At 33.5% G+C, this 288,358-nt stretch overlaps 8 protein-coding genes and 1 long non-coding RNA gene across 30 annotated transcripts in view; 3 read left to right on the top strand and 6 right to left on the bottom strand.

Moving 5' to 3' along the window:
* Positions 1 to 4,729, bottom strand: part of LOC147068299 (uncharacterized) — a 9,301-nt gene extending 4,572 nt beyond the window's left edge. The window contains exon 1 of the long non-coding RNA XR_015071395.1: positions 4,503 to 4,729. This is a non-coding gene — a long non-coding RNA (uncharacterized LOC147068299). The remainder of the gene's footprint in view (positions 1 to 4,502) is intronic.
* A 10,907-nt stretch (positions 4,730 to 15,636) lies between these two features.
* LOC147068298 (uncharacterized) lies at positions 15,637 to 19,301 on the bottom strand. Of its 5 annotated transcripts, none has more exons than XR_015071342.1 (4): positions 19,063 to 19,289; positions 18,568 to 18,679; positions 18,210 to 18,473; positions 15,637 to 18,085 (listed from the first exon to the last, which is right to left on the bottom strand). XR_015071342.1 is itself a non-coding variant. In XM_085952466.1 (4 exons), the coding sequence occupies exons 1-4, from the start codon at positions 19,150 to 19,152 to the stop codon at positions 18,038 to 18,040; spliced, it is 324 nt and encodes a 107-aa protein (XP_085808592.1). In that variant the 5' UTR covers positions 19,153 to 19,301; the 3' UTR covers positions 15,637 to 18,037. The 5 variants fall into 5 exon arrangements, 1 of the variants encoding a protein (XP_085808592.1); XM_085952466.1 differs by having other exon boundaries at positions 18,321 to 18,473; positions 19,142 to 19,301; XR_015071339.1 differs by having other exon boundaries at positions 15,637 to 18,473.
* Positions 19,302 to 20,263: 962 nt separating this feature from the next.
* LOC147068297 (uncharacterized) lies at positions 20,264 to 27,559 on the top strand. Its single transcript, XM_085953282.1, has 5 exons — positions 20,264 to 20,594; positions 20,709 to 20,828; positions 23,529 to 23,645; positions 24,753 to 24,810; positions 26,798 to 27,559. The coding sequence occupies exons 1-5, from the start codon at positions 20,553 to 20,555 to the stop codon at positions 26,920 to 26,922; spliced, it is 462 nt and encodes a 153-aa protein (XP_085809408.1). The 5' UTR covers positions 20,264 to 20,552; the 3' UTR covers positions 26,923 to 27,559.
* Positions 27,560 to 30,139: 2,580 nt separating this feature from the next.
* On the bottom strand, positions 30,140 to 94,385 carry LOC147068296 (NAD kinase-like). 17 transcript variants are annotated; one of them, XM_085953269.1, is made up of 10 exons: positions 94,314 to 94,385; positions 88,145 to 88,332; positions 45,573 to 45,656; positions 40,733 to 40,862; positions 40,176 to 40,370; positions 39,212 to 39,314; positions 37,477 to 37,722; positions 36,264 to 36,421; positions 34,822 to 34,904; positions 30,140 to 30,675 (listed from the first exon to the last, which is right to left on the bottom strand). In XM_085953269.1, the coding sequence occupies exons 2-10, from the start codon at positions 88,273 to 88,275 to the stop codon at positions 30,477 to 30,479; spliced, it is 1,329 nt and encodes a 442-aa protein (XP_085809395.1). In that variant the 5' UTR covers positions 88,276 to 88,332; positions 94,314 to 94,385; the 3' UTR covers positions 30,140 to 30,476. The 17 variants fall into 17 exon arrangements, with proteins under 17 accessions (XP_085809395.1, XP_085809398.1, XP_085809396.1 ...); XM_085953272.1 differs by lacking the exon at positions 34,822 to 34,904 and adding an exon at positions 34,264 to 34,346; XM_085953270.1 differs by lacking the exons at positions 34,822 to 34,904; positions 94,314 to 94,385 and adding exons at positions 34,264 to 34,346; positions 93,941 to 93,973 and having other exon boundaries at positions 88,145 to 88,502.
* A 23,426-nt stretch (positions 94,386 to 117,811) lies between these two features.
* LOC147068295 (6-phosphofructo-2-kinase/fructose-2,6-bisphosphatase-like) lies at positions 117,812 to 157,607 on the bottom strand. 2 transcript variants are annotated; one of them, XR_015071393.1, is made up of 9 exons: positions 156,650 to 157,607; positions 128,588 to 128,728; positions 126,973 to 127,133; positions 125,283 to 125,672; positions 123,618 to 123,839; positions 121,641 to 121,875; positions 120,088 to 120,215; positions 118,438 to 119,424; positions 117,812 to 118,127 (listed from the first exon to the last, which is right to left on the bottom strand). XR_015071393.1 is itself a non-coding variant. In XM_085953262.1 (8 exons), the coding sequence occupies exons 1-8, from the start codon at positions 157,014 to 157,016 to the stop codon at positions 119,317 to 119,319; spliced, it is 1,752 nt and encodes a 583-aa protein (XP_085809388.1). In that variant the 5' UTR covers positions 157,017 to 157,607; the 3' UTR covers positions 117,812 to 119,316. The 2 variants fall into 2 exon arrangements, 1 of the variants encoding a protein (XP_085809388.1); XM_085953262.1 differs by having other exon boundaries at positions 117,812 to 119,424.
* Positions 157,608 to 158,064: 457 nt separating this feature from the next.
* Positions 158,065 to 173,698, top strand: LOC147068294 (PI-PLC X domain-containing protein 3). Its single transcript, XM_085952202.1, has 6 exons — positions 158,065 to 158,492; positions 159,854 to 160,016; positions 161,771 to 161,900; positions 163,264 to 163,422; positions 166,008 to 166,204; positions 173,127 to 173,698. The coding sequence occupies exons 1-6, from the start codon at positions 158,402 to 158,404 to the stop codon at positions 173,344 to 173,346; spliced, it is 960 nt and encodes a 319-aa protein (XP_085808328.1). The 5' UTR covers positions 158,065 to 158,401; the 3' UTR covers positions 173,347 to 173,698.
* Positions 173,699 to 181,061: 7,363 nt separating this feature from the next.
* On the bottom strand, positions 181,062 to 205,144 carry kel (kelch protein). The gene is made up of 15 exons (XM_085953261.1): positions 204,892 to 205,144; positions 201,367 to 201,540; positions 200,456 to 200,600; positions 200,027 to 200,107; positions 199,728 to 199,903; positions 196,867 to 196,963; positions 195,274 to 195,375; positions 194,909 to 195,073; positions 194,673 to 194,785; positions 193,805 to 193,982; positions 188,125 to 188,265; positions 187,748 to 187,862; positions 187,076 to 187,290; positions 186,092 to 186,270; positions 181,062 to 182,917 (listed from the first exon to the last, which is right to left on the bottom strand). The coding sequence occupies exons 1-14, from the start codon at positions 204,936 to 204,938 to the stop codon at positions 186,145 to 186,147; spliced, it is 1,875 nt and encodes a 624-aa protein (XP_085809387.1). The 5' UTR covers positions 204,939 to 205,144; the 3' UTR covers positions 181,062 to 182,917; positions 186,092 to 186,144.
* Positions 205,145 to 210,263: 5,119 nt separating this feature from the next.
* Positions 210,264 to 211,132, top strand: LOC147068292 (uncharacterized). Its single transcript, XM_085952385.1, has one exon. The coding sequence runs from the start codon at positions 210,368 to 210,370 to the stop codon at positions 210,974 to 210,976; it is 609 nt and encodes a 202-aa protein (XP_085808511.1). The 5' UTR covers positions 210,264 to 210,367; the 3' UTR covers positions 210,977 to 211,132.
* A 6,452-nt stretch (positions 211,133 to 217,584) lies between these two features.
* On the bottom strand, positions 217,585 to 284,836 carry LOC147068291 (putative G protein-coupled receptor CG31760). Its single transcript, XM_085952653.1, has 17 exons — positions 284,832 to 284,836; positions 282,700 to 282,817; positions 276,563 to 276,809; positions 245,535 to 245,685; positions 241,322 to 241,528; positions 237,187 to 237,355; positions 235,789 to 235,900; positions 231,186 to 231,324; positions 229,327 to 229,480; positions 225,938 to 226,047; positions 224,573 to 224,717; positions 224,298 to 224,367; positions 223,431 to 223,569; positions 222,965 to 223,070; positions 222,120 to 222,272; positions 221,227 to 221,352; positions 217,585 to 219,982 (listed from the first exon to the last, which is right to left on the bottom strand). The coding sequence occupies exons 1-17, from the start codon at positions 284,834 to 284,836 to the stop codon at positions 219,935 to 219,937; spliced, it is 2,199 nt and encodes a 732-aa protein (XP_085808779.1). The 3' UTR covers positions 217,585 to 219,934.
* Between the last annotated feature and the right edge of the window lie 3,522 nt (positions 284,837 to 288,358).

Raw genomic sequence — 288,358 nt, 5'->3', positions numbered from 1 at the left:
TGCTGTCTCACAGGGTAACTCCATCGGGAAGATCGTGTCCCAACGATGAAAGACATCCGACTGAAAGAAGTTTTTCTTCAACGTACCGGAAGGGAATAGAAGGATCGAGAGACCGAGACCGTGATGGTCGGAGACACGGCATCCCTGACAGACAACGGGAGGAGAATCGCAGCCAAAAAATGATATTCCTATAATAACACAATAAATGTACAGAAATGTTTGGAGATTCCGTATTTAGGTATACAAATCAATGTGCAACGCTCAGAGAACCAATGCAGCTCATACATAATTTGAAAATACTTCTGAGAAATATATAACCACTAGAAAAAGTATACGACACGCAGTAGGATTCGAACATGTGCCCCCTGGGATTCACGCCCATGTGCGCTAACCACCAAGCTTTACATGTCCTATCTAATTACGAAGAAATTAACTTTAAAATCTTGATTGTATTTAAATTTTCAAATTATGCAGGTATGTTTAATAAAGAACGTTACATTTCTTTAAATCATGTGTTCCTTGAACAAAAAAAATAGTTGGTAATTGTGCCGCAGATGCAGTCATGGACTGTTATAATTATTTTTTACGAAAACAGTTTATTCCATGTATACAATTATAATAAATACCTTTTTCTGTCGGCGCATAGGATTTTCGATCTAATAATTAATTGTTAATTGAAAATTATAAATTTTCATACATTTTGATGCATCATTATCACAAATTAAGATTAGGTAATATTAGGTTTGGGTAGGTTAGATTAGGTTTGGTCTAAAAAGAAAGTTATAAAATCTCATGACGGCATCTGCGGGACATTTACCAAATAGTTTATTATTAATGTAGCTCAGTCTGGACTAGGCTTTACATTTTCATTTGTTTTCGTGAAGTGTAATCAACCAGGAGTTAAGGAGACCATTTTAGAACACAATATTTCATCTCAACTTCAAGTCTCGTGGAAAAGGTCTTTCAAGGAAAAAAAAAACAAAAAACCACACTCACTTGCTTTCGAGTTACAAAAATGGGGTCATTTTACTGGTTCCCCGCCATCTGTCACGTAAAAATACCACAATTCTTAAAAATGGAATTAATTAAATTCGCCTGCCGTGCGAATATTCCCCATTGCTTTTAAAAGTTGTCTATATTGTCGATGTTTAAAGTTCCGTAAAATGTTTGTACTTCAATCACAGCAAATCGTAATAACGTGAAGCGAGGGATTTAGTAATTATAATCTATATAATATAAGATCTGTGTGCGATATTAGTATATGGCAGTATTGCCAACCGTACTATAATTATAGTATCTGTACTACAATTTTGGTCCGCGTACTACGTACGATATAGAACAGGTATAGTAGCCCAAAATAATATAATTTTGAATATTGGAAAAAATATGTAAAAAGTACTGAAATTTGGATATTTCCGTTTGATAAATTGGTGCAAAGTCGTGCAAAGTACTATAATTTTGCAATATAAGAAGATTTGGAGAATCCCTTAGTCGGAAGAGGTTCCTAAATAAAAATGGGTCTTGGAGTTTTTCAAATTCTCCGTTATTTTTTTTTCTGAGAAACAAAATACCTATACATTTTCAACAGATGACAACGCTTACTATATTTTTCCCGCAAATACTATAATTTTGGAGGCTCTGTACTATAATTCCACTTTGAAAATATGGCAACACTGGTCTATGGACGTAGTCTTGCGTTGTATGCCAGCGTTACCACTTTTCGGTTGTTAAGAGGTGTTTAAAAAGAACATCAGAATTTCTCGAATACTCCGTTATGTTTATGTGACAAACAAAAAAACTTACATTTTCAACACGTCCTATAATTTTTGCCAAAATACTATGTCTCGGACCGCGTACTATAATTCGATGATAAAAAGATAGCTGAATTCCAAAATAGCGACTGATAGATAAAGACGGCGGAGCACCAGTAAAAAGCACCCAACAATGGCACGACTTGTAGAGGCCTGACTCACTGACTAATTTTGAGGTGAAAACGATATCAAAGATACAAATAAAATGGTAGCGCAATTTTTTGTTTTGTTCGCTGTTCGTACTGACATAATTAACCTATTTTTACTTCATATCAGGAGTTATTAGAACCCTGACGTTCATGCAGGGATTTTGTTAATTCTTATGCTTTGGGCAATAGCTATTTTCCACTCAGTTTGTGAGAAATATACCTACCTACAACTTTTTTTTAAAATTTCAATATAATTTAATAAAACCGCGTTGACACGGTCCAAGTACACTTGGATCGAGTGCCAATTAAGTGACAGCTTCATACTATTTATTCCTATCCAAGTGCACTCGTATGAGACATTGTCATACTAATTATTCCTACCCAAGCCAATTGGACCGCGTCCTACTCATCCAAGTTAACTTGGATAGGAATAAATAGTACGAAGCTGTCACTTGGATGAGACATCTTCATACTAATTATTCCTATCCAAGGACACTTGGACCGAGTGCCATCCAAGTGCACTCGTATGAGACATCTTCATACTAATTATTCCTATCCAAGCTACTTGGACCGCGTCCTACTCATCCAGTGGCGGAAAAGGACTTAGTTCTTAATGTATGGAGAACACATTTCCAAGATTTACTGCAAAGCTCCAATCCATCCATCTCACTTGAATCTCCAACTGTTGACACAGTTGAACCACTTATTGCACCACCCAGCAGAGCAGAACTCAAAGGAGCTCTTCGGCAAATGAAAAACAATAAGGCGGTGGGCAACAACAACATCCCCACGGAACTACTCAAGCACGGAGGGGAAGCTCTTCTCAACTCCATGCTGGGGTTGTTTAAACAAATCTGGGAAGAGAGAATACCTGACGAATGGAGAGAGTCAATGGTGTGCCCAATCCTCAAGAAAGGAGACAAGAACAACTGCACAAATTATCGTGGCATATCTCTCCTACCGACAGTGTATAAAGTTCTCTCAAATGTTTGCCTAGCAAAAATGTTGCCTTATGCAGAAGCTGCTCTGGGTGACTATCAGTGTGGGTTCAGGAGAAATCGCAGCACAACGGATCAGATTTTTACACTGTGCCAGATACTAGAAAAGAGGTGGGAATATAACCAAGATGTTCACTGTCTCTTCGTTGACTTCAAAACTGCGTACGACTCTGTGCATAGAGAAACTCTCTGGAGGATATTGAAAGAGTTTCAGTTCCCAGAAAAGCTTATCAATTTGGTTAGGGTATGTACAGAAGGATCGCGAAGCAGGATACTTATCCAAGGAGATGTATCGGAATCCTTCGAGGTGACAGGTGGGCTGAGGCAGGGCGATTCTCTATCACCGTTGCTTTTCAATCTTGCATTAGAGAAAGCAGTGAGAGAAGCTCTCAAAAGTGACGGAGGAGTCGACCTGAATGGATCCCATAAAGTTCGTGGCTATGCAGATGATCTGGTGATCCTAGGCGATGATCAGGCACATATAGTTGATATTTTCACTGCATTGGAGGCCACGGCAAAGAAATTTAATCTTCAGGTTAACGCAGAGAAGACCAAGTACCTAAGAGTGTCGAGAAAAAACCGAAACTCAGGAAATATTGTAATTGGCAATTCCATATTTGAAAAAGTAGCACAATTTAGGTACTTAGGAACTGGGCTCTCTGAAAAAATGATCTTGACACAGAGCTTGCCTGAAGAGTGGAAATAGAGCATTCTTTGCATTTAAGAGCATATTTGGGTCCAAACTGCTGTCCATAAAAACGAAATTTCGGGTATACAGCGTGATCGTAAAACCTATAGTTCTCTACGGATGCGAAACCTGGAGCATTACGGAGAAACAAGAAAAGCCTATCCAAGTATTTGAAAACAAAATTCTCTGAAGAATACTTGGACCAATTAAAGAGGACCAAAGGTGGCGCATTCGTAAGAATGCCGAACTTTACGAGTCTTTCAAGCCGAAGATCAGAAATATTCTTAGGGCAAGAAGGCTGAGATGGGCCGGTCACGTTGTAAGGTGCGAAGAAAGCAGAGCTCTCTACAGGGTCTACAAGGGAGTCCCAGTGGATATCCGGCCTCTAGGCTGACCTCGGAAGAGATGGTCGGACACCGTCAGCAGGGATGCAGCGAAGCTGGGTGTGACCGACTGGAAAAGAGAAGCTCTGGACAGAGACGCCTGGAGGATGGTTGTGCAGTCGGCCATGGACCTAAATGGACCTTAGCGCCAGTTTAATCAATCAAATTTTAATCAACCTACTCATCCAAGTTAACTTGGATAGGAATAATTAGTATGAAGCTGTCACTTGGATCGTACTTGGACCGTGTCAACGCGGCTTTAAGTAACTATTTCAACTCTTCGGAGGTCCCCTTTTAATTTTTTTCAGGAATCGGTTGTCTTGTTGCGTTAGGGAATCGCGCCTCTGATGGTAACTGAAACGTTTACGGGAACTTTTTGGAATGCACAGAAGCATTCGCGAAAAAAACTCATTCATCTGGGTGACATTACATTTAACTAAATTTACGGAAGACAGCGTGCAAAAAAAACTCACTTGTAGTTGTATTGTTTGGTTACGTCTATCAACGGACTAAGCGAGGATGCAGAATCGGCTGATTGAGTTGATTTGTCGACAAGATTATCATTTGCATCATTTCACTTCACTTCACGTTGCATCAAGATATTGTTTGTAATTGAATTTGTCGGCGTACCCATGATGAACAAAACAAAATGCCCCAAACGTGAAACGACGCATCGTTTACCCGCTCAGTCGCCACCATAGATAATGTAGCCACGCGCCCACGCGTCGGAGCTGGGAACCATAGACAAATTATCTATGATAGACAATGCGTAGACAAAGGACCTGAGAACCATAGACTAACAGTGCTGTGATATATTTGTCACCGAATTTTATGTACGGATACAAAAAAAAATATAGTTTTTCTGCAACAAATATAATACTCGTTGAATGACCAAAGTTATACCTAGTACAAATACTATAATAATTATAGTACGGTTGGCAGCACTGGAACGGAACAAATTACAGTCCTACAAACATATCTAAGCGCTTGGCCGTAGTCATTGGGGCGTGTACGTCGCGGAATTGCCGGCCACAGACGGACAGTTCTCGTAACAGGTTGAACATGCCAGTTAATAACTATACAGTTATCTTTGGTAGATAATCTGCGGCGCCCATAGACGGACACTTTTCGACCTTTCAGATATGTGCCATGTTCAAACTGCCAGCGACCCCCCACTCCCGTGTTTTTGTAAAACTGTTGGAATTTCAACTAGCCGAAAGTTCTCGACTGACATTAGATGGCGGTAACGTAAAGTAGAATATACCGCACGATACAACTACGGCTGGTGTTGCTTGTTATAAAATACAAATTCATTTATTATTAAAAATATAATAATATTATGTACGCGGAGATCGCAAATATTATATTTTATTTATTTTTACGAGAGTAAAACAAAGTAATAGTTATTTATGTAAACATATTATTTTATACAATATAATATAAATGTTAAAAATTTAGAGAGCATTATAAATATTAAGTTATTGTGAAAATATAGACTAATTTTATTTATTGTATGTAGTGAATATTACAAATTATTAATTTAAGACGTTCACAACATAAATTAATATACCTAATTGTGAATGACAATGTCGCTAAATCTAAATAAAATCTAAGTATATATTTTAATAATATCATAGTAATTAATTATTATACTGATGATTGATGTAAATATAATTTTGTGGCTTATTGTATATAAAATCAATACCTTTATAAATATTACCGTTTTCTTACTTAATTAATACTGTCCATTAAAGGGAATAATTTATTCAAAAGAAAAGATTATATTTTATATTTACACGAATGTGTATAATATTGTTTCGGTGAATCGATAAAATACACAATCCACTAGCGAAATCATGATTCATTTTACCAACGTCATAGGTGTGTATTTATGTCAAATTATTCGTGTATCATCGTTCAAGTATACCCTACCTAAAACTAATTTAGACAATACCCCTGTGTATTATCTCCGCGAACATAACCTCCATAGTTTTTGACACTTGCTCTGCCACGGACAATAACTGTACGTATATGGGCACGTCTGTTGACAGTTCGACAGATTTAAATGGGGTAGTTAAACTGATCTGTGGTGTGTCCACTAACGTACAGTTATTGAACAGTTATTGTCTGTGCCATGTTCAAACTGCTACGAGAACTGTCCGTCTATGGGGGCCTAATAGGCCCGGGGACGGGCACGGTAGAGTGTCTGTAGTAGCCCGCGCGCGTCCTGTTCAGCGTCAAATCAGGGATAGGAAACCATAAACACAGAAAAGTTTTTACTGGAAAACTCCTATTTGAAATGCCAAAACTTTGCAGCAAAATATGGGGCCAATGAAATCAATATGGAAAGCACTAATTTAACAGAAGAATTTTATAACTTATACAAGAAACTGCGGGAACAACCAGACAAGTTTTTCGAAAAAGAGTAACATGAGAAAATATTTGATTTAGTATATTCTAATTGATCTAAGTTTTTTTCTATTCTTTTTGAGTCATTTTTTGCGATCCGACTATCGCCTTTTGGCATCTACAAACACCACCTATGGTGAATACACACTTTCATCTGATACAGTTAATTCCTGTTTATTTGGTAAATTTATATTTATGAATTTAAATTCAAATTCCATCAAGTACCCTTGGTCGATTTTATAATTTGATTATATATTGGATAATATATAAGTTAAAGTTTAAAAAAGACTTTTCGGTTCATAAATTCAAATTCCATCAAGTACCCTTGGTCGATTTTATAATTTGATTATATATTGGATAATATATAAGTTAAAGTTTAAAAAAGACTTTTCGGTTCATATGGTGTGAATGTAGGTGTGGAATGTACGCTTCATATCTTTGCACCCCGGCTCTAGGATGGAAATGATGTACCTACTTAATTGATTTTATTTTTATTATGTTTATATTTTTTTATTAAGGAAAACAAACAGTTACATAGACTACAATTATGTATAAAATAGACTAGAAAAAGATATTGCAACAAGCAAAGTTTCCATATAAATTATAATAATTATAGTTAATCATATTATAATTTAAATACAGAGAAATTAGATAACGAGATAAATGAGAAAGAATATTGATTAATTATAGACAAAAAAAACATTTTTTATGTAGCTACCTTTATAAATATAAGTAAGATAAGTATAAAATATTATATGTGCGTTAAGAATTATTGAAGTTTAAAGATATTATTTTTACATAATATATATTTATTTAGTACTACATATTATATTAATACAAGTGAATATCATTTGATATAATTTTATACGACGTAATAAGGCAAAGAGGCATATCAGTGTAGTAAAAAGTGCAAAGTTATAAAACGTATACCTACTTTACATCACTTCGCACTATCTATGATTTGTGAAAATAATACCACAAATACACTAGACGCGCGCGGTAAGCTCATGATGGTTTGAGACACCCGCTACTCGCTCGTTTCCCGTGTCGGCGCCCGTCCATTCAGTGCGGACACCTCTATGCGTGCAGTATGGGAAGAGCCCGCCGCATGTACGATCTTGCCTGCGTCGAGCTAGACGCGCCAAAATAACACGCGCGAACACCAGTCCCCGCGCATTGTAAGCACCAAGTGCTTGTCCGTGGCGGTTTGACGGGCGCGGCGTGGCGGCGGTGCGGGCAACTCAAACGTATGAACATGTTTCGACGTGTCCGTAGACAATGCGCGGGGACGGGTGTTCAATTAGAATATACTAAATCAAATATTTTCTCATGTTACTCTTTTTCGAAAAACTTGTCTGGTTGTTCCCGCAGTTTCTTGTATAAGTTATAAAATTCTTCTGTTAAATTAGTGCTTTCCATATTGATTTCATTGGCCCCATATTTTGCTGCAAAGTTTTGGCATTTCAAATAGGAGTTTTCCAGTAAAAACTTTTCTGTGTTTATGGTTTCCTATCCCTGATTTGACGCTGAACACGACTGGACGCGCGCGGGCTACTACGGACACTCTACCCGTGCCCGTCCCCGCGCCTATTCCGCGTCGTACACGCCCCATGACTACGGCCAAGCGCTAAAGAATGGATAGGGGAGCCACTGTCGTAAACTACCCAATCAACAGTCGTAACTGGACAGAATCTGACATTCGAATGACGTTTTCAAAATGGCGTCCATGTCGTAGTTTTTAGTTCCATTTTTTACCGTTCTTTAGATAAGTTTGTAGGATAGTGTTGCCATCTTTTCAACGTGGAATTGTAGGCTCTGCAAAAGTAGGTAGGTATATTATTTGACAAAAAAATATATTCGGGACTAAAAACCACCCTTAAGCCGCGTTGACACGATCCAAGTACGATCCAAGTACACTTGGACCGAGCGCCATCCAAGCGCACTCGTACGGGACATCTTCATACAAATTACTCCTATCCAAGCTACTTGAAACGAGTCCTACTCATCCAAGCTAGCTTGGACCGGAATAATTAGTATGAAGATGTCCCCTTGGACCGTGTTAACGCGGCTTTAAGAAAACTAGATATATTTTTATATTAAGAAACCCTTATTTTTAGATAACTTCACCGAAAAAATATCTCATCCAACAAAAATAAATAATCAAATTTTTATTCATTTTTGCCTTTGTGAAAGAAATAAATTGTAGGTACAATTTTTCTCAACCAACCAAGAGGTCAAGTAAGTTGGTACGATACCTAACGCGTTTCTTTTTTAATTTGTGGTTCCCAATATTCCACAACACTCTTTGCGGATGACTTGCTGCAAAGCCGATCAAACCATCCCAGCCAGCAAAGCAATATGGCAAGCCTGACTAGGCCATGTTGTCTTGCTGTGGATGTTTTTATTTAGTACTAGAACAGAGTGGGCGGCGGGGCAGCAGCGGCGTGCGCGACTCAAACGTCTAACCACGCGTGATATGTTCGTAGACAGTGTCGTTTTTTGGGAATTGCACACGCAATTATACGTTTGAGTTTCACGCTCCGCTGCCACCCCACTGCCCGCGCGTTCACTCTGGCCAAACATAAATCGTATTGTCACAAGTTATCTGTTTTGCTCGTCTAATCTGTTGCGTTTTCATACAATAAATTCCGTTGATACTAAAATGAATAGGTCAGTTTGATGCAGGTACTGTTATACCCCCGAATGGTCCCCATTTAGGGATGTCTCTGTGTATCTGGAGAGGCCAGAGTCGGTATCAAACCAACAAATAGTATGAGTTGATTGCGAAAATAATTAAATAATGTTAAATCTCTGAACGGCAACATTTTCTGAATGCCGTTACAAAAATATACGAACGGCAACGCCGCATTTGTACCGCTCGTGAGCGCGTGACCTTAGAACAATAAGGTATCATCTGGCATTTTGGTCAATTTTGACTTTTTGGTACCAAAATTCTTATAATAATTTTCTCTTTAATACTGTGTTACAAGATTTAAAAAAAAACTTTATGGTTTATGGCCGTCGAACCACGCCTGAATTTCGAAATTTTGTCCTTACTACTCTAAAAGCCGTCTTCAGTGTATCCAGTTTCGGACTCCACCATGGATTACTTTTTCTTTGGAATCCTTCGCCCGAAGAGCGCACCATCGTGCTCTCGCATGCTGACTCATTCGCCAATGACCATTCTTTGACAATGTTTTCGAGCTCATGTGCGTCTGTGACGCTATCCAAACTATCTACAGTGATACCGCGATCCTGAATCTGGGAAATAAGTGGAAGCCCAAAATCTATCCAGTTAGCCTTAGACGTCTTAAACAAACCTGGTCGCTGTTGATTGACATTTGAAGTTTTGTTTGCAGCGTAGCTATCTGCGGCCTGTAATGAAAAAACAATCGCATTGTGGTCGGATCCCAACGCTGCATCACGACATACTCTCCAATTTTTAACTCTGGTGAGCAGAGCGCTGGAACACGCAGTAATATCAATATAGCTTTCCAGCTTACGAGTTCCTCTGATCGTTTCAAAGCCACCAAAGTTCTATATCAGATGCACTGGTAATTTGTTTTGGAACAACATGGTTCCATTTAAAATTTGAAAGCAACTATGGACCATTTACTGTAAAAAAAAAAAAATTTGGAGCAATATGTTTTCATTTCTGTTCAGCTGTCAAACTAGTACGTTTCTCTCAAATATTCGCGCTTCATTTTTCAACAATTTAATTAAAATAACATACAGACATTTAAGAGGATGATAATATTACGAATATACCTCACCAACCTAGAATATCGTTGCTTTAAATACAAGGTAAGTTTGAGGTTATGTATTATTTTTGTTATTCATGTATTGCAATTAATTATTCTATTTTGTTTCAAATTTAATATAAGTTATTCTATTATCTATTTATTTTCAGCAACAATCTCAATTTATTGGATAATATAAACAATCTTCAAGTTATAGGTACTGTCTGATGATATTACAATTGATGAGAATTTTGGGCAGTTATGTTTCTTTTCAAATGAGTACTTAATTTATTTGCTGTTCTCTCATATTTTGTAAATGTGACATCACATCTGAATAAATTGTTTCTAGAATACGTCATAATTTCATATATATTATCCTTTTTATTATTCAGGTGGGTGGAAGTACTTGAAGCAATTGCAGAGTATGTTGTTTACGAAGAAAACATAGATGTTGGCGACAGTGGCGGCCGGTGGTTTCCAAAATTGCTTTCATTGGGGGTGCACTCAAAATTTTCTTACCTTATTTAAAAAGCATATCAATTCAGCGTTGTTTCTGTTTAGCGAACACCTCAATCACTTCTCATTAAAGTCTTGAACTGTTTGTAAAAGTTTTTTCTCAATGCATAACACAGGTAGACATGTTAAGTCAGTCCTGATTCATGGTAAGTATTTCTGAAAGACGATTTAATTCTTTTAATGATTGAAAAACTCTTTTCAATTTCCACAGATGTCATCGGACCATCCTTTTTTATTCTGACTCTTATTATTATTATTGATAAAGTCTACGTTTACCGACATCATTTTAAAACACATACACTTCACTGATTGAACTATAATTATAAGTAATAAGTATTATAAATCTTTTATTCAAAATTTATCATTTTAAAACACATACACTTCCCTGATATATAATATAACATAAATAAAGTATATATACTGTTATGAATTTATTTTTATGAACAAAACTATCGAAATAACTTGACAAAACACCTAAAAAGCCGACTTACCGACGACGACAGAAATCATACTGAATTGTATGTAAGAAATAATATTTGAAGAAAATATTAAAAAAACAAAATGGGTAACTATTGATTGTTTTGAATAGGTAGGTACGTATTTTTCGACTCTCGACAAATCGTCAGTTTCTTCGTCTACAAAAAGCAATAAAACTCCAGCAAAATGCCTGCATTGTTAAAAACATGACATCATGTTAATAATTCACTTACTTTGAGAAAGAACATGGTAACTAAGATTTTATTTTTTTTATAAATTATATTCAAACATTTGCAAGTATAGAACGATTAAAGGATCGATCCAAAATATTTATGTTGATAAACAATTTGTATTCAATATCAGCCTATTTTCAATGAATTTATATGAGATTTAAATAAAAAAAAATCTATTTTTTTATCAATCCTGCTAAATCTCAATTACTACATTTTTCCGCGTAACTTTTGAGCTGCGTCCCAAATGGTCATAAAATTTTGTGTATTCATGAGTTATTTATCGTTTTCACGTGTCGGCTTGAACTGTTATTACCCAATGTAATATGAACGCCAAACTAAGATCCATATTTGTGCGTTCACGACGAGCGCATGAATTCGGTGACTGTTCACTAAGTATATGCTTTTGGTATAAATTTACATGGATTAAATTGCGTTAAACGAGTGATGACTTATGAATAGAATTGTTGCACATTGAGTGATGTTTAGGAAAAAGCAGTGCAGCGCACATGCATGGTGTTAGAGGAGCCGCCGCTTGTTGGCGATGATACTGACTAAATAATAATAGTTGCAATAGCTCTTTTCATAAACTATTTAATTATTACTTCATGAATCACTGCAGTGACAATACAATGATATCTTTATTAAGTTTCATTTAAAAATTGAGTAATTTGAGAGGTTTTGTAATAATAGTTTTGTGAAAGTATTTTTTTTATGCCAGTCTATTATTATCATAAAAACTTTTTTTTCAGAGCTGTGAAGTTATGTGAGTACAATGGAGAGTTCATCATGTATCATATGGATTCTAAGAACAAAAACCTTGAAAGTGAAGATACTTTCCTGTCATTTTATATACTATTAATATTGTTCTAAATCTCAGTATTATGCAACATTTTTTTATACCACGTCCTGTCATTTTTCATAAACAATGTTTAATTTAATGTTGTTCTAATAAAGAATTTATCGAAAAAGGTATTTTTATTCAATTTTAAACACAATAGTTAAGCCCTGTAGCAAAACATTTTCACAACATCAAGGTTCAATAATCAGATAGAACTTTGTTGCTCTGATTTTTTTCGATTTTCAGAGCAATTAAGTTCCATCACAAAATTTTATTGTCTGGATTAGATAATATCAGATATATTTAGTATAAAATGCTTTGAAAATACAAACATAATGCAATGATAATAATATTGTTAATATACACCAATTTTCATTCCATATAGTTAAGATTTTATTCATATTCAAAACTTTTGAGCTCAATATCTCAGTTTGGTATAAATGCCAGATGATACCTTGTTGTTCTAAATCGGTGATGCCAACCGTACTATAATTATAGTACAATACTATAATTTTAATTCTGCGAAAAATGTAAAATACTATAATATAACCCCAAATATACCAAAATACTATATTTTTAAAGGATTCAAGACTGAAAATGTTGCTGTACTATATATTTTTCAGAAATACTATAATTTTTACGCCTTTGTACTATAATCAGCATAGAAAAGGATGGCAACACTGTTCTAAGGTAACGAGCGGCCGTTTGTTTTAACGCGGGAGAAGCATTTTTGACAGCAACGTAGTAAGCAGTGTTAACCTCGCTATCCACCAAAATTAAATTGAAAAGAATTTGTATAAAAATGTAACCATTAGATAATATTAAACGTAAATACATTTCGCCGTTTCCACCACAATTCCGGTGTGTTAATTGTCCACATCCAAGTCCTGAATCCAGACGAAAATCCATACAAAGAATAAAAGTGACAGCGTGTTTTCACTTTCAAAGTGGAGGGAATTGACAAATGGCCCTGTCATCGTGGCTTCTTGATTTTGATCGTCTGGAATCAAGAATCAGGTGGAATTTCTTTCACCCGGAAACACCCTGAGATCCAAACACAGGAAAAGGAAACGGCGAGGAAAAAACGTCCAGAGGCTTGCCCTCTGGTGGCGCTCAACAAACCATAGTAATAATCAGTAGAAAGAGGATACTGCCAAAGCCAAGCCAGCGAAGAAAGGAGCAGAAGCACCCGGATTGCGAAGTCAGGGCTCCCGATGTACACCCGACCAACTGCATCCGCCAGCGAACTTGTATCGGGCAAGACCCTGGCTACAACGAGGGAAAACAGCATCAAATGCCCTGCATCATCAGCCGCTTGAGCCTTCTTCGTCAACAGCAGCGTGTCTGTGAGCCTTGCAATCAGCCCTGGCCCAGATGCACCATGATGAAGAGAGCTACAAAGCGACCTCCTTCAGCTGAGCAAAGCAGCCTCCATCAGCGGAAAGCAGCCAAGCAGCATCCTCAGCCATAAGTCATAGATTAGTTAGTTTTAACTGTTTTGTGTTCGGAAGCGATGTTTTAATTAAATTATTTCAGTGCTCGAAGTGGAAAATTTTATAACCCGGAGCGGTTGTATGAGGTGGAATGGCGTTTCGGTCCATTTCGGGCCCTGGTATTTTTAACAATAATTTTATAAACTATAAAGTCATTTTAAGTGTAAATTGTATTAGTTAAATAACAGTGCAGTGCATGTAATTCGATAGCCACGGCAGGGCAAGCGAGCAAAAAAGTGTCGAGTAGTACGCCGGTATGCATTTTCGTGAAGGATCGTCCGATTTTCGGACAGTCGCTGTTGGGAAGGCTGGGTGCGACGTCCTCTCTCAGCACCCACCCGAACGGTAGACCCAGGGAACCGCGAACCACTACGCACACGAAGCGGCGTAGTACTGACATCCGAGTCTCTCCGGTCGCCGACGGTCCGAGGGTGTTGAGAGGGCTGGGCGCGACGCCCTCTTCTCATCAGCCTTACGGTAGGCCCGGGAACCGCGAACCACTATGCTACTAGTGCTGACATCCGAGTCTCTCCGGCCGCCAACGTACCGGGAGGGCTTTGATCCTTCAACGCATAGAGTTGCAACCACCCCTTATCAAGCCGCCGCACTGTTCAGTTACACGCGCTATCGTAATCTAAATATCTGACCGGCAACATTGTCTGAATGCCGTTACAGAAACATACGATCAGCAACGCCGCATTTGTACCGCTCGTAAGCGGCCGTTTGTTTTAGCGCGGGAGAAGCATTTTTGACAGCAACGCAGTAAGCAGTGTTAACCTCGCTATCCGCCAAAATTAAATTGAAAAGAATTTGTATAAAAATATAACCATTAGATAATATTAAACGTAAATAATTTCGCCGTTTCCACCACAATTCCGGTGTGTTAATTGTCCACCTCCAAGTCCTGAATCCAGACTAAAATCCATACAAAGAATAAAAGTGACAGCGTGTTTTCACTTTTAAAGTGGAGGGAATTGACAGTACCCACCACTTATTTTCGTTTTTCTATAAAATAATGCATATAACGGTTTTTGGAACTGGACACGATTTTGGACAGTAAAAATGGTGGTAAATGGCGGTTTTAGGAATGAAATAAATGTATGGATCGATTCTTCTGAAGCAACACATCCGATTTTGTTCATAATATGATTTTTCAAAAAAATGTAAATACTTCATGGTTTTTGGATCAGAGAGCCTCATACATAGAGGTGACCTATTTTACGGCAAAATTAAGCCGCGTTTCTAGCGTATAAAGCCTCCCCAAACCAAAGCGAATATTCGCAGCGAATTATTCGCCAATCAAGCTCGTATTGGCTTACGGGACAGAGCACGCTTGCGCGACCGCCTTGCGTCTTGAGTACGAATTTGCAGCGAATATTCGCTGCGATTTTCGGGAACTCTGTCGACAGCGAATTTATTCGCGGCGGACAATTTCGCCAAGGGAATTAGCAAAATCAAAATGGCGAAGACATTTAGCAGCTGATCGAGTTGGTCCGGAAATATCCAATCCTTTATAATTTCTCTGACAGTGACTACAAAACATAAGAAAGAAAGATAAGATATGGGATGAAATTTGCAGGGAAATTGTTGAAAATGGTATGAAGGTCGTCATAATAATATCTTTTATCTTTGTCTAACCAAAGTATGTAAAGTTTTTTGACAGGATGAATACGCTATTATAAATAAATAACTTTAATCTAAGGTCCCGATATTTAAAAAATACATATTATTAATTTGCGTCATGCACAGCCTTTAATAACAGAAACTTTATAACTTTGATTGTTAGTGCACTGACAGTTCTAACTTATTGCGATCGTTTGACGTTTTGGTTTCGACTTTCGAGCAGTCATATCAATAATGTTATACTTAATTAGGTATCATTTACAATACCTACTTCAATCATATTCGGTATCGGTCACGTAAATACCCATTTTATATTCGTTGATAATATTTTTTTAGGTTAGATAGGTAGTCTTTAAGATTATTTTTTTGCATCTAACATTATGCAGCATAGCATTTCTATTGTAGCTAAAGATATAATATACATATAGGTAGATAAGTAGGTACTCCATGTCGTCATTGTGGTATTTTGTAAGGTTTTAGACCAAAAACCTTACATACTACTTACTATCGGGTTATTTACAGTAGGACATACCTAGGTTGTGTTTGTTTTTTGATCTCAAGAGACCTCAATCACAAAAACGATATTATGTACCTATATACCTACTAGGTATATATTTCCTTCATCATGTATAGGTATATTGAGCTAATAAACTGGTTTTGCCCAGTGCCGACCGCGAACCAAGATAATATCTACATGTTCCATGTACCTACCTAACATAACCAATGTTTTCTGTTTCACATTAATTTGTATACCTACCTACAAACATTTTAAACTTAATTGAGATGTTCTTAAACTTCTGTTCATGTAATATTATGTAGGTAGGTATATCTTGGTCTGCATTAGGCAATAAGATTAATAATTTTATGTGCATGTAAATATAAAGGTCAGGTACCTCCTCTAAGTACATAATATTATATTATCATCATGGATACCTACCTGAATGATGTTGGAGATATACTAATGCTTTGTGATGAATTTAATTTTAGCAAAGATCTTCAACCTTTCAACGTAGGTACAAAGCACCAGAAGAAATTAAAAATGAAACCCCCGGCATAAACAGGAATAAAATAATATTTCATCATAAACATCAGTCGGGGTCATTCCACTGCTAGATGAAAGCCTCTTCTAGCTCCTTCTACTATTTTCGGTCTCTAGTTCTTCGCTGCTACATACTTTTATTGTACTTCACGTGAACAAAGAGATCAACTAAGTGAAGTGTCAATCAACAAAAGTGGCATTTGTGCACAATGTTAATGAATTTTCCAAAACATTAAGTGTGATAATATAATATACAAGGATGAATAAAGCGTGGGCGAGGGCCAAGGTCCATTTTATGATTCCTCTATTGATCTACCTATTTTTATTAAGAAAAATGTTTGCCGTAGAATGGGGTGAATACTGAATAGACCCTTTTTAAAATTTCTATTTTTCTGCTACACATTATTCGGACAAATATGAATGACTTAAAACCTGTTTCTATGGACATAATCATACTCTAAAATATTTTTCAACTACCATTTATTATCAAACAGCCAATTTTGTGTGATGTCTCTTTCTATCCAGCGTTGGGGTGATTATAGACATGGCGGGTGGATAGAATCGAATAATGGTAATTTCCTAATGTTAAAAATGTAATTAAGTTCCTACTGTACATTACAAATTTATGTAGGTACATTTAAGTATGTAAATCAAAATCAAAAATATAAATTTAAATGTTATACAACACAGTATCATGTAAGTATTTAAAAAAACATATACTTACATAAACATCTATTTATCCAAGAATTATTTGATACTTGAATCTGTATTTTATATACCATATTCGATGGATGTATGTGGTGTATTTTGTAAAATATTTGGTACGTATTTATTATTTAACTAAGCGTATTTAATTTGCTACGTGACCTGTAGCTCTTTTATAATCACAAATTATTGTTGAATATTCCGAAAATGAGTTTATGTGCCGAAACAGCTGTCAAGGTAAATGACTCAGTTAAAGTAGAATTAACAAAAATAACTATATTTCAAAACCATTATAATCCATCTACCATATAAACACCATTTCAAGTAATAAAGAAATAAAAAGTCACCTAATTAAATAATATTATACTAGAAAAAATATACTATCTATATACCCACTTAATTTTCATTTAAAGTTGTAAAACGCCCGGTTACTAAATAGAGGAAGGACAGAGTCTTCTGGCACGACCGAATCACATTGGAACGGTGTTATTGTCATTTGAAAGTAACAATACTGACACCTAAATGAGTCGCCTGCACTGCCAGAATCATCTGAACCCTGTCTACCTATCTATATACAATTTATTGTTATTTTTTTTCATATTTGTCCATTTTATTACAATATCGTGTTACTTTTAAAGCTCATTGTAATTCTAATAATTATATAAATATTTTTCTTGTATTCTGTGCAAAAATGATTATTAAAACTTTCTTAACCTAAACCAAGTATTTTTTATTGAATGATCCTGCAAAAATATTCAAGTACAGTTAAGTGACATATTTTGTTTCGGTGTATAAGCCATAAATAAATATACATAAATTATATTTAATATATACATGTATACTGTATGTATAGCCACGGTTGGTCTTGCACTTGTTGCTGTAGCTATGCGATCTGGTGTGGTCCATTATCCAAAAACACTCAATCACATCCCTGGTCAAACAGCGGGCAGCCGTGTAGTGAGTCTGGCTGGCCTATGGTGGCACTAGAATGATTTCAATATACACAGTCTGTTAATTTGAATATGTTTTCGACTGAAAGTTGTAAAAATATTAGAAATCAGGATTTAAATAATTAAAAAACTGTTTCATTAAATATCATATTCATACCTATGCAAAATTTTGATTCCTTTGAAGTACCTATACAAAATACGGATGAATATAAACCAAACAAAAATATTTGTTACTGGTACTGCCATAGTAAAGTAAAGTTTAACATACTTCCCTAATAAAACAAAATTCCCAATTCTTGTCGTTCTGTAGATGTTTCATTTCAGTTTTTACCAACGATCCACTAAATATGAATTGGTCATAAACACTCAAAGGAAATCTGGCACTCACTGCCAGAATGTCCATGTCAGACATGTCAGATACCTGCATAAAAATAAATGTCATGTTATGATATTATACGTAATGAATATGAATGTATCAGAAGCAACATAGATTTTATTACGAATTTCACATTTACAGAAAATTTTCTGCGCTCATTTTTGAAAGTCTCCAAGTATGATGGGTATATTCGCACATGGGTGCAGTTAATGCGCCCAATGATTTTCGGGAAACCTGCCCTTTCTTGAAGTCTGAAATTAAAAAATATTTTTACCGACACAAAATAATATTCCCGTTAAATTCTTATTGGGTAGGTAATTTACTTGTTGTGTCTATGCGCAGTTACTCTAGTTACATGACATGTACATTGTAATATTGTATACATTGATCAGAGGGTATCAACACAACACTAAAGACTGTCAGCGCTGTATGGCGACTGTATGTAAGTATTACTAAGCACTGCTATTATAGCATCGGACACGTTTCCTATGCATCTGCTTACTGATGCCTGGCTCATTGCGCAGAAGACTAGGCCTACCCGTTTTTGGTACGCTCCCTCTGCGTAGAAACGCAAAATAGTCAAAACCTACAATAATTCAAATAAAGGAGACATGTTATTTCAATAGCATATTACCTTCAAATCCTGTTAACCCTTCATGGTAAATGCTTATTTATAATATGTGCAGTTATGAAACTGAGTAAATCTATCTTACCTATGAGCCATGGCAATCTTGCCCGGTCATAAAGTAAGGTTATATTAAATGTCGATGTAATTTGTCACACGCCATCTCATTATATCTTCAGCGTGTAATAAGCATTCAGAAGACGTGTACATTTTGTCAACAAACAACTGTCACTTTGACATTCGTATATGTATTTAGTCTATGGCTGCTTCCAATGCTGCAACCTTGTTTCAGATAATTAAAATACACTTTACGCAAAGTGGGTAAAAGTTGTAGCAATTCTGAAAGCGCTATGGTGTACGTATATTTTTCATATTTAATTCATAAAAATGATAGAATATTTGGCGTAAAATATTAATATTATTTACAATTTTAAATCTGGCGCGTAAATAAAATTATTTAGTTTATGGCTGCGTCACTGACGCTTTGGTGTGGGGCCAAACGCGAATTCGCATCAAATCCAAGCGGTAGCGACAGCGACAGCGAGGGCGTTGCGAATTCGCTGCGAATATTCGCTTTGGTTTGGGGAGGCTTAATGCACAGTAGAACAACGATTTTATTATTATCAACTTAACTATGAAACGTTATACCATCGTGTTGCTTCTCAGTACGACTATCAAATTTAAACACAACACTGTTAACCATATTATGTTCTATTAAAATAAATAAAAATATTTACCACTAACTGTATATTAAATTTAACATAAAAAAAAATTTTCAACAGCGTGCTCGCAGTTTTTAAATGCACGTAGGTAATCAGACAAATCAATTTTTTCCGGCAACGGTTTTCAAATTTTCAAAATTCAGCCAAGTATAAGCGTGCCGAATGCTTACTCACTCGCACGGTTCGTTTTTGTTCAAGCCTTGCTTAAAATAGTATACGATGACTTGTTATAGTTTTTACGATCTGTTCCTATCAAATTTAAAAAAAGTAAAGAGTAAATTTCTAAAAAAAATCTTTTTCCAATATTTAAAATTATATTTCTTCAGGCGTACTATACATTTTTATATCGTACATAGTACGTGGACCAAAATTATAGTACACAATACTATAAATTTTATTAGTACGGTTGGCATAACTCGTAATAATTATTACCCTATAAGTTAAATAATTTGTCTATGGGAAATGGTAGAAACAAAGCCGTATCTGGCAATTCTAAAACTACAAAAAAGCGCCAAATACACCTGACGTTTGTCGTCATTTTTGTCAAAATAATAAATAGTGTCAATCATATTTCACTTACTACGCATTGCAATTTTTGTAATTTGTATCCCAATTGCTTTATACAATCACTGAAATTGGTATCATTGTATTACATTTCCAGTAGTCACTTGTACCTACATAGGTACCAAGGATTGAAGGATAGAACCAATAAAATTTATTGGTGTGCATTTAATGCACTATTGTGATGACTGATAAAATATTTTTATACTATTTATTATGGACTTGAAACCAATCCATGCCCATGAAAATGACTATAATGTTAGTGATTATTGATTAATCATTACTAGTATATTTTTATTATAATAATGCTGAACTTCTTACTTAATGTATTTTGCAGTTATTTAATGTTGGTTATTTTTATATTATTTGTAGGATAAATGGTACAGGCCAATAGAATTGAACAATTTAGTCTCAAATAGTAGCGAAACTATTATAAAATGCCGCATAGTCGGATATCTTAGCATGATTGATGGAAAATATTATATACAGAATGTAAGTACCTACCTAACATTTAATATTATTAGACGGGTCGGCAAATCGCAGCCTGTTTGTAAAATCTGGCTCATCGCCTCTTTTTGAATGTCTTAGTAGCTAAGAATTGATTTTACATATTTGAATTTTTTGAATGGTGTGATGTCTAAAATGAAAAGGAGTCAAATTTACTTGAGGATATACCCATTTTTTGATATGGTACTACAGTTTCTGCAACGTATTTCCAAATTTCAATTTTTATGATTACAATAATAATTGAAGAGTTTCCACCTAACCTTCAATTGGAAGTGATTAATCTGGAGTATGATGACATGTTAAAGGGCAAATTTAACTATATTCTACAAATGTCTTCCAAGCGATGACTATGGTCAACTAAAATCATATCTGACTGCACCTATTTCTATGAGAAGACATTTTCAAAGAGAAAAACACCCCTACGTTAAATCCCAATGCAGGTCAGTATTAATTGATGAAGATTTGCAATCAATTTTGATAATAGGGATTACTTACTAACTTTGGATCCTAATTAGGTTTAATGTTATCTAAAAAAAAGCGATTTCATCTTTCTCACTACGGCTGTATTTCTAGCAATATTATAGTTTACCTATTATTATAGATAAACTATTTCTTTTATTCAACGAATAATTCACACGATTTGAGAATGTATGAGTAACATTCTATATATTGAACATACATAAAAATTCAAATTATTAATTTGAAAACATCTCATGCATATTTATAGGTACACATTTCAAATTCAAATTTTATTTATTTTTACATACGTAACATTACAAATTATTAATTTAAGATACTCACAACATGACATTTAGAAAGTATTATTAAAACAGTATTATATAAAAAGAAATAGATCAATATTAAGTTATTAAACAGTAGAGAAGTGCAAATAAAAAAAAAATATAAATTAGATACAAGGAAGTACACCGAATGAGCTAAGCATACCCTATTTTAGGAATCATAAAAAAACGCCGGTGCATTAGGAATACACCCGGGATGTAGCCCTCAACTTCTCAAGAAAGCCAGCAATGGCCGTAGCCACAAAATCTCAATTGTAATTTTAAAACTTTTTCTTTCGTCATGAAAAACTGCTTGGCGCGTCAAGACAGTCGAAAAAAAATATTATTTGCGAAATTTTGGCACGTCTACGTAAAGAAGTTCGCCAACTCTGACCTACACCATTATATGATAATTCTGTATACCTATGTACAAACACTACACTACACAGCTACAAACGTAACTGCATGCTTGAGTGGTATATTAGTCCAGAAGTATACCATTCAAGTATGCAGTTACGTGTGTAGTTGGCTTTAGACATTTTAATATATCTACTTGTTTCACAAACAGCAGTACCTACATCTGATTTAAACACAACACTCAAACAATATTCACACTATATATGTACAGGTACATTCAAGGTATTTGATGAAGCTGCATATTTGAAAAATTATAGATATTGTCACCTTACCCTCCCTGGCACTCCTAAAGAAGGCGAGAGTGGGCGGCGTGGTGTGCCTGTACCTCCTTGTTAAGGTGGTTAGCAAACATTTTTTGAACACAGTATTTGGTGACATCGTCTTGATTTATTGAGTCACTCAAAGTACACAGATTATGACAAAATCTTCATCCCCACGTGTGGATCTATATTATGTCTGAACTCTGCTGTGAGGGAGGGGTGTCCGACTGTCTTCTGCAGAACACATTCAGTGTCTCTCACTTTAAACACACACACAAAAGCTAAAGGAACAAAGGTGATGCGATACGGTGGAGGTAGAAAGCATAGACATGTTTTTGCTGACACTTACAATAATGGAAATACAATATTACAAAATTACACTACCTACGTAATATTAAACTGGTGATGACTCAAATTGTCGGTAATACCTTGATCTCTTTATATATGTACCTATACATTTTTTATTGCAAAAATAGTTTATCTTGTGTAGAAAATGATGAGGAATACCATTTTTATCAGGGGAGATAATATTTTACACAAAAAATGAGTTTTCTAAAATTCTTTTTAGCATCCCCCTGACATAAAATTCCTCATCATCATCATATGTAAGGGATACACTTTTGCATTAAAAAATTTATGTTAACATATCAAACCATTATTTTTTTTCGTTCCGAAAAAAAATACAGTTTTCCGGTTATCAGTTTTTAGTTCAACTTCAAGTGATTAATTTAAAAAAAAAAATATTTTAAAAAACATGTCCTACCATAATTTAGAACATTTTATGGTACTTGTATGATAGCCCGGCGCCACGCTCTGAAATCAATGGTTATGCAGCACAGCACAGCCGTAGCCATAAATTTTTAAAATAATATATTATAAATTAAGAGAATTCTGTTGAAATACGTCACATGATCGTGAATGATTTCTTTGCACCTTGAATTTGACATACATATTATGATCTACCTACGACAACTGAAGTGGGGAGTAAGATCACGTTAACGCGCGTGTTTGAACTTGTACCGAACCAAACAAACCATATTTTATTTTTACGGTTCAGTTCCAGTTTTCGTTTCGACAAAAATAACGGATTTCAGCTTCAGGTCCGAAGCCTGATGTTAACGTTGTGGTACTCTGGCATCTTTATTTTTTCTATACTTTTATTTTTATTTTTTGTAATCTTTATAGGTGCCAATAAAAAAATAATAATTGTTTTATTCTGTTCACTTTAGTTTAATTCAGTCTATGACTCCACCAGATGCCGAATTCGAGTTTTAGTTTGTGATTTACTCACTATTCCACCATTTCCGTTCCCTCAGCCTGTTCAAATATTCGGTGAAGTACGTTATGTAAGTATATTATTTGTTACTATAAGTACCTACTGATGTTTTCATTTTATAGAGTGAACACTACTTGCAGTGTCTTACGGCTAGTGAGCCTGCCTCTGTACTATGCTTGGCTATAATTAGTATCTTCAGAATATAAATTACGCACACTATTATACCAAGGTCATGGGAAGTTATTTCTCGATGAAAACTGACGTCATGGCCAAGTGCCTCAGCAGAAATAAATTGATTTCGAATAAGCAATTTTATTGATTAACCACTTGAGCTCACATGCAAACAGTAAATCATAATGATGTTTTTAATCAGTTGTCATGTTATCCCATTGCAAGGATGTGAAGATTAATTACTAAGCGAACATTCAACGCTGACCTTCCAAAATACCAGTAACGAACACTCTATAGCAAATAATTATTTAACATTACGTTTGACTTGTAATCAAATGTGTCCAATTTTAGCTCAAATGTACATTTATTTGTTGGCATATTTAAATTACGTTGTGACATCTGCGGCTAGTCAAAAATCTGCATGTTGCTTTTTTGACCCAGTGCAAGGACCCATTGGTTTGCGCAAATGACTAACTATTCCTTATATAAAGAGTCTCTTAATACAACTTCCAATCTGTGGAGGCCCATACGCTCCGTTTAGGATTGAACATGGTAATTTATTTACAGTGACATATTATCTAGTCGCAACGGAATCTGGATTAATATAAGCATAATTGCCGAATTAAAAATATATTGAAATTCAGCTGTAGGTAATTATTATGAAAAATAAACAGTAAATAATATATTTGTGCAGTTTGTTCTAGACTCGTTATTTAAATTGATATAGATAAAATTATACTAATGACATATCATAAAAAATACATCAAGTCCCGTAAGTATGACTGTCCAAGTGTGCACTTTTTTCAGCTACCGATCGTTTTCTCCCTCCAATTTTGCCATGTCAAAGGTTGAGGAGATTGAATATTTTTCAATGAAAAGGTATAAGTAGGTTTTGAGAAATGTTTTCAGAGCTATAACCCAGTGCTAAATAAAATCGTTTTGATACTAACGAGTCTGGGATGTGTTGTCAATTTTTTAAAAGTAATTATTCTTCTTTCTGTTTTAGATACATATAAAATGCTGTGGTAATTCTGAAGTACATTCTGATAAATTTGAAATGGAAGGTAAAAGGGCTAATGCCACGTAAATTTTAAACGTAATACTTACTAATTTATTATTGTTCGATACCAAGACCTAATATTATAGTCAAGCCAGATCAATTTGAACCATTTTATTACTTTCACAGAATTATTTAATTCCTTTCTGTATAAATAATTGTGGAAATACTGCATTTATTAATAGAAATATAATATTAAGGATTCTTTCTGTTTTTTGTAGATATTGACTTTATCATATTCAATTAAAATTTATAACCAGTGAAAAACCCAGCATTCCAACCAAAACTCAAAAATTGGAGCTGTGGCCTAACTAGAAAACCTTTGGTCAGCATAATCAATTACCAACAGAGCCTCCGCGCACACAGCCACCGAACGCGGCCACCGAACGCGGCCACTAGCGGTCGGGTCAAGCCACTAGTGGCGGCCATAAACGCCTGGGTCGAGCCACTGGTGACAGCCACTATCCGAGTTCACTTGAAAACAATTGACAAAGGCGGACGTGTGTGAAAATGGATTCTCTGTTGCTAGCACTAGCATAGTACTAATTTTACGAAGACGAAGAGAAATTTTCCATTACGTCGAGTACACAATACATACACACTCAAACAACACACGCACTCGCCTCTCGGAAGTAGACTGAGAATCGCTGGCGTTTCTGCCTAGTGTACGCAGGTGCTCGACCACTAACGTCAGCCACTTGCAGCGAGCACCGGCGTCTGCTACAGCAAGTGGACCGAATGCGTTCATAGAAAAAATTAGACCGCAGCTGAACGCGTCCACTAGTGGCCGCGTTCGGTGGCTGTGTGTGCGGAGGGAGGCTCTGTCTCATTTTTTCTTGTGTTTTGTGCAAAGGTTAAGGACAGTGTAATTGATGTTCTACAGTAGTGTTCCCAAGATGGTATTCCGCTGTAAAATTAAGGCTATTCCGTGTATTTTTAAATAAATTAATTTGAATCATTTAGTTGTAGGCACTAAGCTTCATAGAGCACTGATTGCGACAATTTTGCGACCCCTCGCCATATTGGACAAATAGCCAATTTTATTAGACAGGAAACAACACACTAAAAATAATTGTAAAATAAAATATTACACGTGAATTATCATTTAATTATATCAATCATTAAATTGCACACAGCTATGTACATATATTTTTGTGTTAGTAAACTTTAATTGAAATAGCGCCCCATGTGACTTATTTTACTATTAGAGTAAATTTGTGGGCTGTGTTTATCTCACTCAACTGGTTGACCCACCGCGCCGGGGTGGCCCCTCCTAAACCCGCTCCCCCAGGCTAGAGCCCTGTCAGCCCTCCCCTTGTGGGGGCCATGAATTATTGTGTATGGTGATCTTAAATTTACTGTCCCAATTAAACGATGTAAATTAGTGTTAGTTCCTTGAGATTTAGCCCAAATAAGCGGCTGCCACAGTTAACCGGTGGCTTAATTAAGCGGAATTGTCTACACACGTTCCTTCAAGTTTGACATGAAATTTCAAATAATTGTATTATCAACAATGTACAGGAAAAGAAACAGAACTAATTTACAAATGCTATATTCTATAGAAGAATGGCCTGAACAAAAACTTCAAAGACTGATTTAAGTAGTCACAGATAACGAAAGGATATCCAAAATCATTGCGAATATCTGACAACGGATATGGCACAGAATTATATCATTTCTGTTCTGGCAGAACACACTAACTGGAGAATACTAGTTTTGAGTAATTTGACTTTGAAGTTGTTAAAATGTTTGAAATGGCCTATCATGTGAGTTTATTAAGTAATCGTAAAAAGGATGACTTTAAATAAAGACTGTTTATTTATTAAGAATGTTTCCAGACGGTAATGTTTGAAATAAGGAACATTTTGGTATAACTAACTCAATATGTCATTTTTTCAAATTAGTGTCTTCTGCCAGAACAGTGACGATATATTCTATATGTTGTTAATGTAAAGAATTTGTTTTTTTCTAAATTATTTTGTTTTCTTTTACAGTATCAAACATTGAAAACACTTGCAGCAAAACAATACTAGGGATAAAAGCCAAAGTGATTCAGAACGTCCCACCATCTTTAATTGATGTGTTGAATGAAATAATTTTCACAGGTTCCAAAGGATAAATATTTTTGATGACTGGAATAATGATTACATTACGAAATAAGTGTGACTGGTTTTCATTATCTCTGTATAATATCTTACGTATTATTTAATTTATATGTAGTTATGTAAAAATAATACTCGGGCTACCTGATTAGTCCCAGATGATCATATTAAGCAAGTTGAGATGTTGGTGAACAATATATCGTCGGTGTTTTGTAAAAAGGGCGAATTAACCAAAATGCTACTTTACAGGAGGAGGATTTTTAACTTTTGATATTTATTTGTTTTTTACCTGTAGATGATTATAAATATCTAACAAGTTTATAATAAAGCTTAGAAAGAATACTGTCATTATAATAGGTATTATTATATAATATTTTAAAAGGCCTAATATGTCACATTTGCTTTTTATTTCGTAATTTTAATTAATTTAATTTTAGTTGATTATCGTTTTTAAGTACTTTCCTGTGGAGATAAAAATTCGCCGTTTTTACACAACAGAGCTAGTGGGGTACATATTGTATTTTCATTAAAATCTCGATTTCGCCAAAATGGTTGATTCGCCCTTTTTACAAAACACTGACGATATCCTCTGTCAGTAAAATAAATACCTATTGTGTTTAATAAGATGTTTTAAAAATAAAAGTCAGTAGTATAAAAAATAATAAACTTTTTATTCAAAACCATCATTATACATCATTAAATAAAAATATCCTCTCATTTCATAAATAAACCAATTACAAATCTTCAGAGATTTACACAATTTTGATATAGCGATGGCAGACATTTTCATCTCTGAAATATTTTTGTCACAAATTATTACGATGACATCAGTTATATCAGTGATGCGCAACCTTTTTATTAGTAGGGCCAATTTTATTATGATGGACCGCACAGCTTGAGTGTATTTTCAGTGTATATGACTATAATTATGTTGTCTTCAAAGTGGGAAGAAAGCGAAAAATACTGATTATTTTTTTATCTTTATTTCACACACATTCATCGTTGTGCTGTGCAGTCCGATATAGTGATAGTAATATAAACACTACAGCGCAATAAACACCAAAAGTTAAATCAACAGATGAAAGCATTTTTGAAAATCTAATCAACATAATTATTATGAGCTAGGATAACTTTTGCATATTTGATTTAGTTGATTAGGCCGCAATAAATGACCATATGTGGGTTGTGCACCACTGTTAGACCCATAAGGCGACTATAATCCTCGAACCAAACATTCGTTCCCCTAAACAGCAACAGTATTATAATATGATTATTTTTCATTAACCGTGCGGCCCTCCCCCACTCAGCCAGCTTTCTTTGTATAGTATTTTCATGGACTAACCGTGGGTAAGATATATTACACCCATGTAATGAACCGACCCAATTGTGTGTTTATGACTTATTTCTTTCTTTAATATCTTCTGGAATAGAATGTCATGCTCACATTTATTTAAAAAATAATTTCACAAGGAACAAACATTATAATATCTTATCCAATATATGTTTTGGGACATTTCTTTATCTTAGAAAAATGGGATTCTATAATATAATATACCATTTCCACCCGTAGAAGAATCTTCCAATAACTAATCTTTACCGTAAAGTGAGGGATTAACACTATTTATAATTTGTTACCAGATTTTTGCTGAATTCACAAAATCATAATAAAATACAATATGCATAAAATCATCCCTATTTTGGTACAAGGGAAAATTGCCATTTTGCCATGGCATGTTACCGTGTCCTTAAAATATAAGATACTCATAATATTGTTAAACAGCAATAAATCAAAGTATTCATGTTGTTCACGATCACAAACATGGCAACACTTTTTACACCGTTAAATTTAAATGTGGCACGAATATACATTTGAGTACATTCAAATACATACGCCAGAAAATCATAATGCACACACCTCGTCGGAACTTTTATTCATAGAATCTTTCATATATTTTTTTACACATTCAGTTTTTTGCCAGGTATGTATTTTAGTAAAAGGTCACCAAATATAGCCTTATCCTTTTGCCAAAACAGGAACAATAAGTATTGTATTTTAATGACTTGGATTTTCTAAAATATACCATTCTTTTTTATACAAATATTTAAATATCGGATATTATGACATGAACGGAATTTGTATATTAAAATAATACGTTGATTTTCATGATTCGAAGAACGGATAATACCATTAAAAATTAAATTGTCTAGTACAAATAAATAACATTCAACTATTCTTAACAAATATACAAATAAAGTATAACGTCTGCAGCTTTAGAAATTATATTAAAAAGTACAAAATTCAACTATTTTTTAATAATATTTATACTAAAAATTAAAAAAAAATACTATTATGCCTAATATTTTAAAATCCTATTTAAATATTTATTGGTCTCGTATTCATTTATGAAATACTTAAAAGGTTAATCTTATTTTATATATCCGGTAACAAGAGAATTTAAATAACATATAAATAATATTTTTGTACAAAATGTAACACTTTCATAAATTTTAAGTATTTAGAAATAAATGAGAGCAGATTTACTCTAAATTTAATCAATACACTATACTGGGCATCCATCCCCCTGGGAAAAAATATTTACGCTGAACAGGTAAGATTTGTAATAAGACGCAAAATAATCTATTGTTGCCTATTGTTTATATCCAACGAATACCTAGCGCCCATTTTGTACGATTATGTCACAAAACTAAACCATTTACTGTCATATATACGGAATATAAAACATTCAATTAGATTAATTATATTTTATTATTAAACAGCTTAGTCATACTAGAAGTATGTAAAATATTAAGATAGATATAAAGATTGATCTATCGACAGACTCTTTGTATTGTTCGAACGGCATACCTGTATGTTTGATCGATTTTAAAATAAATAGCATTTAGCTAAAACAATAAATAAATAATAATTCCTACAAAACTTTACAAAAAGACATACAAACATACTGACAAAACAAATACATGCTATATTTTCAGGGGAAAGAAATAACAATTCAATGTGTATATGCAGGTATGCCAAAATGGCCTAACATTATTATTAAACCATAACCAATGCATCAATTTTAATATCCTACTGATTGCAAACATAACATACCTACCTACTTTATAATACAAAATATATTAATTAAATTATATTTTTTATTCAAGGCTGAAAATACACAAATGTGAAAAACCTCAGAATTACACGAATTCGAAAAATCTTTGATTTTTTTTTTTGACCCAGTGAGATTCCAACTCTGAACTATTTTAATATATCTTGTAAAATTTCAATCAATTTGTAACATCGATGTGTGATAACTTTAAACAATGTTTGAATTAAGTATGCAATGTCAATCAATAGTAAATAAAAAAATTATGACTTTGCAAGTCGATTTCATGAATATAATAACATACTGATGTTTTAGAATATTATTATCATAATTCTTATAAAATACCAGTCCCACTATAAGAAAAGTAATTGATAAAGTGTTAAGTATATTTTGTAGAAAGCCTTTCTCGTAGAGTGGGTATATAACACTGAGCGCGAAATAAGATTACAGGATTAATTTATTATTCAGGTGTCATTCTGCGGTTCCAATTCGTCAAGCGTGTCGTTGGAGCTGGAATGAGTGAGATCGCTGAGTTCATCTAAATGCTTTTGCTTCTTCCGCACGTTCCAGTGAAGGCATTCAGCCAAAGAGTCGAACCAGTCGGAGATTTGGTCTTGCGCGCAAATAGAGGGCACCGGGTATACTGACGTCGTCACACGCAAGCTGCAAGATATTACAGAAACTCATTAAAAAGAATTTCAATAAATTGTAAATTTAAGAGATTTCATTAACATAATATAGAAAAATCTTAGACAGGATCAGGCTTTAGTTTTATCAGTTGATTTTCGAAAATTATGAAAAAGTTTCCAGTGTAAAGAATTTATCTCACTTAATATGTGACTTAGAAGCATTGACTTATTATTATGACTCAGCTTAAAGCCTATTTAAGGCGGTGGGGTGATTACGCGCGTGTAAAGTTTTCTAGTAGCACGAAAACTCGACCAAAATACAATGTAATCTAATTATTAATCGAGGGGGGCTGGGTGAAATCGTGTCATTCAGTTAACATCACTGGAAGCTTGGGTAGGGTGCAACGCCATCCGGGCCACTTGTCTATCTTTTTTGTTATTGATCCTATAGATTTGAATTTTTCACCAATCGATTCTTCGTGGTTAGTTTCCAGATAAAAATGTAGAAATAAATATGCCGTCGATTGACTTTCAGAGATAACGAAAGGCAACACTTGTCTACTTTGCTACAACACAGGCAGTGAGGTGATCGGTGCGCTTTGGGCAATGCCTTGTAAACCACTATCAAATTTCACACATAACGCTGCCTCCTGTGGGCTTTTTCATTTAGATACTAAATCTCAATATAAAAGTAGAAATGATAGCAGAATAAGTCAAAAACATAATATGCGACTATGTTAATTTTTCAAACACATTCATCTGTTTAAGAAAGAATGAAACTCGTTTGACCAGATCCAGATGTCTATGAGCAGTCATTTATGAGGGCCTATTGTATTCTTCAGATTTTGCAGCCAAATAATAGATAAATGCTTATAAGTGTACAAATTCACAGAAGTTTATTATAGAATCAGATAACAAATATGTTTGCATTATAAAGAATCGTACAATGATACAAACTAAATAAAAACATTCAGTATATAAAAAAATTATGCATAAAATTTCTACATTATGTACCACACATGCAATGTGTATGCTTGGCAGTTAAATGTGTGCGAAAGAAAAAAAGAGGAAAGTCTGAGAATTTCAAAAATTATTTGAATAATATGCCAAATTAAACATACTGCTTATAATAATTATGTGTAAATGATAAAAGGGATGACATTAGTCGTTGAATTAGTAAATTTCATAGAAAAACTTCACTAATTCACATATAAAGCTGTCTGAAAATCAGTCTTCTTTTATGTCTCCTGAAAATTAGTGTTTTTAGACTTGTCTTATTTTCCCTTTGCACACAAAATTTTATATTAGTAGGTACATATTAAAATAATATGTCATAGGTATCAAAGTTTTATAATAAGCAAATGACTTGAGTTATGCTATAAACCATTACAAGAACAATTGAATACACAAAATAAAATAGGCACCGAGTACCAAAAAGCTGAATCTGAGATATAGGTTAATGAATAATTGATTTATTTTTCATAAAAGCACTATTTTATTAGCTTCTCGTTAGATTTAACATACAATCTTAAAGCCTTAGAAGAAAAAAATATAATTTATAACTAAACATTGTAAGAAAAACATGTTTGAATGATATTTTAGAAAAGCACTACATCGCAACACTAATTTCTTAAAAAAAAGGACTAAGTGCCGCTTTATATCGAAAACGAAGAACTAAGTCTCATGACACATGTTAACCTAATGGCACTTAGTGCAAATAAGTCTCATGACACATATTAACTAAAAGACACTTGGTGCCAGTTTTTAAAATAGTCACGCCGCCTCTTACACCCAAAGCCATCTTTGAATATCCATAGAAGCTCTTATATATATTTTTTGGCACTGACATGAATTTGGGATATTGGTGCTGTTACATAGAAAATTTCTATAACACACTTTTTTTAGATTCTCGGGTACATCGTGCCCGTCTATTTTATTTTGTGTATTCAATTAATATGTACATACTTACACCAATAATACCTTTGTTAGTGAAGTCTAAAATGTTTAGTATTCTTATATTCTAAGCATTAAGAAAGCACAGAAAATAATGTCTCTCACATGTTAACAGGTATTGTAAAATGAATTAGTATGTAGTTATACGTATTACAAAATGAACAATGGTTAAATCGCAATATGGAAATATTCTGGTCTAATAATTAGATTTCTAAAAGTAATTTATAATGTAATGACATTTAAAATTTATTCTGCTCTATATGAAAAGTCATCTATTATAATAGTACATCTAATCACAACACAATCCAAGAGTTTATGAAGAAGTTATTGTATTGGTATTGATAAAATAACATGAGAAAAGTCTTATAATGTCAACTGCATTCAAGTCGACAATATGTCCGTAAATTATTTACTCATGAATAAACATTTTTACCACACTATCCTGTGAGCGTTATAATAATTATTATCTGTTATGTTCTCGTATCAATATTATTTCCATTTTTGGATAACTAGATGAATGATTTTCGGGTAACCCAATTGCAAGCCTATCACAGTTTGCATCCAGTGTGATTTTATACAAACAAGTACCAATTATGTTATATAAAATGCCATCAAAATTCAACACACAACTGACTTTATACGAGGCGTCTATTTCCAAAAATTGAAATGTCCACAATTCAATATGTCAGGCAAATGATGTTATATTGTATTGTATGTTCTACAACATAACAAAAAGAAATTAAGGACTCTCTTCATAATATGATCAAGACAAAGCTGGAAATAATTAGGCGTTCTGAAAATGGTGAATTTTTTGCTTCAATCGGCCGTTTGTGTGACTTAAGCCAGTCTACGATGGAAATATATTTTCAAAGATTGTTTCCAAAAGACACGGCATAGTAATGGATGAAATGGAGAGATGTTTACCATCCACGAATTGATGATATACATCAAAAAGGTGTCCCTGTGAATTTTTCAATTATTCAAGCTAAGGAAGGCTCTTAGTTTGCATGAAGACTGGAAGACTCGATTAAAAGAGGAATTTCAAGCAAGTAAAGGCTGGTTGACAAATTTAAACAGGTATTCTGTAAATACTATTAAATTCACTGAAGAAGGGCAGTGCAAATAAAGATGCTGCAAATGAATTTATTTCCTCATCATCAAAAATATTTTAAAATACACTTTTTGATGTTTTTTTTTACATTGCTCTATTTTTGTACATTTAACATGTATACATTTTCAGGAACTAATTATGTACAAAACTCGAAAACCGCCTGTCTCCTCTATAAAGAGTAATGACAGATTCTTTTGGCATTGTGGCCATGACAAAATCAATTTGGAACAGTGTTAGTGTCATTTGAAAGTAACGATACCAGCACCTAAATGAGTCGCCTGCACTGCCACAAAAATCAGACACCAAGAGTTTTTATTCATTTTATTATTGTATGCTTTTGATGGATTTTGATAATTAGATAATTACACATTGTGTTAATTATCGTGTTGTGCATGTCATTTTTTAGATTTTGACCGTATGTGGAGTCAGTTTTTGGAAGTATAATAATTCCTCGATAGTTTAATCAGGTAATTTTGATGTATTCCACAGAACATGCGCAACTTGTTTGTCGTTGCCCCAAAGCTATGGCCATAAATTGCTGTATACGCAAATTTGTACCTATCGCCGGGACAGAGAATTTGTTGGTAGCGGCCGTCAAATGAAACGCATGCCGAATTACGCGCATCAGCTCCTGGCATTATCTGTAAACAGAGTACATGCAAAAATATTCTTTTCTACGGAATATAGCACAAAGAGGAAATTCAATTCAAAACATGAATATTTTAATGAAAGTTGTATTGTACTCCCTAATTTTGTGCGACGCCTAATAAAGACTCATTAGAGCTAACTATTGATACTATATAATATAACTACTGCGATAGTTTTCACAATGAAAAATAACCAATACTAGAAAATAAATAGCTAACACCCCGTACTATTACATTCTGCGAATACTCATAAATAATTTAACTACATTAGATGGGCTAAATATAAAAAGGATATTGAGAAAAATAAATAAGCGGAGGACATTATTATATTATGATAAAAAAAACAATCAAGCTATGTAGAAGATTAGCAAACTGGGAACACAACAATATTTACATTTAGTATAATACGTGCTATACATAAAATGACAAAACACTATGAAAAGTGACATGTGGCGAAAAGCCATTGTACCTATCTCCGTGGAAAAGTTCCTGCCTATTTCTGCCGTCAAAAGAAACCCACGACGTATTGCGTACATCAGGTGAGAGGGATATCTATAAATATAAGGGTTAAAAGTAACACATTCACTGTTTATTATTTCATTTAAATCACTCATTCAGTGTTTGAAAAGGTCATTGAATGTACATATTTCTCTCATATCATGACCATAAATTATGCTTTTTTAAATATTGTCACTTTATCTTAATAACCAAATAATGATTCGCATAAATAAATTGAACCAAAGTATAATTTATCTTATATGTCCCATATTTTAGGTAAGGATATTTTTCGATCCATTGCTCATTCAACCATACATTGACTATAAATGTTATTCAATTCAATTGCATTTATTTTTAATCGATTTAAAACAATATAACAATTATATTTTTATTTATTCTAAATGCACAAGTGAGTCTTGTCTGTGGGCGCATGCAAAAGTCCTCATAGGCGTAGGTGAGCCCCGCGGGCACAGGTTTGGGAATCCCCGAATTTACTAAATAAACAATTTCACTACTATGCTGATGTAACAGTGTTTATGATGAATGATTATTAGCCATTCACATAACCTATTGCAATTCAGAAATGGGCTCTCTTGCACTACTGTAACATAATATATTATGTTTTTTTGGTCATTCAAGTTATTATTACCTTCATGGAGAGTTCTGTTCCCTTATATGAGTTCAATACGTAAAAAGAGTAAAAATGCCATGAACTGGATACAAACATACATTATTACACATTGATTAAAAAATAATGATATTCAAATTTGATTCAGCATGGGATTCGAACCCATGACATGTGGAACAAGAGGTGATAAAAAACCTATTAGGTTCATACTCTGGTCCTAACACACTTTGAAATACAACATTTGCCAGATATGCGCATCTATTCTATACACAAGACTGCTATTGATGGTTATCGAGGATAGTTTATCATATGTTTCTATTGAGGTATTATAATTGTTACAATAAGTTAGCCATCTAAACAGTCAAAACCGTCTATTTTGCTTTAAAGTTAGCACAACCAAGAGAGGTGCTGTAAAAGCATAGCACTTATTGTAACAATTACAACTAACATATTGTAAAAATTATAATACTTCAATACAAAAATATGAAAACCACCCTCGATAGCCGCCGATAGTCGTCTTGTACATAGAAAAGATGCGCTGGGACATTATAAGCCAACACGTTAACCGCTTGGTCATTGTGGGCGACAATATATTATGTAGCTACCTACTGACTGCATTATTACAAGAAAAGTTTCTTGAACCAAGAAGATATATTTCAAGATTCCACAACTTATTGTAATACTAATCTAGAATTGAGATTTTTTATATCTCTAAATTATCCATATCTCATTGGTTCTGTATTCAGGAAATTTCATTAGAAAAGACTGCAAACATTAGAACAAACCTTCAATTCTACTCCAGCCGGTACAACGATAGGCCTAAAGGAAAGGGAATGTGGACAGATAGGGGTGACCATGATGGCTGGCACCGACGGATGTATCATAGACGCACCCGCGGCAACTGCATACGCTGTACTACCGGTGGGTGTTGACACGATCAGGCCTGAAAGGAATTTTTGACACATAAATTAATGCAATACTGGAGACATATTTAACAAGAATCGGACAACAAATAAACAACTGTTAAAGATACAAGCCTAAATAAGTATGTCTAAAAATTGGAGACGATATTAAAATTTCGTTAATAGTTCAAATTCTAGTTAATAATGAATTTGATCAAATTGTACATCTTTTAGCAGTGATGTTTTTCCATGGAGCATGGTGGTCGCTTCATCAGAAAGTATGTATACCTAGCCACATAATTACTTACAAATGGTGGTTTATCGCAGGTTTGGAGGACCTCTTGCGAATATTATGAATAATAAAAAATCACAAGGGAACCTCCAACTGCCAGTGCGCCAGGATTCCACTTACTTGAAACCACTACTGTCTTTTAGAATATTCATTTCATAAAAAATCTTTAAATATAGTCATTTTTTTAGTTGTGATGTTTTAGAAGTGATGTCAAAGCGATTTTAAGGAATAAGTATATATTAGTGTGGTCATCATCTCCGGTTCCCATAGCTCTATTCTAGCAGTTGTATTTACCGATGATTTAAAATTGACACCAGCGCATGTAGAATATTGCCATAGTAATAAATAACATACCCACTAAGATGTATTCAGTAGAGCGGTTCAAAATGCATGTTGTTTTTATGAATATGTTTTTGCTTGATACAATAGGTTGTGCGAATGGTTTGGTAGCCATTTGTTACCATTCCTCATAAAAACGTCTTTTAATATAACCACCACTCTGTGAAGGTCCATATGCCCTGCTGGTGGCTGGAGTGAACATGGTAATATATATTTTAATAAAGAATCGGTAAACAACTTTTTAAGTGCAGATGAAGTTCGTGTGAATCGCCTTAGCTGATATTCCACTTTATCTTGATAAAATTATCAACTAAAATATTGTTCAAGTGTATAGAGGTATACATAATATAGTTATTTCCTACTGTAACTTATTTTTATATAAATTACAACTAAAATCTAATCAACTGTGTATATTATTAATTATTATCCTCTCGGATGAATTCAAAAGTCAAAATTAAAATATACCATCTCCTTGCACACTCGTAATGTGTTTCCCATCGAGGAAGAGATCAATGTTGGAGAGATAAGGAGACGGGCCTCGGTCGATGACAACTTCATTCAGCACCAGAAGAGTGGACGGAGGTGCCGGAGATTTGGAATTGTTCTGATTCTGATTGTGGTTGTGATTTTGGTTTTGATTTTGCTGCTGTCCTCCCTCCTTCCGCATTATCACACACCGCAGGCGCGATCGAAGAGTCAGAGCAGCATCACCTAACCAAAAGACAATCTTGTAACATATCTGTGTCAGAATAAAATACAAAATTACCTATTGCAACCTCTTTATGTAATAAATACTACATATCGGCATTATGAAACTCCTGTAAAATTTTTGTAAAACCATTTATAACTGCACTCGAGTAAATGATCAGAATGAACAAAAAAAAATAGCCGCCATATTGTGTGAATAAGACAATCGGTATGGCAACTGAGCGATGTTATTATTTGTGGTGTTTACCAATTGAACCATGCTTCATGAGTTTGGTAAATAATTTCAAATGTCATAACAGAAATTACATATAAGGCTCTTTCGATTTATGGTCAAAATTCTTTGATTGCGACTATACTTATTTTTGAAAGCCAGGTATTTTAATATTATTATACATACATTAATGAAATTGAAATACATGGATACTAGATACAGGTTTTGGTTGTACACAGTTTTAAAATATAATATTATCATTATGTATTACAAAAAATTCCTAATTTCTGCTTACTACTACATTATATTGAGTGCACAGGCTATAAGTATAATATATAGATACACCAATCAACTATTGATTTCTCAGGATTAATTATTTATTGTATTACATATCAGGTATATTACATCCTCATATTAATAAAAAACATCAATGTGTCTATTCTATACACAAGGTAGCTATTGGTGCCTATAGACGGTAGTATATCATATTTATGTATTGAGGCAGTTAATTATCACAATAAGTTAACCGTCTAAACTGTCAAACAGCCCCTCTCTCGGCTGTGTTAACTTTAAGAGCAAGAACTTATTGTAACAATTATTGTAATACTCAATACATAAATATAACAAACTACCGTCGATAACCGCCATGTGTATAGAATAGAGTGAATAGACCCACAGATAGGTACATTAATACAACTAATTTATTGACGTTAATTGTTTATATAAATCTTGAGTTTCTAGAATGAACCATAATTATAATTAATTGCATTATGTAATTCTAAAAGAGGACAAGTGAGTCGCTTAGTCGCCAAACTGGGCGATTTTTCAATAAAATTATTTTTGAATGTATGTGCTATATCGATAGGTCTACCAGCCTACCAAGGTGCGAGTTTAAAATTCCGCTGTTTCGTAAAAAAATTTAAATCAATATTAACTTGAGTCGCCAAACCCGCTCTAGGATAAATAACAGGTTACTAAATCTGCTCTACATAGCCGACCAATTAGACGTCGCGATTCAAACTATGATTTATAGCATACGTTTAAATCGCTATACAAATGTCACCACTACTAGCGGCAACATTATTGTAAATGCATGTTTTTCGTGGTTTACTCAAAACTCAAAAAAACCTCCAGAGCGGGTCTAGCGACTAAGCGACTCATATATTTATTTATAGATAGGACAATATAAAAGCTTTCCAAAAAATAAATGTAACGTGCTTTTACATAGTAAGTATCACAATGTTCTGCAACATAGAATCTGTATAAATAAATCAAACATACCTTCTAAAACATTTGTGACTTGTTCTTGAAAGTTTTCAAACTCAAATGGTGTGAGAAACCCTAGAGATCCAAGGTGAAAAGCCATTACAGGTGGTACTGATTGCTAAACAGGAAAATTATAAGCATTAAATGATGATAGTATGGAAAAAAAATATACAAAATAAGGCTAAATTACTGCTCCAAATATTAGCAACTCAATAACATCCATGTGTCTAACGGAATACTTTCTCTCCTATGTTTTAAAGTGATTTAGATAACATACAATCAAATGAATCAAATTTAATTAAATGGTGTAAGTACCTAGGTACATTGTGTAAAATGGCACTGATTAATTAGAATTACCCTCCTCTTCCAAAATTCACAATTTAACTTTTCAGTGAGATGACCAATTGAAAAAAAGATAAATAACCTATAAAGCAATAATATTAGAGTAATTAAATGACATAATATTGTGAACTAATATTTATTTTGTGTCAAATTCAAAGAATTTGAGTCAATCAGAAGTTAGCTATAATTATTATCAGGGAATCAATGTGTAATATATGCATAAATGTTTATAGGATATTATGTGAGTTGTAAGCGTTTAAATTTAACAATGTTTAAAATAAAAAAATGCTTTGGCCCATGAGATTCATAATTATGTGCAATTGATGTTGTATCTATTTTTTAAATGCTTTGGCTTCCATTCAAACATGGAATGGTTGCAAAGCACCAACCCCACTACACAATGGATTTACTACTACACTTTTATGACATGACTGTAAAAGTTATAATATATTTCCACTAATGACAATTTACCTCCCGGGTCCACAGTAATTAATATTGTGCATTTAAATACAGTTTTTGATTGCGTAATGATCATCGAATGTGCATTCAAATTGATATTGTAAATTATTGAATCGTGTACGTTGTGATTGGACTAAATGCTGTATTATAAATTATAATAAAAAACTGGGGAATTTACCTGAAAAAGAAGACTAGCATAGAGAAGAGTTCCATCGCCTCCGAGACAAATGATGAAGTCAATTTTGTCAGTGAGGTCATCTTTCCCATCCTTAAACGTCATCAGGCGTTCCTTCACTTGGCCAAAGTCAGAGTACGGAAGCAGCTGACTGTCATCCATCACCGATGACTCCACAAATACCACCATGTGCTTCACCTGGATGCGGTCAGCCAATATTAATAACCCAACATACAGATACAATTGCACCGGTAAATGATTAAATGACATTGTTGAACAAAACGTTCTTCTATAAAGATAAACCTCAAACATAATATTATGAAAATGAAGCTGTAAAAAGGGTTACTGATGCTAATAATTAAATTAGTTGGGAGTCATTTCACATTTATGTTGACATTTACATTTAGGTATAATATTTGAAGAAAAACCTGTTATGTAAATAGAATTTTCTATATGAAAGTGAAGCCGACAAAGGTTAGAATTGCTAATAATTAAGTGATTCTATAAAATAAATCTATAATGATAGATCATAAAATACAGGACATTTCAAATAACTATACCTGTATAAGCCAGTGCACAAGTTGCACGAAGGGAGCCAACACGGACACATCGCGGACTTTCTTTATGACCAACACTGTAAGTGGAGGTTTGTACCACGTCAGCCTTTGGGATGCTGGGTCTTGGATTTGCCTGTAACATAATATTATAAACTATTAAGTCAATATCTAGAGGAAGTCATTTTTTGTGAGGAGACTTGTATGGTAAGGAAAAAAAATATCAATAAGGGAATTGTGCATGATTTTTTTATAAATTTACATGTAAGTATATGTAAACATTATTTATGTAATGAGGAGAATGTTGCATGCCTCCAATTTATTTGCAAGAGTTATTTTTCTATTAAAAATATTTAGTCAAATTAAATTACATGTGATTTGTAAATGTCAACTAAATTATTACAAGTATGTTTAAACTAAAATGTGGGAGGTTGTGATGTCGTTGCCTTGATTTTAAATTTGAAAGAAATGGTTGCCAATATTAATAGAATTTTAAATAACTGCATGGATAATAATTGCATCCGTAGCTTAACCAATAAACCTCACCCCGCCCAGATTGCGAGGGATGCAGGTTCAAATCTCATTTGGTTAATTTTTTTCTAGGAATTTTTGTAATATGTGTGTTTCTGAGGTTGTTATATATTATCTTGATCAGTTGCTGTCACATCAAACTGATATGTGAGGCTGCTTAAGAATAATCTTAATAAATGAATTATGGCTTAAATAAAAATTCCTTCTTCAACCCATCGTTCCCTGGAAATTTCTGATGATAGCTAATCACTATTATTAATAATATCATGTTAATCCATTCAAAGAATTTTTCTCACTTACAAATCTGCCATGTGATTTACTTTAACTCGATTCTACTGAACCAGTCGCACAGAATTTTGCTTGAGACCTGTTTTGTCAACAGCATCTGATAAAATGGTAATAATTAATCATTTGTAGGTATATCGAATTGTGTGATGTTATAAATCATTGAAACATTGTTAATTATTTATTAGTATTTCTTAAGTTGATTCACAGACACCTGTATAATATTTCAATAGTAGTTGCCGGTTTATTGGTAGGATGTGTATGACGATGACATGTGTTCGATCGCCCTGACCCTTGTGACAGTAGGTCAAAGTGACTAAGCTGACTACGCATATTAAAATGTGAGAAAGAATAGATTATGTATTATAGTTTTCATTACGGACACAAACATCTTTTCAGTAAAAATAATAATTTAATTCATTAAACAATAATTTACACTTACAAACGCGAGGTAACAATGAAAACAGTTTTACATAAAAAAGGAAAATACAAATAAATTAACGATTTCATTGCCATTCTAAAATGCGTCAGCTGGTTGGGCGGCTTAAGCGTCGGTCTATAACGTCGTGAGTCCCAGGATCGAATCCTGGGTCTGGCAAATAGACATATTGTTTTTCAATTTGTGTTTAAGTCAGAGTATGGACCTAATAGGTTGAGCAAGTGGCTAACATTCATTCCTCGTAAAAACAGAAATCTCTTAATACAAACTTCCACCCTGTGGAGGTCCATATTATGATCAGACACGGCCAAAAAAAATTGAATATCTATTATAGGTAGACTTTCACTTTTTTTTTGTTTTGAAACATAAATTATATTATTCATGCAAACAGTTGTTTTGGGATATAATAAAATCCTCAGAAAGATCTAACAACAATAAGTATGTAGTTGGATCGTTTTGAGGATAGGTTGATAGCCCGAAACAATTTTCAAATCAATAACACAAAAAATGTAGAAATAAGAAATACTTTGTTTTCAAACATACAAGTGGAGTTCTACTAGGTAAATGCCAATTCAATTAGTTTGTCAACTTTTTCCAACTGGAATTTTTGACACACATGCATTAGCGTGAGGTTGGTAAATAATGTAAGCATCTACTTAATTGAATTAATTGTAATATTATTAATACTATAAATTATTATTTGTGTATATGTATATTTTAAGTACTTATTCTTTTTAAAGTCATATTCAATACCTAATGGTCATCACATCCTACGTCACACTTAGATAGGTGTAGTTTATATCTCATGAAAGTATGCCTCCCCACTAGAGAATGTGATCGAGAAATCTTGTCTCGAGAATTTTCAGAAATTAGAATGGGTAATGTCGAATTTCCAAAAATATTTTTTCTGAAATTTCGAGAATTCTTATTCCTCGAGAATCATTAATAAAGATAATCTCTAAATTAACAAAGTGAAATTGAAACTGAAAAAGAAATTCTCGTATAACCTGATAACTGGTTTTTGGCGACTTTACGTTAAGGGGGGACATGCTCAGCGAACGTCAAAATGGAGCTTTTATGCTATTTTCAAAGCATGATGTTGGACATTCCTTAAACGTTGTAGATAATCTATTTACATAATTTTGAAGCCTTATTATCCTTTATATTTATTTTGAACATTTGATGTCTGCCTAAAGTATTGTTATTACATAAAATAGTATTCTTTTAAACCTCTCGCTCAAATTTTTTAGAATTTAGAATATATTTCAGTACGTCCATATGAAGTGATGTTAAGATTTTTTATATTTATTAATTTTTAAAAGCATTTATAAAAGCATTAGTAAAATTTATGTCGACATTATTATAGTGAAATATTTACAATAAAAATTATATTGATAATCTCTGTGATCCCAAATTTGACAAAAATTAGGCATTTTATTATTCAAAAAATGGGCAAAATTTACACATTTAAAGATACTTTTAAAGATACTGATTATAAGCTATGTCTTTGACCATTTATATGTGATAAACATTCTACGAATAATGTTTGCTTTATAATAATTATTGACTTAAGAATAAGGTAGTATTTTTTTGAAATACACCATTTCTATTGGCATTTCCCAGTGGCTAAGCTACAACATACGGCCGTAGCCATACATTGACAAACGATAAATGAAGCAGGGAGTAAGATCATGATAACGCGCGTGTTGAACATGTACCGTTTAAAAAAAATCGGTTAGGCGCGGAGATTTATTGGGACAATAATTCAACATTAGTTGGGACAGTTTAAAATTGCTCTCCTGTAACTTTGCAGTAAACACGTTACCCCAAACAACACCGAAATATTCTTCACTTTGAGAATTCTCGAATCTCCAAAATCACAAGCTCTAGTCTCCACCCAACAACACAGAAAAAATGTGACACTATTCGATAAAGTTCACTGTTTACTTGGATTTAAAAAAAATATGCGTTCCGGTTGGTATGCTGTGGTTAAAAAGATTTACATTTTACTTTATATGCAAACGATATAGGTACATATATTATTATTATTATTGGTGTGTGCCTGGTATTTACATTATTTTATTTTAAATATTTAAATTCAATGTCTAATCGAGAAATTTAAAATTACAAATTCAGTGAACATGAAACACGATAAGATAATTTTGTAAATATAATATATATATATTTATATATATTATATGAGTTAGTGTATTTTGAAATGTTATTCAATATCATATATATTAACAAAACAGTTCACTGTAGTGATAATATGTGATATGGAAATATATAATACCTTAAATAAACTACTTTACACATGGCATCCCTAAACATAATAATGACTTATTGAATGATAAGAATGGTATGTATCTATTTAGTATCTACTATCGACACCATCGTCAACTGCCTTCTATAGATTTACTAATCTATAGAAAACAGTGCATCATCATTCATCACATTATACCATTATCTAAACATAATATTTGAAGAGCCTGAAAAGTGTAATATACTACTGTATAAGACAGCGGGGATTTCGAAAAACAAACTTACTAATTACAACGTATCGTTTTACTACCTATACTAGCGCTTTGCCGATATTTTTAAGAATTCTCGAATCTCAAGATTAGTTCATTAATTTATCGAGAAATATCCGTTAAGAGATCAAAATTGAAAACTGTTCTTTAGCGAGCACACATTTATATATTGTATTCTAGAGGAAATTATTTATTGAATATCGTATCGTATACCATGATCTCACGTAAGTATGAAAATGCTATGTATAAAAGTGTGACCTACAATATCATTGTCTTGTCATTATTATCTGAACACCAATAATGGTTTTCTTCACATTTATGACACTACCACAAATCATAAAAATAAAACTTCTCCTTTCTTTCTTTCGACCATGTCCGATCCTAATTGGATCATATGGGCCTCCACAGAGTGGAGGTTTGTATTGATAGATTTTGTTTTTACGAGAAATGGATGTCAGCCACTTGCTCAACCGATTAGTTCCATTACTCTGACTCATACATTAATTGAAAAACAATATGTGTACTTGTCAGAACCAGGATTCGAACCTGAGACCCACGACGCAATAGACCAACACTTGCCGCGCGGCCATCGTTGGTAAAATAAAACTAAAATCTGACAAACAAATATTTTTTACCAATTTCTATAAGTTACTTTCTAATGGATTTATGTTTTGTACTATTCCAATTTAGTCAAATGGATTCAAATTCCATCAAGTACCTTCGGTCGATAGTATTAATATTCTATAAGTTACGTTGGAGACTTCTTACTTTCGTTGAGACGAAAGCAATCTAATATCTACAGAAATCAAAAGATATTCTCTGACCCACGATACGTGCAATATCATGTAATTGTAATATGACTGAAAACATCTGTGCTAGGTCAATATATGATCGTGAAAATAAAAGAGTTTGAATTGAATAATTCTCTCTGTAAACCGAGGAAGGGGAAAATAAAACTTTTGCAAAGTGATAGCGCATGGAAGCGAGTCGTAGACACTGCCTGTGATAGCTGCTGCAGTCTCCCTTTTCATTTCTCAAACAGGTATGTAGGTATACTTACATGACCATGGCTGAGTTTTTCATAATCCTCCCGCATGGTCCAAATTGCTGAATGGGCGAAGGCGCGTTCAGCGACCTCGTGCGCCTGAAAACAACAGAAAAATAAACAAAATTATTTACAAGATTTATTCAGTCTTCACAATTGCATAAATTTATCGACATTTAGATGTTTTACATAAGCAGAACCAAAACCGACTTAAGTACTACTTAAGGACAACTCTTTGAGAAATATGCTTGTGGCAGAATCCATATCAGTTTTATCAGTCCCTGGCCAGAAATAAAATGAATAATAATTATGTTAATTACTGATAATTATTAGTTATTACGTACTTAAGATTGCGGTCATAAATAAGCAAATAAGTACCCACGAAGAACTACACATGACTATATAATTTAAGTTGATTTTTTAAATAACCAAGATAACTCAAAATATGGTTGACCAAAATAAGTCAAATTAGTAATTCAATCATATCAACAAAATTGATAGACCATTATAACCCTGACCTACAACATTTTAAATAAATAAGTATAATATCAAGATACCGCCGAAAAGTGGAAATATATGGATCTCCAGCAATTAGAAAAATAGAGACTTTTTAAAATATCTTTTGATAGGTGAGTCTCTAGATCGGTTGCCTCCAACCTATTAGGTATTCCCCTTCGATTTGTTATTTGATTTAAATTAATCCAAAAATATAGATGACTGTCAGTCACATCAATGCGAACAATTATTTTCCTCCAATGTAAATAATTAATTATTGATTGTGAAGTTCAAAAGTTCAAAGCGTACAAAAGTCATAAAACAAGCAACATTTTAAAATTAATGTAAGTATGTTTTTTTAACATGTTGCAATATTTATGTTGTCAAATATTCTTCATATTATGGTACATATTACATTAAAATACGAATAAAACAAATTAAATTAAAGGCATTGCTCGCTTGTATTCATATTGTCTTGTCGAAAACTACGTGCAAACGGTTGAATAATAATAAAAATAAATATTATTATGTATATGCGAAAATTTCGGTATTTCAGTATTCAGTGCATTCGCAAAAAACTCATATTTTTTATTATAACATTAGTTCTAAAACTACTATTAGTTCTAATACATTTTGGAGTAATGCTATTTTGGCAACAAGTGAAATAATATTATTCATACAATTTAAATACACATGTAGATACAATAAATAGGTGGCATAAAATATCGTTAAAAAGGGCATCAATTCGGTTTAATTGTGACTGGAATACACACGTTTTCCACACACAGGGGTGAATCGCCTCTTCAAAATTCACAGATAAAACAGTAATATTTTTCAATACAATGCCCCTAACTACGGTAAACTTTACTACATTCGCAAGTCATGGAGTACATTAATAAATATTACCATTTCTTACCTATACCTACCCTTAAAAGAAAAGGGAATTATCTTAATCAATCACATTATGTCCGGAGACGATTCAATACTATTTAATTAACACACAATGACTAGACAGTTTTACACGATAATTAAAAAATCGTACACCACAATTTAATTGTAATTTGGAAGAACAATGTTACACACATAAACAACACGAACAGGAAACACAATATTATTATAGTCGTAAACAATATAACATAACTTTACTAGTTACTACACAATACGGTTGCACATACAAGACTATGTAACTTTTCAATACCACTTAACATGTCACAATGTACAATGATAATTAAAGTCGGTGTCCAGCGTAATATTCCATAAAGACAATATAGATTAAACATGGAAAATGGCAACACGTCATAGTGATTTTTTTCTTTTCTAATAATTACACAATGTTAACAATGATGGCTGACCACATACCTACTCGCGGATAGATGGATTCGTACTGTTTTACCCGAATTACAAACTTAACAGAAACAACTTGATTGTGCGACGAATAACTCTTTACTTGCAAATGAGTATCCGATTGGTGGAATATATACAATATACATATTCAAGCATGTGTGACTTGATTATTACGAGTATTATGACCAAAACTCTTTTAAATATCAACGGAACACTAAAATTGAATGACATTTTATTTTGAAATTACACGATACGCCTTTGACTTCTGTGGTAATTAATATTAATTAATTGTTTATACCTACTAGCAGAAATGCCTGTCAGTAATATAATAAAGAGTCACGTATAGGTTAAAAAACATCCCCCCCCCCAATAGGTATGAAAAACGAGACGATTATACCCTCACCCAGGGAACTCAGAAATCTCTGTCTGTGAAGAATTATCTGTTCTGTGTAAAAAAGAATTCATAAATAAATAAAATGGGCGGCAGCCGATATTAACAATAAAGTGGGAATAGACTGCACCAATTTTGACTCATAAAATATAAATTATATTATACAATAATGTTGAAAGTTTTTTTTATCTAATATATTACTGTGTTTACCGGTGTCTCTATAATGGTGTTGTCTTGACTGTACTTTTGTTTTTTTTTTTTTTAATTATTATGATATTAATGTTTAATGGTTAAATGTGTGACGAAAAATTCTCTCTTGATATTCAACGCCACTTTTACTTTTGATGCAATTGTGCATTGTGTGCCCTGCTTTATCGTATCTCTTCCGAATTGAGTGTTGGTCGCAGCATTCTACGATACATATTTAAAAGGCTGATAGCACGGCAATACATTGCCGTATTCACAAATGAAGAATGTCAAAGTCGAGAATGATTTGGCAAAAGTATTTCGATAAAAATCACCTCATCGAAAATGTAGAACAGACTAGATAATTACCCGGTAAATTAGTTAAAATATATCCTGGGTATTTCATTTCTTTTTTTAAACGGAAGAGAAATTTATAGTAAATACTTAAGTAAGATTTGACAAATCCATATTATTAAATGAGTGAATGCAATGACCATTTGAAGTAAAAACGAAGATGGACACTTATTATATTAATTAAACCATTTCTATAACAATGATAATATTATTTACCTAGTAGGCAACTACAACGTATTCTCAAGTAAGAATATTATCAGGCCGATAAAAGAAAATGGAGTACCTACGTAATTACTAATTTAAAAAAAAATACACACATACTTAAAAATATACAGATTGTACATACATCAGTTATATTAATACTAAGTATTTGTTATACTATTTTAACTTAACATGATACATAGTATAAATCTGTTACCGCGATACTGAAATTTAGTTGTAAAATAATTACAGAGTGGCGGTTTTAGGTATACGGAGGTCCAAAGCGCTGACAGGGTTGTAGGTCCCCTTACGAGCATATTTCTAGTGTGCTAAACCGCCATTTGGTATGCATACCTACAGTTATGTTGCCAAGCAGGGAACACAAAATGAACTCTTATAAAATCTTCTGTGTAGTCAGAGTTTTTATCCTTCGATCGATTTTTTCACCCAGATTGTGAAAAACACAATATATATTTAAGATTTTTGTTCTTTCTGATGAAGCGACAGTCTCGTCCGATTCACGGATAACCATCACTGCTTGTATAGTCAAAGACGATGGCTTAGTCAATAATGAATGCGTCGACGTAATAATGAAAGAATGGTTCGAATTATCCGACTGTGACATTCACGCGGCTAACAAACAAATCTCGCGGTCTGATATTATTTTTTTTCAAAGAATTTATAACTTCTAAGATAACTATTTATTTGCGTGGGTATTTCGCGGTTGCTGCATTATTCCGAAATTGATAATACCAAACTAAATTGGTATAATTAATTTTATTTCTTGTAAACTCATTTTGTTTTAATTATAAAGGAGACAGACACTCCAATCTGTTTTAATGAAATTAATGTGGTCAAATTTTACATTTTCCAAATTGTGAAGCCAGAAATTCCGCACCATTTTTAAAATATTATTTTGAAGTCGATTACAGACGGACAAAGCAAATGATTAAATTATACACGAATATATTGTGGTGATTACAATAATGGGAAATATTTTGCAAAATTTGAAAGAGATTTATTGGAAGGTTTTAGAAGACATTCTGGCCATTCGGATTACTTCGTTAATGATTAATTATATAAATAATACTTCTACATAGTACATACCTACATACCATACGCATGACATTTTAGGATTAGGTTCTAACTTTATTGGGCCAATCTTTTCTGTTATTTTATACGAGGCACATTCCTAAATTATACATGCCACCGTTCCTAATAATTAACAAGAATTTACGTTGATCATTCAAGATTTTAAATTATCTCAGATATATACATACATAATTCGGTGGTGTTTGGGCATAACCTGATAACTGCTTTTTTAGTCATTTTATGTTAAGAGTAAAAATTGGGTCACTATAGTATTATCTTCCATTTGGTAATAACCCGATATCTATATTTCACTTAAAATGCTCAAAACGCTATTGTAATAATATGATGATTTATGTGAACAAAGTGGTTAGTTTGGTCAAAACATGACCAAAGACCTTATCATAGTTAGATCACTGATAAGTGACCTTATTTTCCTAATTAGTGAAATAATTGACAATCTAAGTATTGTCATATTCTTCTTCAGTTATTTATTTTAAAATGTTTTTTTTTTTCAATTTTAAACAAAAAAATGAACTGAAATTTATGTGGGCAATGCAAAGCTTAAAATGGCTTTCCTGTAAATTCAACATTTTGCAGTCAACAGGTTATGCCCAAACAACACCGATATATACATACTAGAAAAAAATACGACGCCCGATGGGACTTGAGCCTGTGAATAGTTTATTAAATTATTAGCAATTAATACTTTATAACTAAAATGTGAAGTGATCCAGGCGTCGGTTAATAATTAGGGCACTTAATTGGTACTTTGATTTAAAACACAAAAACCGGTGTTTTCAAATAATGTATGTTCAATATGAAGAATGTTACATTCTCAAATATTGTGAATTATTCGTTGAATAAAAGAAATAGTTGATCTTTCCTCATATTTATTATGTAATAATCAGCGCTCGAAATGGAAAAGTTTACGAACCGGAGCGCTCGAAAATTTTCTGAAGATATTAACAAGGTTATCAAATTTTATGTGTATTTTATAAACATAGTGTGCTAGATTTTTTTGTTATATCTTTCTATGGCATATCTAGCTCAGACGCTCAAATTATTTTGTCCGTGAGACGGAGCGATAACTTTACAGATTTCACGAACCGGAACGGCGCTCCGGTGCGTTCCGGTCCATTTCGAGCACTGGAATAATATGATTGTGATTATTTATTCTCTCCAATAGCACAGCACAGTGAATAAGTATACCTAATACTTTTATTTCACAAGTTCGTACATATTATTGGGCGGTCAATTCTCCGAGTACAAGTGATAATCATGGGTAAATTCGGCATGGTGGCTTAGCTGTTATATCCAAATTCCTGCATGGGTGCTTAGGAAACCCTTTATTTATCAGCTGACAAATATTGGATATCTGCTAAGATAATGACATTGAATAGTTATAACTAATATGAACTAACCTACCACAATTAAAAATACATCAGATAGGTATGTGTTTTGATTTGAAATAGTATTATTATGTTTGTTGAGATAAAATAATGTTGCCACAGACTGTATGACTTGATTGATCGATGTGACGTAGAATTTTTGAAATAGACAATGAAGCAAATTTAATATGGATTGATCAATATTTCCTTGAGAAAATAATCTATACATACTAGTATTTAGTTACCTCTACTCTAGGAGCTCTGGAAAATCTATTCAGGCAACAAGACTAGGAAAACCGAGGAATCCGAATGAGGGGCGAATAGGTAGGTACTACCCCAGTTACCTGAGTATTACGAAAGCCGTCGTTGTCTTTGCAAACAACCTAAAAGACCTCCAAGGGCTGGCTGTCACAAAGTAAATTTAAAAATAAATTTCCGGAAGAAAAAGGTAACGATACGTGATTTTCCGACCTATCAGCGATCTGAATTCAAATGGGGCGCTTCAACAAAATGCTTACGTCTATCTCGAATTCGAATAACATAATATTATGTATGACGAGTTAGTTGAAGAAAATGTGTAATATCAAAGGCTAACAAACAATCATCACAAAACTACTGTATATTTACACACATTTACTTTATTACTTTATAAATTTATTTACATGCTCTGTCGTAGAGGGTATATAAATAATGATTTATTTTTTATTTGTAATTGTATTATACCTACCAACATTTGAATGATATAATATATTATATACCTATGTATCAGTGGCGAAGGGTGACTTTTTGAAAGAGGTAGGCTGTGGGAGTAACCATGCTTGTCAGATATATTTGCGGGAAATAAGAAGATAACCCAATATTACTACTACTAATGAATAGGTACACTAAAACGAATAAATTTCAAAAGCTTAATTGGTTTGTTATAATTAGTTCATAAAAATAAGCAATTAGTGTAATTACTTATGTATTTTACTTAACATTTATAAACGTGACATACGCTCAAAATATATTACCTATCATCTATGAAAATATTCGTTGTTGTATATATATTATGTTCCATAACAATTTATAATTTAACCCGTAAAACTAGACATTTTAAAATACTTCTATATTTAAAACACAGACTTAGGTAGGTACAATATCAGATATCTAAATTGTCTAATGAGTGAACTAATAAATAAATAAAAATCACGAGATAAATTATTTTATGTTTTTAACAACAATCAATACATATTTATGTGATTGAATCCCATAGAAATTATTTTTTAAAATATCTTATTAATTATTTTGAATAAATGTGCTCTCGCGACGTAAGCGCTAATGAAACAGCTTGTACATTTGTATGCGGGACGCGAGACATTTTGAAATAATGACAAAAAAACTTAATATTGAAAAACCCGTCGATTCACGCGAAAATAATCCTATACAATATGTGAAGCGGAACGAGGTGTGTTCTATTTTTTTAAACTTTCGAGAGATGCCATAGATGGTGCTTATTGAAATATGGGAAAAGATCGTAAAATTATGACAATTATACGATAGATGTCTTTGGGCATATTGAATATATTATTATTTGTGACTATATAAATACGCCAACATGAAAATAAAAATTATTTTTCTTAAGAAGGTAGGCTTTAAATAATCGCCTAGTATGGAGTCTTCGCCACTGCTATGTATAGAGTTGTTTTAAACGTAAGTTAGTTATTTATTTTCAGGTATACCAATAGGTAATCATTTTTATTGCACGGCAACAGCAATAAGTTTTAAAAACGTAGAAACAAAATATGTACTTAATGATAAGTATGTAACTGAGTACGTGGGTACATACTTAGAATACTCGGTATGGCTATTAGTACTAATATATTTAAAAATGTATATTACAATATAATATTAGATAATAAATACACTAGGTATATTGTTAAAATGGAAAGTTTTACAAACCAGTGTGACCGAATAAGCACCTACCTTACACTTTTCGGAAAATTTGCGTTCATTTTGAATTGGAGTATTTTGTATAAATTTAATATTGTAAACCCCATATTGCACACTGATAGGTGCATGACGACCAAAACCCGAGCCAGTATGAAACGCTTCAAAATAAATAAGTCGACCCATAAAACAATTTATTTAAAGTACATACTTACTACTTTAATAGTAAAATTACTGAACATGATTTTATGAAAAGAAACTACACATACCTGTTTTTGTTTTATAACAAGCACAGAAGACAAGAAAATTTAATTTCCATCATTTTATTATCCATCATGTACAGGTGGAAACGTGCGGATAGCGACATCTGTTATAATTTTACCGTATATTCATTGACCATATATCAGCTATTTGACCACGACCTGTAGGTATATTACGCAGAATTATTTACTGCATAAGTTGTTCAGGCGGCGGGTACTCTATAGTCTATGTCCTAAGTAGTGTCATAGTAATAATTTTAATGCTGTTAATTAAGATTGTAATAGTACGTAGCACATCGTGAAGTTTTCGTTTGATTTACATATGTATTAACAAGAAAACGCGGGAAAAATTAGCACACATTTAATCAAATTCTGTCAAAAATTAGAATAATCGTGACTTTGAATAGGTAACCACTAATATATTATAAAATAAAATAACACATGCTTGTAATCATATGACAGCAGTAATGCCATAAACAGCAATTTAATAATACTTGGGATATCATAGAAAATCAACAGATTCCTTCTTTTGTGCCACCCAATCGATTATCACATTATTATCGGTTGGTTGCCCGGTACATTTTGGTGGTATTGCACTCATATTAGTAATAAATTAGTCTTTGGAATTATCAGACATTTGCAATGAATGAACCAACACACACGTGTTTTTTGAAAGGTTGACGGTCTAAAATTTAAAAAATGCGATAATTAAATAAAATGTTCGTGTCTTCGACAAAGTAAGGCCCGTTTCAGACGGGACACCGGTGTCGCGCTCGTATATAATAAGGAGGCATTTGTATTCGAATAAAAGGGCCTTTGTATTATGTTTATGAACGACTCGAGATAATGAGTCAAAGCGTGTCCGGTACACGTTTCCGTCGGCCGCTACATTCTCAAGCCGCCGATACACATATTTTTACGACCGCAGCCAGTTTTATGTTCTAATTTATATCGCGAAATTATGCAGTGACTCATTAGCTCTGGGCGTTCATAAACATAATACAAAGGCCCCTTTATTCGAATACAATGGCCTCCTTATTATATAAGAGCGCGACACCGGTGTCCCGTCTGAAACGGGGGTAAGGACATAATACCGAACTGAACGAATCGAGCAATTATAAATACAAGAAAAAAACCAACCGACTTTTTATTGGAGAAAACAACGGTAATCAGTGGTCATTTATTAACACAATGATAACGATGTACTTACCTACATATTGTATAAGATTTATAAACGGAAATACGCAACTTCGTCGTAAGTCGGTTTACCACAAAATCGTTACATATATTAATTAGATAGATAAACAAATAAATAGTTACATAATAAGATATCCCACCTTCTAGCAGCTTGTGTGAGCGGAATCATTGTGGTAGTCTTCTTTCAGCAGGAAATATAATCTTCAGAACATTTTCATGACTCGTTATTTTATGATTGATTAACTGAATTATCTCGACTGACCATACAGTAATTTATTTAAATAATATTATATGGTGTTACAAAATCATTATTATATTTACAATTTTGTTTACATCTGAGTAGTGTCACTATGGTAAATATTTTGTATTCTAATAATAAACACCGCCTACTTAATAATATTCACCAGAACTATCTTTTGCAATGATTTTATCTATAAGATAATAGATCGCATACATAATATAAATCATAATTTCTGCAGTACATTCAGGAGTTCAAAATAGAATATAAGTATTTAGTATTTTAAAGGACGTACGATTGAAAAATAAACAATTAATACACACAAATGCCTTTATATTATAAGCTATAATACCTATGTGAAGTAATTTCACAAGAAAATTTGCGTATTTAAATTTTAATGTAAACAGATTCAGGTGATTCGATTAGTATTGGATCATCTGAGAACTACGGGATAATAATAACATAAGTGAACACTGCTCACAATATAAAAAAAGCATATAAGGAAAATGGTAAAAGAAATACATAGAATGAAAGAAGTGTAAACATATAATATGATTTATTAGCGACTAGAAAAAATATTGGCATTGTTGTTTTTTATAAAATTAATTTAGGATAAAATCAATAATGATTGATCATTTTAAACACTAAGTAGCGTATAATTGACGATTTTTTCCTGTTATTGTATGAACGCTGACAAAAAAATTACATGTTATTTTTGTATTGGTAGATTTTATCTGTTGTTAGTCAACGAAAAAATCAAAACATTTTATTTTTTGCACTGAAAGTGAATTTGGGAAAAACAATGTTTTTAGTAAGTATTTAAAATTGTGAGTCAGGGTATGGACCTAATAGGTTGAGCAAGTGGCTGACATCCATTTCTCGTAAAAAACAAAAATCTGTTAATACAAACCTCTACTCTGTGGAGGCCCATATGATCCTATTAGGATCGGACATGGTCAAAAAAAAATAAATTAAAATTGACATTCCAATCAAATTCTATGCACAATAATCATGCGTATGCATTGAAAAACTTATAAAATATCTACATTATGTATTATGAAACGATGTTTAGTATCAAAATAACAATATGACGTATTGTATAGCCAACATGCATAGACAGAGAAACAAAATTATAAATGTGATGTAGGTATATAGCAGTAGCGAGGGGCGGAGGTAGGCTGTTAAAATTCGACATAATTAGTACACACTATACTTTGTCAGTCATACTTATATTATTACAATTTGCAGATGGTGCTGGTTAGTTTTTAAATTTCAATTAAACCCTGGCTAAACTAAACCATAATGGATTAGGTATGCTATGGACAATTCAACAAACATAGTGCACACCTTTTCAGCCATGAAGTTGAATTAAGGATACATAATTCATTAAGCCCTGTGCTACCAAATCATAATCGATAAAAATATTTTTCTATCTATAAAATATCTAAAATTATGAATGGTTTAGTAGTATAATTTTAGATATTTTATAGATAAACAAATATGTTTTTACTATTACGTACTATGGCTTGGAATAGGCAGGGTTTAATTGGATTTTAAAAACTAACAAATACTATCCACACATTGTAGTCTTAGTTCAATGAAAACAAATACGTTTAACTGACAGTACTGTTTAGTATGCACTATATATTATTTCGGATCCAGCCTACCTCGACCCTTCGCCATTTGTATACAGGTACTTATTTATACGACATATTATATTATTAATTTCCCTTTTCCATGCGTAAAATGGTAGCCATTGTTATAATAATACTCATAATCTAACCATAATTATTGTATTATTCAAATGGATAGCGTACATTTTGTTTCATTACCATATAATAATTATGATAGCTAAATGATCTTTAGTTATGTAAACAATATTACATAATCAATTAAATAATCAAAACCACAATATTAATAAATTTTCTAGTTTATCAATAAAATTTACATTGTAGAATCACGCTTTACACAATTACTATAAATTTAATTATCAATGATGGTTCTTGTTTTGAACAGAACACATTCCAAGACGTGTAGATGTAAATCACAATAACACATTTTGTATTATAAAATTATAATATATTATTATAGTGGTATTTCATTGATTAAATTAAAACAAACGGTATTATAGAACTTTACTTTAAAAAAAATTAATGATAAATGGATATTTAATAATTTATAAATAGGTATTAATATAATTTTATAAAAATTTATGAGATTAATCTCACTTTAAATCACATCATACTAAAAACACACGCATGACTATTGCTAATTAACACTGTGGGCATACTGTGAGTAAAACTGTTAAATCTGGTAGGTATGTAGGATTTTGTTTGTTGTGATCGATCATTCGCGCGCGATAACCGAAGAAAACTAAGTGCCGGTCGTAAGTGCGCGATATCGGTCGCCAGGCGCCCCCGGAGGGGTGCGGGGCGCCGAGACCTCGGGTGCCAGATCCAGTGGGGCGCCCTCGAACAGTACCAAACCGAGTAGTTAGTTCTTGAACCTTAGAAAACTAACTAAATTTTAAATATTTAATAAAATAATGCATCTAAAGTAAAAACCTGATCACGTTTAAAAATGGAATAAAACTTGTATAGGTTACACGAAGAGCGTCATTCGCCACCCAGGGTGTTCCCTTTTGGCATATTCCTATATTAATTATATAATATATAAATATACGTAAAAACTGTCAAACATAACAACTACTACATACTGTTTTAAAATACAGCCTGTCTTACAAAAAATAAAATAAACACACTCCTTCCAATTGGTGCTTCTGTGGTTTCCGTAAACAATTCATTGAACCAAGTTACAATTCGGCAATAGTGCCATTTTTGTATGCAAAATAAAGTTAGTATACCCGTATCTTTTCAGAATTTGCATGAAAATTAAGGTTCCAGTGGTCCTTTTTATCATTGTCATATGTTTAGGCTCTAGGCATCATTACAGGAGGAAGTTTCCTTCCACATCGTTGACTAAAACACATTATGTAAACTAAACAAGAAAAGCATAATTAATGAAAAAAATAATGAGTAAATCAAAAAGCTAAATTATGTGGGTACTTATTTGTAATTTTACATTATCGCCAGTTAAATATTAAATAAGCTAATAAGCAGTAGGTATATACAGAACAAATTAATAATATGGAAATGCGAAAATCAGTCACAATATCAGTCACAATAGACAATAGACACGCCGCGTAAATCAAGTCTGTGAAATGAACGAGCCTTAAATATTTTTGAAAGATAATTCTTCCACCGTATCTATTGGCCTATTAAGTATGGAAACAATTTGAAGACAAAATAAAACGCTGTGCTAGACGACAACCGAAGATTTCACTGCAGTTCAGGAGGATCCTAAGAATCGATAATTTTGAACACATTGCACTACACGCTATTTTTATTTTTTCAAATGGGACGAACCGTTCTACGACCATGCCGATGGCATGGTACAATCATTGCATTTTCATTCAATCCCTGATTCGGTCTTGGTTTTATTGAAGAACTCGGAACAATTTTTGGTGGGTTATAAGAAAAAAAATTAAAACCTCAATAAAAAAAAATTGACCACTAATATCGCCTGGCAACATCGACATTATATCTTTGTGACCCCTAGAACCTATTCCAATTGTCAGAATGCATTCCGCATATTATGTATACGAAAAGTCTATGGGATCCTGGACTATTAGAAGGTATCTACTTCCTGAAATTTAAATTCAAAGTTATGTGAAATAATTATTTTAATTTACTAAAACTGTGAAGTGTGCTGTGGCTACTCTCTCTCTCTCTCTCTCTCTCTCTCTCTCTCTCTCTACTCGACTACAAGGATTCGTATATTATGATCATTTATGAAAATAATTTAAGGTACCTAGGTACTGACACCACCTTTAACGATTGCATAACAACTAATTAGCAATGAACCGTGACGCCGGGAGAGTGAAACAAAAAATCTCACTCTATGAGCCCTATGCACAATCGTTTGTCATAATTACAACAAAATTACAACAAAACACTATCCAGAAAGCCTTTCATAGTTATGATCGAATTGTCTATGGTCCACCAAATCTGCAATAGCTTCGTTCTGTTTTTCTATTGAAAATATTACCATATATAAAAATTCTCTTTTTCATAATTTAGGTAAATTATTTTGTAATTGTTAAACGATGACAAAAATATACAAAATAAATTCAATAACTATAAATACACAATTAATATTTAATAAAAATGATTAAATGTCTCCGCAATTAGTGAATAATATAAGTTATTTTTTGACCATGTTTTTCCCGATACGGTAACACTTGCCGTTGAAATGTCAGATTTTGTCATTTACAATTATCACAAATATATGCCATGATGTGAATAATTATATAGAGTGATTAAAACTAATATTACCATGTTGGTGTGTAGGTAACTAAGTACTTATATATTTCAACTACGTATCTATTGGTTTAATATTACATAAATATCTAAATCTGAATAAGAAAAGTTAATTCATAATATCTTTGACACTGACATTTCAATTCGATAATCGGTTTTACTCAATTAAGACATGTACAGAATCAAGAAAGTAAAGGAAAATATGTCGTATTAAATGACATGGATATTTAATAGTGTTTCAATACCCATATTGAGATCAATTGTTAAATGAATTTGAGTGTATTGGCCGTTTTAAAGACACGTCAATTTATTTTGACAGCAGCTGTCAGTGGTAAATGGAAATACAAAAGGGGGGCAAGAGGGCGAGTTTATAACAAAAGTAGTCTATGGTTAAGGATTTCTTATCTCTATAATCTATGGTTAACAGATGGATTTCGGCCACTTACAATTTTTACTGTTATTTTATGGTAAGTACGAATTGAGCATCGGGCTCTAAGTAATTATCCAAGATATATTTTATATTTCAGTAGTTGCCTTCCTGTCAAAAGACGCATTCAAACTACTTCGATAGTTTGTCGCACACCCGTTGTGTAAAGGAGTACATTTATATTAACAGTGCGCGACGTCGTCGTATACCATTATTGTATTGTTAACCATTTCAATAATTTATACTGTACTGTATTTGTATCAACCACACAAAAATATTCCACCCCTTCACTCCCGCGATTCCTCCTATATTCGTACGGAGCTAAAAGGTGGTTTGTTGGTAGATACCAATTAGAACAAATTATAACACCACTGCACGCAAATTTTGATAATTAGGTTTTCCTTATAAATATTACTGATTGCGTATAAACACCTCACTAATGAAAAAATAAAACCCAAAATTAATGATGGAAAATCGTAGTAATATCACGTCGGCGTTGCAAAATGCGGATCTGATCATGAGTAATGTTGGCATATAGGAGAACAGCGCGGTAACCGCAGTGGATGACCTCGGTGATTCACAAATCCGTATCAAAAATGGTGGCGCGAGACTGCTGACTGCTGAGGTCGTTGCGGACGACCGCAGAGAGAGGGCTGACCTATCGCCCCGGGGTATCTTTGACGAGAACGCCAGAGATGTAGATGATGATGCTCATTAACTTGCTAACGACCGAACCTAATAGGCCGCTGCACACAATTATTGAGAATCGAAACCAGAGGCGTAGCCACAGTTTGTAGGGGAGAGCCAAACTTATTTCGTAAGACTATTGCCATCGTGCGTCATTATCAGCCTGGATCAATTATCTTGTGGATGAAGACCTCTCTATGCAAGGAGCATTAGTTGTTTATTCGCCATGGGTGCACAGCTAACCAGCGATAGCTAAAACTGTGGTAAACCAAATCTCTTCGAATATCGACATTATAGGTCTTCCACCAAAAAACAGGTGAGGAGCAATTTTTGTACCCTGTTTTCACTTACGCGGAGGTAAATTTGGCCGTACGTTGTTTTATGAATTCCTAAGATAATATTTAGGCACTTAGGTCACTCCGTATAATTCCTTGTACCTACTGTAGTTAATTTTTTTTTTATTATGCAGGTGTGTTAAAAAAATAATTAAAATAAAATGTGTAAGATTAAAATAATATATACATACATATTATTATATATTATTATGTAGATAGGTGCCTACTCGACTACGAAATAGTTGATCGCGATTTGGAGTTCGTAAGCTTCCATCTCAATATTGGATCCACCCGCAGAGACATGTTCACATCGCTGAAATAAGTAAACTTATTAAGTACTGATTTTAGTGATAGTGAATAATATAAGAATGGGCTAAGTAAAGTAATGCCTCAATAATTAAGAGGTTTCATACAAAACATAAAAGTAATAGAAAACGATGTGAAATATTATACTAAATACCAACACCCAGAGAATTTAAATTGAAAATAATAGATGGATAATATTTTTTTATATCCAGATAAATCAAATTCAATTATTGTAACCACAGAACAGATAATAAATAGAATACCAATAGGCTATATTCAATATGCCACATGGTGAAGCAGGCTTTTGAATGTGTGAGTGTCCTACGAAAATGAAGCACGCATTATGCACGTGCAATAGTGTGTGTAATACACCAACATTATGAGCGTAAATGCATAAACCGAGAGCAGTTTTCAGTATTCGACGTTAAACGTATTCTAGACACATATGTAAGTTTAACCCGGATTCATCCTTACTCGAGTCGGTTACCTGCTATCGCCTTACCCGTTGTGTATTTCAGTTCCCATTATTTCTGAGTTCCCTGATTGTAACATAGGTCCAGTAGTTATATAAGTATATTATTATACGATTTATCAGATTTCAAATCCAAATGTCTACCTATCTCAACAAATCGGTACACATTTGATACATAATATTGTGTTTTATAAATTCAATAATTATAATTCATTAAAACAGGTATTTAATAAAAAGCCTCTTTGAATAATAGAAATTATATCAAAATAAAACTGTTGCCGGGCACTATACATCTTTATAATCATGGCGATAGTAAAAAAATAAGTAAAACACATTCGAACGTCATAGTGGAACCGAGAAGGCACCATTGCCGGGCACTTTAAAATCACCCTTGGACAATTTTATTGCACGCATGGACAGAATCACCAGTTTATCCATCATACCTACTAGAACAAAATTGATACTCACATAGATATTTCACAATACAATATACAACCAAAAAGATTACATCTGATAAAAAGTTAGAGCACCTCCTTTAAAGTTGTGATTAGTTAAAATTACCAGATGATTCAATGACACACAAGTGACATTTGAGTACCTTGGTATCAAAGTGGGACATACGCCACCTCCCACTAAATTCATGTTTTAATTGATTATAGTAGTGCAAGTGATGCTCTTTTCAAAAAATCCACTAAAAGTATCAAAAACGATAGTTTTCATAGAGATTTTTGAGTTTAAAGTTGGTATGTTATATGAAAAACGGTCACTTTTCACACATGTTTGTCAGTCTCCTGTAAAATTTTGTAAATGGTTTATGTCCCACTTTGATACCAAGGTACTCATTTTCAAGTAAACGAAAATATGATAGAACAAAATCTGGATTTTATTTGTTTTATACATCAACAAGATATAGTTTGCGTCCATACTCTGCTTACAGAGGATGAACACGAGTTGGTTCATATTTATTATCGAGAAAAAATAAGAACTGTGCACCTGACGTTTTATTTTCTGTGAATATACAAAAAGTATCTGTTCCTATTATTGAATGCCGCTCAAGGTTAAAATAATATAACAATTATTATATATACTAGTGCAAACGGAATACAGCGATGACAGTCAAACTTTTCCGTTTCACGGCATCTTAAAAAATGTGTGTCCTGAGCATGGCCGTTTTAAGACCTACGTGGGCCCTATTATACGCACTTATCTTTAGAGGTCTCCATCTGAAATGATGGAAAGTTGAAAATGTACGAAATTTATTTATTAATTATAATTATTCAATTATTATTGAAAGCTCCAGATCACGGCCAGATTATGACAATGCGATCGATAGAAGTCGCTTATCTTATAGGTACTGGTTGGTATATGAAGTAGATTAAAAAAAATCGTAAAAAACAGTTATTGCATGGATAATGTGCACTGTGCAGCCCATAATCGTGGTTGTTTAGCGGTAGTGGACGTCGCAAAGATAACACTAATCTGAAAGTACACATGACACTACTGTATCGGTGTTTGATCAGTGATCACTGATCACTGATCAGTGAGGATATAATAAAAATGAATATTATAAATTAAAATTGGTAGGTATTGCTTACTCTGTTTCATTTAATTTTTGTTTATTTATTTTTATTTACAAGTGAAATATTGTTGGCCTTACAATAAATCAGATTCGAGACTTTTTTATTTTTAGCTTTTCCAAACTGTCAATCGAAAAACCTTATCAGGCTCAGAAATACGAGGTTTTTTAATCAATGTCTAACAAGGTATCCATGGAAATAAGCCGAACCGAATGGTTTATGACGGTCTCACCTTACGCCGAAACCGTTTATTGCCGTAATAAAACTCGTCGAGTGTTCACCCACTTATCTGCGGATTTGTATATACGGGTGCCGCCGTGTTCCATTATGCTCCATTTAAAAAACGGTGTTTGTACATGCGCGTCTATTTGAAACAAGTATTCCTTATATTAAAACAGAAAAATATTTTTTCTCTATGGTCAGTTTTTGATGTCTATGGGCACTTAACTGTCAAATAAATGACAATTTTTCACATTTTGCCGCTAGATATCCCTAGTGGTCCATATATTTTGAACTCGCTATTACATTTACTTTCATATTATTTCTTTTATTTTTCGATTAATACTACATTATGGCCGGATAATCCGAATGCCGAATAAACGTTATTGAATAAATAATCATTACAATATAAACAAATGAAAGTAAATGGTTATCGTGATAGTATACCTACCTACCATATAATTATTATGCATAAATCGATTCCAGCATAATCATGTGAATTGAGTTGTTCAAAATATTATATTACTTGTATTTATTTGATTTCATGAATCTGCGTCTGATGTGTATTTACTAACGAGACTCTTAAATTTGAAAGCGTCACCGCTTTTACGAAATTTGCGGCATTGTAGATTAGCTTTATCTACGAAAGCAAAGTTTAGTACCTATAAATAAAGCATTCATGATTGAATAAAATGAAGCACCAATTATAGAATCAATTGTAAAATAGATAGTACCATTAGACAATAATCAAAATAATACACTGAATCATAATGAAATACGGAAGAAAACAAGTACCTATGCTTAGATTATAGAAAAATATACCTATGACAATTATCAACAAACGCGGGCTGTCAGTTGCGATCTGTCAAAAATGGACCCTGCCGAATTTAGCAATCGGTTCGCTAAACTTATGGTAGAGGGGCATTAGGTGTTCGGGTTCGGCGAGATGCTTATGTACTAAATTTGGATGAACGCAATTATACGGGCGTATTATATATCTGGCGTAAAATCGCATTCAAAAATTTTGGATGAACACCCTATTAATGTATATTTTAATTATTACCTTCGTTCCTAAAAACTTCAACGAAAATAAAGCAAGGGTTTCGGAATAGAAGACAAATTAATAATAAATACTTTAGGAAGAAAAATAAGCAACAGCGCAGCACTATATAGGTAATATAAACTTAATATAATATATTATTCTCTAAAATAAAGGACAAAGGTCACGGTAGCGATTAGAGAAGAACATTTTACGCGGCCCAGGGGTGGATTTACCAGTAATCTGAGCGCGCGTAAGAATAGGGCCCCACGGTGACAATAGCCCCCAAATTAAAGAAACAAAAATATAAACCAAAAACCAAGGTCTCAAAACTATAAAATGTTGTTCGTACAAAATATTGTATCCATAATAATGGAACCATTAATGACAAATAATTAATGGATTAGAATTATTATATTCCCTAGAAATAAGAAATGATTCTTCGACTATTAAAAAAGATGTACACCTCTATACAGATGGGTCCAAAGATGAGAATAGAGCAGGAGCAGCTCTCGTTAGACCAAAAGTAGGTATAAACAAGAGCTAGAAGCTAAGCCCAGCAATACCGACAATGACTGCGGAGCTCATCGCGATAAACGAGTCAATAATGTAAACATTAATCCACGGTTTCTCTGTGCAACCTGTTGTCATATTAACAGACTCCAAAAGCGCTTTACAATACCTTGTCGCAGCTACTCGCTCACATAACTAACTGTAAAAGCATAACATACTACATCCTTGACCAGATCGAGGCGAATAAAAATAGGGAGACCTATGCATTCAGTGGATCCCATCGCACATGGGTATTGAGGGCAATGAAAGGGCGGATGATCTAGTAATGGAAGCTGGCCAATCAGGGATGCCATATCAGTAGGTACCAGAATACCTGGACTGGAATGAGGCCATAAAGAAAATGTGCCAAAACATGTGGATAGATTTTCACCACAGGGCATCCCTAGAAAAGGGCAATGGAGTAAGTCCATTCTATCATCCCCGCGTTCGGTGCCCTGGTTTGTAGAGTCTCCTTTGGAGAGAAATAAGCTTAAGCTGATACTGAGGCTAAGAACAGAACACTCAATGGGTACAAGATTTGATGTCCTCATGGGAAGAAGCGATTAGCAGCTCTGCGATGAATGCGATGTTCTGGAGGACACTGTACATATTATAGCAGTACAATACAATGCCCTAAATATGAACGACACAGAATACAGCTGCGAATTGCGGATATCTTTGAGAATGTCGATGAATTAAACGGTGCCCTCGCGGTGGATAGGACGGAAGATCTTGACAGAATTGCAAAGTTCTTAAACAGAATTGGAGTGAGGTCCTGATCGGCGGATCCTCTTCTAGATGAGAAGAGGCGATATATGACAGCGAGTCGCAGCCAAATTCTCGGTAAAATCATAAAAAAGTAACATATTCAGTGATACTGACGAAGACGGTAATTAAAAACAATTAATACTACATTTTGGGCAATTACACAGCCTACAGTTACACGTAAAACCTACATTAGTTTGTTATGGCTTCAAATTATTTGGTAAGTATATATATGCATTATCAGCAAGTATTTTAATAAAAAATCGAGCAAGTATTTTATTAAAAAGGTGGGAACTATTTAATATGAACAGCAAGTAAAAAATGATTATTGGTAAGTATTATAATATAACAATGGAAGTATTTAAATTATGATAGGGAATTATTTAAACAATTTCTGGGAATTATTTAAATAATTAATGGTAAGTATAAATAAGGCATACACTCTTGATCTAAGCGCACTTCAAAGATATATGTAACCTTACCTTATGAGATTCAAACCCTTAATCTCTACTTCATTGCGGAGTTAAATAAATTGTAGTGTCTATTATATACATTTTCAACTTTGCAATAATAACAAGACATACTTCAGACTTGTATAGTGCTTATTACATATTATTTTCAGTATCAGAATTAAATAATAAGACAGACTTCAGTTGTTTACAATAAATGTATTTCTTGTGTTCAAAAATTCACAATAATAATCAATGGTAACAAACATATGACAGAATAAGACGTTTCCTTCAATGACATATCAATTACATACAACCTATTACTAAAGACGACCGATGTCGATCAATGTGAATGATTGAAAATGATAATCTAGAATACACACCCAGTCAAACGATAACATAAAAATCTTTTCCTTCAATTACGTACAACCTATTACTAAAAACGTTTATGGAATTCATAAAAGAAAACATAAAATTTGTGTTGTTTTTACTGTTATATTATTTTATGCAAGTCTACATTTAAATAACACAACATTTTAGGATTATCGGAAAACATTCCGATAATCGCAACTTTTGACAGCTCGATTTTTTTATTCGTTCGTTGATCAGTATCAGAGCATAGACAAATCGGACGACTTATTAATTGTCCTCGGACTTTTGGCTCGCCAATGGCAATACGTTTCACGGTCTTGTTTACATTACATACTGTAATAAATTAACAATATTAAATTATTATCTGATTCGGCATTAACGCTTTCGCTGCTGAATAGATAATGAGATTTTAATTGCCCCCTTTAAAATGCACGTTAATTACATCGATTGGCCGCCTGGTCATTACGCACCGTGTGCGTCTTCCGCGTCCAAAGTATTAACACTAATAGTAAAAATAATAATATACATATTATATAAATAATTAAGATACTTACTTAAATTAGTAATTTTAAAAGACGTTGATAAAAACCTTTTTTGTAGTGATGAGTAAAAAATTAAAAAAAAATAATTGAGATAAATTTAATATCATACTATTACTATTAATTATACAATAATAACAATAATAGGTAATAAAAATGTACTTAGTTTAAAAAAATGATTTCTGTAATATTTGTAGTACCTACCTAGAGAACCTATATTTTTGATCAATTATTAATTTAATCTTTGAGGTTATTCGCATTTATTCTGTGAAATGTCCATCTAGCTCTTTTTTCTGCACCTCTGCGACTTCTTATTTGATCTTCTTTTAATAATAATATAATCATAAAGTTTTTTCTTACCGATATTCATGAATGCATAGACTAATATACTTTATATGCGATAATGGTAACCCTAAAATGCCGTGCGCCTCATTGAATGTTTTTTACTTTTCATACCATCAAAATAATAATGGATATTGATTTTATCTATTGGCACATATCATTTTAATAATGATTATTTATTTTTACTACTGATTTTTGAATATTATTTCTTGCTGTACCATTATTTTACATTCAACATTAAAACTGGCGGGCTTATACCGATACTTTGAAATAAATACTTACCATTCATTTAAAATTCTGACAGTTGTTATTTAAAAACTTTTCAAAATTGTCTATTAATACTTGCTTCAAAAATGCACGCCGTTTGTTATGACATTTTTATGAAATGAGAAAGGAGCCAATTATTATAATGTTGTAATATGTACATTCAAGAAATTAATAATTATGAAATGCGGTTCCCCATTTTGTTCATAAAATATTTTTGTATGGGGGGGGATCTATTCTGCGAATTAGGACCTCGACTGGTGAAATCCGCCACTAAAACAGCAGTGATCGTAGGTATAGCAAAGCACATCGCTTTAGGACAGTCGGGAACTATTTTTTCAAAAAATCTACGGCTACCCTGGGGGTTGCTCGCGACACCGTTTGAATGAATTCATAAAGAACCATTATTAATATAGGACATACAAAAAGTATGAAAAATGCAGCCCGCAGCGTGTGATCAGCACTCAGCACAGTTGGCTGCGCACAGCTTCAAGTAGATATTTTATTGATACGAGTGAATTGGTATTACTATATTATAATACAATATATACTACACGCAAATAACGCATGTACCTAAGTATGTGTGCATCGATATAAAAAATTATCTGTAAAATAATAATCTATAGTAAAAAAATAAAAAAATAAGGCGGCCCATCATGTCACATTATTGAAAATAATACAAAGATATTTAAGTACACTTATTCAGATTATTACAACAAACCTACCTGTTATTAATTATTTATAACGTGTTTATATTAAAATATTATTAGTAAGTAGGTACTTACTTATTTAAGAGTTAGGACAGTTAGGTAAAATTATACAACCACACAGACTAAGAATAATTGGAACATTAAAACTTTTGAAATGCAATTTAATGTTTTTATGGGTAATAAAAAATCGTCACTAAACAAACATCACACGAAAACATATTCTTTCTGAAGCGCCACCGTTTTGGAAGTGGCGTTTTCCTAGACAGTCTACACAAATTACATTAATTTATGTCATTGGTCTACACTTATGGAATGGTCAGACTAACCTCCCAAATTAACATTTTTTTACCTTTAGAAGGCATATGGGTATTACGCGAAGGAAATATTATGTGTTATGAACATAACACCGATAATAATAATTATAATACTTAATAATATATAGAATAAGGTTTTCTGCAACATATTTGGTTATGGGTTGATTAATGGGATGATTCTTTCGTTGATTTTTGTCGTCTAGTCTCGAATTTCCAAAGTTCTCATTTGCAATTTCTCGAGAAATGAGAACCCCTAATATTCGTAAAACAATCTCGAGAAATAAGAATCAAGTTTTCTCAAAATTCTCGAAAAAAACCCGATCACAGCCTGTGGGTACACCTGGATAATTGGAGTAACGAATTGGAGGTGGCCACATTGGGTAGGGAAAGATGGAGAAGGTTTTTGCAGTATTTACGCACAGGATCCACCCCTGGATGTCGCTCTCCTGGTAATGATAATGAGTTCGTTAAAGTATTGATTTTCCAATTTAAATGCTTTGTTTCGTCAAATAAAACACACAATCCATGCCGGAAACACCTTTCAAAGGCTTCCTTGGCTAAAAATATACAGAATATCGCATATTTTCATCAGTGTTATAACAATATTATGTAATGGATATTATATTATTTAAAAAAAAAAACTGTGAAAATAGCACTTCAATAAAAGAGATTTCTCTATTTCCAGCATTAAATCATACATTTCAAGACTCATTTTGAATTTCGCAACTTAATATGTAGAGTGGAAATAGAGATTAAGAGCCGCATGCAGAATCTAAGAAATCGTTCCTAAGGATAAGTCGCCGAAAAGGATGACTTAACTATAGACAATCCTGAGTATAGAGTTAAGGAATCCTTAACCATAGACTACTTTTGTTATGAACACGCCCCTTCCGTATTACGCATGAGTGCAGGACCGTAACAAAAATATCGATATTTTGAAGTATCAATACTTTATGAAAGATACATCGATATTTTGCTATTGATAATTTCTTTCGATAACGATGGATATATAATAAAATTATAAATAATCCTTCGCAAACAACCATAATTTAACAACGATATTTACAAACATGTCCCCCGCAAGGCGGGGGGGGGGGGATAACAGGGCTCTAGCCTGGGGGTCAATCAGATAAGTGAGATAAACAAACACCACAAATTTGCTCTAATACTAAAAAAGTCGCCTGCGCACTATTTATTTCAACGATTTTAACAATAGTAGTACGATGCATTTTTTTATTATCGTATGTCGCGATACTTGACAACTCCGCAATTCAAATAGATATAAATTCTAATGGTTTTAAGTTTTGTACTATTCCATTTGAATCGTTTTTTGCGACACGGGTATCGCCTTTCGGCATCTTCGGGCACTATGCACACTCACCAATAGTAAATACAATTGACACACCGACCCGGGTCGTATCATGACCCATTCACTGCGTCCAACGCAACTGGTGCGTTGCCCATCAGGTGGACATTAGATATAATAAGCATGTTATTTAAATGTGATAATTAAATATTAATTAAATGGTCCGCAGTGAATGGGGACTGCGGACCTTTTAATATAGAGATATATTAAAAAATACACAAAATCACTAAAAATACTGTGAATATCCTTCATTTTACCTCGAACACCGTTTGAATGCTGTATTTCGAAAACGTTGCTTGACAAATTTTAAAAAACAGTGACATAAGTTGCAAAAATCTTCATATTACCTAAATACACAAATGTTAGTGTGTGGCCTCAGTGACGAGCGTTGTGCAGAGCGCAGCGTGCAGCGTGGAGGACAAACACGTGTTACGCAATGCAGGTGGCCTTACTGGCTATGAAAAACAGCAGGGGTGTTTGTGTTTGTTACAGCGCGCTGACGAGCGCGCGCGCTCATGACAAACCAGTTTGAAATTTAGCAGCGTTTAGTTCAGCGCGCAAATTGTTTTCGTTATTCGGTGGAGGGAATTAGCAGTAAAAGTCGGAATTGAAGGAAAATAATGTTTTTATTTTTTAGTATAAAGTTCGTTGTATTATTAAGTATTTCATTACAAATTTATTCAGGCCGGAGTTATTCTGTTTTCCAAAAAATAGTTTGAAAATTGGTTTCTTACATCTCGCGCTGTGACGGAGGAACTGTTGTTTCGTCTATTACCTGAGAATTTATTCGTAGTTGATTCTGTAGCAATATTATTTATAATGTGATGATTTGATTTATTTATTTAATTATTTATTTTATTTATTTAGAAATAAGAGTATTACGGCATTACAGCGATTAGCCAATGCGCCATAATACATATTAAATACAAAATTATAAAAATGTCTTAATTACAAATAACAAATACTATAACAAGAAAATAGAAAAGACAGCATGTGTTTATGTAAACATTAAAGAAACATGATATATACAATTATAAATTTAACATATTTAGCACGTCTACTAACATTATATAGTTGATAAAAAATAAATCAACCTTTATGGTACCATCAAATAAGTTAATCGCACGATACACAGCATCATGAAACATAACATCTGTCCTGCGACGAGGTATCATGAAAACCGTAGAGTTACGAGTGATATTGGTGGGAACATGAAAATTAATATTTGCCAGTATTACGGATTGTAAATGAACCCACGAAGAAGTAAAAAGAAATGCTTTAAAAGAGCAATCACTCTTCTAGTGGACAGGGATTGCATTGATAGCATACCCAGAAGAAAACGAGTCGGGAAATTCACTTTATTATCATTATCACAAGGAAAGAACCCGTATGTTCTTAAGTAGAGAAATCTAAGAAATCTATTGTGGATGATGATCAAAATTGCCTTCGAGATCTCTTATAACATTGCGTAAAATGCATGTAGCTATTATTATTAGACAAGCATGTTCCACGTTCGTTTCTATCGCTTTACTTAATATACACCTCTTTGCATATAAACTCCCAAAAACACATTCAATACACTTCCGTGGCGAGAGAGACAGAGTTATTAAAATTTTCACTTTGGCTAAACGCTCCAAAAGCTCACTGTGCACTAAGGACAGATCAGAGAACGCCGCACGCTGCGCTGCACACAACGCCTACTGAGACCGTACACTTAGTAGTTTTTTTAAAGACAACGGTTAACATTTGCTATAAAATAATATATTTTACATCTACCTACCTATTTATTTTTATACCTATAGGATTGTTTTCACTATTTTGACTAAAACACAATAGTGACTTGTAACGTTTTCAAAATACAGCATTCATTTTGAAAACGCTAATATTGAGCGTCGCATTGCTTTTAACCCTAAGTAAACTTAAAAATCCTGGCCTGGGGAGTAGGGACCCGGTTCAGGTTGTGTGGACCATCCTTTCCTTAAAGGACGATACTTTCTTTCGATATGATACCCATTCCATGTATCGATACTTTTTCAATGGATAGACAGGCCTATTCTCTTTTTTTTGGTCCTTACCTACCCAGTGACCCCCTGTCCCTTGCACTGTCATTTTTAACGCTACGCGACTGGTTGAGTGATGTGAGGTTAGAATACGTAGGTACTTATTGGTAAGTACACTGGGTGGTAATTTTAGAAGAGCGCCTATATTCATAAAGTTTCTTGTTAGAAATAATACACTAAAAATGAATGTTCCTTTATTCATAAAAATCAATTTTTAATATCACTACATGATAGGTTTTTCTGAAATCATGTCCACAATATGGGGACTTTTTTGTCCGTATTGAAAGGGTTAGCGGTTAGCAGTGTTGCTATCCTTTTATATTTAAAGTTAAAGTATAGTGCAAATGTGGGGTCTTTTTACTGGTTCTCCGCCACCGCTCGCTGTCATCTGTCAGCGAGCGCAGTGTTGCCAACTGAACTATAATTATAGTACATTTTGGTTCGCGTACTATTCTAAAAAATAAGTAAAAAAGTATAGTACGTCAAAAATACCACAATTTTGAAAAAAAATATTAATTGAATTCGCCGGTTTGGTTAGAGGTTCATATGTTGCGATGTTTAAAGTTCCGTAAAATGTTCGTACTTCAATCACAGCAAATCGTAATAACGTGAAGCGAGGGACGTAGTAATTATAATCTGTGTATAATATAAATAATATAAGATCTCAGTGGGCGATATTAGTCTATGGACGTGGTTTTGCGTTGTATACCTACTCTAAAAAACTAACGTGACAGTTAATGACGGCGGATGTTAGCATTTTTCGGTCGTAAAAGGTGTTATAATAAAGCAGGGCATCGGAATTTATCGAATTCTCCGTTATGTTTATGTGACAAACAAAAAACTTTCATTTTCTACACGTCCTATAATTTTTGCCGAAATACTACGATGGCTTGGACCGCGTACTATAATTCGATGACAAAAAGATAGCTAAAATCCAAAATGGCGACTGACAGATTACGATGACGGAGAACCAGTAAAAAGCACCCAAATGTGTAAACAATATAAGAAGATAGGTATTTAAAAACTAGTGTATGGAACATTTTTCGTATTGAATTTTTCAAAATTATAGTACAACCAACTATTTTACATTTTTTTAAATAATGTGTACTATAATTTTATAGTATTGGTTACGTAGTAAAAATATTTCTGGCGATTATAATTATTATTCACTGACCTATGTAATTCTTGTGCATCTTCAACTGCATTATGCGTTCCGCAGTCCGTTGACGTCGCACCAATTCCATTCTGCATCTTGATAACAGCTACGGTGCGATTATAACCTAACAAAATGCTGTCACATTAATGACAGATTCACTGAACACTTTGCTGAACAAATTGTCGATTGTTACAGTAACAATGAATAATTAGAGATTCGCTGACATTTCGTCACGCAATGCCAAGGGGAATTTAAAAATAGATGCTAATATCCGTTGGTAAAAGTACCTAACGCAAATAACTGACAACTATTATTGACAGTCCACAAGAAAGTATAAAAATCACAAAATAAAACAGTAGATTATCCTATTAGCGTAGCAGAAATCTGAGAGTGATATCAAAACGTACGAAGAACCAACATTATGAATTAAAATAGTAATATTATAGCATTATTATTGAAGTAAATAGTACACTGACGATTCATGATTCTAACGAAACCATCGGATTGGTGTTGATTGATAAATTTAAGATTACACAACAAATTTATTATGTTATATAAATAAAATGTAGCAATTTACTGTATTACAAATAAACTTTTATAATATTATAACGTGAGTAATGAAGTAGAAATGATAAGTTAGCAAGCAGCACTCAGTCTACTAGAAAATATCCCGAACTGTCAAAATAATGACCTACACTAGGAATGCGCAGACTCGGCGTGACGACCATTGATAAGAGTGACCTGATTGGTTGAACCATGATTCGGGAATCAAACCTATAAATTCAAATCTACCCACAATCAAGTTTCAATAATAATAAGTACCTACTTATGTCATTTTTTCTCGAGCGTTCGCAAAAATGGCGGCAAATTGGGTTTGTGAAAGGTCGATGAAATCATAAATAGGTATGTATAATCAAAATTTCACACATAACTTCTCAAAACGACAACAACCAAGAAGTTGCATACAGGGGTCGAAATGAAAATTTTACGAACCGAATCGGTTTATAATTTTATAAAAATATATATTATATTATACAAAATAAGTAGGTACTTATTCAAAATTGATTATAATATTCCTATCTACCTTAGACCATTCCTTGGTATTAGTGATTAGACGGACAAAATTATGTAATGCAATAACAGTCTTTAAACTTATGATTTAAATACCATGAAAAAAGGTGCTGGAACGCCGTTGCACCGTGTTATATTACAAACAAAGCCCTGCCTACTTCTCTTAAATACCTATACGGAAAGGGATAATTACGTGGTTATGCTGTGTATAAAGATACACAGTCCCTAGGGCTTATAAATCAAATCAAATTTATTTATTTTACATGTAATGAACATGACAAATTATAAATTCAAAGTGTTTACGACTTAACATAAAAGTAGGTGTGAACAATTTTCAAATAAAAATACAGGGAGTGTGAGTAAATAATACAATAAGAAAATAAGAAAAATAAAAGTACATGGAAGCACACAGAGTGAACTAGGTTGATAGAACCTATATTAAAAACTTATAAAACAACGTCCACCTAAATTCATCCACGTAAGTGGAATATATCAATATCCGAAGTGATTTGATCAAACACAGTTATTGCCCTCCCAATTGGCATTACTAATGGCAGGTTAGTTCCGCACATTGGGAGAACAAACAACGGATGCCCCCGATTCCAAAGATAATTATCAGAGACACACAGGCCAATACCACCAAGAATAGCAGAGTTTCCATTTACGCTGCCTATAAGTCGGAAAAAATATGTAGCTAAATAAAGATCCCTTCTAAACTTTAAGCTACATTATGTAAGCATACCTAAGAGAAAGTCAGTCGCGGATAATATCCATGCAGCCGAAAGTAAGAGTCTTCAAAATTTCTACTGAACCCTCTCCACCATAAGGCCGTAGGTACTCCAACTGATGCGGGGTCCAAACAATGAAAACAAATACGTTTGACTTACAAAGTTTAGTGTGCACTATTTACGTCGGATCTTAATAGCTTACCTCCACCCTTCGCCACTGGCTATAATATATTTTTAATTACAATAGATGGCGTTTTAGTACTCAAACTATCGATCTCTTGTATGTGGATCAGAAAATACTTACTATAACACCATAAACCGGGACAATGTCAAATCAGGACGTATGGTAAGTTTAATAACTAGGTATATGTAATATATTTTTAATTGAATAGGACAGGGATCGAACAGATTTGACTAGGACTAGAGTCTGTCTTCTATAAGCTGGCATACGGTCCCCCCCCCCCGCTTCAGCATTCAGCACTGCATTTCCTCTCGTTCCCGGCCATTGAAAACTTGCAACAATCGAACGCGATGGCACAATGCTCACCGTCCGCGAACGACGTGACGTGAACGCCAGCTTATAGAATACAGACTACTTCATGAAGTTTTTCTTAACATTTTTGACGAAGTAGGTGAAGTCGGTGAAGTGAATATCGGAGTAAAATGCAGTCATTAAAATTACATAAAACAAATCAAGAAATTATTTTAATATCTTTTGCCAGATCGAGGAATTCAACTTACGGCCATGTGCCTGATCTCGTTCGTCGACGGTGCCTGAGGGTCGTGCAGGCCGGTGCGCAAGTAAGCAATCCTTGGGCTGCGGGGGCAGCGAAGCGCAATCTTCCTGTCTGTCTTCCGCGAAGAGTGGCCAGATCGACGTCGGAGCCGTTCCATAGTGATTCCATTTCCAATCACTAGTTTATAATATCTCCCGGAGGGATCAACTGGTGGATTCGTACGGTAAATGTAACATCGCGACGTGAAACCGCCAAACACTCCCTACTTCACAGTATATAATAATATGAGTAGGTATCCAGAATTCAGTACCCTATGTATTTAATTTTTCACAGTCGCTACACTAACCCACTAGCCTATTAATTAAAAAAACAGGACTTACACTATAGTAATTAACCTTTGGAGGAAACCGCGACGTTATGTCATAACAATGTTATTTAATAATATGAATACCTATGTGAGTACACTGAATTCCCTTTTTACACGATTTCTAAATAACACGGTGCAAAACCATCAACTCTGAATGCATGTTGAAGACCAATTTTGCCAGAATGTGTTAAAACATAGTGAACAATTTTTGTTACCTTTGATTTTTTAAAGTACTCGTATTTTAGTGTATACTTTTTTTACACGTTTTTTTTAACAAGGTCGTGGAACGTATCTACCGTGTAAATGGGGAGTTCAAAAATAACACACTTAACCCCCTGATTTTAAGATTATAATATTTAACTAAAGCAATTCTATTTCATTTTTACTCAAACATAGGTAACCAACCGTTTGAATTCACGGTGCCAAATTGAGAGGAATCCCCTTAGGCCGCAACATAACACAGGTACTTAAAACATTTAGGATATTTCAGTGGTTTTTTGACTGTTGTACCCTAGGTACTTATCAAAAAAGATTATTCTTCCAGAAAGTTCGTCTGTGTTTTTCTTTACTTCCCTTGAATTATTTTACCCCAATAATATATCATATAATAAATAAAGGTAATAAAATTAATCTAAAGGACACCAACGCAAATAAAAGAATGGCTTCTTAAATAGAGGACGGAGGTCGTATATTTTTCGCTGTTCGCTTACATGGGATGCATTACTAGTTGTCCAGGGCCCCCGGGTTGGGTACACCTGATCTAGAAAGTAGCGACTTATTCATAATAATAATATTGTGTTATATTATGTATATTACACATATTATGTACTTATACAATAATTTGAAAAAATCCTTTTTTCAAAACATCCCCAAAAGAATCAGTTATCCGAGATGGGATGATTTCGTTGGACGTCGGATTTTATTTTAATAAGTTAAGAAATAAATTTTAGAGCACCAATAAACTTAGGTAGGTATTTTGAGACTATAATATAATAACACCGTCGATAAAGAATTATTATCTCATTTATTTTTATGTGCAAACAATTAATTTTCAGGAATTTAGGACGTGAGTTATATTCGTTATTCATCAAAATTATAGTCATTACTAATAATATTGATAAAAAATCGTTTCGGTCTAATAAATTGCAAATCAAAATAAAAATAAATTGTAAGCAGCCAAAAATTACAGGTTTCGAAAAACAGAATTTACTTATTTTATATCAACATGATTTAGATGAAATATTTAGGTAGGTACACCGGATCAAGATATTAATTATGCGTTGTTCCCTGTTATACTAAATTATTCATGGTATTCCTATTTATGATTTAACACGATTCACAATGAATACCTATTTAAGACTCACAACTATTAATGATTTGTGCCAATATTCGAGCATCAGTATGTAATCTAATCACTATCACTATTAAAATGAAATTCTGGATTCCAATTGGTATCACGTATGATTCATACTAGAAATCGGAGGAACAGGCAAGCTACACTAAACAATAAACTTTGCTGTCAGACTCGCTTCACAACCGAATACCACGTATTGTAATTTAACGGGTGTTTGAAGGTACAGTAATATTGATGGAGAGGTTTGATTTAGGTTATGTTATCGAAAGTGACACATATACACGCGGAATGTTGACACAAAATTAACACCAGCCGATAAGAACACTATGACAATGGATGGATCTGAAGATTTAATAACACTCGAATATATTGCAACAATTTTAAACCCACAGCCGAGCATAAAAACTGTTCGAAACAGTTAGAAAGTAATATTTTTGGCACGAAGAACAATGTCAGACATCACCCTCCTATGACAGAATAATAAAACTAACAAGTGTGAACATAGCAGCACAACGTGTCGCAAATTATCTGTCAGTGAACGGAAATCAAATCACGGGCGGAAATACACAACACACAGATTCAAAATAAAAAGGCGTCAAAATTTTATCTATTCAATACCCCTTCATTATGGTACTAGTAACGTTAATACTGGTGTCTATTAATAACACTTATCAATACCACATAATGGTAGTGTGTACACAAAGACATTAATTATTTATGTATATACCAATACGGCTTTGGATGACAATAATTATGTATTTGTGAATAGTATTATGATAAATCCTCATAAGTCCCCATAGATGATGAATGCGCATTTTAGAAATAAATAAATATGTAATTTTACCATAAAATATTTATATGACTTTATAATGACGTGAAACGAAATCAATTGTTTTGAGTTTGAATTTTATTTAGATCTGATAGCTAAAAATGCTAAAATTAGACGATCAAACATAAGCGGTCGTTGTTTATGTACAGTGTGTACATATTTTTTTTAATTGTACAAGGCGATAACCTTTTGACATGATATTGAATACATTAATTCGCCGACATTGAATTTATCACGTCATAATAGTAGGAAAGATTCACAATAAAATAAATTAAAAACACTTAAAAATACCAGCCACCGATAGAAATGCAAATGAGTAGAAAGAAACCAACTTTTTTCATGCACTACTTACATACTATCATTATTGTCTACGTACTAAACAATTCAAATTCAATAAAAACATAAATTATTAACACATATAGGTACGTAGGTGCCTACCTACCTATAAAAGGCAGCGCTACTCCACAAAGCCACACTGCATAATTTTTTGAGACTCCATCCGCGCATTCGGAAATGAGTAAAAATTGACAATAAAAACAAATTTACATTACTTTTAAAGATTAACGTAGCGTACACGAGTGTTTCTTGCTAAATATGTGACAGAATGCTTGAGTTATCTTTGCCGAGCCACGTTTGATAAGGATTTTTTTTACTGAGAACATGTCAGCGACCTGGGATACAGTCTAGGGTTGGTTGACGATCGAATAATATGTATTTTATTATATAGGTATTATTATTCTATATTCAAATAAATTATAGGTTGGTACCATAATACCTTATATTATATAGAGTATTAGATTCATTAAAATCTTTTTTATCTCTGTAAGCAAGCAAAGTTACACGTGTTTAATGCTCAACACAGCCGATTATAATATTATCTCTGACTTATATAAAAAGTGTATTGCGTCTATATAGAAAATCGCTGAAATAGAGATACCTACACACATACCTTTCACTTCAAATATGAATCAGATTGACGATTTAGCGAAGTTTCCGGATTATGTAAGTCTTGGTTTGCTCTATTTTCCTTAAATAGTGGCATCAACAAAGAATTTGGACTACATGTAAATAAAAGGAGCATTATATTTACGTTATTTATGTTACGACATTTGAAATTATTTAGCACACTCAAGATGCATGGTTAAGTTGGCTAAGGCCCCTTACGCACTGTCGACTGGTCTCCGGCAACCATGATTGCCAGCAACCACGTGCGTAAATGCTGATTTCCTTTCTTATGTCTCGTGGTTGCTGTTTACTTGGTTGCCGGAGACCGGTAGATAATGCGTAAGGGAATTCCAGACGTATTAACATCGCTCAATTGCCATGTAAATGTCATGGATGTGGGAGTCATGCTGTATAGGATACTACCTATGTCCTATACCTATGACATATGTTAGCAATTTACCGTTCCACAAGCCATGGCTCGTTCAAATATCAATTTTTATTTTTTATATTCTAGAATAATATATGTAAAATGTAGATGTATGTATACAGTAGTGCAGCAGTATGCACGCGGAACCATTTCCGTGCGCCCCCGGCAGAGTTGAGAAAAAGGAAAATTGATCAACTAAAATCAGGAGCAGGACTATACACAGCAAACGTTTTTTACTAACGGTGTAAATAAAAATTTAAATGCCACCATTACTTCCTTCAAAATTTCTCATTTGTTGGCACAAAATAAAAAAAACATTTTTAGACAGCGAATTAATAAAGAAAGAATTTCTCACTGGTGCCGATACGCTGTTTGAAGGATTTTTCAATAAACGAGAAATTATTTCGGCAATTCAAGATGTGCAGTTATCTACATCACAACTACCATGAGAATCCAGAAGATGTCAACTGATTTACAAAGTCAGTTGAAAAATAATATGGAAAAATGTGAATGGTTCTCACTGCAACTAGACGAGTCGATATATCTGATACAGCGCAATTGGCAGTAGGTACCTATGCATAAGGATGGTATTGTGTGATTTTGTGTAAAAGAAGAACAATTATTAAAGTTACTATCAATGCAAGAGCGAACAAGAGGCGAATATATTTTTAATAAGATATTTAAAATTACGCGACCGAAATTAATATGCCTTTACAAAAGGTATCAGCAATAATTAAAATAAATACTTAAATACTTGACTTAATAAATGTAACACGTCATAATACTTAAATCTTATTTTCTAGAAATCCAATGTGCGCCCGCCACTAATATCCCAAATCTCAAATGCGCCCGCTACCGAAAAAAGGTTAAGATCCCCTGTTATAGAATATTCAATTTACAGTCACACGACTCAACAATAGGGGATTTTTTTATAACACTGGTTTATTTTCTAACAATTTTTAAATTTTGATAATTTTTTTCGTACGGCCCGAAACGAATCTGTATTTATATATAAAAATGTGTATTTAATATTTCGATAAATTGTATTTGCGGCCCTTAATAATGTATATTTAATCGAACGTGTGATAAGAGCTGTAAATAAAATAGTTTTTTAAAATAGCACAACAGTTAAGTGACCCGCAATGTGCAATGTATATAATAATAGACATATCATTGATGATTTATGATTCATAATAATAGTATCTAACTAAGCTGTTGTTTGTGAATACCAACATAGACTGTGACTTTAGATTGATACGTGGCGTAAATGAGAACTCTGCCATTATTGGTAGTATTGACTTGTGTGTCCCTGATAACTGTCTTAGAAATCGGTTGTTTGTTCTCCCAAGGTGTAGAACTAACCTGCCATTGGTGATCTCAATAATTGGGAGAGCAATAACTCTTTTCAACCAAATCGCTTCGGTTGTTGATATATTCCACCTACGCGAGGATGAGATAGTTGGTCGTTGTTTTATAAATTCTTAAAAAGTGGACCCTCACTTAAATCATTCGGTGTGCTTTGATGTTTTATAATTTTTGTACCTATTTACTTTTTATACTGTTTTTGTGATACAGCATATTATAATTATTTTTTCTTTACAGTGTTTTAATACTATTTCTTTGCTTTTAATGTCACGCTGTGAACGTCTTAAATTTATAATTTGTATTTTTCACTGTACCTAGAATTTGAAAATCACCTCTACATATTATTCGAGCTGTTACAGTCGAGACCTGTTTAGATGTGCGACTCGGCTAACATAAGACTGCGATAATGTGTATCGATACTATTGGTCATGTAAAAACGGGCAATAGAACCAATCGTTTACGTTTACGGGAATGTTTGTACTACTGTACGACATAATATTATGTTCTTAATAAATGGTAAATGTATAATGTAAGGTACCCGTACGACATAATATTATGTTCTTAATAAATGGTAAATGTATAATGTAAGGTACCCGACCATCGATTAATTTCACCGGTAAAATAATATTTCATGATAAATAAATTTATTACATTCGCAAGAACCTAAAACTAACGATATAACGTAAAATAATACAATATCGAGATAGCAATAAATGTACAGAAAAAAACGTTACATAATATGTCTACATTTACAAGAAATCACTATTCTCTTGTATATACTCACCCTTGACCCGATTCTATTAAAAAATCAACGCAAGGTCGATTCTTACTCAGATCTATTGACTCAATGAACTGATTAATGATATTTTAATACATTTGAACGTTTTAATGACTCAAAATTCAGTGCAGTACTGTGTACGTATTTTATGAAGAAAGTGCATCGTAAGTTTACGGACACCCTGTAATGTTGTGATTCAAGCATTTAATAATATTATAAAACAAATACATTTCAAGTTTTTCTTTAGTTTACCTAATCTTACAGAATATTATGTAGGTATGTTATATTTATATTGATTTGATATTGATAAGATAACAGTGATATTATAATCTTACAGTACACGATTAAACAATACACGTGCTTCAAATAGGTGTGCAATGTTTATGCTCAGATCACATACGTCTACCATTTTAAATTACTATAGTAACTAGACAAGTCATTTCTGTGAGTAAGTTATGACCAGCGGCGTTTGGTGACTTTTGCTCGTAGGGATACTGTTGACAAAATACATAAGTATTATATATTTACCAACTATGTTTGATATTAGGTATTCGTCCCCCCCCCTTGACGTTGGCCCATGCAAACTAAATGTAGATTTATACATAAATATTTCCACATGCTCAAATCTTGCGTAAGGCAGTTAGTGGAAGTGTTTTGCGGAGCGTGGCGTGCAGCGTGCGTGTCAAACACACAATATGCTAAACAATGACATTAATATGGACGAAGCATCTGGAAAAAAAATGATACTCACTTTTTTGTCGGGTCTGCCGAATGGCATAATCTGTTCTAACGCCATTACAATAAAGGTGATATTGCTATAAATTCCCGATGCTTTTTGTTGGGTCTGCCGAATGGTTCGGTTCGAACGGGTTCGCTCAATCGAACATTGATACTAGAAACACTGTTCTAACGCCATTACAATAAAGGTGATATTGCTATAAATTCCCGATGCGTGATATCGCATAATGGATATTGCGTGACGTCTACCTATGCACGTGCGAATGTCGCTATGAGTGAATTTACTTGCTAGCTACTGTACTGAGTGCATCGTCCATTAATAATGTCATTGATGCTAAACGAATGCAAGTGTCATGAGTGGCGGAGCTTGGAGCGATTGTGGGAGCGTGCATGTTTGCGTGCGGCAGAGCGTACATGCTCGTGTCCATCCAGTTTGAAATTTAACAGCGTTTTGGTTGGGTGTGCAAATTCCAATATTTAATGTGCTTTCTTGAAAATGGCTTACCCTTCTTACCATCCTCAACATCTTTCGAAACACCCGGTATCTACTATATGTACCTATACCTGCTATTGAAATTAATAATGAAATAGCCGAAAAGTGAAGTTGCTTATTATTAATTTATAACAGGCATTAACACCATGAACGTTATATGTACTTAATAAGAAAGATTCAAGGCTCGAAATGAACCGGGGCGCACCTGAGCGCCGTTCCGGTTCATGAAATCGGCAAATTTATCGCTTCGTCTTCTGGAAAAATTAATTTGGCCGTCTGAAATAGATATGTCATAATAACAAAAAATGTTAATATTTTCGAAAAATTATCGAGCGCTCCGGTTCGCATTTTTTTTTATTTCGAGCGCTGGAAAGTTTATTATGTTTTATGTTGTATTCAAAAAACTTGACCATGTCTCAACATCCTGTGCATATAAAATGTATTTTAGACGTTTGGCGAGAGGATGCAGATAATAATTATGTCTGCTGTCCATTTTAATTGCTGGATAATCAACTATAATATTAAAAAAAATCTGTGCTACTATTACCTGACGATATTGTACCGGGCCACGATGTTTGATTTGATGGAAATTAATCCTTTTTTATCTTGATACGAATCTGTAATAAATAATTAATATGTTCAACATTATTGGAATGATTGGATGTGATAAAGTGAAATTAATTATTTCTTAACAAGCAGCATTCAGTCTTCTTTCGACCATGTCCGATCCTAATTGGATCATTATGGACCTCCACAGAGTGGAGCTTTGTATTAACAGATTTTGTTTTTACGAAAAATGGATGTCAGCCACTTGCTCAACCTATTAGGTCCATACTCTGACTCATACATAAATTGAAAAACAATATGTGTACTTGCCAGACCGAGGATTCGAACCTGGGACCCACGACGCTATACCACATAATACGCTCGGCAAGACTGAAATCGCATTTTACATATTTATGTACCTAATATAATATCAGTAGCCCACGACTTCGTCCGCGTGAAATATAGGAATCAAGCCAGCGCCTTCAAAGACGTAGGTCAAGTCAAGTCCGCCCGATCAACAATGGTTGGATTTAGGCCGCGCACCCAGCGGTCGAAATGGAATATTTTATGAACCGAAACGCTAGATAATTCTACTAAGGTATTAACATAGTTCTACTTGTATCTGTGTATTTTCTAAAAATACGTGTGTTCGATTTTTATTATATAGCATATCTAGCTCAGACGCTCAATTTAATATTTCCACGAGACAAAGCGATAATCCTCAGGTTTTATGAACCGGAACGGTGCTGCGGTCATTTTAAGCTCTGCGTGCACTCATGTACCCGCACGACGCCTGACTATTCCACGGCTTCTTTTTCTATGCTGGTTATAGGTTATAGTACAAAAGGGTAAAAATGATAGTATTTCTGAAAAAAAACTATGTATAGTACAGGAACATTTTTCAGCTGAAATCATTCAAAATTATAGTATTTTTGGCATATTTGCATAAAATTATAGTATTTTACATTTTTCGCGGATTCAAAATAATTATAGTATTGTATGTGCTATACTTATAGTACGTTTGGCAAAACTGATCTGGTGGTGACATTACCTACTCGTGATGAATTGTTTCAAATGCATTATTTAGTTTTAAAAGTTCGAAAAGTTTTATTTTATAACGTTGGAACCTTTCGAGCTATGGAAATATAGTCTATAAACTGTGCAAGTTTTATTAAACCAGTAGTTTTTGAGTTATAACGGAATAAACAGACAGACAGAAATAGTTACATTGTTGTTTTGGTGATAAGACAAATGTATCGAAATCTGTAGACACTTTATTCCTATTATTGGTATAAATTTCATCTTTTCCATCAGGTACTTCATTAGCAATATCTGCAATTATTCAAATCCGGACCAAACATATTGAAACTCATTAATTTTCACTTTAAACTCAATGTGAGATGTCGATGCGCGAAATATTTTCACATCGGTACCTATTTACCAGCAGGATTAGCTGTTCGTTTTTAATATACCTACCTACCTATTTAAGTCCACAGATGAAGACATTTATTAGTCACCTATCTATGTATGTACAAATTTTATAATCGTGACCAGTATTTGACATAAAACATAAATCGCATTCGGCACCCATTAGGCCCGACCCATACATATTATGTGCAAAATGTTCATTGCACAAGGGCAGCCACCAAAACAGTATATATAAAAAAAATGTTAGTATGTTATGACATGACTCAGCCGCATCTGTGCAAAATTTCAAATTAATAAAAAATACTTTTATTTGTTTAAAAATTTGCAAACTAAAATAACAACCTGGATTGGTATGTATGGTGGATTGACGAAAATTAGCTTAGACATACCTATAAGTACATATATATATTTTTTAAAATTTTAAATGTGTATCTAGGTACTACTATAATATACTACTTACAACGAATTGACTTAGCTATGAAAAATATTGTACGTTCGGTTAGTAGTTTTACAATCGGTAGTAGTTAATGCTAGTTTTTGTTGATTTTCGGTCGGTTCAAAGGATATTATAGGTAATATTAATAATAGTTGAAAAGGACGGTGATCTTTGAAAATTTATAAATTTGATGGATTTTCTGGCCATCAAATTTGGCTGCCCTTGTGCAATACACATTTTGCACGTATGGAATGGGTAGCCCTGGATACAACCTGATACAAGGTTATTCTCTCAACTACCTTCTTTCCAAAAAATATCAAAAACTGCAATGAAACTTGAATAGAAATTAAAAATAGGTATTTATGTAATTTTGTAATAAATTCTGTGAGTATTCTTTTAACATTGAAAATAAAAGGTTTCGGTATTCTAGCCCAGTGCTTCTCAAACTTTTTCATACCACTGCCCCCGAAATCAGAAAAAAATCCATAGATCCCTCCCCTCCCTCCCCAAAAATTTTAGTCTCTAGTGACCAACAGTACTTTATTTACCATTAATTATTATTATAGGTACATTTTTATTAAAAATAAGAGAACATTAATTCATTTCCTTGCTTGTAAAGCAAAAATTAAAAAAAAAAACAAAAATCAACTTCAAGTTTATTACAGCTATAGCCTAAAAAACAATTTACCTAATGATAGAGGTGTGATTGCATATTTTACATAATAAATCAATATCCGGTACAATGTTTGAAATGCTAATTCGCAGGGTTTGCTCCATAGTCTCCGTTGAAAGACACGACCTCCAGTGATCAGGTTTATATGATTTTATTTCCCTGGCAGGAGCTCCAGGGCCCCCTAGTTTGACTAGTAATGTTCTAGCCGATACATTCCAGGGGTGGATTAAACCATTCGAGGGTCCTACCGATCCGCCTCAGAAGAGAGGGTGGGCCTGACTGGGTTATAGCCTGATAAACACATATCACAAATGTGCTGTAAAAAAAATCGCAGAAAATACCCTTAATTTTACGTTGAGTACCATTTGGAAAACGCTACTGAGGAGTGTCACACTTTCTTTAACCTTAGCGATAGGTAAGCGGGCCGCCAAAGACCCTAGCCCGGGGGCCTGATTCAGGATGTTGGGGCCATGCCCTACTCACAACACGTATTGAAGAAAAATCAAGAAAAAACGTATTTATATTAACAAATTTTAACTATGTAGGTAGGTACCCAAAATGTTGCATTTCATAATTATCTTTCCAAGTAGGTACACACTAATTTGTAATTATTTCATTTTTTTTCTCGTAAAATGAAATTCTACGACTAATGTATCACATATCAACATCCTATGTAGAGGGTCTTGTCGCGGACTCGTGTCAATTGCCTCCACAATAATACATGTGTTTTATTTTAAAAGTAGTTACGAGGTCTTCACTCTTCAGTATGATTTATAAGTAAGTTTTATTGCATATTGTCTTTTCAATCATAATCTAGATTATCAGCTATAAACTTCACCAAAGACAGAGAGTGTGTCCTTCTCAATAAATATTTGAAATTTTTTTCGTTATTCACTAGAGAAAAGTAGTATTTCTGACTGACAAAATTATTGACTGCATTTAATTATTCTAATAAAAAGTTCCGTAAGTACCTAATATTGTAAGAAAAAATTTTCATATTATTTTTCAAATGTAGTTGCCAAAAATTTGTCTAATTTGGCTTAATATTTTTTAATATAATATATATTTTTTTAATTTGGGGCTCTTGCCAACGCGGAATCCTACTCCTGCGCACATAATAATATGTACCGGTAAATCCGTCCCTGATAAAAAAAAACCCCATAATATTATTATGCTTGTTTGCGTTTCTGTACACAAGACTTGTAATTTTATTATTATTATATGTTTAGCATAGTGATATTATACTTATAGATATTGCAAATAACTAGGTAAGTATATAATTTTGTTTATCGATATTAAGGTGTACCTTTTTGTAATTAACAACTATTTTTTCGAATTGGTATAATATCTTGTGTCTTACTTTAAAAATGTCAAATTATTTTTTAACTAAATTAAAAAAATCAAAAAAGTAATCGTTATTTTTATGTGTGGGAGGATCTACTAAGAGTGTATGTACTTATGTTCTTCGTTAGTATATCCAAGTTTTTAAAACAAGACAGTACTTTTGGATGTTTATATGAAATGTCAAAGAAGACACGGAATGTATGAAATTACCATCTCAATAAATATTATCGATCCATTTTTGTAAGTATAAAATACCTAACTGTTTGTATGGAATTAAATAGATTTTTTAATAATAACATACAGATACACTAAAAATATTAAATTGTTATACCTACCATACAGCGTCTACTGAAAATGAGAACATTTCCACGAAACCTTCATTGTCAAAGACTTCATTGAAAACCGCCACTGCTCTCAAAAATTGTAATATTTTTATCCGTTCATTCTGTCGCCTCCCTTTATAATGTGCCGCCCCTATGCAACGAATGCTCTGCCCACGGCCACGGGACGTCACCTATTCACAAGGTTATAAGTGCACCGGTATTCAATTTAGTTACGGCGGTGGCAAAAAATATCACCTGCATCCCATACGTCATTTCTTATTTTATAAATTAGATAAGTCTTTAAGAATTTTGAATTAATTGGAAAACAGTAACATCTGGTTCAGTGTTTTATACTATTTATAAAATATTGTTTTGCACATGTTACGTTTTATTTTTAAATTAAATAGCCGATATTCCCGCTGGGCGCCGACAATGTAAAGTGTAAACATTTACAAAAATAAAACATGACTTTTCATTTTTAAACACTTACTATTTCGTGTACGTCATATTTGGTCATCAAAATAATGTATGGTTTGAATAATAAAATAGAAGATATTGACATTGATTGGCAAGAGTGTAAAATGTAATGAAATGACTCACCTGAAGGTGCGCATCTTGTCTTGTAGCTGAGTAGCAAACGTCCTTCGCAGGGGGGCTGGGGACCCTCCCGGAGAGTCCTCGTTGGATTCCGCCACCATCGCCCTGGCCATCATCAGGTCGTGCTCGTTCATCTTCGGTAGCCGAACCAAAACTGACAACCGAAACTATCTCACAATCGGAGCATTCGACTTCGTGATCCAATTTTGTAAGTTCCGCCGAATGCCATAAATCAAAACAGGTTACTAGATTAACACAATATTATTACAGTACGAATAATGCCCGAACGATTCGATCTAGATTAATTTCGGTGGTGGCTTAACATTGTTTTAATTGGATACACTTATTCATTTCACTTATCCTATGTCCGAAATTACAAATTTAATCACTGCCAGATACATAGACTACTGTAAAATATAATTACCTACTTACATTAAACACAATATGTACTTACCTAATTATTATCAATAAATTAATGGTTAAGTTATAGATTGTTTATAATTATAAGTATATGTTTTATTAACCTTGGGCAATAGAAACGTAATAAGTAGAAATCACTATAATTAACTCAACGACTACGAATATAGGTAGTAGGTACCGACTTTATCCAAATAAGTTCAGTCATAATGCATATTATTATTATGTTAACTTGTAACTTCAAGGGATTATGCACATCCCGAATGTACCCACCGTTTATTGTCACTTTATTACAGTTTTATAATTAATTATAAAACAATGTAATGACAGATAATTAAAAAATTTTTTTATAACAACACTGTCAACTGTACTGGTCAACTTATACATAAATGTTTGTAATTTAATAATTTTATTTTAATATAATTTAACAATTTCGCGGCAAGTCTTAGCGCGACACAACACTGACTAAATGCCAAACCAAAAATGTGTAAATATTTCTTATTTACACATAGAACATTATATGGTTATTGACATTGTATTATACCTATGTTTAGTACATTTCGTTTCACACAATAATATTACTTAATTTGTTTCGATTTGAGAAAATAAACAGTTTTTCGTTGATGATGACATTGGGAAATATAACAATAGTATGAAGCTTATACGGACACGTTCGCGTTTGCTTGAATATTAATTTAGTGTGAAAAAACGGCTAATGTTTGCAGCCAATTGATTGGGCGTTCTTTCTAATGTTTACAATGTAATAATACATACAATTTTTAGCTTTTTCATGGCATTAATAATATAATAATCATTCTACTCTATTCCAATGCACTGTGTTCCCATAATGGGCAACGCATTGAATCATGATTAAAAAATACAATATCTAATGCACCATAATATTTTTTTATTACCGATTACTTTTGAATTTAAACTCTATTTTAAACAGTTTTTGTGTTCATAACACAATAAAACTAATACAATATGTTCATATAATATTAGATAATATTATTAAAAGTAAGAAATATACCTAAGGATAATTTCAAATATTTCTCAAATTTATTTATCAATTTAAAAAAAATCTAAGTAATATTTTTAAACTGTACAATATTTCCTATTCTATAATTGAAGGCGTCCCCCGAAAAGTGGTCTATATGCAAAAACAAAATTGTTCAGGAGAGGAAAAAAACGTTTTATTCGATCATGTGGACTTTTGGAGTATCTGTGATAATAATAAAATTATGTTCATCAAAGATCTCTTTACCATTGACAATTTTTTTATTTTGGATAATAACATAAATCATATAGACCCCTCTTCTACGGTAACCATTTTAGTATTGCTAATATCTCAAAAACTGTGGCAGATAAAATAATAAAACTTTCCAATAACGTGAGCAATGCTATAGGTATAGACCCGTTTTAGTCAATAAAATCACTTTTTGACATGATGTATTATATAGACCCCTTTTCGGGGGACGCCTTCAATTTAGTATATTATTAGAATTTTATTACGAAGAGATAGTCAGAAAGTTATTGTTTTAGTTACTAGATACATTTTTAATCATTATTGGTTATAATAATGAAACATATTGTGACTTGTCTGAATAAATTTAATAACATCATATTATTATGTCCTAGGTATATTTGGACCATTTGGCATTATTGTAATAGACAAGGAACTGTCATAATTGTACCATTCGAAATTTGAAAAATTAAACTAAGAACAATATCAGTTGTTTTATTTTTATTTTAATATTCTAATAATTAATACAACAAATGTGACAGGCGTATGAAGCATGGAGATGAAATTATACCGAATCCTTCAATGGTAGATTGTTTGAAGGAAATATAGAGGATTTTAGCAAGTATCAAATTTTAATCATAAACATATCTCTACTCTTTAGTTTGAAATGAACTATGATACATTTTGTATGCGGTAAAGCCGTGGAGAAAAGGATCATTCCACACTAACTCTGAAGATAATAATTAATAAGCATAATCGCTATGAATAATATTTTTTTTCTTATCAAAATTTTAGCGAATAGCTACCGCGGAAGAATGAAAGGAACGCATTATTCAGAATTACACATCCACACGTAAAGAAAATGGGGGAATGCTGGAACTGGAACAAAAAATATTATATTATGACGTCGTAGATCATTCTTTATCTTATGAATAATGGAATTATAATTTATGTATGTTTCATGTAACATTGTGTGTACATATTAAGCGTGATATTTAGATATTTATTTCATTTGAATAATCTTTTCTACGATATGATGCTTTATTTTAATTAAGAACCAGTATATGAAAGACGTTTAGTTTTATAGCCAGCTTTGCGTGGGATTGAAGAAATTAACCCATTTATCTAAGAAAACGACGTAAAGTCACGTTGCCTTAAACCCGATCCAATAGACGCCCACGTTCGACGATTTATTCACCACTAGACTACATAAATTAATACTTATTTGATATAAGTACGTATATATTCAAAATTAACACTTTCGGGAAAACGCAGTTTATTTTTTTTCACACATTTATTGGTAATACATTTACGGCTTTCTGGTTTTAAAGAATATAATATGATAGCTATTATGAATATAAGAAATCAATAGATAAGGAAGCAGCCAAGAGTATGCGATGTGAGACCACAAGAGCACTGGGATCGGCGAGTGGACAACCGCTGGACAAATGCCCTCATACAGTGGTACCCAAGTGGCACTAAACGTCCACAGGGACGCTCTAAAACAATGATACTCAACCTTTTTTTCTTCGGGCCAAATGCATATATTTGTAAAGTAACGCGGGTCGCATCACTACTGGTGTGACGAAAAAAATCATGAAACCCCCCTTTTTTACAAAACATTTTTGAGATTTAAAAAATTATGCGTGTTTTTTAAATTAATCGTGTGCAATAGCAACACTCTTATACCAGATCTGGTGATTTTTGTTTATATGTTTCTTTATTAAACACCACAACAGGCCGTGAAGCCCAATAATAGTGGTAAAACTCCCAGGCTTGAGGAATTTACATATTAGATTATGTAAATATATTTTGACCTCACTGGGAATCGAACCCAGAACTCCGTGATGGAAGGCCAGCGCCTTGCGCATTGCACCACGAGAGCCGCAATGATGACAATCCTCTTCGGGTGTCACTATCTGTGCGTCAAAGTCGAAACGAATCTCAAGATATACGAAATTCCTGATAATAAATGTGTTTCGGGCCGCACATAAAAGCTTAAAGGGCCGCAGGTTGAGTATCGCTGCTCTAAACCCTGTTGGATAGATTAACTCCTAAAGTTTAGTGGATGTACGTGGCAGCGAAGAGCTAGGAACCGAGAAGAGTGGAGAGAGCTGGGAGAGGTCTTCGTCCAGCTATTTTTTCTCTCTCTTATAATATATTATTAGGTATGGCGTATGTAATTACTGCTTATATTATGTATATATATATATATATATATATAGGTACCGAATAACGGTTTACGGTGATATATCTCAAATAGCTACCACCAAAGACTTTAAAGAAATCATTCTCTACTAGAAGGAGCCTACATATATGAAAAGAAATTAATGCTGGAACAAGGGAACAAGTACTTATATACTGACGTCTAAATAAGACTTGAAGAATGACTTATAACTTAGTTAGGTATATGTCATTTTGAATCGCGAATGCAATATTTTTTTGTATTCTACGAATCTATCAAAACCGTAAGTCCGTAAGCAAGTTTAACACAATTTTGGATTCTCTGAAAAGGGTCGATTCCAAAACTTGTGCAGCATTGCGAAAATAACCCCAGAATATTTTATTTGTTCCAAATTAATGTTATTGTTTTATTAAATAATACTACATATTTGACTTGTACTTGCATCAAAACATGCATGTTATAATGCAAATGTAGCAAGGACGTAGCTAGGGATAAATTAGCTAACACACCTACCTACAGTGATATCCACATTTTGTAAGAATTCAAGAATTAAATAAGTACTTATAGAAAATTACTGTGAAAAATGTGAAAATCAAATTCGGGATTGCAATTTATTATTTTTCAGCCATAACAAATTCAAGAAAGGTAGACAATTTCGAATACTATTTAAAAGACGAGAGTTCCACAAAATCATAAAAATATATTCAATGATACTTCGGACTTCGGAGAATTGGAACTTTTTCGAAAAGAAAAGAAAATATCATTTGGAATAAATTAAAACGGTCTGTGATAAGGCTGTACGAACTCTCTATAGAAGGCCTTCATCTATGAATAAGGGGCAGCTCTACCTTCGGGGTTCGTAAGGATCATCCTCACATCCCCATCTTGTCAAATATACACGTCTGATATATTTTTATTTTTGGACATGCTTTCACTAGATGATTAAATTATCTACTATATATATTTTATACATTTCAACCCGACGCTATTTTTTAGAGTTATTTATTTATTATTATTATAAAATAAAACAATTGTTGTAAATTATGTATTAACATAGTTATATTTACGTGGTAATCACTAACTAATGTATCACAGACTGTGTTATATTATTTTGGAGTTGGAGAGGAGAAAAAAACAATTAAATCAATATGATGATGCGAAGAAAAATGAGAGCATTAAAAATTAACGAGAACGTATTGATCGCATTGATTTAATAAAATATGAAGATTTAAAAAAAACGGGTGCTTACACTATATTCTTATGTAGTTAAATTAAAATAAATTATTTTTTCTATGATGCGTCTAATTGGTGATGCGAATAGGGCCACGGATGGTTAAATCCACACCTGATAAGCCTCAAAAAATGTCAATGGCTTACGAGACAATGGCAGGCTGAGTGTTCTTGCATTTGAATGAAAACGAAAAGATAAAAACGATATCGACTAAAACCAACTCCGAAAATTCCACAAGATGACTAATAATAATTCAAGACTAAATTGAATATTGTTAACGTTTTTTATTTGTTTATTTCTATTTGTCGTAGCTGTTTATATGCATCAAATAAAAAAGTGATATAATGAGGTTCTAAAGGCTATTTTTTAAAACACCTACACAAAACTGGCGCTCTACTTCAAAATTCTGATGCCCTACCTAAATTTTGGTTCTAGCTACGACCCTGATTTACCAAATATAAGACAGATCGCATTAATTATTGCACATACATAGAAAGGCAGCCAAATACATTGAACTATTAGTATTTAGAATATTAAGATGAACATCCACAAAAAATATTTACCTATGTCATACGAATATTATTGAAACGACAAAGATTAAAATGGCTGGTATAATCAGTCCCTAGTCAAAGTTATACGACTACCATCTACTTTTGTAGATAAATATAGGAATAAAAACAATAATATTAGCGTAAACAAATATGTATTCAGGAGCAATCTTACCGTACCAATAACGCGGAACACAAACTTCGTACTAAAATTATTAAACAGGTGATCTTTAATGGCACGTTTGAATTATTGTTAATAATAATAAAACAACATTGACGTAGAGATGAAAAAAATTCTCATTGAGTTATGCAAATAAACGAGTAAACTCCATTTCACGTACAGATTCCAATGATAGTGAGAATGTATATCTACATAAAGTATATTAAACACACGTTTTATTTTAAATTAACAATAAAATACATGTTGATCCTACTAAATAATAAGGAATCCCTATCACATGTTAGTTGATTTTTAAATAGTTTAATAATTTAGTGATGCGGAGACGAATGAGGGAGTATTCAGAGTCATTACGTGGAATGGTCTTTACCCATCCGAATAAACAATGAATGAATGGGTACAAGGATCGCGACCTGCCGCTCCAAAAATACACGACTTCACTGACGTTTCCTCGCGAATCGCGCGGCGAAAACAGTGGCAAGATTTTTTTTATTCTATCCGCGAGAGGCAGTTTAACCCTCCTACCACCATAAAAGCCGGTGAAAGACTGTGACGGTAACTGATTGAGCGAGAGGTGATTTTGAACATCTGTCGCAGGCCTTTGCAACATCGGACCTTATTAAGGGCCCCATGCGAAGAGATTGTGAACATCTTACGCACAGATTCCTCTTTGAGACATAAAACCTAATTGAGTGTTAGCGAATCGAGCCTTAAATGAAAAACCTCGATTGTATACATAATTGATGTACGAGAGAAAATACAGCTACAAATACAAACAAGATAAAAGAATTTCGAGTTTAAATAGAAGAAGCGTTATATGTTTTTTTTCTGTTTGGCATTTGAAATTATTTAGCAAACGCATGCAACATCGCTCAGTTTCCATTCCGATTATCGTACTCATGCAATGACTTTATTCGAGTGTAATCAAAAAAATGTTTTACACAAATTTTACAGGATTTTTAACTAAATACGAATGCCGAAATGTAAGTGGCTGTTTATCTACTTATCATTACAGATTGTTTTTCATACGCCCTGCTAATTGGCAAATACATATTATAGCATAGCAGTAGTGTGAAGTTCTCTGCAAACGAGCCTGCAATGCAAAGTCACTTGTAGCCAACTTAATCAGTGGACCAGATGTCCCTTTTTGCTTATATTTCATACATTTAGGCTCCATCTCTATAAATTAAGGTTTTTTTAAACATCTTTTTACATCTACAAGCATGGCCCCCACATAACGATAACCCAAAATAACGATAACCACTAACCACACTAAGTACACATTTATTAAAAAAAAAAAAAAGAAACAACAAGTCAAGTGTTCAAACTACTTTAAGTATCATGAACACAGTTTTTACAAACACTACTTACCCATTTGCACAATGATATACATGTCACAGCCGATTTCTTATAACTACATGATAATGTACGGCAGTTAGAATTACATTTGCATGGTTTAACTAAATAGTTTGGTAGAGGTTCATTCGTCATCTGTTTTGGATAAAAATTATTTTCTAGTAACTCACAGCCAAGTTGTAGGAAAGCAATAGACTCAAATAGTGGATCATATGAGCTTTTCCATAAATAAACTTGTGCTGAATCCTTTAAAATTATTGCATTTTCAATCAATCCCTGATTCGGTCTTGGTTTTATTGAAGAACTCAGAACAATTTTTGGTGGGTCATAAGAAAAATAATTAAAACCTCAATAAAAAAAATTGACCACTAATATCGCCTGGCAACATCCAGATTATATATCTTTGTGACCCCTAGAACCTATTCCAATTGTCAGAATGCGTTCCGCATATTATGTATACGAAACGTCTATGGGATCCTGCACTAATAAGAGAACGCGTCTGCAGTCTGCACTACATGCTAAGACGTCATACAACCGTAGCGTATTTTGTTTAAAATTGTTGCCCTCAATCACAGAGAAACCGATGAATTTTCAAATCAAAATGACAATAAAAACTCTTTGTAGTGTTAATAATAATATTTTCATATGAAAGTTAAGGACCACGGTTCTTAAGCAGAAAGTAGCTGATCTCTCGCCTACTTGTGGTATTATCTGTTTTATTGAATAACTTATAGAGACATACAGCCTACATGTAATACTATTACTACACTGCAAACGAATTGACCGAAAACACACGAAAAGATTGCACGACTAAATTAAATGTACTGGCTATAAACTTCACAATCGATTATTATTGAGCCCCGTATCAGTAAAGTTGAAGTAGGTATGGGCCTTATGATCAAGGGGGCTCAGAATACATTCTTAGACTGTCTTCTTGACACTGTACCTATAGATAGATACTATCTGGGGCCTTATCTGATAGACTTTTTCTTACACCTACGTCAGCTTATATAGGTATCTACGGTAGTTAAAATAAAAGTTGGAAGAGATTATTATTAGCTACGTATTTTTTCGACTTACACGTGATTTATATAAATGAAAACTCTGGCCTTTTCGTAGTGTTGATTTTTGTGTACCTGATACCTATCTAATCGGAAGCAATGAGCATACATTATTAAATTTATTGTATTTTCTTAAGGTGCAGAACTATAGTAACATATATCAGCATAAATTATAACTAACGATTTCAGGCGATAATTAAATATTCGTCACACGAACATCATATTAATCAGTCGATTTCAAACCTTTTAATCAAGCAGTAAAATTAACCTCCCAATTAAATATTCGTTCCACGCATATTGTGTTTGTCCTAATAAACTTATATTATATATACTATATTATATAAATATAATACTTATATATACATCCTCTAAATTAAAAAAAAATTAAAAAATAAAAAAAGCTAAAAAAACTCTAGCGGATAAAGTCGATTGGTTCTGAAGGAAACTCTCAACTTTGATGTAGGATGGAATATCAATCATTTGGTATTTCATGTGTAGGTATATCAGAATGTTATCGAGAAGTCGTAGATTGCCAAGATGAGTGGGGTCAACCCGTTGAGTAGACTATTTGATAGCCAAATCATCCAGGTCACGATCCTCAGTCATGAAGTCCTGACGGAGAAGAAGAACTAATATTCCATTAACCTAAATAATTGTTGCGGATGCCAAAAAACCACCCTTGTGTGCGCGCCTGATGGAAATAATTACGCACCCATTAGGTACACTTGAACTTGAAACCTTCCCATTTGTCAAACACTAGAACGCAGAAATTTGATCCATAATAATTATTGGAGCCAGTTCAAGAGACATAATATCATCGCTGAACTGTTAAAACCTCCGATGTGACATTTTATTCAAAAGATTTTTTTTATAATTTCTGTTCGTTTATATTACAGATTACAGCACACAGTAAAACCCTCAATGTTCTATATCTATACCACCAAAATTTAAATATAATTACGTATTGAAACCTTAAATGTACGTAGTCATCACATCGGAGCTTTTACAAACACTCTATCTATTAAGACCACAGAGTTCCTGTTCTGAGTTCCCTGATAATGACAAACCCCCTACAACTTGTTAAGAGTTAGATGGATATATTGAGTTATTTAGAGATAAAATTTATTTAATGTCTACCTACCTACATAGGGAAGTTTTTTGTCTCGCCCGTATTTTGTCACATTTGAAGTTTTACAGCTGAATGACCATAATATTATAAATATATATATATATATAAGGCTCTGTCAAAACGAGAAATTATCTACGTCCAGTGGGTCTATTCTATGCTTATCGACCGCTAAAGTGATAAAGTGATAAATATTATCAAACTTAGGGTAGGTTTGTATCAAAATATTAGCACTTATTGTAACAATTACACGAAGCTGGTTTTTATTGTTGCAATAAGTGCGATATTTTAACAGCACATATCTTGCTGCTGTTAAAATATCGCACTTATTGCAACAATAAAAACCAGCTTCGTGTAATTGTTACAATAAGTGCTAATATTTTGATACAAACCTACCCTAAGTTTGATACTATTTATTAATTTAGTGTTCAATAAGTATAGAATAGACCCACTGGAAGACAATAAATAGTTCATCCAACCAGTTTGGATATAGATATAGTCCATTTGCGTGAGGTAAGTTTATGTGGATGTAGTTTTACAAATTCATAAAATAAATAGGGTATACATCATTTGACTATATTATATTATTTTATGTATTATTATACTGTTTCCATTATGTTTCATTGTTTTCTTTTTATTTTTTCGTGTCATGTTATGAATGTCTTAAATTTGTTAAAAAGTAGAATGAATGAATTCTAATTGAACGAATGCCGACTATTACTAAAATTTTAAAATGAAATAAGGAAGCTTTATAAATAACCAACAATATTAATTCATGCCAGTATCTGAGAATTTAGAATCATTGCCAATGCGCAAAAATCAGTCAGAATAATTGCGAATATCAATACACATAATTAAAAATATAAACCCATACAAAAATGCTAATAATAGTATATTATAGCTAGATAGATTATACATGTTTCTATTACTAAACCTCTTATTGGAATCAATATCATTAATACAATATAAAAAGGTTACATACTAAATGTTAACTGTCTGTCATAAGTAGGTACTATATTACTCGTATAAAAAGAGAGTTCCTAGTACCAAGAAACTTTTTGTATTCCTACAATAAATTCATGATATCAATTCCAGTTTTTTAGTTGGTACAGTGTAACTAATATCTTTTGGAAAATTAATACTTCACGTCATTTAATATCCCCACTCATTCAATTTCTTTCCCTTGTTGTTTTAGTAACCTCACTCGCTAATACAGTCCATTGATTCTCTAATAATTATTATTCCAACTATGCTATTTTATGCTGACACTGCTTACCTGTTCAGCTGATAAGTATTTACCTTTCCATATAAAAATAACGAATTAACAGCATCGTTCCTGATCGGAGCATATAGGCCTTCGAAGAATGTAGATTATACTAAACGTTATTTTACAAATTGGTAATGGTTGATTACAGCCATTCACACAGCCCATTTGAGTTGTTGTTTTGAATCGATATTGTAAATTTTAAAAAAATGGAGTTCAGTTGTTATCGTCATGTTTTGGTTACATACATACGTAGGTACTTATATTAGCGATTTTACGTGATTGTTCATTTGATGAAAATTGTGTTTCTATTTCAGTGCAGCCAGGAAAACAAATGGCAAAGCACAAGAGAGTGATATTTGCTACACGCACTGCGAGATGATTTTTACTTTAAATTAAATGCTTAGTCTATCCTTTGTTTAAGCTTTCCATAGAATACAGTTATTGTATAATAACGATTCTTATGATGACCATCTGTCTCGTATTTAAAAGGTCAGTCCAGTTGATAAGTAAGGTGTCCTTTAGATATTATATATTGTTCTGAAAATGCAGTTTTCCGTTATATTTAAAATCGTACTTACTATATTTTTGTCGATCAACCTTTATACCTACCAACCCTTTTCACGGCGTGTATGATAATTAGTAGAATAGGAGTCCGTTATTTGCATTATTTTAATATGTTTAGGCTCCACCGTTTTCTTCGATATTTTTGATACTCCTCCATAATTTTATTGATGTTGTTTTTTAAGATACCAATGATAAAAGCAGGCACCTTCCTATCAACAGACCTACTCAGTGAAGTAATATCCTATTATTAATACCATTACATCATATTTACAAGACTGGTAATAATATTATTCATAGTTTTTTTTCATTTTTATTTTGAATTTAACCTGCACAACCGGATATATTATAATATGAAATGATATTCTTATTAATGTTATGTTTATCTACTATCAGAAATCAGTTATCCGTAATTGATCCTGACAGGTAATTATTTAAGTCTGATGGAATGAAATTGCGGACAGATAATTTTAATGTAATGGCTACAGAGCTGTCTCTCCAGTTCAAGATACCTAGATCATTTACTTAATATTTTTCCACGACATTTAGTCTTGAGATTCATTTCATAGCGTGTGATATTTTTTTATGTTCTTAAAATGTCGCAGCGGGTTGTCAGTAGTAAAGCATAACTTAAATTAAGTTTCTTCATATCCTTTGAGGATAGTGATTACTGAAATTACAAACGTTGCCAACAATTTTCTTCCATCTAGATTCTAATCTAGAGTGATACTGCGACGATCTTGTAGCTTCAGTGTTATTGTTAATCCAATCGCTTTCTTGTATCGTTAAATGTGGAAGGAGCACGCCTTCGCAACCTACTCCCTTCGATACCTCAGAGATCATTCTTCTCTCCAGGTTGCTCGGATATTTTCTTACTGATTGTAGAACGCGTCTATTGCAGTTGGCCGAGAGACGTTCTTTTGTGTAAGTGGGTGCAATTACCATTTGGACAAACCTACAATTTGACGCCGTCTAGGAATTAATGTTTTTTTTTAGAATTATTAATAACCATGTCCGTACTTTTTCGTACAAGGTGGTTGTTAGTAATTTTGAACAATCACAAACACCCAGGCTTCGAGAAAATCACATAAATATTGTGTCTTCACCGGGTCGAACCCAGCACTCTCGGGTGGAAGGCCAACGCATTACGCACTGCACCACGAGAGCCGCCAGGAATTAATGTTACTACGTATTATCAATGGATACATTGATTAAAAATTACAATAGATGGTCTATCTGGTAGGAAAAAATCTTTTTCTATAGCATAAGTGTCTAACCTTTTCTTTTCGCTGTGCCACATTTTCGGACACACGGAATTTTCTTATTTCCCGTATAAAAATATCACGCGAATGTTATCAAGCCCGTGACAGACAGCTTTAGAGTCATTTAAAGTGGGATTGTTTGAGGAAACATAGCATTATTCCCAGTGGCGCACCCAGGATTTAATATTGGGGGGGGGGCAAGGAGGAGAATGTAAATTAGTCCCATAGGCTCTTTTTCTTCTTCACAGCCTAATTTCCCGTTGTCTATTGCACTCGATGTACCTACACCATGGTCCCCACATCCTGAAACGGGCCCTCAGGCTAGGATATTTGGCGGGCCCCCTACCTACCGCTAATATTAAAGGCAGTGTGAAACACTACATTAAAGTTTTTCAAATTGTGTTTTAATTCAAATTAAGGGTACTTATACAGTGAATTATTGGCGATTTTCAATACACCCACTTTAATAATGGAGCTGTCGAGTATCGACACATAATAATCAAAAAATATATTGCACAATTATATAAGTAATTGAAAATGTTCATGTCCATGAAGTATAATAGCGCCGCAGGCGATTTTTTACTATTAAAGCTAATTTATGATGTGTGTTTATCTCACTTATCTGGTCAACCCGACACGCCGGGCCCCCCACAACCCGGGCCCTCAGGCTAGAGCCCTGTAAGCCCTCCCCAGCCATGACCTACACCACTCCGGAATTCGGGTGGACACCGAGAATTTTGCGACAGTTCCATTAGGAATTGGGTTTCTAAAAAAACCTGACATTAGTGTTTGGAAATTTTTGTGTTTTAAATCTAATTTATTAAAATCTAAGAAATTGTTCTAAAAAGGGTGCTGGAGAATTACAAATCATTTTTTGCCAGTGTTTTTATTTGTCTAAGCCCAAAGGTTTATTGGCTTTCAATTTCAAAGTTTTTGGGGGGGCCAAGGCCCCTTGCCCCCCCTGGGTGCGCCAATGATTGTTCCATTGTTTTAACTTGAACTTGAAGCGATGATACGAATATAATATGAAATAACTCAACATTTTACAAGGTGTTTCTCAGTGTCTTTTCCTCCACATACGAATCATGTCAGTATAGGTCTCTCAAACGTAACCCTCCTTTTCTCTTCCGGTCCATTGAATAGCCGATTTTTCGGTAATTGGTTGTCTTCCATACTTGATATAATATAGCCTGCCAAGAGAAGTCACCGCACTTGCATATTATATAATGTGGCAGATATGTACTTACTTATGGTTTTTTTTTACTTGAATCGTGATTTCATATGAGGTACGAGTATATTACAATTTTCGATCATGTTGACGTTTTTACACTAACAAATTACGTGTAGTTAGTGTATGTAACATGCGCGTGGTTGGTTCAAGATGAAGTGGGAAAAGAATAATGTTGAATTTTCATTTGAAACATTTGAAACTAATTCAGGTGTCGTGTAAAAATGCAATACGTACTTACTACAAACATTTCAAATTAATTATCTAATCCGTAAGCAGTAAACATTGTTTTTATTATACGAATAATTCACATGTCACATGGGCGCGAATCGCACTGGGTGTCGTATTTTTTTTCAAAAATATGTTTTCTAGTCACTTGAAAAATGTATGAAAAAACCTAGCACCGCACTGTATAAAAATAAAGAAGATTCAAAATATTATAAATACATAAATAGCATTTAAAATAAATATACTGTTTTTTCTGAAATTTTAGAGTTAATGCGAATAATTTTTCACATACCTGTTATCTTACTTCAATGCAATGCCCTATAGGATTTCAGCCACCATCATGGATGTTTTCGTTTTCACTTAAACACTTAACACTTCGATGTAAAAAAAGAACACGAAGAAAGACGAAAAAAAAACCTTGCAATAATAAAATATTGAATTTGCAGCCCTGCAACAAGACAACAGAATCACTTTACAATTTAACTAGTGTGATATTTTCGCAAACTGGTTTTCATATTTCTCGGTTGACCTTCTCGAGATTATTATGAGTGATGTGACTCGTCCATTGACATTATTTTAACATTTGCATCACCATCACACCTTGGCAGGCCATATCCCATTATACTTGATTATACACACCCAAACATTATCGTTCCGCCACACACCGCTTTCCATTTCATTTGAGATTATTTCACTTATTATGTGCGACGCGCTAGCAAAATAGTTCTGCCATTTACAAATTTGGTATGATTTACTTACTAAATACTAAACTAATAGGCGAATGCCTCCTTTCGATTATTCCAAACAAACTTACCTGCTTAGAAATACACCTATCTTTTACAACCGTATTTGAATATTAATGCTTTAAAGTTTAGGTATGCATTAGTTTATTATAATTTGTATAATAACTGCATGTTTCATAATATGTTCACCTTTTTAAGTAGGTACTTAACCATCTTCTAGGTAGATACCTAAATATCGAGGACTTTGAATAAATTGGAAAATTATATTGCAAACATTTATTATTAATTTTATGACTAATAAAATGCATCTCAAGATATATTGCTGAAGTGGCTTTATTTAACTAGGAAACTACAAGATTAAATTAATCATGCTAATTAAAAAGTGAATGAATCATTAATATTTAATATATATTTTTACAATGGACATAAAATTTTTGCATAAATTCTTATCACAATAGACAGTCAAATTTTACACAATGGCACATATAAATAAATGGCAGATAAAACTACCTCAAATTATATACGTAAGTATAATTTAACTCTTTTATTGAGGGTATACCCCAGGGCCCAGTGTATTGTAGTTACATATATTTTTTAAATGCTGAATTTAGATAGGTATCTACATGAACGTCAGTTGTTTGACATGTCCTTTCACAAGTCACTTAATGAGGAATCCCATGACATATTTTATATACCTCGTTACGTGCACAAGTGAATAATGTACTGTCAACTGATTCCACAACAGGTATATTTGGGAAATATTCATGATCAAATCACGAAATAATTCGCCGTTCTTTACCAATAAATTTACCAACGACCTGCAGGAAAGTATTTGATAGATACATTCTTCGTGGGTTTCCGCTTTTATAAAACTACCGATTCCAATCCAGGAATAGCTTCCTTAGAGCAGTGGTATATCCTTATTTTTTTATTAGATACATACCTCTATACCAGGGGAGGGCAAACTGCGGCCCGCAGGCCGCATGTGGCTCGCCGGGTATTTTTTTGCGGCCCGCCTTCATTAATTGTACTTCTGATTACATTTTTATATTTTTTTAAAAAATATTGACAATAGATTAAATTTTTTAGAATTTGTTGTTTCGTAAATGTATTATCTCAGTACGTCTTCCTTGCGTCTCGTCTCACACTATGTAACCACTATTTTCTACGTTGAACATCGATTTCAATAGATATTGATAGTGTACCGACAGAGCTACAGCTTGAGATTATTGATCTGCAGTGTGACACTGATTTAAGAGAATTGCATCGTCGTGAAGAAATCTCCAAATTTTACAATGCCCTTAATTCAGATAAATTCGACCAACTTAAAGATTATGCAAGAAAAATGCTCGTTATTTTTGGATCAATTTATATAATATATGTGAACAAACATTTTCGATCATGAACCTCAATAAAAATTCTTTACGATCAAATATCTCCGATGCCCATTTACAAGCAGTTTTGAGAATATCAACTACAAAATTAACACCTGAATTTAAAAAAAATGTACAACAGTTTCATTCTTCTCATTATTTTTTTAAATATTTATTTTTCGTGATAATAAGTAGTGTATATCTAAAAATGGTATTTTACTTGCGGCCGCTCATTTTGAATTCTTGAATTTGGCCCTCCATCCAAAAAGTTTCCCCCCCCCCCTGCTCTATACCGTTATTCTCCAGTAACGTAAGCAGAAATATTTAAGTATACAAAAATCATGCTGTGTTTAAAAAAAAATCCATATTCCGAGAGTTTTAATTATGTAGGTAGCCAATACTTCATTAAAAAAATGAGATTCCCGTGAGATTTCGATTTTTGTCAACGGTATTGAGATAACAAATTCATTAACAACTATCGGACTGAGATTTAGGGCTTGTGTGGTTGGAGGTAGGTACGCCACTGATATTCCGATGATTCCGTAAACTGCGAATGACTGTAATGAATGAATGAACTGCCGCCGAGGAAACCAAGGAACACGTCATGATGGTCTGTTCAGTTGCAGCATCCAGCTGTACCTGCAATCAACGACATGACGAAAGCCAATGAAGATGCCATGCTGTGGACCGGAAAAGTTTAGATATGTACGGTATACCCCTCGTCGACTGGACAAGAAAGAAGAATAATCATAATAATATTAGTCGTCGACAAAATTTATTATGTCATCGTATGTATTGTACGTCTTTCTCAGTTTTTTCTCGACGTTTCGGGCTTATTGCATAGTGCATAGGCCATCCATTCTTTACGCCGCACACCGTATTCATATATTATGTAGGTACCTAAGAAATTAGGTACCTACATAAACATATAGGTACATATTATTATCGTCACTAATTGTTATTAATTGTAATTAATAAACACTAATTCGAAAAAAAAAATATTGAGTAAGTACCAAAATGTTCCTTATTTCAAACTTTACCGTCTGGAAACCTTCTTAATAAATAAACAGTCTTTATTTTAAAGTCATCCTTTTTACGATTACTTAATAAACTCACATGATAGACCATTATTTCAAATTTTTTAACAACTTCAAAGTCAAATTACCCAAAACTAGTATTCTCCAGTTAGTGTGTTCTGCCAGAACAGAGACGTTATTATAGAATCAGTTGTCCATGAAAAAGTGCCATCTCTCCTGTCTGTTGCAGTACTAAATCCAATAAATAAATTTAAATATTTTCCAAGGATTTTAGCCATAAGCCAAAAACGATTCTTACTACATATCTCTACCAAGTTAACAATATTATGTATTGTTTCGCAAACTGGTGCATAGTCTATTAACTTAATCACGTAACAATATTGGATAAATGGATAAAATTTAAAATATATAAACAGCTGTCAATAAATAAATTTACGATACGTCTGTGGCAGTTATATTTTTTATTGTGTAATCATGATTCATAAAGTTTGAAGGTTCGATTACATTCAAAAATATTTCGGTAGACACCAGCTGCAGAAACCATAAGGCCCGTTTCAGACGGGACACCGGTGTCGCGCTCTATATAATATAGGAGGCCTTTGTATTAGAATAAAGGGGCCTTTGTATTATGTTTATGAACGCCCCAGAGCTAATGAATCAACGCATAATTTCGCGTTATAAATTAAAACATAAAACTGGCTGTGGTAATAAAAACAAGCGTATCAGCGGCTTGAGAATGTAGCGGCCGACGGAAAAGTGTACCGGGCACGCGTTGACTCATTAGCTCTGGGGCGTTCATAAACATAATACAAAGGCCCATTTATTCGAATACAAAGGCCTCCTACATTATATCGAGCGCGACACCGGTGTCCCGTCTGAAACGGGCCTAATACAAGCCGATTTGTCAGACCATTGCCGAAGGCAAATTGTTATTTTGAGAACAAGCTAAAAATTAATTCAATCAATATTAATTTAATATAACTGTATATTGTATATTATACTGTGGCACTATATAAATAATAAAATTGATACATAATATTATGTATGTATCATAATATTATGTAACATATTATGTTCCAAAAGTTATATAAACAATAAATCAACGAAAGCATACAGATTATGTTGAATAATTTTAATAATAAATTTGATATGAATGAAAAACTTAATGAAAGAAGAGAAATACGATTTTTATTAAACCCTTTTAACGTCCCAAACCAAGTTCGTGTGGGAAATTTGAGTACAGCATATTGAAACAATACATTTTTATTCAAAAAATTATTTTATTAATCGTTAAATTTAATGAGAGATTGATTAGTTTCGCGAAGATGAATATAGACGCATTTGGATGCATATACATGTCCGAGCAAGCATTTTCTCCCATGAGTTTTACTTCTAATCCAAAACCAGATGAATCGGTTCGGAGAACATTGAGTATTGTATACAAATTGTATCTTACATACATTAACGAACATTAAAATGTGCTCTGATACAAATAAATTGAATTTTGGTTGAATGGATAACATTGAACATAAATTGTCTACATGTTATGTTCTTGTTCTTGGCTATATTGTAAAGAGGTTGGACAGTCTATAATCTCTTTGGGACTAGGCATTATTTTCTTTTCGACTGATTGATGAATGAAGTGGATATAGATAATTAGGCAAAAGGAAAACAGCCACAAAATTCAAATTACATAGGGAGATAGATAGTGGTGTATTTCGTTTTTTGTTAATCTATTTTTCGTACTCAACACCTCCATTATTTTTCATTCGGCTTCGTTTTAATAAATCAAGTTTGTATAAATATTAAAAATTGATACTCAATTATTTTTTATACCACTATCTTCTCTTAAAAAATTGCGGCCATATTATTAGAACCCAATGTTAAATATTGTGTCTCGTAAGTCTGAAAAGGTTGCCGGCATTAAGACGAGGTCTATTAACTGGCAGTAAGGTTTTCGTGTTAATTAAAATTGTAATTCATTTTATAATTCTACATTTTTGAGTTATTATTTTATAGGTCATATTGATAGCTTTTTCGGGCTACAAATCTGATGTATCGTTAGAATTTAATATTGTACTCTATGGGTTATAATACATAATAAAAACATACAATATTATAATATAATTAACAATTCATATAACAAAATTAAACCAGAATGGTTACGTTTACTAGGGCAATTTTGCAAATGGTTTACAATTATGGGTTTTTAATATTCAAACGCATATTTAATTAAATTATAAAAGCTCGAACTTTGCCGTCACTGAAAAAATAAGCCATTTTTATGTATCGTCACGGTCACCCTCAATAATATATATTTTTTTTAATTTAAAATATATAATAGTTTTTATATATATTTTATTGTTGGGGCAAACAAATAGTCATTGAGTCGTCCCTAACCCTGAGGCCATTGATTCTATAGTATGTATAGGTGCCCTATTATTGCTTAAAATAAGATTTCAGTATAAAGATAGTGTTAATTATTGTTTATCGTGAATTGAAGATTATTTTTGTACAGTACAACAAAGTTAACAGTTCAAATGGTGTTAAGTACTTTGAGAGAGCTTTAAGCTCCATTATTCTCATTAAATTTAATCATCTCAGATGATCTTGATTTATATTATTATTCTACATAACGCCGTCTAATAATAGACTGTGTAGCGGTGGTTAATCGTAGTCATAGGACACGTGGTGGTGAGGGGTAGTACATTATCAATGGCGGGAAATTAAAAAGAAAATATGAATATTACCGCGTTTGTGAGTAGATTTCATGGAGGGTGGTGGAGTTACAGGTATACCAGCTAAAAATAATATTAGTGAATTGTCAGAATTTTAAATAATTGCATTAAGTACATTTATCGTTTAACTTTAAGACAACTTATAGGTGATAATTTCCTGTTTTTTTTGTTTTTACGAGAAATTGATATTAGCCACTTGGTCAACCTATTAGGTCCATACTTTGAGTCCAAATACAGATTGAAAAACAATATGTGTATTTGTCAGACCCAGGTTACGAACCTGGGACCCACAACATTATAAGTCGACGCGTAAGCCACTCGGGTATTGTGGGCCATATTGGTCTGTATAATATAATTTAAAAAATAATAACCCGAAGATGTCGAAATTGAGTTGAATCCAAACCTATGAAAATTAAGCTGGCAAAGAATCCTTGGTTTACTAATTGTCATGCAAGCCCTGAAGAGAGAAGATTTTATTCATTATTTGCGTGTTGCGTAGAAAATATCACTTATAAAAACTGAAATTCGTTTCAGCGATGTTGATGGGGAGACCACAGAAGATTCTATTTTATATAATAATTATGGAACATACAATTTAAAAAACGTGGTAAGTAGCTATTATTTTTATCTCAGACATTTTAGTGTTTACTGTCTTCATGTGAGTAAAAGTTTATTAACACATAAAATATTTGAATGCCACCTTACCTATGCACTAATGGTGGTAGGTATGTCACTAAATCTTGATAGGTCAGTATAATTTAGTTTGAAGTCGTAAAAATGGAAATAGTTTTCTATTAAGTCACTAGTTCTATACTGATAAAAGAACACGACATGTTGTCCCTGACCTGTAGACGAATAGAATATACACGCAAGTGTGTGTGTGAAGTAGCCGTAGACGTGACTGAAGCCTGCAGTTTTTATCTCGTTATCGACTTTGCAATCAATGTCTTTACTTCTCAATATTCCGATGGTCATACATAGTAAAGCTGTTGAATAAGATCGTAAACGAAAACCTAACAATGGACGAATGGATCCATCACTTGTATTAAAATCAACATGAAAATTATGGAATTTCTCAATTAGATATTTCAGCAATTTATTCTACATAATGTGTTTTTTTTAAAAAAAAAGTTATATCATAACTGGAAGAAGATTCCTGAGAAATAATAGGAACTGAAATACCTAACGGGTGTGGAGAAACAGGCAAACGATCTCGAGTGTGGAAAAATGTGGGATAAACTTAAACACGTGTCAAGAATACGCTTATATTTCATTCTGACAACTGGTCTCGTATTATACACTGACTCAAATTCAATATTGGTGTATTTGAAGGTTGTAACACACACGTCTATAATGTGCGGTCAATTTTCGTAGGACACTCACACATTCAAAACCCTGCGTCAAAATGTATCGTATTGGGATATAGCCTATTGGAATTTTATTTATTAATCTGTTCTGTGGGACCAGCGCTCGAAATGACCGGAGCGCACCGGATTGCAGCTCCGGCACTTTTCCACTCTGGCACAGCGACACTTTTCAGTTACTAAATCATTTAGTGGTAACTAAATCATTTGTCATTAGACTAAACTACTCGACTAATCCGAACCGGCCTTATACAGGCATATACCGGCCATGTTTACCTTCTAGTAGGCCGTGGTCTACTATCCGTATTAAAACTGACAGTGATCTACCAGTCTCACATTATTATTATTTAATTTGATCAAATGAATTATTTTTGGCCGAAGACACTGAAGTTTTACAAATTAAATAATAATTATATCTTTCACCATCACAAAAATATACTCAATTTCCCGTTTGTCGTGAAAATTATGTTTTGGTATTCTTTTGGGCACTCATTCGACTCATCATCAAACTGACATACTGACCAAGCAGCGACGTCCCTAGACAAAATGCCACCCCTAGGCAGCGCCAAAATGCCACCCCATTTTTATACAGCATTTTTTTATCATCCTTTCATGACTCCAATATTGAAGAAATATGTTGTATTGATACATTACTAACAAAATATATAAGATCACAAAATCTAATTTAAATGCCATCTCTACTCCAATAGACAATATTGAGAGTCCACGGTTTCAGATACATTAAAAAATACACCTGACAACTTTCAAAACTCGCGAATCACTGGTAAAAATATTTGGATAAATTAATTAGGTAAGTATGTACCTACCTATAATTCAATTGGACATAGTTATGCAGAAAGTAGCCAGTCGACAAAAAAAATAAAAAATGAGATTTGATATAAATCAGATGCGAGAAGGTTTTCTCTACATTCTGTTGAAAATAGCCAAGCCGCAAAAAAAATATTTTTGAAATAAAATACTATTTACAATTTGACATTTTACATTTTTACATACATTTTTAATAATCATGTTGTTACTAAAGTGCCATTATCTCAGCTCGACATTATTGTGGACTGGCTACATTCTGCATAACTACGTTCAATTATAATTCGCAAATCTGCACGTGCCATTGCTGGTCATCAAGGATGTGACGTCCAAGGACAACAGAAGTAAACGAGACATCGCGAACCCAACAAAAGAAAATACAGTCCTGCTAAACATTTATGTTAAGACTGAGCTGAACAGGGACAAGGTCATTCATAGTTAAGTCAGAAATTAACCTCAGCGTTGAAAGGACGTCATTTTAATTCAGTCTAACCTCAAAAATCTCTAACCATCGGGGATTTATTTTAAGAAACGCAATAATTATTAATTACAATTCTCGGTCGAATGAATAATCATTTTTATTATTAGTATTATTATCTTCAAACATAACATGTATGCAACGTAACCTTATGCCGGCCCAAGGAATACAGGGCTGTCAAAATAATATCAATCTAATGGAACGTTTTAAAGAGTTACAAATTTAAAGTAAAAAATTGCTAGTAAGCTATTTTCTTATTATTCCATCTGTACAGTAGTACAGATGGAATAATTGCATATTTCCAAGCGTCAAACGGCATACAACATTCATTTAAAATAAGTATGAAAAGACTAGCTGATTATGTTATGTTATTTTTGTATTGTTCTTATTTTTTGCTTATCAAAATATTTCACATATTATCTGATGATGTGTATTTTGGGTATATCGTAATATGTATCTTGTATCATTAAAATTGCTATTAAGTTGATATAACATGGGAAAATCTGTAAATCATTAAAATGTTAATTTCGTTATAGTTTTTAACTAAACCTGTGCAATTATTTAAACACTGTTGTACTGTGTGACTTCTATAGTATCAGATAGCCTTACGCGAGATGGGCAAGATAAAAAATAAAACTGTAGGATGTCGGCAGAAGAGTAAAGAAAACCCAGCTCATTGGATAACCGAATGGTAAGCAACTGTATATATTATATTTTTCCGCCAAATTGCACACAATTAAAAACAATTTATCATAAAAACAAGTGAGACGTCTTCGACAGCCCTGGATGATTCAATACTGTCGGTAACTGTTCTCAGCGATCCGCTAGCTTTGAATAAAAAAAATCTGTGGGTGACTCCACGTTAATAATCATTTTTTATAAGTATAAATTATTTCTTGCATTGGCTTTACTTACCAACAAAATACAATAATTATTGTACCTACCAACTAAAAGTAAAATTGCGTTACTTGTTTGTAAAAGTGTCAGACTAAATTAATTCAACTAATCGGTTAAGTAATAAAAAGGAATTAATTGAGTTAGCATTTACTTGGTAGAATTCCATTTTAAAAGAAATGAAAATATAATTAATTATATTTTCATTTCTTTTAATAAAAAGTCACTTTCTTTTTATAATAAACAGACATCACTATATTCCACTTTTTTTTAAATATGCATTAGAATTAAACAATATGTACCTATTTTTTTTTAATAATTATGTAATAGGTCTTACACATTCAAAATAAATACTATTCATTAATAATGTTTTTTTGGATAGCACATGAAATAAAAATGTAGGTAGATATGTATTTCAACATCCTTCGTATGTTTAGCTCTCGGACAATTTCAGGTTAAAACGTTATTAATATATTATTATTAAGTTTATATCGTGGCTATCCATCATATTGGTTCAATATTTCCCACCAAACAGCTGATTAACAAATTGAATTTAGTAACATTTACGTATATTAGAAGATATCATTTTTTGGTCACCCCATATTTTATACACTTTGACAGTGTTATGATTTAAATTTAATTAAGAGATCATTATTTACTTTACACCAAAGCATTGTCGGCAACCTTTGAATATTACCAGTAGAGCAACAATTCCGGACCACATGTAAAAAAATCATATTTTCAATTCTCAAGGGCAATTCTGTAGAGCGTCCTCTTAATTAGTACATTTTGTTTCCAACCAGTGAGGTGATTTTTTTAATGGAAAGATATTTCCGTTATTACTAAATTTAGGTATCTATTCCTATATTATATCTAATGTTTCCCCTCGGTTTGCCGCCCTTCAAGTAACTGCCGCCCCCAAGCGACGCTCAATCTGTCTACCCCCACGGGACGTCACTGTGACCAAGGATCCTTCTGCATGACGTACTGAACCCGAGATATTTGAAAAGCGATGGCGCTGGATCGTTCAGAATGAAGAAAGTTTATGGAGCAGGCCATGATCAGTCAATTGTTGTAGAACTGTTATGTGTTCGGCAACGGAAGTCCTTCCTAACGAGCCCATAAAAGCAGGTAAGCAGATAAAACCGCAATAGGCTGTACATGTTGTCCGTGTCCGTGGCTTGTTGAGAGAACAACCGTTGAAAAAATGGCGTAGACAAGCAAGGGACACTAACACTAAACGACCACAGGGATAGATGAATTCATAAAGTTCGGTGGATGTAAGTGGAAGTGAAGAACTAGGGACCGAGAATAGTGGATGGATTTAGAGGAGGCCTTCAGTGAATCGACCCCGGTTGATGATGATATAGCCCAGTAATCTTGTTTTACGAATAAATAGTTATTGGTCATGTGAAAACCGCTCCTAACTATTTAAAAAAAAAATATAATGTCACTTGTTACTGTACTCATTTAACGATTAAACCATGAACAATTATATTATGAATGTAATGCTGTGCAAAATGTTGTACAATATTATTTTCTTCAGACAGATTTATTATTGAATTCGGTATGAATTGTGGGATTTTCAAATTGCAATTTTCCTCATGTATAACATTATATTTTTTTTTTTGCTCTGAGCTGTATTACTAAAACTATTGTTGTTATTTGGTCCTCGCACTAAATTGCTGAACATATCAGGGAATATATTTATTTTTAGAAAAGGAACTTTCCTCTGAAAGAAGGTGCAGTTGGTAGCTCCATGCAAAAAAAGTGTAATTAATTCTAAAAGAGATATTTTTCAAGTCAACGAAATATCTAGATATTGGGAGATTTAGTCAGGTAGTATTGCAACCAGTGGCGGCCGGTGGTTTTCAGAATAGCATTTTCCGGTAGTGCGCAATGGTTTACCTTCTATAAAGAGAAGATCTTCTTCTTTCACCCTGTCACGACCCAGCATTGGGGTATAGAGCAAGCACATTCGCGCCACTTCCCTCGGTCCATCGCCAACTCTTGCGCCTCCCGCCATGTCAGACCTGTAGCACGTAGGTCGCTTCTGTGGCACCGCTGCAGGGTGAGGGAGGGCCGGCCATGGTGACGGAACCCTTGAGTTGAACCTGTGCCATAAGGATACGAAGTGTCACACTCTTTGGCGGCATCCGGTACACGTATCCTAGCCACGTAAGGTCGTAAAGAGTCTTTTCATGATTACCTCAATCACCGAAGGCTGCCGTGTTCTCTTACCGACTTCTCAGAACGTAAATTAAATATGTCTTTGTTTATTTAAATTATTTCTCAAAAAAGTTTTTGAACAGCTAGAATGATTTAATATCAATAAAGAAATATAAATGTCACAGTTTATGGCTTTACGCTCCCAGCGAACAATGCTTCAGCCAAATAAATAAGCGCTGATGTGTTTTTTTATTATTTTGAATGTATTTGAGTGGTTTAGAAATATACGCAGCAGTTTGTATTTTCGTAAAATGTTGGCGATTCATTAAATATGTTAACTGTAAAATTGTTAAAAATTAATTTGCCAACATTGTTATAAAACAGAAACTGGCGATTTTGTTTCTAGAGTCCTTCGTTTCGTGCGCCGATCTAAAAGTGTGTAAAAAATTCTACACAAAACGCCATTACAGGACATTCAACCACCGTTTAAGTAGTATACAATGACCTCATTGTAATCCTGTGCAAACTGAAAATCTATTTGGATCGCAATCGCTTTGCGGTCATGAATGGAGTATTGTTCATAATACTGCTACATGTTCTACTTTGCAAAGTGAGTGATACACATATGAATAACAATGAAAAGTTGAGCGATGTCTTCAAAAATGCAGGCAGTGCGTAGCACTTGCATGGTATTAGAGGAGCCGCCGCTGATTGCAACTGCTGCTGATTTAATATATTATTATAACGTCTGATTTGCTCAATATTTTCTGAATCGTTTAAGAAATATGAAGGATTTGTTTTTTGGAAATATTTTCACATTGTCTAATGGTTAAATTCGGAAATTCTTTGCAAAATGTATGTACAATTCTTGGGTGCGTGATAGTAACACTGGGTAAACTTGAGCCCATCATGAAACTCATTACATTAGTTCAGGGGGGGGCAAACTTTTTGGATGGAGGGCCAAATTCAAGAATTCAAAATGAGCGGCGGGCCGCAAGTAAAATACCGTTTTTAGATATACCTACACTACTTATTATCACGAAAAATAAACATTACAAAAAAAATAATGAGAAGAATGAAACTGTTGTACATTTTTTAAAATTCAGGTGTTAATTTTGTAGTTGATATTCTCAAAATTGCTTCTAAATGGGCATCGGATATATATGATCGTAAACAATTTTTATTGAGGTTCATGATCGAAAATGTTTGTTCACATATATAGGTTGATCCAAAAATAACGAATCTTTAAGTTGATCGAATTTGTCTGAATTAAGGGCATTGTAAAATTTGGAGATTTCTTCACGATGCAATTCTCTTAAATCAGTGTCACACTGCAGATCAATAATCTCAAGTTGTAGCTCTGTCGGTACACAATCAATATCTATTGATCTACATCCAGAGCGAGATTGTTATCCAAAATTTCTTTCCATTCATTCCCAATCGATGTTCAACGTAGAAAATAGTGGTTACATAGTGTGAGATAAGACGCAAGGAAGACGTACTGAGATAATACATTTATGAAACAAAAATTCTTCAAATTTTAATCTATTGTCAATATTTTTTATAAAAATTATAAAAAAGTTATTCGTAATCAGAAGTACATTAATAATGGCGGGCCGCAAAAAAATACCCGGCGGGCCACATGCGGCCCAGTTTGCCCACCCCTGCATCAGATAATATAATATTTTTGGGTCAAAGGGGATACTTTCCCCACCCTATGGAAAACTTTGGCCCAAAATTTAAAAAAATAATCAAATGGAAATACGTATATTTTTCTAATAAATAAAAACATGTTTAACAATACTTTATTCAGCCCATTATTTTGTTCGAGTTTGATTTTATATCAGTTTTATTGGAGTAGAAGAATAATTTGGGCCAGTCACCCCATACTACGGTATAGGTAAAAAAATTCTTTGGTCTGTAGGTATATTCGAATTTAATTGATTTCATCATTTGGGATGCAGTTTTCATTTGTAGCTCCTGTATGTTTGTCTTGTCACTATATTTACCAGGGAACACAAAATTAATGGGAACTGGCATGCCCTTATCGGGTGTGGTATAACTGATTACAGATCTCGAGTGTGGAAAAATTTGGCATAAACTTAAACATGTGTTAAAAAAGAATATGTTATTTTCAATAGTTACGTCTGTCCTATAATATGCATTAAAGTTTGGCACGTAAATATAACGCCCATTCAATGTTTGCAGACAGCCAGCTCGCTTTGCGTCTCTTGGTTTTATGACCTAAAATAATAAAGCGGACTCTGCTTCAAAACTACTACCACACCCCGTAGGGTTAGCCAATTCCTTTTAATTTTGTGTTCGCTGATATTTACTAATCTCCTTTCGAATGAGCTTCAATCTTTTAATACTGTACCTCCACCACTCCTCTCTGCCACTAGAATTTCTCACAAGTTCCTCCTCATCCCATCAAACATGTATTTATATTTTCCGACAGGGTTGGAAAATATCATTTATATTATACAGGTTCTTGGTCTGGACTACGCTCAATTGATTATTAGGGATTGGATTCCGCAAATAAAAATAATAATGACATATTTTATTGATAACTACATGTTGCCAATCATTTCTCAACGAATAATGAATTTAAAGTACAAACAAGTTTTCCTAAACAGATATATGTTTAAATTACGCCAATAGTGGTATTAAGTAGGTGCCTATGTCGAGTGTAATACTTCATGAATTCAATTTTGTTCGGTTTAGTACTGAGCTGATGTTACTCTAATTATATAACAATTTTGATACATAGATTTAGTTTATATTTAAGTAAGGTTTTCATATTTTGTTGTTGTAAAATAAGTAGAGGATATTATAGATCTTTTCCCCGTTCAGATCGTAACTAGTTTTTCCTCATATTTGTTCTGTTAATTATCCCCTACAGAATCAGTAGAATTAGGGCATCAAGCCACCAAAATCGTGGTCTTTTCACACTCCGTTTTAATTGCTTTTTCATCCATGTGTCATGTGTGGCGGTGAAGCAGCAGTTCACCTTTTTAATACAGTCACAATAATGGGAAATTTGACAGATGTTTTTGATGACAATGCGGACTGCAAATTTAAAATATATAGAAAGCATAAGCAGGTTTGTATGACTGCAGTGTACAGTATATTAGCATAACATAATTCAAAAGGGTAGAATGGGTAAAAAAATAATTTACAAATTTTTTAAATTCAAAACACCTTTATTTTTTCAACACTATTTATATTTTGTGCATGTACAAAATTACTTTGACACTGTAGTCTTCTAAACATACATTTTTTTAAAACAGAGGAATCTAAAAACTTATAATAGAAAAAGAAAATTGATTGAATGAACTTAGTCACTTGTAAATAAATTTTCTTAAAATTACGAATGAGGCAAAAAGTATTTCAACAAATTTGATGGGGATTAATTCGCAATTAAGATCAAAGCTTTTGAAAACTTCAATCTTACTAGTAGCATCTAATGTTCACAATAACACACGAAACCATTCCTAATAACTAGAAATGCTGGATGACTCCTGGGTTTTGACAATGTAATTGATTTCTTTGGAAAGTGTGTATAAGTGATTAATTATTTGACAGTTCTTTTCCATTCAACATAAAAGATCCTTTAAGAATATATAAATAGCAACTGTTTTAAATTTCCAACTGAATATATTATCTGGACTGATTTTTGATATTGTAATGCTTAAGGAAGAGTTTAATTTTGTCCAAGGAAGAGATACGGACAATATTAATGCTAAAAGATAAACAATGGTGTATTGTACTAATAAAATAATTCAGTGGTCATTAAAGTTTATAGTGAAAATATACTTAAAACAGTGAAAATTAATATTCATTCATTTGTAATAAGAAAATATTATATATAATCATAATAAACCTAATTTGAAATATATAAAACTAATCCTATGCTAAATTTACTCAGTTTCATTTTGATCTAAATACATACATGAAGATTTTTCATTCTTCAGTAAAACAGTAAAAAAAATGTAACCCTAAACCATCAGATTAGTAGAATGTATCTTCAATTTGCATGTAAATTTGCCATATATTTCAAGATTAATGGAAGCAGATCTGCGTATCACATGAAATTTATAGCAAAATAAAAACATGCCAATATTGTGTATAAACTACAATGTAATAAAATACTTCAACTACAAATATAAAATTCATTTATTCAATAAAGTCATTTATTTATACATTCATGTTGGTAAAATTCAGTCATTCGATGAGTTTTAATTGACATAAAACTTTCATAAAATTATAAACCTCCATTAAAGTTAAATAAAAATAGGAAAGACAATACTTTAATGCAGGATTTACTTAAATTAAAATCAAGAATAAAAACACTTGTCGCGATTGTAGCCTAGAAATATTAAGAATAATTCTTACCGCTACGATAATTATTATATTTTGTCCTTCTAGAATGAACTTTTGTACAGAATTATTGTTTTGTTTTAATTCACCTGTTCTGTGGGTTTATTCTATGCTTATCGACCGCTAAAGTGATAAAGTGATAAATATTATCAAACTTAGGGTAGGTTTGTATCAAAATATTAGCACTTATTGTAACAATTACACGAAGTTGGTTTTTATTGTTGCAATAAGTGCTATGTTTTAACAGCACCTATCTTGCTGCTGTTAAAATATCGTACTTATTGCAACAATAAAAACCAACTTCGTGTAATTGTTACAATAAGTGCTAATATTTTGATACAAACCTACCCTAAGTTTGATACTATTTATCAATTTAGTGTTCGATAAGTATAGAATAGACCCACAGATGTGTAAACAGGTAGCTATTTTATGAACATTATTTTAGAAGTCTAGATCGTGAATTTAATATTGGTATGGGTACCGTGTCACTATGTTTCATCAAATTGAATGCACCTATGAACAAACATTGGCTGGACTACGTACCATATTAAACATCCCATTATCCTGCACAATATAATTAATGCGTACATATATTATATCAAAAACTGCTGAAAAAATTACATTAATATAAGATGTAACAATTCATAAAACAGTCATTTGATCCATTTACATCTTGTACCACTTATATCTCCGGAAGTCTAAATATTTCTCATTGCATCATCACAGCTAAAATATAATTTTAAGTTAGAAATAGGCAGAGAAGGAATTAAAAACTTTATATACTTAATTATAATGTTAGGTATTAAATTTGCAACAACACAATTTACACACAATACAAAAATTAAGAAAAAACTTCTAGCCAAAAATTCTTCTATATACCATACATTCCATGAAATTGATCTATTGAATATTTTTTTGTCAAACAGTATAATTTATATCCCTTCTCTGCAAAGTAAGAATACATTTAAAGAAGATGCACAGTTCAGGTATAATTATAGGCACTACAATATTTCAAACCTATCACTTAACTTTTCTTTTCACTTCTCTCCTTCACTAGTCGTCCATCGTTTGTTTATAGTTCACCATTATTGAAAAGATAAACAATGTTAACGATTTCACAAAAAAAAAACTTATTATTTCGTCCGGGCTTTGGATTCTTCTCAAATTCCCTGGTTTCATAACCACATGTCTGACATCTGACGTTCTTCCGCAGCTAACAGATTTGGCAGTTATGTTTGTCTTATTAATGTTCCACATTCATTGAAAGTGGATTGAGTAATAAACTAACTCGAAGTATTATTGGTATTTTGCCACAGGGTCGATGGCAAAGTGTCATAGTGGGAGGGTACTGTCACTAAGGCATCTTCAGGAGTGCGGCTTGTTGAACAGTTCTGTAAAAGATGAGAACATTATATTAGTTTTTATATCCTTATATTATATAAAAATATGAAACATAAAAAAATAATATTGGATAACTTTCAAAGATTCTGGATCACTGCGATGAGGACTCATTACTAAGCAATTATTTAAAATTTATCTTGAAAAATGCTTTAGAATTACGAGCATTTAACATATTATCCATATTATACTACATTTAGCGCGCCATCTTAATTGGATTTTATGTGTCCGTTCTAAATTAGAAGAATTAAAATTCACGAGATGTACCAACTAGCAGAATTTAATTATTTTCAAAAAGACAACCGATGTATGAGTATGTCCCTAGCAAAGCAGGACGCCCAAAGCATACTGTGGGAAACTGAATAAATCCGAATTAACTAATAACTGAAATTTCAGTGTTTCTAATGATTTTCTACAAAAAAAAAATACTTTTTTGCAGAAGTCACATAAAAGTGGTTTTATTAAATTATGATCTACTTCAAATCTAATCAAATTTTCAGCTTATTTTTAGCAATATTTCAAATAGTTAAATTTGAAAAACAAAATAATATTAACTACAAACATTCTTCTTTATACCTGATGAAATAAATAAATGTACACATTTTGTGTACTACATAATATATTATATAAAATGATGTTAATTAAAATTTAATTACCTCTGGCTGGTGACGGTGCGTGTCGACACACTCGATAGGTAGCCGAATGAGCTCTGCACTGTACTTGTGTCCGTGAGCTGTCAACTTTATTATTGTGTGAAGAGGAACATTCATGTATGGTAATTCATCTGAAAAAAAAAGAAATCCTCCATTAATAATCAACCACAATAATGTTAAATCAATTCAACTGTTCATGCATTCATAGGATATGCAATGTTTTTTGAAATCGGCATATCTTTTATTCGGATTATTTGGAGATGAAGATAGTCATGATCGTCATGATAGTCATGAACAAGGCTACATATTTATCTTATCGGAATATTTTAAATAGGTAACAACAATTTTTGGATATTTCTTTTTTTAATACAAAATAGAGATACATATAAGGGCTTAGTTTAGATATATGAAGTTCTTATTCTCAATAATTATATTGTAATTGAAGTAAAAATTTTAAAATTTCCACAATGGTACTGAATTCCAAAGATGGGAACACTATTTTAGCCTGTTTAAATTTTTTTAATTTATAGAGAATTTTAAAATTTCCTTAGCAGTTGAGATAATATCTTTTGTGCGATCCAACTGTCTCTATAATAATAAAGGACAAACTTTTAATTATTATCTCAAATGGTTAATAGTACATGACAGTGGTGAAGGCTGCCTATTGGACGGAGGTAAAACAATTATAAAAAAAGAAAAGAATAATAATAACTTACACAGTGATCAATGTTTTTTAATATATTTGCAGTAGATAATAATAGTGCCTATACATGTGCATGGATTTACTTGCAGCAATAGTGTGTATTTTAAACTATCACAATAATAACTGTTTACACGTAAAAGTGCAGACTGTCTCGCCAATCTCATTCTTCAAGAGTAAGTTAGTTGTGATGTTGTCATTTTATAATACTGTTTGACAGGTTGTGAAAATCGGTTAAGCTCAAAATGAGTCTGCGCGTTGTAGTTAGTTTTTTACTGGCAGGTTCGCCACTATCGTTTTACTGCGCAGGCGCAGATATGAACAATCCCAACTATCGCGTGAAAATTCATAAGTTTCCGAACTTTTTTGATCCATGTATGCAATCTTGCAATTTGCATGATAATACATGTTTACACGTACATTTTCTTGTTATGGCTGCGATAATACGTACTTTCAGCAATAAATCCATGCACGTGTACAGGCGCTATTAAGCCAAGTAACATGTGGCAATTAATTCTGGCATATTCGGCTTAACGAAATAACAGATTAATTTGTTTTAATCCTGGCAATTCTATTACATTATGTTTAGTAAATTCTTGCATTTAGATTATTCATTACAAGTCAAGGTAAATATTAAATATTCGTGTTGTATCAAATCTTATAGACGAGGCATGTATGTATAGATGTTATTAATAGATATTTCAGATTATTATATAGATAATTCACAGAAACATCTAAAGAGGGAGTGTCACCTGCATACCATTTATAGCAGTACCACATTACGTTAAAAACTGTCAACATTTTGTATCAATATCAATGTATTATATAATAATGTGCATCTGCACTTGGTACTTACCGAGTTTAGCATCGACAAAATATCCTAGGACACATCTCAAGACAGCTTGGTGGCCCACCAATAGAACATTGGTTGTGTTGTCGAGGGCGGCGAGAGCTGGTCTCAGCCTTGACATCATGTCGATGTAGCTCTCTCCCCAGGGATAGCGGTAGCGAAGCTTATCTTGGTCCCGCCATGCAAACTCCTGAGGGAAACGTTGCTGCATCTCTTCATAGGTGAGGCCTTCACAAATACCCTGAAAAAACAACCGTTAGATTACATGAGACTCATGAGATATCGTATTTTCCCAAATATAATACTTTTATATACTTAATAACATAATATTTTATTAACCTAACATATTTTTTCGGTAAAAGAATTCGTGTTATATTTGAGCTATAAGAAAAACAATATATACTGTGAAAATTAGTTCAGCGTCTATCGAAAAAGGTTTTAATAAAAGACAACATTTTTAGGAAGAGGAAAATAACATAGATGATACACCGAGAGCCGACATGGATGGTTTTTTAAGCATGACTAGTGTGCAAGATTTTCTTTCTTAATTTTTAAAAATATTTTTTTTTTGTATTTAATTTTTCCATTCAATTGTCATCTAAAATATATGAGGCGCCGAGCGCCAAAGGAGCTCAAGCACCATTTAACAAAAGTGCTACAAAATGGCCGACAAGTTTTCAGTGAATTTATTTTTTTAATTTTAAACTTGAATGTTGAAATGGACAATTATTTTCTAAGCAAAGCAAATTTTAAAAAATCAAAGTATTATTTGCAATAATATTTAATGAAAAATATCTATTGGATTCCAACAAAAATGGTGTTTGAGCCTCTTTGGCATATAGAAAAATGAAAAAAGGTGGCACTTGATACTATTTTTTGTTGCATAAGCTTCTGTGGCATTAACATTTTCAAACTCAAATAATGGCATTAATTTAAAAAATAATTCATTTAAAAAAAATGTTTTAATGTAAGGGTTTGGATAGCAATAAAAAAACATTTTGATATAAACAAATTTTATTATGCCAAATAAAAACTGAAAAAATGGTCAAATTTGTTATGATTGTAACATGAGTTTGTTTGGCATAAAATTTCCCTTATAATATTAAATACGTTTTTGCCATTACAGCAATGATTTCAAAGCCTTTGGATTGTTTTTTTTTGTAATAACCGTCTATATACCCAATATTATTAATAATACTAAATCAAATCGTTACTCCAAACTGGCCAAAATAACAAAATTATTATTCAAATTTCACACCATCATTTTTTCTCAAGGATTCTGGTGATTTTTTAAATACTTTTTTTGTTATATATCAATCGTAATTGGATATAAAACAAGATGCAATTAGAAATAAGAGTTATTTTCTTTCATGGAAGTAAAAGTTTAGTGGACATAATTACTAAAATGACGTTAATAACCATATTTCAAAAGTAATCTAAAATATTTTAAACAACAGCGTATGTGAAAGAAAAACGGATAAAACATGTTAAACTTACCGCGATTTTCCTCATTTAAAGGTTTAACACACATCGAAACTATTTTTCTAATCCTTCTTGAGCTCATTTTTAGTTTTTTTCACTGTTGAGAACGTATATTCAATAAGACAAATCTGACAGCTGTTTTGGTCTCGCGCTCTCCATAGTATAATGGCGGATAAGCTTCTGTGGCGTGCCAACATAACGACCAAAACAATTATGCCACAGAAAATAAATCTCTATTGTAAAATATCTATAATTATTTGAGCGATAAGACTTTGTGGCATGATACATATCGATTTATAGAAAAAACCTACATTCAAATGTCAAAAATCGTAAAGTTGGCGCTTGAGCTCCTTTGGCACTCGGCGCCTCATATACATTAGGTATGTATTGCGTTATATAATTATTATCTACTATCCAACAAATAATTAAAGTTTTATAAATTTTTAAGATCATTTCACAATTCTATTATAAGTTCCTGACTGACAAAATAGAATGACTTACAGCATCAAGTTCATTGAGTGGTCTGACGCAGAATTTGGTGGCGTGGATATCTGCAGCCGTCTGTTTAGTCCTCGTCATCTCGCTGGTCCACACCTCGAGCTCATCAGATCCCTCGAGGGCATTCATATGGTTCGCAAGAGCTCGTGCATACTGGTAGCCTCGCGGGGAAAGATTTGCATCACCGCCTATTCTTCCCAGCACATTGTATTCACTCTCTCCATGCTGTTAAGGAAAAATAACAAAAAACATTAATCCTCCCGCCGTCTATTTATAAATTATTGTTTTCATCCAAAATTAGTGATTCGATATACATTATCTGTTCAGTGACCTGATCACTGTGGGCTATTGTTGGGCAAATAATTTATTCAAGAATTTTTTTAAGAATAAACACATGATACTTATTTTCAGATATTTTTTAACAGGAAAAATAAATCAAAACTATTTATATTTAAAAACATTTTAATGTGGTAATTCCCACGTTCCTAAAGCGAACTTTCCATGCTTCTCAGACATGTGGTGTCAAATAGGTCAATATCTCAGTGAATAGAACAGCGTCATTTGATGACATTTTATCATAGAAATCTTATAGCTGATCGAAAACATTCAACTAGGATAAACAAAACCATTCAAAGTTCAATAACATAATATAAACATAAGAATTGAAGGAAAATAATTTTGCGGATAAATAAATCGAAGAAGAAAATTAATATGTAGTTTTCCATATATAAACAAGACTTGAAAGTAAAAAAAATACTTCAGGATGTAGATTATTATTTTGTTTCTCTTTCACATGAAAAAAGACATGTACAGTAAAAACAAAACAATGATTCGGTTGGTCGATAGTGTGCGTGCAGATGCTTACCTCTACTAGTGCTACTAATTACCTGGCAGCAAATGTACTCGTAGCGCTGACAATGGTATACGTATTCGTACGCATACAATCCACGAAAAAAAGCAATCATTATTCATAAGATGTTTATCACACTTGAATGGTCAAAGACATAGCTCATAATAAGTATCTTTAGAATCATCTTCAAATGTGTTAATCTTGCCGATTTTTTGAATAATAAAATGCCTAATTCTTGTCAAATTTGGGATCACAGAGATTATCAATATAATTTTTTATCGTGAATATTTTACAAAAATTATCTCGTAATAAATTATACTAATGGTTTCATAAATGCGTTTAAAAATTAATAAATGTAAAAAATCTTAACACCACTGCACAGTTATGTACCGAAATATGACTATATTCTAAAACATTAGAGCGAGAGGTTTAAAAGAATACTATTTTATGTAACAAAAATACTTTATGCAGTCATCAAATGTTTAAAATAACTATAAAGGATAATAAGGCTTCAAAATTATATAAATAAATTATCTACAACGTTTAAGGAGTGTCCAGGATCATGGTTTGAAAATACAATAAAAACTCAATTTTGACCTTCGACGAGCATGTCCCCCCTTAAGAGTGTAATAATAATCAATTTTCACTATGAATTTGTGGCATTTGCATTATATTATTACGTTTCGAAAAATTCATATTTTTTAATTATTGTCAAGGTAATCATTGAATAATTATTTAGTATTGAGTCTTCGCCAGTGACTGACTGTAGGTATATCCAGTATGTTTCAAAACTTAAATATTATAATATAAATATTTACCCGAGTAAAGTAGAGGGTCTGAGGCATAGGTTTGACATTGGACAAGAATCCCAAGATAGCGCTTTCTCTCTGTCCTCCCAGTTTGTGAGCGCTCACCGATTCTCCTCCATTTTGAACCCTTATGTAGCTAATATCTTCCGCGACTGGATCAATGGGCTCATACTGTTTCATGTAATGGTTCAGTTTGTTTCTTAAGTCGTCCATGGCCTCCTTCTCTTTCATGTTTTTGTAGTCAGCAGAGTAGTGCAGAATTTCGAGGATATTCTTCTCCATCAACTCTTCATCATCACAAATGCATTCCACAAAGAGAGCCCTGAAACGCAGGTCTTTCGCGCAGTAGTCTCTCAGGTCCATTCTCTGTTGAGATGTTATGTTGGTGCCGTCAAATATCTAAAGGAAAATAATGAACTATTATTTATTATATGTATTGGAAATATTTGCAGATATCATCAATATTAAAGGGCAAAAATATGATCAATTTTCAGTGATGAATACTTCTGTATTTCAACAAAGCATTACTACATCCCAAATTACCCTACAACAGAATAGACCCACTATATTTAGGTAGCGGTCCAAAACTGTGAATTTCGATTGTAGTGGTATTGATTATTTTTCGAATGCAATATCGTGAACTATTTGTAGAAAATGATTATTTCATATTGAATAAAATGGTGACATTTTAATCAAAATGAAAAAAATATTCAATCAAAAATCTTCATTTACTGCATACATTTATGGCATTGCAGCACTACCGTCGGACCTCGCCATTCGATGCCACGGCCTGACTATAGACAATCATGTACATATGGGCAACCCAGTCGCCAATCGCCGCAAAAGCCTCAATCACATTGAGCTTCTTTACGAGCTGTTTATTGGCGAATTTACAATCTGCCTGTAAAGTCGCCCAGTGTAATCATTGAATAAGCTAATAAGCAGGTTGTTAACACTCTACCGAGAAAAGTTGAAAGCCGGTCAACTTTACACGCTACACGCCGGCGTGTGGGCCTACTGCGTCTGCGCAGTAGAGCGCAGTATCAACCTCCCGGTAAAAAAACGAACTATGTTCCGTCAAAATAGTCGCTGGCTTGTGGCTAGCGAATGGAAAGTTTTGTGTGTAATCATCAAATCGCAGTAGCTGAATCGCCCGCTTTTAAATTCGCCAATAAACAGCTCGCAAAGAAGCTCAATGTAATTGAGGCTAAATGGTAAATAAAAGTGTAGTGAAGAGTCTTCCAATTTACGCAGTAAAATATTTTTTCCCTAATGATGCATGAAAGTTATATTTTGATATTTACTGCATTTCATTGGGAGCATTCCACTTTATGAATTAGTAACAGCTCCCTACCTACCTTCCGAAATACTTCAATACAATATCTCTTGCATCCGAGACCTTTGATTGGCTAGTGTCTAATAACATAATTGAAAAGAAAATTTTACTTCACACCTGTAGCACCTTTAAAAGTAAATTGAAATGGTATAAATAAATAGGTAGAATTAAAAGACTTCTTTGCATATAAACTGTGAAGAATTTTATTGTAAGTGAACGAAATATGACAACATATTTCCATTATTAAAAGACTTATTACTTCAATAACTAGGTGCTACTAATCAATTGAATTCAAAGGGGGTTACAAAAAGATATAAGTTGAACCCTTTCATTGACATATTTATTGTAAAATTTAAAAATTACCGCAATGCTATTCCCCTCTTTTAGCCATTTAATGGCATCTTTCACTGCATCGTAGGCGCTCTGCCTTCGCACAGCTGCCCCTGTCGGGTGATCAGCCCTGAACATGTCATGGCGCGCGTACGCTTCCATCTTCCTGCGCCTGTATTCACTGCAGTCAAACACTGGACACAGAAACAATAACAATTTAAATTACATTCTGTTTTCATAAGTTGAACATCATTGACATAACTAATATATTTCAGAAAAAAAAACCTGGCTAACAAAGTGTGTCGAAAATAATACCTTGGCATGCTTATTCAATGTTTCAATGTTTTTTTTTTTTTTAATTTTATGTGTCTTTCACTTTTAGGTAGTTGGGTTTTCCAAATCGATGGTGGCCTATTTAAATATTAGAGAGTAATGAAAGGTGAACTGACAATTAAATAATAATTGATCTATTATACAGAGTTACTCTACTCATAAAAAATTTAATGCACTTTTAAATACTTGAATCTGTTTATAGCTACAAGTAGGTACACATGATTGAAAACAATCCTAACTTTTATTACAGGTTATTGATTAGTTTAATATTTTCATTTGAAATCAGGATCGAGTTACCAATTTTAGATACATTTCTTACTTTAGTTGAGCTCTACAGAGAATTTCATAAACCACAAATGAGGTGTGCATATTTCCAAATATCGATATGTCTACAATTTAATACTTGTGGTAAAATGACATCTTCGTGTTTCGTGTAAATGGTTTGTATTACTTAACGTAAGTTTCTTTTTTCCATCGTATTATATTTTCAAAATAGAATAAACACGGCCATTTTTGCTTGTAGACCAACCCTTAATAATTGCAACAAAATAAAATTGGACATATATGTAGGTAGTCATTAATATTTAATATTATTTTCATGTGGTTTTAGGGGGTTTTGAAAGTTATAGATCAGTAAGCGTAAACCTTTTCCTACAAGTGTGCTTCCAATGTTCTTAAAAAATAGTTGTGTGTCAGATAAATAAAATAAAAAAGTAAAAATACCCACTTGTTTTTACATTATGGTTTATTGCACCAAAAAAGATTTAAATACCTACTGCATATTTTTAAATATTTAGTGAGACATTAATTGTTGGTTGTCAGATGTAAATTTATTTATTTATTTGTAGTTTATAATGGAAAGCTTCTCGAGATTGAACAAATTATACGAGAATCCAATATGATATGGTTCAGTAAATATGGTTAAAAATGGTGGTTTGCTAATTGTTTCATTGAATTGAACATATTGGATAATGAGTCCCATTCACATTCTCATAGGTCTTCCCACAGAGGGGTTCCCTGTTATCATTACATATTATGTGCAAATTACACATGGAAAATGTACATATTTTTGTTAAATTTTGAGCTTGTATTGTATTGTAAGCGATAGGTATCGTAATTACATTTATTATAATTTAGTATATATCGCAGGACTATGGAGAATTTCATAGACCGCAAATATAGAAAAGTGTTTTCTTTGACACGCTGTCAGCAAATACTCACAATTTACCAAAAAGCAAACCGATTTAAGATGCAAAAATATTTTTTCACATTATATTCTTATTATAGTGATTTAAAAAGTGCTACATCTTCTTACCTTTGGTACTCTCTCCCTGCCAGTTGAGGTGTCTGGCAAGTCGGTGGGCGACATGGGTCTTGCCTCGTGCCGGAAGCCCAACGAGGGCCACCAGAAGCGGGGAAAACTGGCCAGTAGACCCACCAACCCTGCACGACAACGCTGTAATAAAGGGAAATATACTGTTAGGAACGATAGTGAACCAGCTAAACTGTCGTTGCCCACAAAAGCAAGATGCAAAACCCATCCTCAATTTAAATAAAATGTAAGCTAAAATTCAAACAGCGGATATTTATATGGAGGTCTACCGTGACATAAACCCCAGTTTAATTAATATTGGTTTAAAAAAAAAAGCAAATATCTCTGTATTGATTGTTAAAATTTGACATTAAATCAAACATAGATTGGGTTATATGGAATCAGGCAGATAACCAAATTTGACTCCCGGGCCATGAGTTGCTAATGACTGCTGAAAATGTTATCAAGGATTGGTTTTATTTTATTACCCTATTTAGAAAATATGTCCTAGTCGAATTTTGTATTTCACCAATACAATTAAAAATTAAATAAGTACTTAGTTCATCAAAATAATATGTTTTTCGACCTTCCGGAAATGTGATATGACAAAAATAATATTTTGCGATAGCCAGCAGTGTTCGAAAGTAAGTACATAGCCTAGATATTTTTTACGTTTTTGTCGTCGGCGTATAATTAAATTGATAATTATTGTTTGATAAAAATGATGACAAAGATTACTTAATCCGAGAGATCTTCATAAATTGATCTCGATCAATATATTTAAGTAGATATTATCTAATAATTCAAATGCAAGGAATACATTCGAAAAACGTAGGTAGGTATAATTTGCAACCATTTTTTATTTTAACAAAAAAGGTTTTCATGTGACATTCTGCATAATATTATTGATGATATAAAATAAAACAATTAGAATACAGACCCATTACGAAATAGAAATATGTATATAAATATTTTTCTGTGTTTTTATTTATGTATAATAATATTTAAAAGTCAGCAGGTTGAATTTCCTCCAACCGAAGAAGGTTGGGAATCACCAAATTGTAGATTAAATTAAGTAGGTAGGTAAGTCATTGTCCAGTCACTATAAAACATTCAAATTTTATGGAATATTTATAAAAAAAATGTTTAGCACGGAATAATATATTATTATTAAGATTATAATCTATTGTGTGAACGATAATTCCTATTATAATCGCGAATTGAAAACACAAAAGATAAACAATCAACACAACTTGAATCTATAAACAACGATGTAGCCAAAAAATATTGACTTATCTAAGCTGTAGCAATATGAACCTATCTACGTGTGGGTTAAATTACTTTTATGGGGAAAGTATTATACCCTGTTTACACGGGCATGGATTTATTGCTGACAGTACGGATTATAGCCATAAAAAGAAAATGCACGTGTAAACACGTTTTATCCACATACAATTTTATTCCTATCTCATTTGTCGATATTTTCCCGCAAGAATAATAAAATTCACAATGTATTATTAGATGACATTTATCAATCAAGTATTGGATGTTTTGGGTAGATACGGGGTAATAAGGCTAAGAAAGCCGTCGAAAGGCGGTCACTAACACCGACTTTTATAGAAAAACGTAGGTACAAATCTGCAATAAATTGGAATTTTTCTCACAACAATGTTGTTATGTTCTCTAATTGATTCAGATGGGCGAAAAAAACATCTAAGACTATTAATAATTATTAGTGATATCATTCGTATAAAAGAAAATTAATTTATGACACACCTACAAATCTTGTTTACGGCTTAAATGGCTGACACCTGATAAAGTATTTGAACAGTATCTCAGTACGAGCTCTGGGTACAATTATCAAGGAAAAAATATTATTTAGATACCTACAAAACGACATACTTATCGTACCATATGTATTTTTATGATAAATTGGAGTAGTAGGTACGTAGCCAATTTCAGAAAACCAAGGTTTAGTTCACAGGGACATCGCTGGAAACGCGTGGTTTTATAATTTATGGCCATTTAGTATTATTATAGTATTACCAGCCAAAGTTGAATAGTGACATGCAACTAGAATTCAATAGATAATGATATGTTCCATATTAGCATTCTTTTGTTCCACAGTGTGCTGTGAGATTAGTCTAGTAGACTAGTAGAGATAGTATATTATTGTCAATGTAAGAAAAAAGGTGGATATAATATTATTATAGGTACAGGCCTACAAACTTATCTGTAGAATGGCCAAAAATGGAACTACGAACTACCTAGACGCAAGTATGAAAATGTCATTCGAATGTCAGATTTTGTCCAGTTACGAGTCTTGATTGGGTAGTTTTTCACAGTGGCTTCCCATCCCATTCTTCAGATAAGTTTGTAGGTCTGTAATAATATTAATAATCATTGTTTTAAATTCTATTGGATTTCAGTGTTGTACTATTTCATTTGAGTAGTTTTTTGCGACCCGGGTTTCGTCAGTGTATGTTTTCCTTTGGGTGAGTGTACACAGCGCCTAAAGATGCCGAAAGGCGAAACCCGGGTCGCAAAAAAAGACTCAAATGGAATAGTACAAGACTTAAATCCATTAGAATTTAAATTCAAATTCCATCAAGTACCTTCGGTCGATAGTATTAAAACCATTGTTTTGTTTATTAACACTTGAGCCAAGGGCGCGTTAAGGATTATACATATAGGTAATATGACGCTTTAGCCAGGTTAGTACATATTATATTATAAAACGGCAAAAACAACAGAATATTTTCGAACGATTGAAAACGGAATATCAATAATATTTTGCTAGTAATTTTATGTCATCAATACAGTATTTATTACTTTTTCGTTTTTTAATAAAATTTAAATAATAAAATAATGGTAGATAACAGCACATATTTATAAAAATATGCAATTTAAATGGTTTGCGGAACTAATGTAAAGAAATAACAATTAAATAACATCGACCTTACATCAAAACTAAAAGCAGGAAAGAAAATTAATAACACTATCGAACAATCAAATGTATGTATACATCGCATATTGTAGCTTTGCGTCGTTACAAAAAATAAAATATTTAACAATAAATTCTTTGTGTTTATATCAGAAACGGAAGTAAATTAATTGATCAAGTCTGGCGCTATAAAACCCTAAATTTAAATATCAGTGAATCGCGACTGATCGCGACACATTCATGGTCAAATTAATTCAGAATAAACAATAAAAAAATAATTTAATGCTGACAGACTGAAATCTTTCAAAGAGCTACTTGACACCACGACCCGTCGAATTTTCAGGAGCCGAGAAGCATCATAGGTATGTAGGCACTTACTAAGTGATTATCTATGAAACAAATTTTTATTTCCATAGAAACAATTGCTAGCCGAGCCAATTGCTTAAAATTCAGTTAAGACGATGAAAAAGAGGGCGAGGGAATTATTTGAATATCCATTGTTAACATCATTGGGAGACTAGTCGTTATTATTTTGTTGATGAACCGGTCGGTCATTGTATAACGATATGCCTACCAAAACATGTGCCTTTAATCTTTAATGATTGGCACGTTTACGAGAATATATTGTAAGCAGGGATTGTAAGCTATCCAGAACTAACAATTCCGTGAGTTTAGAGAAAAGACAGGGAGCCTGAAAATTCATATATGCGCGATGGAGATAAGAGGTTATGCTAGTCGACTAAACGCCACTGAATTTGTAAATTTCAGACAGATATAAATTACAATACAATATAAATTACATATACAAATTCAAAATTATATTTACGAGAAATTTCCTTTTCCTTGTACACATGGAATTATAGACGAAGAACTTTCACGATTGATTTGCTAATACAAACAATGAAACCTAATCTATAATGCTATTAGGTACATAGAAAGTTGGTAGATATTTTAATAATAAATTGAAACATTAACATATTTTCTACAATTATTGTTCATCCTGCTGGGATTTGACAACATGTATAATTGAGATTGCTAATTCAATTTGATAAAAAAAAACACACTTTATGTTCTGCGTCTGTTCCCGCGATCTGCAGTTAATTTAATAAGTGAATATTAAATATTTCATATTATTATATATACTTAAAGGATGTATTGCCAATTATTATTGTACTCTATTATTATTAGTGCATTTTATAAGTGGATTTATTATACTAACTCTTATAGGAAATGCGTACATTTTCCACTGTCAATACAACATAAGTTAGTATTTCCTGACACATTACTATTTCGCCTCTGGCAGTATTAAGATAAATATAATAAACGTTAACGAGTTGTGATGCCTATTTACATTTTCAAATAAATATAAATATGAACTAACTGTGGTACGTCTTGTCAACAAGAACGCAAATAAAACTAGTTATATACAAGTTATTAATAATAAACAATATTACCTAGGTACCTACTTCAAACTGGACTATGGAATTATTTTTTCCCCGATATTATAATAAATAAGTAATAATACACAGCTGGAAATAATTTATAAGTCGTTAAAAATGATGTTACATCTAACCATTTATATTATCTAACCGTATAATACGAATGACATTTAATTTAATTTAAGGGCCGAGATGCGCTGGGAGGAGTGGGTGAAGAGCGATGCAAGGGCCCTTCTCATCGAAAAGACTGGAGAGGTGCTGCAGAGGATCGTTCCAGCTGGAGGAAGGCGGTGGAGGAGGCCAAGGCTCGAATTGAGCTAAAATAATGACTTATACGTCTTATATGAATGACAAACTCTGATATAACTATTGAGTTTTGAAAAATTAGTAATTACGCACAATTACGATTATGCTTACACATTAGAATAAGAGTATCACAACTTTTTATATTAGGCACGTCCTTCGAATGGACACGAATAAGTATCTAGGTAGGTATTTATCAGATACTAACTAATGTAGTAGTACCTATATTGTTTTAATATGAGATATTGAAGAGCTAATTTCTTTAAAAAAAGTCTAGAGACTAACTCCATTGGATGAGTCAAACAAAATTGTAACCAATTGAAATGAATTCGCATAGTTACATCAGTAAGACACTGGGACTGTACTTTGTACCAATTCGGCTGATTTATTAAAATTAATTGAGCGAATGTCGCAATAATTTATTATTTTCGATGCATAAAACGTTTGTACATATTATAGTTTTTTTTAATTCACCGCTCAAAAAAGATCGGAAATCTATTTCATTTTTAATTCGGTAGAAGATTCAATAAAATATCGACCCAGATACACGAAAAACGGGTAAATTGCTGCAAAACCATCTTTACATATTTTTTTACGTCCAACTATAAATGACAATAAAATATTTTTTTTATACATATAATATGTATCGGTAACATCTCAATCGAACATCGAAAAATATAGTGATACTGATACTTTTATAGAAACAAATTTTCAACTTGGTAAACACCGCTTAGAGATACATACATACATCGTTTAATAAACACTGAGTTAACGATTTAATTTTGTTTAAAATTAATTTGATGGTTTACATGTATGCCCTTATATAAACATGCAATCATCGTCGTAGATGTCTAGGAAAAGTGATGTTATTTATATCATTTATTGATCCATTAAAAAAACATATTTTGATTAATACCTAATTTATTAATACCTACTTATGTAAGTACGATAAAAATATAACTCCAAACAAATGCCTTTTAGGTTTAAAATCTTGAAATACCTATGTGTCATTTTCCAAAAATATTGGTTTTAGAATATTTTAATAATGATTAAGTTTTGCATTTAAATTGTATTGGGTAAAAAACATAATATGGACTGATTCTCCCTACTTAACCAAAGAATTGTGATTAATCGGGACAACCATGGTTGCCAGGAACCACGAGACAGAAAAATGTTCACGCATGCGATTGCAGCAACCAGCCTTACTTTCTGGATGCTAGAAACTATAGCTGCCTGAGACCAATCGACAATACATAATGACTTTGAAGTGACACAGCCTTCAGTAAACTGGTCATGTAAGAATTTCGCACCAATGTACGAAATATGAATGTATTTCTTCGCCAAACGAGAATTTATATGAGTTTTCTGATATTATTAAAAAATTTAAAAAAAAAACAGTTACCCTTTCTTAAATTTCTATATGTGAGTTCAGTATATTATGTGTGTTTAACAATAATTAAAATACGCAGCAGTCGGGCCCATCGCCACAGCCAACGGAAAATTGGTATCGCGTTTGCCCAAGACACGCCCAGCAACAAGTAGCTATTAATAATCTTGTACTGCAGTGGTTTTAAAACCAAGTATATTAAGAAAAATAGTAATTATTAGGATAAGTGTGCCTGTCGTTCATCACAATTTCTCAAAACTTGGAATCACATTATATAAAACTATCGCTAAATACCCAACCTCGTAGAGATAAGTAACTTCAAATGCAACTAAGATTCGTTGAATTGGACTTTTTTTAATCTACATTAAAAATAAATATGTATCTACACACAGTCTGTGATACCGGCAAACAGTTTGCTGCGTTGAAATCACTTGAAAAAAAAAGTCGTCTAAGCATACCGATCTATCATTATGACCGTGCATAAGCGTATTGACCAAGTTTGGCTGGAAGAAGCAGAGCGTTGGAGCGGAGCTCGGAGCATGGAGCAGTGGAGCAATGGGGGACCGAAAATTTTTGGTGCTCCACTACTGCGGATGTTTTTTTTCCGTTCTAAAATCCAATGGAAATATCATATTTGACACTTTCCAACACTGGAATTATTTGAAATACGGCAACACTGCCGAGTGGTTAAGTAACCCCACATTTCGCTGACTGATTTCCATGTTGTTCTATGTCACTTTCAGTAAAATGTTCAGGAGAGCAATATGAAAGTTCACATTGAAATAATAAATGGTACCACCAATATATATATCGCTGTCTGATTCCCAGGTTGTTCTATGTCATTTTCTGTAAAATTCTTAGGAGAGCAATTTGATAGTTCACATTGAAATAATTGCACAACCTATATATATTAAAAACTGTGTTCTGCATATAAAAGAATAACTTATTTTCGAGATTATCGACAAATGCGTTTATATTTTTTTATATTCTGACTAATGGGTTTAACAGAGTTCTGGAAATACAACAAAATTGCATTAGAAAGTCATTTTTTCTTAAAAATGTAAAATAGAACAACCTGGAAATCAGGCAGCGATTTTTTGACAGAAGAGGTAGATAATGAAAGAGGATTATTTGCTGTCGGCGTTTTCGTTAAATATAATAATTAATAATGAAAAGCACGAATAGACCATTTTTCAAAACTACTTATTTTATAATTTTTTAACATTTGTATACATATACATAATACCTATTAAAACTTTTTACCCAGAGCGGAGCTGGAGCAATTATGTATTAGGTCCGGAGCGGAGTAACTCAAAAAAGGGTCGGCTCCAACTCTCTAGTAATAAGTACAACGCCTAAGCATACACTTTGAAGACCTCTGTTTTACGGGGCAAAAAAGTCAAATGCGTCACACTGCCGAATATGTGGGTACACTCAGCAAATATAACGATAAAAATAAGATATAAGTTAGTAATAATGGTGATTGTATGTGATTGTACGGTGGTATGCGTGTTTCGTGCGAAAGTATGGGTGGGAAAATTTTAGAAACGACGCAGCGCGGCACATGACACCTACCGTGAAAAATCGAGATTTTCATTTAAAAAAATACTTTCCAATTTTCCACGTTTCTACATTCATAACAAAAGTCTCAATTTAAGAATAATATTGTAGATACCACCTCAAAAGTAGTTTGGACTACAAAACTGTTATTAAGACATTATTATGAGACAATGCATAATCTTGATTTTAACATTGTAAAATTCAAAAACGAGTAATTTAGTATCCATTATGCATGTTCATTAATTACACGGAAATCGATAAGTACATAATAATTATAGTAATAACATAATTATTTTGGCTAGGTACCTACTCTATTAAGTATGTACCTATTCTCCCAAGCTAGTTTATGGGTAACTCATTAACGCATTTGAAATCTCATCAAACATATTCAATATGATTGTGTCGTTCTTACATACCTATAATTTACATATCAGAATGTATTTGTGATATTTGGTCAAATCAACTTTTTGAGAATGCAAGACATTTCGATATTTTGTCCCTTCTTCCTAAAAAAATTGTGTTCAACAAGAGAAACACCGTGTCTCTCAGATCACCTTTATAATCCATGGCATTCAGCAAGATGGCGTTTGCCTTGTGATTAGTTGAAATAGATTTGACGTTGTTTGTAAATAAACCTGCCTGGAGTTGTCCATTATCGAAAATTAGTCCCATAGTAGTAAGTATTTTTAAAACTGTTTGACGGTGAATTTGGCGAATTCTGAAAATGACATACCCAATGTCAAGTGTCAAGAATTGTCGAGGTGGCATTGCCAATACCTAACATTTTTTTTAAAACTTACCTCTTGATATACCTAAACCGTTCATAAATGTCACTTTAATACTGCAATTTTATTATCAGACTCTGATTTAATTATAGTACAATACCTACTATAATTTTGACTTCGCGAAAAATGTAAAATACTATAATTTTACGCTAAGTATGACAAAAATATTATAATTTTGAAGATGAAAAATGTTCCTGTCTGTTAGGTAGGTACCTACTATAGTTTTTTTTTTCAGAAATATATTTTTTACACCTTTGTACTATTGTAATTTTATATTAAAATGATGTCGACATTGTTTCCGAGGCATAAATTACGTAGACAAAAAATATGTTGAAGAAAAATATTCTATGCAGATACAATTTTTGAAATTATGAAAATGAAGAGAAAAAATGTTACTAGAGGCGAAAGGTTCCTAGATGTACCTACATATGTGTCGCAATATTCACATTTGGTAGCCTGAGATTTACTTGCCAGAGCCGCACTGAGATAAAAAAATGACATGAGTGTTACCCACGTCAAGAAGTTTACGCAAATAACCATTCATATTTGGGGTTATACCATGTAAGTACCTATACATGAGAAAAAAACTTGATTATTATAAAGTTCTCGACGGTGTTTTGGGAGGATTTGTGAGGAACAGGAAACTTCTATAGGTAACCTATAGGTAGTTAAAATTTAAATTATCCTTTTCATATAATTCTGTCGCGTTTTGCGACTGATGTCTATCGAACTTCAGATGGAGAGTGCACAATTAGTAAGTAATAAAAGAAAGCCGTAAACAGTAGGTCGCCATTAATTGTTTTTCTATTATTTACAAACAGTGATGCTGAAGAAAATACTGTTTATTCCATGGTTATCAATTTTATTCAATAATTCCAAAGTGATCTGGAATTACTGTCTATTGTTATTGTTGTAACAAAAAAAAATCGTGTCACAGCAGTTCAATATATTCGATAGAAACTAATTTTATTAAAATAATATTCTTGCTACTGACGTCTAGCCGTAGTCCGCACAATGTTATAATAGATTAAATTAAAAAAAAAAAAAATGTTCCTTGAGAACATGATGACGAAATTTATATTTTTATGACAGCAGATAATCATAGTATTAAATTTTATTTTCATCATTTTTTAAATCAATAGTTAGACTGCATCGTTTAAAAAAAGTGGTTTAACCAGGTTTCCAACATAAAATGACTGTAAAGTAATGAAACAAAACTTGATCAAAATATAATATTATAATTTATTTAAAAATGCAAAAACTATAATTATTAATGAATTCTGTCCACAGGATCGAGACGTATTACTATTACGGAATGAATAAAAAATAAAACCATGAAAACCAATAGATATAATAAACGAGTGAATAGATACATTCTAAACCTAAACAAACCTGTTTTACGTAATATACTATTATAGATTTATTGAAAAATGCTTCATAATACCTTAGGTATATCATTAATTTGTAAATCAATTACAAATAGGTAAACAATGCAGTTTTATGTCAATTCAAATGCTACATTAATTAGCCGTTAAACAAATATGTACCTATAACACTAATCATGACATATTTATAGGTATTTAAAATACGTAGGTGTTCAGAGTTAATGTGATGTTGTGTATTTACGAATAATAGGATAATTCACGATGCCCAACGTATGCTCAGTGAACATTGTGCACAAACTGTTCGAAAATAGTATAAAAAACTGTTCCGGAACATTAAATATGTTCTGATACAAATGTTGATGTATTTTTCTTTTCAGACACGGATGGAAAACATTGTTCATATTATACAATGTTCTTGGTCTGAACATCTCTCCATAAAACTGGTGAGCTGCTCAGGCTATGTCCAAGCGTCTAGCCGCTAGCGTGTGATAGGGGAGGGATATGGGTACGTACGGAAACCTGTGGAACGAATAATGAAAGAGGCCAAGGTTATTCCATCTCTACCCGCACATAATATGTTGTCGTAGTTTGTTCATAGCCATCTTCCATGGCGCTATTAACGTGTCAGAACGATAAGGTGTTGGTGAATCATCACTGATAACGGCAATGACCGGGCGAACTATAATTTACTAAAAATAAATATCTACATTTCAAGATAAAATTAATAAGAAAACGTCATAGCGCCTTGTAGGTGAATCAATTGCCTATTTGGGATTCTGTAAAACTGTCGCGTGCGGTAATAACCGAGAGGTTATTAAGTAATTTTTAATGACAGGAGATAGTGAACAGATTGACGTGAATTCCATACTTAATTAGTATGTACGTATATATTATGCCACTTACGTCGGAAAATGCATACTTAACTAAATGAATAATGAAGCCAGTTTTCCTCAAAAAATGATAGTAGGCGAGTAATTACGAAGCATCATAATAATTATTAAGAACGTTGTGATTTGTCACGTATGTAGTGAAATTAAGAACATTCAGTCAGGTACTTTTCGGGTAAAGTGATTCGATCTATATTTGTCATTTTTCATAATAATTACACTTTGATAATCACCATCGTGATAGTGACTCATCTGGCATCAACACCAGGATGAAAATTAAACGAATCCCCAATTTTATTGTTTTGCTATCTGTAACGTTTCAAAATTTCCTATGAAAGTCGTTACATTTTGGCACGCATTTTCTTTAGCACGCTTGAGTCTCGTGCCGCAGTGACAAAGTCCACGTAAATTCATCACAAGTGCAATATAATGCATTCTGCTCAAAGATCGCGACCTGTAATGGGCCGTTTTGTTAACTTTGGACATATTTGAAACAATATAAATTGGATTGACAATACATATCTATAATTAATGTAATTTTATCCCCAGTCGTGTTGATAGATTTTAATATAATATCCTCACCATTCACTATCACATGTAGAAATATCAAGCAATTTATTGGCATGCAATAATTCTAGAAAAAAAATAACATGACAACATTTTTTTTATGTGATGCACTATCTGATCTGAATTAGATTAGAATGATGTGTTACCACAGAAGCTGTTATTGAAATGTCGACAGCAATACATGTAATTTTAACTCCGTGCTGCTAGCTGCTAGGTATATAACGTATGTCTTCAAAACAGATAACTGATTATTTGTTAATACTAACTCTACGATACGTGTGTGTTTATAAAAATATAGTGTAATTGTTATACGTACTCAATAGGGTTGTTATGTAAATTTTGATAATATGTACATTACATTTTTGAAAGTAGCCAAAATAGTATTGTAAATAAAAGCTCTCGCGAAAACCTCAGTGATATACTTAATTGATTTCTATAGAAATGATTTGCTACAAACTAACAAATAATATTATCCAGTAGGTACCTACATATTGTGAATTCATCGTGAAATATTTTTACACGAGGTTGGTAAGTATATTTAACTGTCACTAGAAAGCTTTCGCCATTGGCATAACATAATATATACGATACCATATCAGCGGATTAGATCTAAACGGATAACTGCACATTAGGGAACATCAATAACATTACAAAATGGAAAGTGCTTATATTATTATCACAAAGGCAGTCATTCAAATAATTTGGCCAAATTTGGTGAAAGTTTTGATAGGTACTGTTGATCATAATATGTAAATATGCATAGATTATTATTGTTTTGGGATTATATGTTTAGGTTAATTGATAAAATGACGATTACAATAATGATTTTATATACTTAGATATCTACCGTTTTGATGTAGTGTGTATATAATAGAATACATACTTATTAAAGTAAGCAAGCAGGCTAAGTATAAAAAAAACAATTGCCGCAATAAAAGGGTAGGTATAATATATACGCGATACGGTTTATACTAGGTTAAATATCAGAGTTTTAAAAAATCGTTCGTAAAAATAAATTAATATTATTAAGGCCGTGGCTACACGAATGTATAAATAAATAAATACATACAAGAATGAAGAAATCGCGGAATGCAATAATATGTACCTACCTCACCTCGGCACACGCGTTTGTTGTTATAATGTCTACAGTTATAAAGTATTATTGACATAAATTATCTACATAAACGTTACTAGAGTATCTTCTTTATCTTTTTATTGTTTGTGTCGTGTCTGCAACACATATACTAAATATTTTATTAAACAGCAAACATTCACGATTGTATAGTAGATTCGCGATTTTTATGAAAAAAACAAACTATGTAGAGACACTGTGATTACTGGTTATAAGATATTATAATACACGTAAAGGCCTCGATAGTCATTGTCATTACATTATTGTTAAACGACCCTGATGCATGCATGACGGGAAGTTTAAAATTCTTACATCATGATGGATTGTGCCCGATGTAAGATATTAAAATTTTGCTTATTCTATCTAAATAACTAGAACACTTCATTAAACATAGGTACTAATATTTTCTGCACCTTAATTTCAATGATACTGATTGTTCATAATAAAACAATGTCATTATTTTCTCAGCGATTAATCAATGGGTCATTTTCTATGATCAATCGTAATAATTGAAGTGCGGGACGATTCAGTCAAGCTTGATTAGTGTGTAGATATTTTACCACAGGGACATTGATATTAGCGGAAAAATGAGAAAAACTAGTCATCTATAAATAAATGTCTCCCCGCCCACGAAATAACACTCTCGAAATTTTTCTATTGAATTGGTTCAGTTAAAAAATAGACGCGACGGTATTTCTCAGGATACGATCATCGGATGTAAACACGGAAGGGTGTTTATTATAGATAACACGCACCGTCAGATATAGCTTCAAAATTACGAAAATATTTTCAAGTAAAAATAATGTCTAATACCACTACCTATAACATAAATAGATGCGGAACATATTTAAGTGTATTATGATAAACTGCAGATGGGGAATTGTAATTAGGTTGGATATTGATTGTGGATGTGACAGTATCTTAACTAGATAATGTTATTATTATCTATGATTATTCTAGCCGACAGACGTGATCACGGATTAGGATAAATTAATAAACCTGTGGTAAGTAGTAGAACTGGGGTTGATTTAATTGCTTAACATTATACTAGGGATGGTGAATCGTAGTGAAGAATTCACAGAATATGGTCAGAATTTTGGTTTGCTATTTTTCAATTGACTTACAACGTATCGGGTAGAATTCCATTCACATTTTGCAATATTGTTTTTATTCACATATTCTTTAAGTACTTATATAATATACTTACATATTATATTGATAAAAATATTAATCATGTTATCGCGTAATCAATTCGAACGTCGACATACCTTATTAAGCTTTTCATGAAACAAAAATGGTATGCTTGTTAAAGGTTCGCCATCTAAAAAAATCCGCAGACTTGGGATACAGCTGAATATGGTCAGCGATCAGTGAGAATAGAATGATAAGATTGACATAATTATACAATTAATGCTTCAATCGATCAATTATTATTAGAGTCCAGCTATGATGGAATGAATATCAACCAATCGTCGTAAAACTATGTTTTACATATACTGTTAAAGTATATATGCTTAATTATGAAGCGGAAATAGTGATTTACCTTTTTTACTTTGACTTACTAAAAATGCATAGATATAATCAGTATTCAGTAGGTACCAAATATATACAGGATATTATGTAAATCGCTCAACATAATAACACGAAACTAACATAGTCTTACGAAATAAGTAACAATACTAGATTTATACAACAAAATGAATGTTGTCGACGGCGGAGTAGGTGCTTTTTTGTTGTCAAATTCCGCAGTTGTCCACTGTCCAATTAAAGCTTTTGAATAAACTCAAAATAACAAAATATCCCGAGAATACCAGACGCGCAATACATAAAAGTTTAAAAACTACTACATAATTATCTGGTTATGCAATTATTATTATCATAAATACTAATTTTCCCGTTTCGGATCAACCTTCCGGATCAGATTTCCCATTTTCAAAGGAAAACTATCGCGGAAAAACATGACACCTTGCACTACCAGATGACGCTACAACTGTTTTGAGAAAAGGGGGTTTGGGAAAAAACCGGTTATCCGCAACTCCACATTATCTTGTATTGCAACACATTTGCATAACATTTTTCTGGGATAACGCTCTTATAACGCAATAAGGATGTAAGTAAATGATATTTTACATTATTTATTATTGTTATCTAATCACAAAAAAAACTTAAAGCTATATAATCAAGGTATCTATCACTTTGCTGAAGATAGATAAAATGGATACGTAAGCATTACATTTAAAATGTTAGTACCTACAATAAATTACTGTTTACTTATTTATTAGAGATTACGCATTATTTATCACAGAAATTGTCAATATATTTTAGTAATCGATATCGAAGTTATTTTTATAAATTTACTCTTATCGTCCTATTGTTTTCAGTCGTATCTGCAAACCTTATCTTTATCACGTCATAATTATCATTTACCAATACATAGAACGAAGTATACATAATATTTGACGTTAAATGCATATTTATCAGTGCAAATATTGGTTTGAGTACCCTTATTTTTAATTAATCGTTGGCAGTATTGTCACATTGGTAGAACATAATAATATCTCAGTTCCAAGTCATATTATGGCATGACAATCACTAATAAAATCAACATAGACTTTCAACGTTATACGAGTATCGCAAATGCTTCTAATCACTGTCATATTAATTATAGACTGACGTAAATAAATAAATTAATATGTATAAATGAAACATAATTCTTATCAGCCAGACATAATATTAAACGCGCAGACTTTTATAAATCACTTATAATTTATAATGATATAGCCAATAGGTACTAGGGTTTGCAATTCCTGAATCTCGAATCTCATTTGATTTGATCTAAAAACTAAGGGATACCGGGATCAACTTATATACGATGTTTTATTTGAAATAACGCAATTTTATAAACTAAAGATGGATAATTTCTCAAATAGGTCAGTAAAAACATAGATATAAATGTATACAGTGTAATGTATCTACTTATATTCAAGATTTTGTTATTTACCCATGTGAAAAATACATTAACTTTTCATATTCTATAAGTCAGAAATTTTAATAATTCGAATGATTTTTTTATTATTTAAGATAATATCGTAGATGCAATCGGTTATATGGTTAAATAATAAAAAAAACGATTTAAAAAACGGCTCATGGATTACTGCATGCATACATAATAACTATTGATGGAAGTATGTGTATTATGTTTTTACAGTATTGCGACATCGCAGAACTTAAAAAAAATATAAAAACATGCCACGAACACGTGAAAAATTTGAATGGATTTATAAAGATATTCATATTATAATTTGATTTACCTACTGAAATTTTTCTTTTGGCAAAGTTTCATATTATATTCACCAATCCCTAAGTTAACAGCATCACGAAAAGCCTAAGTATCTATTTCTCTTGCAAAATATCGATTTAATTTTTATTTGAAATTCATTTTACATGTAGGTATGTGTATATTATATTAAAATCTATACCAATAACGTTTATAAACACTTTATTGAAGATCTTTGTACAACTGTACCAATGTTTGCACGGACCATGGTATCAATCTACTGCTACGAACGAATTAATTAATTATTAATGTCGGTTATTTGATTGATGAACTTGATAATTTCGCAAATATACAGTGAATTAAGGAATTGTTGCTCTTGTAGAAAACAAGACGTGTTCGTGAATTTATAGGTACTTGTAGAAAGTATACGCAATCAAAAATAAGATGATTGAGCTCGTTTTGCTGCATTATTTATAATATTATGTGAGTGTAAATATTTTTGTAGACTACGTGCATTTCTTTAAAATTATATTTGTAAATAGACCATTACAAAACCTGTTGGAAATGGCGGGAATTAGGTTTCGGTTTTAAATTACACTGTTCATACCAAAAGCGACGCAAATGAGACAATATGTTATTTCTTCCACACGATTGGTAATGCAATCGCACTTGTCATTTTTATTACAGAAATTTCCAATCATCGGGTCGATAAATCGATCATATAGGTACATTGTCATTTTGAGCAACTGGAAAAGCGATGCAGGTGACACTGGATAAAATAATGGAAAGCCGTTTTTCATAACATGTTTTTGGAGATACACGAGAATTAGTTTGTGAGTACCTTAGCGTTTTAAACATTCCTATAAAACGTGCTAATATTTAAGGAAAAACATAGATTTTTTTTTGCATAATAATTAATATACCTTAGCATTATTTGTGTTATATCGTTATATGTACTGCATTCGTTGAACGGACGGGAAACTTTATTTAATTTAAAAAAAATCTCTTTAGTCCGTTTACCTCGAATCGAATATAACACCTCGCATATCAGATAATAATATACGCTTTAAGATATTTCGTAACTAATTTTAATGGTATCAGGTCTTTCTTTCAGCCGCCCTTACGCTACCGCAACTATAAAGAAATTGAACTTCAAACCCATAGAGAGAAAGACGAGATCGTAGCCATGTAAATTGGATATAATGAACTTAATTTATTTTATACCAAAACATAACAACTTTTAGCAAAATTGCGACGCCTAAAAATAAGTCAATATTTATTATTCTCTCCTCCAGCTGCCAGTAAAACTCATAAAATACAACACCCACCCAACCTTTCACATTTGAATGCAGTCACGAGACAATTACCTATGTATAGATCAGTGAGAAACAAACCGTGGCCCGTGGGCCGTATGCGGTCCACAATATAACAATCAAATTTTTCAGACAGCATTGTAGTGTCAGAAATCTTACTAGGGTTGATATTAAGTTCTATCGTGCAAATACATAGTATGTACCTACATAATGCAGAGTGGAGAGTGATTGAAGTAGCTGATGTGTAACTATTAAATTAAATTAATTTATTAATTATTTATATTATAATTTATATTATAATTTATTAATTTTCATATACCTACCTACTTCATTCAAATGCCATAGCTACTGCATAAATAAATGTGAAGTGATATAGCAAAATGCAGTTTTAAATCAATGAAATATCTAAAAATTAATAAGATAAGTAAGTATGGAATTACTATAACCACAATCGCTAAAATTCAAATTTCAACTCTACTGAAATTTTACATTGCGGGTAATTGATACAAACATAAATTTATGATAAAGCAGTTAGTTGCTGGTGGTCTATTTGGGTTCATTGTACGACAGACGCATATTATTATTAATAAAATTAATTATTTTATAAATCTTTCATGGCCATTTTGCCAAACATTTAACCAAGGTTGCAAATCAAATTATTCTACAATAATAAAAAAAATCCCATAATACTATGTACTTATACATACTTTATTCAGTCTTGGCTTGAAGTGACGCACAATAGTTTTTTTTTAATTTATTTGGGGCACCAACGCAGCGAATAATAGATGTTTATTTGTAACATGTTTGTTGTTTTTTATGAAAAAAATACTGAGTTATATTCGAAAAAAAAACGTTACGCAATAGGTAGATACTTGAATTAAATCATGACAAATTGTGAATTTAATGGGTAAGTAGGTATTACTTAATCATACATATTACTTATATATGTACCTGGTAATATTACCAAATTATAAAGATATTATAATAATATATCCAACTGCTTATAAAATATGCTTATTTTCAGTAAAAACGATTTTCAAGGTGAGTATAAATTTATTCAGCCAGTTTTTTTCTATTGTTTGCATTATATTGGCAATAAACAACATTTGTTTTTTTGTGAGAAGTACCTATACCCAATAACATTAATTAATAATAAGACTTGGTATATAATATATCTTATTATAGAAAAAACCTATTTATAATAACACACTAAGTATTTCATTGGGCCTAAAGTAAGTTGTGTAGCACGAACTATCCGTACCTACCTATGTTTATTTATAGATATGTTTACAAAAAATAAAATGGCAAATTTAGCATAAACATGTACCTAAATAGGTAATAATAAGTCTACGGTGCCTACATATTAGTTGTACCTATACAATCATAATCGTGGCAAAGGTAAGGTACTGATATAATCCAATATTGAAATGCGATAATAAGTAATGATAAGCGATAAGATAATATTGTGAAAAACAACTTAAAATTACAAAATGATGCTACTGATGTTGACAGAATAGGTGCAGGCACAGAAGGTATGTTGTGTATTATAGGTACATACTTTCTACATAATGAAACAATGTAAATCCATATTTAACACAATAATTAGATATTATCTACTTAGTGTGTGCTTGACGTTACCAAATACAATTATACATACTATTTAATTAACTATTTCGTATGTTTTATTATATCAACATAATCAATTCTATTTAGCAAAAAATTGTAATGCATAGATAGATTAGACATCGAGTAATTTTAAAATTTAAATGAATCTAAATCATGTTATTTAGGCTTACGGAGTATGAGAGGTGCAATGTCAACAACTGACCAGCGACGTCTTCGCAACTCGATAAGTAGGTACCTAGGTATTTTGTTTTGAAATGCTACTTCTAGACCAACTTATTTAAAAACAAACACGGTGTGTAAGTAGATCGTTGCACAAAATACACTTTCAAAATGTATGGAAGCCGGTGTGTACTCTGCACTTTGTACCCAACTGTATTCCGACTAAAAAAAGAGATTAAAGTTTTCTGGCAGTTTTCCCGATTTTTCTGGAAACGATTTTTAGTTTGATTGTGCGTCTCATCTGCTAAATATACCGTAGGCACCTACTTGTGATGGTAAATAAATTTAGCGGGTAATTTATACGAATGATAATAAGATGTAGACGTTTATCTAAACACATTTATTCAAATTAAGTATGTACTCACCAAATTAAATAAATAAAAGCCCAAAGTGCGGGAACTATTGATTTGATTTGAGTTTGAATATGTAAATAAAATTTGCTGCAGCAGACATTTATTAAATATGCCGTAGATTCAGTAATTTCAATCAATATATTAAATTCATATAATCGGAATATTATTTCCCATAAACGACAGAGATCTCAATTTCAGATATACCAATAAATGCAACTGTTCTGTTGAATAGGATGCAAATATTTTAGAAATACTATGGAAATTAAACGGTTTCATTGTTGTGTTTATTTAATAAAACGCAATTTTTTGTAGTACTTATTCCACTTTTGTGGAATTCTATTTGGATGTTGGATTCCACTAAAGTGGAATAAGTACTACAAAAAATTGCGTTTTATTAAATAAAAACAACAATACAATGCAGTTCTACCATGAATTGACAGTTAACAAAATAAAAGAAAATAAACGGTTTCATTTCGTGAATAACTAGGTTTTTATTTAAATGTACCTACTTATAATATTATTATAGGTACTATCGTACCGTACCTATCGTATTATTACATTAAGTACGTAGATTCATTATTGTTATTTTATTCTTTTGAAAAATGGACAACTAGGTAAACGAAAAAATACTATTATTCCACGTATCTGCAGTCTTCGGTAGGTCCTTACAAAAATAAGATTTAAGTTTTTAGTGCAAAATAAATTTAAAAAAATGCAGCAGTGAAAAAATTTAACAATAAATAGAATCAATATGTAAATAAACAATTATTATTTTATAGTGTGATAGCTGATAGCAGCAGTGCTGTCTGCAAATACGATTTCATCCAGACATAAATAATTTCAAATTTGACTCCCGCGAACAAAATGATAAAAAACGCAATAAAGATTGTCTTTTGCGTTATTTTTATTCCGAGTGGGCATTCGTAGCAACGAGTATGTTTCCGATTCACTTTAAACAATAAAACTAAGTACCTAAGTACATAGCAGTTTGTTTTGTACGAATGTTATATTCATTTAAATAGGTAGGTACCTACCTATTTGCTTTCATTTGCCGTAAACTATAAACTAGTGGTCGCATACGATGGCCCACAAATATATTATTATAGATAGATAAAAATGACAGAATGGAACCATAGATGCAAGTTTGCAGCTTTCAGACAGGATCGACTGTGACGCATCCATCGATTATATTATTTAGATAAGACGTTTCTGACATGGTACATCGCAAACCTTAGTTTGTTTCCCTTACTCAATTATTTAGATTTTTTTAAGTTTCATAAATATTATCCTGGTAGAAGTTTTCTAAGTTTCTCTCTTTTTTGCTAAGAGCGGTTTCACGCGGAGAAGTATCCGATACACAGGTATGACGTTTATAAAATTTCCGTGTGAAAGGCTCAATTTGGTTAACAGTTGTGTATTCGTCATACATGTATCGGATACGCCAGAGTGGTCTTCAAACTGTGCTCCGCGGCACATCTTAGGGGTTCCGCAAGTCAAAAAAAAATCGACAAATAGACCTAGACTTAGAAAAATTGTGTAAAAAAAATGCAAACACACACCCGGTCACAAGGTACAAGGGTAGGAAACAGCTGGGGAACGAGTTGATGCAGAGTATAATGATTCATAACTTTGCACTCTGGCGCTAGGATGAAAATGATATAATATATTCCAAAAAATATTATTTTACATATTATAATATTATCTTTGTAATTAGGTATTTATTACTAGATATAATAGTACAAGTGAATATCATAAGTGCTATATTTTAACAGCACCTGTCTTGCTGCTGTTAAAATATCGCACTTATTGCAACAATAAAAACCAGCTTCGTGTAATTGTTACAATAAGTGCTAATATTTTGATACAAACCTACCCTAAGTTTGATAATATTTATCACTTTAGCGGTCGATAAGTATAGAATAGACCCACATATTACCGTAACTAAAGACGACCAGTATTATAATTGTTATATTATTTTGACGGTGATTATTGATTAATAATGATTATATTTAAATGTAATTTTCACAACAATAATATGTAATATGCATAAATAATCACAACTGTTCATTGTTTTGATATCACATAAACAAAACAAACCAATGTAGGTATGTAAAGAATGTGTAAATATTAATAACTACATACATATAACCAACATTTTGCAATACCTACACAGAAAAGTGATTTTCCGATTTCTGAATGTTATCTAAAACGAGCATAAAAATAAAATAATTCTTAATCATATTTAAATAGTAACAACATAATATTATTATCATACTGAGCAACTATAACTATGTACTTACTTACTGAATTATATAATATATTTTTAATATAATTTAAAATAGCGAAAATTCTCTTGGCGTATAATTAAATGTATGTACCATAGAGGTATTAAATAAAGTAGGTAGGTACATACTTTTGATCATGACATGACGTATGTATGATTTATCTTATTGTTTAAACAAGTTACATGGGTACTCTGGGTACTCACTCGCTCATTTATGGCGTTACGACAGTCGTAAATGGCAGACATAACAAACAATTAAACTGAATACAAACATAATAAAATCATGACCTAAATTAATTTCTTATTTTACCTACAATGTGCATACAAAATTAATATAGGTGTCCTCTGACGTATACCTACATTTTTAAATGAATGGTTTTGTTCATTAATGATTGCACGGGTAGGCACAATAACTAAGGTAGGGATAGGTTAGGTACTAATCATATATTATAAGTTTTTAGTCTTTTTTGTTATATTCGTAATATTATAATCAGTAATCACCATTATGGGGTTGAGCACAGGCAGAGAAATCAGAATTAATGGGAACTGAAATACACAACGGGTAAGGTGATAGCAGGTAACCGACTCGAGTAAGGATGAATCCGGGTTAAACTTACACACGTGTCTAGAAAACGTTTAACATTTCATAAACGTTTGATGCGTGCTTAATTTTCGTAGGACACTCACACATTCAAAAGCCTGCTTCACCATGCGGCGTATTGAATATAGCCTATTGGTATTCTATTTATTATCTGTTCTGTGAGCACAGGTCTCAGCATTGTATTTTATTGAACAGTATGTATGTACTCGACAATCTTCAGTTTCTTTATACCTATCGCCAATTTACAGAGAACGAATCAGTTGGCAATTTTCTTACAATAATAAAATAAGTAACTACCTAGTATAATGCTTATACCATTATTAAATCACACTGTAGCGCGTAGCAGTTGTCACTATTTATATCTTTACAATTTCTCTCAGGAAGAGTTACGGATATTGGCTTATAATAATCTTAGGGCTAAATGTATAGTCATAATCAGCGACTTAGTCGAAGTGAGCAAAACAAGCGAGGCCATTGGTACGTAGCATGGAGATATAAAAAAACTGAAAAGTTTAGACGCTTTTCTCGCACAGACACGACAGAAGAAGAAAAATACTAGGTTATCACGAGAGAGGTTGTTACATTGTGTTATTATAATTATAGTAAGTCAGCAGGGCTCGAAATGACCGGAGCGCCGTTCCTGTTGTGTAAAATTATCGCTACGTCTCGTGGAAAAAATAATTTGAACGTCTGAGCTAGCTAGGCCATATAACAGAAAATCTAACACACTTATTTTTCTGAAATAATACACATAAAATTTGATATCTATGTCTTCTAACTATGATAACTATGTATTGTTCATCAGAAAACTATCTAGCGCTCCGGTTCGTAAACTTTTCCATTTCGAGCGCTGAGTAAGTGCCAAATATATAGAAATCTATTAATTGTGTCGTATACTCTTTGGAGAAGGTTACGTTGTTTTAAACGTGCGTGTAACAATGACATTAATATGGACGAATCATCTGGAATAGAAAATGACACTCACTTTATTGTCGGGTCTGCCGAATGGCATAATTGTTCTAACGCCATTACAATAAAGGTGATACTTATTGCTATAAATTCCTGATGCGTTTTGTTGGGTCTGCCGAATGGTTCGGTTCGAACGGGTTCGCTCAAATGAACATTGACATTAGAAACACTGCTCTAACGCCATTACAATAAAGGTCATATTGCTATAAATTCCCTATGCGTGATATCGCATAATGGAAATTGCGTGATGTCTACCTATACATGCGAATGCGCGAATTTACTTGCAAGCTACTGTATTGAGTGCGTCGTCCATTAATAATGTCATTTGTCATTGGCGTGTAATGACACCTATATTTGTGTGTACGCACGTGCGTGATTAAGACATTTGATTCAATGAGCTTATGCTATAAGTATTATTCTGACTTTCCTCTTCTGAATTTTAAATTTTAATTTCAGTTCGCGACAACAAAGTGTACATAAGGAAAACAAAAATTGAGCTATATGGGTATGTTTTCTTTCGTGCAACGTCACATCTGAATATGAATATAGTAATAATAAGAACAATCCATCTTATCTAAAATTGGTATAACGTAAAAATGCTATCACGTGCAAGTAATCATAAAAAAATATACCCACATAGATATTATTATAATACTAGGCCCGCATGCGATCTGACACACAATCTGACCGATATGCTAGTAAAAATAATATTCATTAGTATTTCTCATATTACGTTACGTTACAGTAGGTAAGCATAGTTTATATTGGGTCATTTATCGGAAATATAAATGGCCGTATATTATAGACCGTCCAACCTCTTTGGGTCATATAGTACTGACATAAAATTCATGTCTAAATAAAACACGGTTCTTGTCGGTTTACAGGAAGCCAGCAGCAAAAAATTGAAAATAGCCGATATACTGGATTATTTGTTAGGTTAGGTTAGGTTTTCATTCTTTAATTCATGAATTTTGCCAAAATCGACTATGAAAATTGAATCTAATAAAATTGGAGACCGTATATTATACGGTCAGAAATATAGATAGAAAGCTCACGGCGAACTGTGCCACGGTGAAATGTTTTACGAACAATTTACATGTAACCATACGCTGTAACCATTTAATCTCAGTCGCCCTCTTCTTCTTCTTCTTGTTGATTATTGGATTCGCCCACCCACAGCTTTAACATACTGTTAATTAATTATTGCCTGGCTTTAGTATCTAAGCTTCATGTATGACGTACGGGGTGGAATCATGGCGATTGCAATTAAGAACCAAAGAACGTCGGAAATGTAGTGCTGGCGAAAAGTGCCGAGAAAATGAACGAAGCACTGAACAAATTACAACATAAAGAACATCAGATAAAAATCTGTATCCTAACTGCCTGCGACTAATTGTATAGTTATCTGTTCATCGAGAACCACAAAGCCTTGAAAACTTAAAATACTAAAAGTATTAGGCAGTGTGCCAGGAAAAAGAGGCAGGTGACGTATGTACGCCGATGGGGTGAAGCGATCAAATCGAAGACAGAATAAAACGTCTGCGCCGATATAAACTACCGAACGCAGCGTCCGCCCACCGTTCGCCTGTCGATCCTTCCGCCGTAAGAAATGCATAAGCCAATCGGCGCGGTATGCCTGCGCAGGAGATAGAAGGGAAAATGCAACAACCAGGTGGCGTAATAGCCTAAATGGAGATGAGTTCTGCAGTATCCCAGTAGTCGCGACTTCAGTCTTGAGTGAGTCGACGACGAGAATGCTGCATTAATCATATTTAGAGATATCAGACCATCAATAGGTATACATGCATGCCTATCTAAATAGGTTTCATGCATATTAAATGATGATGGTATACAACAGCATTGACCGAGATTATGAGGTAAGCTGTAGGTACGTACACACGTAAATAAGCAGGTGCAATAAACACGCTGTACCCAAGTTTAACTAGATATGATAAAGGAAATGCAATCAAAATCTTTTGTACTAGGTATATCCCACAGTACGTCATGATAAGATGTAGGTACCGGTCTTTCTTTTTGTAGCGGTCATTTGCCACTTTGAGAAACACTGTAGTAGAACATGTTCATATTAATATAAACAAAAAAAAATATTATCTACCTACATGTTGAAGTTTTTTCATGGTCTTCTTTCTTGACATTATCTCATCATATTATGAAATGGCCTCCATAATAACCTTTCACAGGCGTTTATATTGAATGAACACTACAAATACAAAAATATTATACTTAAATAGGTATAATTTATACATTGTTGCGTTCCTAATAAATGCAAAAACATCTGAGTCTTAACATTTTTTTCTCTCAGATAAAGGCTGGTGATCTAACCTAACCTATTGAGCCAACGGGCCATGTTTTTCTATCAATTGCCAAATGGTTAGTATACGTCATATACCTACTAGTGATTTCCAAAGTTTTTTTGTTTCACAGCATCCTAAATATATCAGTGAGTGATTTCTGAGACGGCTAAGCCAGTTTCAGAGATTGTGGAACCCAACTACACACAACTACCCTCGATTTCCATTCCCCCATTGGGTTTTGACCAATAAATTTAGATTCTAGGTATTAGAAGTATGTAAGTTGATACAAATCGCACCATAATTGGCTGATGTTTTTCAAGCTTTACTGGTACCTACCTATTCAAAACTCAACCAGTTGACCATAAGTATTGACAATTTTTTTATTGTAGTTTGAAGAAAACAACCAAAGATGCACGCGAATCTATATCTAAGTCCACATTTAGTCACTTCATCACCCACTTCCTCTTCAACTTTTAAATTCTGGTTTTACACCGAGAAGTTTTGTGCATGCGCAGAGGAGATGAATCCGTTTTACTGTCTACAATCGTTCATCACAGTTTTCACTTCGTGAAGTGATAGATAATATACCAGCGCTTCAGTTTGTTCGTATAAGTCTTTATGAGTTATATCCCATAATGCGCAATGTGCCCTATACTCCTCAATAAAATTCATTGTCATCATTTCAGTCGACATTTTGCAAAAAAATCGTAATATTTCAATACTATCAATAGTAGTAAAATAAATATATTGGTACTGTTCGGTTATACCGGAGGCAGCGGAAAACGCATTTTGAAAATAGCCGATAAACTGGATTATTTGTTAGGTTAACCTAACCAAACCTAACCTAACCTAACCTAACCCAACCTAACCGAACCTAAACTAACCCAAACTAACAAATAATCCAGTTTATCGACTATTTTCAAAATGCGTTTTCCGCTGCCTCCGGTATAACCGAACAGTACCAATATATTTATTGACAAGCAACTGCACGAACCACCCGAATCTTACCGAAAAAATACGAAGCTGCTTGGGGGGGGGGGGGGGGGGGTGTGGACAGAAATCCAAGCCGGTTGGATCGCAGTGCGCTAGTACTTTCATCACAAAATAGCGGCCATTTTCAAACCGATTTGAGGACCGGCCTACGACGCATGCCCCGTGTTCAATTCGTGAGACGTACGGAAGAGTCCCGAGTATAGACTTGGCTAATCATTCTGACCATGCGTCAGACCGTTGAAGTAAGATTAAGTACCCGAATTTGATTTGAAAACCTCTCATCTATAGCCCAACGCAACATACGTTTATGAACCTAATAACGTATCTATGTAACGTTATTAGTTATATTAACGAAAGAAAACGAGGAAACCTTCCTCTACCAGATCAAGTATAGATATATAAAACTCAAGCTAAAAAAATAACTAGTTAAATAGAGAATTTTTACTAGTTTCGCCTGCAAACGTCAAACACCAACATTTAAACACACAATCTTAGATGCACGGAAAGAGTCAATAATTACATAAATTTGTTATGACCGATTCCGTGTAGTCTTGGCTCCAATTTACATTACGATAATATGCGACGATGATGAGTGAAAATGAGAAACAGGCTACGGTGAAATGACTGGGAAATCCTTACCCATAGTAAGAGATTATCGTCAAATGATTCCTCTGTATTATGGAAGTGGATAGGAAATAATCACATATTAGACACGTTTACGGCTTGAGAGATATTTAGATGAACAATCACAATTAATGTCATTCGCATTAAAAAGTGAAAACAAAAACTGTAATAAGGCCGCCATATTTCAATTCTAATCTGCCAACTTACATTATATTATTTTTTCTTTGGCTACACTACACTAAAAACGTTACAGGAACGCCAATAAGTGTTTTAATCTTTGATGTTTTGAACGTTGAAGTGCAAAATAAATAAATTCGCCGTTGTAATTGGTATCGAACCAAAATCTGTTTCCTGGAGAGACAGTTCAAGAACCGGTTGTGCTTACTTTCTAAAAGCCTGGCCCTGAAAATTGTATAATAGCTATAGCCATAGCGAATATCACAACAAAGCAACCAAAAATCTACCTGATTCTTTTGCGAATGACATTTAAAAGAATTACGTTCACAGGTTACTAATAAATTTTACCTGCTTTATTTGGCGAATGGTATTTTAAAAGATACGTGGATAGGTTACGATAACAACGCCTATTGTTTATTTTTTTGTAAGGAATCTAGGAAGACCTAAGTAATGTACCTGAAAATCAAACTTTACATTGTTGCGATTTTCTTTGCAACAGTGCATTTCAATTTCGCGCGATAAAAATATACCAACAGACAGAAAATAATAATAATATTATGCCGAGATATTTTGGGAATATTATATTCAGCGATTTTTATTGGCTATTGAAATTAGCTGCAGGAAACAAAATCAAATTGAAATCATTTAATTTCACGTAGAATATCAGCATAATTTCCCAAAAAGTTATAGGTAGGTAGGTATATAAAAAATCTGGCATTAAACTTGTTTACGTGGTACAAATTATTATAACAGTCGTATGTATTAAATTTATCACCGTTTTCAGGAATGTATCTCTTAATAATGTAGATCGGCTAAAACAATGTGGATATTCACCAAATTGATAAAAAAATGAGCATGAATTTATTATGAAATAGAGGTAATAAATGTAGGTATATATATATATTTGGAAAATGTGGGTACTCACCAGGTCTTTGTTTAGTGTTCATCATCCTTTCTTTCTTGTCTTCGAGCATGGAATCGGTGGTGGACACAGGTGCCATTGTTTTGGTAATGAAATTTTTGATGCCGGTAAAAACGAAATTGTCTTTAGTGCACAGCTGACCATTTGATGTTTCGCTAACGACTGATTGCGGAGTCTCGCTCGCGGCCCCCTGCAGCCACCGCCGGACTGCTGATAACAAACCCCTCTCGCCCGTCCGATTCTTATCGCTCTGACAAATACTGCGAGATATCGTAGCAATGAAACTCAACCTCAAGATGAAATTGAGAACCACCAAATGGACGTGCAACAGCACCGACAAATACAACTGAATTACCTTTTGTATATTCATATCGGCGAATTGCGAAAAAGTAAACAAACAACAACAATACAATGTTCCATCTGTGCACCCCGCTTAAATCTCGGCGCCCTTTTCACAGAAGTGGTCTGAGGACGTGTGCCTGATGAACTGTATGAGATCAGGTCTCATGGTGGCAGCAACCCGGGCGCGCGCCCCAGGCCCCACAGCCGCCGCCGACAACGCAATGCAACGCCGGAAAACGCAAACTACACACATGTGAAAACTGTCCGATCTTACAAGAAAAACGATGACTTTAAGATATTTTCGTGCGGTCCTCGAACCGTGAAAATCTCGTGTTCACTTTCACAATTTCTTTATTCTGGGATTTATAATTTTGGATCCGATGACCTTACCGAATGAGCACAGTCTCTTTTGGCCTATTTTTGTTTTGATGTTTAGTGTTTACGATTTGTGGCCAATTTCATTTTGATTCGGTAAGAATGATGGAAAATTAAAAATACACATTGTGGCGACCAAAATAATTTGTGAAATGAATAAATATTAATCGAAATGCGGCACCTTAGAATATTAAATTAGAACACCTATGTATGTACTGTTTGTTTTATAATAAAATATCAACTCAGCACGCACTGTTCTGTTTGAAGTGGGACGCATAGACGTGGGACGGGTTAAGTAACTTTACTTGTGTGAGTGGAAATCGATTCACGTTCGAGAAAGTTCGGATTCAGTCAGAATATGAATTTTATATTATTTATATTTATATTAATTAAATAAACTAGCACTTTGTTAAATATTATTAAAAAATATTACGATGTCATTTAGATTCTTATCTAGGTATATAATTATTAAAACGAATTGAAAATTGAACGGTTAACAAATGTTTCCTGATGCAATAGTAAATTGAAACCAACGTTTTATAGTATAGGTAGTAAACGCGTAAGCTTCAATAATATTTTGTTGATAAGAGTAAATTTATTACCGTTGATCAGTATTAGTTTTGAATTACGCTCGTCCACCAGCAGTTGAATAATGTGACGATTTATTTCGCGCGCATTTCTGAACATGTTATGATTTTGTTATTCCGAACAGCAGCTGATTCTGACGTCTAGCATTAAATAAAAAAATAAATTACAAACATTATTATTGTTATCATTATTCCATTGTATTATTTTTTCACAGAATGAGTAATGCTTAATTACTATTTTTCTGTTTTATTTACAGAAAAAATGTTTGTTTGACCATGGGAACGCAAGCAGTTTTTTCACAATGGGTTTCACACAATATAATTATTATATTTAACTGCTGCTGGAAGGAGGGAAGCCGTAAAAATGCCAGTTAAATTTACCAGAGTTTCATGAGTGGTCTGCAGACAAAGAATCATTTTTCTAACATTATTTATTGTGATATTTATTGAAATGGCGGATGCAGAAATCGACTTGGAGCATTGGATGACAGAATTACCAGACAGCATTAAAGACCTGCCATTCATTTACTTGGCTATTCCTGGTAAATTCTAATTTATTTTTACTCATCATCTGCTCTCATTATGTTGGTAGGTGTAGCTGTAGGTCAAGACATTTATGCAAGGCACTCTCACACTGATCTTGGAAAAATGAAGATGTCACAAGTGGTTCGAATGATATTCATTTTATATCTTTTCTAAGTGATATCTACTTATTTTATAATTAATTCAAATCACCAATTTCATCCTATGGCACTTCCACAGTGCTGAGCTAAGTCAATAGGCTTTTCATTGGTTGATAACCATTACCTTAACTTTAACCTATTTAGCCAGTGATACTCAACCGATTTATCATTAACGAAAATTTATCTATTTTCTAATTATTTGCTAACTGCACAGGGTATGTGTCACAGATAATGATATATTTTCTTCTGTCAGAAACCTCCATTTTTACTTTCTTTAAATTTATTTTTCTTGATTCTCATTCTGTAGGTAAGTTTATATTCATCACCCGTCATTTTTTATATTTTACAACTATGTAACTTATTTTTATTAATTTTACATTAAGTACCTATGTATATTCTCATACTTGATCCTACTTCAGTTATTTCCTTCTAACGGTATTAACCACATTACATGTTAATAAGATAGAAATGCGAAAGCCGATGCGAGCCATAGACTGAGACTTTGATGGCAGGTGTGGTTTATGACTTAAGGGCAAGCCATTAAACGCAAGAAATTCATAGCCCCCTGGGTGTCTTCAAATATTATTACCATTGCATTTACGTGACAAATGCATATAATGTTACCGACTTGAATATTGAAAATAACATTCTTTGTGTTGAAGTTTATCCCATCTTTTTCCCTACCCGAGAATCGTACCTTCTTACCACCGCACCCGGAAGGTAACGCACTTCCCATTATATTTGTATTTTATGGTACACATTGTGTTCGTTTATCAATTTATTTATCTAAGCTGCTCACATTTTTGGTCTCTTCAAACATACACCATCTTTGAAGCAGAAAGGAAAAGAAAAAAATCACAACTTTACACACATTCATCATTATATGTATGGTACCAAGCTTTACCAAGGACAATATAATTATTACAATGCATAAATTTTAAAAGTTATAATAGACCGATGAATCTAAGACTATCTCTCACTGAAAACTTGGTCTAATTAATTATTGTGATATGCAAAGATTTCTTTTGTGATGTTTCACCTAGTCATGGTATGGCCATGGCTACATACACAACATGTAACTAAAAAATAAGATTTTAATTACATGTTGTGTAAGATTCTTGTGTCCAGAACATGTCTAATCATTTCAAAAATCAATCCACAAAACCTTGTAATTGAAAATGGTGTTATCCCATGTTTATTATTTTTGTGTTTTATTTTAGGAAGTCATGATTCGATGACGTATGGAATATCACGTAATAGTAGTCTGGCTCCAGACGCCCCGCCCGCAGTCCGCCGAATTTGGCCAGTCTTCAAAGGAACTATCGTCAGATGGACAAAAACTCAAAAGTCTACTGTTACAGAACAACTCAATAGCGGAATACGGTAATACATTTTGTATTATAATCCCGCTTGCATCTCTCCTTGCTTCACTTCTCACAAATAACTATTCCAATCTAAAATTCAACTGTAGACTCACAACTCTTTGGTCCAACAATATAATATGGAATTGATTTCAAATGGATATTTCAATCCTTTCAACTACATATTTTTATTGTATCTACATCCAAATAGATGCTTGGCTTAGATTAATTTTTGTTGTAGCCCTATTGTCATAGTTTCACTTCATAGCAGTATGCTATGCTCATCGTGTCCTTCACAAAATGTGTGATTGTAAATTAAAAAAAAAATGTAAGTGAGTTTACAAGACGTAAGTAGTACAAATTAACGAAGAATTACTGTAAAAAAATGCAGTATGTATATTAAAAAGTGATGACACCAGTAAAGAGCCCTGAGGAAGGCCATTTTCGAAGTAGTATGTACGAAGTTTTAACAAAGTACACCTTGAATGTACAATCTGTCTAAGACTCATACTATTTCTATGCTGTAGCCTGCACTCTGTCTCCATATAAGTGAATGAATGAATGTGGAGGACGAAGTTGAACATTCGTGATCCCTTTAATGAAGACGTAGTTTGTATTGCCAATAATCTATACGGAAGGAATCTTATGAGCAGCAGATAATGGCAGGGACAACGAGGAGAGAAGTGGTGCTTGATGTAAGTATTGTTATGACTAGGCTGGGCTGGGTGAATATAATAATCAACAAGGGTGGAGTGTAAAGTTTACAATAATTTGTTTATAAATAATCAATTACAACTTTCGAGATTTAAAATCAAGTGATTCGCCCTGATAAGAGACTAGGTCCGAACGCCCTCATTTGCTATTCCTGGCGCACGGTGTTACCTGAGCCTTGATTTCTCAGAATATGGGACCAAGTAAAAAGTTTATAAAATGTAATAATATTAATATTTGTCTGCGTTATAGCCAACTTTTTATTATAAACCTAAGATCCTTGTCAATTTTAGTAGATGTTAGTATTAATACAATCATTGATACGGGAAAAAGGCAAGCGAGGATGTGAGTGATTCGTAAGATTGAGCACCTCACTTTGAAGTGTTCACTTATAACGTTTGTGCCGTACGTTTAATTCAGTTAGATTCGGGCTAGGCAGATCTGTACACGATTTAGATGAACAGTTTTCTGTGTAGTTTCATTGTAAGACACATTTCGTAATAATGATGTACCTATCACAAAATGTTAAAGATTATTCAGAATTTTTTCTAATATAAGTAAATACCATTTTGTTGTTTTACGCATTGATGGATCACTCAAAATTACTACATGGTTGATCAATGGACCGAGATGGACTGATTGACGAAGCATACCACATCTCGACTTTAAATAATGGCATTCTGTCTACGCATTACCACTTCTGTTTCTAAATCTATTTGATTTTTGGGGCATCAGTATCCATGGAACATTTTCATTGATGATTTCATAAGGGATCATCCTACCATGAAGGATAATAATTAATTGTATATCTTTCCCCTACATATTATAATAATTTCAAAATATGTATTATAGGTACCTACATTTAAATACAAAAATATAATGTAAACTAGAAATGAAGAATAATATTGTTTTCAATTACCTAATGAGATTGAATTTATCGATTTCAGCAGGTCACTTCAAGCGCAAAGTTTATCTAGCAATAAATTCATTACATATTATAAAATATTGATAATAAATACTAAGATGTATATTATGAAAACAACCTTTGTTATGCTACTTTTTCAGATATTTTGACCTGAGATTGGCCACTAAACCTGATACGAGTGGCATATTCTTCACCCACGGTCTCTATGCTGATGAAGTTACCGATCCATTCAATGAAATTAAAGAATTCCTCGATTCGCATCCTCAAGAGGTATCTATTCTACTTTATTAAAAAATTCTTGAATAGCTACTTTAAATCAAAACTTCCCAACCGGTATACCGCAAAATATTTTTGCATTATTATTTTCCTCCACACATCTGTGATTAATCTTTCTCACTAGCTCTTTCAAGCATCAACCCTATGTAGCAATTAATTCTCCAGTGTGGTGTGAAAATTTTATGATTTGAATAGTGTGTCATGATACAGAAAATGAATAATATGAAACTAAACTAACCATTATAAAAAATTATCTGTCTGTATTTCAAACTACAGTAGAACCTGGATTATCCGGATTTTCGATTATCCAGATTATTTTCATTAAAAAACAAATTGAATATAATCGATGCTTTGAAACGCGGTGACTCGGGACGTTATCTATCTAATAAATATGGTGTCGGAACGTCAACTATCTCGGATATAAAAAAACAAAGTGAAACTATTATGAAGTTTACTAATTGTTTAATGTCAGAAGAGTGGAAAGTTATGAAATAATCAGGAAATAAAGAAGTCGAAGAGTGTATTTTTATGTGGTTCATACAAAGACGAAAGAGTCACGTCGGTAAAACGGATGGATCAGGGTGTAATAGAAACATTCAAACGTTTATATAGAAAACATATGCTTCGATGATTATTGCTAGCAGACGAAAATAATGAAGAAACAGTTATCAGCTTTTACAAGAAAATAAATTTAAAAAATTGTTGCTACATGGCAGGAGATGGTTGGATTTCTTTAGATGTGTCAACTTTGAAAAAATCATGGAACAAAGTTTTAAAAAGACCATTAGTAAGTTCCAGTAATGCGGTAGAACCTGCTTTAAGCTTTAAGCAAAAATCAATAATTGTTTTTTTGTATGTAATAAAATTTTTGGGTGTATATGTAAATCTAGACAATAAAAATTATTTATACTGAATATACTTGTCTTTCTCTGTCAATTATGATTTTTTTTCGATTATCCGGATTTTTCCTTATTTGGACTATCTTTATCTTTATCCCTAATTAGTCCGGATAATCGAGGTTCTACTGCAATGTTACTCAACCTTTTTTTTCTTCGGGCCAAATACATATATTTGTAAAGTAACGCGGGCCGCATCACTAATGGTGTGACGAAAAAAATCATGAAACCCCCCGCTTTTTTACAAAACATTTTTGAGATTTTAAAAATTATAAACAAAAGTAATGTGTATCCAAGAGTTTATTTCAAAATTGAAAATTATGTTTCTGATAATAAATGTGTTTCGGGCCGCACATAAAAGCTTAAAGGGCCACATGTGGCCCGCGGGCCGCAGGTTGAGTATCGCTGTTCTACTGTATATCAATTAAAATTAATCTCGAAATAATCTTTTATTTTTGTAGGTAGTAATTTTAGACTGCCAACATTTTTATGAATTTAAAATAGAAGACCACCGAAAGCTATTTGGCATATTAATTAACACATTTGGATTGAGAATATGCCCTCCTCAACGACATTTAGAAGGGATAACTCTTCAGTCTCTCAATAGGCAAAGACAACAGGTATGTTTCACAATTTATCTTTTATAGGATTGTGTATTCATCGAATACAAAAAGATATAATCTGATTATAATACCTTATATTTGACTTATTTCTTCAATATTAAAATGTGCACTTGATGCGATAGACCAAACATCGCAGGGTTTCAAACACATTTTTACAATATTTCAACATCTCATGAATAAAAACAAAATATGTTTCTTTCGAAACACAAATTTCTGAGAATATTAAGTAAATACACACTTTTTTATATTTCATACTTATCCAATCTTAAGGTGACGCATCAGTGAAACGCCAAATAATTTTCAACTGTACGCGCGACGAAATTTTGGACTCGCTGCCATTCACTGAGAGAATGTTGACCCGGGAACACGTCACTTTGCTGCGTGATGGCGACGGGTCAATTAATTCTAAAATCGTGTAAAGATGACTAAAAACGTTACCCATTTACTTTAAAAAGAAAACATGTCAATGAATATATTATTATTGTTACTAATAGAACAATAAACAGAACATAAAATGGACGTATGTTGGATTTATATGACAATTAATATTTCGTTTGACAGGCGTCATTTTCACCCGCCACCCGCAATCCGCGCATCGCCTAGCGACGATCTTTTTAGACCGTGCCTCAACTAATGCATGGCCTTAAGGGCCAATGTGCTGTGAAAAATGAAGAATTTAGACTGTTTACATGCTTTCCCTAATTAATCTCTAGGGAAGCCGTATATGTCATCATAATGCACCTTCTTTTCTCATCATAGAAATTAAAATATTTAATGACCACATAAAATAGTATTATTGTAAACGTCACTGTGTTAACATTGAGAATAAAACTATACGTATGCCCGTGGATATTGCACTTTTTCAAATTGTTTTATCAACACATAATATTATAATATCGTCGGTGTTTTGTAAAAAGGGCGAATTAGCCAAATTGCTATTTTACAGGAGGAGGATTTTCAACTTTTGACATTTATTTGTTTATTACCTGTGGATGATTATAAATATCTAACAAGTTTATAATAAAGCTTAGAAAGAATAATGTCATTATAATACGCATTATTATATAATATTTTAAAAGGCCTAATATGTCACATTCACTTTTTATCCGTAATTTTAATTAATATAATTTTAGTCGATTATAGTTTTTAAGTACTTTCCAGTGGAGATACAAATTCGCCGTTTTTACACAACAAAGCTAGTGGGGTACGTATTGTATTTTCATTAAAATCTCGATTTCGCCAAAATGGTTGATTCGCCCTTTTTACAAAACACCGACGATGTATTATCTTCAATTTTCATCTAAGTTAACATTATATAGTAAAATATATTCAGTAAACTTTTCAATGGAGTTTGTAATTGCCTTATAATTTCATAGTAATTGAAACATTTTGCATTCTGTCTTGATATATTATGTATTTTATTTGTCATTTTTAACATTCAAAAAATTCTAAAATAATTAGAAAAAAAGAATAATTTTCAGCAGTGTGATTTTCCACATATTTTTTCATTGGCGATCTGTCGGCATTTGGATACTTTCAGACATGTAAAATCACATTCCATTATCAAACTCTATTTCATTTTAGAAATTGATACTAATTAATGGGGTCTTATAAGGTATATTACTATTATTTTTGCTATTATAATATCGACTTTGGAAAGGAAAAAGGGCGTAATCCACACAAATCAAATTTTACAGGAGGCACAAAAACGTTTTTGTTATTGCCAGCTAAATTTAGATAATAAATCGGCATTTGCAGCTTACATCCCGGGGAAATCTGTTCTGTGTTACATCCTTTGGTCACATATTATTTAGTCGTACACAACATTATTATTCAATAAAACTTATTTTGAAAAAACTGAGGATTACGCCATTTTTCCTTTCTACAGTGGAAATAATTTCGTATTTTAAAGATTTCAAAAAAAATTAAATGAGTTCCAACAGACCACTAGTTAATATTTCTATAATAATAAAAGAAATTCATTTACATATTATTTATTACAACTTCAATGAAAGATGTTTTGCGTACCATCCTAATACATATATATTATGTCCATAAACAAAGTTTAATTGCATTTGTGTCAAAGAATTCAAATACTGACTTTTGATGATAATATTTGCCCTGAAACAAACAAACAATATGTGAGATATTTTAAACAATAATGTCACCATATCACAATACTATGTACCCACAATACAATATCTATTTATCCATGATACAGATGGAACCTGCCTCCATTTCATTGCTTGTAAACTAATAGGATAATAAAAAAATATGTAATACAATCAAAAACTGAATTATTATGAGTTCAAGATGTTTGCTACTTCAAGGAATGTTTGTCAGATAACATTTTTGTATACATTGACGTTGTTACTTGGTTAAAATGGCACCATTACACATTGTTTATAGATGTATTACCTAATGTATTTTATTATTCCTTGAAAAATGCAAAAAAATCTCTTTTCTGCGTTTCTAAACAGTGTATGACCTGCCTATCCATACAGGACGTCACCGTTCAAAACAATGATAAAACATAGCCGTAACTCAGATGTAATGATTATTAATTATTTCTTTATGCCTAGGTTATTGTGGTATACCGCAATGAAGTCGTGGTCAGTAGTGGAAGGTTTTGGCGGAACGGCCAGTTCCCGACGCCATGGCCTCAACAGGCCAGCACCCGCGGTCTCCTTCACTGGATCCAATCCACTCACAGGCCACCGTCTGCAGGCTTCGTAACTCAAGCTGTCTTAACACCGACCGCTGGATTTATAGTTATCAGGTTTGTATTTTTTTTAAACCATGTTTCGCTCCTAAGTGGAACGTGTCGACTTCCAGAGATTGGAGGTTGTATTAACAGACTTATTTTATGCGGAATGACTGTCAGCTATTTTGTTGAACTGCGGGATCGAACTCGCGATCCAAAGCTTCAGAGATGGTCACTCTACCAACAAGGTCGCTGTGGGTGTCTGGATTTGTGTAGACATTATTATTTTATTACTCTAAACAAAATTGGGCTCATGATGGCCGAGCAGTTACGCATCTGTTTGTAATGTCATGGGTGCCGGGTTCGAGTCCTCGTTATTCAAATTCAAATCTTGTTTTTCTATATGTGTTTGAAACCAGAGTATGGACCTAATAGGTCAATCAAGTGGCTATTATTCATGCACCAATGATCTTCTTAGGTTTGAACATGGTTAAAAAAAAAAACTTGTTATTTGTTATTTGGTGTATATTGGCGAATTTTAATCTTCATACGGAGATGTTCTGTTAAAAAAATCCAGTAGTTCTTTGATTATAATCACTGAATTATTCCCTTAGTATATTCGTTTGAATAGAAACAGGCAAAAATCTCCTGATAAATTAACTTAATGTACACATAGCCGGTTTTAAGAAACGTTGTGCTTGATTATTAAATTTGCACAAACTTTCTTTATGAAATAGTGGTGAACAAAACTTTCTGCCGTGCACATAGCCAGTTTTGAAGGCGCAACTACAGTATGTATTTTATAGCCAAGATGAATCATGAATAAATAACTTCAGCTAATATTGATTGAACTAATTCGTTTTTGATCATCATCATTATATTTTGATGTTATTGAAAATTGTCCATCACTACACAGACTTCAGACCTAATAAAATATTATATTTTTGACCACCAATAAACAAACATATAGTACAAACAAAATTTGTATCCTGTTGATGTTTTAATGATGGTATTTTAGCATATCACAATATATCAACATATCACAAAATAAATAAACAGATGTTTATTTATTGAAATCTATTTATGAGAATATAATATTATGTTGTGTGTTAATTAAATATTATAGGTAATTGGAAAGAAAGTAACTACAGTGAAACCCCAATTTTACATTTCTTTTGAAGAGACTGATGTAAATATCTAAATAAAGGGAAAATATAAAATAAAACATTAATTACTTGAACTTTTTGGGTGTAAACAAAAAAAAAACCAGCATAAATAAGTCAACAAAACTTTACAAACAAAATGTAAAAACTATGTAAACAACAAGAACTAAAAATGTTAGCAAAAAGTGACAAACAATACTGTGTGCCCGCCTACCCCTAATTAGTTAAAATACTGCAGATGTGTCTATAATAGAAACGGATACACGCACGTCTGCACTTTGATATTCATTTCAATGATTCCCATGCATTTAATTGTTAAAATAAATCGAAATTCTAACTTTAAAAATGAAACAGGACTGCAGTAACTATATTATGTATGTATATAATAATATGTAGCAGGAAAATGTGAATTCTGGGCACGTTAAATTGGGGTTCCACTATATATATTTATATATATCATATACAAATGTACGCAGTGGTCAAGTGAAGTGAAGTAAGTTTTGGTTGCAGAAAGGATGACTGTATTTCAGGATGGTCGCGAACCTCAAGTCACGAGGAATCTACTGGAAAGAGTATTGAGCAAAAAGTTTTCTTTTTTCAAAACAAAAACGAGAAAATACATTGGTTTGTTATGGTACCTATAATAATAATATATTTAATTTTAATTAGGATATATTTTCTTCATTAATGAAATTAATCTTTTATTCAACGTGTCACATACAGTCTGTAGTAGATCATCGGTCGAGAACATTTTTGAAATGAATTTAAAAATCTGCTTATTGTCAATAATTTATGTGTTATATAATTGTTAATACTGTGCAATAATTATTAATACTGATTGACCCAGAATATTTTATACACATTTCATTCAAAACAATGAAAATCAAATGTTTTTGAAGTCATGAGTTTCTCACTTCTGTCAATCTACACTACTCTAGTATCATAGTGATTATATTATGATGTTATCAGTCTTCTAGTATTGCACATTAATTTCTGTTATTGACATTAGTGTCACGCTAAGTTAATTGCAAGGTCTAAGAGACGCGCCTTCTGAGATCTGTCTGACACTGGTGACCTTTAATCTTTTATCACTGAGATCAATACAGTTTCCAGTCAATAGATGATGCGTTTTACAGTATTTTTGCAAGTAACGTATCGTATTTTCATCACCTACAAAAACATTCCATTCACGCTTTAGTGAAAACTTTTATATGAATGGAATAAAAAATAATATATACAGTTGAACTTGGTTATTACGATCTCGGACGTAGCGAGATCTCGGATGTAATGAGGAAACATTCGTTGACATTTAGTTTATGATTTTCTCCATACATTTATTCACTGTTATAACGAGCAACTTATCGAATATACCAAGCTAAAAAACTGTTAATGGGTCGATCGTTGAAAAATATTTCGACCCTAATCAATAAAATCCGATCGGACAGGATGCCGCCGGGGGACGGATTAAGTTTATGACACTAGTTAAGGCTATACCTCAGTTGAGGCATGGTCTAAAAAGATAGTCTGCTAGGCGATGCGCGGATTGTGCAAATGACGCGTGCCGAACGAAATATAATTTGTCATATAAATCCAACATGTGTCCATTTAATGTTGTTTATTGTTGGCTCAGCGAGGTAAGACGACAAGGAGACGATATCGTCAATCTCCACAGCAGACATGTACTCTGTTATAATGGGACTAAGACCGGACGCACAAGCGGTGTCGGATTTTTAATCCACAGACTCTGGAAAGATCGCATAGTTGAATTTGATTTCTCCTCAGATAGAGTGGCAAGTTTAACACTTCAGCTCAGCAAAAGATACCAGATTCTGCTTTTGCAAGTTTATGCGCCCATTCAAAACTCACCTGATGAAAAAGTGGAGGAGCTATATGAAGAAATCAGTACGTTGAAAAATAAACGGAAATGTCACTTCACTATCATCATGGGAGACTTTAATGCACGAATCGGATCTCAACACCAGGATGATGTAGCGGTCGGGCACTTCGGACATGGCACCAGGGGTGGCCGAGGAGACATATTAGTGGAGTTTGCGGAAAACCACAATCTCTACATCATGAACTCATTCTTCAAAAAGAAGCCTTCTCGAAAATGGACATGGCGAAGCCCAGAAAAACGAACCAGCGAAATCGACTACATCCTCACCGACAAGAAGGATATTTTTCTAGACTGCACAGTCATTAACAAATTTAATACTGGCAGCGACCACCGAATGGTAAGGTGTAAAGTACGATTTAACATCAAACGTGAGAGATCCAAACTGATGCAGAAGCCCAGAGTCCGCAGAGGCTTGAGAAGCAGAGTCGAATTCCAACAAGAGCTGAAGAACAGGCTAGCGGCTTTCCAAGCTGAAAATGACCCCATCTCCCTACAAAACACCGAGGCAGTAACAAAAATCATTATAGAATCTTCGGAAGAGACAGTTGCTGCTGTGGTTGAACGAGTAAGCAAACTTTCAAAGGAAACGTTGGATCTTATGAAGCTGCGTAGGAGTACGAAAAGCGAGCAACAAGTTGCAAATGATCTCGAATACTCCACGCTGTGCAAAACTCTACGTAAAAACATACGAGAAGATCTTCGTAAGTTCAATATGAACCTTGTAGAATCAATTGTTGCGTCAGGAAGGAGCTTACATAAGAACAAGCAGCATCTGTCAATAGGGAGACGGCAGATCACGACACTAAAAGCGCAAGATGGAAGTATCGTGCATAACTGGGATCATCTACTGGACACTGTTGTAGAGTTTTACAGCGCTCTATACAAAGATGACACTGACATCAACTCAGATCTTCCGGTGAACGGAGAATATGGAGATCCTCTTCCCAAGGTTACTACCACAGAGGTGGAATATGCTATAATGTGCATGAAGAGTGGGAAAGCCCCGGGAGAAGATGGGCTGACTATCGATGTTCTCAAACGGGCCGGGAGGACGGTGAGCGATGTGCTCGCATGTCTGTTCACGTCTTGTCTGCACGAAGAGAACATCCCAGAGTCATGGAAAAATGCCTCCATTATTATTCTCCATAAGAAAGGAGACACTGAAGATCTGAAAAACTATCGACCAATTAGTCTACTGCCAATTCTGTATAAGGTTTTCACGAAAATACTCTCAAACCGTCTCGAAACAGTTCTAGACGAGAACCAACCACGAGAGCAAGCCGGATTCAGAAGAGGCTACAGTACTATGGATCATATACAGGTCGTCAGGGAAATCATAGAGCGCTACCAGGAATACAAACTGCCATTATATCTTGGTTTTATAGACTATGAAAAGGCGTTTGATTCTATCAAAAAATTCTCAATTATAGACGCCCTTAGCAACCAAGGAATTTCTAGACGCTATATAAACATATTGAACAGTATATACAGTGATGCCACAGCATGCGTGAAACTCCACAAACGGTCGTGTAAATTCCCCATTAACAAAGGTGTCCGGCAAGGTGATACCATTTCACCTAAACTATTCACCGCTACTCTTGAGGACTTATTTAGGAAACTTGATTGGGAGGAAAAAGGTGTTCCAATTAATGGGGAGCACCTCAGTCACCTGCGCTTTGCAGATGATATTGTTATACTCTCACAAGACCCGAAAGACCTCCAAGGTAGAATGCAAGAACTCGCGGATGTCAGTCAAACGGTCGGTCTAAAGATAAATGTCTCAAAGACAAAAGTGATGAGGAACTGTTTTTCGGACCCTGCGATTATCTGTATTTCTGGCACCCAACTCGAGCAAGTCAGCAGCTACGTCTATCTCGGACAGCAGGTGTCCATAGACGGAAGCATGCACGATGAAATTGCTCGAAGAACAAAGCTGGGATGGAGTGCTTTCGGTCGTCTGAATATTATCTTCAAGAGTGACCTACCATTATGTCTTAAGTGTAGGGTGTTCAACCAATGTATGCTACCCGTGCTCACGTATGGCTGCGAGAGCTCAACACGAGAGATGTCCAAAGGCTAAGAGTCACACAGCGAGGCATGGAGAGGTGCATGTTGGGCATCACGCGAACGGACCGTAAGAGGAACGAATGGGTTAGGAAGCAAACAAGAGTACGCGATGTAATAGACGTTGCCAAACAGCTGAAATGGAGATGGGCGGGGCACATTGCTCGCCGAAAGGACGGCCGCTGGACAATTGCCGTCATCCAGTGGTATCCAAGGGGTACGAAACGGCCACAGGATCGCCCTAAAAGCCGCTGGATTGACAAACTGGTAAAGTTCGGCGGAAATACGTGGCAGCGAACGAGCAGTGTATTGACCCCGGCTGATGATGATTGTTCTATTAGTGACAATAATAATATATTCATTGACATGTTTTCTTTTTCAAGTAAATGGGTAACGTTTTTTAGTCATCTTTATACGATTTAAGAATTAATACCCCCGTCGCCATCACGAAACATATCGACGTGTTCACAGCTCGACGTTCGTTCTCCGATTGCCAGCGAGTCCAGAATTTCGTCGCACCTATAGTTGAAAATTATTTGCCGTTTCACTGAAGTACCGTCTAGTGTCTAATTGTAAAAGTGTAGTGTCTAATTGTTGTTTTCGTGGACAATAATGAAAAAAGTATCCACGCACATGCTTGAAAAATTCAAGGTTTGTGAAACCAGCGTTCATTACAATAAACAACTTCTTTTGTAGTTTATGAAGGACATGCTTGTTTTGGGGATTTTTATGATGGTTTTCAGATTTTTTATTTTCAATGTTTGTTTCGACTTTTTTTGTTATGTGATCGCTCATTTAAAAATACCTATTCTCTGATAAAACGAGTACCGCTTATAACGAGCAAATTCAGTCGGTCCCATCTGCCTCGTAATAACCAAGTTCGACTGTATGTATTTTTTTAACTACCATGTTATTTATTTATGAAAACATGTGGACATAACATTGAATATACAAAAAAAATTGCAATTCCTAAAAATAAGTATTATTATCTGACCTCTTGAGAACATTATATATAATATACCTACCGAAATAATTAAATTCAATATGTTAATTTCTGTTGATCAGTCGTCAGCAAGTGGCGGTTCACACATTTTTTTTTTGGGGCCCAGCGTTGAGCTAACCAACACAGCCGAGCGATAACGTGACCGTTTATTATGACGTCTCGGGTTCAAAACCCAGGTCTGGCAAGTTCCCATGTTATTTTCCAATGTGTGCTTGGACCCTGACCATGGGCCTAATGAATAAGTTGAGCAAATCGCTAATATTCATTCCTCATAAAAAATCTGATCAGAAACTTTGTCATGAGGCGGTCGAGATTCATATCGAATTGTAGAGCCAATGGAAGAAAAATAGTTATTCTGAATAAAGGAAAATAACCATGAACAATACAAACAAAACAATACATAAACAATAGACTTCTCCGTTCGGTTTTGATTTTATAAACCATGTTTGTTTTATATCTCATACTTTACAATATATTTTTAAATTTTGGATGAATTCCGTGAACTTTTTGAGTAGGTACAGAAAGGAGTACGAATAGGGATGCATTCTCTCTCCCAACCTATTCTACATTTACAGGGGATTTATAATGTGGAGAGAATTAAAATGGAGTAATTGAAATAAGCCAATAACACCACAACTAACTAACCTAACCTAACGGGTAATCCAGAAGGTAGGGTTGAACTACTAAATGTCGAGCAAGAGAGCATGTGTTTAGACCTCTAGATTAATATGACTAAGATAAAAATCATGATAATGTGGTGGACTCCAGGACCAACTAAACTGACAAGAAGATAATCTCTTGTAAAGGATTGATTATGTTACTGTTTGATGATTTTGAATATGGAAGTATGTAATATTTTTTTCCATTAAGGTGGCGATCTAACATCGAGGAGAGTTGCGCGGAGCCCGTGGCAAAGAAAGTGTTGCCGTTCATTTCATCTTTGCTGCCCGGACCCCCTCCTCCTGCGCCCACGCAGTCTGACGATCTCCGTGTGAACGTTGTTATAGCCGACTTCATCGGTATCAACGATAATCATTTCCCCAAAACTATAATTGGATTAAATTATAAGTTGATTCAACAATCAGGTTAAGTTTCACCTTGAAAAGGTTGATAGTATACAAGAAGTTAGAATATGTATAAATGTGATCATAACCAGGTGGGTGCGCAATACCAATATTTTCTCATATGATAGTTTATCTATCTATCTTAGTTGTTTGAAATACATAATATGCATAAGAAAGCTTGTCTAGCACAGAATATAATTTGTAGAGTATAAAGAAACAACCGTATGTGACCGGGAAATAAATGCTTCCAAGAGGTACTCGATTTCAGCCAAATAATCTTTCTTTTGGTTGAAATTAATATTTTACTCTTTCATGCAGTATTTGAAAAAATTAATACCTGTCAAATTCTTTTTTGATACGGATCCAGTGCTTATTTTCAAAAACAAAAAATCAATAATTAAGACTATATTAAATTTAGTATTATGTAGTTGAAAGCTGAAGGGTATGGACACCTATTGATATTATATTGTAAAATGTATCGAAACGCTGATTTGTGTAAACCATTTGTTACCTCAATATGCATAAAATGTTAATTTATAGTTTTTTATACGAAGGCTTTTTGCTGAAAATATTTTTTTTATTGTGATACTTTCATAATAATAATGATGTATTGTCATATTTTGTCTACACATTCCATTTATTATATGTAAGCTAGTGTTAAGATTGTCATGTATTTTTGATATTGAGTGTAATTTTCCAGTAGTTAGTTAACTAACAATATATTTTTCAAACTCAAATCATTGTGAAAAAGTGCATTTCACTATTTAATAGTTGTATAGTGCATAAGTTCATTCATACTCATAATTTATTTCGACCGCGACTTAGGAGGAAATTAATATAATATTTTTGATTACTATGTCAAGATCGGTTAATATCACTAGAAATCTAGATGAGTTTCCTTCTTTTGCCGTGACCCCCCAGATGTTCTAACAAGGTAGACCACAGTTCTGATGATGCCGTGGAAAAGAGGATGCACCCATTAGATATTGTGGTTTCTTACAGATCCTCTTTTCTCGCAGGATTAAGATATTTTGTTTTAATTAAAATGATAGCTCAAGAGACAATTTATGACTTATGCACACATAGATATTAATTATTATTAAATCAAAGAGTTAAAAACGCTTCTGAGATGTATGACTACACAATAATACGTTTGATTATTAGTATTGCTTCATTGACAGACTGTGAGAGTTCATATGGCCTATACTTTATATATATATATATATGTATAAAGAATAATGCTTATCGCGTCCGATATTAGGAAATATATATTATGTAATACAAAAAATAAAGATATTATAATATATTTACACGACTTAGCAGAAAAACTATTTTGAAATAAAAATCCGGGAAAAGCAAGGTATTTATTGTATTTAGGAAGACATTCATAAAAAAATGTACCTACAAGTACTTCGATCAAAGATTTTAAGACTTCTTTCTGTAAAAGATATCTTCCGCTTGTAATAATTGTTATTCCAGTGATATTTGCGATTACGTATTTTTTGAAAATATTTTTATTTATACATCACTTCTTATCGTATTCTGTATCAAAAAAATATTATTAAACGTATCGATTATGCTTTGATAAATAAATATTCATTTCAAATAATCCACATTTCCTTTATCATCCGTTTCCTGATTCTGTTATTTACCTTGACCATTCAAATGAAACAGTAATAAGATTTCAAAAATATAAATGAACACATCTTTTACATTTCAATGTAAAGTTAAAACGACATTACGTCGAAAATATCGCAGCCACGGCTATCGGCTATCTCTAATCTTTCTCATTTGGTGAACAATATATCAATTTTGTTTAAAGAATGAATTTGAAATGCATATTATAATATAATAAAAATATAGTACGAGGGTGGGTCAATAATTCCTTAGAAAAAAGCATTAAAACAGTTTTTATTTTTGTATTTTTTTTTTATTTCTCAACATAATCTCCTTGGAGCTCAATACACTTGGTTAGACGTTTCTCAATTTTTTTTAAACCGTCAGAAAAATAAGTTTTCGGAAGGTCCTCAAAATAAGCATTTGTCCGATCGATGACTTCTTCATTTGAAAAAAAACGTTGTCCACTTAGCCATTTTTTTAAGTTTGGGAAAAGGAAAAAGTCACTGGGGGCTAAATCTGGCGAATACGGTGGGTGGTCGACCAATTCGAACTTCAATTCTTCAATTTTAGCCATTGATCGTAAACATGTGGGAACACGGGCATTGTCCTGATGAAAGAGGATTTTTTTCCTGTTTAAATGAGGCCGTTTTTCTTCAATTTTGTTTTTTAGCTGGTCCAATAAAGATGCATAATAATCCCCTGTTATTGTTTTTCCTTTTTCCAAATAGTCAACGAAAATAATTCCACGTGCATCCCAAAATACAGTAGCCATAACCTTACCAGCTGATTTTACGGTTTTCGCCTTCTTTGGACATGGTTCGCCTTTCGCAATCCACTGCTTTGACTGTTCTTTCGTCTCGGGAGTATAGTGGTGTATCCATGTTTCATCTACAGTCACAAAGCGACGAAAAAATTCATCCGGATTGCGTTGCATGAGCGACAACAGGGCTTTAGAGGCCACCACCCTATTGCGTTTATTGTCGACTGTGAGCAAACGCGGTACCCATCTTGCAGAACCTTTTTTCATGCCCAATTTGTCATGTAAAATAGAAATGACGCTACCTTTTGAGATCCCTGTAACCTCAATTATCTCACTCAACTTTAATCTTCGGTCACTTAACACCATATCGTGGATTTTATTGATCATTTCTGGTGTAGTCACCTCTACAGGACGTCCTGAGCGTGGTTCATCCTTTGTTGATGTACGACCACGTTTAAATTCATTTAACCAGTTATAAATAGTTGCAAGTGAAGGAGCAGATATGCCGTGAACTAAATCCAACTCATTTTTTATTTCCTTTGCTGTTAACCCTTTTATATTAAAATGTTTAATAACAGCTCTAAACTCAATTTTCTCCATTTTCCATTTTTCCATTTTCCACAATGTACGAGAAACACACAACAACCCGACCAATCTGATTGAAACTTCGCAGCATACTGAATCGGTAGTGCCGCTGCATGAAAACAAACCGCTTACAGTACTAGTCGCGCCACCTGTCGGCTTTTCTAAGGACTTATTGACCCACCCTCGTATATTGTAATTAAAAGGCGTGAAAGGGTTTCAAACATTTATTTGGTTATCGCTAAAAGAATACCATATTAAAATACATTTTTTTGTTGCTTACGATGGATTGAATAAGACTAGGGCCACAATGATAGCATAGTAAAGAGTTAATAATTGATAAATTTTATCACTAAAACATTAATTAACAATTATTTCAGCAACAACCACGATAGACAATTTTCAAGTGAGTTTTTAAGAACTACATACATACATACAAGTGGCATAATATTTCACCTATCAGTCTAATTAAGTTATTTAAATTGAAGCTTAATATTATCAAGGATTTTTTTAAAATAAACCCAGATCAGGGACGAGCTATCATCATTAATAATAATTTAAAAAATACATTATAGCAAAGACTGAATCTCTTATAAACAATATCTTATAAACAGGTAATTTTAGTGTTTAATAAAATTGTGACACAATTAATGCAAGCAGGCATAGAAAATATTATAGTGGTATTTTTCAACCTCATTACGAGAACGGAACATTGGACCCTCTGCAAAATTCCCACGACACACCAAACGTCGACATAATAATTATTAGACATGGTGCTCCCTATAAACAATGGGCGACTCACACCAAGCCAGTTCGACCACACATTTTGTCTAGATTAAACAAGAAAGTGAGGTGATATCAGGTCCTCAATTAAATGATTCATTTTTAGAGTTTTTTTTCCTACCTCAAATGTGAAATTAAAAAAGGAGCTAAATAAACATAACAATGAACAAAGAATGATATTATTTCATTGTTATGGGTGTGGGTTCGATGTTATGTCATTATGCTCTTTATAAATAAAACTTAGAAAAGTTGCCAGCATACTAGGTAAATACTCGCATCAAACCAGTTGGAAAACACTGCTATAGATCATTTATTATGAAATTAAATTTATTAATTGAAAACAATTACATATATTATCATTGCACGTGAATGGGTAAGTGGTTTGATGTCCTCATCGGGAGAAACGATTCGCAGGTCTGCGATGAATGAGGAGTCCAGGAGGACATTGCACACATAGTGGTACATTGCCCTAAATTTGAACCACACGAGTAGAGTTGCGACTTGCGTCCTGGAGATGAGGAGCTCAAATGTGCCTTGGCATTGGGGAAGATGCAAGAGCTCGGTAAGTTTTTATTAGAGTTGGAGAAAGGGCCTGAACAATGGATCCTCATTCAGAGAAGAGGATATGACAGCGGGTCGCGGTCAAAGCCTCGGAAAAGTTTATTTAAAAAAAAAATGTAATATTTTATAAAAACATTCAGGCAAAAGTCACTATCAATAGAAATCTAGTTTTGAGATAATACTCGTTTGAAGTATATGAAAAATTAAGTTTTTGATAAATTCAGTACTTTATCTTATTTGGTGACCTCAGACTGTTTAAAGAGAGAAGAACGGCGACGATAGTCTTTGCTAAACATATTCTATTTTATAAACACCCAAACTAGTGATTAATCATTATTAGCTGCAGATTATGAGTCGATGTTTATTGGCAAATATTATTTTGTGCAAGGTGAACATAATGTGAACACACCTACCTACATTGAGGGGTTCAACAATAAATACCTACTGCATCCTTCATTCTACTAGCTATCATGGTATTGTGATGTGACACGGGTTTGTTCCGTTTGAAGGTTTAAAATTCTTTGTGCCATATATATTAAAATCCATATAACATTAATCTAAATATGAAAAACTTGCACTCCAAAAATAACAAAATCTACGTGAATAATGAAACATGTAAATAATAATTTTGGTATTCTTGGATATTGACAAAGTTATATGGAATCATTGATTCCTTCTAAAATCTCACAACTTTATTCACTTAATTTTCGGAGAACAAGCTTCCCATACGTTTGTGCAACATAAAAATAATGTAAGTTTAAAAAGCAGTAGTATTTTAAAGCAATGATTAAATTAATAACACATAAAAGATATTATAATTTCAGCCTCAATTTGAAACATTTTATCAAAAATATGATTAATTATTATCACAAAAATATATTGAGAAGTGAGGAAGGATTCGCTTCACATAAGTATAAAAAAGTCCTTCATATAAAGTAATTTTTCAAAATTAAAGTTTCTCATTTTATCACCATAATATAAACAATAAAGACATAAAAGGTTGTTTACAAAATATTGTACAGGAAGTAGTAAAAAAATTAATTCATAATAATTATATTGACAATTACATATATCCGAAAACGGTAAAATTTACAATTAATATTTATTTTATATTATGGAATGCAAGAATATTTTTAAATACCTACTATTGAATTATTATTTTTTGGTTAATTAGATTCTAAAAGATGCAGGTCACTAGAACACAATTATCTACAAAGATTTTCATAAAATAGAGCATTTATAACTGTTAATTGTATATAGAGTAACTATGTATGCAAATTTAATTGTGATTTATTATGAAGGTTAATGACAATATTTATTAGTCTGCTAGATAAAGACATTGTCGCTCATTAATTAACAGAAAATTCAGGACCAGCCAGTAGTAGAGATGAAATAATAATTTGAAAATAATTCAGTCAAAGGTCAATTAACCGATTTGTCATACTTACTTTCTTCAAAATCAAGAGTCACCCCTCTGCTTATAGGAAAGAAAAATCATTTGCTGAATTCGACACGGAATAATATCTCCTGAATAGTTTCAGTCGAGATGAGCTTTTTGTGCAACCCATCTGAGTCGGACATATCCCGAAGTGCAATACATGATGAGAGGCATCTACAGTTTTAGGCTTGGAGCAACCACCCAAGATTTTGGTTAAAAATTAGGCAATTATAATATTCTTACCAAATTTGATTGTACGTGTTTCACACATTATATAGATTACAAATATACTGATGCGAAACGTGTCATCTGTAAAAACATAGTGATCACTTCTCAGTATGGCTACCACAAATCCAAAATTGAATGTAATTGCATGAAAATAATTTGTCCTGTCACATACAACAATGTTAATTGTTAGAAGTGTGAAAACAATGATAATGATTTAAAAAAAATCCTTTTTTTCATCACAGTTCATCTGCCGGATGGTTAATATAAGATGACCCTTGTAAATCAAGAGTCAACTATAGTGTAATTTCACAGTTGAAAATTTTTGACAGATCGGTTAATATAAGATGACCCTTAAAAGAAAAAAAAATCCATGTCAAAATAACAAAGAAATGAAAGGATTGATTGTATCCCTGACAAATCTATGCGCGATTCTTTTGTAAATATTTTTTTGTGTATCTAGTTCTAATCTATCTTTTTTTTCAATTGATGACAAAACATTTTCATCAGTGTCAACACATTTCATATTATTGATATATCTTTAGAAAAATTTCTATTGTGCCTACACAAAAAAAATTAAATAATAAACAGTAAACACTAAAGATTATACACATTTCACTATAGATAATATTACAGTCGAACTTGGTTATTACGAGGAAGATGGGACCGACTGAATTTGCTCGTTATAAGCGTTACTCGTTATATCAGAGAATAGATATTTTTAAATGAGCGGTCACACACAAAAAGTCACAATTCAAACAAAAATATACAATTAGAATTTTTCCCCGAAACAAGCATGGCATTCATAAACTACAAAAGAAGTTGTTTATTGTTATGAACGCTGGTAGGTACCTACTGACTTCACAAACCTTAGATTTTTTACTTATTTCAACCATATGCGTGGATACTTTTTCAATATTGTCGGCGAAAACACCAATTAGGTAGGTACTTAGACACTTAACTAGTGTCATAAACATAATGCGATCCCGGCGGCATCCTGTTTGGTCGGATTTTATTGCTTAGGGTCGAAATATTTTTAAACGATCGACACATTAACAGTTTTAAGAAAATTTTTGACGATCTTTTAGCTCGGTATATCCGATAAGTTGCTCGTTATAACAGTGAATAAATGTATGGAGAAAATCATAAATTAAAATGTCAACGAATGTTTCCTCATTACATCCGAGATCTCGCTATATCCGTGATCGTAATAACCGAGTTCGACTGTATTATGATTTGATCTTAGGCTTTTGAGATTCTATCAGGAAAAGTATTCCCATTGTTATTATTAAGAGTAATTAATTAAAATTGGCTATTATCACAAAAAATTGAACAGCTTCTTAAATAAAAAAAGCATTTAACGAATATTAAATTCAAAGATGCCGACCATTTCAACAGTCATAAATGATTTTATTCCTTCTAATTAAAACAGTTTCAGTAGTTAGTTGATTAAGAAGTATTAGATATTTTTAAAAGTATCTTACAGATAGAGAGCGATAATATTAATAATCTACGATGGAATAAATGAAACTGCTACCTTTCAGATTGGCATTTCTATTATTCTGTAGGAGGATCATCAGAATGACTGTTCTTCTCATTGAGAAAATATCAACCGATACAATGAATAGCAAAATATATATTGCGCATGGAAATGTATGTGAGGTTGTGGAATACTCTGGGCAAAAATTTATTTCAATTATGAAAACGTCAATAGACATTTCCTTTGAATAACATGTATAATATATTTCTTTGATTTTGGCAAATTTTTTTTTCGACTGGTTAATATCGGCAAGAAACGATTGAATTCATCAAGATGGTTTCGCTTCAAAAATCGTAAGAGGCGGGATCGGATCGGGCGGACTGTGAGGGGGCAAAGAGAGGCGGGTCGGACGAGGGAAGGGCGGGGGGAGTGATGTCGCCAGGGGAACTATCGTCGGGAGACAAGGGTGATGATCTGCTGTTGGTGTCTGAGGCGGCGCTGTGTTGGTCAGCCAGAGTGCACTCTGATGCGGAGTGGTCATTGTCAGCCGCGCTCAAGTCCTGATCATTATCAGCGAGACCGTCCTGCGCCGGGAGGGAGCCACCGCCCTCTACGGGACAACAAGCTTCAGATGAGTCCGGCTCTGGGGATTCGCACTCCACACTTCTCGACCGGTCTCCTGGCCGCTCTCCCCGCTCTCCGCGGGGCGGTCCAGAATAAGCAGAGCTTTCTGGCCCGACGCAGTCACCCTCGCGATTGCAGAAGAAGTGATCCCCATCAGTTTCCCTCTCAGCGACAGGCGGATAGATCCTGCCGGTCGGATTGCAGGTTCGGAAGACGCCCCGCCCGCGGCAACGATCATCAATGCAAGCCGCCGTGCAGGCGGGATATGACGGGTCATCATAGATTGAAAAGTCCAAATCGATAACCTTGTAGTCGTTTCTCCCACCCGTGTTAGCCACCCACAGGGGCAGCCAGCGGTTCACCATGAGCCACTGCAGAGAGCCTTTCGAGATCCCTTTGATTCCCGGGGCCGCACCCGAGGGGCCGGCTGCTGCCCGGCTTCCTTCTTCCAGGGCACCCTCGCCAACGTTTTGATATGTTGGATCCGCATTCTGATAGACCGCATCGGGATGCGCTCGTTCGATTTCGCTGTTTTGATAGATTCTCTCAGCATAATGGTAGATTCTGTCAGCCTCTACAGCTTGATTTTCGATCCGAAAGCGAGGATTACCCTCGGTGGGGGCGCGGGGAAGAGCAGGACGAGAAGTCGCGGCACAGTAATGGTCGATATTCCCGCACGAGGAGCTGAGGTGGCGCTCAATGCGGCCGATCCCTGACCCCAGGACCTGCAGCCGTCCATAGGTGTTTCCCAGCCGACCATAAATGCAGGGTGGTCCGGCCCCCACAGTAGCGATTGGGGTGGGGGCAGCCCGGGGGCACGTACCGCCGCCTCCGGCACCCGCCACCGCGTCCCCTTCCCGTTCCACTCGACTTCTATCATTGAATTCCAAGGTCTGGGAGTTGGAAGGCGAGCGAGGTGTTCGCTTTCCAAAACACACGTTGAGACTCACGGGCCCGGGGCCGCTCGTCTCTCCACCCGTCGGAGATATCCTCGCTTTCCCTTTCCCCTTTCCGGAAAATCGCTTATCACCAATTTTTCCGGTGGTCTTTGGAGCATCGTATTCGGCGAAGACTGAGCCGCTTCTGGAAGTGGACTGTTTGGAATTTTTTGACCCTGTTTTAAACATTTTGAATCGCCAATGAGTGGGAACAGTGGAAGCGGAGCCTGAAGCAGGGAGCTCTTCCAAATTCTCATAAATATTTTCCGGTCGGTCCAAGCTGCAGCTGGGGCCGAAGACGTGTCGAGGCGGAGACTCCGGTGCCGTCCGGACTGGGTCCGCAATCGTAGGGAGGGTAGGTCGCGCTTCCACTCGGACAGCTTCGACTTGAACAGCGTCTTGGGCGCTGCCTGCCTGCTCTGGTGGTGGGTTGTTGCTGTTTCTGTGATTATCGTCGCCTTCTCCATTTCTCGCCGCATTCCCGTTAACTAATCGTCTCCCGGTAGAGGATTCTCCTCTTCCCCCTGCGCCTCCCTCCGCCCCGCCCTCTTCCTCTTCTTCCCCTTCTTGAAGCGAATCGTTGCATCTGAAAACGAAACATCTTTCAATAATGGTATATATTAAAAAAAAATATATATATATATATATATAAGTATACCAATATATAACAGACTATGGGCCGTATGTATGAGATTCCCAAATTCTTTATAAGCTTTTTAACCAATTTTCCATTGAATAACGTATAACACTCTTTGTGACGTAAGCGGTCTGACGTCACGCGCCATTAAAAATGGCTGCCTCAGCTGTCACTTTCAAATGTCATTTTAATTTTGCATTCATTGCAACAAACGTTTGGTTGAGGCCCTTGTTCGTTTTGTAGATTCTGTAAAACATTTGCGAACTTTAAAAACAGTTCCTAGTCGTGCTGTTTACAAAATACGTATAATTTTGATCCCTAGTCTATAATCTAGATAGTAGGTAACTGATAAAATGCCTCGTACCTAATTCGCTTGCAATATTTCTCATGGAGACATAAGATGGACTTACGTAAGATTACGATAAAATATCTCCGCTAAACCACCGCAAAAATATGTACCTACTGCTGTATCTAGCATTAAAATATACAATTGCAAGCATTCTGCGTTCTTCAAAATATTATGGTACCTACCTACCTAGTTAATTATTGTAAGATAACTGTAATAAACAAGGCACAACTCTCAAATACACTGGAAACATCAATAGTGTCATAAGGTGATTGGTATAAATGATAATATTATACAGAGATCATTACATATTATTGTCTAAATCATTTGCATTTTCTGTCATTTATTCTTATTCTGTTTTGACATCTCATAATAATTGAAGTGAAGTTAGTCAGAATAATATCTGTACCTCAGAGGCAGACGGATGCAACTCCGTTTTTGGGGAAAATGAGTTTTTTTAAGAATCGTCATGCTAAAGGCTTTATATATTAGTGGCAGAGAGATGAAAGTCCTAATCCAAGATATGCGTAGCATAAAGATGCAAATGCCATACCTACCTTAGAAGCAGAAGGATGCAAATCCAATAAGATAAAATTCTCTCAAACCGTCTGCAATATGTGCTAGACGAGAACCAGCCAGAGGAACGAGCTTTTGAGGAGGATACAGCACTATGGACCATATTATCCAAGTCATCAGAGAAATCAGTGCGGTAACAGGAATACAAGCTGCCACTATCCATGGGTTATTTTATAGACTATGAGAAAGCGTTCGATTCCATAAAGAAATTTTCAATACTCGATGCACTCAGAAATCAAGGAATCCCCGGGCGCTATATAAATATTTTCAATAATATATACAGTAGCGCAACAACATCTCCATAAACCATCGCGCATTTCCTATCAGCAAAGGAGTTCGACAAGGTGATATAATCTCACCTTAACTATTTACAGCTACATTTGAAGACTTATTTAGACAACTTGACTGGAATGACACGGGTCCCCATAAATGGAGAATACGTGAGTCATCTACGCTTTGCCGATAACAATAAATAGTAGTTTGCAAGACTCAGAAGGCCTCCAAAGCAGAATGCAGTAACTCGCTGGAGTAAGCAACAAGTAGGCTAGAAAATAAATGTATCAAAGAATAAAAGAATAAAGTCATGTTCAACTGCTTTGAGGGCCAAAAAGAGATCCTCATCAATGGCATTCAGTTCGAACAGGTGAAAAACTACATCTATTTGGCACAATAAGTGTCTATAGATGGATGTATATTTGATGAAATTGTTCGCAGAGTAAAGCTAGGCTGGAGTGCTTTTGGCCGCCTGAATAATTTCTTCGAAAATGCCTAAAGTGCAAAGTGTTCAACCAGTGTGTACTTCCCGTAACCACATGCGTGTGAAACATTGAGCCTAAGTAAAAGAGAGATCCAGAAACTTAGAGTAGCACAACGTGGTATGGAAAGGTGCATGCTGGGCATAACACAAAAGGACAAAAAAAGGAATGAGTGGATAAGGGAATAGACAAGGATTAATGATGTGATAGAGTTTGCTAAAAACCTCAAATGGAAATGGGCTGGAACATGGCTCGAAGAAAGGACAATCGTTGGACAAATTTAGTCATCCAGTGGTATCCAAGAGGTAAAAAACATCCGCAAGGTAGACCTAGAGGCCGCTGGATCGATGAAATGATAAAGTTCTGCGGAGAAACTTGGCAACGCAACGCACAGGAATGAGAGAAGTGGAATCAGCTTGGAGATGAGCGAGGCCTTCATCCAGCAGTGAATAGATTCAGGCTGGTGATGATGATGATGACATAATAAAAATTTAAAAAAAAAAATGTGTTTTGCTTTGTTATATTTGTACCTATAAATTTTTTCAACTTATAAATTGTTTTATTTTGGCTAGGTAAATAAGATACAAATCCACATTAACAAAATATCTTTAGAGGCAGAAGGATGCAAATCCACACTACGTTTTTTATTTTATTTTTTTTAAATATAAAATTGTACTATATTTATTCCTTTCTTACATATTCCAGAAGTACTTTAATTGAATTAGAATAAAAAAAATAATTATCATTCTATGTATATTTTCTTAGAAGTTATGAGTATTCGTTTAAAATAAAAATTGTTTTTTGGCTCTCCTGAACAATTGGATATTTGGATTTGCATCCGTCTGCCTCTGAGGTACAGATATTCAGTATTGCCACCAAATGTATTCAGTGTTGCCACCAAATGAAAAAGTTTACTGGCAATACAACCTTTCGTACAGTAGAATAATTATAAAATACATGTGATAAAATAGCTGATAAATTATTTAAAGTTCATAATAATTATTCATGTATAATTATTAAATTTATATGGTACCGTTCGCACACTTTCAGACACATTTACAATTTCAAAATTTTTAATTATTTATCGGGGAATGAAATTTTATAATACGAACACCATGACACATGAGATGTCACATTCGTGACGTCACTTAACAGCTAATTACGTTTGTACTCATGCATACAAACGTACAGTATATAGCCTATAAGGTTTTTGGGAATCTCATGCATACGACCCTATAAAACCCAATGATAGTAGTGAAACAATCACAGAAACATCCAGGCTTTGAGATAATTACATAAGTGTATTGTTATTTCACCGGAAATCAAACACAAAAGCTCCCGGATGAGAAGCCAGTGCCTTACACATAGGACTATAAGGGCCACCTGCTGATGTTCTTACATATAAACAGAAGGAAACGTTGAATGATTGCGATTATTGTAATGTACCTGTTTGGGGCGGGCGGGTCGTTGCGATTGTGTGGGCAGGGGCAAGGCAGTGGTCAGGCGGGCGATAGAGGCGACAGGGGAGGCAGGGCGCGGTCGATGATAGCCACACCTGCGTATGACCTTCCTGTCGACATGCCACTCTCCAGCATCGTCCAGATCTCCGTTTTCGGGTTGTACACCTGCACACATTACAAACCCATATAGAATATACAATCTATATATGTATGATAATGTACACATTAAAAATAGTTGAAATCGGTGTGCATGAAAATATACCCAATAATAAATAAGCTATCTAGCTAATAAATACCTGACTGATGTATGTATATTTTATTGGTAATTAATTGAGTTGTTAGGTATAGAGAAAGCATTACTTTGTTTGTTTTAGTTTCAGGAGTATCAATTTGTTGATAACAATGTTTTAGGATGTGGTGCATGATGTATGCGATGATGAAATCTTATTGCTAGACAACAATGGATGGATTGTAATGCGAACTAGATTGATGCAATGCTAATTTGTGGGCAAGACATGTTGTCTAGTTGGCTTTGGGTACTAGAGAGAAAGAATTTAGTTTATTAATTTGTCCTTCAATAATTATTGCAATATGTATTAAGTGGGTGAAACGTAGCACCACCTGTGAATTATTATGTGTATCGGGTTACTATTATAACAAAAAATAATCTTTACACAATAAAAAAATATAGTAGATGAATAAGTAATATTTTTTATACTCAATTATACAGTAGGGTACATACTGTCTCACTCCAATGTCACCAAAACGCATGTATAAATATTGAAGCAAGCCATTTGTTACACTCTAAATTTTAATCACTACGACAAGAAGACCAGCTACAAGCTGCGAAAGAAATTGGAAGGTATAAGAAAGAGCTGAGAGACATCAACATAAGAGCACGAAAGTGGCCTGTAAGTGTCTAGCTACTCCCGTTACTAACATGCAGTATTATGGATTAGAATTTGATTACCTCGACAGTGTTGAGATTAGAAGTGCCGTCGTCTCCGCCGATGACATAGAGCAGGCCTTGGTGTGGCAGAACACCTGCGTTGCGGCGGCAGGTAGCCATGTCGGGTGCGGCCCGCCACGATGCCGCGCCTGGCCGCCAAACCTCCACGGAGCGCCGCACCAGTGGGCCGTCATGCCCACCTACCGCATACAGGACGCCCTCCAGCACGCCCACACCTGACGTCGTAATAATAACCAATCGATCAACAGACAATAGTATTCTTTATTGTAGTATTTCATTCCATTTTAAAATTTAATGATATGTTTTTTTTTCTTTTATGACATTAAATTTATTCTTTTGCAGCCAGTACAATTTTATTATTTAAAAGTGAATCTTCTATACGTGCGATAGAGTAAGTCCGGTTGATGTGTAATGAAAAACCGTCACGGCTGATTCGAAAATGGAAAATAAAAAATGCCCACAGTTGGCCTCAATCTACCAACATTTTAGTTGACAGCCGAGCGCACTATCAATTGCGCCATCGAGGCTGAGGTAAATGTGAAAACATCAATAAGTAAGGTTCGGATACATATTCAACTATGAAGAATCACATGTTGGATGATGTGGTATATATTATCACTGTTTTCATATATAAAAAATTAATTTACAATATAGATAATGTATCGTAATGACCTGCACCGCTGCGTCTGGCTGACATATCAGGAACGGAAGTCCAAGTGTCTGAGGAAGGATCATAACATTCCACGGAGCTCAAACATTGGCGACTTGCTCCATCGTACCCGCCGACCTTCATGAGAACATACATTAATTTAATTTATCATCTTCACAATTTGTGAATAGCAATTTTCAAAAAAAACAAACAATTTGTGACAAATGAGATACTGGGGGAGGGGGGGGTGTATAGAAAATGTGACATAATTTCAAAAGGGGGAAAAAAGATTTTGCGAAGAAGTGTGACAATGGGGGGAGGACGATTCAAAGGATACATACCGAAAATTGTGTGATATCATTTATGGATGATCGCAGTCAAAAATAAGTTGAATACTAACCGCATAAAGTTTCCCTTGAAGAACGGCAACTCCCACGGATGAGCGCCGAGTGGCCATAGACGCAAGTGGTCGCCATGCTCCGACTCGAGTGTCCAATACCTCTGCAGAACTCAATCCTGTCGCACCATCGAATCCACCAACCTATTAAGTAAACAAAAACACATTTAGCTTTGACAAATTGCATACATACAATGTGTATGACACAAGAGCTTACACTTACAGATCTAGTTTAAATTGGATATGACTTTTCAATTGAACTGAGAATGATTGAAAACAATAAAATATATAATTTTGAGAAACCTCAGAAACATACCTATTAGAAAAAAATCTAGTTAGATTGAATAGAATTCGAACTCACATCTTTATTTAAGTGCTCTTATCCTTTGAGCTATCGATTTGCTCATGACTTATGCGAATAAGATAATTCTATCTACGCTATTGGAGAGAAATTTTGCCAAGGAAAGGCAACCAACCAGCTTTCTGATTAAATCATGGTAACGATATTACTGACATAATTTATAGATGTGTCAGCAGTGGCGGCCGGTGACAAGAATATGAGGGAGTGCAAAAAAGACTCACCTATTTATGCAAAAAGTCCATCTTCCATCGATTTTGAAAACATGTCGATAACACGAACATTAAAGTCTGGTATTGACGATATCAATTGTTTTTCTATACTTAACATCGCAAAAGCATTTAGCCTGTCTTGAGTCAATGTGTTTCTCAAAAATGACTTAACCCTTTGTAAAGTTGAGAAACAACGCTAACTTTCCACTGAAATCATCGGAATTGTACAAATTATTTTTAATAGGGTAACACTTTCGCTAAATACTTACCAGTAAATTATTATTCGTGAAAAGTTGAAGTATCAATAATGCTCCAACAGTAACGTAGAAATCTTCTCTACTGTATTAAGTTTAAATTTGTCATGTTAACCACTCTATCGCCGAGCGCCCGCCGGTGGGCACTTTGTGATGTCATTCACACGCCACGCGCCCACCCATGGGCGCTTTGTTTTAAAATCGTAATGAACGTGTCTAATTATTTTTTTTAAATGAAAGACACCTCCGAATATCCCAATGAACCATACACCACACAGAAATATTCATAAATCAAAGTAGTTATCAAGACAATACGATCTTTGTATCTAGGGCTGACACATATGCCGGCGTAAAATGACATGACATCACTGTTGGACAATTTTTATTATTTGTTTATGTAAGTCTTTTCTAAGTGTCTAGAAACGAAAACGGCAATAATTGATGAAGAAACGCCTATTCCACTTGTGAACAATGCTGTTTTTGTTTCTATAATTTTTAATAGCCATAATAATTTTACGACAGGCGCCTCATTATTCATATCCATAAGTTGAGTGAATAGCTTAATTTTTACGACTTCCATAATATAAAATTAAAAATAATTTACCCGATAAAAGTTACAAGTGACAAGTGACATGGGTAGCTTTGTAATGCGCTGTCCAAATGAAGCAATACTTTGCCGCATTTTCGAGCGAGGCGAGACGCGCCAGACGGAAATCACCGCGAGTGCGGCTTGTGTGGACATCGCGAGACTCAAATCGTATCATGTGGGCAAAACTTTATATGTATGTATTGCAGTAGTGTTTTATTATGATTTCCGATAGAATAATATTAGATGCATGGTTATATTTGCCACTTATTTATCAAGTAATATTATATTTTTGTTTCATGTTGAGCGCGTTTCAGTGTGCATTTCATAATTTTTCTAAGTTTGTAATATTATTTCGTAAATTTTCGGTGAATTTTATTATTCCTAAAATAGAGTACCTACCTATAAACATTGATAGTGTGTAATAGATATATTTGTGTGTTTGTGTTTTGTCACCCTTCAAAATGGAAGATGATCATAATAATCCTGAGCAAGAAGCCGATGATATTTTATTTTCGACACAAGAATCCGAAGATGAGAAAATTATTGAAATAAAATAAAAAATCTAAAAAACACTATTATAGAATTTTTGATGAGATGACCCTGAAAATGATGACCGTGAATAGTGATGACCCTGAATAGTGAAGACTGAATTCTAAGTGAAAAAATACATCAATAATAATAAAAGTGAAAAAAATACTTATATATAATATAATAATATAAAAAATAATATAAAAAATAAATAAATATTGTTGGGTGACAGCCCTGAGTGAAAAATATATCGTAGTTTTCCATGAAAAATTAATACAATCTATGTTACCATACATAATATGTGAGTATTACTATACATTATATATTTATTTCAACTTTTTCTATTTTTTTTAGTTTTTTAAAAATGTGTGGCATATAGGTGTTAATTTGATTTTAACTCTTGGCGATAGAGTGGTTAATAATAATTATTCATTATTTATAATTAAGTATTAAATTACCAGATTTTAAAAAATTCATTTACTAAAATATAAAGCCAGCCGGCTAGGTAAGCGGCTAGCTCTCTTCAGTACACATTTTAAATAGACGTATGATTTTGAAACGATTAATGTGAAACATAGCTGATAATTTGGCAAAATTCGGTCACGTTGTTTACGGAGCTCTAACTGTGACCACCAATTTTTAAAAATTCATTGCGTGCGGCTGCGTTGTAGATATGTTTCAGGCGATGCTTATTTACATATTCCAAAGTTTTAACGTTGTCCATTGAGTAATAAGATAGTTATACTCTTATTAGATTGTAAAATTAATCTAACAAAATAAATGTCACCTCCACGCATTGCCAATCTGCCCCTATGTTGAACGTCGAACTGCAAAAAATGAAATAAACTTTGCAACGAAGGAATTTCGACACATGATGAGTGACACGCTTATTGAATATATTTAAGCCAAAACGTCGATATTGAGTGGGAAAAATCAATATCTTCGGTATTTTCTTGAAAAATCAGCCACGTCAGATTCAAATCGCAGAACGTTCCCGCGATACGACAGTGCTGCGATCTGTCATATAAAATCGCAACTTCGATTAATGAATGCATTGTCACGATAGCCACGATGACGTTATTGAATTGAATCGTCGATTTATACTCGAAATTCCCATTGATGTCATTCTGCCGCTACGGCAGCTATCCCGGGTAGGGTTGTATCGAAGTATTAGCACATATTGTGATCCGAAAGCAGTCTTGTATACTTACCCACCTATAAAATAGATGATGCGCTGATGTGAATAATAATTGCTTCATGAATTCGACTCGGAAAATTAATTCCCATTAAACTATAAGACAGTGGGTACCTATCGCCATACTACCTACACAGTTACCTACCTAACGATAAGGTAAATGATACCTACCTAATCTCAAAATGACCAGGAAAGAAATGGGGCGTTATTATCGTACTTACCTATCAAAATAGGTACCACCTAATCTCAAATCGACCACGAAATGGGGCCCCATTATCGTTTCAAATAAGAAAAACTATAAATAGGTAGGTAGGTACCGTTCAATGAATGAATACCTAGCTGAGCTAATAATGCCGGCCAATGTAAACTGTCATCCGTTTTGATGTGAATCGCTAATTAAAATAACGATGAACAATAATTCCACTTGTAAAATTCCCATTCAAAGACAGTACCTATGCTCCATTTTCCTTCTTATTGACTAGGTACCTACCTACCTATCTGTACAAAATAAACGGAATAATAGATATCATAAGTCATATGTACCTACCTACTTCAATGCGACAAACACTAGGATAATTAATTGTTAGTAGCTACCTACCCACCTACGTCTACAATTCTACACCTAAGTACCTACCTATTCATTCTCAATAACAACCTTTCTGTGAAATACCCACCTAATTAAAATCATAATGTACCTGAGTTGACCATTTCAACAAGCTGAACTGAACTGTGTGTAATACATCAAATTTAAGATACCTACCTATTGAAAAACGCTCAAAATCTCACTAATAGTAATAGGATAATCTCAAAATGAAAATAAAAAAATTAATCCACCGAAGTTGGCATAAAAATATCGGCGAAATCGGGAGCGGCTTACGTTGATAAATACTACCGTTTGATAAATAAGTCGGGATTATGATTCAATTTTTGCACGTCATGCATCGACATGATGTTGGTCATTATAATAATTAGGCTTCCAACTATATCTCGACGCGTGGCCTAAGCGCTTGTGTTGGAATATTTATATCGGTCAGTGTACATTTTATTGTCCGAACGGCGAGTTAAACTTTGTGTGCTATGGCATTAGGTACACACAACCCCCTGAAGAATTAACTTGGAAAACATCATTTCGAACGAAGACTCATGTAGTCTTATAGAACTTTGTTGGTTTTGATTCTACTAGCCTCATTTGTTGATGTGAATTTTTAAATGTATGCGTGAAAAATAGTGTAAATTCAAGGTACACTTTGAATTTTGCTCTTTGGCATGTCTCACCGATGGAGGTATGTGTGTATTAGTCGCATCTCATTGGTGTAGTTACGTATGTATTGGTAGACGGTGGCGTTAGCCGGTTAGCGCGTCGAAAAGATGTGTATCACTATTCGAATACGCGCGGAATTCAAAATGATTGATTTCGTATAAATTTTCGATATCGCATTTTTCTGAATACATGGGGGTTTTATATTATATATTTTTATTTAATCGATGATGGGAGTGCAGTGCACACTATGCTCCATTACTAGAGCCATCCCTGTGTGTCAGGTGTTTCTATTTTTTTTATTCAAAGAATAACTGACAAGATTTGAGAATGTAACATTCTTTATTGAAGATATATAATTTGGTAAAACACCTCAGAGAAATATTCATTCATGACGTTGACGTCTTGCACTTGAGATGACCCAAATGATGCTATGCAAACATTAGTGTATATATTTTTGTACGGTGTTAAGTCATGGACCCTGAGAGCAAAGAAGTGGAAGGAAAAGGTATTTGAAAGGTGGTATTGACGCTGAATGCTTCGTATTTTTTTGAATACAGTTGGACGCCGCACTGTTGTAGACACGTAAACAGAATGTAGACGAGGAATTTTAATTAGTTTCTATCTACTACTTAGTAGTTTTAATTCATTTTACTCTTAACATAATGTTTTTTATTGCGGATTGAGAATTACCATGCCTAAGGCTTTATATAAAAATAAAAAACTTGTTTTTCATTGGAACTTAAATATATGCACGATTAAATCATTATATACGTGTGCATATTTAAATTCTCACCAACCATTCATTAAATCATAATATAATAATTTAAATATAAATAATAATATTAAATATTTATTTTAAAAGTACCTATAAGTACCTAACGTCTATTTATTTTCGAATTGCGTGGCGTCCAGTTGTCCAGGTGCCAAATCGTCCTAGACCCCCTCTGGAGAGACTGTTTTTGGTTTTAGGTGGTAAGAAATACATGATTTCGAAAAACCTAAGTGTTTTTTCAAAAATAAAAATCGTAAATCTTTTGTATGTTCATTATTGAACAACAAAATATATAGGAAGACATGTCATTCTTCATATATTTAAAACAAGATTTGTTTCAGAACTTTACCGTAAATGTTTAATTTGTTATAGACAAAGACATAATAAAATTAGAAAAACCGGGAAAAATAATGTTGGATGTGTATGCCATGCTGTAGTATGTTATATCGAGGGTGTAAAGTTGTAGGAGTGTAAGGGGGATGTATGAGCAGTAATAATGAAATGGATGACTTACAGCATAAATACAGGATTCAATGACGGCGACACCGAGTGTGGATCTTCTGGCGTCCATGGCGGGAGCGGCTTGCCACGTGTCAGTGGCAGGATCGTACTCGTCCACCGTTCTCACTCGAAGGGAGCCGTTGAAGCCTCCCACTGCATAAACTCGACCCTCAACCACGCCTAAGCCCGCTCTGGAAACAAAGCAACGGTAATAAATTAGTTTTAATACATAATAGAATTGAATGTTATGTAATAAATATAGGGCCAAATGCAAAGACGTCGCCGTTGTGTAAAACTAACTATTTAAGAACCATAATGGTCATCACTGATATTAATCTGAAAGAAATTTAATTGGAAACGGAAACAATCCGTCAATTTTGAATTAACGGGATTTTGCTGTAGTTGCTTAATCAGTGGTTTATTTGAATAAATGCATGACAGATATACATGTCCACACCGTCTGGACAATAATACTTGAATTGTGATAGTAACACTACATTAGTTGACACATGCATACAAAAAATGTCAGACCCGTTTCACTTTTGAATAAGGAGTTGTCCAAATATAATATGACGTCACACCCCTAATTGGTTTGATTTTATGTGATTTGTAATAATCAAGATAGAGGGGTTTATGAAAAATGTGATGTCACAAAACCAACAAAATATCTTTTTTTTCAAAGGATAAAATATTCCTCCCCAATTATGATCATGCATTATGCTTTAACTCATACAGCGCTGACGACACGGCTACCGTGTCCGGCATTAGATATAATTAGCGTGTTATTTAAATGTGGTAATTAAATATTAATTAACCGGTCAGCAGTGAATGAGTTTTAAAAGATTTGTTTTATGTACTATAACAGTATGTATTAAACAAACCTGCAGCGCCGCGTGATCATTTCTGAAGCATGATACCAACGTTCTTGCTGTAAATCGTAACACTCTACGGATCGAATAGCTTTCGGTGCCTGCCCCCCAACTACCAACAGTACCTGAAGACAATAATAATACATTAATTATTTTCATAAAAAAAATATTTACGATTGTATTCTACCTATGCCTATGTTAATCTTATGTTTATGTCCTATTTAATGTTTCTGTTTTGTGTTAATGACCTTAGGAGCCCCGACAGGTTTGCGAGGACGGCAACGGGGAGTGGCAGCGAGCAGTCGCTGCTCTGGTCTCAAGAGATGATAGGTGAGAGCTTCGATCAGAAGATCTTTGCAACGGAGGTCTCCTCTCAGCGCCGGCTCCGTCTGCACACGGCCCACCAGGCATTCCTACAGAAAACAAATCATCCTCTATATATTTAATTATGGGGATTGCATGCATAATTTCAAATTTATCTTTGGAGACTATAATATAATGATTATGTACACAAGTTTAGATTTACTAGTCCAATAATTCAATACACAAATATTGATAGTAAATTGATAGTTGAGAAATAATATATTGGTGATATTATATGGTAGATGAATACCTGTGAAAGTAGCGGCAGTCTGACGTGCTCCATCAGGGCATGCAGTTGAGTCTGGCGCTGAACCGGATTGTGAGCTGCCCACTGCAGCACACTTTCTAGCACCTGAATAAAACCGAGTCCGCCATTTACTTATTTGTGAAGTACTGGAAATATTTGGTGAATAGAGACTGATCCACGCACATCGAGATCAAAACATTATCATTACATGTCATGCATTATTGAGTTGATCCACTATTACTATTCAAGATATGAGTCGCTTAGTAGCCAAAATAAAATTAGTTTTGAATGTAGGTATATATGTGCTATATCGATAGGTCTATCAGCCTATCTCAAGCAGGAGATTCAAGAAAGTGTTTGATGAATCCAGACATGCAGAAATATACTTGGTTACGCCAAGAGAGATGTTTAAAAATTGCTATTCCAAACCAACGTTATTGCTGTATTTTTTTGAATATTGGTGTCTAATATTAGATTTATTTTCGTGTGTCTTTAATATTAATTCTAACAGTTTTCGTGATAAAATAAGCTATTATAATATCTGAGAGTACAAGTTTTAATATAACTTGTTTTGTGTCGAAAAATATAATTATTATTTGAACTCTCATAGGAACTTCATATTTCGGTAATCATTTTACGTAGGTAATGTCCCTTTGAAGTGGACGAAACCAGTCTTGACTAATATTAAAATAACGTGATTATTGTAAAATTTGACTAATGTGAAAACTGTACTACATAATAATACGTACAGGCGGACCTCGACTTACGAACGTTCGACTTTCGCACAATTCGCTATTTCGCACATTTCAAAAAAAATCGTTTTTTAAAACGTCGCGCTGGCCGTGGGGTTAAGATATACCCTTCTCGCTCGCTCACAAGCAAGTGCATTTCTTGCGTCACTTGCATCCTGCTCGCACCCGTCACTTTGCTTGTGAGTTAGCTAGGATAGGTGGCTTGCGCAGAAGCGCGTGCGGGCGTGCCATGTTGTGCGTTTTGCTAATTTTCTTCTTTTGAAATATTTTACCCTAAAAATTTATAAACATGAGTGAGAAACGGAAAAACTGCAGTGTTGATACGAACAAAAAGAAATCAAGGACTTATAAACTTCACATGACGTTCTGATTGCGGTGAATCTTTTGCTTCAATCGGACGTTCGTATGATACAAACAGGTCTACTACGATATGTTCAATTTTGAAAAATAAAAATAAAATTAAGGAATACGTTCAAAATTGTGGAAATATATTATCTTTAAAGGTTGTTTCTAAAGGACACGGCATAGTTATGGATGAAATGGAAAAATATTTGTCATCATGGATCGACGACCAACATCAAAAAGATGTCCTTCTGAATATTTCAATTATTCAAGCGAAGGCTCTTAGTTTGTACAAAGATTGGAAGGCTAGAAAAAGAAGATTCTAACACGATTTTTCAAGCAAGTAACAGTTGGTTTATATTAAATTCACTGGAAAATCGGCTGATGCGGATAAATATGCTGCAAAAGAATTTATTTCCTCATTATCCAAAATTATTGAAGATGGAGAATATTCCTCTAGCCTAAAAGAGGATTAGAGGAAACATTGGATATAAGTACTCACCTTTTCTTCAGATGGAACGCTGAGTCGGTCGCTGCTGATGAGACGGGCCACTTGTTGCTGAGACAGAGCCAGAAATTCTTCACACTCCACCACTTCCCTGTTTGCAAAAACAAATAATAATACTCATATTTATTAAGAGATAAAACGTTTACTGAGCATCTATAGCAGCGGTTCTCAAACTTTTTAAAATTTCCTGCGTGGTGGTCCCTTTAAAATTGTTCGGCTCGCGGACCCCTTTAATAAAAAAAGAAAATCTATATTATTTTAAAGAAATTGGGGGCGCCAAATACTTTGCACAAGGGTGCCACATACCTACGGCGTGGCACTGCTTATAGGCTGTTGTGAAGAAAACATTTTTTACAAACAATTATGTATTCAGAAAATATTACATGTTATGTAGTCATTAAATTTAAATAACAATTTTAATGGGATGGATGCATCTACTATGCCTGAACCAGTTCTTCTATGTTTGGCTTTGTTTTGGCCAGTGCAACTCTCATGTCATTTGTCGTGTATAATCTATTTCAAGATTTTGACTGATAGTAAGTAGTGTAGAAAAAACCGTCTCACACTCATAGGTGGTTGCGAATGGAATTAGCACTCTTAGAGCCATCTTTGCAACGTCAGGTTAGGACTGTACCATTTCAATCCAAAAATCACTACAACATGTTTCACAGAAAACGTGTTTTACACCCCATCATTTTATCTAATCAATAAACTGTTCCTGATTTAAATTGTCCTCCGAAGGCAGATCACTAATGGAGAGTACAAATGGGTTATTGATAAAACAATGGTATTTTTCAAATTCTCATAGGTCAGGAAAATAGTAAGAAATCCAAAACCCAAGAAATGTTACATGCATTCCGGGATCCCGGGATTGTCAAATTGTAATCCCGAAATTCCGGGATCCAAATTTTAGCTCAGGATTGGATTCCCTAATAAGTACTTTACTTACTCCTTATCTACTCTAAAACTAAAAATTGATCCTGAACCACAAATCTGAAAATGTGGTTACTCCTGATCGAATGATGAATGATGACCTGAATTATGTGATCCCAATAAAAATCATTTCATTCATTCTACTTCATTCATCATCGTCTATCAGACAAGGTCGATCCACTTTCAGATTAAGACCTCCCCATAGCTTCTTTCACTTTTCTCGGTCCCTAGTTCTACGCTGCCACGTAAATTCGCAGAGTACTCAGTGAGTTTGTCAATCCGGTAAGTTTTAAGGTAGCCCTGCGGTCATTTAATGCCCCATGAGTACCACTATATGACTACATTTGTCTAGTGGTTATCCACTCGCCAAGTGACATGTCCGGGCCATTGTCATTTGATCATTTGTCATCATATCACGAACTTTTTTTCTGCTTATTCATTGGTTTCTAGGTCTTTCCATATATTATGTATTCATTCTCTCTCTTGCTAAAAAATCCTCAAAGGGAGGTAAAAGCAAGTGTCATTGGATAGGTTCCTTGCTAATCCAGTGAGCCAACAGATAGCAGTGATTCCGTTAGTGACAGTAAAATTCATTCTACTAATTAATAAATTTTAAATAATAAAGAACACGGAAAATTGGAAATTCGCAGTAAATCGAAATTTTCGCGAAAAAGTAGTCCCTCGAACATTATTTTCATGTAAAACCATACCTGTAATTCGATTTTGGAATTAGAAATGATTTCAGAGACCTGAAATGTAAAAATATTCAATAAATCGTAATAAAGTACACTATTTCATGAGACAGACATTGAAAATTGTGACAGACTTTCCATTAATCCTGACATTTTATGACACATTAACATATCAGTGGCACAACTGCACTCCACTCAAAGGTAAAACGATAATTCAGTCAGTAATGTTTCAGGGCTGTAGGTATTTAATTGTTTACTATATTTTCACATAGTTTTACTAGACAACCGATGCCAAACAAATTGGGAAAATAAAGAATCTTTCGTATTTTTTATAATTCTAGCTCAACACATACATGGTGGTAAATACCTACCTACATTACTTGGTAACTTCAATTAATGGATTAATGACGCATGATATTTGCACAGATTTTAATTTGAAAGAATTGATCAAAAATTTAGTAGGCACATCTATGATCGTAAATGAAATTAATGAAAATCATTTTTTTTTTCAAAATTTTAGTATTTCTTCCCCATACATTTCATATTTCACAATTCGAATTTTTTTTAGATTTCCGGTCCCATGGAATTTGTATTAACGAGGTTTTACTGTATTTAGTATTTATCATTCTTACTTATATGAATATTTTTGGGTTTTGGAATGAATCGCCTGAGTTTCCAATATTTCTTATGGGGAAATTCGCTTTGATAAACAAGTGTTTTGGTTTACAAACACGTATCCGGAACGAATTATGCTCGCAATCCAAGGTCTATAGTAATAAAGCATCGTTTGAGAAGGAGACTTTATTTACAGAATGTTGATAACAGTTAAGTGAAATGGCAAATAATTTTGAACAGAAGGTGCGACGAAATTTCGCACTCGTCGCCAATCGAAGACCGACAGTCGAGGTGTGCGCACATCAATTTGTTTTGTAATGGCGTCGGAGGAATATATTCTTAAATGGTGTGAAGATGACCAAAAAACTTTATGTACTTGAAACAGAAAACATTTCAATGAATATACTATTATTATTACTAATATAATAATACACATAACATTAAATGGATGGATGTTGAATTTTTATGACAAATTATATTTCGTTCGGCACGCGTCATTTGCACAATCCGCACATCGCCTAGTCACGATCTTTTTAGACCATGCTCAATTGAAGTATAGCCTTAATTTTTTCAATCTCAGCACCTCAATTGTAATACATAGAAAATGATATTTACGCAAAGTGTGCTTGAATGTAGCGGTCAGCAGCGTGAGTGAGGTCAGTGCAGGCATGCAGGTCTGCGAAGGCGCGGATGCCCAGGCAGTTGGAAGGGTGCAGCTGTGCCAGCAGGAAGCTGCAGCATCCCTCACGGACTGTACCCAGTTGTAATAGATTGGCAGCAGGAAGCAAAACCTGAAACACACATACATATTGCAATATGGCTACAACAAAATATTCAAATAATCAAAATCACTCAAGCACATAATAGCAGGGCTCAATTAGAAAAATTATCAATATTCATTTTGTTTAACCGACCTGCACATTGTCTTCTGTTATGGTAACTTCTGGATTGTATACATAATCCACGAGCAGTTGCAAAGCCAACGGATCGACTCCCTGTAAAAATTAATTATTGAACTTTACTAAATATATAAAAGAAAAGTAAAATTTAGTGTCAGTAACTAGATACATACATAAATAGTAGTAAAGAATCCGTTCATTCGACAGATTCTAATCACGAGTTAGGCAAAATACACATGTTGTTTTTTAACGTCTGTATGGATCCAGAGTATTGGTTGAGCAAATGGCCGACATCCATTTCTTGTAAAAAAACTTGTTAAGAAATCTCTTCAGGAGGCAGTCGAGATCAGAATAAGATTGTAGAGTCAATGATTAATCAATGAATAAATTGGACCACTAATATTAGTAGTCATCTCATATTGGTGATGAATTGTCGAATTATACCTGAAGGGTGACACGATCACGGCGAGATTCCTCAAATTGAGTGAACATAGCTCTGAAGTAAGGGCTGCAAGCGGCCAAAAGAGCTCGATGGGCGGGGACTTCAACTCCGCCCGCCACCAGTTTGACGTCACACAATTCCCCTTGCCTGAAAATTTTCACACATATGTATACTGCACCAGTTCTTGGAAGAACCGTCCAGAGTTCTACAACTACCTGTGTCAAAATTTTTAACAAATAAAAACATGGCAACTAGAGTAGAGAGTAGAGCTTACAGAAGAAAAATGAACCATGACCTGGGCAACAAACCATTGGTAATCTACTTTATCTGGCAATATTGGCTCTTTTTATTGGGGCTCGAACAAATTATGGACATTTGAATAATATATTTTTTACCGATATACCACATAAGACCCTACCCTACCCTATAAGACAAAAGAAATACCCTTGACAAAAGAGTGATTAAATTGTTAAATAATATTATTGCGTGAGTATTGAGTGTGAATGTCATTATCCGATATAATCAGTTCAATGAAAAACTTTGCAAATTGCTATTCTTTATATTTCAAATAGAAAGTAAAATATCATCTTCATAATAATTTAACTGAAACATGTTTAGGATCTAATCTAGGATTACCGCACCATCATTTCTCGTCGATAAGTGTTCAATTATAAGCCGCAAATAAATAAATTCACATAAGTCAAATGACAAAATAAACATCTCACTAAATTGTGAAAACAAATTTTTTATGTAAATTTAGATAATACATAATATCTTTTAGGTTTATTTACAATAAACCATTGTATAGAAACGTATTTTTTTAACTTATTTATTTCTATCATAATTTTTGCATAAAAATTGACACACAATGTTCGCCATCTCTGTTATAGGGTGAAAAGGTTAGGGTGCATACTTGCGCATCTGACTGAGGGCGTCGAGGGCGGCAGCAGCATGATGATGATGGTGGTGTCGAAAGGAAGCTCCTCCACCGGCCGAAGCGGAACCGCTTCCCCCTCCGATTCCTCCGAGGGCTCGCTGACTGCTCTCGTCTAGCGATGACTGACTCGCGCATCGCAGGAGAAGGCAACTGATGCAAAATTAAACCATTGCTAATTAAATATATTAATAATTATACCAATTCGATATTGTATTTTCTCTCATTTCATCTCTTATCTCATCTGCGTTGTATACTTAACGCGGCGGACTACTGAATTTAACAATCGACTACCGGCGAATTATAGAGCTTGATTTTGTGCTTTCAACTAGTAAAAATAACGGCGGATTATAGTAGTTGTCGGATAATCGAGCGGCGGATTACTGAGAGTGTACAGTATATATTATTGATAAATAGTATTTAACAGACAATTTTATTATTGCTTTAATATACCTAATTACAATATTGTAGAATAATTTATGGCTGTATTTGATTATGAGAAAAAAAATGTTTTTTAAACTATTTATCTCAAAACTGTCTAGACAATTTAATTATGTCTGATAATACAGGCAAGCTTTTAACTAGCATTTAGTCCTTGTGAGCTCAAATATGAAAAAAAATAATTATGTAATTAATGTTTTTATTTGAAACACCACGTGAATTAACATCATTTTGAATAACCTCAAAAACATACATATTAGTGCGATGTACTTTAATTAAAACATAGTTATAAGAATATCCACAATATTAAATTAAAAAAAAATTTCATAGGTACATGTAAATTAGGTAGGTTCGTACTTATCCCACCATTATATAATTATAGTCGAACTTGGTTATTACGAGGAAGATGGGACCGACTGAATTTGCTCGTTATAAGTGTTATTCGTTATATTAGAGAATAGGTATTTTTAAATGAGCAGTCACATAACACAAAAAGTCACAATTCAAACAAAAATACACAATTAGAATTTTTCCCCGAAACAAGCATGGCATTCATAAACTACAAAAGAAGTTGTTTATTGTAATGAACGCTGGTATGTACTATTACTAAACGAAACCCCTAGTACGAGAACGTTTCAAATTCCAAATCAGTAATCTAACCACAAATTTAAGAACAATCATAAATGACCAGCCCTGCAAAACATGGCAACCCCCGATAAACATTGTGAAATAGAATGTGTTCCGCAAACGAACTCAACAGCTGCCCGCTTGTCGGAGGCGATATACCTGCATCCGACCTTGAAGGCAAGGGGGACGAGTGAATTTCACAGTTAGTTGGTCGAATAGTTTCCTCCCATCTCGCACCCGATGTGATGCATCTCCCGCTCTCTTACCAATATGCTCTTTGAAAAAATTCAGTTTCCAATTCATCCTTAAAGAAACCGGACGTGGAGGAATTGTTTCTCCACTGACGCGTCGCTCCTGTGGGGAGCGACGTGATTATCAAATAATCGGACGATAGTTAATAACATTGAATACCTACCGTGAGGTCAACCCCTAAAATAAGATCAGTGTCGTGAAATGAAACCAATGTAATAAGACCAATGCTTGTCCATGTTTTAGTGTAAATAAGTCGTAATTCTGCGCGGAATTAAAAATAAAATTTTTGTATTATATATGTGACTTCACAAACCTTGGATTTTTTACATATTTCAACCATATGCGTGGATACTTTTTCAATATTGCCGGCGAAAACACCAATTAGGTAAGTACTTAGATACTTAACTTACTAATTTAAACGATCGACACACTAGTTTTAAGAAAATTTTTGACTATATTTTAGCTCGGTATAACCAATAAGTAGCTCGTTATAAAAGTGAATAAATTGTATGGAGAAAATCATAAACTAAAATTTTAACGAATGTTTCCTCGTTACATCCGAGATCTCGCTATATCTGTGATCGTAATAACCGAGTGCAACTGTATTTGGTACCTACCTATAATATGGTACAACCTCTAATACACATCTAATTCAGCATTTCAGAAGTCCGGTACGTCCAGTAACCCGGCACTATCTGAGTTTGGTGATTGTGTTCCGCGACACGCGATAACATTTTTAGCAGTTAATGTTGTTATGAAATAGGAAGGTACTTACATATCATTTGAAATAAAATCACTAAAATATATGTATGTACTTATTTAAACATTTTTTTTCCGACCATGTCCGATCCTAATAAGATTATATGGGCCTCCACAGGATGGAGGTTTTTATTAACAGATTTTGTTTTTACGAGAAATGGATGTCAGCCACTCAATGACATTATTAATGAACGACGCACTCAATACAGTAGCTAGCAAGTAAATTCGCATGTATAGGTAGACGTCACGCAATTTCCATTATGCGATATCACACATCGGGAATTTATAGCAATATGACCTTTATTGTAATGGCGTTAGAGCAGTGTTTCTAATGTCAATGTTCATTTGAGCGAACCCGTTCGAACCGAACCATTCGGCAGACCCAACAAAAAGCATCAGGAATTTATAGCAATATCACCTTTATTGTAACGGCGTTAGAACAGATTATGCCATTCGGCAGACCCGACAATAAAGTGAGTGTCATTTTCTTTTCCAGATGATTCGTCCATATTAAGTAATGTCATTGCAGCCACTTGCTCAACCTATCAGGTCTATACTCTGACTCATACACATATTGAAAAACAATATGTGTACCTGCCAAACCCAAGATTACAAAACTTAGACCCACAACGTTATAGGCCGACGCTCAAGCCGCACGGCCATACACACACATTTACGAACTTTTTATTGTTCTGTTTTCTATCTACATTTCAATAATCCGTAAGTATACTTATTTATATTATTATAAGTCTGTCAATAAAACTATGAATTGATACCTGCAATTCGAAAAAAGCTGATATATTGTTGATTTTTTTTCATCCTGGATTCTAATGGACTATTTCAGGTAAGTTAGTACTAAAGAATCCAAGTAACTACCTACTATATCGATGATAAAAAATATTTAAGTTAGCATGTGTAATTTTCAATATTCTATAAAATTATCACAATTTGGTCAAGTTACATCAAGGTCAATAACATAAATCATTGAAGAGCACTTACATTAGATATTAGAAACAATTTATGTAAAATGTAAAAACATTTCATTAAATATTTTCAAGGTATCGTGTGGTCGAGTGTCCTATTCTGACCATAATGATTTTAGATCAACACATTTAATGCAATAATATAATACATCCAAAATACACAATATATACATATAAATAATTGAATAGTTTAATTAAATTACCTATTTTCAATCTAATTGCGCTCGTGTTGAAGAGTAAACATTAATATAATATTGTAACATTTAGCAGAAAGTCATATTATTATGTACTTCCTATCAATAATTAACAACAAAATAGTGGTCCATTGATCCGTCAGTGAATATTGGGCTGACAGGACATTTTTTTAAATACACAAAATAAAACAGTACACAATTTCAATAGAACTGAAAATACGACACTAGTTATTAGATGTATTAGTTACCTTCCTTTCTCCACTCCTTCGTGTGAATTATTTGGCATGTTATCCATTTTACTTGCATAAATAATCACAATGAATACATTGGTCCTATGTTAATTTTGTCATTTTGGCATCCCAAACAAAATACTAGAACGACATAATATATTTGGGCACAAAGGTTTTTTGCAATCTCCGTCTATTTATTAATTATTTCGAATAACTCAATAATAATCCACACTCAACATCAACATAAGTCAAATCATTAATCAAGCCTCTCAGGTGTTTGGGTTGCCAGAATTAACCATACTATAAAATAAAGAAACTGTCAAAAATATTTTTTTGTGTATTTGGATTTCCATTTTTGATTTTCATAAAATTAGAAATGAGTTAAAAGTAAAAAATAAATCCATACGCTGGTCTTTTCAACAACGATAGAATAGAAATTTTTCACAACTGCACATATATTTAGAATTTAGATAATAATGAAAGGAGTTTTACCTACCAATAAAACTCTTATTATTCATGTTGACTTTGAAGTCCTTGAGATAGGGTTTGCTCTTTCTTCTTCGCGTGAGGTTATATTCTATTAATTTATTTTCCTTTTTCTTGTCGTTGGTCATTCCTCCCTTTATATTTACTGGTCATACCCGCGCGTCTATTTTTTATGTAGGGAGTTTGGGATCCATTTGTCTTCCTTATGATATGGCTCAAGGAACCAGGTAGAAGTTACCTGGACTTCAAAGTCAACATGAATAATAAGAGTTTTATTGGTAGGTAAAACTCCTTTCATTATTCGAATTTGACTTTGAAGTCCTTGAGATATCTGTTTGTTATCACCTGGTGTTGGGTATGCCAAATTCCTGTATGTGACAATGATTCATTGACGAGGTATAGACCATCGTGACTTTCAATGTATATGGTTGAATAGAGAAGTTAATGGGTTCTTTCCCCCTTCTGATGGTGGTGTGTCCATCGTTCTCTAGTAGTTGTCGTGAAATGTCGACTCACTACGCCAGTTACCTCTCTTTAATATATCATCTATTGGGTATATTTACAGTTTAAGGAAGCCACCACTGAGCGGACACTGCCTGGTGGTTCTTGTACTCCTGCTTCCAACAGTACTGACCTTATCCAATTCCCTATAACTGTCCTGGTGGCTGGTTTTGGTGGTCCTCTTGAAGATATAAATAATTCCGAAATAACCCCACCTTCCTCTCTCCTTGGGTTTGACATGCAGACGAGTTTCCGTAACCAGAATACTGGGTCGATGTTTTGACACGTGGAAGCGCTTAGTTTCCATTCCAATTGACGATGCTTGGCGGTATCTGTCTTTGCGCCAAACATTGGCCATACAATTACGTGGTCACCTTTATCCATTAATCCATTGTCTACTATTACTGAATAGTGTGGGGTCATGAACCCTTCGTCCCGATGCGAGAAGCAGCCGAGTAGGTAGCTGTCCTGCGAGAGGTTTCGAATAGGTTGTACTCCACCGGTGTTGTTTTTCTAAGATGATCTACCACTCGTCCTGGATCCCAAACCGGTGGTTTGACAGGTTTCGTTTTATGTACCGAAATTGTCTGTAACATATTGTGTTGTACTACCACGTTGATTCTGATATCTACAATGATAATCGGTTTGTAAAATGTGGCTATGGCTAACCTATGCACCAGGATGGTGTTGTACGACAAACCCTCCATGTTGTGCAAGTACCCCAGGTATCTGGCCAATTCCATTGGTTGAGGGATATTATGAAGTTCATGTTACACCATGTCATTGTCTTCCATTTGTTCCAAGCTGGTTTGTAAGTTTTTAGAGTCGAAAGCCGCCATACGGAAGGAATGAGTGCCCTTTCTTCCACCATTCAATTTGATGTTATTTCACCCCACCCGAAATTATCCATAGTTAAACGGACAGGTCCTGGGTCCTTGGAGGTGGACGGTTGGTCTCCATACCTACTAGTGTCGTATGTAGATGAGGCATTGTATAAGGATGTATTATCACCCTTTTTCGTAAGCCCCTCCCCAAAAGCATTGTTTCCAGCTCGGTGCCACTAGTAAGTACTTCCCTTTTGCTGAGTTCAGGTGCGCTAGGACTCGTGAAAGTAAGTTTGGTGGGGGAAATATCCACGCCAGTCTGAAGTTCTATACTCGGCTGAAGGCGTCGTGAAACAGCGCGCCACTGTCTGTAACGTCTCGTGACACATACGTTGTGCAACGACATGTGCTGTTTCGCTTGCGAATAAATCCACCTCGGGAACACCCCATCTTTGAAACAGGGGGGTGTTTGCGTTGTTGATGAGGTGCCATTCGGGAATGAGTTATCTGCGGGAGAGATGATCTGCCACGCAGTTGTAATTTCTGCGGAAGTATTGTGCAGTAAACGTGATGTTGGCTCGACTGGTAAATACTATTATCTGTCGGCACAGGTTTAGGAGGGTGACAGATGTTGTGCCGCCCTCGTTGTTGATGTATGCCACCACTGTTTTGTTGTCTGTCTGCAGATGCAGATCTGATCCTATGATTGATTGTACCCGAGAATGAATTGCAAACATTTCCTTCTTGTTGGAATGCCATGCCATGCTAACTGGTCTTGTTCCCACGTACCTGATAGGTGGAGTTCATTCAGTTGGGCTCCCTAGCCTGTGTCGGTTGCGTCTGTCGTCAGGAAGTGATTGAACTCTGATGAGCCTATCACCTGGAGCCACCACATGATGTCCTGTTAGGCCTGTGGTGGGATTGTCGCCTATTGGCGAGAATGGGACCTCGACAATATTGATGACTGGAGCTTTGTAGCCGTCGGCAATGCAACCTTCCTCGTGGAGGTAGGATGCGCAGTTAAGTCGCCTCAGAAGGGATTGGATATGTGCCTGTCTGAGGGACCAACTGCCTTTTTGTACCTGCATTAGCAGATGGTGACGGAGTGCTACACACTTCTCCGGCGACAGAAACCTCCGCTTGTTGTGTGTGTCCCACATGATGTTCAGGAACCCTCATTGTTGGCTTGGGTTCAGACAGGATCTTTTAATATTTATTAACCACCCTAAAGACTGTAGGAAGGTTATCCTGTATTCCACCTGAACCGAGACTGTTTCTCGGATTGGTTGGCTACTAAGAAGTCATCTGGTAAGTGAATATTCCCAGCCATTCTTTCGTAGGCGTTCGGCGACCCAATTGGTCAGGGATGCAAACATAATCGGAGCGGCTGACAGCACGAACGGGAGACACGTGAATTGTAGGAGCTCCCCTTGGTAGGTTAGTCGAACGAATCGACGATGTTGAGAAGTCATGGGTACCTGGAGGTACGCCTGGCTTAGATCTATGATTACTAGCCAGTCTTCTGTTTGTAAGACGGCTGGAACCTCGTAATGGTGAATTAGTTTGAATGGCTTTGGCTGTAGGAACGCATTCAAACGCTTTCGGTTGAAAACAGGGCATAGGGTCCCGTCTTGTTTCTTGATCAGAAATAGGGTTGAGAGAAAACTTGGGGTTGGACCCGCTTCTTCTAGAACCCCTGAGTTCTTTAAGTCCTCGATCTCGAGAGTGATCTCTGCTAATTGTTGCGTTTGAGATTATTTCCGTAAAAGTAAAGAAGGACTTACCAATGGTGGTTTCCGCACAAAAGGTATGCGGGCTACGGCTATTATTTTTACCAATGTTGGGGGTGGTACACTACGCCATCCAGACTCCCCGAAAGTCTCTTAGGCGGCCCCCAATGTTGTTGGTCGTCCAGATGCGGTCACCTCCGCTTAGAGTACGGATCCCTGGTGGAGCCCGTACCTCCGATGGAGAACTCCCTTCCCACAGGACGTCGCCTCTTGAGACTACCCCGGCCATAATGTGAGTTCAAGGGCCTTCCGGGACTCTGAGCTCGGAGGAATCCTTGATAGTGCCTCCCGAGTGAAGGTATCCTTCCGGTAAGGATCTGAGTCATGTTCTCGCAAATTTTATTATGCGTTGTCCCCAAAACCCTCTTCGATTTTTTGGTACAGGCCCATCGCTGTTATGATGTTTTGAGGATTGGTTGCACAATCCACTAACCATTTCATACCCTTCCAGAAGCTGTCCCGTTGGGAAAACATCACATTCTGGAAGGCCGCGATGGTCCTCTCCGTCAGATGGTTAGCTGATGACGAGTGGTCGCACCGACGCAACTTGTCATTTAGACCTAACTCTACGACCGTAGGGGCCGCCAAGAATTGTTTTTTGGGCGTTGTGCCACTCCTTGCTGGTCCCCCTGCTGAAATATGGTACGTAACGAGGATACCTCAAACATCAGCATCTTAATCGACGCACGTTGAACTTTTCCTCCTGTAGCAGTTCTGGTTCGCGTCTGGTGTTGCTTTTAGAATATCCTCACTTAATGCTCGTTTTCTGGAATGCATTCTAGAAAAGAAATTAGTAATTGAGAACCAATTCATCACTGAAGTATATTATAGAGTACACAAATAAAAAAGTACGTCAATGCATGATGATGCCAAATGGCATCACAAACATTTTTCCAATTATTTCTATGTATTTGATATTCAGCATAAAAATTATAATAAAATCATAAAGTACATACCTGAATGTATCACGAAATATTTTTTTTATGTTCTTGAATGGACTTTCTTTGGCTAAAAAGTATATTTGAAACAGGCGAATTTCAGGTACAACCACTTTTGCTTCTGTCAGAATTTATTTTAAGAATGGTATTAAGTTGGAGACATCTGTTAATTAACTGTACTACTATATAATTAGAGAATTTACTAATGAAAAATACTAAAACATTTCAAAAACGAAATCATAGAGGGGGTTATTAATATTTGCATTAAAATATCATGATGCCAAATGGCATCAGTATACAGTGTAGGGTTAACGTTCACTTAACTATCACTTAACGTTCGTCCAAGATAATTTTTTTTGATAGTTAGAATGAACTGTCAGACGCAACATGTAAACAATAAGAAAGCCAAATCCAGAATGAAGACAAAGGGATCCCAAACTCCCTACATAAAAAATAGACGCGCGAGTATGACCAGTAAATAAACAGGGAGGATTGACCATCGACAAGAAAACGGAAAATAAATTAGTAGAATATAACCTCACGCGAAGAAGAAAGAGCAAACCCTATCTCAAGGACTTCAAAGTCAAATTTGAATAATATGTATTTAAGTACGTCATACATAATAATATAACATAATAAGTCTATGATAATTGGAAAGTTTGGTATTATTATCGAATTTTAATAAATAAAGTAGGTATAATCAAAACCTTAAAATATCTATTTATTTTATATTTTACAATGATATTTTTATTGTAGCTGTATGTATATTATTATTTATGAGGATAACCATAGACTAGCATAATTAGGGGATTGTGCTGGTAACAGTGGTAACATTCGTTTTTTATCTTTGTCTATGGTTGTTGTTTTTCGAATTGAATTTTGACGTTGGTGTAGATGTAGATTGGTTATTTGGAATTTTAATTTAACGTACAATAATTCATTTGTTTTGGAGCTAATGATAACCAGAGTTCCTGAAATGGTAGACAATAGTATAGAATGTGGAATTGGGAGTATCTATGAAGAGTATGAAACTCAGTATTTTGGTTTTGGAAGGAAAAAACTGAAGGAATCTCTGAAAGATCTAGCCGATTTCGTAATACAATCAAAGATTAACCAGTTAAAAACTTTTTTGATATCGTCTCAAGATTCCGATAATCCAAATGACGAAAAGAAAAAGAGATTGTCGTCCAAATGTGACGATCTTATGACATTCTGTTTTGAAAACTCCGCAAAACCTCTGGAAGTATTATATTCGGAGGTCGATAAATTCTTCTCGATACCTGACAATGTTTTACTTTCTGACGATGAAGATTATGCCGATGTCGTCAATGAAGATGAAATCAAATGTTTGCAAGCAGACAACGAAGAGTTGCAGCTACGCGTTGAACGTGCTGATGCAGCAAACACTATAATGGCTAGAGAATTGCAAAAACTGGAAGAAACTCATGCACTTCAGAAAGCACAGCAAGCGATGGATATTCTACATTGTATTAAAGAAGAACTTGTGGTACTTCCCTACACGCAATTACAAGTTCTCTCTAAACTTAATGATGAGACTTATTAATAGAGTTATATTATTATCTTCAGTGTGTATGAGTGAAGTTTTAAAAGTATTCTTTGATAATATTCTTCCTGAACATGTATTAACTATTTTCAAGAGTATGTATACAATAGAACCTCGATTATCCACAATAATTGGGGTCTCGATAACGATGTCTTAATAAATCTTGGAAAATAAAAACAAAAATATATTTTCATTTTCCTTTTTTTAGTGCATTAGCACGAGATTGTTGATCTACCAACTCGAAATTTGTTAAATGTCTTCCTGTGGGTCTATTCTATACTTATCGAACATTAAATTGATAAATAGTATCAAACTTAGGGTAGGTTTGTATCAAAATATTAGCACTTATTGTAACAATTACACGAAGCCGGTTTTTATTGTTGCAATACGTGCGATATTTTAACAGCAGCAAGATAGGTGCTGTTAAAATATAGCACTTATTGCAACAATAAAAACCGGCTTCGTGTAATTGTTACAATAAGTGCTAATATTTTGATACAAACCTACCCTAAGTTTGATAATATTTTTCACTTTATCACTTTAGCGGTCGATAAGCATAGAATAGACCCACTGGTTTATGTATGAAATAATTATGGTCATCATACAAAATGGAGACTGTATAATATACATTTACATCTAAGATTCTTTGACTACCCAATAAGAAGCATTGCAGTCGGTTCCTGCCTACTGAATTGGCACGTCATGCCAATATAGTTACATGATTTTTATTTATTTTACACCCTGGTGCAGTGGGTGCATGATTATGATCTAGGAGGTATTTCGAATTTAATCCAGCCCAGTTAGCAGTAATAGCGCCTGTACATGTGCATGGTGCCAGCAATATCGTGACAATAAGTGTTTACACACAAAATCGCTGATTGTCGCTCCAATCTTATTTCACCAGTGTCAGCGAGACGTGTTTCTGGTTGCGTAAATATTGTGTGTGCCGTGCGGTGTAGTTAGTATTTTTTTGGTAAGTTTACGACGATTGTTCTACAATACATGTCACACAGGTTGCAACTATCGCATGAAAATTCAGATGCTGCTAAACTTTTTGATCCTTGTATGCAGTGTTGCAACCTAGGGGCGGCAGGTTATATGAAAGTATGGTGAAGCAGGCAACTATGGTGAGGCAGGCTGGTAATCAATTTGCGGCAAAATTTCCACGTTAATATTATATTATATGGGTACGTTATAATGAACAAAGTAAATTCTCAAAGTAAAAAGTGAGAAAAATCAGAAGCTTCTGAACTTTTTTAATCCAGCATCCAATTTTACAACTTGCACGATAATACGTATTTACACAATATGCATTTTCTTGTCATGGCCGCGATAATACGTACTGTCAGCAGTAAATCCATGTACGTGTAAACGGGGTATTATGGTCCCGATAATACGTACTGTCAGCAGTAAATCCATGTACGTGTCCGGTTGTTCTTTGTCTGGTACAAATCTTGCAATCGATTTTTAACTAACTTCCCGACTAGCTAGACATTTGAAACTTTTAGAATATATCAGAACACGATGCCAATGCATTTTTTTAATACTTTTAGCCATCTTTAAGTAGAATTGAATTCATTTTCAGTTAATTCTGTTTTGTATGAAAAGTTATTTCAACACCATTATTGGTTGATAGGGTAGGGGTCCTAGCAACTAAATTATTAATATATATACGTGCATTACTATGGAAATTAATATTACATGTCAAAATGACATTTCAGTATTATTTCTATCAAGTACAAATTTTTTTGATCGTTTAAGCTAGTCAAGTCAAGTTTATATGATTCAACAGAAAATTTGAAAACGTTGTATATAAAAAGTTCTTTTTATCTTGTAATTATTTTATTTAAAGGGTGTATTTTTGTTAATAGTATGTTATGAGGTAGGTACTTATATTATCTTGTAAAAAATATAAGAACAGTAAATTCTTTGAACACATTTATTAACAATCAATATATTATTTGTTTGTCATAATATTTAAAAGTTTCATGTATGTATGTATAATATTATTTATTTTTACATTTAAAAACATACATTATTCTTTCATGTTCATAGGAAGTAAATAAATTTCTAATAGATATAATAAGTATAACAGTTTTTTATGACAAATATCACACTTAAAAATTATATTACTACACTCTACGAATGTCATTATTTTATATCTTATTTGTTATTTGTTATGATCATTACAGACATCCAAATGGTTTGCAACACAACACATCTTAATATAAATAAACTTTTTATTATTCACATAATTATTTGTTAACATCATTAAAGATTATATTGTCACCCTAACATCGCATTATTCCAATGGGAGGATCATATATAATGGTAAATATCTAGATAAAGGAAACCATGCCTATAACATTTAGATGGAGGATACTGGCCAAGATTTGATTGTAATATAATTATCTCGTTTCGTCTTTCACATTGAGCACACACAGTATATTGAATAATTTTTCTAACCAGTAAAAATTCTTAAAAATACAGATGGGCTACAAGGCAATGTAAATGAATTACTCTTGTTTTGTAGAGATTTTAAAATTTTATATCTAATTATCCAACAGTAAACAGACTTAATATGCTGATGAAATGAGGAAATTTTCTTTACTCTCAGGCACCGGCATTAATGACGTTTTTTTAAATCAATGAAATGAAAATTTTAGACATACGTAATAATATACAGAATGAAAATATAATCTACAGGGATTTTTAGTTTTGCATAAGTAGCCAATATTATTAACTATACGCATTCATATTGCAAAATTTTCATCGTAATCTTTACCTGAGTTTTCAAGAGTTGAACGATTCTACGTGATATGAGGGTTGAATAAAATAGAAATATATAAGTATTGCGTACCTACATATCTTTTTATACATATTAAAATGTTACTTTTTACATGGTAAATATTCTTTCTGTTTCAAATTGAAGTTTGTCTAAGCAGGTATGTGACATGCGGTAACATTGCACCTATTTATGCTTGGATATGTGGTAGGGGTAGATAACAATAAATAATTTTCCATCTTGATATTAAAAGTCATTGAAACCAATCTATATTATAATTATGATGAAATAATTTTATTGATAATGTAAATTCGTGAAATTCAATCTTTATTGCTGTCGCACCCGCAAGTACATATTCCAAATTTTTTAAATAAATGTTCTAACTATCGCTATAATATACAATTCATTACTATTGTCGAAATATGTGTTGGCTTCTTTGAAATGTGCTTCAAATGTTAACATGTGTATGGAATACATAGGTGCTAGTATCTCAGAATCGTCACTGCATACCTTATTCTACAGAAACCATCACATTTTTAGACAATACTGACTTTTATCTAAAAACAGCCCTGGGCAAGATGTCAATTGCGGTCTACCGGTGGATTGCCAAATCACTTTACCAGCTCGATACAGTGGAGCCTCAATTTTACCCTTGCCGTGCTCGTAATTCACATTTTCCAGATATTTGTATATATGTCTGCACACCCGTCTCATTTTAGTAAAATTTAGTACATTTTATCTCAGTTTTACGTTTTCATACATCTGAAATATTTAAAATTACATGTTAAAATTAAAAATCGAATCATTTGAACACATTCTATTCAATGAATGCATGATATCATTGAAATTAATCCTAGACGCGCATTCTATTTATAGACACTCATGGCTGCACTGCCCGAGACCGAGGTCACATCATACATAATGTGATTATTTAAGGTTGCTGTTTTGTGTTATTTTTTTTTATTTGCGCCCATTCAAATAATGTCTCGGCAAAGAAAAACATTATCTGTTGAAAAGAATAGAAATATTCTCGAAAAGGTGAAAGAACATTGTGATACAATTTGCTCCAAACCAATAATATGTGTAATTTTCAATACCCCCTAATTTATGGTTTCCTTCTATTTATATTTATTTTTGTCAGTTGCTTCAAAAACGTAAAATTAGGGTATCACTGTAGCTGTACGCAAAGCATTATTCAGCAGACTGTTTTGTTCTATTTTGATTTTTTTTTTATATCAAGTAGCACATGCTCTGAAAAAGTCTGCCCAGGCCTGTTATAAAACAACTCTTCAAGTTTGAATCAATTTCTCAATTGAGTGTATGTCCGAGAGTTCACTTATTGTGAATAGAAAGACCTTTAAATATGTTGTTATATACATAACACGTTTTATACTACATATTAATAACAGTTTTCATTATAATATATTATGTGGAAACTTCATATTATACAGTAAATTCACACAAATATTACTATGGATAAATTATATTATATTCTAATATGTCGTAGTCTTTTACAAAAATGCAACTTCATAAAATATTATACATTAGCCGACTCTCAATTTATCAACAACATGAAAGAATATATTATCTATTACTGAGTGTCTCATTATAAAATTTGTTATTGTCTAATGACGAATGGATACCGATCGCCGAACGATCTACATGTCTGAAATTTGAAGCACTCAATATTTAAATCAGCGATGACTAATTACGCATGCATGCGGGAAATGCTTGATTATTTTTATAGGTAAGAAAATTACTACGGAGGATTTAAATTTTTTAACATACCACCATTTTCAAATTGACTTAATATTAAAAAAATATGCTTTTCATGCCACGTCAACATTTCATTTATTATACATCCATTGGGAATTAAATGAGAAAATAATATTCGTGGAAGTGTGGTAACTAAATATTAAGGCTTTGCTTCATGCAACATTCCAAGTCTCTTCTTATCACATTTTTTTCATGATTCTTCCAAAACATCTATTAAAGTTGGCTTCCGACCTCAACTGTCCAAACCAAAATTACTGATAATTCGCTTTTACCAAACGACAAAAAAATTTAATGAATCGCTTTATTTTAATGTAGACATTCAAAGCGCAGTCATCAACAGCATTCTATTATAATAACACACAAGCTACGCACAGTGTAGAGGCAGCTTGCGAGTGAAAAACGACCTTTTCTCTTCTAGGTAGGTATAAGACATAAATAAAGACTTTGATTGTAATATCAATTTGCCTAACATAATAAATAATTCATATTATATAATATATATTATTACATAATATGTATCTACTTAATAGTATTAGAGATCACAATAGTAAGAAATTGTTAAAAACATATTCGAATTTTAACACATAATAAAAATAATACGATGATTAACCGATAAAGAATTAATATAGGTACGTCACGCTTCATCTCGAGTATTGAATATTTATGTGAAATATTCATCTTTGGTTAGTCTTTGATTACAAATTGACGTTATGTTCAATACTTACGTTAATATCACAGTTTATTTCAGCCCAATGGGTATTACATTATGTATGGGAGGGCTACTGTATGGTGAGAATATGCATAATATGGTAACAAGTAACATTACAAATTCTTTTAAAAACCTCTACCCTTGTCATAAATTATAAAATGCTTCAAATAGAAATAAACCGCTTAATAGATTTGTCAATTTCAAATACATAAATTTATTATTTAACACAAAAGTATAGCTAATTAAACATCTAGCTAACTTGCTATCGAGCGCGCGTACTACTAAATCAGCTATGTAGTTATCGTACATTTCAAAAAAATTATTCAAATCACTAAAGAATTCAAAATTTATACATGTAGATACAAGTATGTAGAGGTATGACATTTTGAGAATACTCATGAATTACAACGATAATGTATAGGGTATAAGACTATAAAATACACAATATTAAAGAGCTGATTGACACCAAAATTGATACATTATTCTAAATACAATTTGAAGTGAGTCATACTTCTACAGTTTAAAATAAATATTGTAATACCTTTATGAATCAAAATAATTGATTAAAAAAACGTTAAACATAAAAAATTAATTATTATTCAAACACAAAACAAGACACAACATAATATATTTTTATGAAAAATTCTATGAATATCGATTAGGTACCTACAGTACTGATTCTGTAATGGCATTGTATATATTTTAGATTTATTAATAATGTTTTCATCGTCCGTTTATATTTTAGTATCGATGATGCAAAAATATTTGTCATTGTTTTAATATCAGAATTCTTGTAGACGACTTTTTATTTATTAATTTGACTGTGTATTGTGTACTTATTAAAAATATAATTTCTATTGAGTAGCACAGAACTTTGCAAATTAAATGCAAGCATTCAAACACATGGAAAGATACGCGTCTATACAATGTTTTTGTACAACAGTAACCATTTATAATTCAATAATATTATTTTCAGACACAGCCCGATGAGTCATCCGAGTGAAGCAAGGTTATTCTATGCATCAATTTTATCAGTATTAGAATAATTTACATTTTTTTACATTTCATTCTAACAGCAAATTTATTATACGTAAATATATTGTGAATTCTCATAATGATAACACGTATCCAATATATATTTTTGAGTTGTCTTTAACGGTAGACTTTTTAAGCCTTCACCGAGTATTGATAACATTACTGGGTATTTGTCTTATATTTTGAATACACAAATAGATTACAAAAACATCGATATTTTTCTGACAAAGTTAAATACGTCATGATATAGGTATGTAACAGAAACAATATAATATAATATTTTATTCTTAATTATAATTCTGTTTGATGGTTTTACGAAATATAATGAAATTAAAATCATGTGTTTAAATATTTCAACGATAAAAGTTTACAAAAATATAATAGTGTTTTTATTTAAGTAAATAAAATTATGATTTTATCATAAGGTTATTGTACTTTTACATGATATAGATTTCTCTTTGGCATGGTTTACATACAATACATGTCATATCAATAGCATTTTCAATGACTAGAACATTTTTAATAATATATTATATTCTTTATTGTTTTCAATGTTACACAATCAACAGTTTTTCTTTATCTTGTAAGTAAAATTACAAGCTGTAAAAATATTATTCAAAAGGTGTTAGATAGGCAGTTCAGTGACGTGCGGTGATTTTTGCTCGTAGGGATGCTGTTTATAAAATCATATTACATACATACCTTCTATTTGCTACATAATATCTTACGGTATCGTATCTAATTGAATTTTGGCGGGCAGCCAATAAAGTAATACGGTGTGCGGTATTGCGAAGTGGTAGCTTTGCAATATTTAAAAAATATTATAGAAGAAGATGTATGCCTACATAATTATGTAAAATTTACGATACACTTGCATAATAAATACATCATATTATTACACCGTAGTTGATTATTTCCAGGGATGCTCTGAATCTACGGCATCTATAGACCGCACGCCGGTGATAGGTACCTATATCAATTTAGATTTTCTGTATTTTATTTTGTACATATTTTATTTAATGCAAAAAATAAACAGTTTTTAATATCAATAGATTTAATTTACATTATAATTTTGTCTCTTTTTTATAAGTCTGTTTTAAATCTGTCATATTTATATTTCTACAGTATAATAGTGATATTTTTTTACAATGCCGTAGTATGTTTTCATTGATCATGGTAGGGTACAAAATAATGGTTTTTATTAAATGTTCATTGAACCGCTATTAATTGCTGCGGTAGGTATTATTTTGTATCACCATCTTCAATTTTATCATCAACTTGGTCAGATAATGTTGGATGGGTAGCTGTTTGATTAAAATATTAATGATAAAAAATTTAGTCACAGAATAATTAGACCAAAAATATTTTCTACATTATCAAATATAATAAAAAAATATATAGTGCGTTATTGATAAAATATTATTTCATTGGATATGAATGCCTCTCGTGTCTTTGAAATAAATTTTGTCTGTTGGACACTGATCTTTTTTACTAATATTGTCATAGATGCAACGGCATCGCATCATTTATTTACTGAATAAACTAAGACACTTGAATGTTTAGTGAAAAATTAATTTAATATATTCAAAACAAAGTTTTGTCGCTTTTTCAATATGTATCAATTTTTTTGAACATTGTTATTTATATCAATGAACATCGTTTTAAGGACATTTTTCATAAACACATAATTTTCCATTTACATGAAAAAGGTCAGCAACTGGAATAGTACATATAAATTCTGGCATTCAGAAAGAATTTAGAAATAAGCTAAGTTATAAGTAAATTACAAAAACTGATTATGTACAATTCAATTAAGTTCTTAAATTATGAGTGTTATATTTAACCATTGACAAAAAATATCTGTTAAAAGAACTTTTAACAATAATATTTGATGTTAAGGTAATAATAGTATAACAGTTTCACTGTTGAATATTGTGCGGCTGAGGGAAAAATCATATATTATTATCTCTGTACAGCAATTCATATATTGATATAAACGTTACATTACATAAGCATTGTTCATCAAGTTTTTTACATTCATATCCAGTATTGTAAGATATTCGTAAAATAAATACAATTTCCTACGAATAATAAGTACCTAGATACCTGGATGGTTTTGCTTTGACTAGAGTGTTAATTGTCATGCAATTTTGAATTAAAATTCAAATTATTTATGAATAGCTTGCAGCCATTTTCTACAGATATTACAGCCAGTCGGTAGATTTCTTGGCACCGTATTGGCATATTTAAAAAATATTGCAGACCATGAAATATTTATTTTCAAAGCGACTTTCTATATCGTTTTCTGCATATTATGAAATATTTAAATTATCAAACAAATTGGCAGATAATAATCAAAGATTAATCGCAAAAAATTATTGGCAACATTAGCGTTAAGCAAATATAGAGCGATATTGCAAAATGGACTATTGCTATACAGTATAGTTATTCAGTCCATTACAGTCGAGAGTCCTTGGATGATAGGGTGTCGACAGACCCTCCCGTGTGATGATGAAGAGTGCCGACTAGACGGCTAGACGTAGACTGGCGGTCGAGTTTCGAGTGTCCGGGCCGGGGCGCGGGCGGCGGGGCCCGGCCATCGCCACCCGCTCGCGCACCACGCCACTCCCATTCCCACCCCCACTGCTACCAGTCATCCCCCGCGACTGCTCTCCTTTTCCTTTTCCACATCGTCACTGCCCTAAGCATATTCACACATGTAAGTAATGGCTTCGAGGTCATAGAAAATAAAATTAAAATGTTGAATAAATAACTTTTCTAACGCTAACTTTGTTAGTTATTTTAATTTTAACTACTACTATTTCCACGATTTATATTATAACCCGAAGACCAGTTTGGTCTTATGATCTTTTTAAAATCATGGTTGAAACTGGTCTCGGTGTTATAATATAAATTTTATTTTAACACAATACAAATATTGTCCCTGGTACTACGGTGTGATTGGTTTTAAACTGCAAAGTCATGTCTGTTCTGGGTTTCAATTATATATCACTATGTGATAACTTCTACACTGTTATTGATATCAGGTTTTTTTATAATTCGACGGGTCGTACTATAAAAAGTAAGATCAGAATCCAGTAGAAATCATTGCCTAACAGCTGTAGGTATTCGCAAGCTGATTAAAATGACTGGTAGTATTTTGGATCGCCTGACACCTGTATATGTTCGTTTAACCCGATCCTGTGAAAACATTGCTGCTGAACGCAAAAGTGTGGCCGAATAGTCAGAAATGTCAATTCCAAGAAGATCACAGCAAGTTGGTCTCTCATACGGCTTTTATGATAAATTTTGCATAAAGACATTCACCTACACCCGTATAAAATTGAGCTTACGCAAAAACTACAGCCAATGGACCACGAACAGTGTCACATATTCGCCGATCGGGCCATGGAAAAGCAGGCAACTGATGATGAGGTACATTTTCACCTTAATGGGTAGGTTAATAAGCAAAATTGTCATATTTGAGGCGAGGAAAACCAACAAATGACTCAAGAGAGGCCGTTACAGGCTGCGAAAGTTACTGTTTTGAGGCTGGGGGCGTCATCGGGCCATACTTTGAAAATGATGAAAGAGCGACCATTATAGTCAATGACATTCGCTATAGGCAAATGATATCTGACTTTTTGTGGCCGGAATTGGAAGATTTTTGATTTGAAAAATATGTCCTTCCTTCAGGATGGGGCCACATGGCATACAGCTCGTGAAACGGACAAAGTCATCAAAAATTGGCATAAGTGGATCGTAGCTGCAAGATGGCCTGGGGAGGTCATTTGAATGAATCCATGTGTAAAGACCAAATTATCGAGTGAAATAAATATATTTGCAAAGAGTTAACGATATGTGTAGTTTATTTAAAAAACATATTCGTATCAGAACTTGGATAATCCTTTATGTAGTATCTATTTATTTGAAAAAAATAATCACCTGAGGCTGTGGTGGGGCAGGCAATGTAAAATGGCCTCCGGGGCGTGGTCGCAGGTGACGATTGTGAAGTTCCATTTGAACGATCTTCATGAATTCGATTTGCGCTGCTAATTTTTGTACTTCTTCCTGAAAAGTATACAACGAAAATTAATTCAACAGAAAAATTGACTAAAGCCAAACCTTATACAGAATTAAAATGATGAAAATAGTATGTTCTGTCATTTCTTTTCAGTAAGTAATCTTATATTATATATATAAGGCCATGCATTAGTTGAGGCACGGTCTAAAAAGATCGTTGCTAGGCGATGCGCGGACTGCGGGTCGCGGGTGCAAATGACACCTGTCAAACGAAATATTATTTTTCATTTAAATCCAACATACGTTCATTTTATGTTCTGTTTATTGTTCTATTAGTAACAATAATAATATATTCATTGACATGTTTTCTTTTTAAAGTAAATGGGTAACGTTTTTAGTCATCTTTACACGATTTTAGAATTAATTGACCCGTCGCCATCACGCAGCAAAGTGACGTGCTTCTCGCTCGAGATTCTCTCAGTGAATGGCAGCGAGTCCAAAATTTCGTCGCGCCTACAGTTGGAAATTATTTGGCGTTTCACTGATGCGTCACCTTAACAAATTAATACAATAAAATTCTTTAAACTTCTGACATTCATATTATGTGTTGATGTTAAAGGACGTAAACAATAAGTTTTAGCATTTTCTTTCCTTACTTCATTTGTCTCCCAGACTATGATGTAGAGATATTATAATTTTGAATCCATAATAAAGATAACCTTGTACAATATAATGCTATTTGGAATATCATATATATTACGTTTACTTGAACTTAACAAAGAATAAGTTGTGTAAAGTATTAATATGTTATTAACCTTTAGCTCGTCATTCTCTTGTGCAAGATCATGTGGTGTCGGAGGCGGGTGCGGGTGCACGGAACCGATGCCGTTTAGGGAGAAGGAGGCCGACACACCTCGCGCCGCTCTGCTGTCCCACTGGTCTCCAAAACCACGCAATACTCGCACCACCTGCAATGCAATATTCAAAATCACATCTTTATTAATGGAAACAGCTATATTCATATTAATTATTTTGCTATAGCATTGGTTTTCAAAATTTCTTGTTTCATAGAGCCAATAAACAATTACCAATAGTGGAATGGATTTGATTCCGTGTCTAATCTCTACTACAAGGGAAGATGAGAAGGAGAATGGCGTGTGATTTTTTATCACTAGATATTCATGAAAACATTCATTGAATTATGTAAATTTATTTATTGCTTTATCCATGCATCAGTACATTGATTATTAAATTTTCGAATATCCTGCACCGAAGTGCACCATTTGAATCAAAAGGATGAATACGTGATTCTTTTAAACTTTCTGCTGTTAACTCTAAAAAAATAATCATATTGTATGCACTAATTACAATTACACCCATGGTGGCCGCGCGGTTTAAGCGTTGGACTATCACGCCATGGGTCTCAGGTTCGAATCCTGGGTCTGGCAAGAACACAATATTGTTTTTCAATTTGTGTGTGAGTCAGGGTATGGACCTAATAGGTTGAGCAAGTGGCTGACATCCATTTCTCGTAAAAAACAAAATCTGTTAATACAAACCTCTACCCTGTGGAGGCCCATATGATCATATTAGGATCGGACATGGTCAAAAGAAAAAAAAATTACAATTATATTAAATAAAATTGTTTGATGTGACACACCTTGGGACCGAAGACCAATGCGACCGTGACAGAAGTTGAGAGTTGAGTTCTCACAAATCCCAAGAAGTATTTCATATCTGGACCTACTCTGGGAAATATTAATAAGCTGAAATAATAAAAGAAAACAATGAAATTATTTCCTATGTATTAATGACATTACAAAATTTGGAAAACCTCAGAAATTGTATTAGAAAATAACTAGGATTTTTTAATTGGTTCTAAAATCTGAGGGTTTTCTAAATCACATATTTTCAATATAATATTCGAGATTTCTTTATGATTGAGAACTGAATGCACTGACATCTATTTTTTGAAAGTTGCAAATTTCAATTTTTGTTGGAATGAAAAACAAAACATTGTTTTCAAATGGGTTCATGACGTCAATTCAGAGAATAAATTTTTACATACTGTGAACTGTTTGATCACATTTTCAAATGCATTCCTGAATATAATAAAATAAACTTACTGGAAGGTTAACATCAGACAGTTGACGGCGGCTATGTTGTAAATGGCATAAGAGATAAGACGTGCCTCATTGTATAAAGATTCAGCATGCCTTACTCCATAACACACCCGTATACCCCAAAGCAGGAATGCCAATTCCCCTGAAAAACGATTATAATTCAATGTTTTTATAATTAATAAGTAGAGAGAAAATATTGACAAACTATCCAGTTTTTTCAGTGTTAGAGTGTCTAGATGTCTAGAACAGTGGTTCTCATGTGTGGCCCTGGTGGATTTTGCTGCGGCCACCAGCGCTTTACAGAATAACATTTGAAAATTTTATTTATAAAATTATGAAATTGGTTGAATACACATGACTTGTCTTAAATTTCTTTCCACGCTCAAATGTGTTTTTGTGATGAGATCATGTGTGAAATAGTCCGTTTCTGAGAATAAAATCAATTCAAAAAATTGGCAACAATTGTTTTATTAATATTGTAGATTTGTCCTACTACTGTATACTGCGAAAGATCATTCAGTGTAATTCACTTCATAAAAAACAAATATCGAAGCCAGTTGACAGATGTAAACTTAGAAGCAGCCACAGCTCGCATTGGAAAAGAGGAGTATTGAGGAATTTTCATTTGCATTATTTTTAAATAAATAGATTGTACTAAAATGTTCAAACGTCTTTTATTAAATGGACTTATCTATAAATAAATTGATCTATTTTTTAGTAAATAAAATTTAGCTTTAATTTGTTCAATCACAACAAAAGTGAAATTTGGTGCGGCCACCATACGTTTCCATAGAACTGTCAATGTCAATTGTGCGGCCACAGCTAAATTTCCCGTGAGAATCACTGGTCTAGAAGTATCAAGCAAGTTACCTAAAGCCAAACTATGATCCCACCAATTGTATGCACACTGCTTAAACTTTAGTCCTTCTCGATCAGCAATCTAAAAACATAAGACAAAATTTGATTAAGAATAGATTAATGCATTAATATGATTGTAATAGCTTCTTTTCGTTTATAAGATATCGGGGTCACATAGACAACTTAGATTAACTGCTATTTGTTATTATTTATGTCAATGGCTCTCAATATTTCTTAATTGGAGAATCATGCGAGTTGAAAAATATAATATTACACTCATAACTTACATCTTCAGCATGCGGTGGATCAGACAAGGTCCAAGTGCCCAAATAAACAAGTGCGACTAATAATACTGGCAGGAGCCACCTCAGCAACTGCCGCTCCGTTAGTTTCACAGCATGCGCTGACTTCACTCGGTACGTGAGAGAGACCCTAAAAAATATAAGAATATTTGTTAAAATAAACAATTATTCTCTTTATTTATCACAGTATTGTGCATAGCACCAGTTCCCAACGTTTTTCAAATCGCAACCTCTTTTTATAATTGCGACTACCCCCTGCTAAATGAATACCAGCAGAGGCACCTAGCGGAAAAATACGAAGCTTGTAATTTGAGTCATTTTTTTGATAATTTACAATTTAAACTGTACCTATTAATTAGTAAATATGTATCTGAAAACATTAAAAAGATTTTTTTTTTAAGTCAAAGATAAACTTACAATAGGTAAAAAAATGTGAATTTGTTACATATTTATGTCACAAGTTACGTTATTATTACAATATATTTTATGGTCATATTTATTATTAAAATTTAGTTTATTAACGGCCTACATGCTCAGCATACGTCAAAATGGAGCTTTTATGCTATTTTCAAAGCATGATCCTGGACATTCCATAAACGTTGTAGATAATCTATTTACATAATTTTGAAGCCTTATTATCCTTTATATTTATTTTAAACATTTGATGACTGCATAAAGTATTTTTATTACATAAAATAGTATTCTTTTAAACCTCTCACTCTAATGTTTTAGAATATAGTCATATTTCAGTACGTCAATGTGAAGTGGTGTTAAGATTTTTTATATTTAATAATTTTTAAAAGCATTTATAAAACCATTAGTATAATTTATGTCGACATTATTATAGTGAAATATTTACAAAAAAAAAATATATTGATAATCTCTGTGATCCCAAATTTGACAAGAATTAGGCATTTTATTATTCAAAAAATGGGCAAGATTTACACATTTAAAGATAGGTACTGATTATTTATTAGCTATATCTTTGACCATTCAAATGTGATAAACATTCTACGAATAATGTTTGCTTTATAATAATTATTGACCTAAGAATAAGGTAGTATTTTTTTGAAATACGTCATTTCTATTGGCATTTCCCAGTGGCTAAGCTACAACATACGGCCGTAGCCATAAATTGACATCATAATTGAATATTTATATTTATTTTAAAAAACATCGATTTTTATAAAAATATAAAAGTGTATAACTTGAAATCCTTTTTATTTATATCAAATTTTATTTTAGGTATTGTCCCCAATATTGAAGCTTGATTTGAGTCTTGGAAATGAATTTCTTAATTCACACTTTACAAATCACAAAGTTTAACATGAAGAGAGGTAGGTGTCTTACCGCCAAGTTTTCATTAGCAAAGCTGTGTAGGTAATGCAAAAGCCGAGATGCCGACACCATTTCGTCGCTACGCAGCTGTATATGTCTAACACAGGAAATATGGCCGCCATCTGAATTAAGAAATTTACAATAGAATTAGGTAGTAGAAAATAAAATAATTAAAAAACATATAAGTAGATAATATATACCTATTTTAATTAGGTATATTCAACTCACCACGATGGTTGAGCGGCTACGCATCAGACTTATAGTGTCGTGGGTCACGGGTTCGAATCCCGGGTCTGGCAAAAATGCATATTATGTTGTTTTTTAATGTGTGTATGCACCTAATAGGTTGAGCAAATGACTAACATCCGTTAAGTTCTCTCATCCACTAAATCTGATAAGAAACCTCTTCATGAGGTGGCCCAGATCCACATCAATAATATATATTCAACTTATTCAGTTATTTACAACTTAATTGCCTACATATAAGGTGTCGTATAATAGTTGAAAATTAAAAAAAATCGGGTATCTATGGGAGCTATGTCTGAACAATTTGTAGACTTTGTAGGAAAGTTATATACCTACCTATGTATGTCTTTTGTTATCATCTTATATGGTATGAAAATATTTAAGTGATGATGAATAATGTTGATTGATTGATCGAGAAAAAATAGGGCACCACAATGACATGTACTTTCATCTATCCTACAATTCGACAGATAATTCAGGCATAACTCTCAAGTAATATACCTATTATGCCAAATTCTTCATTTTCGATGTTTACATGGCACGTGGGCCCCTGCGCTAAGTACACTAGCCATAACCAGGGCCGAATTTTAATATAATACCTACACGTTGGTGCCCAAAAAAATATCAATTGAATTTAACAATAGGTACACTTCTTGATATTTCTTTTTAAAAAAATCACAAATCTAATAAAGTTCTCAAATCTATTAACATTAGATGGAGTGAACATAATCAATGTTGAACCAGTAGTGTTGTTTTTAATACACGGAGATCTCAAATCTGTGCTTGACTATTATATGTACCTACTTACCTAATTTGTAGTAAGTATGCGAAATGTACATTGTGGACAATCAAAGAAGTCTATCTGCCTAGTTGAGTAGCGCGCCACTGGCTCACTATTATATTGTGTAGGCACTATATTATAAACACAACACCTGTATGACAATAACGAGAACTGGTTCTTATGTAGGGGATAATTTTTGCATGATACGGCCGTTCTCTATTTCTCTTACATATTATTACAAAATGATAAATTATCTCCATAAGAATTGCGAACTTCTTAAGTGATAAATAAATCAAGTCGCACATTACTGCCTTGGCATTTTCTTCCGACATAATACTCGGCACTCGCACTCGTACATAACTATTGCCAGTGAAACTTATCCATAAATTCTGTAGTAAAACTTTTAGTAGAACGCAAGTGTTGCTCGACACAATGAATAGTTGTGGCTGAGACATTTGCTCTGTTGAGAAAATTTTCTTCACGATAGGAGAATATGAAAAACCCTCTCAACTGAAGTGTAGACTTTTGAAAAGAATTCTCACTTTATCAAGACCAGCGATCATCTAACCAAAGATACAAGACAAGTAAGCAGGCACTTACCTATCCATTAATAATTAAGGGTATGTAGCGATAGTGCTACTCTGCATTAAATTACTGACACACTTTAAAACAAAACATTAGCAATAATAATTTTTGTCAGCGTTTCCTCGATCATAAGTTACTAGACCAGTAGGTACTTAGTATTTGTTTTGATTGAGAATTATGACAATATCTATGGTAATATAATATGTACTGCATTAATATAAATAAGAATAACGATCTATGAACTTTTAAAACTCCACTCATCGATGCCGTCACAAGACGTAGGTACCTACTACTATTGTCATGAGTTCTTCATTCGACACAGTACATCCGTTATTCCACTATAATCAAGTCTCTCAGTGGATTCTTATAATTATTAATCTCTGGATTATATGGACCTCATCAGTACATCATTACCTCGCGATTATAATCTCACGTCATCATCCATATTATTGAATGCAGTGTATTCTTGTCAGTGGCGCACCCAGGATTTAATATTGGGGGGGGCCAAGAAGGAGAAAGTAAATTTGTCTCATAGGTTCTTTTTCTTCTTCTCGTTTATCGGTCTTTTGTCTATTACCTACACCATGGTCCCCACATCCTGCAATGGGCACTCAGGCTAGGATTGGCAGACCCCCTACCTACCGCTAAGATTAAAGGCAGTGTGACACACTACATTAACGTAAAATTGTGTTTTAGTTCAAATTAAGGGTACTTATACAGTGAATTATTGGCGGTTTTTTAATACATCTACTTTAATAATGGAGCTGTCGAGTATCGACACATAACAATCAAAAAATATATTGCACAATTATATAAGTAATTGAAAATGTTCATGATCATGAAGTATATTAGCGCTGCGACACGCCGGGCCCCCAGGCTAGAGCCCTGTAAGCCCTCCCCAGCCATGACCTACACCACTCCGGAATTCAGGTGGACACCGAGAATTTTTTGACAGTTCCATTAAGGATTGGGTTTCTAAAAAACCTGACATTAGTGTTGTGTTAGAAATTAAAATCTAAGAAATTTTTCTATAAGGGGTGCTGGAGAATTACAAATCATTTTTGCCGTGTTTTTATTTGTCTAAGCCCAAAGGTATAGTTTATTAGCTTTCAATTTCAATGTTTAAAATCATTCTGATAATTTTCATGTTTGGGGGGTGCCAGGGCCCCTTGGCCCACCCCCTGGGTGCGCCACTGATTCTTGTATCAAACTATCATACATCCAAAGGTGTAATACCTACATACCTAATATTAGGTAACTAGTATTAATTAATAATGTAAATCGAAATTGCACCAAAATAGAGCATTATCAACTTTCACAATAGTGCTGGGCAGATAAAAATAGTGCCGCTGTTTAAAAATAATGTGTTCTAAACTCTAAAGCACATTTTACAATATTTCGACGGAGAGGTACTGAAAATGTCGTAATATCAATGTCAATGATTATCGATAGACAAAAAACGAACCAACAGGATTATGAACCTTAAATTTCACTGCAATACATTTTTACCTCCGAATTAGACTGACTAATAGATTCATTCACATTTGAATGCTCACTTCACTGAGTATGAATATATCATTTTATGTTATCAATTTTCCATGTTAAAAACAACAACGACATAAGCCATTTTCAACATTCACACGATTGTTGTGTATAACATAATATTGATGAGATCTATCTCCAGAACGCCGGAGCACGCTCCGTCCTGTGAAAAAGTCCCGAAGTCGAAGAAAAATCACTCAAATATTTCGGGCTTACGTAAAACAACATGATATTGTAATATGTTTACCTCTAAGTACATAATGGCGCATCCGAGGAGTGTGATGGCTAGAAAAACAGGACTGGCACTCCTGAAAACCCTCGCTCGGCGGTGACGATGCAAGAAGGCGGCCAGCAGTGCAGTACCACCTGCACACCATGCCGATACTCCCAGCAAAACGCTTCTGCAATAATTATTGAATCAAAATGATATTTAGTCAATGAATCAATTATTGATATAAACTTTCTAAAATGCTTATAAAACTTTTAAAGTTTCTTCGCATTTAACACACTATCAATATGAAAATACCTTTAAATTAAATAATTTAAAATAAAACATAATATTATCTAATATCTACTTGGTAAATACGACGAACGATTTCATTCTCTTCAATAGGACACTTAATAACAAATATTTACATTCTGAATTATTTTTGAACAGAGAATTTTCTTATAATATTGTATTTTTTAATTAGTATGTATAAGAATGTATATTTATATTTGTTGAGAATGTCCTATTAAACCTGGTGAAACCGGTTCTGTAGGTGGAATAAAATTTAATATTATGGTAGGTAGCGGTGAAGCACTTATTACATAAGTGTATTACGAGTATATTATTATATGTATATTATGTAGATGTCCAAAAAATGGAGTTTGCATTTAACACAATTTAAAAAAAAGGCAATTAACAATACTAGTATGCGGAACCGCAATGATGATTTTTTTTTGCTTAGGATGCTAAAAATATTAAATGAAATATGAGAGTTAGGACATTGACGTTGTTTATTTATGCGGCAAATGAGTTTTTTCAGCAAAGGGAAATTGAGGTGTGACAGGTACCCTATGTATGTATGTATAGGTACTGAAATCAATTTGCGTTACAATAAGGTAGAAAATAGAGATGGAGAATTTCATAATTTAAAAAATAAAATATTCGACCAGATTTCGAAAGACTAAAATATATTATAATACGTCAGTATTGCAGTTGTAGCAGAATGGTTTCTATACGTCTTATAACTTGAATAAAAAATTAAGAAATTCATTTATTGATAAGGGAAAACGCATACTGAGAAAATGGATGAAACATGACCAAAATTCAGTGGCGATTTAGATCTTTAGTTTGGAGTTTTCCCATTACGGAAATAATCTGGTACTATAAACCGCGGTGCTAAACAGAAATAGTAAAATTATGTTGCCAGGATTTCTTTTTCATTTTTTTTTATCCTGCAATTTATTTCAATTATCAATAGATTTTGGAATATTCTGAAGAAGTGACCGCCACACTGCTTCTAGAAAAACCGCCAAATAATCCGCATTTAAATAATAATCAATGTGTAACAAGGAGTTCACAATAGGAGGGTTACATATCGATAATAATTACGACATTGTTTGTCATCATATTTCGTAATTTGCGGGAAACTATCTTATTATATCCATGGCTTAGTTTAATGATTTATTATAATTGGTTTAATCCTTTAATCCCTCCTAATGAATTCATTGAAATGTACAGACCCGTTGAATAATGGCGACTCTGATTAAAACCGCCCAGCGATGGATTCACACTCGGAAGAAAACCGCATTGTCTGATTTGACGATAGTTCCGTTTTGGGGGGGAAAAAAGTCCCTTTTATTATTCCACTCTCCTGAATCACAATGCAAAAAATTCAAACTGGATTTTTTTATATTATGAAGCGCGGATTTATTTCTCTGGAATGCGAATACCGGACAAAAGAATACCACCAGCTTTTATTTAGAAAAAAATGGAGCTCATATAAAATAATTCATAAGTATTAGAAAATATTAAATTGCTTTCTCGATCTGAAGAAAATCTCGTTGATTGTTTCACGACGACAATATTAAAATGTGAGGAATATTTTTATTCGACTTTACCTGAATGGCCAATTGTATGATGCTCTGCATGGTTGTGGACCCTTACAAGAATGGCATCCTTCTGCGCAAGGAAGACAGCGCAGTGCTGCCCACCCTCCTCCCGACGTTTCTTCACCAGCATCTCTTTCTTGCCAGGCAACTTCAAAATACACACATTCATGAATATTTTCCAAGTGACAGTTCAAATAATATTTTTTTACAAGTTTTTATGATATCCTACTAGTTTTATAATTCCCCCCGGAACGAAACAAATACGAATTACGTCAATAGAATATTCCTTCTTCTTAGTCAGGACCTCACTGTTGAGGACCATGACCCCGGATGCTTTGGCTGTCGAACGACCTTCTCAATGGGTTGGCCTCACTCATTTGCTCATTCTACGACACGCAATGCCTGTCTGTGTCAGTGGAACACCCGTTGCATCCGTGAATTGGTGCATGTCTAAAGGACAAGGCAGCTCGGACGACACAAACGGACACTAAATAACTAACAACTTTTATATAATACTGTTTTAATAATATTTCTTTGTTTCTAAATGTCACGTTGTGAACGTCTTAAATTAATAATTTGTAATGTTCACTACTTATATGTAAAAAAAAAAATGAATTTGAAATTTGAGCTAACGATCCTAATAATTATGAGCGTTAGGCCACGCGCACTAGATAACCACTTGTGGATGCGACAGGTCGCAATAACTCGTCGCAATGAGCACGCACGTAGTCATAGATGTAGGCTAGGTGTACAACGCTATACTCAAATTGAGTGTCTGGGTATGGGGTATGTACTCGGAAAATTGCTGAGGTCCACGGTTGGGGCGACGATTTTACATATCAACAGTAGGCGGGTAAATACGGAAGTCAGTACGACCTGCTAGATTTTATTAACCCCGCCCTCTCCCACCGCCTAAAAAGTGAATAACAAATTATTATTCACATTTTTTGGAAATGGACCTCCCCGAACCATTTTTCTGATACGTTGATAACTAAAAACATTATTTTTTTTAAAACATGCATCGATTTTTATTCTTCAATGTAGTGAAATTATAAATTAGACCTGTCAATGTCGTATCTACATAAAGAAAGTGTTCCACAAACAATGCGTATACCACAACAATAAACCAGATTAACCCACAGTGCCAAAACTTAAAAGTGTTATCCCTTGTCCTGAACATTAATGACTTTCAACCTTTGGGATGGAATTTACTTTGTTTTTCTCTTTGCATTTAAATCTAACATAGAGATACTGAAACATTTTGAAATGTTTTTAGCTTAGATGTTTCGTAATTTTGTCTACATTTTTTCCTGCGAATAAATTACGTATCATAATGATGTAGGTATATATTATAGTCAGTAAAAACTAAGTTGTAACCAAGCAGAGGCGCATACGGAAAAATCGTATGGGGGGGGGGGGTCATTTGGAAAAATAATTATCCATAATAATGTATCATAGGGGGCGGAGTAAATAAATTTACTTCGCCTACTACTTATAGCTTCTCGTTGCATCAACTACGGGATTTTCCGGTTCCATACTCCGGACTCAGAGTCTAACAATAAGCACCTGGCCTATAGCTATAGCTACGGCTGATCACTTTCAAGTTATTGTCGCATCCACAAGTGCTCATCGAATGTGCGTAGCCTAACTGTTATAATTATTAGATTCATTAGCTTCCAATTGTGTCGTCCGCACCGTCATGTCTTTTAGACATCCCGTGTTAGAATAGTAAAGTAAACATTGGATGCCTCAGATGGTTGAACCAATTAATGTGTGAGACGGGTCTTCTTCCACTGACACAGGCCTTGAGTGTTGTATAATGCCAAGAGGCAAGACAGCCAAATCACCCAGGTCACAGTCATGATAATGATGCAGAAGAAATAAAGTCCATTCACCTAAATAATTTGTATTTTTTTCGTCTCTACCCTTGGACTCTAACCCTACCCTTGGACCCTACCGTCGGACACTACCCCCCTTCGCTTATGTACGCGCCTTCCGAACTGATGATTCGCTTCGGGCTGTACAAAGTAAGAGGGATACACTTGACTAAACTTCACCAACTAAAAGTTTCAACAATGCAGCAATTCCAAAAAAGACCCAGATGTCAGATAGGACACAACAATTTGACGTTCGTGCAACAGGAAACTTGTTACGATAAGCGAAATATGAGTTAATAAAAACGAAAATGAAAATAATAAAATACCATGCAACTGTGCTAAGCCATGTAAGCTCGCTGAAGATGTAAATTGTAAATGACAATCATCAACCTTTTGACAGGAAGATTTTTTGCAGTGGAAAAACATTATGTTGTCAGATTATTTTGCGACCCACGTATCATTCGCTCTAGATACATTTGCGAATTTGCATTCTGAAAATTACGTCATTTTCCGATGTTCAAGTATGTACGTTACCTACATATTGCGAAAAAGATTCATTTTCCGCAGGAAGAGATAACGTACACGTGACATATTTTCATGAAGTATGCTGATGACATTAAAAAAATGCTGACTACTCACTTTTAAACGGCATATTTAGCACAGCGTTATATATTATATTTTATGAACCGGAAAATATTGTGAAAGTTATTACGGAAGTCATCCAAGGAAAATGAAAATTACTTTAAAATATATCACAATGTTTTAGGTTAACATTAAACATATTGCTCTTGTTATAAAATTATTATTATAATATTTTAGACGTTATAATTATTATTTCTGCTTACAATTATTATTAATAGTACCGACCTCTATAATAATATACTAATATTATGTATGAACTTGCCTTTAATTTTTTTGTAATACATTTTATTTTTGCACTTATCTTGGGTGTCTTTCATTCATTTCATTACAGGTAGGTACGTCACAGCTAGGGATTCCAATTCCGAGATCCCGAGCTATTTTCGATACCTATGAATCCCGGGATTGATAAACATAATTCCGAAACTTTCGGGATTTATTTTTTTATCAATTTTTATGGAAAATAAAATAAAAACGAAAATATAACAGAAAAAAATACTTTTAATAACAAATAACTACATTAGAAATAAACTGAGTTTGAATGAAGTTTGATTTATACCCATGTGTAAGTTGACGATTTATTTTATATTTTCACATGAATTAATAAAAATGAGAAAGATTGGAAAAAAATAATGCTTTGCACTTTTAACAAAGTAATTCCACCATGATCTCATACGTTTTACGGCAGTTTCAAATTTGGCTGACTAATTAGATTTATGAAGCGGAAAGGCCATAAGTGCACCATGATTATTTGCTTTACTATTTTAAATCTCGCTAACACATTCATTATGTATTTATTATCAGAAACAGCAATCTCATATTGAATTCACATTATTATTTATATTACAATATTATTTACTCCATTAAACTTATGTATTTCCAATATTGAACGTAGATATACAATATTAACAATAAATGTCTTAAATAGTACCTATACATTATACTAGATTTATTTTTGACCGATTTTATCAATGTTATTTGTAAATATAAAATTTTTATATTAATAATGGAAAAAATGCCAATCCCGGGACCAGGTAATCCCGAAATCCCGGGATCAGAATTTTGGCTCGGGATTGGATTCCCTAGTCACAACTCTTTAAAAGTATATCAGCAACTTTTTGATATTAATATACGAGTAACTGTACTACACAGAGGTAGGTTTTTAAATTAATCAACTTGTGGCCACGCGAAAACTGTCAAATTAATATTAAAGTAGTAATTATAGTAAATTTGCCACGAAAAACAATAATATGAATAGTAAGTGCCTAAATATTAATGGAAATATGAAATGCAAATACTTAGCGTACGTATCTAAGCGTGTTTTTTTAATATCTTATATTTAAATAAAATATCGCAATCCTTTATTAGAAAGCAGTGTTATCTTAATACAATCTTAGACACGACAATACAACGGAACAAAGCTAAAAAAGGATCGTAGGTAGCCAAAACAAAACGCTTTCCGGAGTATGACCAAATTTTATCGTGATTTGACATTACTACAATAGAAACAAAGTGGAAAAGTAAAAGTTCATTTTAATTCGGATTAAAGTATCTAATAAGTCAAGCAAAGAAAGGGTTGACTTCGTTTCATATTCCTTTGGGGAATTAAAAATACGGACGCGCTTTTGGACTTCTTAACTTTTCTCCAAAATTTAATTGTCATCTGTCTTGAGATTAGTGTCAAGACGATCTTGAAATATCCGGGAAGCAGGAAATTCAAAAAAATAGAACACTATGCTGCTTCGACTGTGCCACAAAGCTGATTAATAAATTAATCAAAAGTACTTACGCAAATATACATTATACTTTTATATGGCTGGCAAGTTTTGCAAATTGCAATTTTAATGAATGAGCAGTTAACTGAAAATGTATACCTTAGCAATCAGACGATAATATAATATTATATTAACAAATTAATTGAATTCAGAATACCAGCATTGGAAGTTTATAGAAGAGACTGCGTAATATAATCAGCGGAATAAATTGAAGAGGCATAATAAGAGAAGAAGGCTGTAGCTAGGTAAACGGAATGGTTTACCCAATCACACGGGCGAATAAAATATATATTCTTTCGAAAAAGACTAATATCAATTTACCTTCGACCAGCGAACCGTTGAATCCCTGGGGGTGTGAGGGTGAATAGAAGCCATCCCTGCATCTACACACGTACGCGCCCCTTGACCATCCGCGACCCGCGCGGGCTGAGCACTATAATAGAAACATTGTCCTTAATTGAGGTTACCATCCTGAAAAGTATTACATAAACTGACTCCGAGAGGAAACAATTACATTTGATTACACTGGGGTTGGACTAGGTAAGTTTCTCGGGTCAAGAAGATTATCCAATCGCATGTAGGATAAATTTAATAATAATGTTGGTAGTTATTCAACTTTATGGATTTTTAAGATATATCTATTATAATAATATATAAAAAAACCTTTTTGAGCTAATTATATAATATCAATGGCTACATGTAAATTGTGTGTATAACATTTTACAGTTCACCGTGAGCTTTCTCATCGGAAATATATGACCGTGTACTATACGGTCATCTCTATAGAACCGAGATGAAAAAATATGCGTTCTTCTGTATTCCTAATTTAATTACACACTTATTTTCTACTTTCTTTCCCATGGTATTTCGGTAGTTTTTATTGTGTGTTTTAGGTGCAAGTCGGTAGAATGCGGGAACCGAATTTTCGTGATTTCAAGAATGAAAACCTAACCTAACCTTACAAATAATCCAGTATATCGGCTATTTTCAAAATTTGTTTGGTGCTGGCTTCCTGTAAACCGACAAGAACCGTGTTTTATTTAGACATGAATTTCATCTCAGTACTATACGACCCAAAGAGGTTGGACGGTCTTTAATATACGACCATATATTTCCGATACACCATTTCACGGTGAATACGGCGAACTGCACACGTACAAATTTCCGGATACGAATATCAATATGGATTCATAAATCTGTCAACAAAATTATCAAGCTTCTTTATAGACAGCTCGGTTGGCATGTCGATTGTGTTCACTAAACAATAATTTGTTTTTGATATTATTAAGGTTGCGCCCCACGGTGGAGGGGTGGAAGAGTTGTGGTTTGCAGGTTCTAATTCCGCGTCTCACCTTGCGTATTGAATGTATTGGGCGAATGGCTAAACCGCACCATAGACGAGAAAATGGCTATTTAGTTTTTTTTTATTAAAGTTACCTAAGTACTGTAATCGATAATTTGGAACTTCCTTAAGTAATGCGTCGTATTTTATACATCTCTATCTGAGAACTAATGTGTCCTAACTCTAACAAGAACACCTTCGGCATGACGCAATTCAATATTATTCTTCATGCCCTTAATGTTTATATACATTCGGTTTTTGGATTTAAAAAAACGGGTTTGAGAATATATGTACTCAAGAGGTGAATTATTATTGGCCTTGAAAGATAATATAATGAAAATTAAGGTACTTGTGTAATCGTTAATCAAACCACCCACCTCAGTAGTCATGTTGGAGCATTTATGAGTCCCTCTGAAGACGTCCAAAGGATTAGGATCTGTGAAGTAGCTTGGTGCTGGTGCTTGTGTGGCCGCTGAATAAGGACCGTCGCACTGGTTCAATTCCAAACCTGACACATCCACATCCAGGGAAACCAGCGCACTCTCGCTAAAGTAAAACAAATACAATAATAGATACTTATAATAGTCACTCATATACCAAGAAATATTTGTTGGTATAATACGGTTGTAATCGAAAGAATATCTTGTGTCAACGATAAGACATCCTTCTTTCACGTAGGAAGTATTGAGAGAGAAAGAAAAGTAATCATAGCAGATGATTTAATTGCGTACGCATTTAATACAGCGTGCCCCAATTAATTTTAGTTGTGGAACCGCAGTGGCGGGTTTTAGGATGTGGAGGCCCGACGCACTGATTGATTTTGAGCCCCCCCCACGATAATAAAATAGAAACAGCAAATTACATAATTTCACTAAAAATAATTATTATTGAGGATGACAGTGTTGGCACACAATAATATTAATATTATATTATTTTTTGCGCACGAATACGTATGTGTTTAAGTTGTTGTATTATGGGTCCATTTATATGTAATTTTCAGGGATTTTGTTATGTTACTGAATTTTGAAAAATACGCATCTTTTTAAGATTGTAGCATAATTAATTAATCGTATGAACAGTTTGAACTGTTTCGAGACCCCCTTTAAAATCTTTTGGCGAAAGAAAATCGCCTAAGTATGTGCAACCGGTTAACATTTTGTGCAACATAACGGGACACGTCCAATGAAGTGTAGTATAAAGTAAAATGAAAATGCGCTGAATGTCTTTTTCCAATTCGGAGTCTTATTTTTCTCCACAGTTTATCTCCAAAATTGCAACTTACGAGACTCTGATAATAGTTTATATCTTCTTTTCTTTGGAGTCAGGGAAAAACATGCTTCATCAAGTTTTGTGAATTTGGTAAAATATGCAACTTTACATAACTACGAAATGTTTGTTAATCAAATCTGGAAGATATGCCAACAATGTTTGCCGCATTTATACATTCCAACAACGACTACCCCATAATGTCACTGGACTTTTGAATGCAAATTCACAGCCAAGTGGCGATTAGCCAGACGTATTATATTGCACGTTTTTAATAATCTGAGCCGCTTCGACTAGCACGGTTTTAAGTGTGATTACAATAATTATTATATCAAACCTTCTTCAATTCCTTTGCTAATCAGTAGCGAAGGTTGGAGGTAGGGTGTTAAGATCTGCCATAAAATTGCACATTAAACTTTGTCAGTCATACGTATTTGTTTTTATTGAACTAAGACTACAATTTACAGGATGTTATTGGTTAGTTTTTAAAAATCAATTAAACCCTGCCTAAACCAAACCATAATAATTTTGGTATATTTTGGGCGATACGATAAAACTGTGCACATGTTTTCATTCATACTTATTTGTTGTCGTTGGATTAAGAATACATATTACACATATTGTTTGTTCATTTTTTTTAAAATTCAATAAGCCCTGCCTAAAACAAACTATAATGGATAAAAAATATTTCTCTGATATAATAGATAAAAAATAATTTTAGATATTTTATAGATAGATGAGTGTTTTTTGACTATTATCTATTATAGCTTCGTTTTCGCAGGGTTTAATAATTATTGAATTTAAAAAACTAACCAAACACCATCTGTAAATTGTAGTCTTATTTCAATGAAAATAAATACGTATGACTGACAAATTTTAGTGTGCACTATTTATGGAGGATCTTAACAGCCTACCCCCACCCTTCGCCACTGTGTCAAAATCATATCTTACAAAAAACCAGCAACCCTTATAAAACCTATTAAGTTTACATGACAAAAACCTATTTAGGAAACGTTGCTTTAATATAGCATCGTGTATGACCAGTGACGTTCCGTTAAGGGTCAATTACATTGAGCTACTTTACAAGCTGTTTGTTGGCGAATTTACAATCTGCCTGTAAAGTCGCCCAGTGTCATCATCGACAAGCTAACAAGCAGATTGTAAACAATCTACCGAGAAAAGTTGAAAGCCGGTCAACTTTACACGCTACACGCCGGCCTACTGCGCCCTTCCGGTAAAAAACGAACTAGGTACGTTCTGTCAAAATAGTTGCTAGCTTGTTGGCTTCTCAGCGAATGGAAAGTTTCGTGTGTCATCACTGTCATCGTCACAATCGCAGTAGCTGAATGCCCCCTTTTAAATTCGTCAACAAACAGCTCATAAAGTAGCTCAATGCAATTGACGCATTAAAAAAGAATACGTTGTACCTAGATGATAATAATATAATTTGACGGTAAGGGCAGTATTTTGGCGTTGTATAAGAACGCCAGTTTATATACGGACGTCACTGTGTTTACATGTATTATGTAAAGATCCTATCGCCTCACTCGTAACTCACCTGTGTGACCCGATATTTTTCATTTCGATACATTTTAATTTTGAGCCAAGAAAAAACGGGAGAAGAAAAATATAAGAAAATATACAATGAGACAGTTTTTTCCTAGCTAGCGAAATCTTGCGCAGTGTTCTTATTTGATAATTTGATTTAATTCATTTGTTAATATTACTCTCTCGAGATTAGTTCTTGCTAAAAATCTCGTGGAAACAGCGATTGCTGGAGAGAAAATAATATATGTAATGATATTTTCGGCTTGCTTTTCACACAATATGACCTTTATTAAATTTACTCACAAGAAAATAGCGTCTGATGTCTGATTGCTAGCACTATTAATGAGGTTCGTTTGTTTATTTTATTTCAAGGTTCGACGGTTTCCAAGTTTAAAATTAATCTTGCGTCATTAATTCGAAATTTGAATTATTGTTTTCATTGGAACAGCCTAATTTTCAAACACAAATGATAAACAGCATCGATTTAGAATTAGATAAAAAAATATTTGAACTGCACGAGAACGGGAATCGAACTGATTGATACTAAAATTTATTCTAGCATGGAATTCCATCAATCAGTTTTATATTATGACAGAATTTTATATTTAGAATATTTTTTAAAAATGTTTTTTTTATCATGTAAATTTAAGCAAAAAAACGACAATAAGATAATAAAAATACATACTTTTTTTAAAACTTATTAGTAAGAAATTCTAGAAAAGAGTTGGACTGAATGGACATTTTTTCCTTAATCTTTTCAAAATGATGGATCGTAATTATTAAAAATCGTTCTTAAATGCATTTAATGCTTTAATTTAATAATGAAAAATATTTTCAAGTGTAAATATGTCATTAGTAGAGGAAAGTAAGAATATTTGGAATACCATTTATATTTTAGAGTGCAGATGATAAAAGAAAGGAGATTGAATAAATAAAACTATGCAAAAACACTAATAGTTTATTATGAACTGCGTGGGGAAATAAAAAAAATTCAACAGTATTTATGAAAAATAAAAATTACAAGAATGAGAAGAAATGTGTTTTTCCAAAAATGTTCAGAATACCATATTCCAAATTATTTTCACTTTTAACAGTACCTATGGAATTATTATTTCTATTAACTTCACACAGGAGGTAGTTTTTAGAAGTAGGTAGGAATTTTGGAATACTGGAAATCTCGGATGAGTAACGTAATTCTTAGAATTAAATCGCATGACTCGTAGATAGATCGGTAGCATAATTAAAGGATAAGGGCACTCTACCGGATAGGGAAAGACGTGAGTTCGAATTCTACTGTGTCATTTTTTTTTCAAATATTAATAAGATTCTAATCATTTTAAATGTGATGTAAGTTTATATTTGGTAGATAGTGAATAAAAAATAAATAAAACAGTAAACGAAATACGAAAACATATCTCGAAGTTCTGCAGTGCCAATCCACATTATATAATAAGTAGGTAGGTATTGAAAGTCCAAAATATATTCGTGTATTTTCCCAAAAAAAGTTAAAGCAATATATATTGATAACTTATATCCAAGAGGCATTATGGAATGCGAGATATCTATAACAAATTAGGCTTAGACTGCGAGGCAAGATAAAAATACAACATTAATAATTTATATCCTCCGCTAATTGATGGTGCGGCCAAGAAACCTTGCCAGGAATAAAGGGGAACAGTTTGCATTATTGAAGGTTACCAAGATGCTCGGCATCCGCAATCCTCATACCTTTCCGGCGTGAGTCCCGGCAGCAGAACAGTATATGAGAGCAGCCATCTTGCCGCGGCGCAGCTGTAGTAGGGGGCGCTCCACCTCCCCACGCCGTTTTCGGGGACCAGATCACTCGACTGTTCATCTCCCCACTCCAGACTTCCGTTCTTACTCATCTCCCGAACTGCCTGCCACCTGTTGAAGTAATTTATTACTCGGAAATTATTATTTCGTCGGTTAATTTGATTATGGCTTATTATTCGGGCGCGTGGAAATTCACGACATTTTCCGATCTCAAGCCGCGCAAACGCTGCGACAGCGTTTTGCTATTTACATATTAATTTTGATTTCTTAAATTTCATCTATATACTGTTTTGCAAAGATATATAGAATCAATAAAATGCGAATTTCAAACACAATAATAATTAGTATAATAATTATAATAATAATATAATTACCGATATAACATATAATTATATAATATGATAATACTACCTACCTACGTATAAGACTTATAATATAACATATTAATAATATGTACTTATATTGCTCTGGAATAAAATTATCACGTTCAAAATAGAATCAAAATAATTACAAGATAAAAAGAACTTTTTATATACAACATTTTTAATTTTTCTGTTGAATCATATAAACTTGACTTGACTAGCTTAAACGATCAAAAAAATTTGTTCTTGATAGAAATACTGAATAATGAAATGTCATTTCATATTGATTTCAATCGTAACGCATGTATATATTATTTAATAATTTAGTTGCTAGGACCCTCTAGCAACCAATAATGGTATCGAAATAACTTTTCATACAAAACAGAATTAACTAAAAATGAATTCAATTCTACTTAAATATGGCTAAAAGTATTAAAAAATGCATTGGCATCGTGTTCTGATATATTCTAAAAGTTTCAAATGTCTAGCTAGTCGGGAAGTTAGTTGAAAATCGATTGCAAGATTTGTACCGGACAAACAACCACCGGAAAAATAACAATACGACCTAAAAAAAACGTTGTAATAAAATACAATCAAAAGAACACGTATTTTATTGACAAAATTTCACCAACCCAATAACTACATTATTTAATTTTCACGAACTAATTACAAAAATTATAATCTAGATTATGTATTTGATTGATGACGAATATTTATTTAACGGTTATTATTTAAAATTAGGCCAGTCTTTATTGTAATGCTCCACCGCCTTAGAGTGAGGTGAGGGATGCTGTGTCTCTTTCTACATAATCTAATTACCGCAGTAAAGATCTCCCTATCCTCCTCGTCTTCCATCCTTGATACACCACCCAGTTTCATGGAGTTGCTTCACTTTCACGTGTGAGACAATATCGTACAACCTGAATAGTAAAGTTCATGGTTATACCTTCCTCACCTCGTGCCATCTTTCTCGCATACGAGTACATCTCATACATCTCCAGCGCATCTATTATATACACAAGCCTGCTTTCGATCCGCTACGGCAGCTAAATAGGGTAGGAAAATATCGAATAATTAACACGTATTGTAACAATTACAATAAGTTAGCCGTCTGAACTGTCAAAACAGTCTATCTCGGTCTAAAATTTATCACAGCCAAAAGAGGTGCTGTTACCACTTACTGTAACAATTACAACAAAATTATTGTAATTGTTACAATAAGCGTTAATAATTCGATATTTTCCTACCCTATTTAGATGCCGTAGCACTTCTCAATATCTTCCTTTCAAAATGTATAATTTATTATTACATTACAATTCTATTTAATTATCAAACTACATATCCTCAATGGTGATGAAGCGATATTCATAAAACATAATTTTAATTATGTTATAGAATTAGGATGTAGACACATTTAATTTTATTATAAATGAGGAAATACTATACTACAACATACCGCATAACAGACAATCTGTGTAGATCACAATTAATAACTGACAGAAGCATGAAAATTATTTCAATAATCAAGTTTACTAAAGATATTTTAAATCATAAAAATCACGGTTCTTTTCATTGAAACATCCAATTTACAAAACTGTATATTTTTCTCATTTTGCTGCTGAACATTTTTTTCATTTAAAATCATGATTGGATTCAGGCGTAGGAAAATTAATTCGTTCGATTTTATAGCGATGTTTCATTCCGAAATAGCTTGCCAACGTAAAACCTAATCAAGAAATTCAAATTTCCGTTGAACTTGCATTATATTATGACTACTATATAATATATCGACGTTACATGCGCTGCTCAGAAGTTTAAAATTTTTAATTCGAGTTCATTACATTTTTTTAAAATCACCAATGAGATCGAGAAATTGGTATTTCTACGAAAATTATGCTTTTGCTAACATCAGTATTATCCATATTTTTGTACGGAGTCATGGACTCTGAGGCCAAGAGAGCGGAAGGCAATCGATGCCTTCGAAACGTGGTGTTGTCGCCGAATGCTTCGTATTTCTTGGACAGATTACAGTACAAACCAGTCAATCATCCAGAGACTACAGATAAAGAAACGGCTCTTGATAGTATTATCTTTAAGATGCAGTCTACAGTTTTTTGAATATATTGTTCAGCGTGGGCCGGATAACCGTGGAGAGACTGGTGGTTTTGGGTAGCGTCCAGGGAAGGCGACGCAGAGGGAGATGATCGGCGAGCTGGAGCGACCAAAGAAATGAGGACACTCTGCCTTGAGAGAAGCAGAGCATTGACAGAGGTGGAAAATCTTGATCGTTCAGAAGATGGTGGAATTTTACGGTAGTCATGATTCTTAGCCACGAGAGAATGACTGAGTACGATTTACTTATCTGAGTAAAAATATGAAACTAATAACAGCATTATTTTCTTCATAGAAAGCAGTTACATATTTTAATCCTGTTTCACCTGTTTCAATATGTATTTACATACATATATGGTGATGTGAAGACTGCTTCTTATTTATTTGTCACCCATTCAATTGAAATTATTATAATAAATAAATAAAGAATTATTATTGCTATGGTTAGATAATTATATTGATTTTAAAGAATTTCATTAAAGCAGAAGTGTGCCTAGTGTGATTGAAGCGTGTCCGGTATATATTTTTTTTAAATACGCAACGTGTTCCAGGACTTTTTCGAACACGTTTAATACAATAGAGAATCGGGTTGAGAAAATAGAACCGTTAGGTATGTATTTTTAACCAGCAAACAATCGACAACTTCAATATATTCACAAACTGTAATCTGAACAAAAATGCGAATGAGAGATTGGAAGGTCCAATTCCTTGGCAAAAAATATTGGAATGTCTATATCTAATCCTTTGAATTCAGTTACGATATTTTTGGAAACCAAATGTAGATTATAGGTAATATATTATTTAACATTGTACCATCGTGTACAAGTAATTATATGGCTATTGTGAGACTTGAAATCTATGAATTAAATACTAACTCAATGAATATAATATAATCATTAGGTATTTTGAATATCTTTGGACAGATAATAATAGTTTATTTATATTACAGCCATAATTAATTTGTATTACAATATGAAGGTATATATTTTGGAAACACTTCAGAAACATACCCAAATGTATTTTTTTAATCATATTGGTGTCGTATTTCGTTCATAAAAGGTTTTTTCTATTGGTAATATATTTTCTCAGAAATGTTTTCAAAATTATGTATACCTAAATGTGTTTTAACAATTTATCCACAAAATTACATAACTGATAATCATGTAACAAAATCGATTCTCAAATTTCGTTAATTTTGGCTACAGGCTTTGTCATTTGAATCAAGGTAATTAATAAGTAATTGGTAATACATACCTTGATTTATATCCGGCGCCACGGATCTCTCCAATATTTTAGTTTTCATTTATTCAAGTTTTTTTATTCAAAGAATAATTTATAAAATTTAAGAATGTAACATTGTTTATTGAACATACATAATTTGGAAACAAGTCAAAAACATACATATTTAAAAAATCTTGCGAAACAAATATATATGACGCCGGACAGCACTTCTTACCTGCATCCATCTGCATCCATCGGTAAATTGGTAAAATACATGTCGAAATTAATTCACGAAAATTATAAAATACTTAATAGTTTTCTTCGCATTCAATTTATATGATTAGAATTTGTAAGTAGGCGTGAATTTACTATACTGTAAATTTTATGCTAGTTAAAAAAAAATATGGGAATAGTTTCTTTACCATGGAGCCACGGGATCTGGCGATGGTTCCGGCGATGGAGCAGCCGCAGCTCTGACAACTCCGCCTTCCACTCCCGAAAGTACCAAGGCTCTCGCTCCTCGAGCACCAGGAGCAGTACGAGCTAAGGCTTTCGCCACGGCTTCCAGGACCTCTGAGAAAAAATAAGTTTTTCATTCATTAGATTAAATAATAAAAAAAGATTATACTGTGTCACTTAATTATGCAGAGCTCACTTGATAAGCGATGATAATTAATGTTAATGATTATTTTAATAACTTCGCGTTTTTTTCTATATACCCTGTATAATTAGTAAATGATTTTTGTAAACCATTACTAATAATTAATTACCTATTTAAAACAGGTAAGCTGATAAGGCCTTGTTCAGATGGCGCGATTTGAATCGCACGTAAAAACTCGCGCGCATTCCAGGTACATGTGACCTCATTGACCCGTACACATGCACTCGCGGCGTATCATCTGAATTCATCAAATGAATTATGACTGCTAGGCCTCGCCCTCGAGGCGACAGTTTTTATGGCCATTAATCATAAACTATGTCACCTAGATTGTCCACTGCCGAAAATACATTTTGCCAGTTATCGCGATAAAGCCTCAAAGGAACCATGTGTCACGACTGAGTTGTCGGTCTTTCTCTTCGCACTTGCGCTTGTTTTCATGCCCATTCAAAAATGAATTACGCCACCTCAATGACCATCGCGTCACCTAGCTTGTTCACTGCCAAATGAAATGCGTTACCTATATGAGCTCAGCACATTTTTGCTATTCGCGCGTAAAACGCAGTTTGACACGCACCATCTGGACAAGGTCTAAGGAAGACCCTTCCGTTGTAATATTGCTCTAAAAACATACACATAAATAAGTAATGAAATTTTAATACAAAATCACTAGTCCTCATAATAAACATAAACGTAGTGTAGTAGAGAATGATTCACTCGTATGATAGAGGCCTGAAATGTTATGTCATACGGATCTTAAAAAACAAAAAAGAAAAATAATAAATATACTTGGATACAATGTATACAACAACAAAACTGTTATAAAATGAGGGTTTGTTTAAAAAATCATTTTATTCTTACATATTATTTTACGGTGGTTTTTACAATAAAAGTGTAATTTATTATTTTGTATGATGACTTTATCATAATTAATAGTTTAAATGTATTTATTTTTTATTTTACATACATCGGTTTGTCTAGAAAATAAAAATGCGTATGACTTGAAAACCTTTTTATTTGTATCGAATCGAGCTATGGTGTGGTACTTTTAGATCAGAAGAGGACGTTCCGGAGAAGGAGCCCGATTGCAGAGCACTGGGGAAACACCATGTTGGTCCATCTCACTCTCGTAGAGGATCCAACTCGAATTTAATATAGTAGTTTAGTGTACATATGTATTACAGTATAGGTATGTAATAACATTTTAATAAATTATCACAGACAGCTTTATCATTGCATAAGGCAGAATAGGTGCAGTCGAAGAAAATACGAATTTTTGTATGGGTTTGATGACCATTTTAAAGAGAATGTTAGGGAATATTTAAACATCAATTTTGTGAACTTTCTTCAACATTTTTATAGCTTATACGTATAATGAATCCGTTGCGTAATAAAAAAAATATTGGATTAAGTTCAGATATAAAGCGCCTTATTAACTTATATCCAAAAAGGGACTGTTATTAGAGATTGGAAACTTTGTTTTATGCTTTCTTTTCCCATTTATATATCGACCGCTCAACCGAGCGAAAGATACTCAATCAATCACTCCAAGAACAAACAAGCTGGCTCGTTCTTTTTTGCAAGGAAGACGCCTGATGTCTAAATTAATTACCCACTGCTAAACATTAAAAAACAATTACGACACGCGTCTTGTGTCGGCTTGCGGGGAAAAAATTACAGCCGGTCCATAATAAATTGACCCAAACGACTAACTTCTTCACGAGACTGGAAAAGTTTGTCGTCGGCCATGAAAAAGCAAACTCCTCTTTGGTTAATCTATTGACGTTACCGCTACGTAAAGTAAACAATCGAAGAAAACCTTCACTCCAGTGACGCACTTCATTTTAGATTTTCCGCAAACATAACGGCAAAGTACCTATTAGGTTCATTTTAATGGATGCGCAGTGGTTCTAGACAAAGAGTTTGACTATGATAACAGCCGTGTGAAATTTTAATATTAAAACACTTGATGATATTTCTAAAACGTTTTCAGTATGGTAGATGACAAGGTGAAATAATTGTAACACGGCGTCTTGTGTATACACGCCATATTTATTTTGACGTTTCAATACGAACGATATTAATTGTGATTGTTCATTTAAATTAAATATCTTGGAAATACCTGTACATCTTTTAGGAGAGGCTGTGTCGCATTTTCACTCATCGCCTCCGCATACTGTCAATTATGTCTGTATTTAGCGCGCCCGCCAATTATAACAACTGGTTATCAAGTTTGTTCCCGCTTATCTCCGCGCATACTTCCCGGGAAGGAAGTGTGGGAAATGGGCGGTGGGATCGCCTGAACGGTGCATGTCACGCCGTGAGGTTTTGTCAATTTTTAATTCTTTTAATTTCCTGTCAAAGTTATGTTAAAGCTAAAGTTACACAGATACGTCAACTTCGTGAAGTACTATTATGTCGTCTAATATGTAGCTAAGCCAATATCGATCTGTCTTCCTAAAGCCTAGTACAAACCTATGTACATCGAATCGCAAGTAAATAAAATTCGCAAAAAAACCTATTCATAAACATTTGTATAATATGAGACTATTCAAAAAATGTTTATATAAATAAATGCATATGTTATTTTTATAAACGACGCGGATGGAAGCCGTGTGTAAATGCACTGACAAAAGAGTAACTATGAACACGACGGAACATGCATTGAAACAAATATTTCTGCACGTGCATTTGTGTAGCGGCAAACGTTTACAAAGAATTATTAATTTTTCAATAAACTATTTCTTGAAAAAAGATGTAGGTAGTTTTCAGCATGGCTATGGGAGACATAACATTGCTCTAATTATACTTATTTTGTATAAGTAAACAAAAAAAATAATATCTAATCTAGAGATTATTGTGTACTCCACTGTATCCTAATCCTTTCAGGGTTGTTTTCTAGTGGCATATAACATATTATATTGAATAAATGCTTTCAATTCAAGCACAGTATAAAGTAAACAGAGTGGAAGATCAACATTATATTCGTCTTTTTGCTGCTTCTAACATTTATTAATTTATTTTGAAATGTTTAGAAATTGAAATTAATATTTATCATTTCTCTCGGATAAATTATACAGCGTTATAAACAAAATTGGTCTGTTTAAACATTCACAAGACATTGAATTTAGCCTGATTGATGAGGGGTACACAAGGTTCTACTTGTCAGCGTTGACAACTTTCAGAGTTTTTCTCGCCAGATTTAACATTTTTCTTGATTTTCAATCAATCCGGCTTGCAAAATACGCACCTTATATTTATTATAGCAAATTTATTAATTTTTACACCATAAAAAAAATTCTCTTAAAACCCACGTTGCCCTAGTTCCCTAGTACGTAGTCAAATGACATGGTATAAATACGAAGTCGTGGGTCACGAGTTCAAGCCCATGGCAAATGGCTAGAAAATATCTCTAGTGAAAAGTCTGTTTACTATGTGTAGGTAGACCGATATGTCCCGCTTGTAACTAACTTAAATTGCTTCAAAACCAACATGATGTTTTTTTGTATGCTATAAAATAAACACAATATGATCGTATTTCGTAATTATATAAATTATTTTTTTGGTGTGCGACTTCATTTTAGTTGATAACTACAGATGTGTTTATTTCTTTAAAAATAAAATATTGTGTAAATCTGAATTCAGGACGTTCACACCATGAGATTTAATTTGAATAAATATTGGTTCTAATCAAACGAGTTAAATAAAAATACCTACATAGCAAATACTACCCTCAGAAGAGAGAAAAAACATAAACAATGTTAAATAATAAATTCAAAATTCAAAAACAAAATACATGGCACAACACTGAAAATATATATTTCTCTGGGAACCGCATTGATTAGTGTCGCACCTCTGGCTAATGGTGTCTGATAAGCCTGACACGAAGAAACTGATCCAGAAGGAGTAATGGCTGTGTAGGTAATTGACGGGAATATATAAATTCAAATTATTTAGGACGTCAGGATTGGAACAATCCATCGTGAGAGAAGGCAAAAAAAGTCTTCTTCTCACGAAAACAACGTTCAAAGTTATAACTTATTTTTAAAATCTCGCTTTTCTTGAAATTTATTGTAATTTGAACACTATTTTTTTACCTCAGTCCGGCACATTTTTATCAACGACAGTTTGGCAATATTAATAGGTACTTGTATTTCAATACTGTAAAAGCGATATTTTCCCCAGAATCGGTATACGATATACCTACCTAGGTACTCCAATCATTTAAATATAATATAAAAGAAATGCTGCCAAAAATATTTTATGAATATCTTAGATGAATTGGAGGTATTTTTTAATGAAAACGTTTTGAAAAAATCTATTATGAAGCGATTTTCGAAATGAGACACGATGAATAGAAGTGTTTTCGCGATTTTGTATTTTAATTCGGTAAAGCACTCTTCAATAAGTTTTATAAAAAAGATGTCGTATTTTATTTACTGATATTTTTTTTTTTCAAATAAAATGTCGTCAAAAAATAAACACTTGACGTCGAGCACTCAATGATTAAACACAAACTGAAGGATCCATTGAGAGAAAAGGGTCTGTCGAGATTGAGAGCTATCGACAAGCACCCACCTGTTCAAACCAGTAATACTTATCTTTGTGGAAAGCTGTTTATTTTTGTAGTCATTCAAATTATTATACATACAGTCTGTATACAGCATGCTTTATGTAATTGCGATATTCATAATATTAAGAAATTATTTTAATTTGCAACTGAATAATTTATTGTTTTGTGGAAATATTAAACTTAACGGCGCACATGCCCAACGTAGTTGAAAATTGAGATTTTATGATATTTTAAAAGCATTAGCCTGAACATTCCTTAAAAGTTGTAGTTAATCTATTTATAAAATTTTGAAGCCTTATTATCTTTTATATTTATTTTAAATATTTGATGACTGCATAAAGTATTTTTATTACATAACATAGAATTCTTTTAAACCTCTCGATCTAATGTTTTAGAATATAGTCATATTTCAGTACGTCCATGTGAAGTGGTGTTAAGATTTTTTATGTTTATTAATTTTTAAAAGCATTTATAAAACCATTAGTAAAATTTATGTCGACATTATTATAGTGAAATATTTACGATAAAAAAATGTATTTTATAATCTCTGTGATCCCAAATTTGACAAGAATTAGTCATTTTATTATTCAAAAAATGGGCACGATTACCAAATTTGAAGATAATTCTAAAGATACTGATTATAAGCTATGTCTTTGACCATTCAAATGTGATAAACATCCTACGAGGCTACGAATAATGACTGTTTTATAATAATTATTGACTTAATATCAAAAATAATATCAAAAACAGCGACATCTACCAGACACCAACACAAATTTGGTCATTAACAGCGAACCAATCGAACGTGTGACCCATTATAAATATTTAGGTACATGGGTCAATGAGAAATGGGACCAGTCTCAGGAAATAAAAACTAGAATTGAGATCTCAAGGAGCGCCTTTCTCAAAATGAGACGCCTCCTTAGCAATCGAGATCTTAACCTAGGTCTGAGACTGCGTATGGTACGTTGTTATGTGCTCTCAATTCTTTTATATGGTTTGGGAGTATGGACGCTAAACCAAGAGATGTCACGGAGACTTGAAGCTTTCGAGATGTGGCTGTATAGACGCATCCTCAAAATTCCTTGGACTGACCGGGTGACAAATGTTGAAGTTCTCAATCGAATGGGGAATGACCGAGAAGTTCTACGTAGTATCAAAACCAGGAAACTACAATACCTCGGCCACATTATGAGAGGACAAAAATACATCATTCCCCAACTCGTCATTCAAGGAAAGATCAATGGGAAGTGTAGCAGAGGACGGCGCCGCATTTCGTGGCTTAATAACCTCGGTGATTGGTACGAGTGCAGCTCCACCGAACTGTTCCGGGTAGCAGACGACAAAGATAAGATCGCCTTGATGGTGGCCGACCTCCGCTAGGAGATGGCACAATAAGAAGAAGATTGACTTAAGAATATGGTAGTATTTTTTTGAAACACGCCATTTCTATTGGCATTTCCCTAAAACACAGATATACCCACTAGAAAAAATCATATTTGAAAAAAAATACGATACTCGACGGGATTTGAACTCGTATAACCACTGGTATCGCGCCAACTGTATATCAACCAATTATGCTACGAACTTCATATCTAATTGCGACAATTTAAACTATTAAGTCCTACATGAAATGCTTATCAAATCGCGTTATTATTTACTATCGGTTTCTGTGTATTAAATCAAAGAGGGGAGGAGGCTCGTACCATAATTGGTTAATGCTGTTGGCGCGATACCAGTGGTTATATGAGTTGAAATCCCGTCGAGTTTCGTATTTTTTTCAAATTTGATTTTTTCTAGTAGGTATATATATGTTGGGTCGCAACTGTTGGTGTCACCACTGTGGTGTTCGATTGTGGGTTATGGTGTTGAGGATGATGATGAAGAAGTCGAAGATGTATGCAGGAGCGAGTTTTATTTGCAGCGTAACGATCGGTACAATAGTATAAATACAATGACAGTACATATGATCTACTGAGATAGTTACGAGTCAGGTACTTAGATTGATGACATTTTGATAAATCATTATTCGTTATTTATACAGTCAAAAGTAATACATAAACATTATATTCTAGTACACAATTATATTGACCGAGTCAGCGGCTTAAATACAAGTAGCTTGTGAATTTTATTTATTATTACAGTCATAATATAATATGATACTACGGGAAAAGATTATTCGACTAATTTTCCATTGCGATACCGTATTTTATATCGCCAACCAATCTGCTGATCTAGCTAAACTGTAAACTTGTTTACCGTTATATGAGTCGCTGAGAAATTATTATTGCGGTCGAATAATTTGATACATTAAAAATAGATATTTTATCGCTAATATACTGACAGCTACATATATATCTGAGGTGTTTTCAAGTTATCTATGTTCAATATACGATATGATTGTATTTATAATTTTTTATAGTCTTTTCCTTGCGTGTCAGTGTTTTTATTACGTATTTTGGGTGTTTTATTTAGACATGAATTTGATCTCAATGCTCAATGCAAAGCTGTGTTCAGTCAAACCACTGAAACTGCTTCGTAGACCAGTAGTTCTGGGCACTAAATTGTCACTGGTTCTCGATATAATAAAATAGTCCAGTTTTTGGACATTGAAGGAAGCTTGATACATCTGAATTTCTGAATGTTTTGTTGAGAATAAACCTTTTTGAGCCTTTGAAAATCGGTCGGCGTGTGTAGGTAACGTCTAAAAGCGTCGTGATTTATGAGTTTAGTGAACCATTCAGTTCTGATCAAAAGCAATTTAAGTTCATCCACCATTGATGGATGTCATTATTAGCCTCGGTTCCCAATGTCAAACTTTATAAAGGTCACTATATACGTCATACCCCTCTGGACTCTTTCCATCCACTTTACATATTATTAAATAACCACACGTACCTACAATTTCCATTGAAAAAAGTTATTTTCCTTTAATATTTCTTTTGCATAAAAATACCACTACAATTATCTAAATATGAACTCCGCAATCTTACATAGTGACTCCGCCTTTGAAACCGCGATAAAAACAATCATTATAAGCAGTGGCTGGCTTAGAGACATGGAGGCCCGTGGCACAGTCACATTTAGAGACCCCTATTATAAAAAATAAAATAAAAACTATACATTTTAACTACCGACGTACCTAGTGAAAAATAATGTATTCAATTATTATTGGAGATGACAGCGATGTCACAATATAATAACATATTAGTGGATTATTTTTTTTGTACAATGGCTATGTTGATGTTAGTTGTAGGGATGTTTTGAATAATATTTTATAGGTACGCAATTTGTAAGAAATATACAATATCTTTTTAAGATTGTGGTATTTAATAATTGTTTGACCGGTTTGAACTGTTTCGAGGCTCTCCTTTTAAATTTTCTGACGAATCAATTGTCACCAGCGTCAAAGAAAATCGCCGATGATTATTAGTGTGAGTCATGTACATATTGAAATATTACTGGAATAATGTCTTCATTATAAAAAAATGATAAAAATCATCATAATATATTTTTTTTTAATTTAGTTTTATTACTCTAAACATATTTAGGTTGTCAGTTTAACGGGGAGAAAAATTAGACAATTCTGGAAAGCACAGATGGAAAGCGTTTTATAAAATAGTATACAACATTTATTAAATCTATCTTGTTGCATGGAAATCCCGCTGGCTATCATCACCCAGACATATCTTTAAAATATATAAAAATAGCTTGATTTAAAAAAAATCACGAAAATTCGAATAAAACAGACCAAAAAATAATATATGAATAATATAAAAACAAGAGGTGGTTTTGTTCCCCTTGTTGACTTAATTTTCTGCGCATTTATAGCCATTTGTTTTAACATTGAGAGGGAACTTAATTGCAGTCATCAGTTGATCTTTATAAAATCCACTTACTCATTATAGGCAATACAATATTACAATTAAAAAAATGTATATTGTTAGAATTAGTTCAGTTGAGAAGGTGTTTTATACAGCCCACAACAGAGATCACCAGAAAATATCGGAGAAACTGATGCCAAAAACAGGCAAGGTGAAAATAGAAGAAAGGATTTTATAAGATGCGGTACCCAAATCTTTGTAGATACAGTACACATGATTTGTTTCATTCATTTTAGAATTATACATTTAAGGATATCAAATCATCCGGTCCTACCGGTATCGTATTAAAAGACTGTATCGATAATTGGTACGATAATTATCCGTACTTCCAAGTATCAAAAGAAAAAGCAAAATCCTATTCAAATTCTCAGACCACATTAAGAAAAAACTATCGTTTCAGTATCGTATCGAAATATTATAGATATTGATATTGAAGTATCTGTCAAAAAATATTGATTCTATTGACATCCCTATATTATACATCATAATTATTTCCGTTCTACCTCTGTAAAGTTACATACAGTTTTTGCTAGAAAGATTTTCTTTTACAATATTTTTGACACACATAGAAATGTGATGTTGATATAACATCAAAGAAAGGCAGAGACTTAAGAGAGACGGTCGAGAAAAAGAGTGGAGACTGAATGAGAAAATTATAAAGGTTTCGCTCAGATTATGAAAATGCTTACCTTCAGAAGCATTTGAACATCTTAAAGATATTTAAATATTATAATAACATTAGACACCAAATATTTTAAATAATATATATATATGTGTATATTATAATAACATTAGACACCGAATGTTTTAAATATTTTGAATGGGTTTATAGTAAGTGCCTACCTAATAATAACGATAAAAAAGACTTTAAAATTCCCGAATTTAAAGAATTATATAGATACCTACTATCACGTCTTAATATTTCGTACATTAGAAGCAAGTTTCTTAATCTATTTCTTAGATATATTATTTAAATATGTACCTACTGTGCTTCGTAGGAGACAGCTATTTGTTTATATAAAAAACATGTTTAAGTTTTTTACACGTAAGGGACATGTACGACGTTGGTATACACACGAAAAAGATGAAAATTAAAATGTTTGCATTTGATGGTTAGTAGTCTAAGAAAATTAAGAACATTCCAATATAATGCATTGTGTTTACCGCAAAAATTTTGGACTACGGGTAAAACAGTAGCTATATTACATTCAATTGTACATGGCATTAGTATCGAAATTGTTTGCTGCAATGCCTCTTTCTATGCTAGCAAACAAGACCACCACAACACTACACCCGTGGTGCTACTCTATGCTGATTTACCCAAGGCCTGAACAAAAACAATGCATAAGTCCGAGTGAGAAAGTATTCGGCACCCTTATAATCTCTACGACACGCGCTAGAGTAAGATAAAAGGTTTACAGATGTGTGAGATGATTTGCTGTGGTGTCGTCGCCAAATCTTCATTAGTTGCTTAAGGGGGATGTCATCAAAAGTTTCGATTTCATAGAGCCATCTATTCCCCGAATTACAAAGCATATAGGTCAAAATTATATCAGATTCTAATTCCAATTACAATCCAATTTGAATGAATCTTCGAGGCATCTTATCTAGATGTCACTGTAATTATATATTAATAAAAAATCTAAAAACAGATGATATAATTACAATTATTATTTAAACAATGGTATATATATTTTTTGCATTTTATTTCAATCGGACTTTTTTTATATTTCGTCAGATTATTATAAAAATATACGTGGACCATCGACCTTATAATAATTACTTAATATGTGAGTTTAATTGGAATGGATTGGATTGTATTAGAATTTGGATTTTATAGTAATATTAAAAAAATATATAGATATAATAATATTGTGTAATGATATTTATATGTGATAACAATCTGTGAATTATTGACATTCTCATAGTAATGAAGATAGGTAATTAATTAGGTATGGAATCATTAGACCATACACATGATCTCCATAAAAATGGCGTCATAGGCTATTTTACAACACATTTTTAGAAAATAATGATTAGGTTACCTAAGTAAAAATATAAATATTATCAATACATTATTAGAACAATCCGAAGATGACAGCCGGTTTGGTGATTTGAAAATAATTAAATATACCCAAAACATTGACAATAATATTTTATTCTCATCATAAGAAAATATAAGTACTAAACATCTGAATAGAATTGACCCATAGGGACTTTTTATTTTGTTTGGCATTCACAAAACGTAATAATAATAATATGTACTAGGCACACTGCAGGGTTTATTTGGTAAGCATCTGTCAGTCGAGCAGGTACCTACCTAGTAATAAGTATATCAATGCTGGCTGAATTGGCGCGGACAGGGAACTAAGAAATATTTTTTTTTCTTTTCTGTGGTCCGGACCATTCCAAACAAGCAATGTTGCGCCAGTTTTAATTTGTGACTAGGTATAAATATGCCAGTCGAGATTATTTTTGGTAGGTAAATACTTCTGATTACTTATACAAATATTGAAAACTGGTTAAGTAAAACCAAATAAGGACTGATCTAATTATTTAAATCTGAATAGGTATATCCCAAATTAATTTTACTAATTAATTTTGACATTATTTAGTTTGCAGATATTTTATTAGTAATATTTTTTTTATGTAGCTACTTACAAACATTGTGTCAATTTTATTTTCGATGAATATATATTAAGTAGATATGTTAATTACTTAACACATTGACTGCCGACTAGATAATTGCTTTTTAATTACCACATTTAAATAGTACGCTAATTATATCGATTGGCCACCTAATCGTTACGCACTAGGTACGTCTTTAGTGTCCAAGTCGATATGCCCTGGATCGAGGGGCCCTGGCACCTCCCAAACATAAAAATTATCACAATGATTTTAAACATTGAAATTGAAACCCAATAAACTATACCTTTGGGCTTATAAAAATAAAAACACTGCAAAAATATGATTTGTAATAATTCTCCAGCACCCTTTTTAGAAAAATTTCTTAGATTTTAATTTCTAACACAAAAATTTCGAAAAAAAAACAAACAAAATTTTAGAAACCCAATCCCTAATGAACTGTCAAAAAATTCTCGGTGTCCAACTGAATTCAGGAGTGGTGTTGGTCATGGCTGGGGAGGGCTGACAGGGCTCTAGTCTGGGGGCCCGGGTTGTGCGGGGCCCGGCGCGTCGGGTTGACCAGATAAGTGAGATAAACACACATCATAAAGTAGCTTTAATAGTAAAAAAAGTCGCTATTACACTTCATGACCATGAACATTTTCAATTACTTATATAATTGTGCAATATATTTTTTGATTATTACGTGCCGATACTCGACAGCTCCATTATTAAAGTAGATGTATTAAAAATCGCCAATAATTCACTGTATATGTACCCTTAATTTGAACTAAAACACAATTTGAAAAATGTTAATGTAGTGTTTCACACTGCCTTTAATCTTAGCGGTAGGTAGGTGGCCCGCCAAATATCCTAGCCTGGGGGCCCGTTTCAGGATGTGGGGACCATGGTGTAGGTACACCGAGTGCAAAAGACCGATAAACGATAAATTAGGCTGTGAAGAAGAAAAAGAGCCTATGGGACTAATTTACATTCTCCTCCTTGCCCCCCCCCCCCAATATTAAATCCTGGGTGCGCCACTGCTTATTGGTGTAATAATTAGATTCATTTGCGAAAATTCGCGTTCACGTTCACTTGAAGAAATGGTAATAGAATTCAATGCATATATATCAAAGTTTTTCATGATATGTATGTCTTTTCATATAAGATGATTCAGGAAAACTAACTTGTACCTACCTACTACGTAAGGTCGAACATTATAACTGAGAATGTCTCAGGAGCAGTTACCCAAACTGAGGTTGCCATGCATTCAAGTGTGCTTTAACCGAATTTATATGACTAGTCAAGAGTGGCCATGAAAGAAAGGAACACATAAGCAAAATTAAAAATTTTGGTAGCTCATACAAAGCTGATAATTATGAATTATCTAACGAAGTAAAAACATCTTCACGTTGACAGTTTATGACGCCGCAAATTTTCTAAATGCAACAAATTGGCTTTTGTGTGACCAGATCGGGCGTTTTACTTTTTTTCTCTTTATTTCCTATTTTTTTAAATTAAGTAGGTACTTCAAAAATTATCGTTGTTAGTTTATTATTATATAAAATCGCTGAAATTAATAAATAGGTACCTACCTTAACAATATAAGTTTTAATGAAAAATTTTATGTGTTTGTTTGTGGGGGGGGGGGGGGTGTAAATTTACCACACCGGCTGACGGGTGACACCAACACTATTTACGCCACTGCTCAAATGCGTTGATGATACGCACACACACAATAGAAAAATTAGAGGTGGTAACATTGCTAGCAGTGTATTAAAATTGACTGATGAATGTTTGCTTTATTTTATCAATATACAAGTAAACAAATGAGAAGACGGCTTAATGTAAATGCTAACATAAATTTCTCAAATGGTTTCAGACCATTCGTAATAAAATATATTACCATGTGCATGCCTACTAACGGCACGTATCTACATACGAGGTAGGTACTCGTACCTATTATTCATGCGAACTAGAATCTAATACAGATGACAGTTATTTCGGTATCGCACGTTGTTGCCGCTAGAGGCAGCACGTCCTTGACGACTGTATTTAATTTGAAATTAGTAAATAACATAATAAATATAAATTAAAATATTACGTTAAATATATCTAAAAAGTAAGAAAAATATATTGAACAGGCCCACGTTTTCGCTTGATGCAATTATTGAAAATTGAACATTTTTATTTTTCGTAAAAATCGATTGATTTTAGATTGAAAAAAAAACATTAAAACTATAATTAATTGACAAAAGAGATTCACTAGTTCCAAGAAAACTTATTAAACAACATTAAATCGATAATTTTGTTTCAAGAAATTACTTGGAACAATAAATATTTATTTTAGTAAAGCCCTTATTTTTAGCCGTTTTTTCAAATTTGTCGCTTTCTCTTTGAAATAAAAAAATATATTTTATTTTTCCCATTGTATTTAGATAGGTATCTATCGATTAAAATATGTTTAAAGCTTTAATTTGATAATGAATTTCTATGCCTCTCCCCCTTTACTATAACTTTTGCCAACTACTGCGAGCGCGTGTTGCTAAAATTGATATTTTTTGTGTTAAGCATAAAGTCAGTGGTAAACATTTTTAGTTAATTAAGTAGAAAAGATGGTTCTGTGTATTGTATTAAAATGTGGTAGCCGTACTGATAAGCAATAAGATGGTATTACGTTTCATAAGTAAGTTGATACATGTACGTGATAATTTATTTGTATACTCGTATTATTATATATTTTAATATCAGTGACCTAGTGTTTCTTTAAAATAACTTAAATTATGGATATCTTTATCTAATAGTTGCATTTTGACCACTTAAAAATACTATATAACGTAAAAAAAAAGAAAATTATATGTTAATTCTGAGCGTCTACTGCAAGCACTTTGGGCGAGCACTAGCGAAATGGTCTATGGTCTCAAGCATTTGTGTACGAATGCGTTCGCTCGCCCACAAACCAAATGCACGGCACGCAGCTTCATTTAGCAATGCAATGGATGACGTCTAGATGTATATATAGTCTAAGGATTTACCTATACCTACACCTAAAGAGAATCACATGTAATTGTTGTATTACAATTAGAACATTCGATACCAATTCAAGAATATGGCTGAATTGGTATCGTAACTGGTATCGGTATTGTAACAAAAACAACTGGACGCCACGGAATTCGAAAATAAATAGACGTAAGGTACTTATAGGTACTTAAAAAAATATGTAATATTATTATTTATATTTAAATGATTATATTATGATTTAATAGTTGGTGAAAATGTAAATATGTAGACGTAAATAATGATTTAATCGTGCATATGTTTAAGTTCCAACGAAAAAAGAGTTTTTTTATTTTATATAAAGCCTTAGGCATGGTAATTCTCAATCCGCTATAAAGAAGACATTATGTTAAGAGTAAAATGAATTAAAGCTTAGTAGTAGATGGAAACGTATTAAAATACCTCGTCTACGTTCTGTATACGTGTCTACGACAGTGCGGCGTCCAATTGTCCGGAGTCCAGTCGTCCCATTCCCGGTCGTCCACTATCAGGGCTATCTTTAAAATTGCTGTACCTTCGTCCTCTCATAATGTGGACGAGGTACTGTAGTTTTCTGGTTTTAATGTTACGTATTTATTCGATTGAGAACGTCAACATTATTTGTCACCCGATCAAGGAATTTTAAGGATACATTTATACAATCACATTTAGAAAGTCCCAACAAAATATTTACGTACCTACTGTTTTTGTCTTTGTTAAAAAAGATGTTATAAAAGATGTTTTTCAGCTTCATTAAAAATTATTAAGGCTTCATCTACGTAGATTTTTTTTATTTCAACATCTTTGGTTAACCGTTCTTTGTTGTTCTAATTATATGCAAAGTAAATTGATAATTGCTTTTTTTAATAATTACTCTATTACGAATGTTAGATAACCATGTTGTAAAAAAGAGGAAGCGTCCGAGAAATAAGGTAATTCAATTTTAGCTCGAGAAAATGTAATCACATATTCTTTGTAGAAGGCATCTAAGAAAAGCTCTTTGCATTCTAACCAAAGCTTGGCGAGAATTCAAAGACAAGTTTAATTTTCTTGTTTTGTGCCTTTATATATTATAAAAATATTGATAACTTGAGCTTTTTATGAAAGGCAATTTCCACAATAATGTTTGCATTTATCATCAGCCGGAGTCGATCAACTGATAGATGAAGACCTCCACTAGCTCCCTGCACTCTTCTCAATCATTAGTTCATCGCAGCAACGTACATCCACCGAACTTTATGATTTCATCTATCCAGCGGGTTTTGGGGCGGCACTGTGATTGTTTAGTGCCCCTTGAGTGGTATGACGGTATTTTTGTAGTGCGGCTGTCCACTCGTCTAGCGACATTTCCAGACCATTTCCATTTCATATTCTTATCGACCTATAACACATTGTGTACTCTTATCTGCTTTCTTATATTATATAGGTTTCTTATGTGGTCTTTCCGCGTTATGCTCAACATGCATCTTTCTGTGCTACGTTGCTTCTCGTAATTTTTGGATTTCTCTTATATTTATTATATCAAAAAAATGTTTATTACTGTAACTTGCGATATCAAAGTTAATGGCTCCACCAAATCACAACCGCCCCGCACCACACCCGGTCATAATCGGGCGTATCACGGGACCCTACGTTTGGATGTAAAGCATCATTTTTCTAATGACTTGGAATGTCTCAAGTATAGTTACCCAAAACTGAGGTCGCCATGCACTCAAATGTGCTTTTACAAAATTTACATGATTTTAAGTTAAGAGTACCCATAGAAGACAGTAAAAATTATAGTAAGTAACAAAAGCTAATACAAAACTGCCGAACAATCTAAGTGAAGAGATCTTCGTGTCGGCAATAATTTTCTAAATGCAACAAAATTGGCCCTTGTGGTGACCAGGTCGGACGTTCCGATAAATCCAGCAGCTGTTTGAACCGACTTTAGCAGCTCTTCCCTTTCCGTACACATTTTAGAACATTCCCAGGGGATGTGGTTTGCATCCTGTACCTATTTCTCCGCCACATGGACGTGTTGAACGGGTAACAAGACCAAGCTCATATAGAACCTGCCAGCGAAGCCACAGAGCCGCAAACAGTAAAACACCGTATTCACTGGAAATGGGCGTTAGAAAAATTGAGTCGACATAACTTGGCACTAATTTGTTTTTTTTTTTTTTTTTTAATAAAACAACTAGGTAGGTATATAAAAGTATAAAGTAATTTCTTTCCATGTCTTTATTCTTATACTTTATTCTAACCTAGTTTAACTTAAGTTAATATATCTTTTGATCATTTTTCACAATATTTTCAATGTTTCTTATTAGTTTAGAATATAAGGAAATTGAAAAAAAAAAAACAAAGAATATCTACTGTAAATTCATATTTTTCACTACTACCGATTAATTAGTTTAAAAATCTCCGCAGATAACGAAGATTCTTCTTTATAAAACTATCATGACTATAGTGATTGCGTACGGAAGTGAATCGTGAACTCTAACAACAATAGTTGTAATAGTAGCTGGATTGATGATCGACACTTTTAAGAGGACGATTCTTTGGCGGATATACACTCATGAGTGAGGGAATGCGTATAGAGAAGACCAAGTATAAGTTGTAGGTACGCATCTACCTGGCAGGCCATGTCTAGTACAATCCGGAGATACGGGCAACGAACATAGTCATCGTTGGCAATCCAGGAGAAGGTTGGTCGGTCAGGAGGTCACGGATGAGCTGGTTCACCTCGGAAAAGCAGTGGAAAGTGACCGGAAAGAGGCCACATAGGATCGCGATTCGCATCGACTAGAGGAAAGCTGTAAGTTTTAAATCTGAATTTTTTTTTTCAAATAGAATATTATACAACTCTGAAATGTCACCATAATGTATGTCGTTGAATTCAATATTTATATTTCTTCTTTCGACCATGTACGATCCTAATAGTAACATATTATGGGTCTCCACAGGGTGGAGGTTTGTATTGACAGATTTTGTTTTTATGAGAAATGGATGTCAGCCACTTAACCTATTAGGTCCATACTCATACACAAATTGAAAAACAATTTGTGTACTTGCCAGACCCAGGATTCGAACCTGGGACCCACGACGCAATAAGCCAACGCTTAAGCCGCCAATTAATTACCTAACGTGGAAATGATTTAATAAAATATTTTACAGAACATAACTGCCATGTTTTCCTAGGCAAAGTATAACTAATTGAGTACATCGATTTTTGTATCGCACGTATTCAAAGCCGAATGTGTGTATGCTGTATATATAGTACATGATTATAATATACCTAACCAATTAATTAATACATAATAATATATAAGGATCTTATTAAATCGATCTAGCATTGTTTAAAGTGAAGTATCACTGTGAAACGTTTCAAAAGGCCTGGATAGAGTTGATGAATGAACGAGTGAGTGATTGATTACTCCCTCGGTGTTTGATTGAACCGTGCTCTCTGGTCAAAACAACAGCTGAACAACGGTGAACTCTGAGTCCGAACCAGCAAGAGTCAGTCATTTTGTTACCATTATCCGACGTGATTTATCGTTTTCCGTTTCATTTCATTAGGTAGACACCATCATTGATTTTGCAGATATCGCCCAACAATATGATTCGCTCATAATATGGAGGAGTGAACAGTATTTGTAAGTTTATAAAAAAAACTTCAATTGGAATGAAAAGTTTAAATAATAATTACAAGATAAAAAGAACTTTTTGTATACCTACCATGTTTTTAAATTTTCTGTTGAATCATATAAACTAGACAATTCTATGTAGGTATTAATAAAAACTTTTTATTGTACTTGATAGAAATACTGAATAAATATAGAATACTGAATTGTCATTTTGACATTTCATATTGATTTCCATAGTAACGCACGTATATGTTGCTACTTTGGTCTGTCAAGACATTTTAAGTCCCGCTTACTATCTCGCCGAACTAAAAGCACTCTTTACAAGACACTTGTAAAGCCAGTGCTCACCTACGCATCGGAAACCTGGACATTAACTCTGCGACATGAACGAGCCCTGAACATATTTGAAAGAAAAATTCCGCCGTATATATGGACCGATCAGGGAGGGCACCAATTGGAGGAGAAGATATAATGCTGAGCTCTACGGGCTAGATTCGCTGGTTAGATGGAGCTGCCATTGACTGCCGTATTCTGGGGGTACCAAATTGGAAAGCGGCCACACTGGATAGGGACAGGTGGAGGGAGCTGTTGGAGGAGGCCAGGACCCACACCGGGTTGTCGCGCCCCTGATGATGATGATGATGATGCACGTATTTATTAATAATTTGGTTGCTAGGATCCCCTTAGCAACCAACAATAATAACTTTCCATACAAAACAGAATTAACTGAAAATGAATTCAATTGTGCTTAAAAATGGCGACAAGTATTAAAATAATGCATTGACGCGTGTTCTGATATATTCTAAAAGTTTCAAATGTCTAGCTAGTCGGGAAGTTAGTTAAAAATCTTCAATCGTCCAATACAAATCTTGGACAAACAAGAAAAAATGTGTACTGGAAACACAAGAAAAAATCTGTACCGGACAAACAAGAATACGAGCTAATAAAAACGTGGTAAAAATAAATTTATGTATGTAAGTATTAGTGTGTAGGAAAAAGACAAATATTTATTACTGTTTTATGCCATGTCATGGGATAGCTATATTTTGACAGGAAATATTTTATCAATATAATAATATAATGATTAAATAATCGAAAAAATTTATAACGTTTATTTATATTACATAATCAGCAAAAGTAAGTAATGTATATAAAATTAAACTGATCGGTAAACTATATTAAATTGCAGATTTTGTTTTTAGGACTAAAGACACATCGTTAAGGCGAATCCTCTACCCACCGGAGGCACATAGCGGAAAAATACGAAGCTTGCAAACAGAGACATTGTTTTGATAATTTACCATGTAAACATGTGTTAATTGATAAATATGTATCTGAAAACATAAAAAAAAACACATAGGTACATAAATTTATATTTTTATAAAAATCGATGTTTTTTAAAATAAATATAAAAAAAATAAAACTATAAATTGGTCAAAAACCTCTTCATAACATTATAGAAAACTTAATAAACTAAATTTTAATAATACATATGACCATAAAATAATATGTAATAATAAGATCATTTATAACATTTTTTTAATTGTAAGTTTATCTTTGACCGCTATGTGCTTCTGGTAGGTAGAGGATTCGCCTTAATGTGAGCAAATTATGTAGATAATGCTAATGTAATAATCAGTATAATCAAAAACAGATTACCTTTTCGGAAAATATTGCGGTTTTCCTTCAATGCGGAAGAGATTTTTGATTGAAAATGTATATAGATTTTACATATTATTAATACACAAGAGATACGGCTATTGGATTTTTCGAGTAAAATTAAACATGGAAACCAAAACAAAACAAGATTTCTTTTGAGTCTGAAAAAGGGGCAACCTTTATAAAAGGGTATAAATGCTCATCCCCATAATGGAAGTTTACGAATATATATGTACATCTTTCATCATATAATATGTAGCATACAACACACGTATTCATAACATTCATGTGTAAATATGTCCATATATTAGTAAAGAGAATAGCGATGCGTGGAAGTCGTGAAGTTGATATTCAGAATAATTAGATTTAGGCTTTATTTATACGAAGGTTAATTTCTAAAAAGGTTTTGGTTAAAGGTTGAATATAATTAGACAGGCATCTAATCAAAGTTTTCGTTATACGATGACAATTAAATACAGGTGATTTAAAAAATGACATAGGAAGTATTTATTTATCAGAAATATTCAACTCAAACTTGTGAAAGATTCCCTTCTTTTCTAGACGGGAAAAATATATAAATATTAATGTCAAGCTGGGATAACATTTATATTAGCTGCAAATGATATCGTATTGCGGATTTACTCACATCAAACATCAAAAATCAAATTATCGCAATCGTCAGCATCTCTCAAAAACCCCGTGATTTTAAACATAATTTAGCTTTGGGGTAACCACATAAATATATAGTGACCTCACCGGGAAAATCGAACCCGGAGCCTCCGGTTGAGAGCCTAGAGTCCCACTAACTGGACCATGGGGCCGCCTATGAAAGGACAGACCGCGCCAATTATTGTATTTCGATCGTCAAAACAATACACCTACATATAATTATTTATAATATAGAAATAAACAATCATAAGATCGTGTATAGCATAATTACTTACAAAATATCAGCCGTCAAATATTGCGATTATAAACGATGCCGCCATGTGCCAGTGCGCCAACATACAAAATATTTTTTTTTTACTGCTACTCACTCAACCACAGTCACACTATGAACGTTACAGCAGCGCTCGAAATGAAAAAAATTACGAACCGAAGCACTGGATAATTTTCCAAAAATATTCACTTACTAATTATCTGATTTTATGTATAGTACTTATATAAAAATAAGTATGTTAGATTTTTGTTATACGGCATAAGCTCTGACGGTTAAATATTTTTTTCACGAGACGGAAGAATAATGTTGGTGATTTCATGAACCAGAGCTTAGCTTCGATGCGCTCCGGTTCATTTCGAGACTTCAGTTACAGACATGCCATCAAGTGCTGTAATACTAAAATTTAATATACATAGTCCAAGCAATTTGGTTAAAATACAGTAAATATTTTTTTATAAAACCACAAAATATATACAAATGACTTATATTAAATGTTATTTAAAATTAGTTTCGTCTTTTAACTGTGTTTACCTACCTAATTATGCAAATTTTCAGGACCATTTGCGTAACTATTTCAAATTCAAAGTCAACAGACAACACCTGAAAACTGTTCCTGTAGGACTGCCTTATCCTCGTAAGTGCGCAGTTACACGCGTGTAAATGATTTCACTTGTTATCTTCTTGAGCAGTAAGCCGTATCATTAAATGTACCGTGTGAGAGGCAATGTTGTGTTATGAAAAATAGTTTCCCTTTACAATAACAGCCGAATATAACTGGAGATAGTCTCACAATAAAATTGTTGTTATCGATAGGCAGACAATAAATTTTCAATGAAAATCGAGATTGAATCGATAACTTTACTGTTGGAAACATAATTCTGTACTTATAATTGGACAATTTTCAAGGTTTTCCTTTAAACAATAAATTTATTTATATAAATAAATTGGATTTAAGGAGTAATCATTGCTTATGTATCTATAGCAATAATACAATTTAAGTGTAAGTATATCTGTGATTTGGAAATATTTACCTTCTGATTGGCGTATTGACTATTTTCATGATAGCTACCTATGCACTCAATAAACTGTTTGGCTTATATTGACATCTACGTCATGGCGCTGCATGCGATGACAGTATTCCATCACGCCTTTTTACATGCTGGCGGTATTGCAACGGTTTTAGTTCCAGAAACGGCCGCAGTGACTTGTACATCTCGATATAGAAGTCGAAGTTTAGTTTTTGTTTTTTTTCATATTCTGTTAAAAACCGAAAACTACAAGACCAATAATAATTATGAAACTTGCATAGTTTACAGACTAAAGTACCGATTCCTACTAATTTAGTAGAGTTTTAAACAAGATTAAACTTCTCGAAAATAACGCATCGTAACACGAGTAGGTAAAGTTGGAGTGGTCTGTCTGTCCGTTAGTTCCGTTATAACTCAAATAACTATTGATGTTTATTGATGAAACTTGAACAATTTAGTAGTTTCATCGATATATATATATATAAAGATTCCAAAGTTCAGAATCTCGAAAATAATGCACTTGCAATATTTCATTACGGGCGACTCTTGTGGTGCAGTGCGTAAGGCGCTGGCCTTCCATGAGTTCTGGGTTCACAATATTTATATGATTTTATCAAGGCCTGGGTGTTTGTGATTGTTCAGATTTACTAACAACCACCTTGTACGAAAAAGCAAGGACATGGTTATTAATAATTCTAACTAAGTAGGTAAAGTGGTCTAATATAATATCAGTGGTCTAATTGTGAGATGACAATGATCCAACAATTATCTATCTTATTGATTTTAAAAGATTCAAATCGAATCAGTATATTATTCTATATATCTATAAGAATATTATATTTTATATCCGTATTTCACGTGAATGAAATTACTCTCGTTTATAATAAATTGTCTAATATACAAGTTAGTCACAAACGATGTACCTACATTCACACGTTACATTTGAATTAGTCTTTAAATTTCTTATACGTGTCACTCAGTTCATATTGATGAATTATATTAATGCAAATATTGACGAAACTATTGATCGAATTATAACAATAAAACAGTGTGTGAGTACTCGCTTATTTGATGTTTAGGGCTTACAAGGTTTAAATTAAATTCAGTAGCAAAGTGTCGACTAGCAAGCAATGGAAAACACAGTCAGTGTACCTAAGTCAAAATCAAATTACTGACTTTTCATTAAGCACAAGTAGGGAAACTCAAACTAGGTTATTAATATGTATTTTAATTAATTTCAAACCCCTTTGTTTTATTCACATTTCAGAAAGCAATACGGTTTTGTGTTAACATCATTAAAACAGAACTATTCAATCGGTGTTCCACGATACACTGATGGAAGATAATATTTTTGCGTAATTACTATAAAATTTGAAAGTCTTCTCAATGCAGTACAATTATTATTCGTTATAAATATATATTATTATATACCTACTGCGTTAAATTATATTTGTAGTATTAACGCTAGATGATAACAATTGAAAATTTCGCTGTCAGAAAGTATAACGAATACCCAATTCTTTCATGCATCGACTCCGAATATATCAAAATAATATAATATTATCGCGTATTTATCTCTAAGAATTAATTACCAATAATTCTAAATTTCAAATATTTTTTCAAGGCGCTTCAATATTCTTCTCAATTTAAATTATATTTATTCATTACTTCTAAAATAAACTGATAATATGATATAAGCATCAGTAAACACTATACATATTATAGGCCCTTGGTTTACTGCGTGGTGGCCCTTGGTTCTGGCAAAGCTTCGGCTGAGACAGATCCCCGGGGACCTCTTTGCCTTGGTTCAAAGCTACTTCAGCAATAGGGAGATAACCTACGACTCCAGCCCCAGCCTGATTCACAGGAGGACCACCATGGGGTGTCCCCAGGGCTCCGTCCTGGGACCCCTTTTGTGGAACATACTGTTTGACGACGTTCTGTCCCTGCCACTGCCTCCGGGCTGCACGCTCGTTGCGTACGCCGACGACTTGCTCCTGCTTGTTGGGGCGACGAGCCGACCGGCACTTGAGCGTGCAGCCACGGACGCCTTGGGCAGAATCCTTAATTGGGGGTTGCTGAATAAGCTGACCTTTGCCCCGAGCAAGACGGAAGCTGTCCTCCTCAGGGGTAGTTCTCAGGTCAACATAGCTCGACGGCCGCCCACGGTTCGTTTTGGCCAGACCTCAGTGCGTTTCTCCGAAAGGGTTACATATCTGGGAGTAATTCTTGATGACAAGCTGTCTTTCATTCACCACGCCAAGACGGCCGTCTCTAAGGCCAATTCGGCCTATCAGAGAATGGCCCGAATGGCGGGCAGCAATTGGGGACTTAAACCTAGAGCCCTTAAGGTTGCATACGGCGCAATTTTCATGGGAATTGCCGGTTACGCCTCCAGAATTTGGCATTCCCGAGTAAACTCCTTAACTCTCGTGAGACGCGCACTACTAAGCGGGCAGCGACTTGCGCTGATCTCGCTTACCAAAGCCTACCGCACAACTTCTACTGACGCGCTTGCCGTACTCGCGGGGGTGCTACCCCTCGATCTGCAGTCCAAGTCAGAGGATCGATCACCCTCCTCTTGAGGGGGATCAGCACAACACTCGCCGGTGTCCATCTGACACCACCGCAGAGATCCGAGGACGTTCCTTACAGGAAGACTGTAAGTGACTTTGTGTACAAGACCGCATTTGCGGCATGGCAGGCGAGGTGGACCGCCTCCCCCAAGGGGCGGCACACTTACCGTTTTTTTCCAGACGTATTCTGCAGGCACCAAACTAGAAGACTCCAACCTTCGCACTGGATTAGCCAGTTCCTCACCGGCCATGGCAACTTCGCCGCCAGACTCCACGAGTTTGGCTTGATAGTAGATGGGCCGGGTTGTACCTGCGGGCATGACCACCAAGATGTTGAACACATCCTCTGGGATTGCCCGCTTATGGAACTCGAACGAGCGGAGCTGTTTGCCAGGGTCCGTCCTCCCACGGGCCCAATTGGTCATGGAGATCTGATAGCAACCGAGGCCAACTTTGCGGCATTCGAGAAATTTTCAGCGTCGTATGGGGAGCGGTATAGTCCTGACTCTTCTGTAGACTCATCCATTTCGATTCGTGACACTCAGTATGCGGGTACACAAAGCGCTTAACGTCAGCGGACAGCAGTCAGTCAAAAAAAAAATCTTTCTTAACTTTATTCTTTAAGCACTACGGTGCATGGTTGCAGCATCAGTCCCATGCGGCTCCGTCTCGGGACGGAATGAGCACTTAAAATCACTTCTTTCAGACACGTTTAAAGCATCATAGAAAGCGGCCGTGCATATCCACGGCTGTGCATATATGACGGGTGATGGTGGGAACTTTAACGTATACATATTATATGAAACATGTCTTTCAACATGCTATTTTCATACCTTTACATGTTGCTTTTTATATGTATATACTTATGTACACCTTTATTGCAAAGAATTACTGTTTCCGGTAACACACGATAATTTTAATTATATGTTAATTTTATAATTTGAAAAGTGTTGAAAATTGCACCAAAACGGTGTGGGAGCGCTGCAATAAACTGATAACATTCATTATATAATAGAAGCGACATATCATAATATGTATGCATAGAAGAGATAATACGAGTGTGACCGTTGTAAATAACTGAACTGGGTCAAAAATGCAGATATTATTCGATTCCTGGGAAATGAAAAGGCCTGAATAAATTCGTTGAGAATTATTTGAAACCATTATGGCATGTTTTCATGTATACTCACCTCTCATGTTATACAGGCAGTTTATGCAAATGGAAATTGTTATAAAATTCCGCGAATCATAATAATATGGAATATGAAATTTTCCTGAGCGTTTTTATTTCCCAAAAGAGTTTTTCCGCGCGAAGACTTAAAAGAATTTATGGAAAACGAAGCCCAGGGAAAATCCATACACTTATATTTTGCATAACACGGCGATTCTATGAAATTATGGTTTACGGTGTATTGATATGTCCCATATGAAGAAATGTACGATTTCTTATTTTATATTTTACAAGATAACGTAAAAATAAATTACACATAGTTATATTATGTACACTTAGAAGATTTCATATACAATTTTGTATTAAACGCGTACTTAATAACGATTTCAGATTTTTTTTTTAAATGTGATTGAATTAGTAGCCAAAGAAAAAATAATAATATAGTCTATACATTGGCAAGATTGAAATATGACGGCATAAATAAAAAAAGCATAGTTTATACTGAACGTATGATATGATTGCCTATCTAAATGACTAGAACATGCATTTAAAAAAAAACACAATATATTCTCTAATTGTTTTAAAAATATATTATTCCATGTTAGTCATTAAAATTTGCTATTCTTTTACCTTCCTTGCCACGTTACATATTTGCATAAATTAAAACTAGGTATACGGATTATCAAGAAGAAGAAAACACTTGATTGAATTTTTCTTTCACACAAAATGCATCGCCTGGGATGGAGAAAGGCCGTCGATTCCTTTCATATTCGATCACTTTAACCTTGACTTCACACATGTACACACATGATCTCTATACTGAACAATTTACCTCGATGGCTGCCTTTGGTCGGCATCCATATAAATTCAGTTAAAGGTGTAACTTTTTTTGATTTGTTTTATAGAGTCAGTTTAAACCAAATGATGAAGAAAAGTCAGTTAATTATGTACCTATGTATCTTATAATATTTGTAAGTATATATTTACTGCATCTGCGAACCAAAGATCACAAGTCTCAATTATTAAAAATACCATGTTCCTTCTTATTGCACTGATTTTAATGAAATTTGCATATATTTTATCATTGTAATAAATGTTTATCAATTTACCTAAATTACAGTGATTTTTTGAATCTGCATTACTTCATTGTGTACACATTTAGAAGATAACTAATTATTAATATACTTACCAACTTATTTATAACACATACATATTTAATAAACTTGTTGTCAACTGATATCCTTTCGTAGTTCATTGTTAGTGAAATCTACGTGACAGCGCGATTTCACGGAATCAATTTAATCTTTGCTCTACCGAGCTTAACCTTACTGAGCACTAATTGCCAATCTTTTCTTTATATTACTTTTTCATGTTTATTTTCACTCTTGATACCTTACATTGCATCTATTTCTGTACTTTACTTTTTCTCATTTTCTAAGAGTTATATTTATAGTAGATACTAACTATAAAATCAATAAAGTAAACAATATTATAATGTCCATTTTCATTCTTAGATGGAGCAGAAGAATAATGTGTATACTCTATATTGAGCCTGAAGATATTTTAACAGATATTTTAATTTTGTGTCAATTTTTGCGCATGATTTAAGTACAAAATAAAAAAAATGTAATTTTGACCCAGCCACAGGGGAAAAATCTAAACTGGCAATTAATACTACTAACGAATACGATCCACGATGGCCGAGTGGTAATGTGTCGGCTAATAGTGTCGTGGGTCCCAGGTTCAAATCCTGGATCTGGCAAATAGGTACACATAATGTTTTTCTATTTATATTTTTGGAGTCAGAGTATTGACGTAATAGTTTGAGCAAGTGGCGTAAATTTATTTATCTTATCAAACAAAAACCTGTTTTTTTTTAGAATTATTAATACAAAGTCCTTGCTTTTTCGTACAAGGTGGTTGTTAGTAATTTTGGACAATCACAAACACCCAGGCTTTGAGAAAAAGCCGTAGCCGTAGTAAAGCCGTAGTAAAACCAATTTATAATGATAAAAACAAGGTTATTTTTCAAATAGCATTAAATTCTTCAATAATACAAATAATAAAACAATTATAATATTATGGTCTGTAAAGATGTCTTAGTTGAGTATTCTTACCCTTTTCATCCTCTCTCAAAATATAAATGTATTACATAACACGGCGTGTCTCTGAGATGCTGCATTATGTTACGTTACATAATCATGATATTATTTGTGATAAAAAATATGGTCATTCTACGCAGAGGGGTAATAATTGACAATAAACGATGTGGGTACGTGACGTAAATTATTTTTGACGCTGCAAAAACGTCAAAACACGGGACGGCAAGTGTTTTAAAAGCCTTCCAGCTAGCTGCTAGCCCATGGCTTCGCCCCGTCCCCATTCTCCGGCCTATTTCACGTGTCACAGTCCGCTGGGTTCTGTCAAAGGACTTTCATGACGTACGGCTAATGTATCGCCGCTTAGTTCCTGCCAATGCGCACACACTGGAAAGAATACTCGATCGAATAATACCGCTATAAAAATAGTACCACCCCGTCGACATTTCTGCTTTTCACCTGTTGCGATTTGTTTTCGGCGTAAGGCCATGCCGCAATAACGTGTACACAATGATAATTTCAAAATGATGACTTTGCTTCAATACGATTTGATTTCAAATATTTTTAGAAGTCTAAGTTTATAGACTTAAATTAAATGTGCCAGACAATACACGGAAAATAAATGTTCATTAATATAAATTCAAACTTAACAAGATAGGCATATCCATACAAAAAACACACCAATATTTTTTTTTAAATATTGTAAATAGTAAGTACACACGCACGTTCTTGCTCGATGGTTCTACGCTCATTCCAACATGTCTCAACATGTGTACCATCTGGCTCGATGGTTTTTTGTTCGACATCGAACAAATTGCGCTATCCGAAAAAGATTGAAGGTCCGTAATTCTTGCTCGATGTAATTTGGGTGAGGGAGTGAGGACGCACCGGCGAGGCTCATGTGGCCTCGCTCTCACTCATGGTCAAAGTCGTGGCGGTGCGACGGTGGCCTCACAGAGTCACAGCGTCTTGTGTCGAGTTGCTCGACGGTGTGGACGCAACGACGAGTATGCTTCCAAGTCAACACGCTCGATGGAGCAAAACCGCCGAGCAAGAACGTACGTGGGTACTAGGCTTAGTTTTTAGTGAATTATTTCTTAAACTACTTTTTTAATTAAATTAACAACATTTAAGAATATTTTTCGTTAAATAAGAAGAGTAGTATATTCAATTATTATACTACTATAAATTATATATCTACGTAGGTAGAGGCTGTGATCGAGCAATTAATGTGTCTAAATTTTGAGAATTCTCAATGCTCGTAAAATCATCAATGATATTTTCGAGAATTCGAAAAATTGTTACTGTTCTAAGCTGCCTTCTGCAACCGGAAATGAAAAAAATATTGGCAAGTATAAAAAGAAACATTAAAAAGGGTCCTCAAATTTGATTCTGGTAAGTTTTTTCTAATAGGTATTTTCAAATTATGTTTGTACATCATTTTTACATAAAACAATCGATCATAGTGTTTTCACATAATTTAATTAAAGACTTATTATGGTTGTTATGATTTTTTTTATCATTAAGTTGGAGTTTAGCTATACTAAACCGACTCATAATAATTAATCATTTTCATGGTGAGAAACAACATTCTTTGTTAATTATTAAGTTTGAAGTTAATGACATTGACAGATTGTTTGGTTTTTAATCGCACTGACCGTTTCTTTATTTTATGAAGACAGTTTTTTTATTTGAGTAAAGTTTCTATAGATTTCTTCATCTGAAAAACGCACGTATCTCCTGTATTTTTAAAATCGTACTTTATTTTTACCGATACCGAGAAAATATTGATTGCCAAGTAGAGTCTACAATCAAAGAAGCAATTGTTTCAAACTACATATGAGGGAAAAAATAGGCAAGAAAAGCTTTAAAAAGCTACGATCTGAGGTTGGATGGATTTTTTAACAGTTTGAACGTCAATTTGGCCAGTATTCCCGCCATGAAAATGTGGTTGACGTATATATATTATATATATATAATATATATGTATACCCTTAATAAAAGTAAATACATATGGCATAATAAACTAAATATGAAAAAAGTATCACCAACTGAAAATGTAAATTTAAGAGAGAAGTTTATTTCACACCATTATCGTGAATAGGGAATCCAATCCCGAGCCAAAATTCTGATCCCGGGATTTCGGGATTACAATTTGACAATCCCGGGATTGGGATTTTTTTCCATTGTTAATATAAAATTTTTATATTTACAAATAACATTGATAAAATCGGTCAAACATAAATCTAGTATAATTTATACTATTTAAGACATTTATTGTTAATATTGTATACGTTAAATCTTGGAAATACACAAGTTTAATGGAGTAAATAATATTATAATATAAATAATAATGTGAATTTAATATGAGATTGCTATTTCTGATAGTAAAGACATAATGAATAGATCAGCGAGATTTAAAATAGTAAAGCAAATAATCATGACGTACTTATGGCCTTTCCGCTTCATAAATCTAATTAGTCAGCCAAATATGAAACTGCCGTAAAACGTATGATATCATGGTGGAATTACTTTGTTAAAAGTGCGAAGCATTGTTTTTTTACCAATCTTTCTCATTTTTAATAATCTATGTGAAAAAATAAAATGAATCGGCAACCTACACATCAAACTTCATTCAAACTCAGTTTATTTCTAATGTAGTTATTTTGTATTAAAAGTATTTTTTCTGTTATATTTTCCATAAAAATTGATAAAAAAATCAATCCCGAAATCCCGGGATTATGTTTATCAATCCCGGGATTCATAGGTATCGAAAATAGCTCGGGATCCCGGGATCCCGGGATTGGATTCCCTAATCGTGAATGCCATCAAGTTAAAACAAACTCAATTCACTATCAATAAGTATTGTTTAATACTATGTTAAATTAGCATATTATTATGTTTTTAATTATGTATATCGTCGACAATGTTATGTAGCAATCATAATTACTGTTTTTACGTCATTTACATATACATGTTATGAGTTATTTTCCAATATATAAAAAGTTCTGCTGTCGCTAATACATAAGGTATCCATAATCTGTATGTCGGTAGAATACAATTATAATCTGTATATCGCGAGATATTTAAATTGTATATTATATTTTTGTATAATTCGATATTCATAAATACATACATAATTATATTATATAAATTTATCTGAATATTTATTTTATCTATACTTACTATAAAACACAAAGTTTGACCGGGATTCAAGGGTTTTGAAACAGCAGGCTCTAGGGCGCTGTAATTTTTACTGAAGATTCCTGGGCCAACATTAGGATCAATTTATGTATTTTGAGGTTTCTGTTAGGTTTGTGGACGTAAATCGGTAAGCAATCGGCTCGGTAGCGAAACAACAAATTCGACGTTAAAAATATCTTGCTATGAATTCAGAATTCACCAATAATATCTACAATTTTAAAATACAAGCTCTATTTCCCGGTTAATTTATTTCATCAAATGTTATCAAAACAACGACCGCACTACTTTTTTAGATGTAATGTATATCCACAGAACAGATTAATATAATGTATATCCTTAGCATGTGTTTGATAAAACCATATATTTACCTTGCGCGGGCGCAGGTCCTAATGGTCTCATAAGTGCTGCGGCCAATGACGCCTGTCTGGTGGCCGTGGCATATCTGGTGGCGTCGAGACGGACCGGAAGTGCAAGGAAAGCGCTGGTGACGCATAGCGCCCCCCGGGCTCCGATGCTCACCGCGTGGACTGCGCGAAGAGCCGCCTCTACGCTGTCCACCAGTGACGTCACGTCACCTTGCGTCTGCGTCTGCGCTTGGGCTGATGGTGTTGGTCCCTAAAAAATAAAACAAATAAAAGTAAATTATATTATATTAATATACGTTTTCTACTAAAATAAAAGAAAGGTTGACGATCAGTAAAAAAAGCTTCGTATTCACCCAATGTAATTCGTAATACCCGTTTATGAGAGCAACAGAAGCAACGACTGATAGTTGAGCATCCCAACAGTATATAACCGCATACCGAATGTTAAAAGCTAGAATCAAACCGTGGAGTGTCTGAATATGGGGAATGTACTCGGGAAAATTCTTAGGTCCATGGTAGAAGCAACGAGGGGCAGAAAAATAGTAGGTGGAGTATAAGCGGTACTCGGTCAAAACTAGTTAGATGTGGACTTTCCAAAACCGAATAAAACAGTCATTCACATCAAAATATTTCCGGTATTATTGCAAGAATCTAATCGCAAGTGCTAAGATGTAAATTTAGATGATTTTTGTTTGATTCCATTTGAAATCAAGCAAGACTTGCGTTGTGGCACCCAAGACTGTGTCGATTTGCGGTGCCGTGAATCTTGACCCTTAGTATATACAGTACTGAATGTAACATCTGTAAGACTTTCTATAGTTCTCTCACACATGGAATTAAAATTCTGACATACTCGTACCTACACATATACTGAGATTTAGAGCTACGATTTTTAAAATCTTTCCCACAAAATCCAGTAAATATATTTACTGAAAAGCGGTAATATTCGCATCAATACCTTAATTTGCTTCCTTATCCAGTGTATTATTACCAGTGTGTTAATAAGATTATTTAGTCAGAAAAATAATTATAATATAAATAATAAGATAATAATTATTAAGTAGTTGGTATATAATTATGGCCTTCAGATCGGATTGACACTTTTCATCAGCGCCTGCCTGTTAACGTTGTTTGTATAAATACACACATTGTGTTTGAAATTATTCAAATCAAACTAATTTATAATTCAATATGCCACAAAAAGTACATATCTATTACATATATTATGTGTTGTATGACAGTGAGTGACATGGGTGAGTGGTTTGTGTATGTAGTGCAGCGTTTCCCAATTAAATTTCGTTACAGAACCCTTTTATACTAGTATGTGTTACAATTAACAAAACGCACCACATAAAAAAATTAGATGCACTAATAAATATTTCCGTACTTCAGAGACACAATCTTATCTCCAAAAAGAACACTTTGGGAAAACGCAATTTAAGATATTTCATGCTCTGAATGTTAATGTAATTAAAGTTTTATTGTTTTGTTAAGAATTTCGGCTTTTCGTTATGAATAGACTTAACGGCCCACATGCTCAGCGTACGTCAAAATGGAGCTTTTATGCTATTTTCAAAGCATGATCCTGGACATTCCTTAAAAGTTGTAGATAATCTATTTTCATAATTTTGAAGCCTTATTATCCTTTATATTTATTTTAAACATTTGATTACTGCATAAAGTATTTTTCGGTTAGGTACATGTTCAAACACGCGCGTTACCATGATATTACTCCCTACTTCATTTATCGTTTATCAATTTATGGCTACGGCCGTATGTTGTAGCTTAGCCACTGTGAAATGCCAATAGAAATGGTGTATTTCAAAAAAATTCTACCTTATTCTTAGGTCAATAATTATTATAAAGCTGACATTATTCATAGAATATTTATCACATTTGAATGATCAAAGACATAGCTTGTAATCAGTAGCTTTAAAAGTATCTTTAAATGTGTAAATCTTGTAAATATTTCACTATAATAATGTCGACATAAATTTTACTAATGGTTTTATGCTTTTAAAAATTAATAAATATAAAAAATCTTAACACCACTTCACATGGACGTACTGAAGTATGACTATATTCTAAAACATTAGAGCAAGAGGTTTAAAAGAATACTATTTTATGTAATAAAAATACTTTATGCAGTCATCAAATGTTTAAAATAAATATAAAGGATAATAAGGATTCAAAATTATGTAAATAGTTTATCTACAACGTTTAAGGAATGTCCAGGATCATGCTTTGAAAATAGCATAAAAGCTCCATTTTGACGTACGCTGAGCATGTTCCCCCCTAAACTATGAATTGGATCTGATATATATGATAATTTAGACTGCTAAATCTTTTCTTAACTCATTTTCGTATGGAGATCAAGGCTGTATTATGTGAGAATCAAATGTCTTTTGATCAACGAGTGCGTCCTACCTGTACTCCTGCATGGCTGTGGGAAATGGCATTTTACCAAACTTCAAAGGTCTCGACTTTTGAACATTGAGAATCCGTCTCCGCCGAATAGGGGTAAATTGGTCTCACACAAACACTCGAGTTCGTGAGCGGACACGGCAGCCCAAAGAAGAGATGCTTCACGTGCTTGGGCATGTGTTCCGGATCCCGCCAAAGAGTGCGAGACTCCGTACCATTATGGCACAACCTCAAGGGTTCCGTCGCTGAGGCCGACCTTTCCTTACCCTGCGGCGGTGCTGCAAAAGCGATCTACGCGCTGCAGGTCTTACATGGCGAGAGGCGCGAGACTTGGCGATAGACCAACGGAAGTTTTGCGACATGGTGAAGTAGTAGAAGTAGTAACTCATTTTCATCATCTATATTAAAATTAAAATCCACGCTTTCGTTTAAAACAGGGCAAATAATAGGAAATGTCATAATCATTGTAATTTTATTATTTTTTCGCGGAACCACATTTGGCAAACGCAGGTGTAGTGAAAACTATATTTGCAGGCTAGACAGGAATACTGTTAAAAACGTCATCGGATGGAGAGGCTTGGCGAAGATGATAAATTGATTCGACCATTTTCTAATCTCAACGACGTAGGTGGTTTATAGCAAAAATGATAAACAGATCTTATTCGGTCATAGAAATACGAACAATATCTTCATCAAAAACTTGATAATCTGCAATAAAAAGGATAGGTTATATTATCAAAGAATTTGTAGAGAAACCTTTTTATATACAGATGGAACTTTTGTCAAGGTTGTTAATAATAATATTTATTTCCATTCCGATCCAAACTGGAACATAATAGTTATTCATTTATTGTTGTTTTTATTTAATAAAACGCATTTTTTTTATAGTACCTTATTCCACTTTAATAATAAAAATAAAAGTTATTCATTTATTGAAGGCTATAATTAAGATATGTTTACGGGAAATGGTTGAAAAATATCAAAAATATCGACAGCTTTAAATACTTGGAGATCCGCACCATTGGAGATAGTATTTTACAAAGAGAGCTCGCTATCCAAATGGTGATGGCTGGAGCAACATTCAACTCAATACAGAGTATCTGGGACTCACGACTGTACTTGGTTAAAACCAAATGCCGCATATTCGATGGTTACGTTTGACGGTCATGGCATCTAACGAAGCAGCCTCTCATCCCGCTGAGAGTGAAAGGGCGATGTTGGACCTGCCTCGGCCACAATATGTTGCAGACGCCTCAAAAAAATTCAGCTTGGCTTGCTATTCTGCCAACAAGATTCCTGGAAGACCGCTAAATACTATCTACAGATTGTATACGGTGCTACGGAATGCTGGCATGACATGAATGGCGCAGGAAGACTGAAAAGCGACAGAGATTCTTGAAGGTATTGTGTGGTGTTCATATTCTCCAACGAAGGAGCGGATATAGATAAAGATACAAAAGTAAGTTGTTAAACATACGCTTAAACCATTTGGTACTCGTTCCGAAGCAAACAGTTACAAAAACATCAAATGATTTGTGATTAATTCAGATAGGGTTACTCTACCTACGTCATCGTGAGGCCAGATTAGTATCTAATTACTATCTCAATTACTACTATTATTTTCTTTGTAAGTAGCCTAGTGAAATATACATTGTTACAAATTTTACCACTCGAACTCGGAGTGAGAACAAGTGACAAAACCATCACAGACACGCCAAGGTTTAGTGACTGCATCGGGAATCGAACCTGGTACGCTAGGCTGATGCCAGTGTTTTACGCACTGGACTACTGGAGCTACTTGGTAGAATACCATTATACCTAATATTAATTATATTAAATTTTACATATTAGTTATTTTTGCCAGACAATTACTATCTCGGTTGTTACTATAAAAATAAACGAATTGTTTATGATTAAGCGTATCTTACTTATAGACTAAGTAATGTAACTAAAGCAACACTAATTCTATATTTTTTGGTGTATATACTGTACTGGTACTATACTGATAATGCTGTAACAACAAATGGAATTCTCTTTAAAATAGCATACTATTTTATTTTCTAATGATTTAATTAAGCGCAATTTATTTTGCATTGCAAATTCATAATATGAAATTACGGAAGTTTCGTTACAAAAAAAAACCGCCCACCACTGTTTTCTTAATTATAAATAAGTGGTATAGCACGGCTATAGAGTCAAACTATCGTTTACAAGAAAATTACCAAAATAAGAAAATTCTATAATCTTACTTCTTAAATGATAATAAGTATACCTACAACAAAACATCTAATTTTAAATCGTTAAGGGGGACATGCTCAGCGTACGTCAAAATGGAGTTTTTATTGCATTTTCAAAGCATAATCCTGGACATTCCTTAAACGTAGATAATCTATTTATATAATTTTGAAGTCTTATTATCCTTTATATTTATTTTAAACATTTGATGACTGCATAAATTATTTTTATTACATAAAATAGTATTCTTTTAAACCTCTCGCTCTAATGTTTTAGAATATAGTCATATTTCAGTACGTCCATGTGAAGTAGTGTTAAGATTTTTATATTTATTAATTTTTAAAAGCATTTATAAAACCATTAGTAAAATGTATGTCGACATTATTATAGTGAAATATTTACAAGATTTACACATTTAAAGATACTTTTAAAGCTACTGATTATATTATATTTCAGTACATAAATGTGCAGTGATGTTAAGATTTTTTACATTTATTAATTTGCATGAGCATGTCCGTCCTTAACAGTATGAGCACTAATGGAAAAATACTAGTTAGGTACAGATATTATCCGTGGCTCTATCCGACTGACTTTCTCTTAAGTATGCTTACATACTGTAGCTTAAGTTTAGAAGGGGTCTTTATTAAGCTACATATTTTTCCGACTTATACGCGGCGTAAATGTGAACTCTGCCATTCTTGGTGGTGTTGGCTTATGTGTCTCTGATAATTATCTTAGTAATCGAAGGCATCCGTTGTTTGCTCTCCCAATGTGCATAACTAACCTGCCATTAATAATGCCAATTGGGAGGGCAAAACTATGTGTAATCAAATTGCTTCGGATATTAATATATTCTACTTACGTGAGGGCGAATTTAGGTGGATATTGTTTTATGAGTTTTTAAGATAGGGTCTATCAACCTAGTTCACTTTGTGTGCTTCCATGCACTTTTATTTTTCTTATTTTATTACTTATTTATTACCCTGTATTTTTATTTGAAACATTGTTAACACTTATTTTACGTCGTGTCGTGAACGCTTTGAATTTATAATGTGTTATGTTCATTATATGTAAAATAAATAAATTTGAATATGAATTTGTAAAAAAATACTATTTCAAGATGCTTAATCAATACAAAAATGGAGTACTCTGAAATGTCAAATATGTTTGACCTTATGTTATCTTCTGAATACAAAATTAAAAAGAGTTTATTAGGATTAACAATAAAAATATTAACCAAAATTATCTCATCATCATAAAATTATTGTTGTATAAGTTTTAGTTTGTGTTCTGGGTCCACTCAAATCTGCGCAACATCAAAAACGAGTTGACAACCCCCGATTTTAACAATCTCATAGTAAGTAAGTTGTCGGTCTCTAATAATAATTATTATGACCTAGATTCCGGACTACAGCAGTGGCAAACAATGCAGAGAGTGTTTGAACTTGCGAAGGTATGCACGCATTGTTAAGCGTCCTTACATCTGGTGGAATGTTCTCATTGGCGGATAGCAGGGGCGGTTGCAGGACAAGGAGAAGTGGCAGGAGACAGAGGCGATGCACCCGCTGCGACCGTCCGGACATCACGCTCCATGCGGACCTGAAAAAAAGAAAAAGAAATACTTATTAAGAACCCTCTTATACCAAGGATGGCGAATATTTTCCCTCACTTGTATCAGGTATACTCAAAGGCGCGCTATAGATAAATGAAAACAAAACTAAATTTTTAAAAAAATAATGTTTTTACACAATAGTTTATGAGAAATTTACACAAAAAATATTAAGGGGGGACATGCTCAGCGTAGGTCAAAATGGAGCTTTTGTTCTATTTTCAAAGCATGATCCTGGACATACCGTAAACGTTGTAGATAATCTATTTATATAATTTTGAAGCCTTATTATCCATTTATTTTAAACATTTGATGACTGCATAAAGTATTTTTATTACATAAAATAGTATTCTTTATTCCTAACAGATTTTTTTTTAAACGGTACATGTTCAAACACGCGCGTTAACATCATTTTACTCCCTACTTCAATTACAGTTAGTCAATTTATGGCTACGGCCGTATGTTGTAGCTTAACCACTGGGGAATACCAAAAGAAATAACGTATTTAAAAAAAATACTACCTTATTTTTAGGTCAATAATTATTATAAGCATTCATTATTCGTAGGATGTTTATCACACTTGAATGGTCAAAGACATAGCTTATAATGAGTATCTTTAGAATTATCTTCAAATGTGTTAATTTTGCCCATTTTTTGAATAATAAAATGCCTAATTCTTGTCAAATTTAGGATCACAGAGACTATCAATATAATTTTTTATCGTAAATATTTCACTATAATAATCTCGATATAAATTATACTGATGGTTTTATAAATGCGTTTAAAAATTAATAAACGTAAAAAATCTTAACACCACTGCACATTTATGTACTGAAATATGACTATATTCTAAAACATTAGAGCGAGAGGTTTAAAAGAATACTATTTTATGTAATAAAAATACTTTATGCAGTCATCAAATGTTTAAAATAAATATAACGGATAATAAGGCTTCAAAATTATATAAATAGATTATCTAAAACGCTTAAGATATGTCCAGTATCATGCTTTGAAAATAGAAAAAAAGCTCCATTTTGACCCACGCTGAGCACGTCCGCTCTTAAGTAGATATTTATAAATTTTCACAATACATATTTTTTATATAAATTAGTGAAATATTATTTGTTGGTGTTTGTCTGGTGGTGATTCATTTATTCGTGGTTTATAATTGAAGCGGTTTAATCCTACGAACGAAACTATTTTGAATTTCAAATTACTTCATTATTTAGCATTAAAATTCTCCATTTCACAATATTTCTGCTTATTTGGCAATCACGAATACACTGCCTGATAGGATTTTTATTTATTATTCTATATTCTTATTATAAATTATTATTATAAATTCTCACAGGCTGTGAAAGATTCTTCCAAGAAGTCAACATCAGAGTGATTTCTCACATCGAATAATAAAATAATATATATGAGAAATCAAATCAATGAAATTGATACGAAAATATAAGCAATTATTATAAACATTCTAATTAAAATATACCTACTTGAGATTTGAGCATCTGAGAATCATTAATAAATTTGACATTCAACATATAAAACATAGACGGTATCTGGATTACTCTGTTATTTGGGAATATTTTTTATTCATTTTTTATTAATAATCAATTAGTTAACATGCATATAAAAATCTATTCCAATCCTAAATATACATAGATTACAAAATTTTATATACATATTTTTTAATGTTCTTCTAAGCAAACAAAACCATAATGCTATTAAACTCTTGCGGATGAAGTATATAATATTATATAACATTTGTTCAATAATTAGAATCGTATATTCTTAAAATCTTGAATGAAGTTATTCGTGAATGATTCGAATTGAATGAATTATTCGTTGAATAAAAGAAATAGTTAATTATATAATTTATTTCAACGGTAAATTTAGCACTAGCTTAAGAATATCTCTGATTCGTACGATTGCAGCTTCATCTAAGTCTAACTATTTCGGGTAGCAAACGATAGATGGAAGATTTCGCTGGTGGTGGCTGACCTCATATAGGGGATGGCATGGTAAAGAAAATGAGTGTGTGCCCAATAAGAATTGAGAGATAACACCATCAATAGTTAGACACAGTTTCTTACTAAGAAAGGATTAAGATAAACATTTAATATGTAGGTACATTAGCTAGACCTTTAATTTATCTTTTATAAGTCACGTCTCATACATAATGTATACATATGTACATACATTTACGGACAAGTGATAAATAAATTACAAACATCATCAATTAATTTGTTAATTATAAATGAATATACTTTTTTATTCCGATAAATTGCTGTTTTTTTAGTTTTTCAAGTTTCCATATTGTAAAATGTTACTTATGTACAAACATTAAATAAATATTGCGACTATATAATAAATTAACTTGTAATTCTACAAGCGTCTTGAGAAGTTTTTAATTAATATTCTTTGCGTATTCGTGTTCTGGTGAAACTTTAAATCGCTGGCCGTGTCGGTTAGAAATAATTATTTCTTTGTATAAATTGAAATCAAAATTTAAGCTGTTAGGCAAAAAGATTTTCATACCTACCGCGATCGGCCAAATTATGGGATTAACGGACTCTTAAAATTTAACAACAACTTTCAACGCAACAACTGGATCCAAAAGTTTTAACAACGTGAATTAAACTGACAGGGTTTTTCAATTATAATTGGATTTTCCGGAGCGAATTAAATTGAGTTCGGTTCCATTTTCTAAGTAATCAAGTATAACGTATTAATCAAAGCACTGGGTACACACGGAAAGTTTGTTTTCAATCAAAACCTCAAAAACACATTAACCTATAATGGTTATAATAATGTGAGACTCAAAATCTGCCCCTTCTCATATGAAAATAAACGTATGTACGTTTAACTGACGTGTACCTACATTATAAATTCATTAGTGAATTTTGTTTATTTAGGAATATTAAATGCTAAATTTCATCTCAGTACATTTATATATATCGCCCACTACAGCATTTACGTATATAGCAGTGGCGAAGGATGCCTGTTGAAGGTAGGTACGCTGTGGTTGGTAACTGAAAGACAATCCTAAGACAGCCATATTTAAGAAGGTAAGCTTTAAATAATCTCATAGTATGGAGACTGCGCCAGTAGTACAGAATATAGAGGGACTAACAATCCCATCCTACTTTAAGAACTAACGATAAAAGGACTCAACCATCTGATGATGCGAATTCTTTGTTTATTTAGTTTGATTAGAAACTGAGAGAAGGGAGTGCTCGGAAAAGTAAACGCTAAAATATGTAGAGGAAGAACATATTATAATCAAGTAGGAATGAGACCGGAATTTTATTACTGTCAAGAATCCGCTCAGTTGATCCAGGAACCTCAAGAAATACTAAACAATAAAATAACACAAGAACACTACACAAAATATCTAGTTAAAGCCATAAATGAAAGAATATAATGACACAGTACTCAATACAGACTCTAAATAACAGAACAACCTTCTTCGAAAAAAACAAGGGTATGGTTCATAACGTATTGAAAAAAAAGAGAATGGGATACACAATTAGAAGTGTTATAAATAGTGTTATAAATAACTAATAGTGCAAATTAAATATGTAACATCGGTTTTTTGTTGAGTAGCATATAGGTATAGTGGAATAACTGATATGTCTCTAATGTGTTATATTTAAGTAGCTGATATATTATTTATAAAAACCTCAACCATTTTACTGTACCCAGGACCGTCCTGCTCCGTGCGAAATGTGCATTGCACGAGTGCAGTTAAAAAAGCTTTTCGGTTTTATTCTAATTTTATGCTACGTTCTCTATACGTTGACCAATTAGTGACCATCGTTTTTCACAAAGATATCTTCCCAGTCAAAAAAAAACCTATTACAGAAGGCAATTCACTAAACGTAAAATATATAAGTAGATATAATAAAATATATTAGGTAAATAATAATATTGTTCTTACACATTTAAAATAAATGGATTCAGGTAAGTAAATCGGCTAAGCTAATTTTACCACCACATACTTTTTTTAAATTTGCAAATACAATTTATAATCATCTAAACGCAGGGATGAATGCATTTATACTTAGGTAATTATAATACTTAACTGAGAAAATTAATTTAAAATAACTGAATTAGATTTATCTGTTCTTAAAAACTGACAGTGGATCTATTCTATACTTATCGACCGCTAAAGTGATAAGTGATAACTATTATCAAACTTAGGGTAGGTTTGTATCAAAGTATTAGCACTTATTGTAACAATTACAATAAGATGTTTGTAATTGTTGCAATGAGCGCTAAATTTTAACAGCAGCGAGAGAGGTGCTGTTAAAATATATTATTTATTGCAACAATCACAAATCTTATTGTAATTGTTAAAATATGTCCTAATACTTTGATACAAACCTACCCTAAGTTTGATCATATTTATCACTTTAGCGGTCGATAAGTATAGAATAGACCCACTGATAGAGATAAAACATGTATTTGTCATTTTCACCCTTGACCATTTTACACCACTAGAAATTGACACGTAAATTACTAACCATGTATATATTTATACTATTTGTATTAAATATAAAGATATACAAATATAAATGTTGTTAAAGATAACTAAACCGTCGTTGCGTAAACTGTTATGGAATCTCTTTGTTGGTATATTATAACAATAGTATTATATAGACTGACATGTCTATTGGGTATGGCGAATATTTTTTTATTCGTAAAAATCTTTCAAAGGTGATTTAAGATAATGAAAAATCATTTATACGATACAAAGTGCAACATTTATTCAATAAAGTTGCCAATTGCTGACACTCCAGAATTCGGCCTTCATACAGCAGGAAACGAGTTTCCTCAATTATCCTTCTGGAGCGACCTCATTTTACAGCCATTTTATCTGAGAAAGGCATCACAAATTGAGATAAACATAAAATGAGATTTTACAGCACCCTCGGAGGCCGTTTCAGGAGTTCTGTGAGAAATGACAAAAAATCCATTACTGCGAAAAGAGAAAATATACGCTTTTCCTTCTCAAAATGTATTTACTTAACAGCATAAATAGATTAGACTCACTCAAAGTTGCTTTTTAAGTATAGTTTTTTTATGTACAATCTTTGTACATAATATACCTAATTAGTATCGATAATTACAGTCTTCAGTCTGTACTATTAATTATGTAAGTAAGTCATTGGCGCAATTTTATTTTACAATAATTAAATAATAAATATTCAACATACTGATTAAATTTTATTTTTTGGGTCTAATGAAACAAAAAATCTTATGCAATGATCGAAATGTGCCGGATCCTCTTTTTAAATTTGTAGTTCATTATCCTTATTTTATCAGTTGTATTTACTGAAACTTCTGATTTTATCATTTCACACTATATTAAGTTTCCGTTAAAAAAAAACAATTTATGGTTCAAGGAAAACTGACCGCCGAGGTTAATTGGGGGCGGACGGAAAACTCAATCACATTAAAACTTTTAAATTTTAATATTTTTACAATTTATTTGATTTCTGCATTATTTGGGAATGTATTAAAAG

Source organism: Rhyacophila brunnea, unplaced genomic scaffold (genome assembly GCF_057557595.1).
Source record: "Rhyacophila brunnea isolate RB1 unplaced genomic scaffold, BYU_Rbru_1.0 scaffold_3, whole genome shotgun sequence".
NCBI classification, from domain to species: Eukaryota; Metazoa; Arthropoda; class Insecta; order Trichoptera; family Rhyacophilidae; genus Rhyacophila; species Rhyacophila brunnea.
This window is presented reverse-complemented; position numbering and strand designations above follow the sequence as displayed.

Bases quoted from the DNA above. Each gene is read 5' to 3' on its own strand.
- LOC147068298 (XM_085952466.1), bottom strand. The intron at 18,474-18,567 runs GTAAATGTGAAA...ATTTTTATGCAG, and splicing joins ATGAGCGCAGAAAATTTTCT to GTATCTGACATGTCTGACAT. The intron at 18,086-18,320 runs GTATGTTAAACT...AAATCATTCTAG, and splicing joins AATTTTGTTTTATTAGGGAA to TGCCACCATAGGCCAGCCAG.
- LOC147068292 (XM_085952385.1), top strand. From the start codon at position 210,368: ATGATAACCAGAGTTCCTGAAATGGTAGACAATAGTATAGAATGTGGA.
- LOC147068295 (XM_085953262.1), bottom strand. From the start codon at position 157,016: ATGAATATACAAAAGGTAATTCAGTTGTATTTGTCGGTGCTGTTGCAC. The intron at 120,216-121,640 runs GTAAGTACCAAG...TTTTTTTTTCAG, and splicing joins TTTTGTCGATGCTAAACTCG to ATGAATTACCATACATGAAT. The intron at 119,425-120,087 runs GTAATTAAATTT...CATCTTTTACAG, and splicing joins CGCACCGTCACCAGCCAGAG to AACTGTTCAACAAGCCGCAC.
- LOC147068297 (XM_085953282.1), top strand. From the start codon at position 20,553: ATGGACTTGAAACCAATCCATGCCCATGAAAATGACTATAAT. The intron at 20,829-23,528 runs GTAAGTACCTAC...TGTTCACTTTAG, and splicing joins GAAAATATTATATACAGAAT to TTTAATTCAGTCTATGACTC. The intron at 24,811-26,797 runs GTAAAAGGGCTA...TTTCTTTTACAG, and splicing joins TGATAAATTTGAAATGGAAG to TATCAAACATTGAAAACACT.
- LOC147068294 (XM_085952202.1), top strand. From the start codon at position 158,402: ATGGCGGATGCAGAAATCGACTTGGAGCATTGGATGACAGAATTACCA. The intron at 158,493-159,853 runs GTAAATTCTAAT...GTTTTATTTTAG, and splicing joins CATTTACTTGGCTATTCCTG to GAAGTCATGATTCGATGACG. The intron at 163,423-166,007 runs GTATGTTTCACA...CTTTATGCCTAG, and splicing joins TCAATAGGCAAAGACAACAG to GTTATTGTGGTATACCGCAA.
- LOC147068296 (XM_085953265.1), bottom strand. From the start codon at position 75,666: ATGGAATCACTATGGAACGGCTCCGACGTCGATCTGGCCACTCTTCGC. The intron at 39,315-40,175 runs GTAAATTCCCCA...TTTCCTGTTTAG, and splicing joins ATGCTAGTCTTCTTTTTCAG to CAATCAGTACCACCTGTAAT. The intron at 36,422-37,476 runs GTATATTTTAAT...AATTCCTTTCAG, and splicing joins TACGAGTGTGCAAGGAGATG to GCCTGATCGTGTCAACACCC.
- kel (XM_085953261.1), bottom strand. From the start codon at position 204,938: ATGGATAACATGCCAAATAATTCACACGAAGGAGTGGAGAAAGGAAG. The intron at 200,108-200,455 runs GTATAATTCGAC...TAATTTTTACAG, and splicing joins GTGATCGTGTCACCCTTCAG to GGAGTCGATCCGTTGGCTTT. The intron at 188,266-193,804 runs GTAAGTCATCCA...TTTACTTAATAG, and splicing joins TTGAATCCTGTATTTATGCT to GTTGGTGGATTCGATGGTGC.
- LOC147068291 (XM_085952653.1), bottom strand. The intron at 224,718-225,937 runs GTAAGACACCTA...TATATTTTTTAG, and splicing joins TTGCTAATGAAAACTTGGCG to GGTCTCTCTCACGTACCGAG. The intron at 221,353-222,119 runs GTTAATAACATA...TATACTTTTCAG, and splicing joins AAGAGAATGACGAGCTAAAG to GAAGAAGTACAAAAATTAGC.